This window comes from Cryptomeria japonica, chromosome 10 (assembly GCF_030272615.1).
Source record: "Cryptomeria japonica chromosome 10, Sugi_1.0, whole genome shotgun sequence".
Classification (NCBI taxonomy): Eukaryota; Viridiplantae; Streptophyta; class Pinopsida; order Cupressales; family Cupressaceae; genus Cryptomeria; species Cryptomeria japonica.
The window spans coordinates 10,681,974-10,970,331 of NC_081414.1; the positions used below are offsets into that span (position 1 = coordinate 10,681,974).

The 288,358-nt window shown below is 38.6% G+C and overlaps 1 protein-coding gene across 9 annotated transcripts; it reads right to left on the reverse strand.

The window, feature by feature from the left end:
* Positions 1–56,138: 56,138 nt before the first annotated feature.
* Positions 56,139–219,963, reverse strand: LOC131069374 (uncharacterized). Of its 9 annotated transcripts, none has more exons than XM_058004753.2 (16): positions 219,234–219,963; positions 219,099–219,137; positions 176,740–176,858; positions 175,897–175,995; positions 141,874–141,925; positions 141,599–141,721; positions 141,075–141,443; positions 140,573–140,641; positions 97,507–97,589; positions 59,024–59,467; positions 58,803–58,909; positions 58,479–58,639; positions 58,037–58,404; positions 57,358–57,912; positions 56,984–57,023; positions 56,139–56,701 (listed from the first exon to the last, which is right to left on the reverse strand). In XM_058004753.2, the coding sequence occupies exons 1-14, from the start codon at positions 219,675–219,677 to the stop codon at positions 57,648–57,650; spliced, it is 2,742 nt and encodes a 913-aa protein (XP_057860736.2). In that variant the 5' UTR covers positions 219,678–219,963; the 3' UTR covers positions 56,139–56,701; positions 56,984–57,023; positions 57,358–57,647. The 9 variants fall into 9 exon arrangements, with proteins under 9 accessions (XP_057860736.2, XP_057860734.2, XP_057860735.2 ...); XM_058004751.2 differs by having other exon boundaries at positions 56,815–57,023; XM_058004752.2 differs by having other exon boundaries at positions 57,153–57,912.
* Between the last annotated feature and the right edge of the window lie 68,395 nt (positions 219,964–288,358).

Sequence of the window (288,358 nt, forward strand, 5' to 3'; positions counted from 1 at the left end):
TTTGAGTTTCGTACTCGTCTGTTGAACGCTTTATAAAGTTCAAAATTCTGGTTCAAAGGAAATGTGGTCTATTAAGTTCTAAGTCTTCATTAGCATAGTCGTTGAACTTGAACTTTGAACCTTTCTGGTTCAAGGTTCAAGGTTTAATCGGTCTTTTGTCTTATGTATTGCGGCTGTCCCTTTAACGCCAGTCCTTGTGGTTGTCTTGAACTTGAACCGTTGAACCACTCTTGGAATGGTTCAAGGTTCAAGGTTCATTTTTGCATCATTGAAATTTTCTTTTGTTTCCTTCTTCCTTGCCGCAAGTGTTGATCTTCTGTCTTTGAGCTTTGAACCAATGAACTTCTTTTGAAATAGTTCAAGGTTCAAAGCGTTGTTTCAAATCAGCCTGATGGTGTTTAGGAGATAAAGGCGGTGTGATGGGAGCAGAAGATTCCTAATTTTTCATGTTTTCAAACTATAATTATGGAAAGCAATCATGAGAAAGCATGTCGACTATGTGGAATTGATTTTTAATTAATGAGCATGTCAGAACTATATCAAATCATGGGAAGTTTTACACGGATAAATGAGCTGGAGCGAAGCATGCTTTGGTACTTTTCAGTGTTTTCCGTCCTTAAATATGATGTTTCTCAGGTAAGAAAATTATTGTTGCTGCTGGCGAAGAGTAAGGACGTGGAAGGTAATTTAGCTCAGTTTTTCTGAAGGTTACACAGTTTGAAGGTGAAGACAGCTGAGTTTAATCACTTACCTCCCCTACTCTGTTTTAGCTCTGAAATTGGTTAGGGTAATTCTTTGCCTTGGGGTTGAATGCTGTCTAATTGATGCAATTTTAAGCAAACATGAGACCAACTCTTCTGAACTTGGGTCCAACATCATGCTTAATTAGTACCCTTCCAAAATTAGATGATACAACTTTAGTTTACGATAAGTTAGAGAATTTTCTAGGAAGGGCTAAGAATCCAAAGGCCAATTCCATGATGGAAAAGATAGTTCACAATAGTTTGGTTGAAGCCACTGCTTTCCCAATCGCTACTCCTTGCCCAAAATTAGTGTATGCATGCATGAGCAAATATGATGCTAGTAACAGGTGTATTAGGGCCAGTAATGGAGACACGTTAGTGCGGATTGACAGAGAAATAGTAATGGCTGTGATTGAGATCCCTCACAAAAAGTCGTACGAAGATTGGTCCATAGGAACCTCATATGCATTTTTCTCTGAGAAGAAAAGTGTTTATCGGAGTGTCATTGCTAGAAATTGGCTCCTTAAAATGCAGAAGGGAGGTTCTAGGTTACCTAAACCCTTGACAAGGGAACATTTTATTACAGAAGTGAGGGATATTGTAATTCTTTTGAACATGCTTAAGGGGAATTCACATGCCTTCTATTGGGAAGACTGGACGTATTTTTACATTCAGGTGTTATTATCTGGTGAGAAATACCTTGATTGGGCGCAAGTAATTGCAGAGAGATTGCATGAAGGTTTGAGTAATTTTGTTGGAGTAGCCAGTTTTCATATGTCTTCCTACCTGTTTTATATTTTAGCCTGCATCAAAGAATGGCCAGGATTATATCAAGAAGCTTGGGTTGATGGAATGAAAGTCTATGAGTTCTATCCATACTTGCAGAGATAGAGGTATACAAAAAACTTCTTGAGATGGAATGATCTCTTTGTAGGAAGATTAACTTTTGAACTGTAGGGAAATATGAATAAGAGAATGTCATCTAAAGCATTAAAATTGATTAGTACTTATGGGAGTTGTTTTATTCAATTTCCTAGGTTCACTTATATTAGAATTGGAGGCTTTGAAGATGAACCTTTCAAATTGCCCAGATATACTCTTGATAGTTATGTACTCCTGGAAGTCTACCGACAATTAGCTCACGTTGATAAGAAATTAGGGATGAAAAGTGAGTCTGGAGCAATTTTCCCAATTGAACTTGGATATTACAGCTGCAAAAATATCTCTGATGCATTAAATTTAGAAGTGGAACTCAAGAAAATTAATATGCAGCCTTATGTTGCTCGGCAGGGGTTTGACAGTAAAGGATATGCAATAAAACATCTGAATGTTGATGTGAACTTTTTACATATACCCCAATTATAAGACTACTGTGAAGATTGTTGTGATGAATTTGAAGTCCGAAGAAGATTATGGTCAAGGTTCACTTTACGGCAAATCATTACTATGAAATTATCAATGAACATAGTAGGAGTACATGAAGAGGAAGGTGAAGATGTATTGGACCCGGAGTTCAATAAAAGAATTCATAAGCAACCTATTCCTGAAATTGACTGGGATAGGAGAGAAGAAGAAAATATCCAATCCAAAACCTTTAATGTTATAAGGAGAACAAAAAAGTGGTTAAGAAACCGTAAATCTGGAATGAGACTGACTACTACCTCAGTTGAGAAATTAGTTGAGCAACCTCATACTGCTGCACAAACACTCATTTCCTCCTCTGACATAGTTGTTGATATTGCAGGTACTACTGATACGAAGAGTGAGAAGGTTCAAACTAAGAGGTTCAAGCTATCACTATTTGGCTCCTCATCAGTTCGAGTCACCCGTTCCAAAAGTAAGAAGAAAAGTAAAGAACCTACAAGAGAAGAAGTTGTCATAATTCTTGATAGTGAAGAAGCACAAGTAATTATGGGTGAACCAGTAGCAGATATCCCTGCAACTCAAGATGCAGATAAACAAAAAGAACAACCTGAGGATAATCCCAATCAGGTGACCACTTTGGCTATCATGGATTCATCAGAGTATCAGACGCCGCCAGCAAAGGAATCTCCAAATGTTTCCAGATGGTTGGGAGCCTCAATCAGCAAGAAATGAAATGTGGTTCCTATCAGCATTCCAATAGAAGATATGGTGAGTAGATGCCTCAGAAAAACGTCTAAGTCTAAGAGGCTAAAAGCAGAGGCCATGTTGGAGGTGGATGAGAATATAGGGCATTGGGTAGCTGAAATGGCTAAGCCAATTTCGGACAAAGATCCATAAAATGCTACTGAGAAGAACTTTTCCATTGAAAAGATTGATTTAGGAACTGCTTCCAGGGCTGCTGACGCAAAACATTTAGAGTCTTCCACTAAAAGGATGTTATCTAGAACATGGAAGGATGAGAAGGACAAGCGGGAATTGAAACAAGTTGTTAAACAGATGGCAGAATACATCAATGCCATACATCATCTTAGTCTACAACCCTTGTCGCAAATTTCTTTGTTTTTTGATCCTAAATCGCCATGAACCAAAATTTGTTGGATAAGGTTTAGAGGAATCGTATGATGGCGGAAACCTTCGATGAGTGGCTTGAATCCGTAATTCAACAGGGAGCGGGATATATTGCTAATCTGATCAGGGTATACGAGGATGCTATAACTGTAACTCAGGAGCTTGAAATAGAGGTGACAACGTGGGAAAAAGAAAGGAACAAATGGGCAGCAGTGTTGATTCAGATGAAAGATGTGTAAAAATATGGTGTCATGAAGTTTCTCACTGAAAAGGCGGTTAAAGATTTGGATGACAAGATATTGTATGTGGCAAAAGAAAATATTGAATGGAGAAATTAAATCATTAAGCAAGGCCACGAAGAATCCATTAAGTTGTTGAAAGAATCGAAAGAACTCATTGCTGTAATGCAGAAAGATTTGAAGTGCATTGATGTACAGTTTCTCAAGGAAGACGGACAAACCATCAAGCAGACAGTGGATATGGTGGAGAATTTCAAAGGAAAGATGAACCTGGTTAAAGAATCAAAATCTTTAACCAAAGATGACTTCTCTAGAGTTGCCATAATTGAATCTATGTTGGTTGTCTGTTCTGATCACTTGGGAACGCACAAAACTAAAGTTATGCAAGTGAGTATGGAAAAAGAGGTTTGGAAGCAATGCATCTTGCACATTGGGCTCCCACATTATCAGGTTGTTCACAACTTTTTAGCAGCTCATATGGAGTGGCGAAATATACATGGCACAACACACCAATAAGACAATTCAAGAACCATTTCCTGTTCTGCAATTATAGCTCTGTTTACAGCTCTTGGCCATTTTAGTTAGTTTCAGTTACGAACGGTTGTTTCTTGAAGCTTTGTGTTTAGCTATTAGGTCAGCCTAGTGGCTATAAATATGAGGAATGGATGTTTTGGCGCGGATCCATGAAATTTTGTAAAAATTGAGATAGCAGACTGTTTTATTTGTTAATTTCAGTGAAATACTCCATCTTTGAATGGAATGGAATATCTGATACAGCTTTTGAAACCTGTGAGTTTGAATATATAAAAGATTTCTGTTGGGATATTTATATGTTCATGTATTGGATTCCTTTCTCTAATTTTTATCTAATATCAAGTCTGTGAATCAATCTGATGAATGAAATTAGCTGAAAGCATTCGAATATTTTGATTCCCCTTGTCCTGTGAGGCATGAGCGAGTATCAATCAAAGTTCAAATATTTTGATCACTTTATATAGGTTAATCGTTATTTGAAGTTTAATGTTTTGTTATGCATTCCGATAATCGTTGTGAGGCGTTCATTTTGTGTTGACAAGTGAATGTTAAAGCCTTTCTTTTCTTTCTAGTTAAAAGTGAATTATATGATAAAATTTGGTCAAAATTAATTGAATATCATATGGGGAGTTGTACCCTTATGCAGAGGGTAAATCAACATTATTTACCCAACTGTTGGTTTTCATTGGTTTCCTACTGGGCGAACATGAGTATTTGTTAATAAATTTTGGGAAATCCAATCTGTTAACTAACAGATTTTTTTGGCGACTCTGTTGGGGAGTCGAATAATAAGACTAGTTACATAGCCAAAAGCAATATAAGTGATCTATTGCCAGTTTGCTTGAACTTGTGAATCATGAGAACAATGGAGCCAAGAAGGTACACTAGGTCTCAAAGGCGTGAAGGGATATTTGATCCAGTTTTTCAAGACTTGCAAAATTTGAACTTTTTCCCTCCCTTTACACCCAGAAGAAGAGCAAGAAGTAGACCCCCAAGTACTTCCCCTGTTTTTCCCCAAACTTCTGTTTGTCACGCCTTAACCTTGCATGGTGTTACCCTTCCTTCTGTAATTAATCCTACTCCTTTGAATATTGTACTTCCCATGGCTGGGAATAATCTGTGGGGTCCAGCTGTAGGACCACTTGCTCTTGGTGCTAATCTGCATTCTTTGCCTAAAGGGTCTAGAGAACACTTACCCAGGTTCAATGGTGATGGAAGAGTGTCAGTTGATGAACATTTAAATGCATTTAATGTTGCACGTGGGGTTTTAGTTGTTCAACATGAAGATGTAGCAATAAGGTTGTTTGTACAGACATTAACTGATGGAGTAGCTGATTGGTTTTATCATTTGCCGAATGGTATAATAACAAATTGGCAAGATTTGAAAACTAGGTTCGAGGCTAGGTTCAAAGTGGCAGAAGATGAGAATTCCCTCATAGCCTGATTAGCCTAATTAAAAAAAGAGATTCCTGAAACAATGAGGGATTTTGTGGCGAAATTTGATAAAATTGTTCATAAGATTCCAGCTAATCGAAGGCCTTCTGATGATAATTTGAAGTGTTTCTTTATTAATGCAATGCCTGCAGAAATAAGTTTCTTTATTCGTAGGCAAAGAGTGCAAAATTTACTGCTGCCAAAACTTTTGCAGTAGAGTTAGAGGATGATTTAATTAATGCGGGTAAGTGGAAGAGAGAAATTCAAACTGCTACTTCGCAGTCATCAACTTCCACAACTTCATCTGACCCTGTAATCAAGAGACTGATGAATGATGTAATTGCTCTCAAAAGGCAGCTACCTAAGGCTAGTACTTCCTATCCTCAGCCTTATCAAGATGTTCCAAGAAGAATTAATAATCAACCTACAGGGATTGGGAATAAAACTCTACAACTTCCTCCAGTTCAAGAAAGACTAGCCATTGAACCACCACCACATAGAGGAAACATGTGTGTTTTTCATTTAACAGATTCATGATGGTAGTTCATGCCCTAAAATGGTACGACATGCACAGATGCTTAGTACAGGAGAAGTCATAAGTGAACTTGGTTCAGAAGGAGAAGTTCATGGGTAGCTTGGAGACTCTAGAATACACTTCCTTGAATATGAATCAGATTCAGATAGAGGAGGTGATATATTGGTGACCCTTGAAGATCCCTCTTGTGTCATTCTTACTAGGAGTCAGCGTCCTTTTAAATATACAAGTACTCCTACTTCTCCTAAAACTTTAACTAAGAGTAAAGAAATCATGAACCAAAATTATGAGAATGGTTCAAAGGTTCAAGAAGTTCAAATGTTCAAGCATTCTGAGTTTGATACTTCCTTTTATATCGTGGAGTTTTGTAAATCATCAAGGATTCAAATCTCGCCTGCTGAATACCTTAAGTTAAATCCTAAAGAATTAGAAAAGCTAATTAAGTATGTGCAGGAAGGAAATTCTCAACTGAAGCCCTCAAGTTTACCATTGATAAATCTTGAATCCTCACAATATAACAAGGAAGTTAAGACTGTGGAATTGTCTGCTGCTTCTACATCTAAGACATCTATTGATGAACCAGTTGAATCATCGCACATATCTGATCCAAAACCTGAGCCATTTTATGTGTCTTTATTTATCAATGGATATAAGCTCAATAATTGCATCATTGACTCAGGAGCCTAGGATAATATAATGCCTTTTGCAGTTGCCAAAGCATTAGGTCTCCCACTCACTAAAACCTTTGGGAAGTGTTATTCAATGGATTCAAAACAAGTGCCCTTGCTTGGTCAGATTAAAGATGCTCAAGTTGCTCTAGCAGTTCATCTGAATAAAAGAGTAAAGCTAACTATATTAGTTGTTGATATTCCCACAAGTTATGGAATGCTTTTAAGAAGAACCTTTTGTAAGGATTTAGGTGGTGAAATTAAAATGGACTGGTCTGAAGTGGTGATTCTGGTAGGTAAACAAAAGATTACTCTCATACCTGAACCAAAATCCAAATATACGATTTTTCCTTCTGATGATCCAAAGTCACAAATATTGTATCAGGAATGTGAATTTGGTAACTATTTGATTTTCTCTTATGATAAAAAGGGTACGTCAGAAGACGTGGTTGATCACGTTGCAGAGTTGTGGACAATGGAATTTGATGGAAGTTGTGCATCTGTTGGGTCTAGCGTTGGAGTGGTACTTATTTCTCCATAGGGTGAGAAGATTCGTTTCTCATTTAAATTAGAGTTTAAAAATACGAATAACACTGCAGAATATGAAACATTATTGCTAGGAATTGAACAAGCCAAGAAAAGAGGAATTAGACTGTTGTGTGCTAAGGGTGATGCAGAATTGATTGTAAATCAGGTTCATAGCTGTTATTCTGTGAAAATGAGAGGCTTAAACATTATAGAAATAGAGTCTGGGATGAAATTGAGTATTTTGATGCATTTTCAATAGAAGCTATATCCAGGAGTCAAAATTCCCACGCGGATTCTTTGGCAATATCAACATCTTTATTACTTCCATATCCAGATTTTGGTATCGATGTTTACAGAATTGAAGTAATATATCGTCCTAATGTTCCTGATAATTCAGATTTCTGGCAAGTGTTTGAAGATGATAAACATATTGATAAGTTCTTACAAAATGCTGCAATGTTTGCTTCATCTTATTTTGAAGGTTATGAAAATCAATAAAATGAGTTTTGTCCAGATGAGAAGGGAAGCTTTAGAGAAGGAGTGGTTCAGCTTAAAGGGAATCGAATTCCAAAAGGGTTGGTAACCTTAGAGAGCCTGTTTGACCGCAATGACAAGTGTGTAAAAAGAACTGATTCCCAAAATGCTTATACATCAGGTGAATATGAGAAAATTAATATTGCTGATGAAAATAATCCAAAAATGGTCAATTTGGGTAAATGTTGCACTCCTAAAGAAAAGTATTTGTTTGTTGAACTGTTGTGAAGGTTTCTTGATGTTTTTGCTTGGTCTTATGAAGATTTGAAATATTTTAGAAATGGCCAATTTCAACATCATATTCCCCTTAAACCAAGAGTGGCACCTTTCAGACAAAAACTAAGGAATTATAACCCCAAAGTTGCAGATACTATTTTCAAAGAAATAGATAAAATGCTTCAGGCAAGGATTATCTATCTAGTCCATCATTCCACATGGGTGGCTAATATTGTTCCGATTTGTAAGAAAAATGGAGAAATAAGAATTTGTGTTGATTTTCGGAATCTGAATCAAGCTAGCTTGAAAGACAATTATCCTTTACCAGCGATGGATCACATTCTCCGAGCTGTTGCCGGATCTGAAATGATGTCAATGCTTGATGGTTTCTCTAGATATAATCAGGTAAGTGTGGCAAAAGAAGATCAACACAAAATGACCTTTACAACACCATGGGGAACTTTTGCCTATAATCGCATGCCTTTCGGTCTGATAAACGCTGGAGCCACTTTCCAAAGAGAAATGAACCTTTCGTTTGGTCACCTGATTGGTAAGATCATTGTTGTGTATCTAGATGATTTGACAGTCTTTTCTAAGAAAAGGAAAGATCATTTCAAGGATTTAGAAACTGTGTTGCAAAGATGCCGAGATCATGGTATTTCTCTTAACCCAAAGAAATCAGTTTTTTGTGTTACTGGAGGAAAGCTTTTAGGACATATAGTTTCACAAGATGGTATCAAGATTGATCCTGATCGTGTTAGAGCTATCCAACAGCTAAGTTTCTCGTCGGACAGGAGTGGTGTCAAATCGTTCTTTGGTCAAGTAAGCTTTCTTAGGAGATTTGTGCCAAATTTTGCTGAAATCACTAAACACATTGTAGGAATGATGAGTGAAAAACAGATATTTAAATGGAAGGAGGAAGCAAAGAAATATTTTGAAGAGGTTAAAAAGGCCATTGCTCATGCTCCAACATTAATTAATCCTGACTTCAAGAAATTTTTTATCATTTACTGTTACGCCTCAGAACATACAATGTCTGATATTCTCCTACAGAAGAATGAACTCGGTGAAGAGTTTCCTATTGCATTTATGAGCATCCCGCTTAAAAAGCATGAATTAAACTATTCACTGAATAAGAAGCAGGATTTCGCAGTTGTTAAAGCTGTTAAGCATTTCAGGTACTATATATTGCATTCTCATTCAATTGTTTTTGTGCCAAATTCTGTTGTTAAAAGTATCTTGACTCAACAAGAAGTGGGAATGAATAATAGAGCAACTTGGGTTTCAAAGGTTCAAGAATTTGACATGGATATCAGGCTGACAAAGTTAGTTCGTGGACAGGGATTATGTTGCCTAATGGCAAAAAATAAAGAAGAAGAAGAAAGTTTGCCATTAGCTCTGTTTGTTAGCCTGCAGGATGAATGGTTTACAGATGTATCCTTTTATCTAACATATGGAGAATGTCCTGTGCATTTGTCTCCCAGAGAGAAAAGAAACTTAAAGTTAAAAGCAACTAAGTATGTTATTTTCGATGACATATTATATAAGAAAGGTTTAGATGGAACTTTCTTAATGTGTGTGGATAAAGCACAACGTGAGGCCTTGTTGAAATCATTTCATGATGATGCTTGCGGTGGACATTTCTCTTCTACAATCACCGCTTACAAGATATTAAGGAACTTCTATTATTGGCCTGACATGTTTAAAGATGCATATACCTGGGTTGCTAAGTGTGACAAATGTAAATTCTTTACAGGAAAACCGCAACTAGTTGCTTTACCTCTCAGACCAGTAGTCGTGGAAGAACCTTTCAAGCAGTGGGGATTAGATTTCATTGGTCTGTTGACACCCCCCTCTAGCGCTGGACATACACATATTCTCACGGCCATGGACTATTTTAATAAGTGGGTAGAAGCAGTACCTATTAGGAGAACAACCTCAGAAGTAGTATGTGAGTTCATAAAGGAAAATATTGTGGTTCGCTTTGGGGTACCATTGAAGATAGTGACTGATAATGCTGCAAATTTTTCCTCCACTGAAATATCCATGTTTTGTTATGACCATGGCATTTCTTTGGTGCATTCCTCTGACTATTATCCGCAGGGTAATGGTCAGGCAAAGTCCAGTAACAAAAATCTGATAAATATTATGAAGAAATTGGTCAGTGAAAATGCTAAAGATTGGCACAAAAGGCTATATGAAGCTTTGTGAGCAGACAGGACTTCACCAAAATGAGCAATTGGTATGTCACCTTTTGAACTTGTGTATGGAGTTGGGGCTCAACTCTCACTTCCTCTTGAATTGGCAGCTTTTAAATTGCAATCAGTCATTGAAGATACGTATTTTCAAAATGCATTGGAAAAGAGAATTATGCATTTAGTCAGAATAGAAGAAGAAAGGGAGAAGCTGGTCGATCACATTACAGAGCATCAGCAGTGGGTTAAAAATATTTTTGATCGCAAAGCCAGGCCGAGGAAATTTATGCAGGGAGACCAAGTCCTACTCTGGGACAAACGAAGGGAGCCAAAGGGAGCACATGGAAAATTTGAGTCATTATGGAAGGGTCTATTTTTTATTCATGAAGTAAAGGGACCAAATTCCTTCAAGCTAGCTTATGTGGATGGTACTGTTCTTCCCCTGTCTTATAATGGACAAGATCTCAAGCTTTACAAATTGTAAGCAGGTATTCCCTGCGTTTTTTGTACATAACTCAGTTTTGTTGTGTCAGGTTTTTGTTGTTTTTAGCTGTGTCTGTTTTGGGCCCTCGTCTTTGTTTTAATGTGTAACCAGAGATTCTAAGTTCCTTCCTAGTCCTTCACAGTCCTGGTCCCCAATCAGAGCCATTGTTACCCCCTTATTTATCTGCTTATAGCTTATCAATTAGGGGTCATCATTTTATTAAGTATTGCAAAGCTTTAGTCTTCATCAATTTGAGTTTCGTACTCGTTTGTTGAACCCTTTATAAAGTTCACAATTCTGGTTCAAAGGAAATGTGGTCTATTAAGTTCTAAGACTTCATTAGCATAGTTGTTGAACTTGAACTTTGAACCTTTCCGGTTCAAGGTTCAAGGTTCAATCGGTCTTTTGTCTTATGTATTGCGGCTGTCCCTTTAACGCCAGTCCTTGTGGTCATCTTGAACTTGAACCGTTGAACCACTCTTGGAATGGTTCAAGGTTCAAGGTTCATTTTTGTATCATTGAAATTTTCTTTTGTTTCCTTCTTTCTTGCCGCAAGTGTTGATCTTTTGTCTTTGAGCTTTGAACCAATGAACTTCTTTTGAAATAGTTCAAGGTTCAAGGCGTCGTTTCAAATCAGCTCGATGGTGTTTAGGAGATAAAGGCGGCGTGATGGGAGCATAATATTCCTAGTTTTTCGTGTTTCCAAACTATAATTATGGAAAGCAATCATGAGAAAGCATGTCGACTATGTGGAATTGATTTTTAATTAATGAGCATGTCAGAACTATATCAAATCATGGGAAGTTTTACACGGATAAATGAGCTGGGGCGAAGCATGCTTTGGTACTTTTCAGTGTTTTCCGTCCTTAAATATGATGTTTCTCAGGTAAGAAAATTATTGTTTCTGCTGGCGAAGAGTAAGGACGCGGAAGGTAATTTAGCTCAGTTTTTCCGAGGGCTACACAGTTTGAAGGTGAAGACAGGTGAGTTTAATCACTTACCTCCCCTGCTCTGTTTTAGCTCTGAAATTGGTTAGTGTAATTCTTTGCCTCGGGGTTGAATGCTGTCTGATTGATGCAATTTTAAGCAAACATGACACCAACTCTTCTGAACTTGGCTCGAACATCATGCTTAATTAGTACCCTTCTAGAATTAGATGATACAGCCTTAATTCAGGATGAGTTAGAGAATTTTCAAGGAAGGGCTAAGAATCCAGAGGCCAATTCCATGATGGAAAAGATAGTTCACAGTAGTCTGGTTGAAGCCGCTGCTTTCCCAATCGCTGCTCCTTGCCCAAAATTAGTGTATGCATGCATGAGCAAATATGATGCTAGTAACATGTGTATTAGGGCCAGTAATGGAGACATGTTAGTGCGGATTGATAGAGAAATAGTAATGGCTGCGATTGGGATCCCTCACAAAGAGCCGTACGAAGATTGGTCCATAGGAACCTCATATGCATTTTTCTCTAAGAAGAAAAGTGTTTATCGGAGTGTCATTGCTAGAAATTGGCTCCTTAAAATGCAGAAGGGAGGTTCTAGGTTACCTAAACCCTTGACAAGGGAGCATTTTATTACAGAAGTAAGGGATATTATAATTCTTTTGAACATGCTTAAGGGGAATTCACATGCCTTCTATTGGGAAGACTGGATGTATTTTTACATTCAGGTGTTATTATTTGGTGAGAAATACCTTGATTGGGCGCAAGTAATTGTAGAGAGATTGCATGAAGGTTTGAGTATATGTCTTCCTACCTGTTTTATATTTTAGCCTTCATTAGAGAATGGCCAGGATTATATCAAGAACCTTGGGTTGATGGAATGAAAGTCTATGAGTTCTATCCACACTTGCAAAGACAGACGTATACAGAAAACTTCTTGAGATGGAATGATGTCTTTGTAGGAAGATTAATTTTTGAACTGCAGGGAAATATTAATAAGAGAATGTCATCTGAAGCATTAAAATTGATTAGTACTTACGGGAGTTGTTTTATTCAATTTCCTAGGTTCACTTATATTAGAATTGGAGGCTTTGAAGATGAACCTTTCAAATTACCCAGATATACTCTTGATAGTTATGTACTCATGGAAGTCTGCCGACAGTTAGCTCATGTTGATAAGAAATTAGGGATGAAAAGTGAGTCTGGAGCAATTTTCCCAATTGAACTTGGATATTACAGTTGCAAAACTATCTCTGATGCATTGAATTTAGAAGTGGAACTCAAGAAAATTAATCTGCGGCCTTATGTTGCTCGGTAGGGGTTTGATAGTAAAGGATATGCAATAAAACATCTGAATGTTGATGTGAACTTTTCACATATACCCCAGTTAGAAGACTACTGTGAAGATTGTTGTGATGAATTTGAAGTCCAAAGAAGATTATGGTCAAGGTTCACTTTACGACAAATCATTACTATGAAATTATCAATGAACATAGCAGGAGTACATGAAGAGGAAGGTGACGATGTATTGGACCCAGAGTTCAATAAAAGAATTCATAAGCAGCCTATTCTTGAAATTGACTGGGATAGGAGAGAAGAAGAAAATAACCAATCCAGAACCTTTAATGTTATAAGGAGAACAAAAAAGTGGTTAAGAAACTGTAAATTTGGAATGAGACTGACGACTACCTCAGTTGAGAAATTAGTTGAGCAACCTCATACTGTTGCACAAACACTCATTTCCTCCTCTGACATAGTTGTTGATATTGCAGGTATTATTGATACGAAGAGTGAGAAGGTTCAAACTAAGAGGTTCAAGCTATCACTATTTGGCTCCTCATCAGTTCGAGTCACCCGTTCCAAAAGTAAGAAGAAAAGTAAAGAACCTACAAGAGAAGAAGTTGTCATAATTCTTGATACTGAAGAAGCACAAGTAATTATGGGTGAACCAGTAGCAAATATCCCTGCAACTCAAGATGTAGATAAACAAAAAGAACAACCTGAGGATAATCCCAATCAGGTGACCACTTTGGCTATCATGGATTCATCAGAGTATCAGACACTGATAGCAAAGGAATCTCCAAATGTTCCAGATGGTTGGGAGCCTCAATCAGCAAGAAACGAAATGTGGTTCCTATCAGTGTTCCAATAGAAGATATGGTGAGTAGATGCCTCAGAAAAAACGTCTAAGTCTAAGAGGCTAAAAGCAGAGGCCATGCTGGAGGTGGATGAGAATACAGGGCATTGGGTAGTTGAAATGGCTAAGCCAATTTCGGACAAAGATCCATAAAATGCTACTGAGAAGGACTTTTCCATTGAAAAGATTGATTTAGGAACTGCTTCCAGGGCTGCTGACGCAAAACATTTAGAGTCTTCCACTAAAAGGATGTTATCTAGAACATGGAAGGATGAGAAGGACAAGTGGGAACTGAAACAAGTTATTAAACAGATGGTAGAATACATCAATGACATACATCATATTAGTCTGCAACCCCTGTCGCAAATTTCTCTGTGTTTTGATCCTAAATCGCCAATGAACCAAAATTTGTTGGATAAGGTTCAGAGGAATCGTATGATGGCGGAAACCTTCGATGAGTGGCTTGAATCCATAATTCAACAGGGAGCGGGATATATTGCTAATTTGATCAGGGTATACGAGGATGCTGTAACTGTAATTCAGGAGCTTGAAACAGAGGTGATAGCGTGGGAAAAAGAAAAGAACAAATGGGCAGCAGTGTTGATTCAGATGAAAGATGTGCAAAAATATGGTGTCATGAAGTTTATCGCTGAAAAGGCGGTTAAAGATTTGGATGACAAGATATTGTATGTGGCAAAAGAAAATATTGAATGGAGACATTCAATCATTAAGGAAGGCCACGAAGAATCCATTAAGTTGTTGAAAGAATCGAAAGAACTCATTGCTGTAATGCAGAAAGATTTGTAGTGCATTGATGTACAGTTTCTCAAGGAAGACGGACAAACCATCAAGCAGACAGTGGATATGGTGGAGAATTTCAAAGGAAAGATGAACCTGGTTAAAGAATCAAAATCTTTAACCAAAGATGACTTCTCTAGAGTTGCCAGAATTGAATCTATGTTGGTTGTCTGTTCTGATCACTTGGGAACGCACAAAACTAAAGTTATGCAAGTGAGTATGGACAAAGAGGTTTGGAAGCAATGCATCTTGCACATTGGGCTCCCACATTATCAGGTTGTTCACAACTTTTGAGTGGCTCATATGGAGTGGCGAAATATACGTGGCACAACACACCAATAAGACAATTCAAGAACCATTTCCTGTTCTGCAATTATAGCTCTGTTTACAACTCTTGGCCATTTTAGTTAATTTCAGTTATGAACGGTTGTTTCTTGAAGCTTTGTGTTTAGCTATTAGGTCAACCTGGTGGCTATAAATATGAGGAATGGATGTTTTGGCGCGGATCCATGAAATTTTGTAAAAATTGAGATAGCAGACTGTTTTACTTGTTAATTTCAATGAAATACTCCATCTTTAAATGGAATGGAATATCTGATACAGCTTTTGAAACCTTTGAGTTTGAATATATAAAAGATCTCTATTGGGATATTTATATGTTCATGTATTGGATTCCTTTCTCTGATTTTTATCTAATATCAAGTCTGTGAATCAATTTGATGAATGGAATTAGCTGAAAGCATTCGAATATTCTGATTCCCCTTGTCCTATGAGGCATGAGCGAGTATCAATCAGAGTTCAAATATTTTGATCACTTTATATAGGTTAATCATTATTTGAAGTTTAATGTTTTGTTATGCATTCCGATAATCGTTGTGAGGCGTTCATTTTGTGTTGACAAGTGAATGTTAAAGCCTTTCTTTGCTTTCTCGTTAAAAGTGAATTATATGATAAAATTTGGTCAAAATTCATTGAATATCATATGGGGAGTTGTACCCTTATGCAGAGGGTAAATTAACATTATTTACCCAACTATTGGTTTTCATTGGTTTCCTATTGGGCGAACATGAGTATTTGTTATTAAATTTTTGGAAATCCAATCTATTAACTAACAATGTTCTCTGTTTGGTTGGTTACGAGCATTCTCCATGAGAACAAGATCACCTACCTCAAAGGTATGAGGTCTAACTCGATGATTATAGCTTTTGCTCATGCGTTGCTGATAGGCTTTGAGGTGGTTGTATGCAACTTGTCACCTTTCATCAAGTAGTTCCAAGTCTTGAAGACGTGAGACTCTGTATGCTTCATCATCTATCAAATTGTGCAAGGAAACCCGTAGAGATGGTATCACAACCTCAATAGGAAGGATGGCTTCTGCGCCATAGACTAGTGAGTAGGGAGTTGCGCTTTTAGGGGTTCGAATGCTAGTTCGATATGCCCATAGTGCTAGATTTAATTGAATGTGCCAATCACGACCAGCATCATTGACTGTCTTCTTAAGGATTCTCAATATATTCTTGTTCGATGCTTCAACCTAATTGCCTTGTGGGTAATAGAGAGTGGAAAAGCAGCGTTGGATGTGAAACTTCTCACAGAGCTCACAGACATCCTGATTTTTAAAAGGAAGCCCGTTATCTATGATGATGGACATGGGTACACCATACCGACAAATGATGTAATTAAGGATGAGTGAGGAAATCTGTTTGCCGGTGACTTGGGTGATTGGAACAACTTCGATCCACTTTGTGAAGTATTTGGTGGCAGTAATGATAAATTTGTGGTCGTTGGATGAAGATGGATGAATTTTACCCACAAGGTCAAGTCCCCATTGACAAAAGGGCCATGGTGTTGTGATTGGTTGCAATTCTTGTGTTGGTGCATGCATCAGGTCTCCATGGACTTGGCACTTCTTGCATTTTCTGACAAAATAGTAGGAGTCTTTTTCCATGCATGGCCAATAGTATCCAGCGCGCATGATCTTCTTTGCTAGTGAAAGACCGCTTGAGTGAGTCCCACAAATTCCTTCATGTACCTCTTCCAAGGCCTTTGTTGTCTCATCCTGTTCCAAACATAAAAGGAGAGTACCATCAAGACTGTGTCGCTATAGGGTTTCAACAATGATGGTGTATCAAGCGGTTTTTCGGATGAAGGTTTTGCGTTGGTTATTTGATTGGTTAGGAGGAAGTGTGTGACCGTGAAGGTAGGTGTAGAACTCACCATGGGGATGTGGAACCAACAAAATGACATATCATCTCAGATTCGGGGATATCATAAGCGGGAATCCAAAGCTATTCTACCAAGAACTCGTAGCGTGTTGAATTTTATGGAAGATCTAAGAGAGATGCAATTGTAGCCATGGTGTCAGCAACTCGATTCTAATCTTTGGGTATTTGCTCAAAGGTGATAGTTGTAAATGATGCTTTTAAGCTGTCCACCATTTTCTTGTACGACATAAGCTTATCATCCTTGGTCTGATATTCGTCTGTAACTTGTCGGATGACTAGTTGGGAGTCGCCATATATCTGTAGCTCTTTCAGTTTCCATTGTATGGCTAGTCTGAGCCCTGTGATCAAGGCCTCATATTCTGCTATGTTATTGGTACATGGAAAAGTTAGCATGTAAGACTTTAGGATGCTATCACCTTGATGTGTGATTAAAAAAATGCCTACCCCCGAGCCATGTCTAGTATAGGAGCCATCAAAGTAGAGTTTCCATGGTTGTGTTACTGTGATCATGAAGATCTCTTCATCTGGAAAATTAAAAACAAGAGGATGATCGCCTCTGAGGGGTGCATCGGCCAACTAATCTGCAATAACTTGGCCCTTGATAGACTTGCGGTCCACATACTCAATGTCAAATTTACTCAGAATCATCACCCATTTGTCCAAGCAGCCTGTCAATGATGCTTTGTTGAGTAAGTACTTTAGTGGATCGATCTTAGCAATGAGTTGGACTTTTATGTGTTAACAGGTAGTGCCTCAGTTTAGTGGTTGCCAAGATTAATGCTAGGCAAGCTCGCTCAATAGGTGTGTAATTGAGTTCATAGCCGACCAATGTGCGAGAGATGTAGTAAACTGCACACTCTTTCCCTTTTGCATTGTGTTGTGCCAGTAATACTCCCAATGCCGTATTGGTAGCTGAAAAATAGAGCAATAGAGGTCTGCTTGGATCTGGTGAAATCAACAACAGTTTATTCATGAGATATTCCTTAAACATCTGGAATGCTTACTGGCATCTGGCATCCCATTGAAAGCAGATGTTTTTATATAACAAATGTGTAAAGGGATGACACTTATCTACCAGTTGTGTGCAATGAATCTTCGGATGGATTGTAGCCGCCCTTGTAATGTCCTTAACTGATTGATGTTCCTTGAAGGTGGCATGTCCATGATTGCTTTGAATTTCGTTGGATCTACTTCAATCCCATTGCTTGAGATAATGTATCCTAGAAGCTTCCCCGAGGTTACTCCAAAGACACATTTCTTTGGATTGAGTCGAATATGATATTGTTCTAGTCTGTCAAAGATTTTATCTAATATTTCCAGATGACCTTCTCTTGTTAATGATTTTGCCAGTAAGTCATCGACATAATCCTCCATTATGGTATCCATCATATCATGAAAGATGGTGTTCATAGCTCTTTGATAGGTCGCCCCTGCATTCTTTAGACCAAAAGGCATCATGTTTTAACAGTATGTTCCCCATGGACATGTGAAGGCAGTTTTATGTTGATCTTCTAGAGCGATCTTTATTTGGTTGTACCCTGAAAAGCCATCTATGAGAGAAAGCATGTCATGTCCTGCTGTTAGGTCCACGATCATGTCAATGTTTGGTAGGGGGAATTCATCCTTAGGACATACCTTGTTTAGATCTTTGAAATTTGTATAGATACAGATGCCCCCATTTGGTTTTTTGACAGGTACAATGTTGGAGATCCAATCTGCATAATCGATTGGTTGGATGAAACCAACATCTAGGAGTTTCTTAAGTTCTTCTTTGATTAGTACAACAACCTAGGGGTGCATCTTGTGAAGCTTTTGTTTGACAGGTTTAGCTCCTTCGGCCATGGTGACATGATACATGACCAAATCAGGATCAAGACCGGGCATGTCCGCATATGACCATATGAAATTGATTTGACATTTTTGGAAGTATTCTACAAATTTAGGTTGTTCCTCTGGAGTTAAAAGAGATGCCAGATGTATTTGGTGAGGAGTCTTAGGGGTCCCCACATTGAATTCTTTTGTTTCCTCGATGAGGAGCATTGATCGTTCCTAATTTGTACTGGAGGGGAGGATGTCAAACCTTTCATCCTCAGGTGCCTCAGAGAGGTTTTCACCATTGGATACGCTCTTTCTTTTTACTTTTTTGGGATCAAACAGTGCCACCGTGTGGTTTTCATTGGAAGATCCATGTTTTATCGTGATATTTTTGCAGCTGAAAGGTTTGGCATCCATCCCAAAGTATGTTGCACTATTAAGTTCAATGACGAATCCATATTTGTGATCCTTTCTTGGTATGTTATCCTGTAGTTCCAAAAAGTCAATGATTTCCTCATCATTTTGGAATTGGTCAAGGCATGGGGGATTAGGTTGGTTCCATTTGATGAGTTCAGGATGGATAATGGGCATTACCTCATCGATTAGGTTAAGTTCATGGGATGTGTCAATGAGGGTTAAGACATTATGGTGAAGGTCATTGATGGTACTCTCCCTTTCAGAATCAGGCGTTAGGATGTGACGTAGGGTCTGTGGAAGGTGTTTCCAGTTTAGGAACCCAAGAGGTTTTAATCTGTGCTTCTCTGCAAACAGGGATTTCTTTGCAAGGTGGAGGTGGTGATGCATCTTACTCATCTGAAGTATTGAGATGTATGGAATCAAATTCCCACTCATGTGAGTCAGTCTCTGAGTCGCTTTCTAGTATCCGTTTACTATACCAAATCGGGATATCTTTTGAGTTAAACACTGCAGTTGTAATCGACTGATGTACTGCTGGTGATGGAATTGTTGGTACTGTAGGTGCCACTGATGTTGTTGATGGGTCTACCAGTTCTGTCGATGCTGCTGGGGGTACAAATATTGCTAAGGGTGTTGTTGATGCGGTTGTTGCCGCTGATGGGGTTGTTGGTTTGATTGGTGTTGTAGGTAGGATCATCAGTGCTTCTAGAGGGATAATGCATTTTGCAAGTATTTTTAGTGGTGTGAGTAGTGTTGTGGATGGTATTGATGGGATTCTCAGCCTTTTTGGTACAGTTGGTGTGGCTCTTGGTGCTACTGATATAAACAAGAGTGGCCTCTTTAGAGTATTAGGTTGATATAGAGGTTTGTTGGGTTTCCCTTTGAATCTGAGCTTAGGAAGAGCCTCCTTTTGAAAACCTAATCCAGTGTTATCTTTAGGTTTTAATTATGGTTGTAAGGGCTCATTTCGTCCTTGCTTGAAAGGTCCCAAAGCACTCCGACCATCATATCCCATTCTCTACATGTTAATAAGACCGTTGCCATATTTATCAGTAGGTAGTTTAGCCTGTGGGATGTCTTTGATAGGGTCTTTGTAGATCCATTTTGCTAGGTCCTCATCTCTGGTCTCCTCTTCTTGACTTTTTCCAGGGATGAATTGTGCCAAAGTGTATGTTGGCTTGACCAGTGGTGGTTGAAGTAACCTTTGAGGCTTGCCATAAGTTCTAGGAGAAGTGGGTAATTGCCCAACACAAAAGAGTTGGCTTAGATTATATTCCCCAGGACCTTCTTCAGCCATTTTCATTTTCAACTTCTCTTGCTTTGGTATAGGGGTGATTAAGATAGAAAGAGAGGTTGGACTTACATATGATGTGGATGGGACAACTTCTCTATTGTTAGGAATGGTGATCTTTGGTTGATGATTAATATTGTTACAATATGAAAATGGATTTGCATCGCCTAGGATTGTGCTTTCTACACCATTATGGGGAAACTTGATACACTGATGATAGGTGGATGGAACGGCTTGCATGGAGTGTATCCAAGGTCTTCCTAACAACAAATTATATGATAGAGGAAAGTCCAGAAATTGACAGATGATGTGCTTCACCACTGGGCCCACTCGGATCGGTAACACAACTGCTCCTTTGGAAGAACGCTTTGCATCATCATAGGTTTTTATGGTTATCTTTTTGCGGGGGTCCACTGATTCTATTGCATATCCCAATGTTATGACCAACTATAATGCACATATATTCAGACCGGTGCCATTGTCAATCAAGACTCGCTTGATCCTGTGTTGGTTGATAAATCCTTCAATATGGAGTGAGGCATTATGAGGTTGTTGGAAGGATGTATTGTCACTTTCAGAGAAAGTGAGACATGGTGATGACCTCAGATTACCAACCATAGCTTGAAATTTATCTGTATTAAGATTGGGAGGGACTAACGCTTCTTGGAGGGCTTGATCCAAGATTATTTTATGAGACGGGGATAGGCACAAATTCGCTAAGATGGATATAAGTATGGGCGTCTTATCTAACTACTCTACAAGATTATACTACTTTGGAATGGAGGTTGTGCCTTGTGGAGCTGCTTTAATGGTGATTTTGCTACGACGCGTGACAACATTGCAGGTAGGGTTCGGATCTTTGATGCTGATGGTTACAATTTTTTCATTGACATCATATAGGTGATTCACAATATAATTATAGGCCGCTCGCATATAATCAGTTGTATCTGTGTTTTTTGCCCGGAGGTGAAAGGACCCCTTTGATCTTGTGATGGAAGTGGATTCTTGAACATGAGCTGATCATTATTTGAGGTTTTTGGGACGTGTTCTTCGATTTCAATCTCTCCTCGGTCAATAAGATCTTGAACAATATCTTTCAATCTATGGTAGTTACTTGTTTTATGCCCTTTCCCTTGGTGGAATTCACTATGTTCATTATCTCTCCACCATGGAGGCTTGACCTGAGGTTCATAGTTAGATGTCTTTGGTAAGGTCACCAGATTTGAAGAGACCAATTGACACAACACTGTTTAGATAGGTTCCCCTAAGGGTGTATATGTACGTTTTGGTTTGTAATTTTGTTGTCATTGCCTTGGTTCCTCTTGTGGTGCATTGTGACCTTGATTTTGTGGAGGAGCAACTGTGTTGTTTTTAGGAGGGGGATTTTGCCCTGCAAATCGGACCACAGGGTGTGCACTTTTTATGGTCCTTGCATCTACGACCCCGTCATTGACAATGTTCTTGTTCTTATTCTAGAAGTTGGGTTTATCACTATTAAAATGCAGGCGAGGGCCATCTTTTGGTTCATTGTATATCTTGATAAGTCCCTTTTTGATGAGGGCTCATTCACATTTTAATCCCTGGGTGATCATGTCATCAAAGGACTCTGTGCCCTTCATGTCTAGGTGGAATTCCATTTCATCGTTCAAGTTGGAAATAAATATTTCCACTAGCTCTCGTTTAGGTAGATGAAGAGAACGTCTACCAAATAGTTGCCTCCATTGTTGCAGGAAAGCTGAAAATAGCTCCCCTAGCTTTTGTTTGGTATTGCATAGATCTGCTATGGTAACATCGCGTTCTATGTTGTGTGAATTATGTGCGATGAAATTTTGGACTAGTTCTTCGAATGTTGTAATGTTGTATGGCAATCGGGAAAACCATTGTGTGTTTGGTTGTCCCTCCCAAACTCTGAGGAAAGAGGCGCGTTAGATATGTGTCTTCATATGCCACTTCTAGGCAAGCTGAGTGAAATTCCCTGACATGATCTCTAGGGTCTCCTTTTCCCCGATACTTTTCAAACTTAGGTGTTTCAAACCCTCATGGAAAAGGTGGCATATATAGATTCCTATCAAAGGGATAGGGACAAATATCATTAAGTGAAAACGGGGCAGTTTTCACACCACTGTGGAATTGTTGGGCTAGATTCTCGACTTGTTGCCTCAACATGTCTATGTCATTAGGGGGAGGAGGTGGGGAATTTTCTTGATTAAGGTCATATCTGAAGTTATCTCTACCTCTTCCACCCTTGTTACAACTTTGGTTCTCTAATGCTTGTTGTATTTGAGTGGTATCAAAATCAGAGGGTAATTTAGCTCCCTCTTGAGCAATTTTTAGAAAATGAGCATCCACATTGTTTTTGAGGATTTCATCGAAAAGTCGATTGAATCTGGGGTTGTATTGTGCTCTTTCTATTGCTTCGGGAGTTGGGGTACTAGGATCTTCATCATTTTTACCTCCTCCAATGGCCTCATGGTAATCATTGAGGTTTTCTTCCTCCTCTTCAATATCTATTTGTCTAGTTCTCAATATGGTGTGAGCCATTTTGTTTGAAAGTTATTTTTGAAGTTTGGTGAAAGTGATTATGAGTTGGTAATGGAATGAGAGATATATGTTTTGTGAAGTGTTTAGAAGATGGATCTCTAACACTCAAGGTTTGATGTTACCAAAGTCCTTTTATGAATTTCTCTTTGTGTTGTCAACAATGTTGATGTGATAAGGTATAACAAGGTTTGAGATGTGTTACAAACCAAGCTATCTAGTAAGAGAGGATGCACTCATAGACTAGGTTTAACCTGCGTAGATATGCTTCTTAGGATGATTTATCCTAGATATATAAACACTCTAAAAAGTGATGTGTTGTTTTGATTTAAGCAATATCTAAAAAGAACTTAGGACAAGACCTTTTATGTTTCAAGAGTTGAAATGGATTGATGATGTATGAATGTGAGAGTGGATAGAACGTGAACTTCAATAAAAACTTTGTGTTACAAATGGGACAAATTATTCCTCTTCTTGCTCAAGGGTTGGTGGTTCTTCCCGAGCTATGTTATATGTAATGCAGGTGTCTGGAAAGAAAGCAGGGTTGATTTTGCCTCCTTTGTTTTTATGATAACTCAAAGCTCTATACCGAGTAAAGGCTCTGTTGTTCAAAGGCTCTTGATTGAACTCGTTGGATTTTCCTTGAAGTTATAGATGCATATGACGCAAGAAGGATCTGTGTGAGATAAAAAAATTTATATTGAGATAGAAAAATTTCCTTCTTTTGATGAAAGCCTTTGAACTCAATGGTCTTCTCTTTAAATTGATATGTTGATGAGGATTCCTCTTTCTCAAGATTTGAAAGATGCTCATATAATTTGATATATTGTTTGCACTTTGTTTTGATGTTTTTGTTTGTTGGTCAAATGTTGGATGGTATTTTGTGTTGGATGAATACTTATTTTGAATTGGTTTTGACTTTCTTTGACAAGAAAACAGAGCAAGCACACAAGCACAATAATGTTGCCTCAAAAGGCACAAAATAAGTGTGGGTCTAAATCAACCTAATCTTTGAACTTTTTGACCCCTTTTCAAATGTTTTTGTATGTCTTTCCAAAAGCCTAAAGTCGGCTCAATTTATCACTGGTGAACAAAGACACTTCAAACACACTTTATCCCTAAGGTCAAATGGCCAGTTGCGACAATTTCAGCCCACATCTTGACATTTCTTCAACTTTGGTACTACATACCTTATGAATCCTGTCGTAGCAGGTAAGGATGTGATATACTAAGTCTTGCACGAGCATAATAGATAGATGATCCCTATGATGGGGGAGTCACCACTTTTATCAAGCTACAAGTAGCATTTCAAAAAGCCCCATTTCTACTCAAGGAAATATGTATGGTGAGTGTCTTGGGAGCAAAACCATCTATGCTCTTGCACTGAACTTCTCACAAATATCCTCAATCAATAGAACGGATGGGTTTCTATATAAAAAGGTGTCTAGTAAAGTTCGATGTTTTTGGACATAAGTTCATTCTGTAGTGACTCACTTAAGAGCCTTGTAACTTGTGGTGGGGCCCATATGTCCTTTCGACAAGTTACACTGTAGGAACAACTATAACCAAGGCTACAAATTTTGCTCACACTTGATTTCTATAGTGGCTCAAAGGATTTACCGTGCGAGGTCGTTCCCAAGAGTGATGTGTCTCTTGGCAGGCCTTTCTTAAAAAGATAAAATTTTGAATGTTACTAACACTTTTCTCTTGCACCTAGGACCATGAAAGCCAAGGGAGAGAATAGTGTGTGTTAGAAGTATGACCACTCGACAAACTTTGCACAAGTGTGCCAATCACCAAAAACACTTGTTCTTTTTAACCAAGTTTATAGTAATGTGATCTAACTATTTGGAGATGTTGCTCCAACAAAAATGGTGTTCTTTTTAACTGCAATGGCAAAATGCTATGTACTCTAGGAACTTGAAATCCTGGTCAACTGAATTTATAACACGTTTTGCTTGAAGTAAATCGATTTGAAACTTGAAGGGACAAATGGTTTATTCTTTTTAAACTTTGCCCAAAATGAAGTTTTGATTGTGATTTTAAGTTTGATGCAAAATAAAAATTGTTTGTTGATTTTAAGCACCAAATGAAATTTGTTCCTAACTTGCAAAAACAAATTTGTTTGTTTGAGTTTTTGTGGTTCTTTTTAGTTTGCAAAATGATGTTCTTTTTAGAGCTCCAAACTGAAATGTGTGATTAATTTTAAAAACCCAAATTGAAGTGAAGTTGATTTTTAACCAATAAAAGAAAGTGAATTTATTTTATCCTAACTTTAACAAAGTTAGTAAAAAGAAGAATAAAAGTTTTCTAATTTAAGTCCTCAAATCCTGCAATGAGATTTAGTCAAAACCTGCAAAAAAAGAAAATAGTTAGTAAAATCTGAATTTTTAGTGGGCTTCTACAAGCCTAATTTTTATTTTTCGGTTACAAAGGAGTTTTTACAGCTCTTTGTTACAATAGCGCTACTTTGTGTGAAAACAGAAGCGCTATTTAACACGAAAGCACTAAATGAATTACAGAGCGCTAAAAGAAGTACAACAATGCTATAAGAACGACGATCGCGTTAAAAGACTCTGTTTAAACAGAATAAATTCTGTCAAATAGAGAGCACAAAAGTGCTAAAACTAGACACAATAACGCTATTTAATGGTCAGTAGTGCTATAAGAAGGACGATAGTGCCAGTTCAGAGACAATAGTGCTATTATTGCAAACAATAGCGCTAAATCACCAACTTTCGAAGGCGCTAGAGCGTGAACAATGGCGTTAAAGCACGACCTGTGTGTCAATTAAAACATGAAAAGTTAGTAGTTTTTCAAAAACATTATTAGAAGGTTGCGTGTTCGATTCACGTCGGGTTCACCAAATGATGCTCTGCAAAAAGGAATGTTAGGATATTGTTAAGAAGACAAACACAAACACATAAGAAACAAACCAAGTGTTAGTGTTAGAAATCACAAATCAAATACTATCCTAAGCAAGCATATCAAGAGAGACACAAAACACAAAATGGAAAGTTTAACAAAACTAAGAAATGCAATAAGACATTTCCAAATGTCCTCCACCATGTTTGTAGCTAGTCTTCCCTTGTTCCTCTCCTCTCCAAGTTCCCAAATGAGTGTAGCTCTCAGTAGATTTTTGCACTATTCTGGATATCTTATGGAGATTCAAGATTGTAGAATGAAGACTTATGAGAATGCAAATGTGAACACGCTAAAATGAGATATTATATAATTATCTAATGTTAATTTTAGCCAAAAAGACAAATGTAGATTATTATGCTAAATGCTCTCTAAATTTCACTATAAATTAGATGCATACAAGATTTCAGGATTTGGATTATGAAGAAATGAGCTCTATTTATAGGTAAAATAGAGCAATGGATGGTTGAGATTGAGTAATCTCAACAAGGGCCATGATTGATGGGTTTATGATCATGTGAGGACTTTCAACCCAATCCCAGGATGACAAATGTCAACATAAGATGGGTTGAGGGGAGAGGTAAGAAGAATTGAATGCTTGACATGACTTGAAGGTTAAATTGGGAGGTAAGGTTAATGTTGAGTTGAATGAATAAAGTCATTATCTAATAAATAATGTCTTTATCCAATGGATAAACTCTTATGCAAGAGTTAGTGAGGATAACCATGGTCAAAGCAATAAATGCTTGAAGAGACCCATGAGTTAAATGGAGGTTGAGTTTAGAGGTAAAGTCTCTAACCATGGGGGGCAAGTGGATTTAACCATAAATGGTTATGTAAGAGCCATTAATGGTCATGTAAGAGCCATTAGTGGTTTGGAAGACTTTAGGGGTTAGCTTGTTGAACACATAAAGCATTAAATGCTTTTCAAAGACTTTGGAGGCTTTGAGAAGTGACTTCAAATTGCTTAGGAATGTGACAATATTTTGGAAATGGGATTAGGCTAATTAGGAATGATTATAAAGTGGTTAGAAGAATCTAGAAGGGGATTTAGGATTGCAAGTGGGTTTGGTGGGTGAGGGAAAATAGGATTTTAATTAAATAAAATTAATTTATTTCAATTATGGTTGCAACTTGCATTTGTAGGAGAATGCAAGTGGGGGGGAGTTTAGTGATTTAAATAAATATTTATTTATTTATTTAAAAGAGGAAAGGGGATTAAATAAATTAAATAGGATTTATTCATTTAATTGATTTAGAGGTGTGGTTTAATGGATTAATTGAAATAAATTAAATAATTTATTTAATTAATAGGAGAATAGTTGAGGATAAATTAATTAAATATTAATTAATTGATTGATTATTGAAGGTTTATTAATCAAATAAATAGTAAATATTCATTTAATTAAATGGACAGATTTATGTGACTACAGAAGCCATTAAATGTTTCAAGTGGGTGGGGATAAATAGGATTTCAAATAAATAATTTATTTATTTAAAGTTGTGGTGCAACTTGCATTTGTAGGAAATTGCAAGTGGGTGGAGGAAAGTAGGATTTTTTAGATAAAATAAAAGATTTATTTTAGTCAAAAGGAGATGCAACTTGCATATGTTGTAAAATGCAAGTTGGGTGAGGGAAATAGGGATTTTTAATTAAATGGGAAAGGGGATTTTAATTAAATGTTGAATTTAATTAAAATGGAAAGGGGATTTTAATTAAATGTTGAATTTGATTAAAATGGCTAGAAGGGGATATTCAATTACCTATTGTATTTAATTAAAATGGCTAAAAGGGGATATTTCATTAAATGTTGAATTTAATTAAAATGGCTTGGATAGAAGAAAGGGAGAATTAATTAAATCTTTAATTTCATTAATGGTTGATTAGAAGAAAAGAGATATTGATTAAACCTTAGTTTAGTCAATAGGCGGATTAGGGTAATTAAACAAATATAAATTCATTTAATTAGTTGTACAAGTTTTAGGTGTCTACAGTTATCCCCTGGCTCATCTTAGCGCTAGTTCGAAGAGGTAGCGACTGACTGATTTACCTTCTAAGATTCATCATCTTGGAGGGGGCAAATCTCCTCCCCTACATTTTTGTGAACCCGATGTGAATGCCTAATGTCAAATATTTTCCTTTTAAAGTTTGATGCCTTTGATAAAGCATTCTCGAAAGATGATTTTGATATGTTGGATGAAGTCTTGGATGACTTCCTTGAAGCACCTCCTCCTAAAAGAGGTTTAAAGGGTGAGTCATCCTCCACGACATCCTCATGCAAGAATGAAGAATCCGTGAATGTTATTGTTGTCTCCGTGGCCCCACAAAGGCCTAAGAGACCATACATCCAATGATAGCGGCAAGTCCTTCTCCTAAGAAAGTTAAGGCCATTAATTGAAAACCTTTCAAAGGAGGAGTTTCTGATTAATATACTAGATTTATGCAATCCAAACAATCATCTTATAATACTATTGCTCACACGTATAACACTCAAAAAAACAAACAAGTTCCTAAACCACCTCGAACTTCTTTACCTCCTTCCCAACTTGTTCTTCCTAAGGCACCTTGGCCGTCGGATAAGAAACCAAGTGATTATGATCTTATCGAGTAACTTAAGGTTACTCTGACTAAGATCTCACTTTGGGATTTGCTTCAAATTGCCCCGATGTATCAAGGTATGCTATAGGAAGCTTTACAAAAGATTTTGCTACCTTCCTCTGCGACATCGAATGACATGAATGTGTTGATGGATCATTTTCGTGCAAATTTTCTGAATATTACCTTCTATCTGCATGAACTCCCACCTCCCGAAGTGAGGAATTTAGCGGATTTGTTGATGATCATTGTTCATGTCAATGGCGTTGGTATTAGATGAACACTTGTTGATACAAGTTCGACGTTGAACGTTTGTGGTTTAGACTTATTACCAAAGATCAAGGTGGACCCAAATTCTTTGGTAGCCTCCTTGTTCATTCGAGGTTTTGATAATAGTGGTAAGACCACTATGGGGATTGTCATATTGTCCTTGAAGGTTGGACCAATCACTATTCCAACCCTTGTGCACGTTATGCCAGACCCTCTATCATACAATATTATTTTAAGCAGAGCATGGCTACATGCTTTGGGAGCTGTTTCATCTACACTTCATGGATCCGTGAAGTTTGTGGCTAATAATCAGGTTGTCACGGTTAAGGTTGATCCTGAGGCTATGCAGTTATGCCAAATAGCCACAGTCGGTCAAGCTTTTGTTACACCTTCATTTCAAAATTATGTACCCACTTTGTCTTATTCGGTTGTAACTTTTTCTTTTGTCTCATCCCCTAAAAAGGAAGAGCGCAGGAAGGATAAAGTCACTAAGGAAGTCGTTAAAAAGGAGAAATCACCTGAGAAGTGGGATTCTTTGAAAGAAAAATATCCAAAGGTGAAAACGTTGGAGTCTACACTTGTAAAACATTCCCCAACTTAACCACCTTCTCTATCAAAAGTGAATGCATGTTTGGGTGATGATTGGGGTTCTTTGGATTTTACCGACTCTCATGTTGGTGAATAAAAATTAGACCCCATCCAGTTAAGCTTTCCCAAGGTCTAATTCACCTCGGCTACGAAAGCTGATTATGCATCTATTAAGCCAAGTGATACTTATCATGTCGATCACCTCTTCTATACGAAACCACCATCATTCAAGGAATTACAAAACATCTATGGTCTAGGATACAAGCTTGTGTCTCAGTTTGGATATGATGGAAAGGGTTTTGGAACTATTGAGAAAGGTATCTGAATTCCTTTAGAGGCCGAACCTCGTCACCACAACACCAGACTAGGATACCGTCATACGGGTCGAAAGGCGAAACCATGGTTAACTGTTAACATGATTTCAGTCGATCCCCTTCCTTTAAAGCTTGTTCATCCAGAAATCATTGACGTTGGTGTATCACCTAAGGAAATTCCCTTGGATTTTCTTCCCTTCAAAAGAATCCTCGAAGGAATATTTGGCTGCATACGATGGGTTGCCCCCTTATCATCATAAACGTCGATTCCCATATTTCTTGAATACCCAGACATACTTTGGGGAATCCATTTTGTAGGGGGCACCTCTATCTCACAACAAAGAACAAATGTCTATCCCTCATCTAGAAGGCCATAGTGCACTCCTTAGTGGAGAAACTACTGATGTCATCATGAGCGATAAGACTCCTGACAAGGTCATAAAAGTGGGGAAATGCTTATCCACGGAAGAATTCAAAGAACATTCCGACTTGCTACTGTATGCGGGAAAAGCGGGCCGATATAACTCAATATGTGAAAAATGGAGCTCTATGGAGCCTTGCTCACACACCCACAAGACTTCTTGGTGCAAGCTATGGAGTCATGAAGTATGGCTCAGCTTCCCAAGGATGGTTCCATGGTTCTCTATCTTGCACGGTCCCTCAAACCAATGTTTTTGCTCTCAAATCACTGAGCAAAATGGTTTAGGGATGGCAAATGCAAGAACGAGGGATGTTTTTGTTGATTTTAAGATGAAATGCATCCTAAGCTATTCATGATCCTAGAAATGCAATAAACTAGTTATAAGATGACAAGATTAGTAAACAAGACTATCCTAGCATACTATATTAGTTCATGATTTAAACTAAATGATAAGGAATATACTCTAAATTAGCATATTTAGATTAATTCTTGTTTAAAAGAGAAGCTAAATGATTGAGCATAAAATGAGATATGAAAGCTTGAATGGATTTAAGTATAAGTGTGATGCTAAAGACTTGGATGATGAAAATGGAGGAATGAGAGCTCTATTTATAGCAAAAACAGGGCAATGGATGGTCAGGATTGAAAGAGGCAATCAAGGGCCAAGTTTGAAAGTTGGGATTCCATGTTTGTAATTGGCACCAATGAAATGGTGACAATTGTCAACATAAGGTTGGTTGAGAGGAGATGTAAGAAGCATTAAATGCTTGAGAAGACCTCATGGTTACCCTAGGGGTTAAGGGTTAAGGTTAAGTTAGGGTTATCCATTGGATAAAGCTTTTACCCAAAGGATAAACTCTTGTGCAAAGGTTTAAGGATAACCATGGTCAAAGCAATAAATGCTTGATGAGACCCTTGGGTTAGATGGAGGTCGAGTTTATGGAAATTCTTTAACCATGTAAGAGGGTTGAGTTAACCATTAATGGTTATGAAGACTTTGGGGATAAATTTGTAAGAGTCCTTCCAAATTTGGGGGCATTCAACAAGTTAGCTTGTTGAATGGATAAAGGCTTTAATGCAATTTGAAGACTTTGCTCCAATTTTGAGAAGTGACCTCCTCAAATTTAGGGAAAAGGGATAATGGATGGGTTTGGGTTAATTAATTAGGTTTAGAAGAATCTAGAAGAGATTAGAAAGAGGGTTAGGATGCAAGTGGGAGGTGTAGGATTTTGCAAGTGGGTGAGGGAAAATAGGTTTTAATTGAATTTAATTCAATTTGGTTGTAATTAAATAAATTAGATTTATTTAATTTAGGATAACTATTTTAATTAAATTTGAATTTAATTAAAAAGTGGACAGGGGCTTTAATTGAATAAAATGAATTTATCCTATTAAATGGTATAGTGAATTTAACTGAGTAATTTACTTAATTAAATAGAGGAATGCGGGTTATTTAATTAAATTGGATTTAATTAAATAGAGAAATGAACATAAAATATTCATTTAGGAATATGGTCATTTTTATACGTCTATAGCTACATCTATTCTGTAACATCTTTGCTTGATCTTACAAAGAGATGCCTGGCATTGATGATTCCATTGTGGTACACAACATTGTGCTAAGTCCTGATGCTAAGATGGTGAAGCAAAAGATTTGAAAGATGAATCCTAAGGTGGCTTTACTAGTCAAGGCCGAGATAGAGAAGCTCCTAAAAGTTGGCTTTATCCGCCCCATTGACTATTCACCTCGGATCTCGAACATTGTCCCAATTTTCAAATCTGCATTTGCATTTATTTTTGGGATGTGAACAAAGCCTCCCTCAAGGATGAATTTCCTCTCCTGAATATTGATATGATCGTGGATTCAACCGCGGGGTATGCTTTTCTCTCATTCATGGATGGATTCTCGGGTTATAACCATATCCGTATTAACCTAGAAGATCAATATAAAACTGCTTTCACAACCCCTTGGGGGACATTTTTCTATGTCCTCATGCCATTTGGGTTGAAGAATGCGGGAGCGACCTATCAACGAGCCATGACCTTGATATTCCATGATTTCATCCAAAGGTCTTAGAAGACTATGTTGATCATATCTTGGTAAAGTCCTTAGCACCTGGAACACATATTGAAAATCTCCATCTGGTCTTTGAAAGACTTTGGTTGTATAAGATGAGACTGAATCCTCTCAAGTGTGTCTTCGACGTTGATGCCGAGAAGCTCCTAGGATTCATCATCTCCCGCCGAGGAATCAAAATAGATATGGATAAGATCGATGCTATTGTGAACATGCCTCCACATAAAAATATCTTTCAACTTCGTAGCCTATAGGGGAAGATCTAGGCCATTCATCAGTTTATGGCGCAAATGGTTGATTGTACCCTCCCCTTTACGCGACTGCTAAAGAATGTCAAAAGGCATTTAATTCCATCAAGGACTACCTAGCTAATCCTCCTATTCTAATGCCATCTATGCCCGATAGACCTTTCTTCCTATATATTTATGTCTCATCTCATGCTTTAGCAACATTGTTAGCCCAACGCGATGATGAAGGTCGACAAAGAGCAGTCTGTTAAATCAACCTCACTTTGATAGAGTATGAAAACCGATATTTTGTTGTGGAAAAACAATGCTTAGCACTTGTCTTCGCGACTCAGAAGCTAAGACATTACATACTCCATGCAGAAACATGAGACATATCTAAAAATGATATCCTCAAGTACCTCTTTGCAAAGTTTGATCTCTGAGTTTGACCTGCACTTCATAGCTCAAAATTCAGTCAAAGGGCAGGTCATCGCTGATTAGTTGGTTGACGCTCTCTCAAAAAAATCTTTTCCCACCTTAGACCTCTTCCCTGATGAGGATGTTCTACTCATTGACCAAGACTCCGTGTGGGACATGTATTTTGACGGTTCGAGGTGTCAAACTAGCTCAGACATAGGTATGGTTTTTGTCTCACCTGAAGGAAAGCTAGTTCCTCTCTCTTCCCATTTGGAATTTCACTATACCAATAACATCATCAAGTACAAGGCCCTAATTGCAGGACTCTGTGCCGCGATTTCCATGGGTGTGAAGAACATCCACATCCCTGGACATTCTGAGCTTATTGTAAACCAAGTGATGGGTGCCTATCGTGTTAAGAAGTTGAAGTTATCTCAGTATAAGGATTTGGTATTGACCATACTAAAGCAATTCACTACTTACATGATCAATAGCATCTCACGGAGGGAAAATTGTCATGCGGATGCAATGGCAAGCACTGCTTCCCTTGTAGGCCCAAACTTTGGTCAGGATGAATACCGCTTTGTGGTACAACTCCTCCTCTCTCCGATCGTATTTGATCAAACTCAATTCGATAGCCTTATGTGTGCCTATGTCAATTTGAGAGAATGGTTCACACACATCTTCAATTATCTAAAGATTGGAAGTTTTCCCGATGACACCAACAAAATTTTGCATGTGCAGATTCAGAAGTTGGCCATTCAATATATTCTCTTATCTAACATACTTTATAGGAGATCATACAACGGTCTTCTTTTGTGTTGTCTAACAAAATCCGAGATCCCCCTTTTCCTTCAAGAAACCCATTCAGGCTCTAGAGGTGGGCATTCTGGAGGAAAATATCTAATACACAAAATGATCCACATGGGGTACTATTGACAAACAATGGAACAATATTCCTTGCCTTTGTCAAAAAGTGCCCCCCAATGTCGACAACATAGCAACCTGATTTGAGCCCCTGTACAAGAGCTCTATAGTCAGGTCTCTCTATGGCCTTTTTAGACTTGGGGATTGGACATCATTGGAAAGATATCTCCCCCTTCGTCTAAGGGTCACGCCTTCATTATCAATGCTACAGATTACTTCACAAAGTGGGTCGAGGCGATGTTGTTGAGATCGACTACCACTGATATGATTTGTGGCTTCATCATGGATAATATCATTTCTCGATTTGTCTTTCCTACTACCCTTGTTTCTGATAATGGTATGCCTTTTAAGAACAAGGAGGTTAAGTAGTTTATTGAAAATCTTTACATTCAACACCTCTTCTCTACACATTACTATCCGCAATCTAATGGTCAAGCAAAAGCATCTAACAAGACTATTGGACAGTTCTTACGTAAGACCATTACTAAGCATGGAAAAGATTGGCCTGTACAGTTAGTATACATGTTATGGGCCTATCGCACGAGTGTTCGTATAGCTAAACGAATGACACCCTATAACCTCATGTATGGTGTTGACACTATTATGCCTCTTGAATTGGAGATCCCCTCTTTGTGGGTCTCCTTAAAAGGGGTTATTGATGATGATTCCTTTTGCAATCTTCATTTGAATCAACTTGAGTTGTTAGATGAGTGCCACTTAAAGGCCCTTCAACATCTTCAAGCTTATCAAAAATCTTTATCTAAACAGTATAACCAAAGTGTGCTACCCCAAACCTTTAAGATAGGTGACCTGGTTCTTTATGAGAACCAGAGAAACATTAACACGCCACCTAATCAAAGAGGGAAATTTAGCCTGAATGGTTTTGTCACCTCCGCTTATGCTTCTAGTGCCTATGGTTTATCTTCCATGGATGATACTCCTCTCAAAGAACCTATCAATGCCGCACACCTACGTAGATACTATGTGTAGAAAATGCGTAGTATGTGTCTTACGCGTGATACCTAAATGCCTATGGGGGGTCACGTCCTGACATATATCCTTCATTGATATGAAATTCATCTCTGTGTTATGGAGTGACTATGCATTGTTACATCCACGTGTGTGTGCGCGCGTGCATGTACATGTGTTATATCTCTACATAGATCATCATAAGATTTAATCATGCATATGAACATATGTAAATTAAATCATGATAAGCATCTAAATCTAAATCATCCATCACATGAGCATATAAAATAACAAAAAATTCCATCCATGAGGACACAAGATAGAATAACAACGTTGAATCTCTCTCTCACACACACACAGATATGTGTGTGTGTGTGTGTATAATGTATCGTGTCAATGTACATGTATCACATCACTACAAAAACACGTGATATTGTCATATGTGTCTCTGATATACATCAATACATCTGTGTATATATATCAAAAAATACTATACATGAAATTGATAAAATATGTCTCATGACTTCTCTGGTGGGCGAGTCCTTGAGGTCGTTGGCGCTGAAGGATCCTAATCCTAGCGAGGAGGTTTTTTGACTGAGGTCGACTGCAATATCGCGACAGTAGTGCTTTGTGATCATAGGCCCCTCAACTCTCCTCGTAACTCAATGACAGTCTCCCACTGTGTTATCAGCTCCTCTCGGGATGCCATCTCTCATTGGCGCGATGCCTCGAGGTCTGCCATTATCTGGCGCACTCGAGGGTGGTCTAGGTGACCTGCGACACCCTACTGAGCAGAATCCACCTGTCGCCGGAGGTCATTGACCTAGCTCTGTAGAGCATCACATGCCCTATCAACACTCTCAGCTCGCATCACTGCTCGGTCCCTCTCTCCAAGGACAACACAGACCTCCTGCAAAGCCTGATCCCACTACCCCATCACAATGGTTAGTTGCACTGCTCCCTGCACTAGCTCCACTAGAACCTCCTCATATGTTGTTCGTAGCCATGCTATAGGCTCGAACAACTGCACATGTCTCCCTCCTGACTGGATGGGCCGACAAGTGTCTAGCATAGGACCTCAGGTCTGCACATCGGGAATGACCTCTGCGAGAACCTGGTGGATGAAGATCGACCACTCGGCCACGCCCTCTGCAAACACAAAACATTTCACATCAGTATCCATCATATCCAAAATCTCTACATTTATACATATGCAAGAAAGACTAAAGTACATCAATTGAAATCACAAGTACATACCGGGATCACCCCTCTGCTAGTCTGGATCTCACGGAGGCACCTTGCTGGAGGATCCCTCCGTGCTCACAACTGTTGCTGGTGGTCGCACCCGTGGTGCAGACAAAAGTGCAACTAGTGACAGTGGAAGAGCCCTAGTAACCGGTATAAGTTTGTTTGGACTTGAGCTCCTCGTCTGCTATTTCTGCTCTGGTCACCCGCCCTCATCACTCGAGGAGACCTACTCATCGCTATCATCTCCTAGGGCTCTGACATCTCCTCCTACTGCACTTGGTGGGAAAATTAGTGTTGGGCCCACCCTACTCCACCAACCTGCAAAACCTAGAGTGACTCCAACATCGTCTATATCAGCTGCGAAGCGATGTCGTCATCATCACTCCTCTGTGAACTATCTCATACATCTCCCAGGGTGGGATGGGGCAGGTCCTGCGGTCGCAACACACTCCTAGCCGATCGTGCGTAGGTAGGTGCGATAGGTGGGATCGTCTACACCTATCCAAACTACTGCATGCATTGCTGCCAGTAGTACGACATCACCACATGGTCCTAGAAACCAAGTAGGAAATGGTCTCTCTACATTCGTGTGAGCTATGTGTGGTCTATGGTTCAGACCCCCATATCTCGGTACGACTGCTAGACAACATCTCTGATCCCGAGCTAGCCAAAGGTGATCCTCCAGTATGTCAGGTCTCTTGTCTTCCATCATCTGCATCGTAATGGATATGCATGTGCCTGGGGCATGTCCAAGGGCATGGGCGTCAAAAATCCAACTGGCCATGTGCATGTGATGTTCTCTAAGGTCCAAACCTATAGAAGTGTGCACATAGTCAGGCTCTTTTACTCGTGGTGCACATATCACGACAACTCATAATATAGGTGGGCCAACATGCTGCAACCCCATGCATATACTGTCTATCTCTCCATCTCTCAGATCAAGGGGACAAACCCTGCAGTTAGCTCTAAGCCATGATCATCTGTCAGTACCTGTTGTGCGACGATCGCGATCATGATGCATCGTACCAGAAGAATCGACACTCATCCCTGGCCCAACGCTCATAGGTATACATGTTCAGTGGCATCTATCCTCTGCCCTAGAGCCCACTCCTATTGTCTGACCATCTCCGCTGCGGATAGGATAGCTAATGACACCCGCTCCTTCCGGATGGGAAGTCGTAGGATGCGGTAGACATCGATCAAAGTGACCGTCATCTCCCCTGTGGATAGCTGGAAGGACATGGTGTCTGCATCCCACCTCTCCATCAATGCCTGTAGCTTCGGGGGCATGAAACTGAAACTCAGGCAAGGTGAACGTCCACCACAGACCTACTATGTGGAGAAGTCGTATGTCGATCACCGACAACTCCTCTGCCTGACTGCGCAACGACTTCAACAAGTGCCCCGACGTATGCTCCAACATCTCGGATAATGTCTACACACAAAGAGTTTTTCATCAGTTCTGATTCATCTTTCCTAGCTGACACCTGCATGCCCAGAAGATGGCATCGCAACTTCTGAATGACAACGCCCATTCAAGATGGCAATGTGTCATCTGGATGATCACGCCCGTTGGAGACAACGGTGTGTTGCTCGAATGGCAACGCGTCCCATGGACGCCTACGTAGCTATCCTAGCTAAAATGCTCCAAAAATGGATTAAAAGACAAAATGAAGCGTGTTTCAAGTCATACCTGGTTGGGCTCATCGCCTTGCTCGACCGCGGTCCACAACTCCTCGATCCCGCTAGCTCGATGCTCTCATCTGTGTGGTATTTTCATTCGGATTCTATTCAAATCTCCGCTCAAATGCCCACCGTGAATAGTGAAAATGGCCCTTCTTGGGGCCCACTTTCGAGTATATAGCCTAGTTTTTGCCCAAAATGGCTTTTGCCTATTTTTGGACAATTTTGGCTCGTTTTCCTTCCTGTTTTCCCCACCTCGCTGGGGGAAAATCAAAAGGGAGCATACACTCGCCTTCATCTGATTTTTCCCTTTTATTCATACTAACATCTCTTAAACATTCTTCTCATCGAAGTAGCTTCCTCCATTTTTCATACTGACAACTTTTTCTAGTTTTGTAGTATGGAATTCGTCACATCAGATACTGGGTTTTCTCATGGATACTTGGGGGCATTGCTTGTAATCGCCAACTTGACATCTACGGTTTCTATAGTATCCTTTTTGGCTAAGTATTTAATGTGTCTACTGCATTTATTGCACTACATGGGCTTCATGAACACATCTTTCCAAACTACTTTAGTGCAATTGATCCCTAGAGTTGATCAATCCACTAAAGTGGGGGCAAAATGTAGTGTCCTAAATTGCGCCTAGTGCAATTATGACACTTACGCATGGTGCCTAGTGCATTTATGATGAACTTGTGATTGAAATTTCATTATTTTGGCATCATGGGCTCGAATGAAAAAGCACCCCAAAATGCCTAGAAAACCCCTTTGGGCCTATTTTTGGATGGATGACAGTGTGACGCGGGGATGTCCTCGTGCCACGCTAACGTCCCAAAAATTTGGCAAAATCTCAAATCTAGCAGAGAGTCGAACACTCGCCGACGCGTGTCCTTTGGCTCACATTTTGTCGTAACGGCTCTCCGCGCCTCTTCCGAGTTTACGAACCATTCCTAGCTCATTTTGAGGGGTTCCCACTTTGGGTTCTTGGCTCTTGGCTCTTGTTATGCTCTTGATATCACATTTCTCTCTTCATTCTTTTGGATACACACTCTACCAACATTAAGCTACAACTATCTTGTGGTGGCTCTTACTAACGAACACTATTGTGGGCTTCGTCACGCTCATATCTTCAATAAAGAGGAGTTTGGCTTCACGTCTTGTCTTCTCTTTTATCTATTTTCGTTACATGCAATGAGCCTTTTGCATTATTGATGTATCTATTATCTAGGTGCATTCGTTATTTCCAATATTCAAATATATTTACATTGCATGCAATAGGGGTTTGCTTCCATTAAGAGTATAGTTTCTATTTGCATTATTTCCAATTTACCAAGTTTTCAAGTTTATTTATCTTTTTTCCCAATCTATCTATCTGGCTATCTGTGGTGGTAGAAACACCTAAGCGGGGGTCTGACTAGGCAGGCCCCTATATAGACCCACCAATTTTTCCTGTTCTAGTGTGTGCAGGCGATGTGCAGGTTCCGCACGCAAGTAACTACGTACAAAATTGGATTTTGAGACTTCTTTGTCCATGGGCCATATAGACGATAGCGCAATGTGCTAACGTCCACGCCCCGTGTTGGTGTCCAAAACCTGAGAGCTTCCTAGTTGGCAAGTATAATTTACTTTTGATTATTTATTGTTCCGTAAATCCAGTTCCTGTAATTTATCACTTTTGTACTGTAATTCTATAATTTATTTCTACAACATAGTTAGTTTAGTTATTTGTTATCCTTTGGCTCATCTTAGTGCCAGTTCGAAGAGGTAGTGATAGACTGATTTGCGTTCTAAGATTCATCATCTTGGAGGGGGCAAATCTCCTCCCCTATAATTTCTATTACCATATGACTCTGTTAAACCATTTTAGGTGTTTGTCTCCCCCATTATCTGTTGCTTTCCTTCAAAGGCTCCATCAAGGAAGCTTTAGACATTAAGAATGAAGATAAAAGGCCCATTCCTCTTCACCAAGGTCTTATTTACAGACTCTATGCTTATTATTCTACCTTATACCCCCACGTAATATTATGATGATTCAAACCCCTCTTCATGCTTCTCACACTTTGGCTATGTATGCGGGTGAAATTGCCCTCCCTAGAATTTTTTAGGCTTTTTCTTCCATACCACTCCCTTCCTCGTCTGTGACCATTGTAGAATTGAACCCTCCCACCTTTCCCTCTCTTACCACTAACATAGAGCAAAAATCCATTTGCTCTAAACATTTTCTCTAAGAGAAAAAGAAAATCCCCTGAAAAGAGGAAGCAAATTGTCATTGACAATTCCAGTTCTAAAGATATTGAGGAAGAGTAGCCTAATGTCAGGATTGAAGGAAGGAGATGGTTGCAAAGAATTACCTCTCGAGATGTCAGTAGTAGAAAAGGTGAGAAACATACTGCTTAGCTCATCACCAATCCTACGTGTGTATAATATGTGAATAGTAATAACATGCGTAGCCACCCCAAATCTTTCTCTGAAGCTCATGATTATGGCATATAAGTAATCTAGGAGAGGCTTAACCAATGAAACTTCTAATGCTGCAATTGTCTTGCTCATATGAGACAATGAGCATGCCAAAAAGCATTGCCATTTCAAATGTTCCTGAGATAATCTTAGTAACCCTTTGTGTTCATCCCATGCTGGATCTGTATGGTCCAAAATATCACTGATCTTTGACCCCAACAATGATTTTGCCATATTTACCCTCACTCTCTTTTCTACTTGTGAAGTATCTACTTTCAACATATCTATCTCATTATTCAATTTTGTCATGTCTAGCCTGGTTTGGGCTAGATCATTCCTCAATCCCGTCACTTCATCAGAGGAATATTCAATCATACTGGGAGGTTTATATGTAGGTCTTGCATACAACTGTTCTTACAGTGTTGTCATCCTTTCCCTTAGAATAACAACTTCCTCCTTTGTCTTCATGGCTACCTTGTGGGAAAACTTTGCCACATTCAAATTCAAACCAGTTTCCTCTGTAATAGATGTGTCAACCACTCTCTTGACAAGTAGATTCCCAAATAAATAGTCTATCTCATTGGTCATTCTAGGTTTCCTTGTGGCTCGATAAAGGAACCAAATCACCAATTGGTCAAGGTGGTTATCAAAAATTGCTCGAGCCTTTAAATCAATGTCTGTCTCCTTCTAAGCTCATAAAAAATAATGGAAAAATAAATATTCCACCCTTCTAAAAGGAGTACTCCACTTCTCTTTACAATTTCCCTTTCCACCATCATGGTTGCCAATTGTTGATTTATAGCTTTTAATATCCCATCCTTCATTTTCAACCTTTCATCTTGTCCTAGATTATCAAGATCAATGTCTCTTTTCCTTTCCAACTCATTTGTCAAATTTCTTATTAAAAAATGCCTAAATTCTTTGGTGTTCACAAACTGATCATCACTCATAAACTGCTCACAGGCATTTCATCTCATAGCCTCACTGAGATCACCCCCAAGTTTAAATGCATCAAGGGCCCACTCCTTAGGAGAATCCTGAATGGTGAGACCTTGCCTTGTGTCAAACCTATGAGGGGGTAAAGGATCATCTCCTTGGAACTCAAAACCCTCATAAGATTGAAATGGAATGTCTCTCCCTGAGGATAATATATGTAGAGGGGTCACAACTATTGGGCTTCCTGGTACTTGAGAAAGAGGGACACCTAAGGATGATTCAACCATAGTCCTTCTCATAGAAGCCTCTATAAGTAATTTTTGCGATGGGGAGGGGTCAAAATACATAGGAACAACAATAGAGGTCAGAGAGTGGATCATCATAACTTGGTGGAGGAGAGGCAGGACCAATCAGAGAACCAATTGACTGAGGAGACTCTGCCTTTTCCTCCTCTATTCTATGAACCGGTGGAAAAACCTCTAATTGAGGCCTCTCATGAGGCAAAGGGATAATGTAAACATCTGGATAAGCAACAAAGATAGCCCTCATCCTTGCTTTTGGGATCAGCAACATTTTCCTTGCAAGAGAATAAGTGTCATCCTCCCTTTTCTTCTCGTGTTCCTCATATTGGATCTTATACCATGTCTCTTTTATTTTTAGCACATCATTATAGTCTTCTGCATTTCTAATGAGATCCTCCTCGTTATCCCATTCATGTTTTGGTATCTTTGCTTTCCCAAGCTTCTTGACAAACCATTCAGAGTCATAAAACTAGTACTTAACTCAGGGTGATCTATACTTGTTCAATATGGAATCAAGAATTTCATATGATTTCCTATTCAGGAAATGATAAATCCCAATCAAAATCTGTGATGGGATCATTGATCCCTTCTTGTGAGATCCACCAACCAAATACTTATCAACTTCAACTAATTGATGCATAATCTCTAACAAGGCATCTTGAACAATAATAGGTAGCTTTTGAAGAGTAACGGGGCTACCAAATACCCTAATGATTGTATGGCCCTTAAAGTAGAACCATGATCCCCAATTATAAGGGATATCCAATTAAAGCTTAAGGTCCTTTGGTCTCAAAAAATCTTTGTCTCTTTGGATCAAACCCCACCTAACCTCCTTTTGCAGAATGCTCAAAAATTTTCTAACAAAGAGATTTTCAAAAACCAAATAATTAGACTCATTCATGTGTGAGTCCCAAATCCAAGTCCATTCTTGGACTGGGATTTGCTCCCCCTTAAGCACAGTTGTGATTTTTAGGTTTGGATGTCAAACCTTGAGGCCCTTGTACAAAAATATATGCATTAACAGATAATAATACCTGAAATTGATGACTTTACAGTTTTGAAATCACAAAAGGGCATTGCGAAGACCCTCAACCACAAAGGAAGCAAAATCAAAAGGCCTATTGATATCCCTTCTATGCATATTACCAGCATCCAATTAGAAATCAAATCTCTTGTGTTAGACACAATGTACCACTTAGAGGGGGTGAATCTGTGGTTCTAAACTTTTCCCTTTAACAACCTAGATGTGAATACCGGTTATGGGATCTAACACAATGCAGACTTACCGGTTAGTGGAGAGACCAACACAAATGAAAACACACATAGAGGGCATCACATAACACTAGTATGTACGAGGAAAACCCAAGATGGGAAAAACCTTAGTGAGCAATGCTGCTGGAGACTACTGCTCCAATCCAGCCTCACAATGAAAACTCTGTTACAATGTTTAGGGCACCAACCCAAGGAGAACCAACCCCTAACTTGCTTATGGGCTACAACCCAAAGGAGCTACAACCCTTGCACTGAGCTACAACTCAATGTTCACAATAAAAACATCAATTACAAAAGTAGTTGTCTTGTTACAATTGAATCTTGTAACCATTTCATATACCTTACTCTGCCAGTGAGATACCTTCTCTGCTACACCGACTCAGACTTCTATTGCTCTCACCTGATGCTCTACTGTCGACAAACTCTATCGGTACACCTCTCCTCTTCTTCTTCTCTGATAGATCTCCTCCTCACTGCTCTGCACTTTACCGGTGCTATACTCTACTGGTCTACTGTTTTCCTTCTCTGCAGCTCTCTTCACTTCTTCTCTGTTGGTATAACCACTACCGGTTTTGCTCTTCTACCCGTTGAACACTTCAACCAGGTTCACCCTCACACTCAACCTCTTCTCAGATATGCTTTGTGCACTTGATTGATTTGCTCTAACATGCAAAAGTAATATACTTTGCAACAACACAATATTCTTCTATTTAGCAACAACTTAACTATGTCTTTGGCTTGCATATTTATAGACAGGTTTTCCCACCAAAACCCAATTCAAATCCTTAGGCAGTTAGGGTTTCCTCATCACCCTTGAGGAAAACCAAATCCAATCAGATCGCCCAGACAACCAACTGTACAACTCTGCCATGTTCACGCCTTCTTGATCACGCCTTCTATCGGCAATTTGCTTTTCCCTTATCGACTGATTTCTTGGTTTGCCACCAAGAATGGTCTTGTTGTTTCCTTCATCCGCCTCGATCTCCTCAATCACACTTAGCTGGCTCTAAGTTGTCCTCCAAACCTTGAGCCACAAACCTCTGCAACACGTCCCGTGATTTGTGGGATCTTCCATTAATGTCGACCAACTCTACAACTACCCCGTCAATGTACATTTCTTCTTCATCCGAATGCAGGTCCACCACCTTGAATCCATGTGGAATCTAGGTCGACCAACTGCCAGCTTGACTCTTCGTGTCGATCTAGATAGGATCACCAACCAAACACTCTATCGGTTTGTCTTCTCTGTCGGTTTACTAACCCTACTGGTTAAACCCTCAAACTGGTTTGTCATCAACCTTGCACTCTGCTCCTCTTCCGGTGGACCTACTCAATCGGTCAACACTCTTGCTAACATGCCTTATGTACATCTTCATCAGATGGGGAGTCTTCTTCATCTGCACCTTGTCCATATTACTAGCTAACTATTCATACTCGTGAAACCTCTTGATGACACCATGTCATCAACCTTCAACAAACTCCATCTTTAATCAGGCTAGTCTTCCTCTATTTGCATCTTCTCAGCCATGCCTTCTCCTAATCAGCTCAGACCATATCACAACTGGTTTGTCAATTTGACAAACCCATCACTCTTCATCTGTACCGACAACTCAACATGCCTTCTCTGTCAGTCCAGTGCATAACCCTAATCTCATGCACTTGATGCACACTTCTTCTTCCTTATCTCACAAAACTATGATGGGCACAATGCATGATACGAGATAAGTTCCACTTATCGATGGAGTGGCACCTTGTCTTCTGCATCCTGCAATGTGCTCATGTGACTTCCCTATTTGTGCAACATATTTTCAAACAGGCACATGTGATCCAATGTGGGCACATTCACTGTCAGTCATTGCTTCTCATGATGACTGCATCTTCATCAGGTGGGAGTCTTGTTGTCCCACAACCCTACAATATACCTGTGATTTGTTCATTCTTCTCTTCCGATGTTGATGTGATTTAGGTAACATTCTGCCTCTTCATCACAAAAAACATCCAAGCACCTTGCTCATCCTACTTGTATACTAGTCATGACCTTTGCAGGCTGACAACCACTCACTTGGTTGATCTGACTTCCCCATGTCAACACATCACTTACCAGTTGACATCCTTTCCTTACCGGTGATGCACTGTATCGGTACCAATCACTTTACCATTCCATCCACACAAGTCAGGCACCAACTTGTGTATCGGTGACTCCCGGGGTCATCTTCCTTACCTTATCGGTGTTCTGCAACACAAGGTGATATCAAAGATATCTCAACCTGTATTCCTCCTTGATAGTGTTGCACATACATCTCTCATACCGGTAGTCATACCATACTGGTTGACATCAATGACAACCCAATGCTAACATCTTGCATCTGAAACACATACCCAACATAGAGCATAATAAGTATCTGTGAAATAGCCAACAAATAAGTCAATATTATAGGGGGTAGTTTTTTGTGGAGTCAACTTTCTATCATCACCCTTTATCCCAGGAGGCCTAAACGAAGCCAACCTCCTCCTATATAGGTTCTCATTTTTTTTGTACTCTGCATCTAGCTCCTATGGGTGAATAGCCCAATCCATGTTGGGATTAAGCATGAACACCTCATTGATGACATCTCTTGTCTTTTCGATGAGCCTGCCACTTTCACTTGCCACAATCTCTCTAGTATCTAGCTTGTAGTTTGCAACAATGGCAAAGATCAATTTAGTGTTCACATATACGTTTGAGACCACAAGACTCCCTAAATTGCAATTCCAAATATTTGATGCTGGAACTCTCTCTTTCTTTTTGTTGTATCCTCCTATCCATAGGCCAAAACCCCATGGTGGAATCAGGGCATCCCTAATTTCGGCTGAGTGATCAATAATGAACTCATCAGATCTAGATCCTGGTTTTAACCTCTTTTGTGTTTCAGATGAGCTAGGGAGTTGAGTAATTACCTCTTCTGAAAACTTCCTCTTTCCCAAACTAAAAGATTCTGCCATTTATAGGGTTAGGGTTTACCCGAACTTACTAAGACGATATCTTAAGAATTCGAAATTAAGCTCAAGATACAACCTGAATGCTATAAAATTATACACAGTCAAGGAATGCAAGAAAAGTAATAGGAATGACATAGCAAATGCAATGACAATATTGGGACAACCCTTATCATGCAAACCCTAATTACGATAGCTAGGAATTACAGAGAGATGCAAAGCATATCCAGAGTAGTGTAAATTTCAAATTGAGTAGGGACAATGATAATATAGTTGGGGAAATTTGGATCATAACATGCAATTGAGTTCATTTATTACAGGCACATAAGCTGGTGTGATGGTCGGAGATAGCCGTTACAATTCATATTTGAACGTTGAGGCCCCAACAAGGAGATCCCGGTCAGTCGGCGATGAATAAGAGGTTGACACACAAAAAGCTTATTATTATTTATTTCCCTTTGCTTACCCTTCCCTATCGGCATTGCGGAATTAACCTTGTAGCCCATCTTTGCTCAATCACGCAATCGCACGAGAATCACAGTTGTTGATCTTCCACCAAGATATCTTTGTTTATCTCAATTAGGAGACGTGGAATTGGGCCCACTGTTGGCATTTTGACGATGTTTTGATTATCATTGATGGACACACACTTTCTTGATGTATGAGTTATGCTCAACCGGTAATTGCTCCAACCGGTATTGTATATTATTGAATGTATAGTCTTTAGACTATCGGTATTTTGCAAAAGATGTTTACCGGTCACAGATTGACTGAAGAGCTCAAAGCGGTATGGAGACCCCAAGCGGTTCGAGGATCTCAAGCGGTACGAAGGAACCAAGCGGTAGTTAACTTTTGATCTGAACACTTCGATCTACCAGTCTTCATTTTGACAACCGGTAATCGGTATATTGTATTAACCGGTATTACTCTGTGATGAGTTACCAACTGATATTTCTATAATGTACGATGAGTTATCATCCACCAACACTTTGGCGGTGATTTTGTGTCGTGTTACCAAATGTGTCCAGATGCACTAAACCCAGGAACTTGTAGTCTAATCCTATTGGACCGACATGAAATCAAATTCCATTATAAGGACATCATGTCTAGGGTTTGCATGTGCAAGAGATATGTGATAGAAGAGGTTATGTGTGATCATTGAAGAGAAGATTAGGTCTGTGTGAAGAGTTAAAGTGTGAAGATATTGAAGACTGAAGTAATGCTAAAATGCATTAGCAATGAATTGTCAAGGATCTAATTAAGTAGACTGTGCTACTAGCTAGATCACTCACTTGTTGATTACTAATATCTTTGACAAGTCTGAAACCCTTAACCGGGTAGGCCCAGCAAAGCCTTTGTAAATCCTCTAACAAGGTGGTTCACAACTGTGGATCTAAAATCCTTTAACAAGGTAGTCTTTAATAGGACTTATCTCCTAACAGAGATCTAGATTCCTAACAGGATCTGTTCTGGTGAAGAACATTGTAGGACCTTAATCGGTCTGGTTTCTATTCTGCAGATAGTAACTTGTGAGTTTCTGCTCACCATGGTTTTTCCCATTTGGGTTTCCACGTCAAATATCTTGTGTTATGGTGATTGTGCTTTTGTGGGTGAATGCTTTGTTTTCTATTTGGTTTGCATTTATCTTAAACGATTTATTAGTGAATCTGTTGCACCGGTTATCTGCTAAACTGTTTAAAGGATTGAGTACAGTATTTTTTGGTATACTAATTCACCCCCCCCTCTTAGTATTCATCACCCACATCCTTGTTACATGGCTGAGCCATCCATTTGTCCATACTCTTATTGGTTTGAAATAATATGTCATCATCTCCTGCAGGACCCACATGCCACATCCACTGCAAAGTTACGACATTAGCTTCTGTAAGCAGGTTCAACTAGTTACACAATCGCACATTAATCCAGACCGTTAGATTGATGAAAATGGCTCTTCATTTAGTGTGGTGAACATTACTAGAATACCAGGCCCACTTCACCCATGCGTCTGCAACTACCTACGAGGTGACCATTCATTGGTTCACCTAGGAAGTGACTTGTTATATCGGTGTGAGATTCCCTTTTGATGATACCCCTCTTTCTTTTGTTCATCACTCATTATTATGCCGAATTCCAGTATTATAGTATGACCTAGACATGTTTCTTTGATGCTACTGCTTTTAGTGAGACATGATCCTTTGCCAAGATTCCCTTCATTCTTACTAGACTTTTATCGTCATACTGAAATTGATACTCCAGTAAGACAAAAAACATGCTTCCTTAATAAGTCAATTTTCGTTGACACTTTGCTTTTTGGTAGGCTCTACCAGACTTTTGTTGTCACAATGACATTCATGTTTCAGTGAGACATGGGAGCGTCTCTTCGATAACCCGTTTCGGCGTGACTTTGGCTTTCGACAAGATCACGATCTTCATCATGTCGGCTTTTTTTGTTATGCCGATATAATTTTTCCTACATACAAAGAGTTTATTTTTGGTGTAACCATATGAAGTCTTGGTGAAATCCTGCTAGGATAAAAAGATTTCATTTTACATGGGCCCTCAAAAGTTTAGCCAACTTTTGGAGGTCCCAACAAAGGTCATGTGGATGAGTTTTCTACTTGAATACCCTCTCTAATGTTGTTGTGAAGATCATACAATTTTCTTAAGTCAACATATTTTTTCTCTTTGGAGGAGGTTGTCAAAGACACTGAATATCGCCTTAGACTAGCCTCATTTCTTACCAAGATCTTAAGTAAATTAGTTTTTGGTCTAATATTATATACCAAATATGCTCATCAACCATAACTTCCTCTATTCTTTCAATGAAGCTTTGTGAAAAAAATGCATAATCAACGACAATTGCCCCATTTTAGGTATTGTATGTAAAATTTCTAAACTTTTTCCATCTATCCAAACTATTTTAGAAACGCCTTGACCACTAGTGACTTTTTCTATTCTATAAGCCAAATAGGATTGCAATCCTCTTTGCAACAAAGGACACAAGCTTGTTCAATTTTAGTTCAAGCATTAAAATTTGCCACTAAGAGAACTTCTTTCTTAAAAAATGTTGAAATATCTTTTTTGACAGCTATGAATGAGTCCTTGTTGTCTGGTCTATTATTTTTGTAAGTTTTTAAAATTTGTGGAGCAAAATAACTACTTGTGATTCTTATGTGATTTTTGCTTTTTATATTTTGAACCATATATTATGTTTATTTTTCTTCACTTTCTAGTTGAATGATACACCCTTCTTTTTCTTTCAGTAGGATAAGAATACCAATATACCCTTTGCCATTCCCCATTGTGTTGTTCCAAGCCACCAACTGTGTACCCTTCAAACATAGGAGTCTTCCAACCATCATGCCCATGAGTTTCTATGAGACAAATTTGGTCTCTGCCTTTTGCAATATGCCCTAACCCAAGTGTAACCTCCATAGTTCTGACAAACTAAAGTAAATATGGATCAACCTTGACTACTATTAAATTTAGCACACAAGACTCAAAGTTGAGTCTCCATCTTTAATTTCCCAAATTGACCTTGTTACTTTCCTTCCTACTATGAAATCAATTGTTTTTCTTTGCTACCAAATTGCTACCATGTCTTACCATGGGACCTGAAATTAGTGGTATTAGCTTTTCCATTGAACAAGCATGCTTGCTTGCCTTCATCTCTTGTTGCTCTTATTTTTTCCACTTTCTCCCTTCTCTCCTATCTTTCTATCTACCAATTAGCCCTCATCAAGAAAGAAGCATGAGCCCCTCAAGAGCTTCTTTTTGCTTAAAATATGTTTGTCTTGTACACTTGCCATGACCACTTTTATAGGTCTATTACTCTCTTCACAAATCTTTTCCACTCTCCTTGCTTGGCATATTAGCCCTTGCTAATGCAACTTGTCTTCTAAGAAGTCATTTGCTCCATAGTCTCTTACTCCTCCAATAATTGCATTTTTTTTTCTCCATATTGCCTTTCCTTGAGCTCTCTTGATTTTATTTTGTCAATCTATACTAGAGGAACCACTACTAACATGAGTTCATGCTCTAATTTCTTTTGATAAGCATTTTTAGTATTTTCATTTGTCTTCTCTTCTTGAAAGTTTGATTGTTGAATTGCTTGTGCTTCAACTTGAGTTGTTTTAAGGTTTGGCACACTTTTGTTCATTACATGTTTCCCTACCAATAGAGCTTCTTGCAACATTTCCACCTACTCCTTAAAAAATTTATTGCTTTCCAACTAGTTGTTTTAAAGATCAATTTGCTATTGTGATCTTGTGGATTTTAGTCTCTTTCATGCTCATTGATTTCCAAAACCTCTAACATCATCTTGGCATTTAACGACTCTTGCACATATAACATTGAGGACCAAGTAAGAAGTGTAAAACTAAGGTTGTAGTTGGCTAATTCTTCCCTACTTTTGTTGTTCTTAAACCTTTTACCTCTTGTTTGAGTTTGAAACTTATGACTAAGACTTGCACTATTTTGATCCGTTGTCTTCTTGCATGTTCCCATTTTATGCAAACAAGCCTAAACTTCAAGATACCTTGAAATTCTTTAGCATTTACCCAAATCCACTTCCCAGTTTTAGTTGATAATGCAATATTTACTTGAACTAGGTTATTTGTTTCTGTAAATCTAGGGGTTACTTTTCCATTTTTCACATTTGGTGGTGATTTATTTTCCATTTGCCAATAGAAAAACAAAGAAAGAAACAAATAACACAAAATATTGTGCATGCAAATTGGACCCACTTCACTAGAAAAGCTAGTCGTACCTCTAAGAGAATCTACTTTTTTTTTAAAGGCCTCATCTTCCCTATGCCTTAGACACTAGGTCCTCCTACAACTCTTTGTGGAACCTCTTCCACTCCTATGCATAGAGAAAATATAACATGCAAGAAATAAAATAAAAAATAGGTTGACAATATGATGGTACAAGTAAGACAACCGATTTCAAGGTTTCAAAGAAAACTCATGCACTCTTCAAAAGTGCAAAATGACACAAATGTCTTATATGTTGCCTTGAAATTTACATGTTGGGAGTAAAAAAGGTTCACAACTTGTAATATTTTCATAATGATTTATAGGAAAGTAGTTGTCAATATTTCAAAGAATTTCAAACCTTTTGAACTTGTCAAAAACTTCAAGGAGAGGTCAAAACTCCAAAATCAAGACTTACAAAGGTTTTAATACTCTTATGGGGCATACAGAGCGCTAAAATACTTTGAAAGGTGACAACCATATAAGTTGAGGTAGAATTAAATTTTGAAAAGGTCAAGTTAAAATGAAAGGTCAATGTGGATCCAAAGTTCTAATTAGATGAAATCAGGAGAGGCCCAAACCATTACATAATAACCTACCAGGCTAGTAGATTGAGGTCTCATGAGGGGTGAAACAACCAAAAGACAAAAGCTTTTAAACCAAAGCTAAGACCCAACAAGAAACAAGGGTCCAACCTCTAGAAAACAAACTACTCTTCAACACAGATGAAAGAGGGGGAGAAGAGGTACGAGGACCTTTCTTTCTTCTACTGACAACTGTCCAAGTAATGCAATCCTCCGAACTCTCACTAGAAGGGAGAAGAAGAGGAGGAGGTCCCACCACATGCAGACCAACAATAGTTGAAAGTGGAGCATACAGAGAGGGAGAGAGGCGGCTAGCTACAACTAAAGAGAGAACAATAGTCAAAACGACAACAAGAAGAGAGCAACCGGATGAAGAAATCACAGAAGGAACCATAGGATGGACAACAAGTTTCCCAATAGAGCACTCCTCATAATCCTAGGAAGAGGCATCCTCAAAAGGGGTAAAATCCTCAATGATCAAGTGTTCCTCAAAAGCATTCTTCCACCAAGTAGCAAGCCTTTTCCGACGACCCAAAGAGCAAGCCAAAGCCAAATGACCAATAGCAAAGCAACAGTGACAATGAAAATGGATGCCCTCATAATCCATAGGTTGATACTAAGGTCGGTCCCCCACCATCAAAACCACCTCAACATGAAGGAGCAAGGAGAGATCAACATTTACCAACAAAAAAAAGCATAGGTAGAGAGCCCCATACAAGTAGACTCGTTAGCCCTCAAGAACTGTCCAATAGAGTTACCTAGGCTTCATAGCATCTCCTAGAAATGGAGAGGAAGATTTAGAAGCCACACCCAATAGAAAGGGAGTTGAAGGTAGAAGATCAAGGCTTAAGAGAAAGACAATAATCATCTCAAGCCCAAACTCTATCAAAACCAAATTCCTCTCCTCCAAAGAAGCAAAGGAGGCAATGAAGAAGCCTTTAGCACAAGGGTAAAGTTCAATCTTGCCCACCCCAAGGGGCTGTCAAGATTTCACAACTTAAGCATGGAGATCTCGAAGAGAAGGAAAAAAAAAACCAAAAAATCTATAGAGTAGAGCACGCCTCTGGTAAAACTCAACATTTTCCTCAAAGTCCTTCCTACCCACAAACCATCATAGGAGGGGTCTGAGAACAAGGAAGAGGACCAGGGACACTCCAAGGAGGAGCACCAGAGGAGCGGGCAATTTGAGCAAAACTCTTGGTAGCCCTACCAGGAGCTTGAGGACCAGAAGAAGCTAAACCAGGGGCAGCTTCATTAGCCCCCGAACCTGTACCAACACAGGCATCAACACCATCCATGTCCATACCAAGAGCCTAGGCAATTGAATCTTTGATAAAAGAAATGACGACAAAACCTGTAGAAACATCTATGTGGGTAGGGGCAGGAAACCCCTCAACGAACCGAGATTTGGGGGCCAAAACAAAGGCCGCAACAGGAGCAGAAACTCCACACGCAAGAACAGGGGTAGCCGTTGGAGAAGGGGCAACACAGGCGGGGAGCAATTCAAACAAGAGGTCCATCACGTCGACAGGGAGCTTGTCAATTTTGGATCCAAAGTTACGAGTTGGGTTTCCAAGCCTAGAACAAAACCAAAAGTGCGGGTTTTAAATTTGAAAGTTTGTGAAACACACTCCAAAACACATATCCATTCTAAAACAAAATGAGTACATAGTCCAAATGGAAACAAGTACCCAGAGCATCTATTTCTTTTTAAAACATGAACTCATTTAGAAATGGATTACCTATTTCTTTTTAGAGAACACACGTATTTGAAATTTAAATGAATTCTAATTCCATACCGATAAGAGTCTTACGTTTTCTTCCCTCGTGAGACTTCACTAAAATAGACTCAACTTCTTACACCCACCATAAAACTTCAAGAAAGCATATACATTTCTACAAGCCATCAAATATATCAAATATAGTAATGTGAAACATATAATTCACTTTATTTTATTTTATTTTTGTCACTGGAGGCAAAAGAAATTGAAACAAATGTCTCACATTATTACAAATAGTGGAACTTTCTTTGACTAAATATGTTCCGTAGAGAAGGAAAGTTGGTTCAAACTTAGATAATTAATGACTATTTCTAAACAAATATCATTTTACAAGATAAATAGAAATATGTTACAACTATTTTACAATTCCATAGCCATTTATAGTTAAACATTGGTCAATAAATAAAATTTTGCAATCAAAACCTACATCTTTATTTTCATTCTAATTGATCACCTTTAAGTTAAATAACCTTTGCAAGCACTTTATCCTACACATCTTTATTGTTACAAAAGAAATCTAAATACTGATAGTAGCATACCTATTTTTAGATGAATATAGGTAAAGTACGCAGAAAATATCATATTTGTGGATTACTCCACTTCAAAAATATTATATTGTAATTAATATTAAATTATTAAATTATTATATTTTAACATTTCCATTAAACTATTAACCAAAGCAAAAAAAAATATTAAGACTATTGCATGATTGAGATAGACAAAATTTATTGATTAGTTATACTCAAAGTGAGTGATAGTTGAGAGGAGAAAATAAATAATTTTTTAAAAAAAATTTCATGTATATAAGTGTGGCAAACATGTCAAATTAAATGCTTCTAGTTTTTATGAACACGTTTTTGCATTCATTATGTTGAGTGTAATACGACTTCAATGTAATTATTATGAATCTTTTTATAATTACAATAGTTTCCAATGCCTTAAATAGTAGTCAACCATGTTACTAACCACGAAGATGGACATACTCCAACCTACTCAAATCTTCGATTTTTGTTTCCTTGAACAAATCTACACATGCCACTTTATGTTAACAAACATGATAACAAATATAACAAAAGAAAGGGTTTTTGTAAAATAAAAGTTATCAAAGGGTATGTCATGCTTGGCACTGGCCTCTTGGTTGGCTTAGGTGAAGTCTTGGGGTATGTTGTTCTTGGCACTGACCTTCTGCGGCCTGGAGATCTTGCTTCAGTTTTAGATGCAAAAGAAACCTCTAACCTTTTACTCATTTCTCTTAAACCTTAAGGGCCTACCTCTCATGAGGCACAGAGCTTTTGTTGCTATAGCACACGTTTTCTTAAAATGGAAGTGCTTAACAAACCAAGGTGAAGACCCGGACAGGGAGGAGTTTAGAGATTTTGCTATTCTTAATGGCTTCCTCACTTCGAAAAATGAAGAAGAAATCAATTCGGCTCATTTACAAAATGGTCAAGGAAGTGGTTGAGGGCAAGACATCCAAGGTGGCAGTCGTCGTCGCGGTTGTGGAAGGGGCCAAGGTAGAGTTGGGGGTCATGGGCATAGTGGTCGTGGTTCAACTCCACCTACTTTCCATCCTGGGTCCTCAACCTAGGAGTGCCTTCAATCAAGTTATAGATATGAATTTGCTTGCAGTTTATTATAGCTCTTTTCTTTTTGATAATTTTTCTATAAATAAAGATGTACTATCAAAAAACTTGTCTATCGGTGCTCTTGATGATTTTTTTGAATTTTGTGGTTTGTTAAAGTTTTAATATGGAAGATTTCTCCTGCCATGGCAGACTTGTCGGGCACTCACACTATTAAATTATGTAATTATGCAACTTTTTCTCTAATATCAAAATTTTGGCTTTGTCGTTTGCTGATAAAAAAAAAAGGTTATCAAAGGGTTAAGATTATTTATATTTAACCATGGCATCAAAGTGTTTTTCAACAATTGTTATATTTATTGACAAATAAAACCTCAAAGCTACAAATCAATTTGCATCAAACTCTTATCTTTCTAAAAGTTTTCAAATTAAGGGTAAAACAACAATTGAGAAAGAATACAAGTGAAGAATTCATGAGAAATAATGTGTTAGAACAATTTACAAATCCAAATGCATAATGACATTAAATCTATTTTCACTACAAGCTTATGACACATCAAATTTGATAAAGTTGTGGGTGAGCAATAAGCATGTTATTGTTTATTATATATGAGTCACATTGCAAATACTCTCACCCTCATCACTTTGAAAGATTAATAGTTTTGTAAATTTGCTTGTTGAACATATTATATAGAATGATGTACATGCAATGTCAACTCTATGAAAAAATAGATATATAGAATTCAATATATAGTTAATTATGCTTATAGATCAAATTCTCTAAAACTAGAATAAACTTCACGAATAACAAGGGATAAGTGTTTTGTTTTATTTTTTTAAATTAGAATACAAATATTTGTAGAATTATAGCTTCCACTAAACAAGTACTCTTACTCTCATGACTTTGAAAGATTAATAGTTTTGCAAATTTGTTTGTTGAACATATTATATAGAATGATGTACATGCAATGTGAGCTCTCTAAAATATACTCCAAATCAAAATAGATAAATAGAATTCAATAATTATAGTTAATTATACTTATAAATCAAATTCTCTAAAACTGGAATAAACTTCACAAATAGCATCACAAATAGCATGGGAGGAGTTTTTTTCCAATTAGAATACAAATATATGTAGAATTATAGCTTCCATTAAACAAGCTCAAATTTGAAGAAATTGGAGTGCAAGTGCACCACCTTGTAAGAAAGAATTAACAATAAATCTGAACATGTTTAAACATTTTTTTTAAACAATGATTACCTAAAATGAATTTACATTAATAATGAAGAATAATAAACTAAAACATAACAAATACAATAAAATATATATATATATATATAATTTTAATTATGATTGGGGTTCTCCACATAGTGTGTTGGTTAAGTGGTGGTGGTGGTGTTGTGACCACCAATGTTCAGACCCTTGTTTGACTATTATGATCATAGCCTTATGCCTTTGCTGACCCAATGTGCTCATGAGTTGGGATAAAGTCTCACACTCCTTGCACACCCAACCCCCCAAATACAAACTTTAAAGAAACAATAAAATAAAATAAAATAAAATAAAATAAAAATAAAAAAAATAAAAAAAAAGCCTATTAATAAATTTCACATGTACTTATAGCTGAGTATTTTTGGATCATAATTGGCCTATTTGTGCATCTTTATGGGTACCTATAGCCCATGACTACTAGGGCATTTATGCATAAGTATTGACAATTTGAAGTATTGAACAATAATCTTTGAAATGCCCTTACTCTCATCGTTACCATCCATAAATCAAAACAATAGCTAGAAGCAATTAAATTGAAGACAACAAAAAAAATTCATCAAAATCTAATATACCATTTAAAATTTGTGAATGCAAGAAATTAACTATAAAGCTACTAGTATGCTTCCCTACCAGCTAAATTATTTTATTAAAAAACTCTTACCAAATTTATAGTTAGACAAAGATTTCAGCAACGTCATAATTCAAGCTTTGTAATCCCTTTGTAACCACTGCATGACGTGGAACTTTTCTATAAATATTAACCTACCAAATATCCTTGACAACACGAAATTAAATTAAAAATTAAAAAGTTTCATGTATTAGGCAATTGTTCTGCTCAATCGTATATTTCTGTAACTTTTAAACAAAGCTCCAAAAAATTACCAAAATTACATATATTACAAGTACGAACCAATGAATGAGTGAGTTTTAAGGACATCTACGAGACCATTAATCTATGAGACCAGGAATAGCATCAACCATTTTCAAGTTTTTTGCCTTGTCAACCCTTCTGTTATGGATCTTGATCAATAAGCCAGTGGTCTTGTGAAATTTCTTTCTGTGAAAGATTTCTTACCTAAGGAGATTGAAACTTCAGAAAGCTTAAGTCAATTTTGTCGCTGGGCTTGGCATTCCTGTTCCTCTGCAATTTAAATATTTTTGTATCCAAAGCCAGGCCTCCTCATCAACTGTTCGTATCTTACAAATTCCTTTCAGTCCACGCTCAAAAATACTGCTGTAAATACGCTACAGTAAGCAGCTCCTGCAGTTGTTCTGTTCGATGCAAAGAAAATAGCAGCCTTATTTCCCCGTTTAAAATTGTATTAAGCTCTTCAGAGACCTCCCGTGCTTGATACGGCTGAAAATGAAATCGGAATAACAAGCATTTAAAGAAAGATGTAAAGTTGCTAGGAAAATCAAATTAGATTTAACATTTAAAATGATATCTGAACAATATTTATGACTGGATACTGCAATCTGACATTTCCGGGGAATAATTGAAAGGAAAATCAGCGACGAAGAAAAATTGGCGAACCAGAAAGAAAAACCGGCTGAGACTAATATGTCGGCTGTTTTTCGCGCTAAAAGCTCACACAAAAAATTCTTATCGGCTTAATTAATTACTAAAACTGGGTCCCACCTGAACTACACTTCCAGCACATCTTTGTTACCCTGATCCTCTGTAAAATAAACACAGGCCAACGATCAGATCCGTGCCTGCTTTGCAATTCGATTGTAAATTATACAGAGCAGCAATCATATTCGTTTCTGCGCAAGTTGATTCAAGTTGAACATAGAGGAAGATTTACCTATAATATATAGAAGAGGGCAATTTGTTGTGGTATTAAGTATATACGAGCTAGTTTAGAAGACACAAAAATAATGATATAAGTAGAAAACTCTGCAACGGATTTATTCAGTTTGGCAGCATGAGACAAATTTTCAGGCCAATTGTGGAACTGTTCTCACACTAACTAGTCTTCTGCTAATTAGTATAATATCATAAAGACTTACCTGCACAAATATACAGCTAACTAAAAATGAAGTCAAAAATATAAGTGCAAGACGAAGGTAAGCTCAGCCAAAACCACCGCTGTAGATTGTCTGCCTCGAGAATTACATCAGACCCACTAGTGCAAGACCGCCCCTGTAGATAATATATAAAGAAATCTCTACAGAAAATCGTCACTCTCCCAAACTGCAGTGATTATCTGCCTCGAGAATTACATCAGACCCACTAGTGCAAGAAAACGGACTGCAATTGTCTATTGTACAGTGAGATATATAGCTTCAGAACATTAAGATTACCACACATCTCTTGCATGAGACAAAATTTTTTGCTGCAGCTCTTTTGCCAACTCCATAGTATCAGATTGATTGGTATCAGGCATCTGAACTCCCCCACTTCTAGAATAGATGAAGCTTCTATTAGCTATTCTCTGAACCACACTTAGACTCAATCTCAATGCCAATTTACCATTAGTAAGCATTCGCAAGACAGAAGCTTCATAAGTAGGGTTACAAGCAAGACTATGCAGTAAAACCAATGCCTCTCGGACCAAAGTAGCTCTGTATACACCCATTAAAACATAACATATGAATAATAAATATAAAATAAAAATATTTATACCAGGCAAAATTAAGTTCCAGAAACTATCTTAACTCAAAGAAAGTTTCAAAGATATGCATATACCTTTCTTTGTGAATTTCTTCTACAGCGTCATCTACCTTAGCCACATCCTTTTCTTCTTCATCAATCTCAGAATTAAGCAAGGCAACAAGCAGCAACAAAATATTTGTTCTTTGTTGCTGTGCATCGTTTGAACTTTGTAAACCACGGTGCTCAACATGCACATTTTTTTTTTTAACAGAATCTGAATTATGAATTCTAGTATTTTCTGTCTGTAGACTATCACTCCTTCCTGAATCAAGACAGCTTTTCTGTTCTGGTAGATTATTGCTACCAGAGTGCGTAAAATTCAGCAAACATGCTATCCCCATGTTTCCAGATGCAGCAATAAATGCAAGCACATGTAATGCACGCCTACGAAGGGTATATACCTGCAGGTTCAAGTTAATATTGATGTGCAATTCAAAAGAACTGTAATGTGATTCAGTAAGCTCAATTTTAGTACCTGCATATCAAAGCCTGTTCGAGATATACACTCAACCAAACCCTGCAGAACCATCTCATTTGTGCCTTCCGTGCATGAAACATCTAGGTTGCTACTATCGTTGTCAATGTGCATTTCAATATCTTCCTTGCAACAACAGAACAGCTTGAAAAGCCTCGGACCTAAAATTGCAAGGGAGAAAAAAATTACATTCTTATCAATCTCCATGTAAAACTATGCATTTAATATGCCAACTGTGAAAGATAGAAACAAGGCTATTAGCTTGTACTCTTATCAATCCAACTTTATTTACAGAAGTAAAATGTAGAGAAAATGCAGACCTACAATTTAAGAGTAGAAACAAAAGTTGAACTGCCTGCAGCTGTACATCTACGCCAACTTTCTTTCTTAAAAATTCAGATAAGCTTCTGTAAAATAATATTTGACCATATCTGGTCATTAAAAAAAAGAACTTCAGATGGTTTCCTTAAAATAATCCAAAACATGCAGGATGGTGAAAATATACTTAGTTAAATTCAATACATGTGTGGATAACCTGAACTTACTGCTCTCGCTCCGAATCTGGATGACTCTTCATCACAATTAAATTCATTGTGGAAATGGCTTGCAGTTTTACACCTATGCTTGCACTGTCCAGCGCTACCTGACAGATCTTCTTAAATAATGCCACCCAATTTACAAAATGAGGGCTGCAGGCCTCACGAGCTGTTGTAAGCATTTGTTTGTCGGAAATTGCCTCATTCACTGGGGGCATATTTCTATCCAATCCAGTATTGTTAGCTGCTTTCCAATCTATTTTACCAAGACTTCTATTACAGAAAAATATTCTTGAGGAAAACGTTTGTGGAAACATGCAATCATCTACATTGATATTGCCATCACTTGCTAACTTATTTAAATCCTGTGATTGCAGACTTTCATTGCTTCGTTTGTGATGGGAGTTCAGAAGTCCAGAAATGCCTTTGTATGCATATCCTTGAAAATTACCCCTACGAGAAAGACAATTAATCACATGTTATTAATAAAAAAATTTAGAGGTCCATGCAGAGGGGCCAAAGACAAAATTTTAAAACAGTACTCTTCGAAGAAAATTGAAGTATGCTTAATGCTATAGCTACTGCTCAAATCTGATAGGCAATGCAGTCAGGTCCAAACAAAAATGGTTTTGTAAAGTTAAGCTAATCTATTGATGTTATATAGCATTACAAAAACAACCGACTTTTGTTACAACAAAATCATAAGGTTACCAAGGAAAGTAGTCATGTCAACATTAAAGTGTTGTTCTAAATTCTAATATACACTATTGAAAGAAAGATCCAAATCTGTGTCACCCAACCTATCATCTATCGACCAATTGCTTAGATCATTTGACTGATTTCAAAATTCATTGACAAATATTGATTCTACTCAGTCTGCTGCTCCTGCCTCGTTTCCAACACCTGGAGATAGCTCCTTATTCAATGTTTATCCTACTTTTTGTACTCTTCGGCTTAAAATTTTCCTGTATTCTCACCCTGCTGGGGTTTTTATTCTTCTGCTCCTTCAAGGAGCAGTGCTACTATTTTACATTTTACTTGTATATTTCTGCTGTTATAAATACTAATTACAGGTGGTGCCACCTTTTATCATATATTGAAGGCCATTTGTTATCTCATAAACTGAGCATTTACGCCAATGATCCAACATTGATTATTAGAAAATAAAATAAAATATGAATATAAAGGAAGAGAAAAGAAGAAAATGAGTTGCTTGGTGTATAGGCATATGTAATATCCCCTTCTTGCACCCAGTAAATTTGGACTTCCGTTAGCCTATTCTTGGGTTCCTGTAGACTAAGTGGAGTCGGTTAAGGGACTCGGTGTCCTGTGGAGAGCTCGAGCCAATGGTTTCAATGTGTTCCAGCAGGTTTTCTATTTTTACCATATGCTATTTTTAGTAAGTGCTCTTTTGGGCACCTGGTCTCCGCTTCAGTTTCCTCTCAGCTTCAAAGTGATTGTTTTCGATTTCAGGCCTTGGTGAGTTTTCTAAAGTTAGAGGAACAATATTTCATGATTTCACTCAATTGTTTCTAAAAACGTAACTGTATAACTTAAGTGACATAAAATATTCATAAAGTGTCCCCAAAAGCTACACGTAGGGAAGGGGAACAGAACTTCAAGTTTTAAAAGTTTATTTTTTGGCTCCAAAAAGGTACGCCAAGGAGAGATGAATATTAAAATGTTTTAAGAGATAAAAGTGAGGGAAAATAACTCAAATTCAAATTGGTTGCCCCAATTCTTCCCTCCACTCTATAAATATGAGTTTTGGCTCTCATTTTAAGCATTCTGAATTGACAACTTAAGAAGATGCTGCTGGAATGAACTCGGAGAGTTCTCTTGTTGCTGGTTGAGGACGAAAACCCTCTACAGCGGTGCTGATTTTGGTAGTGAAATATCCACCCTAGCTGGTTGAAGTGCACAGATTTAGTTGTCAGTGATTTTGGCTTGCAATTGATGATATGGGTTTGAAAATAATTAAGTTTTTTGAAGTATTTTGATTTGGGTATCTAGTTTTTGGTGTGGTGTGTTCATTTGGAGAGTGTTGTTCACCTAATGGATCATCATCACCTAATTGAAATGGTAAAGATAATTGTAGAGCCCAAAACATTTTTTCTTCTTCCTTATGAGAGTGCTGTGCATCCTCACTGCTGGCTGCTGCTCCTGCCTTTGCTCTGGTCTCGCTCCTGCTCCTGCTCATCATTCAGCAAACAATCAGAGAACCTCATCATTTAGCAAACAATCAGAGAACAAACATTTTTTCTTCTTCCTTATGAGATGGATCATCATCACCTAATTGAAAAATTTTGGTGTGGTGTGTTCATTTGGAGAGTGCTGGAAGAAGAAAAAATGTTTTGGGCTCTACAATATCTTCACCATATCACAAACAAAATCCAAGGAGACTAAAGTAAATTACAGACCAAGCAAGGGCAGAGGAAGACTGAAACAGAAAGACTTTGAATCAGTGTTCCACGGGCGTTGGGGACGGGGGGACGGGGGGGACGCGTTTCCGGGACGGGGGGACCAAGGGCCTAAATTTGGGGACGGCGGGGGGACGGCGGGGGGGTGGCGGGGTGGTGGTGCTCATATACTTGTACATATACATATAGTACTTGAAAAACTAGTTTTGAAAAGATGTATGACAGTTTTACAGTGTAAGAATTACATTTGAAACGAGACTATAGGAAATTTGAAATACTAAATCTAAATACCAAGATTTCTAAGTTGTGTTGTTATATGGAGCCTAATCAAACTCAGAGGTTAGATTTTCCCTACTTCTATCGGCACGGTTTCCCCCTATATTTTTCAACGGGGGTTTGGGGGCAGCGCCCCCAAGTTGGGGTCAAGGGGCATCGCCCCTTGCAGGGTCAAGGGGCAGCGCCCCTTCGCGATACAGGGCAGGGTCGAGGGGCAGCGCCCCGCGAGGCCAAAAATACTTTTATTATTTTCTAAAGGCGTCGGGTGTTATTTTTCTATTGGCCCACGTCCAATTAGAGTTACCCCTTAACCCTCAAAAAACTTAAAAACTCACTTTTTTTTTAAATTTTAATTTTAAACATTGCATATAAGTGGGGGCGACAGGAGACGTCTGGGCGTCTCCCCGTCCTTGGAGAGACGTCTGCACGTCTCTTGAAGGACAGGGAGATGCCCAAACGTCTCCCAAGGAGACGTGGAGGCGTCTCCATGTCTCTTTGGGAGACGCCCAAACGTCTCCCAAGGAGACGTCTCCACGTCTCCACGTCTCCCTGGGAGACGCAGGGACGCGGGGACGTCTCCGCGTCCCGGCGGCGTTTGGGTGGCGGTGGCGGGACGGCGGGGGACGTCGCATCCTCGTCCCCCCGTCCCCGAGACGTTTCTGACGGGGGGACGCACCCAAAAAGGGGGGGGACGCGTCCCCGTGGTTCACTGCTTTGAATGGAGGCTTGTCATGTCCCATTTCCAAGTGTAAGTCATTGAAAGACCCTTAGCCTGTTGTTTTTATTTCCTATAAGTTATTGGGGTGATGCAAAGAGAATAATTTAAAAATTTAACTTAAATTCTCCCAAAAAGTTAACTTATGTTATATTCATAAAAGACAACTTATGTTTTATTACTAAAGTATTATAAATTGTTGCTTAGAATGAGGTCCAAAAGTAATGTTAATAAAAAGACTTTCTAGACACTTTTCAAAAGTTAAGTTTCTGCGGGAAAAGAAGAAAAAAATAATATTATTATTATAATTCCCTCAAATGCCTATATAAAGAGGAGTTGAGCATTGAGGAGGGATTCCAATTTCATATTATCAAACCCATTTCTCTTGAGATTGAAGGTATGTTTTCCTTTCTACCTAAGGACGAAAACCCTCTGATTGTATAAGTAATTCCATCCAATGATTACCAATGTACTGATGGCTTGCAATTATTCTCCAGTTTCAGCTTAGTGTTTGTAGTTGTTAGTGTGTTTATGAATTTTCAAACTTGTTATTAGATTTGCGATGGGTTTGGAACAATTTCAATTTATCCTTCTCATATTGTCAGTTGACTAAATCAGCCCCTTTTCCAACAATATAGAGTTGCACCTTCCATATTATATTTTTCATTTTTATACTACATCTTTTGTAAGATATTGTCATACCCTATCACCTATTCGCAGCTTTAATATCTTCAAAAGAAAGGCTGCTGCTTATGTTGGTATTTTGGTATGGTTTTGTCATTGATGTCAACACCTGCTAAATACACCTACTTTGGAGATTCAGCAACATTCACCGGCAAACAGTTACCGGTATATGGTTAACCGGCAGGATATAATGTTCACCGGTACTTGCATTGACATGGAAGACACTTGGTAATGTCGAAGACATCATGTGGACACTTTACTTTGAAGTAATAATCATTGGTATACTCTCATTTGCATATTTGTTTTTACTGGCAAATAGGTCCGGGTTATCTAGGGTTACACTGGCAGGTTTATCTTTTCCAGATCAGCATGGCACGCTATGGAGATGATTTATTATTGTTATAAATGCATTAAGCCGACATGTTCAATCGGTTATTGCATCGGATATTGTATTGTTTGTAAAATGTTTTTATTGTAATATCTTGTAGAGCCGACCTACTAAAATTGGTCTTAGGGTATGGTATAAATGTAAGATCTTATTTGTAAGATCAAGTGTGGAATGCGAAAAAGATTTAAGGAAGGGTATATGCGAGATCAAGCAGGGATATACACGAAGACATCATTTGAAGGTGAAGTTAGGTTTTTGTAGAAGCATATCAGCATTACACTGGTACTGAACCCAGCATATGAAGATGCTATTTTGTGCAGTACATTCTCATTGGATTTAACCATCCAACTGTAGTCAGTGTGACTCCCATTTGTGATTGAGCAGTGAGCTCTAGGCTGTTGGCCTTTCTGCATGTGCAGACCCCTCTTTGTACACTTACTATCTGCAGTAGTATCATCTGATTGTGGGTAAGGTTTCCCACCGTGGTTTTTCCCCTTACAGGGTTTCCACATACAAATATTGGTGTCATGTGTTGTGGATGACTTTATGTTTATGTTTCATGCATTAATTCTTACCGGTATAGCTTAACACTATTTACCGGCATACTTAACTGTCTTACCGGTATTAAGCATTAAGTTGGTTAATAAGATTTTGGTTTGAATTTATTAGACAACTGATTCACCCCCCCCCCCCTCTCAGTTGTCTCCGGGACCTACAACTTAATTCTTTATTGGCTGCAATTATATGAAAGGAAATAGGCTGCTGTACCAATAACGATTGGTGTGATTTATTTTGTGAGGTCACATTGATATATTTTGAATGTTTCAAAAATGCTGTCATAGAATGCTAAGTTTATAGAATAAAAAAGCTGCTAATTAATTTAAGTATTGTAAGTCTCAACAGCTATGCTGTCATCACATTTGTGAATTAATTTTATTCTTGGTACTTTAATGTTAATTTATGCAATTCACCGTCAAAATTTAATATTAAGTTTGTAATTTGTTTTGGAAGGTTTTCTACCATAATTAAAATCATAGTTGGACTACTCGCCGAAAACTCAGCGAGTAGTTAAAAACTCAAAAGAAATGACAACACAAAAGAAACAAGTTGAGTCTAGATATATTTAAACGCAAAGTGGGTACAAAATCGCATCCTCGCGAGGAATGCTAATCGCTGGAAGCAAAATAGTAAATAGTTTTTGTAGAACTTAAAGTAAATAAATCAATACAATTACAAAAACTCACGAGTATTTCTTCAAGGCGAGTATTCTCGCCGACTTTTTCACAAAAACTCAGCAAGTTTCTATAAAAAACTCGGCTGCATTAAAAAAAGAGGCCCAAACATGTTAAAAAATTATCTATTTTTTTTTCAAGACAGTCTCATTCTCTTCATCAGAATATATACATGAAATATAACATTTAAGTATAACATATTGAAATGTGACTTATACTTTAAGTTATATTTCATGTATATATTGTCAGGATGTTTGAGAGTGGTTTCAGATCTCTAGGAGTTATAATGCAAATTCTAGGTTTTATAAGATTTTTTAAATTTTCAGACTTAGTCAAATTTTAGTAATCAATATGCTCCTATCAACATTCTCTCGCTCTCTCTATCTCACTCACTTTATCTACCCCGAATTTTAGACCTATCTATCTCCCTATCACTCTTTCTCTATCCCCCTCTCTACCACTCTCCATCTCACTCTCCTCTCCCCCAAGATCTAGACCTATCTCTCTACCCCTCTCTTTCTCACCCTCAGACCCCCGTGAGGGGTGCTACCCTCAACCTAATTTTATTTTGCAGATGCTTGGTGGCAAAGTTGGAGTGGAAATACCCCAAACCTCAAAATATTTGCCCTCAGAATCTTATGTCAACCTTGTAGTTCATCTAGTTGTGAACGCAATTGGAGCTTGTTTGAGGCCATCCACACGAAGAAGAGGAGCAAGTTAGCTCAAAAACGCCTCAATGACCTTGTCTTTGTGCAATATAATCTTCGGTTGTGCATAAGGAAGGTAGAGGAAGCAACAACTGGTCCAATTGATTTCGATGATATAGATCCTTACAATGATTGGACATCGCAGGAGCAACCTCCATTGTTTACAAAGGAGGACATCAATGATTTGGAGAGGCACGATACGGAGGAGGAGGGGGGTGGATTTGGTTTCACACTTTGTAATGGACACCCTAGAATGCCCAAAAACTAAACCAGCCGCTAATAGGAATTTGGTCAAACAGTTTGCAGCCAACTCCTTATTTCACCGTTTAATGTTTAAACCCCTTATGGCTTCGGAAATGAAATGCTTGTTTGTTTTTATGTCTTTGCATAGATTTGAAATCACATAACATGAACAAGAAGGAAACTACAATAATATGCAAACTGAAGATTGAACTACTGCTGATAAGATGTTATTTTCAGAATCAATAAAATCAAATACATGGCAGATTATCAACTCACTAATTATTCCAGCATTATTGACATAATACTCTAACAATCATTTTCAATCTTGCTGCTACAGTGACATGAATAGTTCCCACGTGAATAGTAACCGCGTGAATAGTATTGCAGCAATATTAATTTGTCTTCAATAGGTCCAATATCTTCATAAAACCATCTCCTCAAAATGGCATAAGCATCGGACAAGTAGGGAAGAAGATATGAACAAACATTAAATCTGCCTGTAGCTGGAAATGCACCCAATCTGCCTGATAATGAAGCTAATAGCAATGGATTCCAAAGGCCCATGAATAGTTCCCACGTGAATAGTAACCGCGTGAATAGTATTGCAGCAATATTAATTTGTCTTCAATAGGTCCAATATCTTCATAAAACCATCTCCTCAAAATGGCATAAGCATCGGACAAGTAGGGAAGAAGATATGAACAAACATTAAATCTGCCTGTAGCTGGAAATGCACCCAATCTGCCTGATAATGAAGCTAATAGCAATGGATTCCAAAGGCCAAACCCTAGGGGAATGACGTCTAGAATGTCACAAGAGAGGATAGACGTCCTCTAATGCCAAGAACGGATCTGCAACTCACACATACCAATTCTTCTCATATTCAACATGCTGAATGAAGCCACAAAAGCTTCCTTTTATTCTTTCTCCAAGGGACGACCCAACTCACTTGAGCAATGTGGGATAAAAGATGTGCAATATAAAACATATTAAAATATTCACTTATGTCTCCCTTGAGTGCCCCTTTGATTTGCACACATCCCCATAAAATAAATATTGAAGTAACACTTTAATATTTTACAATTAAATTAAATGTTACTTTAATAACACTTCAGGGATTAAAATATATTAGCAATCAGACTCCGAATAGCGCGAGTGATAGCTCGTCGGAAAGCTCTCGCCGAGGAGTATCGAATCCAATCACCAAAACTAGCCTCCGTTGTGTCTTGCTGACTTACTAAAAATAGTAAGTATGCCTGAAACTAAGTAAATCAACTCCATTTTGGCCCAAACTAGAAATGACTAGGCCAAAACACTCCAGGATCCCCTTAAACCCTTCGTTAGCCCTCGGGACCATGTAGTGATAGGCTAACGCACATACACTTGGTCAATTGCTAAAGTGGGGACATTACACACTTGATGACATTGAGGATGAGGAGGATGAGAAGTCATTGCTAGTGCCAGGTGTAGCTAGAGGCAGAGCTACATCTAGGATGGAGGATGAGCCACAGCCTGAGCTAGTCGTAGTGAGCGAGGAGGCATAATCACGCCCACATCAAACTTCTAGGACTAGACCCTCTAGTTCTACCTCTCCCCTAGTTTTTACTAGAGTTGGGAAGAGGAAGATGTAATTGTATTGATTTATTTACTTTTAGTTCTACAAAAACTATTTACCATTTTGCTTCTAGCCATCAGCATTCCTCATGAGGATGTGATTTTGTACCCACTTTGCGTTTAAATATATCTAGACTCAACTTGTTTCTTTTGTGTTCTCATTTATTGACTCATGTGATGCATCTTCTCATTGAACTTTGCAAAAAATGCATTTCTAATTAAATTTAAGCAATTTTTTAAGTTCACGAGTTTTTTGCCAAGTATTGGCCGAGTTTTTCTTGAGTTTTTTTTTGGGCCTTGGTGAGTTTTTGGTTTTAGCGAGTAGTTCAACTATGATTAAGATCATTTTGTTTTCAGTTTATAATTAATTTGGAAGCCTTGCAATTAGAATAAGCATATCATTACTTCCATATTTTGTAAAAGCTTGCAATATTAAGTTGTGTGGCTAGCCACCAACTAATATTTTATGATGATATCACTTTAACCCTTTCACCATATGCTCTCACCTTGCCCACATCAAGATCTTGGTGATCAAAAGATGTTAACATTTCATGCTTGTTCATTGTGAAAGTGAAAAACAATCCGAAAAAATTTAGTTCAGGACATAAAAAAGGCATCAGAGCTAATGATCTTGCCATTCACAAACTAACAATTGATGTGAAGTACACCGCATGAGTGATAAAGAATGCAAGTACTATCAAAAAGAGAAAAAGACTCAGTCACCATAACATGAATGTGAGCACCGGGGTCTAGAAATAGATGAGTTTATGACAGAAGGAAGAGATAGGAAAGTCATGGAAGACGAAGAGAAAAAAGATGAACGGTTTAATGCCCTTATCCAAAAGCAACAACAAATTACAGATATGATGGCTAATAATACCAACAGCGATAGAATTTCTGTTGGTTATACTACTAGACCTTCACTACTAGACCTTCCAGCCTACTTTTCTATGAAGAGAAGAAGCACTAGAAGTGGAAGTGCAAAATCTAGTGCTAGATCATATTATTGTTTCTTATGCTAAGTATAGGGTTCTTCTTGCAAAGATGCAAGAAAAAATGTCTCTTACAAATTTCCTTAATTTGAAGAAGGCAAGGAATAGAACCTAGACCTGAACCCAAACCCCAAACAAATCAACACAATAGAGATTTGCAGCATTCATTGGGGAAGTTGACCCTTTCAAATTTTGATGGGTCAAACAAATGTACAACTCATGCATGGATTCTGAAGTTAGACACTTACCTATCACTCAAAACCATGTATGAGAAAGAAGCCATCAAGTTTGCCACTCTTCACCTCAAAGGTATTGCTCGTGAGCAGTGTTACTGTGGATTGGTCACCCAAGGTCATAGTCTCATCAATACCTATGATGAATTCAACAGAAAATTGATCAAGCAATTCGACAAAAGACCCTTAAATTCATTTCAAGGAGTTGGCCCAACTTAGATAATACAATATTGTGGACAGCTATGTGATTGAATTTTAGAAGCTGTTCATAGTGGTTCTTGATGTCTCTAAAAGGAGGCTAACCATGTTGTCCAGAGAAGGTCTACCTGATCCCATCAAGGGTTTGGTGAAGATTTTTGATCTACCATCATTGCAAGAGGCAATTAAAAGGTCTTTGGCATTTGAGGTTTCAATTTCTCTGAGTAAATTCCAAACAAACTTTTCCACCAAAGAGCATTCAAGAAAAGAGGAATAAGGCAAGAATGAGTTGAGAGAGAAAAAGTTGTATTTCTATTGCAAGGAACCATGGTCACTAGTGCATAGGTGCTTTCATCATGGCCAAGGGCGTTAGATTGAAGTAGTTTCAAATGAAGAATTTGGTGTTGAGGTATCTAAGCCAAAAAAAGAAGAAGATAAATCTAAACCTAAGATACAAGATGAAGAAATAGTTTCATGAGGTAAAAATTTGCTAATTTATCTATTACTCCTAAATATAACCCCTTTAGAGTTAGAGAGGCTCTTCATAGGTAGAGGGTTACAATATTAGTTGCCAATGAGATAACCGACAACTTCATTGATGAAGGTTTGGTGATCAAGAGAGGTTTTGAGAAAAAAGACTTTGAAGGGCTTGATGTGATAGTTCTTGATGGATTCACCATGCCATGCACAAAGAAAATTTCTCAACTAAGCATCATTCTCTTCTATGTTATGGGAGTTCAATGGCTGCATTCCCTTGGAGAGTTCACATAGAATTACTAAACCATGGACTTGAAACTTTGTTCAAATGGGAGGAATGTAGTGCTCCGAGAATTGGCAAATGGAAAACCTAGAATTGTTGTGGAGAGAAATTTTCGCCATTGTAAGGTTGCTTGGGCAGCCAATATTTAGTAAATACCACAACTACTTCAAATGACAAGAAGTTTTTTTCATGTTGATATCTAGTTTCTTCTATATGAGTATAAAAAAGTTTTCAATGACTTACCTTGAGGAAGGCCACCTAATAGAGGTTTTGAGCATGTCATAGAGTTGGAAGGAGCCAAACCCATTATTACTACTCCTCATTGCAATCCTAGAATGCATAAGAAAGAAACCAAAAAAGCCATTAAGGAGCTTTCTAAAATGAGTCACATCAAACATAGTTCAAGCCGCTTTGCTTCATCTATAGTCTTGGTTAAGAAGAAAGATGTGACCATGCAAATGGGCACAGACTATAGATCCTTGAACAAAAAGACCATCATAAATAGATACTTGATTCAAGATTGGTGAGCTAATTGATGCAATCTATTTTTCAAAAATAGACCTCAAGCCAAGATATCATTAGATTAGGGTTCGAGATGAGGACATTCAAGAGACAACTTTCAATATCACTTTGGACACTATGAGTTTTTTGATCATGCGATTTGGCTTGACTAATGTCCTAGCTACCTTTCAATATTACATAAACCAAATGTTCATTAAACAAGAGAGGAATTTTTTTTGGGTTTTCTTCAATGATATCCTCATCTTGCTAGACTTGGAGGAACATTTTTGATATTTGGATGAATTTTTGGGCATTATTTTCTAAGGAGCACAAGTGTGAATTTGGAATGATTGAGATTTTATATCTAGGTCATCTTATCAATTCTCAAAGAGTTCAAGTTAATCAAGAGAAGCTAGGAGCTATCTTGGTTTGGCCTCTCCCAAAGATTTTGACACGTTGGAGAGGATCCTTTGGTCTCTACAACAACTACAAAAGATTTCTTAAGGGATTTTAACAACTGGAAACACCCTAAATGACTTGACTAAGAAGGGAGTTTTCACATGGACCAACAGAGCACAACAAGCTTTGAGAAACTCAAAGATGTAATGAGTTCATATCTTGTGTTCATTGTTCTTGAATTCTCTCTCCCATTTGTGTTAGAATGTGATGCATCCAAAGAAGGAATTGCAACAATATTGATGCAAAACAAGCATCCAATAACATTTGAGAGCCACAAACACGAAGGAGAAAGAAGATTTTCAATCTATGACAAAGAGATGTTGGCCACCATGCATGCACTAGCCAAGTTCAAGAAGTATCTAGTGGGTGGCAAAATTGTGGCAAAAATGGACCACAACAACTTAAAATGCTTTCTCAACCAAAAGGATTAGAGTAGAAGACAACAGAAATGGGCCAGCAAACTGCAGCCCTATGACTTTGAGATAAAATATGTTAAAAGATAGAATTTACCTGTCTAAGTAAAAAATGGACGAGAAATTTTCTAGGGCAATGCATGATACACCATTGCTAGGTCACCCCAAATAATTCAAGACATATAATAGATCAAGGAAAAGATTTCATGGAAGGGACTTAAGGATGATGCCCTTACACATATCAAAGAATGCCAACCTTGTCAACAAAACAAGATAGAGAAAAAACTTCCAATTGGCCTATTGTAGCCCTTACCGATACCAAATAGAAAATGGGAGAGTATTTCTATGGATTTTGTCACTAGTTTTCCATGAGCTCAAGGTATGGATTGTAACTTTCTTTTAGTAGTTCAACTCACTAAATATGTTCAAAAGCATGACTCAATTCAAAGCTTTACATGGATATGATGTTTTATCCTATATGGATTTGATATTCATGGGCAGGACAGCAAAATGTCAAGGGCAAGAGACTTGGTTCAACAAAGAAAGGAAACTTTAAAGCACTTAAGGAGAATGTAATGTCCCCTTCCGCTTAGCACTCCACCATGATTGATTTTGCTAGACTTTTTGGTTCCCGGAGTCTAGAGCAAAAATAAAGCGATAAGGGGATAAAAGTTATTAATTAAATGTGAAATGAGGCCTAAAGTACAAATTATAACCCTTTCATATTTAATTAAAAAGAGGGCCACTCAATATTGTTTTGGAGGCGCCTAGGCCACTTGGGCGATTTATTTAATATAAGCCTAAGTTAATACTTTAATAATCAAACGAGGCGTCTTATCCATTGGGAGTAATTTAATTATTTTGGAGGCTTAATATAAGCCTAAGTTGAAACATCAATACTTTGGTGGGTGGCTAAGTGAGAAAATAATATTTTTATGGTTGAAGGTCAATAGATGGAAAAGGCAAAAATATAAAGAGAAATCATGGACTTGGGTAGGCATTCAATTGACCATTCATTATTCTCTTCTCTGAGCATCGACTCTTTATTTTCCCTCCAATCTACAACGGAACCCCTAGAATGTTTGATGGTTTGGACAAAACCCTGGATCATCCATATCGTAGCAGCTTGAATCTGCCAAGGGAAGAAGGGCTATAAACATTGAGCTGCGTGTTTTTTCAAGTGTTCAGTGCTGAAATTATTCACCTAGGGTAAAGACATCTCCTTACCCCAAGCGACCTGCATTAGCAAACTCCAGTATTCAGATTTGGCATGATTCTAGGAAGTACTGGAGCTTACCTCACATCGTTGAATATCTACAAGCAGCCATACACAGCAGAGACAATAGCTATATTATGTGTGTGGCCTGCATATTACATTGAGGCAATACAAGGATCTGAAATTGTTGGACAAGTGGGCGGCTGGAGCTCTATAATAATCCTTGGACAGCACCATCCACACAAGGCGCCATCCCATTTATGTCTAGAGATTCTGTGAAGAAACTAGACGCAGTATGTAAATTGAATATCCTGTGTAATTTTGAATTTCTTCAGCAAATAAAAAATATCAAGTTCTTCATTATAAACTAGACTATTTCCTTGTTCACCTGGGAAATATTATTTTATTTCTTTCAATACCAAAGATCTTTCATTGCATGCACAAGTACCTTCATGTTATGAATTAAAAAACAAGCATACATTCCAATCAAAACCAAAACTTCATCAAAAATCAAAGGAAAGGTTATTTCAGTGGTATCAGAGCCACAATTCCTGCCAGCCTATGAGGTCACCAGGTGTAAGACAAACTAAAACATTGCATGTGGATCAGATGGCATTTCTCAGTGGGAATTAGATGCATGTAATTTAGAATTGATTCTATGAACACTCGTGAGCTTGTTCCACACAGATATTATACCGAGCGCAGAGCTAAACAGCAGGCAGAAGCATCAGGAGAACGGAACCCTTGTTTCAATCGAGCAATATGGCAGAACAACGAGACGAGGGTGGAAATGGTCAACCCAATATACAAGAGGTACTGGCTCAAATGGCTCAACAACAGCAGCAGATGATGCAAACCTTTATGCAGTCACAGCAGCAACTTTTGAATGCAATTGGTAATCTGAGGATCCAACAACCTTAGGCATAGAGTCAAAATGGTGAAGGTAGCTAGATAGGTCATAAAAATCATGCTGTAGCAGCCTCTAATGCTGTTAGGACAGCAAATACAAGGTCTGATCGGCCACTTCGTCCTACCTTTTTGCCAAGAAGAAATGAAGAGGAAGAAGGTCCTGAGGAAGAGATTGAAGAGACATGTGTCATGGATGATGTCATGGTTGCCTATGATGATTATATGGCACTCCCAGATCAAGTTAGGGGTTTAATTAATCTGAATCATTTTATGAATCAGCAGAAAGATAAGGCCAAATTCAGATTGGAAAGGCGAGACAGAGGGCCTAGAAGGCAAACTAGAGCCCAAGGAATACAAAGAAGCATTGAATAAGGTTCCTTTACCGACTTTCGATGGAAGCGGTAAGACAAGTGCCAAATCATGGGTGCATAAATTAGATACATATTATCACTTAAACCCATGAAGGAGGATAAGCCTATACAGTCTGCCACAATGCATCTGGAGGGAGTAGCATATGACCGGTGGCACCACGAGTTAATGTCACAAGATCATGCCATGATACATTCCTATGAGGAATTTGTAAACAAGATGATTGCTCGTTTTGATAGGAAAGACATAGAGGTCTACCACAGAGACTTGGCTCAACTCAAGCAGGTTGGACATGTGGAGTCATACATCAATGAGTTCCAGAAGATTGCAGTGATGGTTCTTGGTATGTCAGAAAAGAGGGTCACTAGGCTGTTTGTGGAAGGATTGAGTGACAGGTTAAGGGGATTGGTCAAGGGACATAAGCCTATACTTTGCATGATGCCATTGAGTTAGCTCTTGACCTTGAGATTGCACCTTCTTTTCAGCCACAGAAGAAAAGTTTCAGCCCATGGAAACCAAATACAAAAGGCTTTAATCAGCAAAAGAACACCACCAAAAGTTGATCAAGAGTTTAGGAATGAACTAAGGAGGAAGAAGTTACGCTTCAATTGTATAGAACCATTGGAGCTTGGACATCATTGCCTTGGGAAAGGCAAAGTTCATTTCATTGAGGTCATGTCTGATGATGAATAGCAAGAAAAGCAAGAGGCTAGTGTTGGAGATGATAGTGATCATAAGGATGAGCAACTGCAGGTAGAATTGGAGGACACTACAACCAAAGAAATTCCACGCAGTACTATTGCCACATTATCTAGAGTTTCCAGAAGTCGCCCTTTCTGGTTGAGAGGTGTACTTAAGGGGCAACAAATGGTTTGCCTAGTGGATAGTGGGGCCACACATAATTTTATTGAAGGACTAGTCGTGAAGTGTGGACTACAGGTTGAGGACTTCCCAGGATTCAATATTATTGTTGTTGATGGATTTACATTGAGTTGCACCAGGGTGATTCCCCAGCTAAGCATTTAGATTGGAGATTATAGCTTAACGGATGACTTTTATGTGCTTGGGCTTAGCAATATAGATGTCGTCTTGGGGCTCCAGTGGTTAGAGTCACTCGGGCAGTACGTATAAGATTTTCGCCAGATGCAGCTTGAATTCATGGTTGACGGCAAGAAGACTGTGCTTAAAGCTATGTCAGATGGTGGTCCTCGAGTGGTTTCAGCAAGGAGGATGGAGGCTCTATTCAGGCACGGTGATGTGGATTGGGCAGCTCAGTGTTTTGTGTCTACTAAACCTTCCTCCAATAGTGAGCCGCAATATCAGGTTGATATCCAGACAATGTTGGATAAGCATAGTGTGGTGTTTGAGGATATTCCACCAGGAAGGCCACTTGATCATGGGTTTGAACATGTCATAGAGCTTGACGAGGGCGCTAGGCCAGTTATTACTACGCCCTATCGACACCCATGCCATTTTAAGGAAGAAATTGAGAAGACAATTAAGGAGCTACCGAGTATGGGACACATTTGACCCAGATCCAGTCCCTCTACTTCATCAGTTGTTTTGGTCAAAAAGAAGGATGGCATTATGCGCATGTGCATAGATTAAAGAGCCCTAAACAAGAAGACCATTAAGAACAGGTACCACATTCCCAAGATCGACGAGCTACTTGATGAGTTGCATGAGGCTGTGTATTTTTCTAAAACTGATCTACGTTCACGCTATCACCAGATTCAAGTCTAGGAAGAAGACATACACAAGACTGCATTCACTGTCACTATGGACACTTTTAGTTCTTAGTCATGCCATTTGGACTCATCAATGCACTAGCAACATTCCAATCTTGTATGAACTACACCTTTTGGGATCAATTGCGTAAGTTTGTACTAGTTTTTCTTTGATGACATACTGATATATAGTAAGTCCTGGAATGATTATCTTCAGCATTTGGATATGGTGTTGGGTTTTATGGAAGTTCGGTCACTATATGTGAAGGCTTCTAAATGTGAGTTCGGGATGACCAAGATTCTTTACCATGGGCATGTGATTGGAGCTGATAGTGTTAAGGTACACCAGGAGAAGGTTCAAGCTATTCTAGACTAGCCGCCACCTAAAAATATTTCAAAGTTGAGAGGCTTCTTGGGCTCATGTTGCTATTACAGAAAATTTGTGAAAGGCTTCTCATAGATGGCATCTCCTCTTACAGACCTCACAAAGAAGGGAGCATTCTATTGATCTAATGATGCATAGGTGACATTTGATAAGCTCAAGGAGGTCATGAGCTCATGTCCAGTCTTGGCGCTGCCTGATTTCATGCAGCCTTTTGTTGTGGAGTGTGATGCATCGAGGCAGGGTATTGGCTTAGTCTTGATGCAAAATAGACATCCTATTGCATTCGAGAGAAAGAAGCTAAGGGACCTAGAGAGATTGTACTTCACTTATGACAAGGAAATGCTAGCCATCATGCATACGCTGGCAAAATTCAGACAATATTTAGTGGGTACAAAATTTGTGGTCATAACTTATCGCAATAGCCTAAAAATATTTCTTGGAGCAGAAAGATCTTAATGAATGGCAACAAAAATGGGTAAGATTGAAGCATATGATTTTGATGTGGAATATGTTAAAGGGAATAAGAACATTGTTGTCGATGCTCTTTCCAAGAAACCCACCCTTTGCTCTCTAACTAAGATTTTAGCTGATTGGAATTCTCAATTATTGGCGGAATATTCTAAAAATACTTTGCTTGTGAGCTGATTGATGGATGAGTACAGGATGACAGGTATACCGTAATTGATGATATTCTTTATTACAAGAACAAGATATATCTTGTACTAGAATCTAAGCTAAAGATCAAGATTATGAGGGCAATTCATGATATACCTCTAGTAGGACATCCAGGATTCTTCAAGACATATAGACGAATACAAGAGAGATTCACCTAGAAGGGCTTGAAAGATGATGTGTTGCAACATGTTAGAAAGTGCTTGACTTGCCAACAAAATGAGTATGAGCATACCTTTCTTGTAGGACTACTTCAACCATTGCCTATACCCGAACAAAAGTGGGAAGGAATTTCCATGGACTTCATTACAAGACTTCCACGAGTTCACGGAAGAGATTGCATATTTGTGGTTGTTGACAGATTAACTAAGTATGCACATTTCTTTGTTGTACCTTCGGATTATTTAGCACTTCAAGTTGCCGATTTGTTTTTTAGAGAGGTGTTCAGATTGCACGGGCTCCCCAAAACCATTGTTAGTGATCATGACAACCAATTCCTCGGTATGTTTTGGCAAGAGCTATTTTGTTTAGCAGGTACTAAGTTGACACCAAGCACAAGCTACCATCCTCAAACTGATGGTCAAATAGAAATTGTAAATAAATGGATTGAGGGCTATCTTCGAAATTATGCTTCAGGGTAGCAGTTTGCTTGGATCAAATGGCTTCACCTAGGTGAGCATTGCTACAATACCACCTACCACATGTCAATTGACATGTCTCCATTCGAAGCCTTATATGGTTATGATGCTCTATCATTTTTAGATTTGGCCTTTGATGACAACAAGGTGCCTCGAGCTAAGGACATGATGCAGAGTTGTCAGGACATTCTCAAAGCACTTAAAGATAACCTCCGGCATGCTCAGAATCAACAAAAGATGTATGCAAATAGGCATCGAGTTGACAGGTCATTCAATATTGGCGCCTTAGTTTTCTTGTGCCTACAACCCTACAGGTAGTCTGCATTGAAGAAAAGCAGTGTAGAAAAACTCAAGCCACGTTTCTATGGACCCTACAGGATATTGAGGAGAATTGGAGAGGTTGCATATGAATTGGAGCTTCCAGAAGGCAGTAAAATTCATAATGTGTTCCATGTTTCATGCCTCAAGAAGGCATTGGGCCAGCATAAAGCTTCATCTCCAAAGATGCCACCCCTCGATGAAGAAGAAAATTTGGTATTGGTTCCTAATAGTATTGTAGATATGAAGGAGAGAAAGTTAAGGAACAAAGTTATCCGTGAATGGTCAGGTGGAGAGACTTACCAGGTCACGATGCAGCTTGGGAAGGAGAACAAATTTTGTAGCATCCCAATTTGCGATTGCTAGAGGACCAACAATCATGGGAAGGGAGGACTGTAATGTCCCCTTTCACTTAGCGCTCCATCGTGATTGAATTTGCTAGCCTTTTTGGTTCTTAGAGGCTAGAGCAAGAATAAAAGCGATAAGGAAATAAAAAATTATTAATTAAATGTGAAAATAAGGTCTAAAGTATAAATTATAACCCTTTCACATTTAATTAAAAAGTGGGCCACTTAATATTGTTTTGGAGGCATCTAGACCACTTGGGGTGATTTATTTAATATAAGCCTAAGTTAACGCTTTAATAATCAAATGAGGCATCTTATCCATGGGGGGTGATTTAATTATTTTAGAGGCTTAATATAAGCCTAAGTTGAAACATCAATACTTTGGTGGGCAGCTAAGTGAGAAAATAATATTTTTATGATTGAAGATCAATAGAGGGAAAAGGCAAATCGTGGACTTGGGCAGGCATTCATTATTCTCTTCTCTCAACACTGACTCCTTATTTTCCCTCCAATCTGGGATGAAACCCCTAGAATGGTTGATGGTCTGGATAGAACCCTGGATCATCCATATCGCAGCAGCTCGAATCTGCCAATGGAAGGGCTATAAACGCTGAGCTGCATGTTTTTTTAAGTGTTTAGTGCTGAAATTATTTGCCTAGGGTAGAGACATCTCCTTACCCCAGGCGACCTGCATTAGCAAACTACAGTATTCAGATTTGGTGTGATTCTCTCACATCGCTGAATATCTACAGGCAGCCATATACAGCAGAGACAACAGCTATATTATGTGTGTGGCCTGCATATTACATTGAGGCGATACAAGGATCTGAAATTGTTGGACAAGTGAGCGGCTGGAGCTGTGATGTCCCCGATATAATTAAATAATATTAATTATTGTATGGCCCTAAATTTAATAATAAAATCTGTCGAGCCCCCCTTTTTTATTTTATTAGTTATGTTTGTGTCGGCCCATTTGTAACCCTTCGGGAAGTTTCCCGGAGCCCATATTTATGGCCGAGTCTATCATACTTGTAGGCATGCAAATTTTGATATTTATTTTCTCTTGTGCGAATTCCTGTTGGAGTTCTGGTTACTGCCATTTCGGAGGTGAAAGACCCTCCCTATTTGGTACGTGCAGTTTCGGTGGGATTCACCTCTCACCCTATCCTGCCTTTGTATTCGTTCCGAATCTGGCAAATCTTGAAATAAATCATTGCTTACTTTCTCCAGTTGCGTATCTGTTAATTTGGACTTACATGCATAAGGGGAACTCATAATATTCCGAACCCGTTACTCCGGAAACCCACCACACAACCGCTGCAGTTCACCAAACCTCGGCATCTTTATCCAATCCTCACCACCGTACGGCCTTCACCGTACACCTTCAGCACCACCGCACGGCCTTCTCTACACCACCGTACGGCCAGCCCTACACCACCATACAGCCTATCCTACACCACTGTACGACCTTCTTGGTGCTACCGTACGGCCTACCCCTGCACTACCGTGCAGCCTGTTGCACCACCATACAACCTCCTTGACCCTACTGTACGGCCACTCCACCGTACAACTCTGCTCCAACCCCACCGTACATTTGCCTCCCTCGTTGGTGCAGTCAGGGAACATTACAGGAGCTCTATAATAATCCTTGGACAGCACTATTTACACAAGGCGCCATCCCATTTATGTCTAGAGATTCTTTGAAGAATCTGGACGTGGTATGTAAATTGGATATCTTGTGTAATTTTGATTTTCTTCAGCAAATAAAAAAATATCCAGTTCTTCATTATAAATTAGACTATTTCCTTGTTTACCTGGAAAATATTATTTTAGTTCTTTTAATACAAAAGATCTTTCATTGCATGCAGAAGTACCTTCATGTTATGAAATAAAACACAAGCATACATTCCAATCAAAACCGCAACTTCATCAAAAAAATCAGAGGAAAGGTTATTTCAGAGAATCTCCAACAAGCTTAAAATCAAGAAAAGGTGTGTACAAATCACCACCAATTGGAGAAGACTTTTGAGGTTGGGGATATAGTGTTCTTGAGGTTGCAACCTTACAAGCAATCCTCCCTCAAAAGGAGTGGCGCTGAAAAGTTTAAGCCATGTTTCTATGAGCCTTACAAGATTTTGAAGAAGATTAGAGAAGTTGCCTATGAGCTATGAAAGGAATCTGGAGCCAATTCACACATAATATTATATATCCTTATTTTCATTCAGTAATCTATTACATATTTATAGGATTCTCATATACTATTTAATAAGAAACGTCCTAAAACAACTCCCTTACTTGGGGAAACAAATAATTACAAGTATAATCAAACTAATAACATATATTCATAGGAATAAGCAAAATCTAAACAAACTAGAAAGCAATACCAAGATTCATAATGATGTAATATTCGTAAAACCCCACATATTACATCATTCTCCAAACTGGCTTTGGGGGGCAGCAGAGTGCCCAAAGCCAAGGATCTGTTGCAGGATAGTCAGGATATCCTGAGAGCGCTCAAGGAGAATATACAACAGGCTCAAAATCAACAGAAGTTGTATGCTGACCAACATAGGGTATAGCGCAGTTTCAAGGTGGGGGACATGGTGTATTTGAGGCTACAGCCATATAGGCAGTCATCGCTCAAGAGGAGCGGAGCAAAGAAGCTGAAGCCTAGATTTTATGGTCCCTACAGGGTGATTGGCAGGGTGGGCGAAGTCACCTATGAGCTTGAGCTTCCAGAGGGCAGTCGGGTACACAATGTATTTCATGTGTCTAGGCTTAAGAAAGCCATTGGTTAGAGTGTAGTACCTTTTGCAGACTTACCCCCTTTGGATGAGGAGGGGAAGCTCGTGTTAGTACCTAAGGCTATTCTGGACACCAGAGAGAGGAAACTCAGAAACAGGATAGTGAAGGAGTATTTGGTCAAATGGAGAGCCCTGTTGGAGGAAGATGCTACATGGGAGAATGAGCAGGTGATACAGCAGGTTGGACTGAGATTGCTTGAGGACAAGCAATTTCAAGGGGGGCGGACTGTAATGCCCCACTTTAGCAATTGACCAAGTGTATGTGCGTTAGCCTAGCTCTACATGGTCCTGAGGGCTAACGAAGGGTTTAAGGGGATCCTGGAGTGTTTTGGCCTAGTCATTTCCAGTTTGGGCTAAAACGGAGTTGATTTACTTAGTTTCAGGCATACTTACTATTTTTAGTAAGTCAGTAGGACACAACGGAGGCTAGCTTTGGTGATTGGATTCAATACTCCTCGGCAGCTTTCCGACGAGCTATCACTCGCGCTATTCGGAGTCTGATTGCTAATATACTTTAATGCCTCAAGTGTTATTAAAGTAACATTTAATTTAATTGTAAAATATTAAAGTGTTACTTTGGGGATGTGTGCAAATCAAAGGGGCACCCAAGGGAGACATAAGTGAATATTTTAATATGTTTTATATTGCACATCTTTAATCCCACATTGCTCAAGTGAGTTGGGTCGACCCTTGGAGAAAGAATAAAAGGAAGTTTTTGTGGCTTCACTCGGCATGTTGAATATGAGAAGAAATTGATGTGTGAGTTATAGATCCGTTCTTGGCATTAGGGGACATCTATCCTCTCTTGTGACATTCTAGACGTCATTCCTTTGGGGTTTGGCCTTTGGAATCCATTGCTATCAACTTCATTAGCGGGCAGATTGGGTGCATCTCCAACTATAGGCAGATTTGGTGTTTTTGCTCATACCTTCTTCACTTCTTGTCCAATGCTTATGCCATTCTGAAGGGATGATTTTATGAAGATATTGGACTGATTGAAGACTAATTAATACTGTAGCAGCACTATTCACGTTACTGTAGCACGACACTATTCATGTTACTGTAGCAGCAAGATGGGAAGTCATTGTTGGAACATTATGTCAAAAATGCTGGAGTATTTAGTGAGTTGAAAAAATCTGCTATGTATTTGATTTTATTAATTCTGGAAATAATATCATATCAGCAGTAGTTCAATCTTCATGTTGCATATTATTGTAATTTCCTTCTAGTTCATGTTATGTGATTTCAAATCTATGCAAAGACTTAAAAACAAACAAACATTTCAGTTCCGAAGCCATAAAGGGATTTAAACATTAAACGAAGAAATAAGGAGTTGGATGCAAACTGTTTGACTAAATTCCTATCAGCAGTTGGTTTAGTTTTTGGGCATTCTAGGGTGTCCATTACATCTTGATCATTTCAATCTTCAGATTTTATTAAACTACTGCAACTTGACATCGATGACAAAAAATGCTAACATCTTATCACCAATTGAGTTCAATGCCACTAATAAATACCAAGAAAAATTGAACTTGTGCTCTCCAAGATCTTTGGAGTCCCCTTGCCAATACCAATTAGTGTACGAGAACTCAGAAATAGGCTAACTGTCACAAAACTGATTAGAGCTAGGAATGGGACGTTACACATATGTTCATCTTTCTACCTAAGGACAAAAACAGTTTTGGCAAATGGGTTCAAGGACAAAAACCTGCTTATTCATATCAATCATTTAATCCCAGAATTATCAACGAGTTGATGATTTGCAATTGTTCTCTAGTTTCAATTTAGAGTTTGCAATTGTCAATCTGTTTATGAATTTTCGTACTTGTTATTACATTTGTGATGGTTCGAGTACAGTTTCTATTGATATTCTGTGATAAATATCCTTATTATATAATTGGTTAACTAAATCAATCCTTTTTCCAGCAATGTGGAGTCACATCTACCATTTTATATTGCTCCTTTTTTATTTCTAATTAAATTTCAAGCTTTCGCAACATAATGCTGTACCTCCTTATCTATTACAATTTAATATCTTCAAAAAAAGGATTCATTCCTAGCCGGACTTATATGAAAAGAAATAGGCTGTCATACCAATCAAGATTGGTGTGATTCACTTTGTGAGGTTGCTTTTGTTAAATTTTGTAACGTCGGTCGTACTATTTCATGCTTCTGATATCTATATATATATATAAATTTTTACACCGTTCATGGTATCAGGTGGTAAAGCGATTCTCAAACAAATCGCACTCCTTCCGATCGGGTAAGTAAATGGTGACTAGTTTATATACTGTGGTCAGAGGTACATAGGGAAGAGATGTGTCTTCCCACGTGGGAAGACATGTCTCTTCACTACGTAACCCCTCATCCACTTATATAGCATGCTTACATTGAGGAGGATGGCAACACCGAAATTAATAAGTGTTGTGCATCTTCAAAACACACTATAGCAAATAAAATACAACTTTCACATCATATCTCCATCTCTTCTATTTTGATCCCAAAATTTTGAAAGAACTTAACATGGTATCAGAGCCAAGTTAAGGAAGATCATATTAAAATTCTGTAACGATCTCATAAACTTTCACCAGGCTCTTACTAAGATCACATTCCCATAATCCTAATGGCAACCAGAGTTAGGTTTGAAGATAGATTAGAGGGAGCATCAAATTTTGTATCTTGGAAATTCAGAATCATGCTTGTTTTGAAAGAAAATAAAATTGACTCCCATGTCAAAAGTGAAATTCCTGAAGCCCCTGATGATACAGAGAAAATTCAGTGGAGCAAGGACAGTGAGAAGGCCCTTAAGATAATTGTGGATTCAATAAGAGACCACATTGTACCAGTTATTGCTAAATATGAGACGGCCTTTCAGATGTTCAAAGCACTAGCTGACATTTATGAAATCAACAACACTAGCAGGGCTCTAAAGAATCAACTACACCATATAAAGATGAATAAAGGAGAAACAGTTACATCCTATTTCTTGAGGATCACTGAGCTTACGGATCAACTATCCACTATTGGACATCTAGTAGACAACAAAGAACTTGCTATGATGGCCCTAAATGGACTTCCTACCTCATGGGAATCGTTCATTCAAGGAATCAGTGCTTGTTCTAAATTTCCCAAGTTTGATAGATTGAAAACCGATTGCATTCAAGAGGAATCTCGGCTTGTCACAAGAGGAATAAAACAAAACAATGGTAATGAAGACATTCAAGTTCTAAACTCTAATTCCCACAAGAAAGGAAAGAAGAACTTTAAGAGAAAGAGGGACAACAACTCAAATGGGAAGAGGTCTTCAAAGAAGAAGAGAGACATTTCTGAAGTAAAATGTTTCAGATGTGACCAATATGGGCACTATGCAATGAAGTGTCCAGACAAGATCAAACAACAAGCTTCAATGGCAGAAATTAAGAAAGGGAGTAATTCCGAGAAGCTAGTCTTCTACTCGGCCCTCTCTAGTCAAGTCACCTCCAGTTTCAACACATGGGTGATTGACAACGGAGCATCTCGACACATCACTAGATTTCGTGAGCACCTAGATACACTTGTGGAAAGTTCAAATGAAGAAGTGACAATTGGTGATGACTCAAATTATCCAATTATGGGAATAGGAACCTGCAATATCAACCTAAAGTCAGGCATATCCCTACAGCTGACTGGAGTTCTATTTGTACCTGGTATAAAGAGAAACCTTGTCTCAATTTCGGCACTTGAAGATAAGGGTTAAAAATTAACCTTTACGGAAGGAAAGGTACTTGCTTGGCCAAAGAACTCCACCATCAAGAAAGCCCACACCATTGGAGTAAGACAAGGGAGCCTCTACAGACTTTGCACCACTCCACCGCTAGCCTTGATTCATGAGACTCCAGATTCGAATGAACTTTGGCACAGAAGATTAGGGCACCTTCATTTCCATGCCCTACCTAAGATAGAGAAGATGGTGATCGGCTTACCCAACCTAAGTCAAAAATCTGAAGGAGCTTTCAAAGGGTGTGCCTTGGGAAAGAATACTAAAGGGTCTTTTAATTCTAGCAACAGTAAATCCAAAAATGTATTAGAATTAGTTCATTCTGATTTATGTTGACCCATGTCTGTACCCTCATTAGGGGGATTTTTATATTATGTAATATTTGTAGATGATTATTCTAGGAAGACCTGGATATATTTTCTGAGGTACAAAGAGTCTAAAGAAATCCATTCTAAATTTAAAGAATTCAAAGCTCTTGCAGAAAATATGACAAGTAAGAAAATCATAACCTTAAGAACAGACAATGAGGGGAATACACTTCTGATATATTTAAAGATTATTGTATAAATGTTAGGATTAAGAGGGAGTTAACTGTACCTTATAACCCACAATAAAAATGGGGTAGCTGAAAGAAAGAATAGGACTATAGTAGAAGCCGCTAGGGCTATGTTGTTTGACCAAAATATAGAAACCTCATTTTGGGCTGAAGCATCTAGGACAACTGTGTACATTCAAAATAGATGTCCTCATTCTCTTCTTGACAATAAAACCCCTGAAGAAGCCTTTACTGGCAACAAACCTGACATAAGTCATTTCCGGATCTTTGGGTGTCCAGTCTATATTCATGTCCCCAAAGAAAAGAGGTCAAAGTTAGAACCTTCTAGAAAGAAAGGAGTATTTGTTGGTTACAGTGAAACCTCTAAAGCCTACAAAATATACATACCTGGTCAAAGACAAATTGAACTAAGCAGAGATGTCATCTTTGAGGAAGACATAGCATTCAGGAGGTCCAAAAGCTCTAATGAATTAGAACACCAAGATCCTCCTACAAGCTTGGATGAGGATTCCACCCCTGAGATTCAGAGGGAGACCCCTGAAGATGCTGAGCATGAAGTTCAAGGCTTACCTTTAGAAGAAAATTATCCCGAAACTAGGAAGAGACCACTTTCGGCTAAAAAGATGCTTCAAGAAGCTGATAATTATGCTGCTCCAAAGGGGACCTTCAGAGAAAGTAAGAGACCTAACCTATTTTCCAGTTATACTGCCTTGATGAGTGAGACCATTGATGCAGAACCTTCCTGTGTTGGAGATGCGCTCAAGCATCAAGTTTGGAAAGATGCTATGTCAGAAGAGTATCAGTCAATTTTGAAAAATGATGTCTGGGATATTGTGCCTAGGCCCAAAGGCAAATCTGTGGTATCTTCTAAATGGCTCTTCAAAATCAAACATGCAGCAGATGGCAGCATTGAGAAGCATAAAGCAAGGTTTGTTGCTAGAGGTTTCTCACAGAAAGAAGGTATTGACTATGAAGAGACATTTGCTCCTGTTGCCAGATACATTTCTGTCTGAGCAGTTTTGTCTATTGCAGCATCTAAAGGATGGAAAGTCCATCAAATGGATGTTAAGACTGCTTTTCTGAATGGTAAGATTGAAGAAGAAGTTTATTTGGAGCAACCTGAAGGTTTTGTGATTCATAAGGCTGAATCACATGTCTGCAAATTAAAGAAAGCTCTATCTGGACTGAAACAAGCCCCCAGAGCATGGTATGAAAGAATTGATCACTATCTCTTGGAATTAGGGTTTTCCAAAAATGAAGCAGATCCAAATCTCTACTACAAGGTAAACAATGGTGAATTATTAATTCTTATTCTTTATGTTGATGATCTACTAATCATAGGAGAGGATAATTGTATTTCTCAATGTAAAAAAGAATTAACCTCTGAGTTTGATATGAAAGATTTAGGAATTCTTCACTACTTCCTTGGATTGGAAGTTTGGCAGCAGGCAGATGGTATAATCCTTAATCAAGGAAAATACACCATTGATATACTCAAGAGATTTGGAATTATGGATTGTAGATCCATGACCACACCTATGGAGACAAATCTGCACAAACTAAAGGAAGCAGCTGCAGAATCAGAGTTTGCAAATCCTACCCTCTACAGACAGATTATTGGATCTCTAATGTATTTGGTAAACACAAAACCTGATATATGTTATGTTGTTAATGCACTAAGTCAGTTCATGTGTGAGCCTAGGGAAATACATCTTGTTGCTACAAAACATATTTTGAGATATCTTCGAGGAACTATTGGTTTTGGTCTGAAGTATAAACATGTAGACCTTGACCTAAATGGATTCACTGATTCTGATTGGGCTGGAAGCGTAGTTGACAGGAAAAGCACATCAGGATGTTGCTTCAGTTTAGGATCAGGAATGATCTCATGGATATGTAGAAAACAGTATTCAATTGCTCAGAGTTCTACAGAAGCTTAATACATTGCAGCCTCCATGGGAGCAAGAGAAGCAGTATGGCTTCGGAAACTGCTTGTAGGAATGTTTGGTCAGCCCTTAAATCTTATTGTCATCTATTGTGACAATCAGAGTTGTATCAAGCTTTCAATGAATCCAGTATTTCATGACAGGTCTAAACACATTGAGATTCCTTATCACTATATTCGAGATATGGTGGAAAGGAATGTGATCCGACTGAATTATATTGGTACAAGTGATCAGATTACAGACATTCTTACCAAGCCTCTCTCCAAGATCAAGATTGAACACTTTAGAGATAAACTTGGTATGGTTGAAAATGTTATTTAATTTTGAGATAGAGTCTCATTTATTCTGATATACTAATATATTTAAAGATGTTTAGTGTGTAAACTCTTTTATTTGTCATGTGTGTGACTCCATGACTGCATGGGCCTTCTATGAACATTATTGAAGGGTGACGACTTTTCAATAATGAACACTTGTTTCAAATTGATATTGTAAGGTGACGATTTTACAATTATCAATTTCACTATCCTGATGGATATCATGTGACTTGATATCTGTGGACATGTCATGATAGTATATATATCTCTGAGACATTATGGTAGATATCTGTTGGTTGATATCATTAAATAAACCATAATTATGAGAGAGATCTTCATGGTGAATATTATGAACATAATATTCGTGGACATGCCATGAAATCATTATCAATATGGTAGGCATCATGTGACTTGATGCCAATGCACATACCTTACTTGATAACTATGAGTTATGGTGAGTATCATGAGACTTGATATTCATTGTTGAACCATATCTTTGACTATCATTATGGTGTGATATCTCCTCTCTTCACAATCAATGGATGAATTGTGATGTTTTCTCTAACATGAAATGTGTCCTCCCTAGTTAAGAGGGAGTGTTAAATTTTGTAACGTCGGTCGTACTATTTCATGCTTCCGATATATATATATATATATATAAATTTTTACACTGTTCATGGTATCGGGTGGTAAAGCAATTCTCAAACAAGTCACACTCCTTCCGATCGGGTAAGTAAAGGGTGACTAGTTTATATACTGTGGTGAGAGGTACATAGGGAAGAGATGTGTCTTCCCACGTGGGAAGACATATCTCTTCACTACATAACCCCTCATCCACTTATATAGAATGCTTACATTGAGGAGGATGGACACACCGAAATTAATAAGTGTTGTGCATCTTCAAAACACGCTATAGCAGATAAAATAAAACTTTCACATCATATCTCCATCTCTTCTATTTTGATCACAAAATTTTGAAATTACTTAACAGCTTGATATATTTTCAATGTTTGAAAAGTGCGACCGTACAAGGCTAAGGAAATGTAATGTCCCCTTTTTAGCAGACATGGATTTTTGGATGATTAGCTTATCATTCTGACCCTCGTAGGCTAATGAGTGTGGACAGAGGGTCTTCTTCAATTGGCATTTTCATTTTGGATTCAGTATGCTTCGGTTTGGCTTTCGTTTGGCATCATTTGGACTTCTTTTGCTATATAAGTATTGGGTTGATCGAGATGGACCCTTTCTATTTTTAGCAGGAACATATGGTCACATGTGGAATAGCAAGGTGGGCTCCCATTTCAGACGGTATAGCAAAATAATAAGGATTTCGGGAGATATTAATGTTTAATTGGCCTAAATAATAATTATTTATTAAAAGGTTATATTATTAAGTTATAACTTAGCTTAATAATTGTGGGTCAAGTCATCATTGAAAGGGGGCCATTAATACAATTAATTATGCGGTCCATTATTAATGAAAAATTAAAAGATTTCCCAAGTCTAAATGAAAATAACATTTTAAATGTTATTTAAATTGCTTTATTGGAAATCGAACATGTGGAGAATATAAGAGTCTTCAAGCTAAATCAAATTCATTATGTGATTGTTATTTCTTTCAACTGGATATTGGAGAGCATTGGGATTTGGAGAGACCAAGGGTTTCTGCAAGTTTTCAGAGCTTTTTGGCATTGGAGTGCGTAGCTACTTCATTGTGACAGCTACCTGAGGTTGAAATATCTTCCGAGGGTTGCTTTTGAGTTGGTTGTAACCAGTAGTCAAATTTATGAATATTGGAGGTCTTTTTGGAATAAATTGGAGAGGTTTGAAGGTTGCAATCAATTAATTTTGAGGACTGGTATACTACAGCAAGGGCGGCATACATAGAGGGCACAATTTCATCAAACATTGTGAAGTTCCATCAGCATCAAGGGCTGCAGCATTGTTACAGAGCATATCGATTTGTACATTAGGTTCTGTTGGTGTCTGTTTTATCATCTACCAAACATTAGAATAGGATACCCGAAGGCATTCTATCCTCTCCTGAAAAATCAATACTGATTCCAAGGTCTATGTGTGAACAAGCGACTTTAGTGGAATAGCTTCTTGGGTAGTGTATGCTGAAAATCTCAAGGGGGACTTACGTTGAACAACTGTCTTGAACTGCTGGACTTAGATGGATATAGCAATTTCAGGCTCTTCTTTTTTGGGGGGATTTTCTGGGATTTAAACTTTCAAAAGAAAGGAAAAAGGGATAGGGTTTGAGAAGGCTAATCTAATCCTACGAATTCTGGAGACGGTACCAACTAGGTGCTCTCGAGAAACCAAACCTTGCTTCGCCACACTAGGGACAACTACACAAAGTCGGTGCGATCTTTGATGGGTTGTGCTTATGATCGAGATGTTGGGATGCACAGAGGACAGGCTCAGACTAACTTTGCACAGTAAGATGGAAATCATCCATTTACCAAAAGTATGAGCGGAGATACACCATCAATTGACACTTATCAAATCCTTCATTCAAATTAACAACAATAAAAGCAAATCTAAATTAATTCTTACTAAGTGTTGAGGAAATTGAAACCATGCAAATCATTCAAACAATAGGGATTACAAAGCAGCGCACATGCAATATATTATCTGGAAATGACCTTAAGCAACAATACATCAAAAACCTCACACTCTCCAAATGAGAGGAGGCAACCTTATATAGTTTTTCAAAATAAATGAATGGCCGAGATCAAACAGCGATCAAGGGCCAAGATTGAAAGTCCTAAACCCTAATTAGGGTTTCCCAAAATACTATCAGCTTAAATGAATAGGAGAGTGACACGTGGCGTAGCTACTAATTTCACTGAGGTGAGTGTCCACTTTCTTCTTTCAGAGATTCAACGTATCTGGACACAATGAGCTTGACCTCCTCCATGGTGACACTTGGCAAACCGCCAATCTGGAAGTCGATGATGTCCACATCATCGATACATGTGGCAAGAATGCCTTCCCACTCAACTGCTTGGGTAAGGAAGTTCTCATCGATGGAGAGGAAGTTTGCAATCTTTGAAAGATCGCCTTTGTCAATCATCCCTGAATCCTTGAAGAAGCTTGCCTGAATCCTGGCTCTCAGGTTCTCCGCTTGTAAATGTTTCTCCCTTAGGCTTTCCTTCTTCCAGATCTCTAACGCCACACGGAATACCTTGCACAGGATCTCTCTAACACTTTCCTCTGTCTCAAAGCACTTGGTCTCGGATTTCTTAAAAACTTCAATCCGAGTGACCAAGGCATAATACCATGTGTTGAAGTCGTACCTGTCTCCTGTCTGTATGATACCTGCATCCACTAAGCTTCTCTTCGACATGCCTCGAATAACCTTCAGATGTGGGAGTATTTCATTCTGAATTTCATCCACCTCTTCCCAATTGGTGGCTAGATCCTGGATACGATCGATCAGTAAAGAAGCTGACTCATGTGCAGATACTAAATTCTCTATCAGTGTGTCAGCACGCACCGAAGCATCTGCAATCCACTCCTTTGCTTGAGTGTACAAGCCCTTCATATCAACATAGTCCTTCATTGCTCCCTGCTGAAGAGGCTGTGGCGGAGTAACCGGGACCTCACGATTGAGTGGGCTAGTAAGATGGAGAACGTACTTTCCCCACTGTTGGTTCTCTTCTTCAACCTTCTTCCACTTTTCTTTTTCATAAGCTAGACTCGCCTTTAGAACGTTGCAGGAGTCATCAAAATATTGGACCTCTTGATCCTGGGTGGGCTTACCCAGCTCTATGGTGGTAACCTTGTAATCATCCGCGGTGACATTGTCTCTAGTCTTCCCTTCTTTGGGCACCGCTAGCTGGACTGTCCTGAATCCTACACTGTCTCTCTGAATTAGGGAAAACTTCCTAGCGGGCTTGGGTGGTTTAGTTATAGTGGGCGCATTCACCTTCTCCAGGAAATGCTGCAGTGACCTCTTTGAAGCGGGCCTCCTTGGGAACCTTGGCCTTTATTCTTTCTCTCAGCCAATCCGGAATGGTTGATTGCTCTACAGTGTTCCGGTCAAACTCATCATCTGCCTCTCCTGGGTTTGTTGGTATGCCATCCAAGAAGACTGTAGGTGCTTCAACTTGCTCTCTGTCTGGACTTTGGGCGACTTCTTCCACTACTTCCCTAACTGGTTGAGAAGGTACTCTTACTTCCTCAATAATCACGCAGATGTTCATCTCTTGCTCCCCAATTGCATTTTGATTGGGCACAATGGAAGCAGCACTTAGGATGGAGTGGCCTTCGCTGGAGTCTCTCTTTCACCTACAACCCTTTTCCCTGTGACCTTTGTGGAGCTTCCAACCAACTCCTTCCTCTTTTGAGACCCAACACTTTCTGGACTTCGGGCATCACCAGCAGAGCTACAAGGATTGATGGACAGAGTATCATCTACTCCCATCAATTCATAGGTCAGGGTCACACCTTTGGCCTTGAACTACCTTGTCTTTTCAGACATCCACCACCTCGAATACTCAACCACCGATCTCATGAGGTCTGCTAGATCTGACTTCTCTCCCTTTGTCCAATCTATTAAAACTAGTGGTTCATTCTTCATCTTTTCAAAGCCCGACTGCTGAAGTTCTAGGTTTTCTTCTACCTGATCGACAACTCTGAATACTTTTGTTGCTCTCACCATGCTCAAAGGGATTCTTGACCATAATCTCTTCCTGATCTCGAAGCTATCGGCTGCATTAGCCCAGTAGTCTTCTAGATCCAATCTGTGCTCAAACGTTGTTCCTTCGACCTTCTTTATCCTATGGAATGGATTGAAATTCCTCCTTGCTTTGATTTGATAGAAGGGATACCAGGCTAGCTCCTTGTCAGCGGTCACAGCAGCTTGTGATGACGGACATGTTTCCAGCCCATTGCCAATTGTAAGTGAGGACGTTCCTGCCTTCTTTTGCTTATCCCTTTGAATCACTATATACTCCTCCAATTGTCTCACAACCTCGAGCAACACCACTCGGTTGGTAGGGTAAGCTGGAAGCTTGTATGGAGGCCCGGAGAATCCCTGAATTCTGAGGTAAGTGAACTTTGGATATTGGATGTACCAATACCCGAACCGACCGATGAAGTCCATAGACTCTTGAGAGAGTCTCTGGTGCAACCCACCTTGAAGTGTCCAGTAATGTGCATAAGGAAAGTATCATTCACTCTTTTAAAATGGAATTTCTCTTCCATGTGGAGTTGGGGATAGCAATCATACATTGGAAACTGGTTCTCCTTGTTCCCAACTTCTCTTCTACAAGTGAGACCTCTGTACCTGTAGGTCCTGGCCAAGGAATAAAACAGGTAAGAACTCATGAAGAAAGTCCTATTCGTCTCCAGGTTCCTCAGTTGGCTGTCTAGGTTGTCGTTGATCATCTTGGCCCAGTCTATCATTTTTACTCCATTGATTATTTCATTGATGAAATATTACATCCAAGGTTCGAATGGAGCTCCCTGAGGATTTCCCATTATTCTATTGAGCAGGACGATCATGTCTCCGATGTCTTCCTTGAAGTATGCTCGCACTAGGCTCTTCCTCTGAAGTTTGGAGGCGCCCTTCCTCGGCTTGTCTAGCCAGGAATGGTTGACTATGGCATCATATTCCTCCAGATGGTCCTGATACAGACTGTCAGCTTCGTCCTTTGTCATATACACTGTGTTGTGATACTCTGGGATCCTGAAGGCCTCTCTGATGGCCTCATCATTGATATTCGTCAGCACTCTTCCATCGGGTGCAACAATGTCCTTACTAATGGGGTTGTAGTGTTTGGCACATTCAACTACTAGTTCATTGCACTGCATGGTGGGAGGAAGACAGCAACATGCACGATGCCACTCTTCATCATCTTTCGCGCAATGGTGGCAGGCACAAGGTTGTCCAGACCAAACATTCGCTTCTTAAACTCCCTCAAATTGTGTCGCTGACGTTCTTCCATTTTGAAGTCATCCTAGACTCCGAGGGAACATCTTTATCCACTTGAAATTTCATAACGTCCAAGACCTTCGAATTGGATAGAAGTAAGGCTAGAATTTTCTCCAGAACACTCAGAAAATTCAAAGAAGTTTAGATAATCCTTCCTCGTACTAGTTGCCTTTCTCCAAAAATCCGTGAAACTTTTGTCAAAAAGTTATCCAACTTCCAGCGATATCAAAAATTTTCTCTAGATGATCTTCAAACTGAAATACTTCACTAAGCTCTCCTTAGTAACTTCGAACTTCTTGGTGTAATAATGAAGATGATAATGAAGTATTTGTAGACAAGGTTAAATCCTCAAGTAGAAACCCTTGAAATCTTCCAACTCATACTTCCTAATTTTAACTTCATGTTTCCAAGTTTTTTCTCTTTCAAAAAAGCTTTCCATTTTGATTTAAGTTTGAAAATATCTAATAATCTTCCAATATTCTTTTCCAAAAAAGCTTTCCATTTTTTATATAAGTTTGAAAATATTCAATAATCCTTAAATATTTTCTTCCAAAAAAAACTTTCTATTTTGGTCTTTGAGTTCAAAATCTTGGAGGAGTTTTGTGACATCATGTTGATTTCGTTTGACTTTTCATGTGTAAGTGGACTTTTGGAAGCTTACCTTCATTATTTTCAAATTTTGGCGGACTTTCTTTTACCTTTTAATGTATGGCAGAGTTTGAGAAGGCCTCCACATGGCCTAGGGGGACTTTGGAGTTACCTTCTCCTAGAGCAGACCTTGGTGAGCCCTCTAGCTTGGGCGGACTTCTAAGGACTCTCCTCATGGGCGGACTTCTAGACCTCTCCTCATTGGCGGACTTTCCTTTACCTTTCAACATTTGAAGGCCTAGGGCGGAGTTTTGATGGGTCTCCAACATAGGGCGGACTTTAGGCAAGGCTCCCACCACTTGAAGACCTTGGGCGGACTTTAAGCAAGGCTCCAACTTCTTGACATGCTTGGGCGGACTTTTGAAGGTCTTCCACATGGCTATGGCAGAGTTTTGGGGGCCTTCCTATCTTGGGCGGACTTCTATGGCGTCTCCTTTGGGCTCCCTAATCTGTATGGTGGACTTCCTTGAAGGCTCCCCTTGGCATAGGGCGGAGTTTGTTGATACCTCCACCAAGGCGGGCTTTGTACCAAGCTCCCACCACTTGACATGCTTGGGCGGACTTTAGGCTATACTCACAAGGCGGACTTTGATTGCACCCCTTGGGCGGACTTTGGTGACTTCTCCACCAAGGCAGAGTTTTGGACTATCTCCCCATGGCGGACTTTGGAGGGCTCTCTTGTTGACCTCACACACATAGCGGAGTTTGAAACTTGACTACCAAGGCGGAGTTTAGACTAGCCCCTTGGCGGACTTTAGTGACTTCTCCACCAAGGCGGAGTTTTGGACTATCTCCCCATGGCAGACTTTGGAGGGCTTTCTTGGTGACCCTCTATCCTAGGGCGGAGTTTGAAGGGTCCTCCTTCATGGCGGACTTTGGTGGCATCTACCCATGGCGGACTTTGGTGGCATCTCCCCATGGCGGACTTTGGAGAGTTACAAGACATGGCAGACTTTAGGATAGTTCCAAGACATGGTGAACTTTAGGAGGGTCTTCTCTTCATGGCCTCCCGCATCATGACATCATTTGAACCTACAACCATACTTTAAAACCTTCGTTAGCCAAACTTAGAATAATTTTTAGAAAATTTCACAGCTTAATCAAATTTAACCGGATTAACTTGAAATTTGAAATCCATGCCTAGGTGGATCATCTGAAGCAGTATGATCCCTAAAATCTAGGGATTTAGCTTTTTAGGTCAAAACTTGGAATTTTTGAGTCTCGGTCAAAGCTAGTTAGTGGTGTAAGTGTAAACCCTAGGTTCGCATCCCGAAAAAGCAAAAAGCCTAAAATCTAGGGATTTAGCTTTTTTAGGTCAAAACTTGGAATTTTTGAGTCCCAATCGAAGTTGGTCAGTGGTGTATGTGTAAACCCTAGGTTCGCATCCCGAAAAAGCAAAAAGCCAAAAATCTAGGAAAAACTTTCTAAAAATAGCCACATTGGGGATCAGGCTGAAAATGTCAAAAACCAAACTTCCTAAAAAATGGGAAAAAGCGAAAAAGCAAACTTTCTAAAAATAGAAAGTTGTCCAAATTCGTCCAAATCAATTGCGATCTTTGTCCTTTGGCCTTTCTAAGCACTTTGGTGGTGTTCCTATTTCGGAATCACATAATTTGCAAAAACTAACTTTCAATCATCAGGGCCTGAAATGCTCAAAACTAGACAAGGCTTGGTGAAACTGTAGCGGAAGGTCATAGGACACTAACAAAACCCTAGAAAGCAAGAAAAGAGAGGGTCCCCATTTGCAATGGGGCAATGTGTGAAAAAGGTCACAACAGGTTCCTTATTGTTTATTTGCATTATCATATCGATCTATTAGACTTGTGATGGCATTTAGATTGTGAGCCAAGAGTCTTGGTATTGAATATTGGATAGTTGAAATCATCATATGCGTTGTGCATTCCAACTTGTATTTGGTTTGGCATAAAATGAAGATAGTACAAGGTTGCATGCCATTTGATTGTCAAAATGCTTAATTGCTGCATATTGGTTATCCTAGGATGCATGAGAAGTGTTTGTTAAAATGTCCATTGGCTGTAGGTGCGCATTTTACATGTAGAAGTCATATGTATGCATACAAAAAGACAAAAAAGATTGCATTTGCATTTTAGCTCTTGGCCTAGATGTTTTAGTAATCAATTGCAAGCATTTAGACTTCATTTGAAAACCATTCCAAGCAAGCAAAAACAATCTGAAAACAAAAGACAGCAAGATAGAGGTTTCATGACAACTGTTTGACAATATTCTTTGAGGTCCAAATCAGCAATTAGAGATCAGATTTAGCAAGGGATATTACAGGAAATTTGCAGCTTAAGAAGCTGCTAATTTAAAATTTGCTCAGCTTGTTTTTGCATCTTTCAAGGCAGTTATACCATCTATGGAAAGTTGCATATTCTTGAGAATGGTTTTTGTTTCAAATTTTGACATAATATTTCTGCAATTGACAATCAATTATTCAGTTTATTAAATAACATTTTCATTGTAAATTTCTATGAGCTTTACCACCAGAAATATTAGAATTGTTGATGATTTTAACAATTGTAAGGTAGCATTAATATATTTTCACTTTGTGAGGTAGCATTAAAATATTTTCAATGTTTGAAAAGTACAAGGCTAAGGAAATTTGCAAGCTGCTAATTTAAAATTTGCTCAGCTTGTTTTGCATCTTTCAAGGCAGTTATACCATCTATGGAAAATTGCATATTCTTGAGAATGGTTTTTGTTTCAAAATTTGACATGATATTTCTGCAATTGACAATCAATAATTCAGTTTATTAAAATAACATTTTCATTGCAAGTTACTATGAGGTTTACCACCAGAAATATTAGAATTGTTGATGATTTTAAGTATTGTAAGTTTGGATGACTATGCAGCCACGACATTTGTGAATTAACTTTATTTCTAGTATTTTGATGCTAATTTGTGCAGTTCACTGTCAGATATATTATTAAGTTTGTGATCTGTTCTGGAAGGCTTGCCACCAGAATAAGCATACTCGTACTACCACCAAGTAACAATTTATTACAATATCATTTTAATTCTTTCAACATATGCTCTCAGCTTGACCACATTAGCATCTTGATGATCAAAAGGTGTTAAGGTTTTGTAAATTTTAAAAGCAAAAAAACAAAAAGAAAAAAAATAAATAATTTGAGACATTACAAGGCTTTAAACAAAATCGAGGAGGGATCCCAATAGATTATGGAGGCTCTCCTTTCCCGCAAGGAAAGCAAATTGCTTTTAGCAAACGGTTAATTTTTTTGTAGTTTATAGCTTTTTTTTGTTTCTGCTCAAAGAGGCCACTGGGGCATTTTTGGCTACAAAAAAATGCAATAGTTTTCTGCTTAAAGAGGGTAGTGGAACTTTTTTGGCTACAACAAAGTGCAATATAGTTTTCTGCTCAAATAGGGTAATGGAGCATTTTTGGCTACAAGAAAAGTGCAATATAAGGTATTTTTGTTAACTCCATGATCACAAAATTCTTAATATTTTTTAGAATTTTTGGAAAGTCAAATTTCATGCTTTCTTCCTTATTGAATGTATTTCAGTTTTGTTGGATAGAGGAGAGGGCAACTTCCTCATTTAGAAATCAACAAAAAAACATTACAGTTTTAAAACTTTGTTCTTTAAACAGAGTCGATGAATTCATGAGTTGAGTTGAGACTTATGCATCAATATTCAATGATTCATGTATAGCAGTACACAAAAATTAAAAATGTCGTCTTCTTCTTTCCCTCTTCTTCAGGACTGCTGCATTTTTCAAATGAAAATGATGGTTTATGAATAAAAAGGAATGGCCTTTTAAAGACTAGGAGCTAAGTGTTTCAATACGGGTGTGGGAGGCCATGTGGGGCCATGCCTCTTTTTCTGGCTTTTATTCGCTTCTTAAATGACACTGTGAACCTAGTTATCTCTGATGTTTCCTGCATCTGACAAAAATCAGGGACGGCCTAAGCAACATTTCTTGGGCACCCCCACATACATAAAATGGGTAGGTAACAGGAACACCCAGGGAAACCCTTGCATGAAATCAACTGTTACCAAAGTTATCATTTTAGCATTACTATGTAGAAAGACGCTAACCAATAATTCAAATATACCTTTCAGCAGTTTCTCTCCTAAAACTGCATTCATAGCGCAATGTACAATTCAATATGCAAAGTGCACTTTCAACAATTTCAACCTGCAAAACATTGATAAACATAATTAAATTGCAGTTCAAAGTCAAATACAAACTTTTTTCTAAACAAAACCCATATCTAACTCAAAAAAAGGTAAGAATAACCCAGTTAGCATCTGAGTGTCCCAAACAATTTATTTGCAATTGTAGTTCATGGGTATGTTACTATTTTATGATATACAGAAAATCATTTGTTAAAGGTCAATAGAGCATATAGACAAGATGATTCCGGCCTTTAAATTATACAAGATAAATAGTAACTTGAGTGTGCATAAGCATTTTTAAGTATTGATAAGCAAAATACTTACCATATTCCATCCATGTTTACTTCTCCAAAAGAATATGAGTTACTATAAAAATAAATTTGAAATTATAGATGCCTGGCTGATAATGTTAGGAGCTATATTAGATAAGGATGCTTACTTGCAAAAAAGCATGACATGGATGAAAGGCCACTAGAGCGGATATTCAATTCAGACCATCATTGTACTAATTCATCGATTGCTACCATTTAGTATCATTCTTGTCTGTGACCCCTTGGCAATCTTGCTTACTCATACATGAGCATTTCGTATATATGATCAGGACCTTTCCTTCCTTCTTGTGGGTGTAGGGAGATTTTTTCATTTCTACATTCACCATGTTTTGGTACCTCACAGTTTCACCCATAGTCCAGTAACAACGTATGTTCATGTCCCTCATCCTTTTCAATGATTCATGTTACCTAAATTTCTACTTCTAGACCACGTTTCTACTTTTCCACTGTTCCATTTACCAAAAATGGTTTGTCTACAATTATTTTGAAAAGAAATGAAGATGCAATAAAACGATGATGTTGCTAAACCTGCATACAAACGATGAAATCTAAACTGAACCAGTGTAGCTTCTCTTCCATCCTTCAAGTACTACATGTGTACCATGAACTCAAATTATGCTTAGAAATCACACAGATACACCAAAGCTTCTAATTTGTCAACTTTTGATAACAGCAAACTGTTTTAGTCTATTTCTTAGAACTGAACTTGAAATACTTTTTAACCAAAAATGCCTTAAGGCTTACTAAACTGCCGATTGGTTTCTCTTTCCCATCACATCATCAAAAAGCCTTTATAATTGATTTTAATTTGTTAAAAAACCATGCAGGTTTCTAGAAACCATTTTATCAGACCTATTCATTCCAACAAACAAGATATCAATAACAAATATTGAATTATAGAGTTGTATCTCATCTATTGATCAATAATCTATAGAAACTAAAATAATTCAAGGCCTACAAATTTCTTAACAGAAGATATCAGTATCATGAGTAATCTTGGAAAACAAACTAAAAAACTAAATAATGAACGTCCACAACTGGGATATGTGGCATACCATTAATTGACATAATATGGTATATTACTAGCCTATGCTCAAATCCTTCATTGATGATCCCTATAAACCCATGAAAATCCAAGAAACAGAAAAGGTATTCTCTTAATTGAAATAATCAAGAATATCTACTAGGCTATGCCCAATCCCAAGAAAATCTGAGAAACGACATAAATTGTGGGAATGAAAATTCTCGTAATATGGAAGCATATGATAGTAATGTAGTGTCATAAATTGCATACCCTTGAAATATCATCTATGTTTTGTATCCACTTTAGTGTCCATTCTTTTAGCATTTGTGTAGGCTCATTTCAAACCTTGCATCAGCCTTTTTCCCTCTCAAGATGCTCAAGATCCTTTTTCAGCAGACACCTTTTTGTGTCACTTTTGCGTCAAGCTTATGGCTTTATTATCTCCAACCATTTTTGAGCGTGATTTGTCTAGACACTAGTGCCTAGCATGCTCATCCGCACATAGCGCTAGCATCCCATGATATTTTATCATTCAAAAGGCATTTTCAAGCATTTATCACTTATCAATTTGTCAGATTTGAGAAAACAGCTCTAAATGATTCCGAAATGGCTCATCCGCCTCTTTCTTTCCCTCATCTTCTCATATTTAAATCCATCTTTCATTTACCTACAATCTCTATGAGATCTTTGGATTATCTTGCTCTCTCTTGATAATGCACAACTCTCTGCAGCTTGCTACAACACTCTCACAACAATCTTTCCAAGCTATCTAGCTCTCTTGGATTTCTCAAGCCTATCTAGCAATATCCTTTTATTTATTCTGTATCTTTGAGAATATTGGGATTTTTCACATCCCTTATCTATTGAATCATTTATCTTTCAATTTATCTTATATCTTTCAACTTATCTTTTATCTATCTATCTATCTGGATGTTGTGGAGATGGAAACACCAAAGTGAGGACTTGACCGAGGTAAGTCCACAAACAGCCCCCAAACATTTTCCTCTCCTTTCTATGTGCAGGTTTCTTGAGGACATTCAGATGCACAGATGTTTGCACTCACTTGTTTAGTGTTCACTTTGTTTATTTAATCATTTATATTTTGTTTAGTTTATTTCCTTGTATTTTTCTTATCTAGCATTTGTTGTTGTGTTTCACTTCTGGGTTTTGTAGGTTAGCTAGAGCATTTAAGTGAATTGTAATGTCCCTAGTGGGGGGTTGCCTATTCGATAGTTAAAACCTGAAAACAAACGTTAGTATTCCTTTCCCTGCGTTTTAACTGGCAGTGGCTAGGCGTAGAAAAAACCACGCTCTTCCCAAGAGTCTGCCTGTGTGCATTGAACACCCCGTGCTCTGGTCGTGTGATTGCTGGTAGGGATGGCGATCTCTTGGTCTTCGCACTTCCACCCTCCTCCGTGCCGTTTCTTCCTTCCTGTCCGTGTTTGCCAGACGTGTTATTCGTATGTTTTTTTGCGGCCATGTCTTGTGGTCATGACTTTTGGATGTCACGCTTGGGTTTGCTGTGTTTGTTTTAATTTATCTTTTACGTGCATACTCCTATTTGATTTAATCCATGCTTTTATTTTTATCCATTACCTTTATCATTATATTTTAATATTTAATCTTTTCTAATTTTTTATTATAAGGTACTCTTTAAAAAGAATCACGATTTATTATTTATTTACTTGGTTTATCATTTATTATTTATCTACAAATAATTTTATGATTTTATTATTTACTTGATGTAAAATAGTAATGATTATTATATAACATTAATATATGATTAATATATAACATTTTATTATTTATGATTAATATATAACATTAATCATTAATTTATGATTTAATATATAAATAATAATTTATGATTAATATATAACATTTTATTATTTACTTGATTTATAATAGCACTTATTATTTATCATTTATTAATATTTACAAATAATTCATGATTAACGATTTATTATTTTAATTGACACTGATCAATGTGTCTTTGACAAATTTAAGTACTGGGGTATATTTATTTAATCGGGGGTCATTGCATGAATCTTGGTTATTTATGTGTGGTTCATTATACCTGTCCATACTAGATGACAACGCCACACGTGGGCATCCGTGCATTGTGCTGGTCTCCTTGGACGAGAGGCTCAAATTTCTACCAAAGACTCTTTCTCGTCTGTATTTTGCATTTCTGTAAATATCACATTTAATTTATTTTCAATTCGTAGATATTTTTACTAGTTGCTTTCATTTTAACCATTTTATCTAGTTGAATATATCTGAATGTATGTAGCAATTGACTCTCAAAGGAATGTAGTTTTCCTTTTGCAAAGTCACATTTTCCTCCATTACAAGTAAGAAACAATACAAATGAAGAGATAAGACCAAAATTAACGCATAATGTCTTAAAAGTAGACATCTACCTAATAGAACAAAAATCTAATAAAGTGCACAAGAACAAAGAGGTAAGGATTGCCTACTCAACCAACCAGTGGCTACGAGGCCCCTACCATATAAAGGGTGCAAGGGCAAATGGCCAATGAATGCTCAGGCACCCAAAGTGCACTTGGATTCAAAGACCCAATACTTGATTTCTACTATGTAGGTAATATGTGAAAACCTATTGATTAATTCCATATGCAATAGCAACTAATGAACGATAATCTCGTTTGCAATCTGGGCATAAATGGAAAGCACACAAAAAAAATTTAAAACTTTTAAAAACATGAAACTTCATAAAACATAGAGAGAGCAAACATCAAGACACAAACACCAATTTTCTCATGGAAAACCCTTTCCGTTAAAAAACCACGGCACACAAAGTTTTCATTAATGAATGGGCACCAACTCACTGAGCCCACCAACTATCCTTGAAGCACCAACATAAATCTATTGAAGCACCCACTCCAATCCTTTTTATACTCAAAGACATATTGAAACTTATAAAAGATCTTCAAAAATTAACACATCCACATTGCAGCACACTTACAAATTCTCCAAACACAAACTCCACACTCTCCTTCTTTCGATACAGTAGCTAAACAAACTTCTCTTCATTCCAGTCAACTTGACAAAAACGACTATGCGCTGAATGACTAGACCATACATATAAGGATCTAGAAGTGGAGTTGCAGCAGTCCACAATTACATAGCAACATCTTAAACGTAATATCAATATAGTTTAGGCTCACAGATATCCCCACGTACCAAGGAAATGACTTGGTCCATACACTACAATCTACGTCGAATCCTCTAGATATGATTTCCACATGAAAACCTCAAACTATAAACTCTATCTTGAAGCACCCACAATACATTTGTTGCACTCATCAAGATATATGGATTCAAAGAGTCACCTGTTGATTTCGGTTGAATAATCTTGTCATTGATGTCAAAAGGATATGTATTGAATGTACTGAAGGAAGGGATCAGTACCAAGATGGGTTGACATGATAGGGAGAAACAAAGAAGTCTTTGATACGCCATGAGGCTGACAGACCCATAGTAGATGTGCACCTTCGGGCAGAACAGAAAGATCGTGCACAGAAGGCAGGCAGATCATGCGTAGAAGGAACAAACCTATGCTTGTAATAGTTTTGACCAATTATCCCACATTGGCTGTGTGGTGGCGGTATCGAGTTCTTATATAGACCAATGAATGAGACTTAAGTGAGCAATAGCTCACATAGTTTTCCCGCTCGACTTAGAGTGTGCTTAGTGCAAGGTCATCGGCGAGACATTGTTTTTGGTGAGAGTTAATCTCAGTCTTACCAATATGGCAATGTCTCTTCAATGTGAAGAGTTGAAAGAAGCTGGTCAAGGAGACACTATGCTTTCGATATGAGTTGATCTCTGTCTCTTCAATGCTCATGTCTCTTCGATCAAGAGTGCGGAGCAGGCATCGAAGTGAGTCTATAAAAGTCTGTTCGACCCGAAAAAGAGGAAGTGAGAGCATGCGGGAGACATGTGGACCCCACACGGTTTTGACAAGAGCCATTGGCAGGAGATGTGCTATCGAAGAGAGATATAAACTCTTCTCTTCGATACGATGTTGTCACACCGTTATGGTAAGTGACAAGTTGTGTGGGACCCACGAAGTTGATATCAATAAGACTATGTTATGTCGTGGAGATTATTTTTGAGTCATACCGATCATGTGATGTCTCTTCAATCAATTACAAAGCTCGAAGTGTTGACGAAGGCTAGATGCATGTCAATGAGACATGACCTCATTGAAGAGAGACCTTTCCATGTCTCTCCGATATAGTTTGAGAACTCAGAGAAAATATGAAGTGATGTGGCACGTGGAACCGCCATGGTGGCTACCCTGACCAAATCTTTTTGGTCAAATCAAGCGAATCAACAGTCCAGATTTAAAAATCTGAAGGAACTTGTTTTGGCGCGATAATAGAGCATTCTAAGAACTTGCACAACTCGACTTAAACAGCTATCTATTGAATGCAATTGGACAATTACAAAATGGGATGGATTCTCTATGGTGTGATGATAAGAACAAAGTGCAAACCAACTGAATGAACAATCCTAATGTAGCATAGAAAAATGTACAAATCATGCTACATGATTACAATGCAAACGACTCCTTGTATGATTTGTGATGTGGTATCGACTGACTTTTCTTTGGACGTTTATACAGAGCATATAAATAGAATCAAAATTGATATAGATGAAGTAGTTGAAATGAGAAGAAAGATTGAGGAGTTGTAGAGAAGTAGAACAGAGTGAGAGCAGATATTGTTTTATCAATATGAGCAGCAGAGAAGGAGAGTTGCAAAGTTGAAAGGGTGTGAACCAAATTTCTAAAGAGATAGAGCAGACCTACAGAAGTTCATTTTGATTCATTTTCTTGGCATTAAGTTTGTTACATCAAGATTGTTGTCTTGTATGTTGTAAAGGGATTGGTGTCCCAAATTCTAAGTAAGTTATTGTGAGGGGGTCAGTGCTCCTTTGGATTGTGTCCATAAAGTGCGGGGGTTTGATGTCTCTTGAATGTTGGTGCCTTCAAATTAATTGTAATCAATTGATACATTTGTGAGGCTGGATTTGGACAATAGCTCCAAGAAGCATTTTATCACCATGGTTTTTCTCATCTTGGGTTTTCCACGTATATCCTGGTGTTGTGTTGTGTTATTGATCTTCACATTCTTCTACATTATATGGTTAATTACTTGTGAGTGCTGAAAAGTGTTTTTAGAAGTATTAAAGTTTACACTAATTCAACCCCCCCCCCCTTTCTCAGTGTATTTGTTTGTTCAACATCACCATCTAATATTAAGCTCGACAAACATTAGGCAGCACACGACATCTAGTCACCACCACTTAGAAAAAATTAAACGCAAAAGAAATTCCCAAATGTGCCAAGGACAAGTGTTAAAAATAGCCCCCACTACGTTTCTCGTTGGTCTTTATGCAGCGCATAGTTCCCACTATCGCACACCGCTCCTCTTTCATAAACAAAAAGTTAATTCATGGCCAGTTCAAACCTTATGTTATTTGATGTGTTTCTATTCATGGTTCATTCCTTGTTGTTTCTATTTATTGCATACACGAGCTCTTCTTGCATTCAACCTTGACCAATATCCATTGTGATTCAAAATTCATTTAAAAGTCCAACAGATGATGTGTCGGTCAGAAGAAGACAAGTAGGCAAGTGACTTGGACAACCAGCTAGCTCAAACACACAACCAGGTAGCTCAACAAAGCAACCAAGCAACTCAACCTAGCAACCAAGCAGCCAAGTAGCTCAACTAAGCAGGCAAGTGGCTCAACCAAGCAACTAGGTAGCTCAACCAATCAAGCAAGTAGCTCAAGATCCTTTGACATCAATGACAATATATCCAACAATCTCCCCCTTTGTCATTGATGGCAACTCCATCTGCAACCAACCTGAAACAAAAAATTCTCTGAAATAAATCTGCTCCCCTTGACTTACTACTCCCCCTTTAGCATCAATGACTAAAACCAACCTACAAAACTGAAACGGAGCTGAAGGAATGTGATGATAAAAACTCCCCCTGAGTTCAAAAAGCAATTTAATGATGGATTCAAATCACACCCAACTTCTCCCATTTGATATGATCATGAATGTATAGATCGTTAGCAGCCCTGCTTGCATCAGCAGTATGTTTACTATCTTTTGTAATCTCACAACAATCTGAATTAAAAACCAAACTGTGTCCTTGATCACACAATTGACTCACACTTAATAAATTGTGTCTTAGACCTACATATAAGACATTCTCAACTTTTGTCTCACCATTATTCAAAACAAGTGTACCTATAACTTTGATTTTTTGTAAACGTATTGCCTCCAAATCTTACCTTACATCCATTAGTGCTTTTGAGAGTGATAAACTTTCTCGTCTTCAGTCATATGCCTAGAACAGCCACTGTCAATATACCATGTCTTTTTCATTTTGTGCGCCAGAGGTTGTTTGCACAATCAAAGATTCAACTAACACTTCCTTCTCCTTCTTCTTCCAAACCTTAGCAACCTCCTTTGCTTTGTCCTCTTTTTCAACCTTCTTCTTATTCTTAGAGAAATCTACCATACCATTTCTACAAGTTTTTGCAGTGTGACCAAAGTTATTACATTTATAACATATAACATTGTAGTTCTTTGGAAGAGCAAAAGAATTCGTACTCATGTCTAAAATCATTTATTGCAGACATTCTACAATTGATTGCCTTGTGTCCAAAATAATTGCAAGAGAAACAATAACCATGAAAATAAAGAATTAATATACCTGTTCAAAGCCCTCTTCCAATCAGCATCTATTGGATAAATTTGGAGGAATTGCATAACCGGATACTATGTTGTTCCAAACATCAAAACCAAGGGACATAAGGTAAGCTTTCATTTGCACACTCTAGAATGCTTAGCTGGAGCCGTTGAATAAGGGTGCTCCACTTGAAGCAAGACCTTCAAGAGCACTCGTGTGTGCTATCAGGATCAACCTCGAAGCTTTTAAGCTCTATTTCCGAAGGTATCTTGATCTGATACCAATTGAAAAGCACACAAAAAATACTGAGAGGAGGGGGGTGAATCAGTATTTTAAAAACTTTTAAAAACATGAAACTCATAAAACATAGAGAGAGAGAAGACATCAAGACACAAACACCAATTTTCTCATGGAAAACCCTTTCGGGTAAAAAACCACGGCACACAAAGCTTACATTAATGAATGGGCACCAACCCAAATAACAAAAGTGGCCACCAACTCTCCTTGAAGCATCAACTTCAATCTACTAAAGCACCCACTCCAGTCCTTTTTATACTCAAAGAAGTACTTAAACTTATAAAAGATCTTCCAAAATTAACATATCCATGTTGCAGCACACTTAAGAATTCTCCAAACACAAACTCCACACTCTCCTTATTTTGATACAGAAGCTAAGCAAACTTGATACAGCAGCTGATTGAATAGACAATACATATAAGGATCTGGAAGTAGAATTACAACAGTGCAAAATTCCACAGCAACAACTTAGATATAATATCAATATAGTTCAGGCTCACAGATATCCCCAAGGAAATGGCTTGGTCCATACACTGCAAGCTGGGTCAAATCCTCTAGATATGATTTCCACTTGAAAACCTCAAACTATAAACTATAAACTCTATCTTGAAGCATCCACAATACCTTTGCTGCACTCATCAAGAAAAAATCTCGTTAATACTCCTTGTATAGCAATATCGAGTTATCCTTTCTTAAATTACTCACATACAGATTCAAAGAATCATCATCTAATATTAAGCTTGACAAACATTAGGCGACACATGACATATAGTCACCACCACTTAGAAAAAATTAAACGCAAAGATAATCCCGAACGTGCCAAGGACGGGTGTTAAAAATAGCCTCCACTACATTTTTCGTTGGTCTTTATGCAACGCATAGTTCCCACTATTGCACAACACTCCTCTTTCATAAACAAAAAAAATATTCATGGCCGGTTCAAACCTTACGTTATTTGATGCAGTTCATTGATTTGTTTCTATTCATGGTTCATTCCTTGTCCTTTCTATTTATAGAATAAACCAACTCTTCTTGCATTAAACCTTGATCAATATCCGTTAAGTGATATTCGAAATTCATTTAAAATTCCAACGGATTATGTGTCAGTCAAAAGAAGACAAGTAGGCAGGTGACATGGACAAGCAGCCAGCTCAAACACACAGCCAAGTAGTAGCTCAACCAAGCAACTCAACCTAGCAACCAAGCAGCAAGTAGCTCAACCAAGCAACCAGGTAGCTCAACCAATCAACCAAGTAGCTCAATATCCTTCGACATCAATGACAAAATATCCAACACTAAAGACTATTGTTGAGAAGGAAAAAGGGAGCATTATCTTGAATGAAAAATATATAATGAGTTCATTTAAAATTGTGGACAAGACATGTGAATAAATCACATAATCAGTATTTATGAGTGGGACCCATGTACCTTATTCACAAGTTACTCACATAAAAAGGCCAGTTTGAGACCGAGTAAATCCATTTTTTGTGGTTTTGAGCTATAGGTTAAATCCCATTGACAACAAAAAGGATCCATGTTCTACATTGTTCCAAATGCAAATTAGAGAACCCAACTATTATGTCAAATAGTTTATGGACCCCACAATGATACAACGTTATGGATGCCGACTCTTATTTTTTTACTTTGGCTTCTTCCCCATGTTTTCCTAAGCTCCCACTATTGATGCCATGGTTTGGTCTATATGTGATCTTTTGAATATCAATATTAGAGGATCCAAATATAATGGAGATACATCCATCCCTTGTTTCAACATCACTGCTACTTATTTTGGATATTCTTGGCCCTTTGGAGATAAATTCCATCCAAGTTAGGGTCCTACTAAGGAGCTATTATCATTAATCCAATGACTTGGATTTTTGTAGAGTAAACTAATGCAAGATGCACTTCGTGACTATTCCAAAATTTGACGTTTCCCACAACATTTCTGCATTTTAATAAGGACAATGGCATGGGTCCTTGCACTTAATGATAATTGTTGTTGACTTTACAAGATTTGAACCACCAAATATTGCCTTTGCCATCTATTATGCTTCTATCATCTATAGTGAGGCTTGAGACACTTAAGAATTGAATCCATAGAGTTTTTGTCACTCCTATTCCATGCAAATGATGCCTTTAGAGTCACTATTTTCCCATTGTGTTATAAGGTGCTCTACATGTCGCTTTCCATGTGTTGACGAAGGCAAGCTCATCAGCTTGTGAACTATTACCAATTGCTCCATATTCCATAACATTGAAATTCACCAAATGGCCCTATTAATTTTGCTTCCTCATTTTGTAATATGTTGTTCTTCGCCAAGATAAATTATGTAGGTAGTCCAGCATGAATCCACAAATAGAAGAACCAAATCAATTGCAACTGTAAACACATTCATCTTTAATATGTTGCTACTACTCTAATTTGGTCCTTAGGTGGCATATATTTTTAAAATATGCTATCGATGCAAGATTATATGTTGATATGAATACAAGGCATTTCCATGTCTATACTTCTACATTTGTGTGTCGATCTATGAGGGTCATGGTAGTTATGGGCGAGGATTATGAATAACACTAATAATCCATATTAAAAGGCAAAGTCATCCATCTTTAGCCTTCTTATTGAGTAAACACTAGACATAGCTCTCCTGATAGTCACGATAACTTCGTTCGGTGCTTGGAGTTATGCAAAAACATCATTGAAATTCTCTTTGTTAAAGTGTTATCCAAATGCATCTCTTCAATACAAGTAAAAAAGTGTTGTCATTTCATACTTTCATGATTGGCTCCACACTACAAAGAAAGATAAGGCAAAAAGGCAAAAGTAGCATAACTTTTGGCCGGATTAGCATATCTCTTCGAAAATTGATCACATTGTTGCTAATAATACCACCACCCTCCTTATCAAACCACTTTGCCTCAACCTTTGCAAAATTTCCAATTTAATTGTTTCCATGAATAGTCCAGCAGGAAAATGAAGATATATTATTTTGCAACCCAGAAAGCGCTCTGGCCCAAAAATAGGCAACATTGTCCCAAAAAGTGCCAAGATCATCTCTATAAAGGGGGTTCTGCCCCGTTCCCTGTGGATTTCAAAATTCAATTGTTTTTGCGGATTTTGACCATCAACAGGATTGGTTTTGGTCCAAATTGGAACGAGGAAAGCTATATTTCAGTCTAAAGAGAGATTTTTGAATTTGGTACAACTAGCCTACATGAAATTGTAATATCAAAAATCACACCTTCTACAATTCATCTCAACAAATGGCGCCTTCCTCCACATCATCACAGGTCGTGTACCACCGTTTTTGTCTTTTTGCCCACAGAGATCGTTTTGTCAGCTCCAGCCTGGAATCCTACCAACTCTATCGCCCTGTCTGTTAGGGTTTCAAGCAGATCCGAAGCAAATATGAACTAGCAATTATATGCAGATTTAAATACAAAAGATAAAGAAATAAAATAAGACACAGATAACACAAAGATTTAACGTGGTTCACCCAGAATGGGTTACGTCCACCATACACAGCCGTCCAATCTTTCTTCTTATCCACCAAAAATAGTACATCAACCTCACAATGCCTTAAGCATCCCAACCGCTTATAACATGCATTTTTAGGGCAAAAACAAAGTCGGCCTTTTAGGGTTTTATTACAATGTAGGTTTTCATAAACAAAAAAAATACCCAAAAAAATACGTGCCGAGTGTACAGTACTTTGCTGATCAGTCGCCGCATTTCAACAATCTCCCACTTGGAGATTGATCAAGCTTCCACACCGAACAATCTCCCACTTGGAGATTGATACTACACGACACCACTGTACATGCAACATCCGCTGGATAAAACACTAGGACTTGACTAGTATAAATTCCATAGTTATCAATCAAGAAGACCAACAGAAACTGATGAAGAAATCAGCTTCTCCTGTGGAACTGCCTTCGTGAATATATCGACAAGATTCTCATTTGTGTGAATCTTCTCAAGCCGTAACTGATCCTCCTCCAAAACAGTCCGGATGAAGTGGTACCTGAGTTGAATGTGCTTTGTCCTTGAATGAAAAGCAGAGTTCTTCGCAAGATGAATGGCACTCTGGCTATCAGTATACAATGGGCGATCCTCCTGTGTCTGACCCAATTCCTCCAGAAAACATTGTAACCAAATCATCTCGTTGTTGGCTTTTGTAGCAGCAACATACTCAGCTTCAGTGGTTCAAACTGCAACAACCTTTTGCAGCCTAGAAATCCAACTGACTGCAGTTCCCCCTATAGTAAAAGCATACCCTGTAGTTCATCCGTGAATCAATATCACCTGCCAGATCAGAGTCAACAAATCCACTCAAAGCAGCATTAGATCCTTTGAAACATAATGCCTTCGTAGTGGTTCCTTTCAAATACCGAAGGATCCATTTCACAGCATTCCAATGTTCCATACCTGGATTACTCATAAACCTGCTCACAACTCCCACTGCATGTGCAATATCTGGCCTTGTGCATACCATTGCATACATCAGACTGCCAACAGCTGATGAATACGGGATGTTAGACATTTTATTAACCTCTTCCTGTACCTTTGGGCACATCTCCTTAGTCAATTTGAAATGACTAGCCAAAGGTGTACCAACTGCTTTTGCATCCTGCATGTTAAATCTTTTCAACACCTTCTTTATATACTCACTTTGGGACAAATTCAAGGTTCTATTTTTCCTATCCCATGTAATCCTCATACCGAGAATTTGCTTAGCTGCACCCAAATCCTTCATAGCAAATGACCTGGCTAATTTTTGTTTAAGATCATTTATATGTTGCATGTTAGACCCAGCAACAAGCATGTCATCAACATAAAGCAACAGGATAATATAACTGCCATTATCCAATCTCTTAAAATATACACAATGATCAAAATGACATCTATGATAACCGTGTTCAGCCATGAAACTATCAAATTTTAAATACCATTGTCGGGGTGCTTGCTTTAGGCCATACAAACTTTTCTTCAACCTGCACACCAAGTTCTCCTTACCTTTGACCTCATATCCCTGTGGTTGCAACATGTAAATTTCCTCCTCCAAATCTCCATGGAGAAAAGTTGTTTTGACATCTAATTGTTCAAGATGTAAATCATCTGCAACCACAAGACTAAGTACAGTTCTAATTGAAGTCATTTTTACAACTAGAGAAAATATTTCATCATAATCTATACCCTTTTTCTGTGCAAAACCTTTTACCACAAGTCTGGCCTTATATCTTTTCTGACCTACTTCCTCCTCCTTCAGCCTATAAACCCATTTGTTAGGCAAAACTCTTTTTTCTACAGGTAAAGGGACTAAGTCCCAAGTCTTATTTTTCATCAAGGAGTTCATCTCCTCTTTCATGCCTAGCTCCCACTGTTGTTTGGCATCCACCTGCATTGCTTCTTCATATTCTTCGGGTTCACCAGAATCAGTTAATAAAATAGAATACAAAGAAGGAGAAAATATTTCAAGGGGTCTACTTGACCTTGTAGAACGTCGAACACTTGCAGGAGTTTGTGGGAAAATCTGTTGTTGCTGAGCATCAGGTACCTGTGGCATTTCATTTTCAGGAATCTCATCCAACACCACATATTCTTGTTTGTCCTGTTCATGCTTCTTTTCCTGCATCTGTTCTTTATACATAACCTTCTCATTGAATATAACATCTCTACTTCTAATTATTTTCTTATTTTCAAAATCCCATAACCGATAGCCATATTCATCTATCCCATATCCAATGAAGGTACATTTCTGAGATTTAGTATCAAGCTTGGCTCAGTTTTCTTTATCAACATGGACAAAGGCTTCACAACCAAAGGTTTTCAAAAAAGAATAATTTACCTTTTTACTAGTCCATGCCTCCTCTGGAATACCACCATCCAAAGGGGTTGAAGGTCCTCTATTTATCAAATAGGCAGCAGTATGTACAGCATCTGCCCAAAAATGTAAGGGCAATCCAGCATGCAATCTCATGCTCCTCGCGCGTTCCATGATAGTCCTATTCATTCTCTCTGACACACCATTTTCCTGTGGAGTTCCTGGAACTGTCTTCTGCTTTCGAATCCCATTTAAGGAGCAATAATCTTCAAATGCTTTGCTACAATACTCGCCTCCATTATCCGATCTAAGACACTTCAACTTTTTTCTTGTCTCATTCTCAACCAAAGCTTTCCATTTCTTAAAAGTTTCAAAAACATCTGATTTTTGTTTTAGGAAATATACCCATGTTTTTCTGGTTGAGTCATCAATAAAAATAACATAATAACAAGAGCCACCAAGAGATGATACCTGAGCCGGTCCCCATACATCTGAATGTACAAGCTCTAACTTCTCACTCTTCTTCTCTTTCCCAACCTTGAGAAATCTGACTCTTTTATGTTTGCCATAAACACAGTTTTCACATAACTCTAAATCAATCTTCTTTAGTCCTGGCAATAGATTTTTGGAGTGAAGGATTTTCGTCCCTTTCTCACTCATGTGCCCAATCCTAGGGTGCCACATTATCGAATTTGTTCTTGCAACATCTATTGTTGTTGTCCCTGCAATAACTTTATCTGTAGCAGCTAAGGTAGAGTAAGTGTTACCACTACACAGATATAATGTGCCTACCTTCGCACCTTTAGCTACTACTAATGATCCTTTAGTGACCTTCCAGATACTGTCTGAGAAGGTAACTATGCAACCTTCACTACCTAGTTGTCCTGCAGAAATTAAATTTCTTCTTAAATTAGGAACATGTCTTACCTCCTGCAGAAACCAGTCATTTCCATTCTGCAACTTGATCTTTATCTTTCCTTTTCCAACAATTTGACAGGGCTCATCATCACCCAAATATACCTGTCCAAAATCACCTTGAACATAATCTAGAAAATATTTTCTATGGGGTGTAACATGAAACGAAGCCCCAGAATCTATTACCCAGGAATCATTAACATTATCCAAACATAAGATTAAAGCATCTTGTAAAGTATTACTTGCAATATTAGCTTCCTTACTGTCATTTTTATTTTTGTCTCCTCCTTTGTTTTTCCGAGACCAACAGTCTGTCTTTAGATGACCAGGCTTTCCGCAGTACCAGCAATCTTTCTTTCCTCTAGATTGAGAGCGTCCTTTCTTTGACTTCCCTCGTGACTTCTCATTCCCAGGGCCTTTTCTTCTTTCCTTTGATCTCCCTCTATTCTCCAAATTCAAAACACTACCCGATGATGTTGGAGTCTCACCTATGCTTTTCCTTCGCATTTCCCCGCTTAGGATAACACCAACAATATCATCAAATACCAAAGTATTTTTACCAGAGACAGAGTTACTTACAGCCATAACCAAGCTATTCCAGCTTTCTGGCAAAGAACATAAAATTAAGAGAGCCCTAACCTCTTCTGCAAAGGTAACTTTTACCGAAGACAATTGACTGGTAATTGTATTTAATTCATTTAAGTGCTCCGCTACAAATCCTCCCTCACTCATTTTCAAATTAAACAAACACTTCATAAGAAATACCTTATTCGAAGCCAAGGGTTTCTCATACAACTTAGCCAATGTCGCCATCAAATCTACAGTCGTTTTTGCTTCTGTAATATTGAATGCTACAGACAGTGCAAGGCACAATCGAATGGATCCCAGTGCCTTTCTATCTAAAATGTCCCACTCTTCATCTGACATTGTGGTCGCTTTCTTTGCCTTTCCTTCCAACAGCCGCCACAAATCCTTTTGATACAGGTAATCCTCCATCTGCATTTTCCATAACTGATAATTCTGGCCGTTAAACTTTTCGACCTTGAATTTGGAATCCTCCATTGCTCCCACTCAAATCTGAAAGTCCTGCCAATTTACAGAAAAACCTGGCTCCGATACCAATTGTTAGGGTTTCAAGCAGATCCGAAGCAAATATGAACTAACAATTATATGCAGATTTAAATACAAAAGATAAAGAAATAAAATAGGACATAGATAACACAGAGATTTAACGTGGTTCACCCAGAATGGGTTACGTCCACCATACACAGCCGTCCAATCTTTCTTCTTATCCACCAAAAATAGTACATCAACCTCACAATGCCTTGAGCATCCCAGCCGCTTATAACATGCATTTTTAGGGCAAAAACAAAGTCGGCCTTTTTAGGGTTTTATTACAATGTAGGTTTTCATAAACAAAAAAAAATACCCAAAAAAATACGTGTTGAGTGTACAGTACTTTGCTGATCAGTCGCCACATTTCAACACTGTCATCCTCGGGACATTAGTGTGACGTGGAGACGTCTGCGCAACGCGCTAGAGTCCCGTGAATCTGATAGTCCACAGGTGGTCGTTTGAGCGTTACGCCTATGCCTGGAAGGAATCGTTATGCCTCTGCATGCGCCCACCGACGTCGGTTTTTCTTCCAAAGCCTATATCTCTCTCGTTTGAAGGCATTCTGGAGGATCTTTCGGCATTTTTGAGCAATTCTTGCAAGTTGGAGCTTTCGACAGAAATCTTCTTGGGCGATACTCAAATTTTTCACGAGACCACCTTTGTTGCAATCTCTCGAACAGCTCGCAGTGTTATCTTCACAAGTCTTAGAAGGGGAGTTCACTCATCTTTGTTTGTGTGCTTGTAATCTTTCATCTCAATCTATTATCACATTTCTTTTAACTATATCATTTCATTTCATTGTTGCTATTATCTAGGTTCTCTGTGGAGGTGGAAACACCAAAACAGGGGTCATACTGAGGCAGACTCCAAAACACAACCCCCAACATTTTCCTTCTTGCTTGTGTGCAAGTCATAATTGTGGGGAAAACAGTCATCTTGTGGGAGACTTCAATTGTGGACCGGTTGTGAGCTTCCCTTGGTCCTTTGTTCTCATTTTATTCTAATATCTCGTATTTTGTGTCGTTAGTTTAGTTTGTCATCTTTCTATGTTCATTTAGTAACATAGTACCTTGTCTGTACAAGACGACAGCGCGTCGCGCTGGTGTCCCTATTCTGTGCGCTCATTCTCGGGACAAAGGCTTAGCAAGGCTGTTCGGGAACTCTGTTTCTTGGTCATTTATTTTATTTTGTATTTGGGTTTACATTTTTCATCCCTTGGCTCACCCTTAGCGCCAGTATAAGTGACGTATTGGAGGGCCAATTTGTTCTCTTGGATTCATCATGCTTGAGGTAACAAATTTCCTCCACTACAAAAATGACAGAAAACTAATACATAGTGCAAATTCAATAGATTATGCAAGTTAGAGATAGTGCAAATGACTTGCGATTACAACTTCGAAACGACAATTTTGATTGATCAACTGACTTCTATAGTGAAAACACTTGAGGGATTTACATTTAGGGACAACCCATGAAATATCCCTAACAATAATTTCACTCTTTTTCATTCAACATTCAAAATTATAGAGCAACGGATTTGATGTTTAAAGATGGATTGTTGTAGTTTATTTCAAATCTACTGCTATCTATGCTAAGTTCCAGTTTTTGCAAGATTGCAGACTTACTTTATAAGTGAAATAACCAGAAAATCAGATTCTTTCAATATGCAATATGTTCCCAATTTGTCAACTCCACTATACCTGTCCACAAATAAGTCTTGACGATTACAAAGTTCAATCAGAAATTCAAAGAGAGCAAAGTAATCAGCTTGTACCTTAATCAACCTACTAAATAGCAATGGAAGACCACCCTTACAATAGATATCGATATGAATAGTTTGAGCCTACGTTGGAAGTCACAGGGCACTATCAACCTTAGAACAATCCACCCAGAGGTAAAGAGCCTCAATTATGGAAGAGTTCTTGCCCAGAACGAATTGTGCAACTTAATTATAACTCACGGTTGAGGAAGAAGATTTCTATCAGCTCTGCGAATAATTTCTTCCTTGTGCCATTCGATACAATCGTCCCTGTTCAGAATGGTGTGCCGATGATGAACCTACAATCAGTAAGGAAGTAACGGCTCCAAGTATGGAAGGTTGCGCACACTAATGATCTCCAATAAGACGACGCACAGCACCAGCAAATACTTCACAACTTTGCCAAACAATATCAAATCAAACAATGGGTTGCAATATTAATCATAGTATTACTCATGCTACGGCTTCTCAATATTAAATGCCAACTCAAATAGCCCGATTATTAATATTCACCACAAATCGAGCCATGACTCACAACATCAATCACTTAGCCAATAGCTTCGATCAAATGATCAAACTCACCACTAATAATATTACTACGCTATTGCATAAGGAAGAACCCTCAATATGAAATAGCGGTTCTAAGCACATTCACAGCAACATGAATATTTCAACTTTCTCCTTGGCTTAATTCTCGCATATTATTATGGATTGTTAATAATCCTATGTTGTTCTTGTCTTGATGTAGCTTACACATAGGCACCTCACACACCGGTTCATTACCACAAAGCATAGATTCAATTATTTCAAGTTCCGGATATAAAATGATATTACTTTATGATCGACTATCTGTAAAGTTAGAGCTCAAGCCCAAATACATGTATCTCACAGAGCCAATAATACGCAGAATATCAAAACCTTATTCTTCAAATAAGGGATAGAAGTAAATATCTTTATTCTCAGAAACAAAACTCAAAACCTTACAAATTTGTCTCTAACAGAGACTTCACAAATTTGTCCAGATGTAGACTTTGTCGCGAATCCACCCTTTAGGAAGAACTAGGTTTTCCTCCAGCACTTCTGTCAAACTCATGAAGATTTCTGACTCTAGAAATCATAAAACATTTATCGAATCTTAAGCATCCCAATACATCATCAAGTACCCCTTATAAAGACCTCCAGGAATAATCTAGAAGATAAGATAGGCCGACTTGCTCAAGAAATATATTTAATAGAGTGATATTATAATAATACTTTGATATTTAATTAAATTAATTAATATTAAGTCATCATTTGAATATTTCATTTATCTTGTTGACAGCTTAATAAATATCAATTTAATTTAATATCACTTAAAAAATGGGGACATTACAACCCAACAAGAGATACTAGTGTAAGAAGTTTTAAAATTGGGTGTGTTATTAATAGGGGCAACACACATTTGGCAAATAATTTAAGAAAAAGAAATAGGGGGTGTTCTTGCACGTCTCCTCCCTAAATTTTGAATAAGCCTCACAATTAATGCTAGTAATATGGAGAATTAAAACATCACATATGCAGGAATTTGGTGGCATCTATGTTTGCTCTCTATGGTGAATTGTTCAAGTTCACGAGATAAAGAAGAAATGCACATAGAACATATAACCAGTAACTTCAATTATAGTCAAAACATAATTTAACGGTCACAACGATATGGCAGAGAGATGTTTCCTTTAATACATTCCAAAAGCTAGTACATCAACATTATTGTCGGGGTTCCCTTACATGGCAATATATACTACCTGACGGTTGGCCGAGGTACCAACCGTCGTAACTGACACGGGAACCTTCACGCCCGACTCTACACATAACAAAATAACATAAACTATAACTTAAGAGTTTTATTCCTAATTACGGCCTAACATCAGCCCCCCCAAAAAGAAGTCGTCTTCCAGACAACGGAACAAAATGGAAGTTGATGAAGCAAAACTGGACTAATGTAGAGAGGGATGAGAGGGCGTCCTTGGACGTGCAGACCACTGAGAAGTGTTGGCCTGCTGCTGAAACTACTGAAGGCGCTGGGTGGCTGCCAATTCCCGCTCTCGTGCCATCTTCACCATATGGGCCGCCTCAAGTACTTTGTTGCAAGCCTTTTGAAGCTCCTCACCCTGTCCGTGCAACTCTTTATCCTTCTCCGTCGGGCTAACTTCCAATCTCGCCACCTTGGCTGCCAATTCGGCCTTCTCCTTACCACTCGCTTCCAGGTCCTGAATATACCTAGCCACAGTCTCTTCCAAGGATGTGACTCGAGAGTGTTCGTGAGCCAACTGCTCCTAGCTCTTCTAGATGTGATGGGCCAAAGTTTTTCTAGCACCCTCAGCTTCTCGTATCGCTTGATCTCGTTGTGCTGTCACGACCTCCATCCTCACTATTGTTGTCCTCCGATGCTTCAGGACCAGGTCTCGGAAAGCCATCTCCACCCCGCGCAGAGAGCCATAAATGTCGTTCTCTTCAATGACTATCTCATTGGCCATCCACGCATTAACCATCTCAAGGGTTTCTGACTTTGGCCAACCTTTGGCCGTGAAGCATTTGAAAAATTCTCCCTCGTAGTCCTCCCTGACGAAGGATAAAAGCCGCTCAGGCACTCGAGCCAGCCTGCGATCATGCCCAAACTCCACATCCTTCACAATGTGGCCGACATCATTCAAGAATTCTGCCATTCACTCCAACTAAGATACGCATTGCTGCATGGTGTTGAGTGGGTCCATTGGGTTGGGCTTGGCCAACTGAACTACCAGTTCCTCTCCATGAGGAGAGGAAGATTCCTCTCCTCCCATATGTTCCTGAACCGTCCTGTTCACCTCCAATGCCTCCTGGTGCATCTGTAGATCCTCTCCCCCTTTGAAATCTCCTTCGTTAGTGCCCAGTCTGCCATCCCTGCTAGGTGAAGGTGGCACCTCCTGCAACTCCTCCATTCATACCCCAAGAGTCTCCAACAGCCACGAATCGATGGTCTGCTCCTGATGAGTAGTACGTGTGGGGCTCAGCTGTGTTACAACTACTTCCAAACCAGACGGTGCCCTTGGTGGCGGTGGTGGTGAAGCCTCTACTTCCACCACATCAATCACTTGTGATGGTACTTTCGGTGCCCGCTCTTTCCTGCGTGGTATTGATTGACTACCCTAGCCAATGTCCAACGATGTAGGTGAATTCTCCGCCACTGTCACCTCCGTTGCCCTACTGTTGTCTCCAACTCCTTCGGCCACCGCCCTATTTCCAACAATATCCACTTCAGCCACTGCGCGTGCCTCGACTGGAGCCATTCGGAATGTATCCTCCTCACCACTCTCCTCATCAAACGAGGACGCCTCCATGACTTCCTCTTCACGGGCCTCACTTTCTGCACTTGCAGAATGTCCAACATCCTATCGTCGTCGCTTCTTCTGCAGTTCTCCCCCAACTGTCATGGTATCCAGATGTATCCAAAACAAGATGGGTGGCTTGTACGGATCCACTCTTGCTAGCGGCTGCAAGTCGTCTCTCTTTTCTACAGGGACTTTTGTACAGACGGCATCGAAAAACATAGCAATGGCATGGTTCGACATATAGAAGACCTTATGCTAGAGCCCTAGGCATTCTCGAATACACTCAGAGAGGAAGGATGCGCAATTGAACACCGTGCCATTCCTCAACTCGTTCATTAGGTATAGCATCCACACGATGATGTCGGATGCTCTATTGACTCCTGTCAACTTACTCTTGATGATATCCATTATACATCGTCATTTTGCATTTGCCAAAATTGTTCGCTTCACCCCACGACTACTTCTAGATACTATCTTGTTCTTCTTAAGTCAAATCTCCACGACAGACAAACCGCACCAATTGTTGTTTTTGTTCAAGGGTCATCTTCCTTTTGATCACCGAACTACCCTGGTTCGGAAATTCCAAATATCCTAGCAAACTCTGCAACTGAGAAGGAAATGGTCATATTGCAGCCACCATATCTTACCATCGACCTGTGTGTATGCCTGTCATATCCTGCCACCATCCCCTTCAGCACAAGTTCAAATTCTTTGATGTTAAATACGAGCATGGCCAGAATCTTATCCACGCCTGCTCTCTTCAAATTCCGTTTCATGATATTGGCGTCATTTGTCTCTTCCCACCATGTGTTGCAGGTCATTGCCATTCAAGCCTTCCCATGTCAAAAATTGTACCGTCACAAGTTCGTCTCTCTGTACTCGTGCCCTGATCTTCTTCCCCTTGTCACTTCCTGGTGTAGCCATATTCCCTGCGTGAATTATTTTGCCTTTGTCGTTGGGGTTCCCGAAAGCAATCCTTGTCATACTGGGATCAAGTCTTATAAGCTTCAACTTTTTGTCTTCTTCCAACTGTCCCGCCAGATGTACATTGTCGTTGTTAGGGCCATTACCCCAACCATTTCTACAATCAACTGAATTCCGCCAGTTGTCTTTGGCGTACGGAAATTCTCCTTGTCTTTTCCATCCGTACCAATAGTACGGAATTTGTGTACCAGCCGTACGAAATTGTGTACGGATTCCCAATGTACAAACTCCCTTTCGTACAGGTTTTGCGAAGTTCCTCTGTGTTTCCTCCATACAAAGTTTCTCCTAACCCCGTACAGATTTTTCTTAGTTCCGTACGGATTTATGCAAACTTCCTCCTCACCCCCTCACGCCTGGTTTGGATGGTCATACTAGTACGAAAATTGTCATCTGTGATTTCCATACTAATACCGTACGAGTTCCTTGTCACCCGATTTCCTATTGTACGGATATCGTACAAAATTCTTCATGTTCCTGCAATCCCCGTACAGATGTCGTACGAATTCCTTCTCGTCACCTGAATTCCCTCAACTGCAATTTCCGTCATATGGAAATAGTATGGATTTCTTCCCTTCGCGTGATTCCCTTCTGCAAATTCCATACGGAGATCGTACGGATGTCTTCCTACCATCCGATTTCCTCCCTCTGCAAATTTCGTACGAAAAATGTACGGAATGTCCTCTTCCAACTTCCGTACTGATATCAGATCGCGTTGTACAGATTCGTACGAGCTTCCTCCTCTGCTCCTGCTAATATCTCGATTTTCGCCGATTCTCTAGCTGTATGATTTGTTGGAAATGGCCCCTCGGGGAAATTTATAAATATTTCTCTCTTTTAGGGTTAGGGTGAATTGCAATAATTTTCTTTTCACTATATTCAATTTTTCCCTCACTAACTTTATAATATTCGCTTTTTGTTTTAATTTTTTGATAATTCCTAACCCCTTCCTTTTGATGTTTAATTCATGCCTTGCTTTTTCTATTTTTAGTACCTTCCTTTTAAAATACTCTTTTAATTTTTTAACTTGGAAAGAGTATTTAATTTTCAGTCTTCGTACATTTAATTTACTATGGTACCCGCCAACTTGCTTCCCCCGGATACTTGTTTTAGTGCTTTTTACCTTAGGTTGTGTCGCCTCTTCCTTTTCTGCTCTTACCGTTTTTCTTTGCTTACGCAACTTGGCTTTTTGTTCGGCGTGTTTCACTCTTTTACCCGGTTTAACCTTATTACTAACTTCTTCTCCCTTCGACCTTTTGCCTGGTTGAACTTCAGCATCATATGCATCTCCCGGGTTCTGCATCTTCCTTTTTACCCCAGTGGGATCTCCTTGAGGTCTAACTCTGATCTCCGAGTCGTGCAGCCATGCACATACATGCGGTAGTCTCTCGTAACACTCCTCAAGGCAACACGTGCCCACATACTCCAAGTCCCATATTTTGTCCAGCAATGGTGTCGGTCCTACTCCCTTACAACTTCTATCTACGTATCGACCTCCATACTATTGGTACCATGTCACTTTCTCGCCATCCACCTGCGGTGGGCCCACGGGGTTAGGGATTACCTAGTAAAGTTAGTTAAGGTCATCTTCCTGTTTGTCGGGTCGTGATGCTATCACAAATAAATCTTCGGCCTTCAGCACCATCTTCAAACACGGTCCCAAGGTTGCACCATACTCCTCCAAATCTACCTCTTCTTCCAAGTCGACTAGTTCCTCTCCCTTCTCGGCAAGTTCTGCCTTCCTTTTAGCCTCTGCTTCTACATCAATGTCATACGCAATATAGCCTTCACGAAATCCTTCGTATGGAGCTCTCTTCCTCCAAGGCCCCGTGATCCTTATCCATACGACCGGATCACCAAAATAGGCATTTGTAAGGTGCTTGTGAATTCTAGGTATGGCGATGCCTTCGACTTGCTTGGGCACGAGTCTTTCTTCTATGAATGTGAGTGGCTTAGCCCAATCTTCGTCATGTCTGTAAGGCTCTCCCGCGACCACAGGATCTTCCTCTACTTCCTTACTTCTTCCAATGGTCCATGTTAGACACAATGCACCACTGAGAGGGGGGGTGAATCAGTGGTTCTCAAACTTTTTCCTTTAGCTATCCCTATGAAAGTATACTAATTAACAGATCTAGCTGAATGCAGACTCGCTGGTTAGTGAGGACCCTAAACACAAATGTATTCACACACAGGGACATCACATAACACCAGTATGTACGAGGAAAACCCAAGATGGGAAAAACCTCGGTGAGCAATGCTGCTGGAGTCTACTGCTCCAATCCAGCCTCACAATCAAAACTCTGTTACAATGTTTAGGGCTACAACCCAAGGAACTACAACCCCTGATTTAGGGCACCAACCCAAGGAGCACCAACCCCTGACTTATTTATGGGCTACAACCCAAAGGAGCTACAACTCAATGTTCACAAAGATAACTTCAAATACAAAAGTAATACTACTGTTACAAGTGAATCTTGTAACCATCTCATATACCTCTTTTTGTCGGTGAGACACCTACTCAGCTATACCGGCTCATTCATCTCCTGCTTTCTTGCCGATAAACTCTACCGGTTCACCTTTCCTCTGTTTTGTTCTACTGCACCTCCTCCTCACTGCTCTGCTCTTTACCGGTACTATACTCTGTCGGTTCTATGTCTGCCTACTCTACAACTTCCTTCACTTCTGCTCTGCTCTTCACCAGTACTGTTCAATCCAACAATAAGAATAATAACTATAGTTAAAGTCTCAACCCGAAGTTTGGACATTCACTCTGTGAACTTACTATCTCCATAGCTGGTGTTCATTTGATTGTCAACCCAAGGACGTAATACTTGAAATGGGTCTACACTATATATGCATTAAGTTCCTGTGATAGCTACCCTGCATTACTGCAGCAACTAACATCTATGCGGGAAAAGTAAGAATGAAAACAACTGAATGGCTACAGGAAAAACTCTGCATTAACATAAAGTTCACTCAAGAAATACTAACTAAGTCCAAAGCTGTCAAACAGGAATTACTCTGTTTGCTTTGCCTGCAGGAACAGTCAATGGATCTGTTTCCAATGGCTGCAGGAACAGTCAATGCAAGTCTACTGTAGTGAAAGAAGAAAACTAATTTTAACAAAGGCACAGGAACACTCACCAAGTGGGCCCCCTTGGATGAGTGCTTCCAGGCTTCCAAAATAACTCTAAGTGCTCAGAGTAACATATCTTTATTCATTGTTTCTCAAAAGTCGATACATTATTCAGAATCAAAAGAAACTCAAAACACTCTACAACTTTATTTCTAAATCTTCTGCTCTTTTTCTTCTCTTTTCTTCCTAACCTCTGAAAAGAGACAAAGACACTTATTTAAAGAAAAACAATAACTTCCTACAATTAGGATCACACCGATGAGAAGAGGCGGAGAACATTCATGAAGGAGAACAGTCGGAGTTAAGCCACTAAAAACGTGGATCTAAACCAAACCACAACCAAAACATAGCGTGGTGGTATTACAAGATTTATGTCCCACTAGAGGCAGACATAAATGAGTCTTGTGCGCCTACTTCTCCCCTGTCGTTCCTTACGCTCATTATCCTCTTCGCTGATTTGAACTTTTAGTCGCCTCCTTGAATATCTCAAACTGCAATTGGTGTGACTGGAGAACCTTCTCCGCAGCATCTCATTTATTCCTGCAATTCAAAAGAGAGAACATACAAGCATACACATATCTATTTTAATTAATCATAACATCTATTAATTTCACACATGATATCGCCTATGACAATCTGTATGGCAACAGGAATGAATCACATGCCTGCAGGAATAACTAGCAAAGACAAAACATGATTTAATGGGCTCAATTAAATTCTGAAATGCATATAGTCAAACTTTAATACATCATTACCATCCAATTATATAAATCAAAACATGACAAAAACTTATGAGTTCTAGGAATAAAAGGAGCTAATATCTCAGCTCAAGTACTACACTCTGTCGGTCCTCTGTCTGCCTTCTCTACAACTTCCTTCACTTCTGCTCTGCCAGTATAAACACTACCGATTCTGCACTGCTATCGGTTGAACACTTCAACCTGATTCCCCCTCACTCTCAGTCTCTTCTCAGAAACTCGTTGAGCACTTGACTGATTTGCTCTCACATGCAGAAGTAACACTCAATCACTTCGCAACAGCACTCTCTTCTTTTCTTCAGCAGCACCCTTCAATGAGTTTGGCTTCCTTATTTATAACCTGGTTTTCCCGCCAAAAGCCAATTCAAATCTCAGGCGGCTAGGGTTTCCTCATCAACCTCGAGGAAAACCAAACCCAATTAGATCTTGTCCGATCTAATCTCCCAGACAGCCAATTGTACATCTCCGCCATTAACACGCCTTCCAATACACGTCTTCTAATCTTAGCAACCACGACCTCATCTCTCGACCTACCTCTGTCAAAACGCCATTAATGCTTCTGATGTTTCCTTCTCGAGGTCTTCTCACAATCTCATTTTCTTGCTTTGATCCAGGCACCACCAACTCAATGATTTGTCTCTGTCACTCACTCTTCCTAGAGCCACACTCTTCTGATCTAATCCACAAATCACAGGATCCATATTGAATGCACAACAATAGAAACACCTCTCTCTACATGGCACTCCACCGACCTCTGCATGCTTGCCACCTCATCTCTTCGTGGCATCCACGTCGACATCCACCTCTGCTAGGTTTTCTGTGTCGGTATGGATTGAATCACCGACCAACTCCATTACCGAGTTTATCTACCAGTAAACTAACCCTGTCGGTCAAACCCTCAAACCGGTTTGTCATCAACCTTGCACTCTGCTTCTCTTCCGATGGACTATGCAATCTGTCAGCACTATTGCTAACATGCCTTATGCACATCTTCATCAGATGGGGAGTCTTCTTCATCTGCACCTCGTCCATATTACCGGTGACGTTGCATACCGGTAAACACTCTTGATGACACCATGTCATCAACCCTCAGCAGACTTCATCTACAGTCCGGCCATTTCCCTCTGATTGCATCTGCTCAGCCTTGCCTTCTCCCTGATCAGCTCTGATCATATCTCAGTCGGTTTGTCAAAGTGACAAACTCATCACTCTTCATTTGTATCGGCATCTCCACATGCCTTCTCAGACAATCCAGTGCATATCCCTGATTTCATGCACTCGAGGCATTCCTTTGATTCACCGGTAGATCCGGTGTGAGCCTTCAAACACTGTCAGTTATTTGCTTCTCATGATGACTGCATCTTTATCCGGTGGGAGTCCAATTGTTCTGCAACCACACAACATACCAGTGAACCGTTCATCCTTCTCCTCCAGTGTTGATGTGATTTAGGTAACATTTTGCCTCTTCATAACAAAAAACAGCTCAAGCACTTTGCCCATCCTGCATGTACACTGGACATAATCTTGTCGGTTCACAACCACTCACTTGGTTGATTTGTCTTCTCCATGTCAACACATCACTTACCAGTTGACATCCTTTCCTTATCGGTGACCTGCAACACAAGGTGATATCAAAGATATCTCAACCTGTACTCCTCCATGATAGTGTTGTACAAACATCTTCTTCTACAGGTAGTCATCCCATACTGGTTGACATCAATGACAATACAATGCCAACAATCTGTTGACGTGTTTTTTATGACAGCATCTAACATAGAATAAAGTTGCCTAACGGTCACTTCACTCTCTCTTGATCAAAGTACGATTGCATGCTAAGATTGTAGGAAGATCAGACAATCAACTCCAAGGTTCCTTTATGCTATGGACGTGACTCAGTTGGCTGATGTGTTTGCTGGTAATCCAAGGGGCCTTACGTTTGCATCATTCTTTCACTTCTTTGTTGTGGCTGGAACTCCATCATCGGATATGGCAATTCTGTGATGTTGCTGCTTTGAATAGACTAAAATGAACTGAAAGTGAAGGGGAAAAGGGTTTAGAAGGATCTAAATCTACTCCTAAGGGCAGTGATATCAACAGTTAATGCTTCAGTGGACAAATTCCAAATAAACCAAGCTCTACTTCGCCAAGATCAACCACAACTCCGCAAGAACCGATGCAATCTTCTAGGGATGCTAGAGGATTTTCAAATCGAGAAAGTACATTTGAATACCAAAAAATGGCGCAATCCAAACGACCATCCACAATCGAACTTAGCACAAATTTAGGGGGTTCAGGCTAACTTTACACTGCAACTTACAATCAGCAAGATGCAAAAAGTATGAACCATGGAAATTCATCAAACACCATTACATTCTCCATTGAAATCAAAGCACTATACTACTTCTACTCTAAGTGAGGAAGGTGAAACCATGCAAGCTTTGAAAAAATAATTTAAGTGGACACCATCAGAGAACAATGTTTCATTGTTATTATCTCAAAACTTATTGCAACAATTTCATACAAGTCTCCCTCCTGTTACAAATGAGGGGGGTCGCCCCTTTATATAGGCTTCAAGCCCTAGCTACATGCAAAACCCTAATTAGGGTTTGCCCAAAAGATTCTCCACTCAAGATGCAACAAGGTGGGAATCAACAATAAATACCCCATAAAGCCCATATACAATTAATTACAATTCTGCCGAAAATGGCACCCATAAAGCATTAGCTAACCATTACATTTAAAAAGTGCGCACTGTGCAATGAATGTACCCTCATGCAAAAATTGCCCATGATTCCCTAAATGAACCATCATCTCCTGAACGTGACGGTTGCATGCAGAAGAAATCTGCCATAATGCCATAAATGTGACGGCTGCATGCAAAGAGATGCTTCATTAATTCAGCGTGCGTTGACTCGGCTGCCACTTGGCGAGAAAACCTTGGAGAGAGAAAACTTCAGGAGAGAAGAATTTGATCCATGAAGAATTTTCTTGAAGTTTCTCGAACTTTCCTTGCTCTGGACGAGATTTTTTAATGATTTTCCACCATCTCCTATTTTTTGGGGAATTTTCCACAAATTAGGGTTCCACGGTCCAGGAGAGAGAAAATTCCCTAAGGACTCCAAGTCTACCATCATTTTCAAATTCGGATGATTCTTGATGTCGGAGAATGGATTTTTCAATTTTTTTCCCTCGGGGCAAATTTCTTGTTCAATTCATCCTTGATTTCTTCCTTGCCTTAGAAATTGTTTTTTCCACCTTCAATTCATCTCGGCGTGGAATTCATGTTGTGAAGGAATTCTCCTTTGGAAAGAAATTATTCTTCATGCCTTAGCCAATTTTCATGATTTCCAAAAACTATGTCCTGAAGGAAGAAATTTCAAACACTTAGTCAATTTTTCACCTTTCCTAGAATTTTGTCTCAAAGGAAGGAATTTTCATCACTTAGTCAAGTTTTTTCACTTCCCTGGAATTTCTTCTTCTTGGGCGCAATTCTTTCTCGAGGAAGCAATTTTTTGTGCTCTTTGAATTCCTCACATCCGCAAGGAGCTTTTTGACCACTTTGCCACATTTCCTATTTTTTAGGAATTTTCCTAAAATTTAGGATCCGGATCCAAGAGAGAGAGAATTCTCTCTCGATTCCAAATCTACAAAAGTTTTGAAATTCGAACAAGATTTGGTGTCTAAAAGTGGAAATTTCAAAAAAATTCTCAAGGGGATTTTTTTGCTTTTCATTCCTCCTTGGCCCTTTGACTTTCATGCCTTAGACAAATTTTCAGTCTTCAAGCTTAAGCATGGAATTCACCATGTCTTGGAATTTGATCATTTTCCATGCCTCCAAGCACCCCTCAATTTAGCACTTTCCATTAGTCTAGGGCGCTATTTTGCATTGGTGGAGGATTCAATGAAATTTGTGAATCCTCCATGGCTCCTTGATTTTGGCGCCCAGCTGGAGAGTAGTGCGGAATTTTGCATTGGTGGTGGATTCAATGAATTTGTGAATCCTCCATGCCTCCTTGATTTTGGCACATGTCCTTCATCTTGGGCAGAATTTTGCATTGGTGGAGGATTCAATGAAATTTGTGAATCCTCCATGCCTCCTTGATTTTGGCGCTTGTCCTTCATCTTGGGCGGAATTTTGCATTGGCGGAGGATTCAATGAAATTTGTGAATCCTCCATGCCTCCTTGATTTTGGCGCCATGTAAGAATTTTTGATAATTTTTCCAGACTTAGAGAATTTTCCCGAGCTTTCCATTCTAGGAGTGGGCTTCTAGCACTCAACCATCATCTGGCTTTCTCTGTATGCTTTCTGACTTTCCGGAATTAGAAATAGTTGCAAATGGTTGATCTTTGTCACCATGCCTGAATGGTCCTGTCAGAACAAACTTTCCAAAAATAGAAACCTACAAAGTGTCAGCGTTAGACCCCTAGACAGGATAAAGAAATGACTTACTATAAATAGAAACTTACTCAAAATAGTAAGTTTGATTTCTGGCAAAATGACGACATTCCGGAACTCAGTAAAATCCCTAAAAAATAGGAACTTTCTAAAAATAGAAAGTTGCTCCATTTTGGCTCAAATTTTACTGGGAGGTTCCTTGAAGGGTTCTGATTCCAGTCGTATGTTCAGTTTTTTCAAAACCCTAACAGAAACTCGTAAAATCTAGGACAAAAGGAAGAAACCCTAAAAAAGGACAAAACAGGCCCTAGACCTCACCAAACTCGCTCAAACGAAAAGCGGAGTAAATCCAAATGACCCTCGAACACCTGCAAAGCGAAGAAACTGACGAGACTGTTACGAAAAGACCCCAAAAAGGCAATCCAAAAGACTGGGAGGGCCTAAAAATTAGGGGGTCCCCATTTGCAATGGGGCGATGTGTGAAAACGTCACAACACAGTCCAATCTCCCTTCATTGCGTACCCCAGCATGTTGATTGATATGACTGGTTTATCACGTTCCTGATACAATTTCAACTTTGAGCCATTTACAAGGTCCCGTATTGGGTTATCATTGTACTACTCCATTCTTCCCCAATTCTTTGATTTTATAGGGCCCCAACCAACGAACTTTGAACTTACTGGGTCGAAGTTCGTTGCGGTCGTTATACTTCAGATACAACTGACCAGGACGGAAGTTCGTCAACCAGAGATGTTTGTCGTGCAAGTACTTCCATCGGCGTTGGGCCACTTCCGTCACTCACTGTGCCATCATCCGACGTTTGTCTAGAGGTTCATAAGACAGGCATTCAGACTCTCCTCGTCTCCCAATCGATTGTCAACAGCAATTCGTAGGCTTGGTACAATGTACTCCGTCGGCACCACCGCTTTGTAGTCGTACATAAGTTGGAACGGGGTGTGACCCATTGTCACCTTGTATGTTGTACGGTACGCCTAGAGTACTACGAAGAGACGCTCCTCCAAGTCCTCCTATTCTACTCCACATGACTTAGAAATAATGGAGACGAGTATCTTGTTTGTGGCTTCCGCTTGACCATTTGCCCGCGGATTCTATGGATTGGATAAATTGTGGAAGATTTTAAATTCGATCGTCATCATCCAAATGACCTGGTTAACAAAGTGAACTCCCTGATCACTTGTGATCTAGATAGGGATCCCGAATCTGGTCATGATCTGTTCGTACAGGAACCTCGTCGTACTAATGGTAGTGTTATCCGGAAGAGCTCTGGCTTTCGCCCACTTCGTCAAGTATTCTGTGGCAACCACTATGTACCAACATCTATGCATGTTGCTCACTTTCAGGGTTCCCACAAAGTCCAATCCCCATCTTTCGAACAGTTCATGCAGCTGAGAGGGTGTTGTGACGTTTTCACACATCGCCCCATTGCAAATGGGGACCCATGTTTTTTGCTCGTTTTGCTCGTTTTCGCTTTGCTTTTTAGGGTTTTGGTTTGGATCCAGTCGGTTTTGGGAGCTTTTTGAATTTCCTTTTCTAGAATGCAAATTTTGAATGCAATGAATTCGCCAGAATGGTCTAATTTTCAATTGGAATTTTGAATGCAGAGCTTAAATTTGTCTAAGTGTTGAAGATGAAATGTGAATTTTTGTCCAATTGAATATTTTTGACCAAATTTTGACATTTTTGATTTTTGATCCTAGGCATCTCTAATGATTTGTTTTCGCCTTGTGAAGTGTTAAAATGTGTAAAATCATGCTATTTTGGCCTGTAGGAGCAAAATCGCTCCTGTCCCTCAGTGAAGGACGGGAGCTCGTTTTCAAATATTTTACTATTCCTGCAGGGTCAAGATGAATTACGAATTGGAAGTGATGGAGAAAGGCGAGATCTTTCCATTGAATATAAATTGAAGATTTTCATAAGCACAGAAATGCCTCCAGGAGCAAAATCGCTCCTGTGCCTCAGTGAAGGACCGGAGCTACAAATCCAATTTTGCTTTGTCCTTGCAAGATTTTAACGTCTTGACGATGTGAAAAGGTCCAAAGAGGTGCATTTTATCAAATGAATATAACTTGAAGCGCTGTCGGGGAGATCAACAGGATAACAAGTCCGGCTTGAGTAAGGTCCTGATCCTGAAATTTGGCTAAGTCTGGAATGTCCTGATCCTGAATTTGACTAAGTCTGGAAACTGACAAACCTCCAAAAACTAGATTTTGCAATATAACTCCTGGAGGTCTGAAACCACTCTCAAATATCCTGAAAGTATATATGGAATATAACTTAAAGTATAAGAAAGAAGAAACATAGAAGGAAATGTCACTTAAGGAAATGTCAAACATAGAAGGAAATGTCACTTATACTTAAATGTTATATTCCATTAAAATTATCCTGATAAAGAGTGCGAAAAGTCAAATTTCGCTCGTGTCCTTCTCCAAGGGTCCAGAGCGAAAAGCGCACCTGTCCCTCTCCAAGGGACCAAGGCGAATCGCTCGTGTCCCTCACCAAGGGACCAGAGCGAAAATGCTTAGTTGAGCCATTCCTGACCTTGTTTGGACGAATCGAGACATCATAGGCATGGTGAAGGACGAAATGAGCATGATAGAGCATCCAGACTTGATCAAAAACAATGAAATGATGAAGTTTTTGCCTAGAGGGTCAAATTCGCTCCTGTCCCTCACTGAAGGACCAGAGCGAAATTCTTCATAAGGTACGATCTGGGCAAAGATCAAGCAAATTTTATGTTCGAAGGCAAGAAAGGAGGTCAATCGAACCCGTTGAAGACAAATTGAAGATTATCAAACGTCAACAAAGGACCAAAATGCTTAAGTTCGCTCCTGTCCCTCAGGAAGGGACCAGAGCGATTTTTGTTGTAGATGATTTTCTCGCCAAATTTCAACCGATCTCAAGGCATGAATGAATGAAAGGAGGCATTGCGAATCCGTCGAATATAATTTTCGAAGGTGATGAAGTGAAATGAGGCCCACAAGAGCAAAATCGCTCCTGTCCCTCTCCAAGGGACCAGGGCGATATGATAAGTATGATGTTGTTCCTTTAAGTTCAAGACACTCCAAGTTCGAATCCAAGGTGGTGAAGACATTTTAAGGCGTCCTAATCAAGCGCAAAGTATCAAAGGTTGCTAACATTGAAGAATTTACACCAAGATTCCCAGTTCGCTCCTGTCCCTCAGGGAGGGACCAGAGCGAAATTTGCATAAAGGCTCTAAATTTTGAAAATTGATCACGTTCCAAGTGTCCAAGGGAATCAAAAGGACATTCAATCGCAAGGATAAGTCAATCAAGTTCGAAGATCCCAAGGAAAATGGCAAATTCAACGTAGAAATGAAGACCTTGGACGTAAAATATGCAAGGATCATGACCAAGGTAATGGATCGCTCCTGTCCCTCAGTCAAGGACCAGGGCGATGAGGTACGTATCCTTCATCTTCAAAATTTGGCGCTCAAACACATTTTTTGAATTTATTTAAATGCTAGAAAAAATCGATATTTAATTAAAAGCATTTAAATAGCGCATGGTATGTATTTATTAATTATTTTTGCCTTTGTAAAAAATCGAAATTTATTAATTAAAAATAAAGGCATTTAATAATTAATTATTAATTTAATAAAAATCAAAAGGGAGCGCTTGGTATTTTAGAGGTCGGCCTTTATTATTTATTTAAAAATCGTTTTAATTGCTATATTTTGCAAAAAGTCGGCCTAAGGTCAATATGAAGGTGAGCGCCTATAAAGGAAGGTGTTTATTTCATTTTCACATCATCATTTATCATCTCTCATATGCAACTTGGAGAAGGCAAAAGAGGAGCGAATTTCATACAAAGGAAGGGCGAAATTATCATTCAAGAAGAGGAGCGAATTCAATCAAAGGTGGTGCGAAACTACTATCCAAAGGAGAGGCGAACTTGAAGTTTCAAGTTAGGCGAACTTGCCAAGGACATTGAAGAACACATCAAAGATTCCAAGGGTGGCGAATTAATAAAGAGGACGTTCATTATCCTTCAAGATCAAGTCAAAGGCTTCAAATTTTGATTTTTGCCTAGGCAAATTCCTCATTTTGCATTCTAGAGTTAGCTCTCTAGTGAGGTATGGCGATATGGATTTATTGTTTTGATTTTGATTGTTCATCGTCATTTCCTTAATTTTGAATTTTGGAATTTTGAATTCCTAGCTCAAGAGTCGTTTTTAGGAAATGATTAATAAAGGACTTATCATTAAGTTTCCTAAAATTTGCTCTCTAATTTATGTTATGTATTGCAAAATCATGTTACTAATTTTGAAATGTTGTGTAGGCATCAAATGGAGGTCTCTTCAAGGAAAATCAAGCCGGATCCAGGACGGTCTTCGCTAGGACGGTCTTCGTCGGGACGGTCTTAGCCAGGACATGGGCGACCTCTTTCAATCCAGCGTTCCAAGGCGAGGTACATCATCCTGCACATCAAGGACGCAAGGAGTTAGAACAAGGGCTCGTTGAAGAAGCAAAATAGTTCCAGATGAATTAATTAAAGCAAGCTTCTCAACAACATCAAGTTGAATATCTACCAAGTTCCAAGTGTCAAATGAGGTGGCGTCCTAGTCATCATTTCTCCAATCAGTGAAGTCCATCTCAGCATGTCCAGATTCAATGTACTTAACTCATGGAAGGTGGCACAAACTCTGATGTACCTACCCTGGCTATCCATTGGTCAATTTTTCTAAAAGGGACATGTGTCCAAGCAATACAATTTTATCATTGGTCAAACATTAAATGTTATGTAATGGTTGTAACAAACCCTAATTAGGGTTTTCATTGTAAAATCTTGGCCATTGATCTTGAATTGATCTAAGCCATCAAATTGTATTGTGGGCACTATATAAGCCCAAACATTTCATTTGTAAAGGAGAATTAGAGAGAGATAGTTAGAAATAGTTGAAAGTAGTTAGTAGTTAGAGAGTAGAATAGGAGGACAAGGCAAGAAATTGTTGCCATTGATTGTAAACAAACTCCATTTTCATTGAAGTAATGGTGAAATATGTCGTTTTTCTTGCAATTTGCATGGTTTCTTGTTGAGTCTTCAATCTTAGATGGTAGATGATTAAATGAATGGAGGGAATGTGATTGATTGATGGTGGAATTCGTACATCCATACTACTAGCAGTTTGTTGATTGCAAACTTGCCTTGTGTAGTCGACTGGAATCGTTCAGCTTAAGCTCAATTTCAATTTGTCGCCTCTTCATTGATATGCATCAACTTGGATGGTATCTATGCCTGCGGTGATGATTTGAACATCATAAAGCTTCCCTAGAAGATCGCACTAGCCTTGTGTAGATGTTCCATTGATGTCAAAACAAGACCTAGTTGGAGTTTCATCAAAAATCAAATCATTGCTCCTACATTCTTAGTGTTAGGATTAGATCCTCTCTTCGCCCTTATCCTTTTTCCTTTTTTTCCAAATCTAAGTTAGTAAGAGCCTATGTCCAGAAAAGCAGATCGGAAGTTCAATGTAAGTCCCCTTGTGATTCCAGCAAATCACATCGTACCACGAAGAGCTTATCCACACGTAGAGACCCTACATTAAGGAACCTTGGAGTCATCCTAACTGATCCTTCATGCGAATCTTCAGCAGTTAGAGACTTTTTTCAAGAGAGGATAAGATGCCCTTAGGTATTTTATTCTGTGTATGATGGTGTACAAAAAACACGTCAACAGAGGGAAATAGGGGCATGAAGTCCCGTTTAAGAGGTTTCCCGCATGTTGGCATGTGTCACATCCAACCACCCATTCGCACGCATCATTGTGCAAGGTTGGCCACCACAATCCTGCAAACAGTACCTTTCGTGCGGTAGCATCAGGTCCCATGTGGCCTCCTGCCAATCCGTCATGAGCTTCCTTTAGTACACTCGAAATTTCTTCCCGCATCACACATCTTCGCAAGATCTGGTCTGGTCCCATCTTGTATAGTAGGCCATTGATCAGTTGGAAGGTTTTACTTTTCAGTGCCAGCTTACATTGTTCCCCCGATGGCATGTCTCGAGGAAATGTCGAGGTTGACAGGTACTCGCCAATGCTCTCGTACAAGGGAGGTAGTACGGCGATTTGAAAAAATTGAGCGTCTAGAAAGTCCTCATTTACTCCTTCCGCGGGTTCTCCGGATTCGATCCTTAATAATTGGTCTACAATGACATGACTCTTCCCTGGTTGTACTAAGATGGTGAAGGTGAACTCCTAAAGTAATAACAATGATCGGCTTACCCGTCCCTAGATTATTGGCTTATTTACCAAATACATTACAGCTTGATGGTCCACGTAAAAAGTGTATGGTGTCGCAAGGAGGTAATAGTGGAACTTTTGTACGGAGTACACCATTCCTAGTGCCTCCCTTTCCATCCTGTTGTAGTTTCGTTCAGCCTTGGAAAGCAATCGACTGGCGAAAAAAATGGGGTGATCCAATCCCTATACGCCCACCTGTGCCAGAGTGGCACTAATGGCATAATTGGAGACGTCCATGTGAACATGGAACTCCTTGTCCCAGTCGGGGTACGCGAGGATTGGTGCACTCACCAGTCGCGACTTTAACTCCTTGAAAGCTTCTTCCTGCTCCGTCCCCCACTTGAACGGTTCTCCCTTGCTTGTCAACTTGTCCAATGGACAGGATACTTGCGCAAAGCTCCTGATAAACCTCCTATAGTAGCCGACATGTCCGAGAAAGGATTTCACCCACATGACATCCACTGGACTTTCCATGTTTACAATCACCCCTACCTTGTCGGGGTCCATCTTCAACCCTTCCTTGCACACAATGTGCCCCAACAGCTTCCCTTGTGGTACCATGAATCGGCACTTCTTGGGGTTTAGGGCCAGTTGGGCCCGTCGACATCTTTCCATGCACTCCCCAAGCGCATTCAAATGGGTTTCCTGCTTATTGTAGATAGACCAGTCATCGAGAAATGCCTGGAAACTTCGAACCGACATCCCATCAAAAATGTGCAATATGATCTGCTGGAAGGTTGTCAGAGCATTACACAAGCCGAAGGGCATCCGATTGTATGCATATACTCCATCCTCCACTATGAATGTTGTTTTCAGCTTATCTTCTTCCCCGATGTTGATCTAGTTATATCTAGAAAATCCGTCCAGGAACAAGTAAATCTCGTGGCCCACTACCTCCTCCAAAATGCTATCAGTGAACGGAACTGGGAACGAGTCCTTGATAGTCACAGCATTCAGGCATCGAAAGTCCACACATATCCTGATCTAATTTACTTCTTTAGAGAGATGACAATTGGCGATACCCAGTCACTGGTTTCTACCTTGAATATAATTCCGGCCTCCAGCATCTTTTCAATCTCTTCATTCACCTTTGTTGCATAGTTCTTATTCATTATGTATGGTCTCCTCCGTATGGGTTGGGCTCTAGGTACGAGGGGTATACGGTGTACGCACAACTCCAAAAGCATCCCCTTCAAATCCTTGTACGTCCAGGCGAAGACGTCGTTGTACTCCAGGAATATTCTGAAGGCTACTTCTTTGAGTACGGGGTTCCAATCATCCCCTACAAGTATCACCTTCGGATCGTCATCTTTGCCCAGGTTGACCCTCCTCACGTTTGATTCCTCGTACTTGATAGCCTTATACCATTCAAACAGATGGGTGGGTGTTTCATCCACCCGTGCCACACCCTCACGGTACTCCCTACACTCCAGAGGGAATGCTTCCTCCGAACCATCACTTGAATCTTCGATCTCACATATCTACAGCATGTGGCACTCCGGATGGAACACTTTGTACTCTTCCATCTGCCAGTGGAAAACTCCGGCCAGAGAACTAGTTTCATCCTCGGAGCATCCTTCCAATTCCAATACGCCTTCGTCATTGGGTTCCATCATCCCCTTGCCTTGTTGGGAACCACATTCCCAATTGTGTGAGTCATTCGAGTCGAAATCAGATCATGCCAATTCCTCGCTTACAGCGTGGTTCTGTAGGTCAATTACGTACTTCCGGCCTTCACTCTCGATGGAGAGTGTATTCCTCTTCCAATTATGGTTTGCCTTCGCCATAATCAGCCATCCCCTCTCGAGGAGGGCATCATAGGCCTTCCTCTCCAAAGGAATGACCACAAAATCAACGAAGAAATGTTGTGTGCCCACAACCACCTTTTGTGCCATGAGGGCTCCAAGAGGTTTGATCTCGTGTTGGTCCGCACCGACAAGGTGGAAGGTTGGTGGCCAGAGTGTTGATTTGTTGAGACCCCTCCATGTCCACAATCATGTTTGTCAATTTTTGTCGCATTATTTCCATTTCCACCACGGTCGGCTTCCAACCGATACAATGAGAAACATGGGGTCTATGGCAATCGTGCCAGGAAGTTTTGGTTCTGTCATGGGGTCCGTCCTGGCGGATTTTGCTACCACCGGACGGTGTTCTTGGTCGACAGTGTTGTCACCGACTGTATTTGTGAGAGCCATCCTCAATTGTGACATTGTTTGCAGAAGATTGAATACCCGTATGGGTATGGCGGTTTGCAACATCTGCTTGATTATAGTCTTTTCGGGCCCTGACCGAAGTGGGATGCTGGCAGCATTGTGCGAGGCTCTTCTTTCCTCCGCCATCGCCCATTCAATGTCTACTTTTGTTTCTCAGAGTCTCTCTTTCTCCGTACGGAGATCGAGATACACAGCCTTCTTGCTTTGCAATCTTGTGATTGCCAGTACCACCTCCGGTTCCTTCACATCCAGCATATTCACCCCTTTTGTTTCGGGCAATCAGTGTCCTCATGGTTTCTCGTGGTTGGGTGAGGAGCACTTGTGTGCTCCGTGTTTTTAGATTGTACGGGCAATGCCTGATGAAATGCCCCAGCACTTGACAGATGTCGCAAAAGGATTTTCGTGGGCATGTTCCCTTAGTGTGACCTTCTGCCTTGCAGTCGATACACCATATTTTTTTACCCTCTTTTCCATTCTCCTTGTCGGCCTTCAACTCTCTCATCATCCGCATCATATCCCTTCGGAGAACCTATACGGCCTTGGATTCACCATCATTGTTTTCATCCGTACCGTCATCGTCGCTTGCCCTCCTCTTCCCTTTGGATGTTTTGTTTTCACTTTCGATGTCCATTGCTCTGTTGTAGGCTTCCTCGTACGATGGTGGAGGGACCACCTTCATCTTTCTTCTGAAGGACGATACGAGTCCCTCCACAAACCATCTCTTTTTCAACCCATCAGTCGGTTGATTCTCCATCTTGTTTAGCAACTCCTTCAGCCTACAGTTATAGGCCCGGACACTTTCACTTTTCCCTTGCTTAGTAGTATAGATCTAGGCCACGATCTCATTATCATCACTCAAGAGCTTGAATTCCTCCTGGAAGCCCCTCTTCAAAGCATTCCAACTTGTTTTGTGTCGGGCATCAAGATACGCATACCAGTCAATCGCGATCCCCCAGAGAGTGGCAGGGAACACTTTCAACCAATAATCTTGGTCATCTTGGTCGTTCACTTCCCATATCGTTACACATGTTTTGCAATGTCGTACAGGGTCCTCTGACTTGTCGCCCACGAATCTTGGAAGTTTTTGTCTCTTTGGAGTGTTATGGTTGTGTGCCATTGTTTTACCTGGAAGGTACTTTGTGCTGCCAGGAAGGTACCATATGCGTTCGACCAGATTGGACTGTTCGGCTCCATAAGCGAGCTTTCTCTGCGTCCCCCTCTATCCTCCACACCTTGGTCACCCTCACTCCTATAATCCCTCCTTCCTGGGGTTTTTGGCTCTGGCCCTCCTATTTTTGACTGTTCCGCGAGGGACAAACTCTCAATTCTATACAAATTACTTTCAAAGAGTTCGGCGACCTCACCCTGCAGGTCCCATGCGACCTTTTCGTCACGGTCGGATTGCTCCGACGGATTGCTCTCAGACGGAGTTCCGATTTCTTCACTCGACGTCGAGTGAGCGGTCTGGTCGGCGAGATCTTCCTCCGCTATGTCCGGCAGTAGTAGGTTGCTTGCAACCTCTACCAAATGGTTCCACATATGTGGTTTTTGCCTCTCCCAACTACGGCTCCAACTCTTGTTCTGCCTTTCCGGACTCTCTAGACCTTCGGCAATCTCCCTCAACCGACGTCTCCGTTCGTTTTGTTCTCTGATACGTAGGGATCTTCGTACCGACCCCTCGCCTACCTCTCCGTTGGTACCAGTACGCCGTCGGTCTTTATTGGGACATAGGGGCATTAATTGTCGGGGTTACGACGTCTTCCCGTATCCCTCTCTTCCTCTTCCCTACGGCTCCATTCTTCGTACTGTTGTAGGATTTGCTGCCAACGACATTCACGGTTGGTTTCTTCCTGTCGGTCTTGAAGTTCAATTAAATTTTGTGCCAATAGCCTCGGAAGGCTCCCAAGAAGATCAAAGACTGGTGTGTTGACCGTGAGTTCACCACGTATCGTTCCTTCAGGAACAGCTCTCTCCCGAGCCTCCCTCTGCACGTACTGCGTGACAGAAACATCCCACAGGTCTACCAAGTCCTATGTCAATTGATTCTCTCGCGCTTCCACCTCAGACAATTCTTTGTGTGTATCACTGTCAGTAACGATCAATTGCTGATCGAATGGTCGACCCATTAGTGCCTACTACTTGCCGCCATATTGATCTCCAGAATTCGAATCGGCAACGACACCAAAATGTTTGCTCCCTATGGTGAATTGTTCAAGTTCACGAGATAAACAAGAAATGCATGTAGAACATATAACCAATTACTTCAATTATAGTCAGAACGTAATTTAACAATCACCACAATATGGCAGAAAGATATTTCCTTTATTGCATTCCAAAAGCTAGTACATCAACATTATTGCCGGGGTTCCCTTACATGGCAATATATACTACCTAATGGTTGGCTCAACTACCAACTATCGTAACTGACACGGGAACCCACATGGCCGACTCCACACATATCAAAATAACATAAACTATAACTTAAGAGTTTTATTCCTAATTACGGCCTAACAATCTCAATACTATTCCAAGAATGCTATTTGGCTCAAAGTTTAAGCACTGCAATTGGCAAGGCTCAAGAATGAGAAAATTCAAGTCAAAGATTGAATATTGATCTTTCAGTCAATCAATCAGTGCATCAAATAAACAGGCAGAAATGCAGCAACTTTAGGAGCTAGTCAAAGATGTGATAAGTGGCTCCAGATGATAGCAACTCCATCAATGACCATCGATTGAGATCAAGCTTTTTTTGCATTGTTACAATTCTAAGCCATTCCTCCAAACCATAGGAAGACAACATATTCATAAACAATAGAAATTCTAGGCAGGGAAAAGACTACATAATGTCAACATAAGTTATTTTCTACAAATAGAGTTACCCCAAAGGTAATACCTTGTCAGGCATTACTGCATAATTGATCCATAAAGATCAGCAAAATATTTTCCCTTGGCAAACAACTAAGAAAACCATTAAATGCAACATAAAGGTGAAATTATGTGGTTTTGACCCTCCAAATTGGCAGTTCTCTTTGTGCCAGTGGAGATTCCACTCAAGTCAGTAGTGGTTCTGCACAACTTCTAGAGATGTTTGTGACAGTATCAAATTCATTTCTGAACAAACTGGCTGCATTTGTGGCAATGGTGATTTTTCCCCAATCTGACAGGATGTCCAATAGCAGCAATTCCAATTCCCAAGAATTGGCAGAGCTTTGGTGTATGCAAGGGCAATTCTATCATCAGTTAAAAGGAGAAGGCATCATTAATTATAAGCAAAGGAGCAGAGAAATTGAGTAGCAAGTGAATCAATTGATTGCAAGTTGCAGAAAGTGCAGTGACAGAGAGTTGAAAGAAGTGTATTAGTTTACTGCTGTGAGCACACTCTGTACTTTGTTCTTTGTAATTGCTGAAGTTGAAGGAAGGAGGGAACGTAATCAATTGCACTTCCAGTTGCATTTCCCCACATTGGCTTTTCAGATTAAAATTCCTTGGTTTACATGTTTCATTCCGATTTGATTTCTCTTGCTTGGTTCAAGTTTTCATTTCCAGAAATAATGCACACTAATATTTCCATACTGTACATTCAGTTTGCTGGCATTTGAAATCAAACTATAATAGGAATTGTTTGTGATGTTTTACTAATTTCAAGCAAGTAGAAAGTTAAGTATAGATCAATTACGAAAGTAGGAACAAGCAAATAAAATACAACTTTTCAGAAAGCAAAGGATTAGTATGGACCATGTTTGACAAGAGTTAGAAGCAAATATAATCCAGATTTATTTTGCTTCCCAATAAGCCAGAGATTAATTATTTTACATGGATGAAGGAATTCAAGAAATTAGAAATCGTGAATCATAGAACACTTGCTGTTAATGAATCCACTTACATTTCTAAGAGTACAAAACTCAAGTAATGTCTCTATAAGCAACTCCAATGGTGCCACTGCATTTGCAAGCTTTGCAATAACAAAGGATCGTTAGTTTTGTTACTCATATAGCAAAAAAAAGCTTCTTACACTTGGTTACAAAAATATTCTCTATGCAAACACATTTTCTTATTTATTATAGTTGACATAATTCCTCCTCACAACAAAGCTGCCATAAGGTGAAAAGCTATTTCACATATCATGGAACTTTATCAAAGATGAACAAAAAGACGAGTACGGTTATAGAAAGTTCTGATAAGCTAAAATCCTTGACACATTTGATGGTAAAAGAAACTAAAGCAAATCATGCTTTCAAAAATCAACTACCTTATGTATATCCCATAAATTGCAGGCATTAAGATTTGCCAAAATTGCAATGGAGAATAAAATGTATTATCATATATGGAAAGGCATGTCATTTCCTGAAGGACATCCAAAATGATAATGCTGTGAGAATGTTTACCTTAGCTAATATGGCATGAAGATCCAAAGAAAGTGCATGAAGTTTGTCAGCTTCAATGTCTTTGTCACCATTAACCATATGGCCACCCTCAGACAAATCATTGTATACCATATCATTAGACACTTTACTGTTCTGTTGATAAGATCCTTGTGTGCCCCAAAGCAGTGCATATATATCCATTTCACATAATACAAACAATTGTGATACTATATTTGTCTCCCATCTTCGATTTTCAGCTGGATCCCATATTCTCCGTAACTTGTATGAAAGATTGATAATTGTAGCATCTGCATCTGATCTTGAGCTGGCCCCTTCTGTTGTTACATACTTTGGTTGTGCTGTTTTTTTCCTGCAAATTAGTTGTTCTTCCTGCAAAAATAAATCTAAAGAATGAAACTGATACTGATAGTAACTTGGGTTCATGAGGAAATAGATCCATTTGATGCCAAAAAAGGATTCCCTTTAATAAACATAAAAAAGGAGGACACTAAAGGCATCTCTAGCTACAAGTAAAATAAAATCACCTGCCCAGGACTGCAGTCATGCTTTCTCTTTGAAGTTGGAATTGCATCTGAACTTGAGCTGGTTCCTTCTGTTGTCACATGCTTCACTTGTGCTGTTTTCTTCCTGCAAAGTAGTTCTTCTTCCTACAAAAATAAATCTAAAGAATGAAATTGATACTAATAGTAACTTGGGCTCATGAGGAAATAGATCCATTTGATGTCAAACAAAGATTCCCACTGATACACATAAAAAAGGACACAAAAGGTATCTCTAGCTACAAGTAAAATAAAATCACCTGCCCAGGACTGCAGTCAGGCTTTCTCTTTGAAGTTTGAATTGCATCTGCTCTGTAACCATCCAAGATTCAACTCTTAATGTAAATGAACATATGTAAGATGCTGCCCTACTTGAATTAACTACAAATGACAGATTACAATGTGCAAAATGCTGAAATTAATGATTTTTAGCTGCTGAAAATGAACCAAAGTTGATGTGATATGAAACAATATGAAAACTCAGCAATAAATAATATTCAAATAAATTAATCTGGAAAGCCCAATACAGAGAATACCAGATGGAAGTAAAAAATGCTTTACTTCATCTTCTAACCTTGGCCAAAACCACCAATTTGATAATGAAAAACCACCACAGATTCAAAACTGCTTGATTAATGCTTTTTACGAATGAAACTAGACATATTTGGGGGTTCAACTCTACAAATGTTATTTGGTAAAGCTGAGATAAAAGAGAGTGAGTTAGGCTTTGGAATAGAGCCCATAGCTTTCCCAATTGGAACTGGTTGGAACCTCTAAGCACTGGGCTGCTTGAAGGAGTAAACTTCTGTTTTGAATCCAGGAAATGGATGATTTATCAAACATGTACAAGATGAAACGATAATCAAATGACCAATCTAGATGCCAAACCTTAGCTGATTAGCAATAATGCAATACTGCAAACTCTTGTAAATCAAACTTAAACTTCCAGACACAAAATTCAAACCCTTATATTGCTGGTATACATCTTCAAATGCAACATAAACAGCAGATCTGAATTGTATGTGTCAAAAAATCAAATATGACTGCTGATTTATGACTGATTTCTTATAGACAGCTATAGTACCAATCACCAATATATATGCTAAACCCTTATAAATTGAAATTAACCAAATACGAAAGTAGAATTGGATAATGAGTCGCTAGACAAATTATGACAACAACAATAAACATGGATACCATAGTTGAAAAACTCAAACTCATCAATTTTATCAAGCATTTTAAAATACAAAAAAAAATTTTAAGTACTATTCAGAAACTCACATATTACTAAATTTGTAAAGCACATTACAAATTTCCATCTTATATAAATCAAAATTAGAGTTTAATACATCTAGACCAAAAACCAAGTTCAATCTCTAAATTAAGTTATAATGCCTAAAATAGGCAAGTGTAACTCCCATGAAAGATGTCGACACCTTGCACTCACTCAAACCAATACTCAATTCATCCTAAGCAAGCTTAATTAAAAGTGTAGGAAAAACCTAAGAATAGGAAAATAAATAACTAACTAGAAAATAAAAACCTGAAAAGATGATGGGTCTCGACAAATGTGGCATTATTAGGTACCCATGTACAAAGAAGTCCCCCCAAAGAGAAAACCCCCCTCCCCGTCCCTTCCCTGTATATAGAGAGAGAACACCCCCCAACGACCCCCTTCCCCCAACCAAAAAAAGAGAGTAAAGACGACTATGAAATCCCCCCAATGTGGACACTTGCAATCCCAACAAAGCTCGCAATGAAGGAGCTTGCTCTTAGGGTTCGGTGAAGACGCCTACAATCTGATCCGATGTCGGACAATAATTGAGATCAATGATCTACTCATGAATCAGCTCCTGAATGCAATGCATGTGGATCTCCATGTGTTTGGTCCTCTGATGATGGACTGGATTGTGAGAGATTTGTATAGCACTCTAGTTGTCACAAAAGATGATTGTAGGCTTCCGAAAGGAAATGCCATACTCAGTGAGAATATTTGAAACCAAATAGCCTCAGTAGCAGCATTAATTGTTCCTCAATACTCGGCCTTTGTTGATGAAAGAGCAAATTGCAGACTACTTCTTGCTCGACCAACAAACTGGACTAGAACCAAGAGAGAAGCAATACCCTGAAGTAGACTTGTGATCCTAAGAATTGCCTACCCAATCTTAATATGTGTATCCCACCAAATCAAAATCCACACCCGCTCCATAGTGAATCCTATAACTATGAGTACTTTGAATGTAGTGAAGAATCGTCATAGCTTCCTTCCCACTGCAGCTCATGGGGCTCCTGCATGAAACAAGAGACCATGCCTACAACATATGAAATGTCAAGTCTCATGTGAGTCAAGTATATGAGACTACCAACAAGCTGTCGATACAAAGTGCCATCCACCAAAGGTGAAGAACACTTACCCTCAAGTTTGACATCAAACAAAAATGGAGTCAATGTAGGCTTACAGTCAACCTGTACACGAAAAATCCCTAAAGAAGACTGAGTAATCTCAATCCCTAAGAAGTAGTGCAAAAGGCCTAAGTTTGACATCACAAACAATCATGAAGGGTAGTTTTCACTACCTAAATGGTGGATGAGTGACTCCCTATGATCAATACGTCATCAACATAGAGAACCAATAAAGTGAGAGTATCATCCAGCTACAAAATGTACAAAATGTAGACATTCAAATCAAACAAGTGAGCCAACTGTCAAAAGGAAAGAGTCCATCTTGGCATACCAAGCCCAAGGGGCCTGTTTGAGGCTATCGAAAAACTTTTGAAGCTAACAAACAAGTAAAAGATCCTAAACGAACCCTTGTGGTTGCTCCATGTATAACTCCATCTATGAGCTGCAGCAATAGAAAGGACAAGGCAGATGGATTTCATTTTGGCAACTAATGCAAAAGTCCTAGAGTAGTCGATCCCAGGAACCTAGGAGAACCCTTTGGCAACCAAGTGAACCTTATGTTTATCAACCAACCCATCTGAAACAAATTTTGTCCGATAGATCCACTTGCATCAAACAAGTTTTCTTCACTTAGAAAGAGTGACAAGATCCCAAGTGTGGTTCCTCCCCAATGAACTGAACTTTTCTTGCATAACTGCATCCCACTCGAGGATACCTAAAGCTTCCCCAAAGTACAATGAATTAGAAGTTGAAGCAATGAAGAGATGTTGAGCCTGTTGAAACTATGACTTTGTTCCTCTATTATCTAAAGGATCACCTACTGACTCTAATGTCTGACGAGTCCAAAGAGGTCCTAAGACTAGAGAATCTAGAGGAGAATCATCATCCTCTAAATGATGATTGTGGGAGGAATGTGAATCCTCATCATCACTGTCACCATCTGAAGTGGAGAAAGAAGACTCCTCATTAAAAGCAGGAGGATTAAGATCCCCAGAAGAACTATCATCATGATGCAAAGTCTCCAAAGTGCTAGAAGAAGACCTAGAATGACTCTCCTCAAAACGAACACTCTGTAATGTCCCTACTAGTTAGAGATCACTTTCCTGCAAAACAGACTGTTAGAATGCAACAAAATATATATATAACTAATCTAATTTGCAATTAAACTTCCATTACTTAATTAAAACTAATATCAATTCTTATTGAATAAAAAGGATACGAGTGCAGTACTGGGACATATCCTTAGGCGGTTGTAATGCTCGCCTTCTTGGAACCCATCTTGGTTCCAAGCCATACCAGGAAATCGATGGATAATTCGATTCTTGTCTTGGATGTAACATCTTACATCCAAGCCTACCAAGGAAGACCATCATATATGATCAATTCCTTGCCTTGGATGATACATCTTATCATCCAAGTCTACCAGAGAGGACCGGCCACATTTGTCTCTTCTTGGGTGAGCTTTTGACACCCAAGCCTTAACATATATGCATATGAATACTCAGTATATACTGCCTACCAGGGATTATCATAATCCCTGGTTTAGGCTAAGGGAATTTTTTCCCAATAGCCTCCATCACATAGCCAAATTATTGTTATTCATATAACATTTTATATTTCATTATCATCTATATTTTATGTCTGCATCTACATATTCCTTAATTACTATTATTGTTCCTAAATATTTACAAATATGTTGCATACATACATATATTTATTTGTTGAATACCTATGAGACAATATTATTATACTACTATAAATCTGCCCAAGAGATTGGTATACTATCTCACATACGACAGAATCCTCATTAATATATATGTGTGTGTGTGGCACACACGTCCACACACATATACATCCTTGTGGCATGTAAGTTAATCGCTTACCTGTTTGCAGTCCGCAGTCCGCAGTCCGCAGCTTCTCTTCCTTCACCTTTCCTCTTTCCCGTACCTGTTCCCCCTTTCTATCCATATTACTATCTTTCATTAAATATCTTACAAGATTGAAGGATTGCATTGTTTGAAGGCCGAAGAGACACGTCCCTTTCTCCATGGGTCACTTCATACGTAAATCACATCCTTTCAGATATGCTAAGGATTAGTCTTCTCTCTTAATCGATGTCACTTCATTACTATATCTTTAATTGTTGCGATCGCACCTTAAATATTTTCTCTTGACTGCTGTTGATTTTGGTATATAGTTACCAATCTGCCATAAGACTAATTGATTACTAATGACTCTTAATTGATATTCTTGATAAGTAATGACACTTGGTAGAATTTGGAGTTCTTCGTCGAGCAATGTAAATTCGCGCTCTTGTTCCCTCCTCTTCTCAGCGTTAAAGATGGAAAGACCAATAGTATTAACGATTATTTTTGCTTCCTACTCCTCCCCTGCCCCCTTCGGTCTGCAGGCTTGTCATGTTTTATACCCGTGGAGGGAGGGGTTTCGTCCCGCCATGAGATCCCTTTCGTGGGAAGGGGTGTGACGGTAGTCGCAGCCCATGGATGCGACTCACGTCCCACCACTTCCCGCGGGGAAATAACATGGCGTTAACTCTTTTAACTTATTAATACTAGTTAATAATTAACATTATTTAATTATTTAATAATTTAATTCTTCATCATTTAATATATTAAATATACTAACCTTATTTAATATATTATCATTATTAATCATTTATTTCATCATTTAATATTAATAAATATTAAATAAATAATAATATTTAATAAGTAAATAAATTTCAAATAAGCATTCATTAATAATTATTATATTAATAGCAATAATAATTGTTTCATTTAGGATATATATAACGATCAAGGACGGGACATGACACACTCCTCTCAATGAACAACTTATGAGTGGTAGGATCAAGAAGCCTATAGCCTTTAAAATCATTTGGGTATCCAACAAATATGCAAGGCTTACCCTCTGGATCCATGGCCTTGCATTTCTCTACTAGAATGTGGGCTCTTGCATGAGAACCAAACACTCAAAAGTGCATAATTCAGGGAATCGATCAGTGCTTAACTGAAGCTTACCCCTTTACAGCTTTGTGAGGGACTTGGTTATCATCATAACACTCACAGTTAATGGCTTCTACCCAATATGGTGGTGCCAAAGATTTGGAGTGTATCATACAATTGGCCATTTCTTTCAAGTTCTAATTCTTCCATTCTAGAACTCCATTCTGTTGAGGATTGTAGCGAACTATATAATGCAATTCAATGCCCTTAGAGATACAAAACTGCTCAAACTTGTTGTTGGCATACTCCTCCCCCCATTATCTATACACAAAACTTTGATAGATTTCCCAAATTGTTTCTCTAAAAATGCTAAGAAGTTCAAGAATTAATCAAAGACTTAAAGACTTTTGTTTGAGAAAACATACAAAGGTTTATCTAAAAAAATCATCAATAAATGTCAAAACATATCGTGCTTTGTTGAAAGATGGATGTGGAAATGGTCCAACTAAATCACCCTGTACCAACTCCAACAGTTGTGAAGCTCTCCAAGCTTTGCCTAAGTCGTCCATCCATAAAATAATCCATAAAATAATCAATTATTAAAACCTTATGCCTAAGGTATTAATATATTAAAAATACCTTCTCCCCAAATACTGATTATTGCCAAATTGAAGCGGAGACTTTTGTGCTTGAAATCACCAAAACTGAACTGAGTTGGAGCTCTGAACTAAATTGCTAAAAAATAGTCATCTGAGTTCGAACACAGGATCCTGTCAAAAATAACACTGCCAGACATAGCCACTAAGCTGAGCTGCAGAGCCACTACCAAAAATAGCACTGCTAAAAATAGTAAGTGTGTCAAAAGTCATTTTCATCACATTGTGAGCAGCAGTCATGACTTACTAAAAATACTAAGTCCAGAAATCATCTTCGAAGAATTTGCATGTCAAACCACGCTAGACCTCTCAAAAAACCCAGAAAACCCTATTAAGCAAACAATCGTCGACTTGTCGCAATTTACTAAAAATAGTAAATTCAGAAATCTTCTCTGATTGGAATGCATGTCATACCATCCTGAATCTCACGAAAAAACCCAGAAAGGATGTAGAGAGCAAACTGTAGGACTCCTGCAAACACCTCTCTGAAAACCTTCTTGAAGACAAAAACCCTAATTTAGTCTCTGATTAGCCTACGGGTTTCCAAAATAGGCTAAGACTCCATCCATCAGTCTAGAACTGAGAAGGGGACATTACACATCATCCATCAAAATAGAAGGCACAGAACATGGTGCCAAAGATGCAAGTTCACCCTTTGATGAAGCCATCTGGTACAAAGCACCCAAATCAAGAACCCAAGTGGATGGTTGTGAAGCAAATGCTACAAGGGCCTTGCTCTTTCCTTTCCCCTTGGTATTTTATTTAACCTTCTTAGACTCCTCACTTGAACTTTGTTTTACTTATTCAAGAACATTGATATTATTCTTTTCAAGAATGTGTTAAGTGATCAATTTGTTTCTTCAAACATTTATACTCATCATGACCAGGTCTTTTACAATAAGCACATTTGACCTTCTCTTTATTAGGCTTGCCACCATTAGAAGATTAGGTCTCATTAGCTACTTTTGGGGCAAATGATTTATGATCCTTCTTCTCATTGCTATTCTTTGTTTCTTATCCTTAATATTATTACTTTGTCCTTTTTGTTCCTTTTTTGCCTTGGTTAACAACCAGTGCATTTTACTTAGAGGATTTAAGAGTGCCCATTTGGATTAGCTTATCTTTCTCTCGTGTGAGAGAAATAGTAAAATCATCCAAGGATTGCATGGTAAATTGTAATGTCCCCATTTTTAGGCCCTGCTGCAGTTCAGATAATGTTGGCCTTCGGGTTGGTGCCAGCATAGTCAGGTGAGGTTTTTGGTAATGCATGTGTTCAATCAAATTAGAGTAGATGAATGACACTTTCTGGGGTCATTTTGGACAACTTGTCCAAGACTTACTATTATAGTAAGTTCCTATTCTTTAGGAAACATCAATTTCGGCACCTTTTGGCCAGTTGGGAGGCTTACTATTTTTAGTAAGTTTCTTTTTTTTAAAGTTCCTATTTTTTAGGAGTTACTATTTATAGTAACCACTTTTTTTTGGTAGTTGGTTATAGTGTTTTAGTTTCATCTCAATTTCAACATGCAGCACCTCCAATTCTATGGATTAGCCTATCACTTAGGTCTTCGTAGGCTAATGGGTTGGATTGGAGTCCATGCTGTCAAATTTGCATTCTAGGGACTAGAGGACCTTGCAAGGGATCAATTGTGAGGTTTCAGGAGCTCAAAGCCAAACTTCCTATTTTTTAGGAGGAACTACTATTTTTAGGCGTCATCAGTGGGGATCACATGTGCAACATCCGTCAACAATTTCCAGTGGCCTGGTAATGTCTCAAAATAAATATTAAAATATTAACGTTTCTCCATAGTTGACTGTAATGTTTTAATTAAATAAATTAAAGTAACTTTATAAAAATTTAAGTTACATTTCAATAATTCGTAAAGTAAGTTTATTATTATTTTATATAAAGTGACTTTTAAGTCACAAATAAATTGCAAATAAAGTGAACGCCTATTTGAGGAATAAAGTAAAGATTAAACAGAAACATTTTAATGTTTTAAAACGTTTTAAAAGTACTACTTCATGGAGAAGTGGCATTGGCTTTCTTGGAGAGAATAAAAGACTTTTTGAAGGCAAAAAATTCATTGATTCGGCTATTAATTATTTTGAAGAACTTGCCTTTGGCTTGGAGAAGAGAAACTAGGGTTTCTCAAAACAGCAATCAGTGTGGGACAATTTCCTTCTTGAATTAGTTACCTGCAAGTGTGAAAGATCACCCAAGGGTGGCTCTATTGTGTTTCAAATTCACAAAATTAGGAGAATTATTCCAGGGGTTTGAGAGAACAAATATCAGCATTGTTGCAGACTCATTTAAAGTGTAGATCCAGGGATTTAAATGCATTCAGTGGCACCCGTATCACTATACATAACAGTCATACCATTATAACATACAGGTCGTACCATTTAGGGCCTAGGTGTGGGATTTTATGCAGGGATTATGATTAGATTTCAGACATCATATTAGCCGCCCCAATTCAAATGATTATTTGTTGCTATTCTACAATGTATTGCCTCTACAATTGGACACTTCATCTGTCAGTATTGCCTGCAAGAATCTAGGCAATGGAATAGTGTTGGAAATTGATTCTCAGAAATTACTTCCAGATTTGCTGCTGTATAGAAAACAGATTTATTAATTCATGCTGATTGGTTTTGCCTGCAAGGCTTTGGAACTAGGGTATGTTATAACTTTCCAGTTATTTGCAAATAAATTGAGTTGGATAGCATTATCAATTCAATTGTTTAGAATATTATTTATTTCATTTTTCTGTAATTTAAATTCAGTCCATTCCAAAAACACAAAAACAAAAAAAAAAAAAAATTATTCAAAACCAAAATAATTATGCAAAACAAATCAGAATTCAAATATTCTATCAGGAGTGAGATATCACATAAATTGAGTCCCAAGTGCACCCTTAATAGCATAGAAGGTACAAACAAATACTAAATATTCAAAAGTTAGCTTGGAGAGAATACTAAGAAACAATTGTTCATCTTTCTTTTCAATTCCACATTGTTTAAAGTGAAGTCTTATTGATTTCAAATTTGTGAAGAAATCTTGGATTGTGTTAAAATTGCCTATACCTAAATTTGTGAGTTCATTTTCCAACATATGACCCCTTATTGAATCTTAAGTTCCAAATAAAATTTCTAGCTTTATCCAAATTTCATTAAGAGTACTCAAAATTTCAATATGAAAAGTAAATCAAGAGAAACAGACAAACACAAAACTCCATATGCTTCATCACACAAAACTCCATATGCTTCATCACATCTATTAAACCACTTAGGCTTTTTTGCATCTACAATAAGTTCAAATTCCAATCCCATTGCTATCCTATGCAAACCAAATTTTCATAAGTAAATTGTAACGCGTGATTTCCACTCAAAATAATTGTGAGTTATAATGGGAATTGTTGTCATTTTATGACACCCTTGGTCCATCAATGAGAACCGATCAGAGATACGATCCATGGACCAGTGCTGCCCCAGTTGACCAAGGAGAAAACAATGGAATTATGAATTATGAAGTGTTGTCTTGTCTAGAGGAAGTTCCTTAGTTCTCAACCGCGGAACTCCGGACCCCCGAAGTTCCCAGATTGCTAAGCCTCCTTTTCTCTTCCCCGGAACTTTGGAACCCCGAGGTTCCGAAGTTCCTTCCTTAGCTTCTTTTTCTCTTCCCCAGAGTCTCCTTTCTCTTCCCCAGAACTTCGGAACCCTGAGGTTCCGAAGTTCCTTTGCTTAGTCTCCTTTCTCTTCCCCGAAACTTTGGAACCCTGAGGTTCCAAAGCTCCAAGCCTAAGTCTTCCCAACTTCCTTCCGACTTGCAACACTTCCAGATGGCGTGATCAACACTCAAGGTTTTTAATGCTCCAACAACTCTTGTAAAGGGTTCTCTCCCTGCTGGCTTGAGCTATTCTATGCTCTCACTTCTCTCAAAGACTTGTATTTATCTTGCATTTCTGCAACTGTAAGTTTGGTCATTGGCCTTTGAATGAATTGAAATTATCATTCTTGCCTTCCTTCAACTTATGCATGCTGTGTATGTTTCTTTACCTTCATCATAGGTGTATGTTTTGTGGTTCTTCTCTCATATATGCTGTGTTAATTTATTTCTGAGTGTGACTAGTGGGAAATCTTCTCCCCTTTGACACTTAACAAATTCTAACCTCCATACATGCATTGGGGTCATTCATGCAACTGAAGTTTGTGCATCTCCTGGGTATTTCGATTGATTCTTTGTGTCATCTCTAGGTGGGGAGAGAAACATTTCTTATCTTGGTGCATCACCTCCTTTCATTTTAAGCATTTCTCTCTTCCCTTTTCCTCTGCAAGTTGTTAGGATAGGTTTAGAAGATTTGGAGTGTTGAGTTGGTTCAACACCTGCACTTGGATTGAGAAGGAAGTCGGCCTTCTCCGGAGATTCAACCCGCTTGCGCAAAGTCCCACACTTTGAGGTTGTTTCCATGTTTCACGAGGTTGTTGAGTTGACAGCTCAGCAAGGGTGCAAGCTTTTGTGATAACAGCTTTTGGCATGCCTGGTGGGACAGACTTTCGATGTACATGCTAAGGATTCAGTGTCGTTCTTAGTGTCTCAGCCTTTAGAGGCAGTCATCTTTCAAGCACTTGCGACTCTACTCACAAGTCCAGTCTCTTGTTCATGACTTGTTCCTAACACTAGAACCCCGAGGTTCCGAAGTCTCTGCTCACAAGTCCACTCTTGTTCATGACTTGTTGCAGCTCCGGATTTCATGCCCAGAATTCATATAAGGGTGTCTTCTAGACGTAGTTTGCAATTTGTAGAACTCTCATCTTCAGGCTTGTTGACGTGTATTTTGTACACTATCAAACACAGAATAAAATAGCTAAAGGTACCTTATCCTCTCTTGAGTAAAGCCTCCGAATGCTGAAGATGTCGCGAAAAGGATCAATCAAGATGACTTCAAGGTTCTTGCATGTAGGGTCTCTACGTGTGGATAAGCTCTCTGTGGTATGATGTGATTTGCTGGAATCACGAGGGGACTTACATTCGATGATTGAACGTCTGATCTGCTTTGAATATTGCTGGAACATAGGATCTTACTAGCTTTGACTTTAAAAAAAGGAAAAAAGATGAGGGCAAGGAAAGGATCTAATCCTAATACTAAGAATGTAGGAGCAATGAATGATCTTTGATGAAATTCTAACTAAGTCTTGTTTTGACATCCCAGGACCATCTCCACAAGGCTAGTGTGATCTTCGAAGGAAAGCTTTATGATGTTCAAATCATCACTGCAGGCATAGACACCATCAGGTTGATGCATATCAATGAAGAAGCGACAATTGAAGTTAAGCTTAAGCTGAATGATTCCAGTTGACTACACAAGGCAAGTCTGCAATCAACAAACTGCTAGTAGTATGGATATACGAATTCCACCATCAATCAAGCACATTTCTTCCACTCATCTAATAACATGAAATCAAACACGAGAAGTATAAAGACCATGCAAATTGTCGAATCGACCCATAAATTTCACCATTTCTTCAATGAAGTTACAAGTCTTTTACAACAACATCTTGGCAACAATCTTTGCCTTCTCTCTCTACTCTACTCTAATTGCTATTCTATCAACTAGCTAATCACCTTCTAACTACTCTCTATCTACTAACTGCTTCCAACTATATTCTAACTCTTTCTAATTCCTTTACAAAATGAAATGCCAGGGCTTATATAGTGCCCTCAATACAATTCGATGGCTTAGATCAATTCGAGATCAATGGCCAAGATTCAACAATGAAAACCTTAATTAGGGTTTGTTACAACCATTACATAACATTTAATGCTTGGCCAATGATAAAATTGTATTGCTTGGACACATCTCCTCTCTAGAAAAATCGACCAATGGATAGCCGGGGTAGGTACATCGGAGTTTGTGCCACCTTCCATGAGTTAGGTATATTGAATCTGGACATGCTGAGGTGGACCACACTGATTGGAGAAGTGATGACTAGGATGCCACCTCGTCTGACACTTGTAACTTGGTAGATATTCAACTTGATGTTGTTGAGAAGCTAGCTTTAATTAATTCATCTGGAACTATCTGCTTCTTCAACGAACCCTTTGCTCTAACTTCTTGTGTCCTTGATGTGCAGGACGATGATGTACCTCGCCTTGGAATGCTGGATTGGAAGAGGTCGCCCTTATCTTGATGATGCTGGATCGAAGAAGGTCGTCCTTGTCCTTGCTTGATCGTCCTTGAGGAGAGTCTTCCGACTTGTAGATCTTTCGAGCTTGGAGTCGCCATCTTGATACCTACACAACATTTCACAATTAATAATATATCTTGAAATCTAAAAATTAAACTTTAAAAGGAAGATTCAAGATTTTAATTTAGGAAACCTCATGATAAATCTTGAGTTATCATTTCCTAATTTAGGATTTTCAAAGCAAAATTTAAATCTTCAAAAATGGTGCCAAGGTGATTACGCCATACCTCCACTTGGGAATTAATTCTAAAAAAATGATGCAAAAATAGGAGAATTCGCTAGGCAAAATGTAGATCAAGACTCCCTTTAGCAAAATGCGCCCCCTTTAGCTTGGAAAAGAACTCCATCTTCCACTAGCCTCTTCAAGATCTGGAAATTCGCCTTCAAATGTCTTCAAAAATCTGGAAATTATCCTCCAATCTAGCAAGAAATACGCCTCTCTAATAGCCTTCAAGATGAATTTCACCTTCCTTAGCTTCTGGATTTCGCTCCTCAAATTGCTCTCCAATTTCGCACTTGAAAGGATGATTGAATGATTTGAATTGTGAAACAACACCTCCAATATATAGAGCACTCACCTTCTACATCTCCCATAGGCCGACTTGGTGAAAATAGGCCAAAAAGAAATAAAAATTAAATAAAAGAGGAGGCCGACCTTTATAAAAATATTAAATAACATCCCAAGCGCTCTTTTTTTATTTAATTTTAATAATAATTAATTTAAATGCCTTTGCACTTAAAATTTCGATTTTTTAAAAGGCCTAAATTAATTATTAAATGCCCATGCGAACTTATTAAATGCCAACTTAATTAAAATATTTTAAGCTTTTAGCGAATTTGGCATTTAATGTGAGTTTTTCAAAGTACGTGCTCAAGCGTGGGAGGTATTTGGAACATCAACAATATCGCTCTGGTCCCTGGGAGAGGGACAGGAGCGCCCATGCATTTTAGCCTTGCATTTCTTGCTTTCACGTTCAAAATCTCTTTCGGGACGTCCAAAATGGGATTTTCATTTGGAACTTTGAGTTTGATTTATGTGATCTTTGGAAGGGGCGTACCTTAGAACATTTTCGCCCTGGTCCCTTGGAGAGGGACAGGAGCGCCTAGGCAATTTTGAGCTCACTTACATTTTGCTATCTTTCCGAAATTATCTTCAATGGATTGATCACGCCTTCCTTCATTCATGTCAAACTTGAAACGCGCTTTACCTTGGCCAGAAACTTGTCTTGAGGGAAAATCGCTCTGGTCCCTTGGAGACGGACAGGAGCTTCTTTTGAAAAACGCTCTGGTCCCTTGGAGAGGGACAGGAGCGCTTTTGTTACTTAGGTTGATTTTCTCCTTCGTAAGCCACTCAAGTTATATTCAATGAATAAAACATACTTCTCTTGACCTCCTCAAATCACAAAATCACTTAAATTTTGTAAGGATAATGCAAATTTGGAATTCAAGCTCCGGTCCTTCAGTGAGGGACGGGAGCACTTTTTCATTTTTAAGCCAATTCGTCCTTTGCTAGTCTTCCAAATTATCTTCAATGGATGAATCTTGCCCTCTTTCATTCATTTCAATCACGCAACTTGCCTTGCCTTTGCAAGAAATTTGTATTTTTAGAAAAGAGGGACGGTCCTTCAGTGAGGGACGGGAGCACTTTTGGCATCTGTCATAACCCCATATTTTTGTAAATTATTAAAAAAAAATAATAATAATAAATAATAATAAAAATAATAAAACATTTATATTTTTGAAAATGATTCCTTATTTTATATTAATATAATAATAATAATGTTAATTACTTCTCGAATTAACTTCACCATAAAATGTTGATCAATTAATAAATAATTATTAATACATATAAATTATCACTAAATAAATATAAACCTAATATATTATGAAACATTTAAAATACATTATAAAAACCAAATAAAACTCATGCAAGTATATTTTCGATACCTAAATTATAATAAACAAAATACTTTAACTAAAGTTTCGGGTATGTTTAACCCCGTAATTGGCATGGCTTAAGGCAACGGCTTTGGGCGAAAACGAGGCGTCGTTTTAAACAAACGCTGAGAGACGTTGCGGGTCACCCCTTCCGCAAGAGACACGTCCCCTGCCTTGGTCCACGCAAACCCCCCTCCACAAATATTAAAGCAGAACGCTTAGCGGGCAGGAGTATAGGAAGGAAAAAGGGGAGGAACGCAGGCAGACACACGGCCGAGGGTATTTCGGGCAGAAAGGACTGCGCGCAGGAAACAGGTAAGACCGATAACCATTAAGTATATTTCATAGTAAAAGTAATTTTAAAAATAGTAATTCCGATAGACAGTATATAGAATGTTAATGTTAAATAATAGTATAAGGTTTTCATTAAATACATTGTATGTTATATTAAAGGTAGACAAATAATATAGTTAATATAAAATAATAAATATATATATATATATACGTATATATGTTGCACAATGTGAATAAATCATCATGAATGAATAAGTTAGTAAATAGTTTGATAAATGAACTAATTAATAAACCACAAATCCTGACTAAGGAAATAACGTCATGATGTAATTAAGGGTTAATAGATATAATATGCATTACTATTAAATTATGACTAATATGAATAAAGCAATTATATATTTAAACCTAGTGGGGTAGATGAGGAATTAGGCAACAGGGATAGCAGGAACTAGGCCTCTGTCAGGTAGCCCACCCACTGCAGTTGACAAAGGGCTTCTGGCAGGAGGGCCAAGGGGGTATGTACCGTCCTTGGGCCTGATAAGCGCTACGAGCATCCTAAGGTAGCTTATCCCTTTTATTCCACTAGGAATTAAATATGGAGTTGACTTATTGATAACTAATAAACTCAAATGAATTTAGACAAATTATACCCTAGATGAGTTAATCAATCATTAAAAATCATTGTTTACGTGTTTTCTTAGATTTGCGAAGTTGGGACATTACAGCATCTTGGCGTACCCTTTTGTTCTTTAAATCTCTCAATTGCGTCCAAGGCATAAAACATCCTTCGTCCTTCCCATCCAGGTTAAGTTTTGCCATAAAATATCAAACAAATAGGAGAAACTTGAAAAAGTGGCACGGTCCTTCAGTGAGGGACGGGAGCACTTTTTGTCATTTGGGTTGATTTACTCCTTTGTAGACTACTTAAATTATATTCAATGGACAAAACATGCCCTCCTTGATCTCTTCCAATCATAAAATTGTCCTAATCTTGCAAGAACAGTGCAAATTTGAAAATCAAGCTCCGGTCCCTCAGTGAGGGACAGGAGCGATTTTTATCCTCAAGGCCAAATCACTACAATTTTCATCTCAAATATCCATTGCTAGGGAAGATTTCACCTTACTTCATGCTATGGATAAAAGTTAGTGTCCAAAAAAGGTCTAAAATTGTGTATAAAGAAAAGCCCTCTGGTCCTTCAGTGAGGGACAGGAGCGAATTTGACCTTCTAGGCAAAAAAAAAAAAAAAAAAACTTCATCATTTCATTGTCAAGTCAGGATGCTCTATCATGCTCATTTCGTCCTTCACCATGCCTTTGATGTTCCAATTTGACCAAACAAGGTCAGGAATGACTCAAATAAGCCTTTTCGCCCTGGACCCTTGGTGAGGGACAGGAGCGCTTCGCCTTGGTCCCTTGGAGAGGGACAGGAACGAAATTCGCTCTGGATCCTCAGTGAAGGACAGGAGCGAAATTTGACTTTTCGAACTCTCCATCAGGATAATTTTTATGGAATATAACATTTCAGTATAAGAACTTATACTTTAAGTTATATTCCATATATACTTTCAGGATGTTTGAGAGTGGTTTCAGACCTCCAGGAGTTATATTGCAAAATCTAGCTTTTTGAGGTTTTTCAGTTTCCAGACTTAGTCAAATTTCAGGATCAAGACATTCCAGACTTAGCCAAATTTCAGGATCAGGACTTTCAGACTTAGCCAAATTTTCAGGATCAGGGCATCACTCAAGCCGGACTTGCTATCCTATTGATCTCCCCGACAGCACTCAAAATGCAAAGGCTAACTAACAAAACCCTAAAAGACCCAGAAAACAAACCCTAAAAAGCAAAAAAAACAAGGGTCCCCATTTGCAATGGGGCGATGTGTGAAAACGTCACAACAAGGCTCTAGAAGGTCGAGAGGTAGACCGTCATTGTCACTAGTTAGGGGTGTCAAGGTTGTAAACACCTCATCACCTAGGTCTCGTTCTACCCCTCCATTTACAAGATCATTACTGTCTAGGGCTCCCACCACTCATATCAATAGACCATTGTTTCACATGCCCAGAAATCAAGTTTTTGTTTCCTTCAATGGGGGGAGTCCTCTTATTTTGACCTAATGGAATGGTATACCAGTGGCTGCGTTAAAGAGTATACCATACTTCACTGGTGAAACAGCTACTACCCCCATTGAACATATTCAAGACATTGCGAACATCTACTCCATCAATAATGTCACTCAAGATAATGTTGTTGTCAGACTCTTAGCCACATCTTTGGAAGGAAAAGCTTTGCAATGGTATAGAGGGTTGTCATCTAGCTCCATTCACAATTGGGATGAATTAGGGGAGAAGTTGTGCAACCATTTCGAAGACAAAAGTGATCACCTATCACTTGTGGAGCAGTTGACTAAAATTAAGAGGGCACCTCATGAGTTCATGGAAGATTTCAATTTCAGATTCCAAAAGACATGGAATAGAATTCCTGCTTTAGTGAAGCCATCTCCAAATCATGCCTTCTTGTATTATCTGAGAGCTCTCAAGAGCGATATAGCTGTCATGATACAATCAATGGGTGGAGCCTCCCTACCGGATGCATATGGCATAGCCATAAGGGCAGAAAATTGTTTGATACAGGCTGGGAAGATAGCTCCAAGGCCTCCAATGCCTCTCTTCCCAGAGGCTCCTACTCAACAACCCACCTTGGCTCCTATCCCCATGGCGTCCGCAGGTCAACCGTCCACATCCTCTAATGAGCTCCATGAAGTCAAGACTCTATTGCAATGCTTTGGCAATGAGTGGTGAAACTAAAGAGGCAATAAGCCCAGCATAGCAGACCTTATCAAGCTCAAAATCAGAACTATCAGCAGAATAGGCCACCCTTTCAAGGGCAAAACCAATGGAGCAACGCCAAACCTTTGAATAGTGTCAACCATGCAATAGTTCCAATGCAAAACAACCTCGCCCAAGAGCTAGATTGGTGTCAACCATGCAATCTGCCACACAACCAAGGTGCAATGCCAAAATGGAGAGTTTGTCCAAGCCTTGGTATTGCAAAATGAGCCAACCACCTCTAGCTAGCAATATGACCCAAATCAGCCTAGTGTTGGTACTCAAGCTTACTTGCAAGGAGATTCTACCTTTGTCAATTGGCAGGAGGCAGAATTTTGTGGTATGAACCAAACAAACGGTGAGTCTATGCTACAATATACAAGGTCAAAGAAGAGAGCCATGGAAGCTGCCTCACCTTCAACATCAGCCCAAGCTCCGACGCCCAATGTAGCTGTCTAGGATACAAGCCAAAATACCATGCAAGGGAGCAAGAGGCAGGAGGAGGCCCATGTCGTCCAAAGAGCAAGGGTGGACCTTGTAGCTTGAAGGGCGCCTACAAAATCAGTTCCTTTCAATATAGTTGATCAAATGAAGAAGGCCAACCTCAATTTCACTATGTGGGAGGGCCTTTCCATCCCATCTCAAAGGGATTTGCTTAAGGAGGCACTGAAGGACATCAACCAGTTAGGTGATGAGGCAGCAGTCAATAGGAAGGTATTTCCACCAGTTTGGTACAACCCAAGGAGGAGGAAGATTCAAGCAAGATTAGCAAGCCTCCCCCCTTCAATCTCTCTTTAATCATAGGAGATAACTTAGTTCACAACTGCATGATAGATTCAGGAGCTAGTAGCTCAGTCATGCCTAAGAAGGTAGCTGATCTCCTTGGCATAGAATATGAACCTGTGACTAAAGGGGTGGTCCAATTGGATGGCACTTCTATTAAGACAGTAGGGGTTGTTAAAGATTTGAAGTTAACCTTGCATGCATGCCCTGGTTGCACTATCTTGCACGACGTATCAATCATCGACCTCCCTGCCTTCTTTACCACCTGTCTGTCTAGAGACTTCACCGCCAAGATAGGTGGATACCTGTCATCTGATTGGTCCCACATGCTATTTTGAACAAGGTATGGTACCAAGGTTACCATAAGGGCAGAACCCATTGCGCAAAACCACATTGAGCCCCCCAGCCCTATAAACATGAATTGCACTTTGCACGAAGAGGGGGAGGAGTGTACTGTCCGTGAGCCTGCTACTCTTTTGCAAGAGGTCCCTGATTGTTTGCTGGATGAATGGGCCAATGCTTTACAGTTTGATCTATTAGTTGAGACTGAAGAGACTAGGCTTGGTACCTATTGTATCCATGAGGAGGATACTCCTATCCCTAATCTCATCAAGACACAAGGAGATTCAGAGGGGTTATGGAGCATGTTTTTTGATGGATCAAGAAACAAAAACGGTGCAGGTGCCAATGTGATGCTTTTTTCTCCTGAGCAAGAGAAATATTTCTTCTATTTTAGGCTTCAATTCGGTTGCACCAACAATGTCGCTGAGTATGAAGCCTTGATCCAAGGCCTCCAACTTGCACAAAATAGAGAGATCACAACCTTGCAAGTATTTGGTTGTTAATCACATCCGAGCTCAAAGTATAACAAAAAACAACCTACTCAAATCATACAAACACGGGGTTTGGGATTTGATTGAAGGATTCGAGGCCTTCAACATCCAGAGTATTCCTAGAAGTCAGAACAAGCATGTTGATAGGCTTGCAGCGGTTGGTGCTCGGTTCGACATACCAACGCCTGTTGCGAGAGAGAAGGAACAACACATTAGGCTTGTTGTGAGGCCTACTATCCCAGACAATCAGACAAATTGGCAAGTATTCGAAAGTGATCAACAGATTGTTAATTTCTTGCAAAATGAAGCAGAATTTTCTGCTAAAAACCAGTCTAGGCTGCAAGACCAGTATGGAGATCAAATCATGCAGCTCAACTCCAACAAGTTACCTAAAGGTCTAGTTACCTTGGAATGCATTTTCAACTCGGACGATCAATTGAAGAAGAAGATGAACCTGGCTGCAAAGAAGGGTGATTACAAGCCAGTTGTTGTTGCCGAGGGTAGGTCTATAAACTTGGGCAAGGTATGTTCCTCAATCGAACAAGAGGCCTTTGTTGAGCTTTGTCAAAAATATGATGACATTGTTGCTTGGACCTATGAAGATTTGAAGGGTTTTGTCCCTAGCTTAGCCTAGCATACTATAGAGCTAGACCCAGATGCAAAGCCAGTTAGACAAAAGCAAAGGCCAATAAACCCCAAGATTGAGCCACTAATGAGGAAGGAGTTGACTAAGCTCATAGAAGCCAATATCATCTTCCCTATCAAGCACTCCTCCTGGGTGACCAACCTTGTTCCTGTAAGGAAGAAAAATGGAGAAATCAGACTATGTGTAGACTTTAGGGACCTCAATAGAGCCTCCCTCAAGGATCATTATCCCCTTCCCTCCGTGGAGCAGATTCTCCAAAAGGTCAGTGGCAAAGAAAGATTCTCATTCTTGGATGGGTATTCAAGCTACAATCAAATTTTAGTCCAAGAATCAGACCAATACAAGACTGCATTTACTACTAAGTGGGGTACCAATGCTTATTGAAAGATGCCTTTTGGGCTAAACAATGCAGGTGTCACGTTTCAAAGAGCAATGGACATGGCTTCCAAGGGTGTATTAGCAAAGTTTGTGCTTATATACCTTGACGACATAACTGCTTATTCAAAGCATGCAGCTGACCATCTTGGTCATCTTGAGCAGGTGTTCATGAAATGCAGGGAGTATGGTGTGTCCTTGAACCGTAGCAAGTGTGTATTTGATACTGATCAAGGAAGATTGCTAGGACAGATTGTATCCAAAGATGGCTTGACCATTGACCCAGAGCGAGTGGAGGCTATTCTTTCTCTCCCACTCCCCAGTCACAAGAAGGGATTGCAAAGTTTCCTTGGTAGGGTCAACTTTGTGAGGAGGTTCATTCCCAACCTTGCTACCATGGTAAAATCCCTCACCTCCATGTTGAAGAAAAATTTGGTTTTCAGTTGGACCAAGGAGGGGAGGGCCGGCTTTGAAGAGATTAAACAAGCAATTGCTCAGGTCCCTACCATTGTCAACCCTAACTATGAAAGGGATTTTATCCTCTATACCTTCGAAGGAGAATCCAGCATCTCAGTTGTCCCAAAACAATGATAATTTGGAGCAACCTATTGTCTTCTTTAGTGAGGGGTTAAAAGACTATGAGCTTAAGTATAGCTATGTAGAGAAGCAAGCCCTCACTGTTGTAAGGGCATTAAAAAGGTTCAAACACATGTCTAACAACAGGATCCAGCTCTTAGTTCCACATGCAAGTGTCAAGGATTTTCTTCTAAACAAGGACATCTGTGAGAAGAGGGTTGGGTGGATAACCAAGGTCATGGAATACGACATCAACATCAAGATCACCAAGCTTGTAAGAGGCAGGGGCCTATGTGAACAGCTTGTCTCATCTTCTGAGACTACTTCAGAGGTCACCCTTGTGTTACAAGTGTTACAAGAGGATCAACCAACTAGCAACGACACTCAATTCAATTGGGTAAGTGACCACCTTCTTAATGGAAGGTAGATACCCCCAAAGTTTAGACAGGACCAAAAGAAGGCATTTCATTTCAGGTTGCAGTCCATCCCCTATGTCTTAGTGGATGGCACCCTTTTTCGAAGAGACTCTAATGGAGTCTTGTTAAGATGTATCGAGCAAAATATAGTCAGTAGATTGTTAGAAGAATTTCATGATGGCTCCTCAAGGGGCCACTTCTCTGCAAGGACTACAGCTATCAAAATAATGAGGGTCGGTTATTACTGGTCATCCTTATTTAATGACTCACATAGATGGGTGGAGAATTGCAAGAAATGTGTTTTCTTCTCTGAAAAGAAAAGACTAGCTGCCCTACCTCTTCAGCCCATCCGAGCCCATTCACACAATGGGGTTTAGACTTCATTGGCATGATAAATCCACCTTCTAGTGCCGGCCACAAGTGGATCTTGGCCGCAACAGACTACTTCACTAGGTGGACAGAGGCAGTTGCATTGAGAGATGCCACCGAGGCCTCGGTGTTGGAATTCCTTGATGGAATTGTGACAAGATTCAGTGTCCCCTCTATCATCATATCAGATAATGCAAAGGCATTCGTTGGAACCCAAATCAGTTCTTGGGTAGTTAAGCATGGTGCATACTTGAAGACATCATCCAATTATTACCCTCAGGGTAATGGTTGAGCTGAATTTTCCAACAAGAACCTCATCGGGATAATCAAAAGGACGATTGAAGACAATCAAAGGTCGTGGCATACTAAGTTAAGGACAGCCTTATGGGTTGACAGGATCACACCAAAGAGAGTGATCAGTAACTCCCCTTTCATGCTAGTATATGGGAAAGAAGCAAGACTCCCAACTTCCCTAGAGTTACCCTCTCTTGAACTAGCACATCAGCTGGAATTGACAAAGAATGATGCCATGATAGTAAGGCTAGCTGAGCTAATGGAGCTAGAGGAGGTTAGAGGTCGGGCTATGCATACGCTTGAGACTCATCAAGAACAGGTCAAGAGAGTTTTTGACAAAAAGGCTACTAATAGGGTCTTCAAAGAGGGAGATCTAGTTCTAAAGTGGGATGCATACAGAGCCAAAGCTGGGCGACACTCCAAATTTGATGCTATGTGGAGTGGTCCATATGTCATCACTAGTTGCAGGGAAGCCAATGCATTTCATCTCTCCAGGCTTGATGGCGAAGTTCTTAACTTCTTCCAATCCCAATGAATGGGATTCATCTCAAGCCCTACTTCTAAAGAGGTTGTTGATGACTATGTAAATATTAGACTAGAAGTTGTTTTGCTTTCATAAGTGCTTGTGCATGTTAAGGATGTAGCCTCCTTCGGATTGAACCAAGTAACATATATATATATATATATATCACATTATATATTGATAGTAACTAACATTAATATGTTACCTATTGCTTACGACAGATTAAACCCGATGATTGTCGAATTCGAAATATATACATAGTGACTGTCATCGTTGCATTATCTGATGACAGTCGAAGTCGAAGTATTATTAAACCCGATAACATCAAGCACCGTAAATGTTTTAATGCATAACTAATAACTATAACGGTGACTAATGCATACGAAGAGTCATGTTCACGTAGGGTCATGACTCTACGTGGCATAAGCCACATAGAAGTCATGCCCCTACATGGACATGACTTTTCACCTCTATACATATACACCGACATTGTCACTTGTTGGGATCGAAATCAATTACAGTGGCAATTTCATGATCCAGTAAGCAGTCGATGATATTCATAAAAGATTAATTAACAGAATTATATACATACATTGGTGGTCAATATATTCATATCAGTGATTTCATCAAAAGTTTGTTCTTACTATATAATATTAGACTATTGTTTTCTCTATCTCTGATCTAGATTCCTTAACAGTGCACCTGCCGCATTCTCCTTAAGAGGGTGTGTGCTCTAGTTTCCAAATTCCCTCCAAGTGATGGTGCACACATGTTTTGGGTCTTTTCAATGACTCAATGCCAAATGGATGCTCAAGGCTTCTGATCTATATGCTTAGCACACAAGCACCCCGTAGAGGTCGCCAAAAATGTTGTCATTTTATGACTCCATTAGTGAGAACCGATCAGAGATATGATCCATGGACCAACGCTACCCCAGTTGATAGAAAGCAATGGAATTATGAAGTGTGAAGTGTTGTCTTGTCTGGAGGAAGTTCCTTAGTTCTCAACCCCGGATCTCTGGTACCCCGAAGTTCCCAGGTTGCTAAGCCTCCTTTTCTCTTCCCCGGAACTCCGGAACCCCGAGGTTCCGAAGTTCCTTCCTTAGCTTCTTTTCCTCTTCCCCGGAACACCGGAACCCCGAGGTTCCAAAGTTCCTTTCCTTAGTCTCCTTTCTCTTCCCCGGAACTCCGGAACCCTGAGGTTCCAAAGTTCCTTTTCTTAGTCTCCTTTCTCTTCCCTGAAACTCCGGAACCCCAAGGTTTTGAAGTTACTTTGCTGAGTCTCCTTTCTCTTCCCCGAAACCCCAAGGTTCCGAAGTTCCAAGTCTAAGTCTTCCCAACTTCCTTCCGGCTTGCAACACTTCCAAATGGCATGATCAACACTCAAGGTTTTTAATGCTCCAACAACTCTTGCAACCAGTTTCTATATAAGGTTGTTATGCCTCATTGTAAAGGGTTCTCTCCCTAGTGGCTTGAGCTATTCTATGCTCTTTCACTTCTCTCAAAGACTTGTATTTATTTTGCATTACTGCAACTGTCAGTTTGGCCATTGGCCTTTGAATGAATTGAAATTATCATTCTTGTCTTCCTTCAACTTATGCATGATGTGTATGTTTCTTTACCTTCATCATAGGTGTATGTTTTGTGGTTCTTCTCTCATATATGTTGTGTTAATTTATTTCTGAGTGTGACTAGTGGGAAATCTTCTCCCCTTTGACACTTAGCAAGTTTTAACCTCCATACATGCATTTGGGTCATTCATGCAACTCAAGTTTGTGCATCTCTTGGGTATTTCGATTGATTCTTTGTGTCATCTCTGGGTGGGGAGAGAAACATTTCTTATCTTGATGCATCACCTCCTTTCATTTTAAGCATTTATCTCTTCCATTTTCCTCTGCAACTTGTTAGGATAGGTTTAGAAGTAAGATTTGAAGTGTTGAGTTGGTTCAACACCTGCACTTGGATTGAGAAGGAAATCGGCCTTCTCCGGACATTCAACCCCCTTGCGCAAGGTCCCACACTTCGAGGTTGTTTCCATGTTTCACGAGGTTGTTGAGTTGATAGCTCAGCAACGATGCAAGTTTTTGTGATAACAGGAACTATTGTGTGATCCATAATGCAGAAGTGTTGAAAGAAAGAGAACACAAGAACACCAATACACACCCCCACCCCTTTCACTAGTCTCAGAAGTCACCCCCCACCCCTCAAATATTACAATGTTGGCACTTTAAAGTATAGTTCAATTACAAACCTTTTTCCAAATCACAATAGTGTTAAGACCCACAATGGCCAAAAGTACAGCACATAATCTAGAAAAATTAGCTAGTAAATGTGCTCAACACCAACTTCAACATGCAATATCTAAAAAAAATGACAATAAACTAATCAAGCACATGGATGGAAAGTGCTCATCTTTAGCTTTCCAACAATATCTTGTTAGTGAAATCCAACACTCGAGGCAAAAGGTATGAATTTTTTAAAAAAATTGAATTTGTCCTACAAAAATGGCTTTCTCGCAAATAAAAAGTTTTACTTTTGATTTGATTTTTGTAAAATCTATTCACTCAATGAAAAGATGACAAAAACCCACAAATATTGTGTCTACGAACAAGACCCAGAAAACTTTTTTAATCCAGCAAGCATAAGACAAAAACATGATTTAAATTCAACCTTCAACGAACCAAAAATTAGTTGTGCGACGCTTTTTGCACAAAGATTTTTGCCAAATCTGCTCCATACCTACAAAATGTAACAAATACCCAAGTAGCAGTTATTCGGAGCTGAGAATAGAACCCAAAAACTGTTTTTTGATTTGACAAGAAGAAGACACATCCGATGCAAAAATGAAAATGCCTCCAAATCTTTCTCTGATTTTTTGTGCTTTGATTTTGGTGAAGTCAAAGCCAAATTTGACTTTCTTCAGCCTTTTGGACGCTATGGAACAGCTGAAAAACCCACCAAAGTTACTAGAATGTTGCAAACACCTAGATCTTACAAAAATATTTGCACAAAAAACACCCCCAGATTAAAAATTTTCCTCAAACTTTTCTAATTCTTAAGTTCATATAGAAATGCAAAACAAGAGCATACTGGGTTTTTAGGAAACCACAGAAAACTTATTAGGTCCCTTCCCCTCTACCACCACCCCCACCACGGAATCTCTCAAATAAGGAAACTAAAATCTATTCTTGTACTAAAATTGCTCATATACCACGTTAGAATTTGAAAAGATGAATAACCCAAAACAACTAGTGCAAACGAATAGAAATAAAACTATGAATGTAAATGATATAAGATTAAAATAGCAACACAGAGTAAACCTCCAAGAGACAAATGCTAAGGAAGCAAAATAGCATTAAGAGAATGCAAAAGCAAAATCTGCATAATGCAATTGCAATGCAATAGAATGGAATACCAAGACTAGCAAGGAATGATTATATATAGAAAATGAGAGAGAAGAGAGGTAGCAAATATGACCAATGGAAAGAGACCACTACAATAGCCTAAAATACGCAAGTGTAACTCAAATGGAAGATGTCGACGCCTTGCACCCACTCACATTAATGCTCAATTAATCCTAAGCAAGCTTAATTAGAAGAGTAGAAAATACCTAGGAATAGGAAAATAAATAACAAACTAGAAAATAAAAAACCTATACTAACAGTTTTATGTATAAGTTGCTCCATCTAAAAAAAGACTTTTGGTAAGTTGTGCGATAATAACGTCTAAGTTAGCACTTAGCACACTCAAGAATTCTATTTGAATTCCTTGTCACCCTCTCATTGTAATCAAGTTTCTAATTTGACAAAAGAATAACTAATGGGGATTTACAAGCCCACATGGGCAATGTAGTTGACTAAGGGCTTTGGGTTCTTCCCATATAGGTTTCGAGGTCGGTTCTCGCTAAACTTATGTGTGTTGTTTGTGAGCGACTGCACACACCTCTAGCGGATTAGTCTCACCTCCTCTCTCCCCATTGGCACCCCAACTCGGCAAAAAAAGTAAGCCCAAGGCAAGGTCTAGAGGGAATCGTCAGGATGAGTCGCGAGGATACCTCTACGACGAACAGAAAAAAAAACTAATGGGATTTGGGACTAGAGATCTCAATGGAGTTGAGAAATAATGTCAATCCATGTGTTGACATGTGCCCTTAGTCACCCATTCCATGTGAAAATGAAGTGAAAATCACGTCTTTTTAATGATTTTTCAACTACAAAGCAAGAATGGACAAGTTATTATTCTTAAAACATGCAATTTTTTTAGTTGACTTGTGAGCTTTACAAGAAAAAATCACCACAAATTTTACAAAAATTCGTCAACGAGTTATTGGGCAAGTAACTCACCTGCTCACAATGGCTTGCCAATTTTATGAGAATTTGACAAGAATTTCACCTATCATGGAACCAAGCCATCGTTTCGCAAGTACTCAGCGAGATTTTCACCTATCATGGAACCAACAACATGGAAACGGCAAATTTGATTTTTATTTAATTGTAACATCTGAAGCAAATATCAACGCTGATATACTAAACTGGAAAAAAAAATTAGAATATCAAAGTGACAAATATCCACTCACAAGATGTCATAAAACAGATGAATAATTCATTGATTGCATGACTTAAAAAAAATCAAATGTCAATGATATGACTGACCAAACCCCTGAAATGGTACATCGATCTATCCAAGGCACTGGTAAGCCTTGTAGCATGGTATGGACGGCTGGAAACAATGATTATTAATGTGTGTACCAGCATAAAACCCTGAAACATCTCCACAATAGCATATGAAAGTGTCCTAGAAAGATATCGAATGATTTGCTTGCAAATACTAATCAATTCAAACTAAAATCCTAAATAAATCACTATAGCAACACTATAGTATCAACATGTAAACTTGAAAACTTGGACTCTAATGCTGATTTGATGATGTCATATAGTTTGCTTACAAATATTAATCGAAGAACCGCAATAAATAAGCTCAAATCCAATCCTTGAGTAAAATTGCTTTAAGGATATGAGAGTTTTCATCCTCAAATCCAATTATGAAAAACCATGAGGATCTTCATCTTCTAGATCTTCAACACCAAGAGCTTTTGTGATAAGCACATGTAATATGTAGCGCTATTTGTACTTCGATTTTTTGTTTGTTTGTTTTATTTTTTGAGTGTTTAAGCAATGGATTTGAGTTGCCAAATTAAGTGCAAATAATATAGTACTTTATAATTGTAGACACCTAAAATTGTCCTAGCCTAATTAAAAAAATATTTTATTTATTGAATTATTTTATCCTAAGCCTTCTATTATTAAATAGATTTTTATTTATTTAATTAATTCATTTAGCCTTTTCTAGCCTTTCCCTATTTAAATAAATATTTTTATTTATTTAAATTATCCTTTCCCTAAATTAAATAAATATTTTATTTATTTAATTGCTTTCACTTCTTTTATTAATTAAATAGATCTCTATTTATTTATTTAATTCATTAGCTTTTTCCCTCCATGACACTTGTCATTTATCTCTTAATTTTCCTCTATGTAATGTCCCCTTCTCAGTTCTAGACTGATGGATGGAGTCTTAGCCTATTTTGGAAACCTATAGGCTAACCAGAGACTAAATTAGGGTGTTTGTCTTCGAAAAGGTTTTCGGAGAGGTGTTTGCAAGTGTTCTACAGTTTTCTCTCTAGATTTTTTCTGGGTTTTTCGTGAGCTTCAAGATGGTATGACATGCATTCCAATCAGAGAAGATTTCTGAATTTACTATTTTTAGTAAATCGCGACAAACTGATGCTTGTTTGCTTTATAAGTTTTTTGGGGGTTTTTTGAGAGGTCCAACGTGGTTTGACATGCAAATTCTTCGAAGATGATTTCCGGACAACTATTTTTAGTAAGTCATGACTGCTGCTCAGAATGTGATGAAAATGACTTTTGACACACTTACTATTTTTAGCAGTATGCTATTTATAGTAAGTACTATTTTTGGCAAGGGTTCTGCAGCTCAGCTCAGTGCCTATGTCTGGATGTGTTATTTTTGGCAGGATCCTGTGTTCGTGTTGTTGTGTAGCTAGGTTGGATCCCTTCTAGGGCCAACCTAGTGCACAAAATGCCAAGTGGTCTGTCGGCCTTGGCATTTGGATATCTCAGTCGTATGAGTCTAATTTGGGGCAGGGCCTATTTGGGCGAACCACTTGTGTAACTTGTGATTAAGTTAAATGTAACTTGCAACTAAGGGAGACTCATATGTAACTTGTAATATATAGGTATAACCCAATCATTGGTGCCAAAAGTATATTGCCAACTTAAGGTCCATTAGGAGGTATTGATTCATATATATGCAAAGACATGAATTCAATAACATGAAGGACATGAAGCGTGCTCGGGGGTGACAATAAGAGCTTATCGTCTATGGTTGGGAAGGCAACAGATCTGATGTTTGCATGTGGTTAACGAGCACTACCTTAAAATCAACATGGTATCAGAGCTAGGTTCCTTCTATAGAGCCTAACCGCTTGAAGGTAGATCTTGTGCTCTCAAGGGAAATTCAATCAAAAACAATTGCATATTTATGATCTCTTCCAGATCGAAAGGTGACTACAGAGGATAATGAAACGATTACACTCGCTGACCTCCGCCCTTCACAGTGGCATCGGTCAGGCGTCTAAACAAATCAGGTGGCAATTAGGGGATCGAGTCTCCCCAAGCCTTGAGAACAAGTGTGAAGGCTCAAAATCCTTTTCGTCTGAAGTTCCGTGGGGGAACACAAACAGCAACCTGTGCAAAAAGTTGCCTGCTGCCCAGTCACAGGATTTCGCCCAAGATTTCAAAGCTCGGCATTGTCAGTGTTGAAAGATGTCGGCTTGTGACTTGAACTCGGGTTGTTGTGGCTGGAGAGGTTTCTGTGCTCGATACAAATTCTTTGAAAAAGAAGAAAGAGCTAGAGACGGAGCTCGCAACCCTGTGGAATAGGTACTTGGATTGGCTTTATCAGCACAAGGAGCTCGGATTGTATATCGATGTCAGTCGAATCGGGTTTACGGATGAATTCGTAGAGGCGACGGAACCCAAGTTTCAAAGCGCTTATAAGGCCTTGGAAGAGCTTGAGGTTGGTTCGATTGCCAATCCGGACGAGGGCGGCATGGTCGGGCATTATTGGATCAGTAAGTCTAGTATTGTTCCCAATCCTAATTTGCGGCAGCAGATTGATAGAACGCTTGACGCTATCTGCAAGTTTGCTAACGATGTAATCAACGTCAAGGACAACCTCTCTGCTCAGAGCATCGCCCGATTCTTTTTGCCAGCTTCCCAGTGTGAATTCACTTTGAATTTAGTTTTGCAAGAGTTGCAGAAGGATCCATGGGCGGCACAAACGGATACAAGAGCTGCACATTGCACTGGCACTGCTCTTAGCGTGGTCGCGGGGCTGGTTGGGGCTTGTGTGCCTGGCACTGCTGCCAAAATTATGCTTTTCATTGGCGGTCCCTCTACCCAAGGTTCAGGCACTGACGAATCTCTATTCAAGGTAGGAAGATTGCCTGCATTTCTTCGCAGAGGAAGAATTAGCATTCAGAGGGAGTCTGACATATCGTCAAAGGAACCTTGGACGAAGAGATCAGAAGGTTGATATTTGTTTCAGAAGGAGCTTGTTTTTCAGCTTCAGAGGGAGCCTATCATTTTAGCTTCAGAGGGAGCCTGACATTTCAGCTTCAGAGGGAGCCACGTCATCATGAAGATTTGGTTGATGCATTTTTCTCTGTGATGGAGAAATTTGAGGTGAAAGCCCTTGTTAATGAGTTCTTCTCTGAGAGAGAGAAGTTCGAGGTGCAATCCCTTGTTAATGAGTTCTTCTCTGTGAGAGAATTTCGAGGTGCAATCCCTTGTTAATGAGTTATTTTCCTGTGAGAAGTTCGAGGTGCAATCCCTTGTTAATGCATTCTTCTTTGGGAAAAGTTTGAGGTGAAAGCCCTCGTTCCACCCTCTGCAAGTAGGTATAATGGATCCACCCTCTGCAAATAGGCATGGTGGAGATGCATTCTTCTTTGTGAGAGAAGTTTGAGGTTTTAGCCCTTGTTATGCATTCTTCTCTGTGAGAGAAGTTTGAGGTATCAGCCCTTGTTATGCATTCTTCTCTATGAGAGAAGTTTGACGTATCAGCCCTTGTTGTGCATTCTTCTCTGTCAGAGAAGTTTGAGGTTCCAGCCCTCGTTCCACCCTCTGCGAGTAGGCATGGTGAGCCCACCCTCTGCGAGTAGGTATGGTGGGTATCATGGAAGAAATTTCATGATGTGCTTGTTCACCCTCTGGGAGTAGCTATGGTTAACATATTATTCATGGGAGTAGCCATGGTGGTAGTCACTATGTGACTTGGTTATTCAGAAGGGATCCTCCCTAGCTAAGAGGGAGTGTTGTTGTGTAACTAGGTCGGATCCCTTCTAGGGCCGACCTAGTGCACAAAATGCCAAGTGGCCTGTCGGCCTTGGCATTTGGATATCTCAGTTGTATGAGTAATTTGGGACAGGGCCTATTTGGGCGAGCCACTTGTGTAACTTGTGATTAAGTTAAATGTAACTTGCAACTAAGGGAGACTCATATGTAACTTGTAATATATAGGTCTAACCCTATCATTGGTGCCAAAAGTATATGGCCGACTTGAGGTCCATTAGGAGGTATTGATTCATATATATGCAAGGACATGAATTCAATAACATGAAGGACATGTAGCGTGCTCGAGGGTGACGATAAGAGCTTATCGTCTATGGTTGGGAAGGCAACAGATCTGATGTTTGCCTGTGGTTAACGAGCACTACCTTAAAATCAACAGTTCGAACTCAGATGACTATTTTCTGCAATGTAGTTCAGTGCCTTGGCCTCAACTCATTTTGGTAGTATTCAGTTTTTGGAAGAAAAATTATTTTTTAATACTTATTTTTCCCATGGCCTACGCGTCATTTGTGTTGTGACTTCAAGGGGTCGCCATGGTGTTTTTAATTAAATCATAGCTGAAGGCAAGTTGGACGATTTTCTCAGTAAGATTGCCTAAGTTATATTATTATTTATAAGTCATTGTTGAGCGCTCACTTCACACATTATTGGCAATTTTAATAAGGTGACTCTGCTATGATCTTGGATGACTTAGAGAAGGGAAATATTATTTTTATCCTAAGTCTGTTTGGCAAAATATTCCACCTTCATATTGAGACACCAAAGTACAATTTCATCACTATTATTTTACGAGTCCTATATTTATCAAAAATGGCGATTTATGGTGAATGTGAATTGGGCGAACTTGTGTAATGGAAATAAAATCAAATGCAACGCTTAATGAAGGTGAAATGTAATGGCATTTGGTTTGGGCACATTTGGAGAGCATTTGAATTTGAATTTGACCTGGCAAAAGCTATAAATAAGGGCCTTGGGCTCTCTTTTTGGCATCCACGAAAATTTGTATAACGAAGTCCTGCCGGAATGGTGCCAGATTTGTGCTTCGAAGTTGTGAGGTTCCTAGCCTATTTCAGTTCCGTGTTTGAGATATAACACCTAGATGTGAAGAGACTATTTCTCACTCAAAGGAATAAATAGAGCATATTGAGAATAGTTTGCATCAAATAGTTTTCTGTTTTATGTGAGTTTTTGTGTGTTTCCTGGTTGTTGGATGGCATCATGGCTGAAGCATATTTTCACTCCTAAGTCTCTGTGCAGGCTCCTACTGTTTCAGGGTATTGGCTCTAAATGTTTCTATGCTTTTGGCGATGAGATTTGTAAGTTTTCGGCCCCTACTTTTGAGTCTTCAATTTTATAATGCAAATCGTACCTTTCAGCTTAGACGTACTTCTTTGGGGTGTGCATTGGGAAGCGTGTTGTTAGTTTGAGGTCATGTCGATGCTGTCTTTCAGTTTGTATTTGGTCGCTTAATGTATATTGTCAATTCGGGTGTGTTATGGGGTGATTTGAGTGAGTTTTGAGTGAGTTAGGAGCATTTTGGTGTGGATTGGTGTTGCTGGTTATGCATTTCCAGCTTGCTGTCTTTGTATTAGATTTTTCAAAAGTTGGATTTTGAGTGAGTTCTTGAGAGTGTGATTTGTTTGGGATTTTAGAGGATGTTAGGAGTTCTTGTTGCGGCTGTCAATTCTTAATCAGCACTTGGTTGTCAAATTCTATATTCATTGTAATGCTGGTTAGTAGTACTAACAGCAACATTTTAGCTTTTTGCTGACCCACTACATAAGTGGAAGAGGTTGGCCTTGCTGCCTAGTTTGGACAGTGATTCTAGTAACATTTTGTAATCCATGTTTGCATCGTAAAGCTGATTAGTAATACTAACAGCTATATACTTGGATTGTTGCACTTGTCCCACTGCATAAGTGGAAGAGGCTGGTTTGCCGCCTTCTTATCTATTGTAACATTGTCCTCCCGCTGAATAAGCGGTAGAGTTGATTGTAATTCCATTTCTATTCCTTCCGCTGCATAAGCAATCGAGTGATTGTTGTTCTTCAGTTGTAATCTTCTAATTGGCTGGTTGCATACTGTTGTAGAAGTTCTTACACCCACTGGATAAGCAGAAGGGGCTGGCTTGTCGCCCAGTGTTGTATTTGAGATTTCATTTCTAGCAGTTATTTGAACTAACGATCCCCTTGACACCGTATGCTCTCACCCTCCCATACTGGGCTCTCGGTGATCAGAAAGTGAAAGGGTTACTTTCAACATTTCCTTCCTGCGCAAGTTTGATTATTCTAACCTTAATGGGTGAATCTTGTTGTGTTAAAATCAAAAAAAAATTAAGGGGAATATTACAAACTACACCCTTCATATTTTATTATTTTCCCTACCTACCTTTTAATCCTAGCCAACCATTTAATCCTTCCACCTTTTAAACCTATCCCTCCATTTAATCCTTCCACCTTTTAAATTTTTTTTTATTATTCTAACCTTAATGGGTGAATCTTCAGCCATAAAACCCTCACATCCAAGCTCTTGAAATGGTGCAGCTAACATGAGGAAGTATAACTAGCAATAAACAACAAAACCCTCCAAATCACCTTCCAAATCAATCTCTATCAATCAGATATTCAATAAACTCTCCAAAACTGAAATGTAGATCTTCTCCAATGAGCCCAACTGTGACCTCTGAATGAAATCACCAAGTATTCTCCAGATTGTATCTCTTAACAACATAGAGAATGTTGCTTGCAAGGGTTTTCGTCCTCACAAACCAAAGATGAAGAAGTAATGTCCTCCAAACAGAAGCAATATCAAAATCCAAAGTCAACATACCAAATGAGCTCTCAATTCACCTTTTTATAAGCCTTACGGGAACTTTCCAAAAACATCCTTTTAAAATCACTTTATTAATATAATAAGCCTTTTAACTCCAAAAAATGATTTAATTTACTTTTTAAACATTTCCAACACTTAAAGTCACTTTTAAGAGTCTCAATATTTAAAATTCTATGTTCTCTTACCAACAAGCTATAACACTAAGGTGCTCGATAAATTATTTTAATTAGAATGACCACCTTAGTGAAATTAATTAAATATAGCTCATTAGTACACCCAATTAGCGACAATGGTCGAAAAGCATTGGAATTGAAATCTGACTACATTGAAGTGATCCAATGATGAAAGATGATAAACGGACCCGATTGGGTGACCTATTAAAAATAGACGCAACTTCCAAGAATATTGGAGCCCAAAACACAAGCCAAAAATAACATTTGAAAGCATCATGTGACCCTCTAAACCATCTAAGCTCATTAGTAACACTAAATTACCCCTCTGAATAAGCTAACACAAGCCCAAAAAGTCAGCGACAACTGCACTACTAGAGAACTTGAAAATGGGAACATTACAGCACACACTTATACAAAGAGGAGGGGTGAAGCAATATAAGACAATCTTTTACTTATTAAAATTCAGCCACAACAGAGCAATCACATAAGATATAGCAACTAGAAAACACAAGATTTACATGGAAACCCTTTCGGGAGAAAACCACAAAAAAGATTGTTTGGATCTACCATCCAAATCCAACCACAATAATAAAATTCACTTACAAATCTTTGTAAACACCAACCCACTGAAATAAGCACCAACTTAGCAAGAGACACCAATCTATTCTATTGAAAGGACCAAGCTCCAAAGGAACAACACCTTCTTGAATATTGGTACTTCAATGGATGATGATCATTTGAGTCTCCTTCATAAAATCTGCTTGCAACTTCTTCACATATATTTTCTTCTTCAAAAAATCTGCTTAAATAGGAATGATATTACATTAATTTCTTGCTTTCTTTTTTCCCACTTAACTTCTTTTTATAACCCTCTTAGTAGTTACAATAGAAATATTACAAAAACAGCACCTCTAAGCTATCATGTTTTGTTAAATGAAATCCTAAAGGATTATAAAGGATATCCATTGGTTTCCCAAACCGAACAGTTGATCTGCCGCAAAGTCAAGGTGTCTATAACATGAACTTTGGTGATTTGCCTCAAAGTCGAGGTGTCTATAACATGGACATTATTGATTTGCCTCAAAGTCAAGGTGTCTACAACGTGAACATTGGTCAAGAATGCGCATATTCCATCCCTGTCCATAAAGCCTTACAAGATAACTTTCTTCAAATAGAAGTAAAACCAGAAGTAAGGGACTAAAATCCTTAAGAAATTATTAACAATATCCTATCAAAACTTGAAATACATGTTAAGTCTAAACGTTTACGTGAATAAAGGTATATGGAAGAGACATGGCCATATTGTAATTAAATTTCTGAACATTGGTGGCTACAAATCTTGCAGATTAAATTCTCTAGAACATCAAATGACTTAGCTGTTATATTTAGAACACACAAAGCCATATGCCAATATCTAAAAACTCTATTTCAAATTCAAAGCAAACCACTGAAATTCACTATGATTAAAAAAGTAAAAACACATAAAGGAATCCTAATAATGTAGACTAAGATACATACTCAAGGTTGGTATTTTGAAACTTACAAACTTGTCTTCTTTAAGCGTTCAAGTTCAGCTTCCTTAGCTGCAAGTGATTCCAAAGCCCTTCTAAGTTTTTGTTCCTTCTCATCACGATCCCTGGAAAGCTCCAACTTTTCCTGGTCCTGAAACAGAATGTTTATCAATATTTTCTTTCAAATTTTCTATCAGCATAAACACAATGAAACAACAAACATGTATGATACAGCCAGTTAATGGGCCTATTGGGGTTGATCCAAGCTCTAAAGAGAGTAGAAAAGTAGAATGGATTGCTCAGGAGCAAGTGTGGATCAAGGTGAATTTTGATGGGGCATTGTTGTGCGAATCGCACACCCATCCCCGTCTTGGACAAGGACCCCCCGGTTTGTGCCTTTCTGTCCTTGCGGAAGAGGAAGGGGATATGAAGGGTCAAGTGCTGCTAAAACCAAATTCGGCCTCTAGGGCCATATTGCAAACTTAAAACTCCCCAATTCTCGCAAAATCGCCTAAATGTGAAGAAAGAGTTAAAGCCTGCAATGACATTGAAATGTTGATTTTCGCCAAGGGATACAAAGGAGATAAAGAATGCAAAGTGCCAAGGTTGACAAACTCGCCCAAGTGCCAAAAGCTCGCACTTCACGAGGAAGAAGTTAAAAAATCGCCAAAATGCCCAGGAAGGGCAAATTTCGGACTTTCAGGCCAAAATGAGAAAAATGCTAAAAGTTGGCAAAAAGTGCCAGAGGTCCGAAATTGCTAAAAGTTGACAAAACTGGCTTAAGGTCCGAAATTTTCTAAAGTTGGCAAAATCACCTTAAGGTCCGAAATTCACTAAAAGTTGGCAAAAAGTGCCAGAGGTCCGAAAATGCCTTTAAATTTGCAAAAGACCCCCAAAGTTCCGAAATTCACTTAAGTCATCTAATTTCGGACCCTGGGGCCGAAATTTGAAAAGTGAAAAGTTTGCAAAAAGTGCCCAAACGGCAGAATTTGGGCCTTTAAGTGAAAATTTGGAAAGTGAAAAGTTTGCAAAAAGTGCCCAAAGGGTCGAATTTGGGCCTTTAAGTGAAAATTTGGAAAGTAAAAAGTTTGCAAAAAGTGCCCAAAGGGCCGAATTCGGAACTTTTAGCCAAAATGTTAAAAAGTGAAAGTTGGCAAAAGACTCAAAAATCCCAAAGTTTGCAAAAGTGCTCAAAATCCCGAAATTCATCATTAAGGGGTGAAATGTCAAAGTTTTTAAAACTTTTCGAATGCCCCTCTTGCCCGAAATTGCCAGGAACAACTAAATTCACGGAAGGAGTAAAGCGTTAAAACTTGGGAAATTTTCAAATGACCCTCCAGGCGTTAAATTTTAATATTTGTTAAATTAATTAATTAATTTTTCAAATTGATTTATTGAAATGAAATTGATCGTTCGCAGGTCGCAAGACATCATTAGAGAACCAAGAGAAAGACCTGAAACGCAAATCGAAGAAGGATCACAATCAAGGCCAGACGCTGAAGACTGGAAAAGAAAAAAGATGTGGGAACGCGCTGCAGGAGCGCAAGAGCAACCAAACATTGGGAACTATGCCGCTGAACAAAGATGAAGTCCACCATCGGGACCAAAGAACACTCTGAATGCTGCAAGTTTATGCCTTCTCGAGAAAAAGCACACAGCTGGATTTAATTCCAGGAATTCAATTTCTAAAAAGCTGAAATTGTTTTATTGTAAAACTACTTGTAGGTCCCACTCAGATATTTTGAAAGAAAGGGGAAACAAGTCAGTTGTGGACAGTTATGTCCAACTACCAGATAGACTCAAATTGAAGCCAAATAGTGGCAGATAGTTGAAATTGTGGTTGAATGGATGAGTGAGAATTTAGTGGGCATGGGTTAAGGCTGCTAGTTTCTGGAAGGCAAATCAGGACCCTTGGATGCAGTCCATCCTAGCCTTCGATTCAAAATTGTAAAAACTATAAAAGGCAGAGGCCTTTCTTTTGTTAGATGGTTAGATAGTTAGAGATTGTTGGATAGTTAGACTGTGGTGAGAGAGTTAGATTTTAGAGTTAGAATAGGTTAGATTTTAAGCAGTAGCATAGAGATGTTGCAGAAATTGTTGTAATAGGCAGCTGAAATCAATATATAAACATTGATTTGGTGTTTATTGTCTTGTTTTCATCCTGTTTGCATGGTTTCTCTCAGCAATTTAGATAGATCTTTCTGTTTTGGGTGTGCAGGTATTTGATAGATTCAGGCTCATACCATTGAGGATATATTGATTGTGTATCCTTTTGTATGGTTAACCTAAGCCTTTAATTGTGCTTAGTTCAATTGCAGGTGTCCGTCTGAGCTGCGCCAAAATTGGGTGCTCAGCTGTGCACCTCCAGTCTAAAAATCTTCCAAGTTCCTTTGAAGATTGCACCGTTCCTGCAAGGTTGTGAGCTATTCTGGCCAAGCAGGAATTGGTTATGTTGAATCCATCTACCCGCATACCCGTGTTGTTAGTTTTAGATCTCCTAACCCTTTCCTTTTGCTCTTTATTACGTAATTCGAGAATCACATCAAACCAGCTTGTTGCAAATCGTAAGTCCCCTTGTGTTTCCTGGAAAAACACATCAAACCACTAAGTAGTCCCGCAGTCAAGACCTGACAATCAAAACCTTGAGGTCGTCCCCTTTGATCAAACAAAAAACAGCATTAGGGATTTCCTTATCTCGAGAGAGGATAGGATACTCAGCGAGTACATTCTATTCTGCGTTGGTCGGATGAAGTCACAAGTTCAGCGATTTTAGACACGTCAACAGGCATCTAAGGGAAACCCTAGCCCCCCGGGTGTAGGTTATGTGGCCAAAGATTGCATGGGAAGCATCATTGTCTTCGAGGCATCAAGGTTGAGTGGTGAAACAAACAATGCGGTAGAAGCTCAAGCGGCTCTGTTGGCTGTGGCGATGCAAAAAAATTGAACGTTTCCCAAATTCACCTTGGGGGCAATTCTCAGATTATTATCAATGCTTTAACCGAAGGGGAATTGGTGGCTTGGCAACTTAACAAATATATTCAGATTGTGAGGAATATGCTCTCAACGTTTACTGAATTTCATGTCCCATATCTTCAGAGATGGTAATATGGTAGTTAATAAACTTTCGAAGGTGGCGCTATCCCTAGATGAGGATGGATTACATGGCATTTGGGAGGACTACTGTGAGTTGGATTTGGGAAAATGAGCCTTACCATATACTGCCAAAGCCAATTTTAATTATTGTTGAGTAAGGAATTTATGGTTGTACATAGGGAGTATTAATGGTTGGGTGTGGTTTGCGGCTATTTATGTGGCAGGTGGCATGTGTTGTGTGCACAGGTGTTTGGCGTGTTGGTAAATTAGCAATGCCAGATGGAGGCAACATCCACCCTTATCACAACAGGGCAACAACTTGCCTTTTTGGGGTTAGTGATTGAGAAAAGGTTAAGGGGCCTGTTTAAATTTGGGGACCCCATCTTCCTACAAATCATAAAGAAATTGTTGGGGGGAGAATTTTTGCAAACAAAACATAGGTATCGCACAAACATTGACATGGTGTCAATGGTGATGGCGTGGGGGCTTGAATTGGGAAGAAAGGATGAGGTCTCATTGGTGATGGAGCGGTGTGTGGATGCAAATTGGTTGTACGGTATGCCCTCTATCCCAGCAAGGGCTCAATCTAGTGTGGGCTTTTTGCTTGAAGGTGACAATGTGGTTCAGGAGGAAGACTCCCCTCGTCCACTCCAACAATTCATCCAATGGAGCATTTTTGTTGGTCGTGAGGAGCGTCACACGAAAGCTATAATTTGGTGGGATGAATTGGTTGCATTCCTACATGAGAAGGAGGCTAAACGAGATGGTGCAATGGTGAGTAGTGAAGAAAAGACTAAAGTGAAACGGAAGTTCAAGCTATTGGACTATTGGATCAATGGTCCCATGTTGCTAGGTGCGAAGAAGAAATAGTTGGTTTAGTAATTCTCAATTATATGTCTGTAAAGTTATATGTATGGGGTTGGTTCTGTCTTGTAATCTCTCTGTAGCTATTTGGGTCCTTTTGTCTATGCAGATTTTCAAGGATTGCACTGTTTTGTAATATGTTTGTTGGTATGCCTCTCAGGTGGTGGTTCTGGGCCTAGCCGCATTTTGGTATTGTCTTTGGGCGACCTTTTTGGTTGTTAGGGTTTCTCACTACCTCTGGCAGTTCGGATCGAATGTACTGGATTGTTTTACCATTAATAAAATATTGCTATTACCGACCAAAAAAAAAAACATGTATGATAGTTTTAAGGATAAATCTTAATTTTCAATTAGAATTTAATCAACCCATTTCTACTATAAATGCACATGTAAGCCTAGCTGCAGAATAAAACAAAATACGAAATTGTTTTGGTTTACTCATTTCCCAAGGAAATATAAGAAATTGGAGAACCAACAATACAATTAGAATGTAAGATGCCGCTATATAAAAGCTTGCACACTTAAAAAACAAACAAAACCATGAAACGAAATTGAAAATATTAACCAGCATCTGATTTGGGTGTCACAAGCAGCCTATTATTATGCAAACTCAAATAGCTATGTTGCCAACTGTTTGTAACTTCATATAATTTAATACCCCACCTTAATGACTAAACTAGACGCAATCCTGAGTTTATCTCTAAATTTGACAAATTTATCTCAACCTATAAGATTTGGCATAGATTTGTCGTAAAGATCATTAAGGTTTGCATACATACCTATGAAATCACCCAAGATCTGATGGAAAGAACCAGTCACATAACCAGATTGCTCACAACAACAAAAAAGACTGAAAAAACAACACAGCAGCTATTCCATATCAATGAGAAAGTAAAGGACATGCAACAATGTGCAAGAGGTGTACAATCAGTATGCAAGTTTTGTCCAAAAGGGGTCACAATTTGTAGTATCAAAAATCTCTCCCTATGCAAACTCAACACAACAAGTGGTGCCTTCCTCCATGCCATCGTAGGTCGGGTGCCGCCACCTTTGTCCTTTTGTCCACTTGGATCACCTAGTCAGCTCCAAACTGCTCTCTACCAAATCCGCCAACCTGTCACCTTCAGAGACTAGGGTGCGGCGCGAAGACGTCCGCGCAGCGTGCTAGAGTCCCACGAATCTAACAGTCCGCAGGTAGCCATTTGAGCGTTACACCTGCGCCTGGAAGGAATCATAACGCACCTGCATGCGCCCACGGATGTCGGTTACCTTCCAAGGCTTATATCTCTCTTCTTTGAAAGCATTTTGAGGACCTTTTGGCATTTTGAGTATACTTGTTACAGGTTGGAGCTCTTGGCAAATCTCTTTGGACAGCATTTACAGTTTTTCTTGCGAAGACTATCATTGTTGCAGCTTCACGAATAGCTCATGACATCATTTCCATAAGCATCTTGGAAAGGGGAGTTTACTTATCCTTTTCTCCTTTCATTTCACATATTATCATCCTTTGTCTCGCACTGTTTTCCAACTCTCTTTATCGTTTATTTTCCCTATGGCTTTTATTTGGGTTGTCCGTGGAGGTAGAAACACCAAAACGGGGGTCTCCAATCGTGGACTGGTTGTGAGTCCCTCTCATCTTATTTGTTCTACTTTAGTTATTTCATATCTTGTGCCTATTAGTTTAGTTTTATCACTTTTTGTGCATTTATCATATTATAATCGCATTTGGAGTTTTTTGTACCTCGTCCGTACAGGACGACAGCGCCTCGCACTGGTATCCCAGGACTGCGTGCTCGTCCTCTAGACAGAGCTTCAGTAGAATCGTCCAGGAACCTTCTTTGCATTCTGTTTGTTTAGTTTGGTTGTTTTCATCCCCTAGCTCATCTTAGCGCTAGTTCGAGTGAGGTATCGAAGAGTGGATTTGTTCTCTAGGATTCATCATCCTTGAGGTAGCAAATTTCCTCCGTTACATTTTGGTGAACCCAACGTGTGTTAGGCCGTAATTAGGAATAAAACTTTTAAGTTATTGTTATGTCATTTTTGTTATGGTTGGAGTCGGCCGTGTGGGTTCCCGTGTGAGTTACAACAATTGATACCTTGGCCACCCGCCAGATAGTATATATGGCCATGAAGGCGAACCCCGGTAATAATGTTGATGTACTGAACATTTGGAATGCAATAAAGGATATACTTTTCTGCCATATTATTGTGACTGTTATTTAATCATTGCTCTGGATATAATTGTGGTTGTTGGTTAGATGTTTTGTATACATTTACTGTTTATTCTGTGAACTTGAACAATTAACCATAGGAGTAAACATTTTGGCGTCGTTGCCTATTCGAATTCCGAAGATCAATATGGCGGCAGGCGGTAACCACTAATGGGCCGATCATTTCAACAGCAGTTAATAGTCACTGAAGGTGATACACATGAAGAGCCCATGCAGGCGGAAGCTAGGGAGGATCAACTGACGGAGGATTTGGTGGAACTGTGGGACGTTTCTGTCACCCAGTACGTGCAGAGGGAAGCTCGGGAGAGAGCGGTCCCAAAGGGCACGGTACGTGAGGAACTTACAGTAAATTCTGTCGTGTTTGATCTTCTAGGGAGCCTTCCTAGACTGCTAGCACAGAACCTCATTGAACGGCAAGAGCAAAGGGAAGAACCAGTCGGGAACATCATCGGCAGCAAATCCTGCAGCAATACGAAGAAAGGAGTCGTAGGGAAGAAGAAGAGAGGGATACGAGCAGACGTTGTACCACCCACAATTAATGCCCCTACGTCCCAACAAGAACCGACAGCGTACTGGTACCACCGGAGAGGTAGGTGAGGGGTCCATACGGAGATCCCTACGTATCAAAGAACAAAATGAACAGAGACGTCGGTTGCGAGAGATTGTTGAAGGGTCAGAGAGTCCGAAAAGGCGAAGCAAGAGTCGGAGTGTGAGTCGGAGACGCAATCGAGAGAGACAGAAACCGTGTCCCTCAAACGAGTTGGTAGGGGTTGTCAGGACCCTGCCACTGTCGGACGTAGTGGAGGATGATCTTGCCGACTAGGCTGCTCACTCGACATCAAGTGAAGAGTCCGGAACTCAGTCCGAGAGCAATCTGTCAGAGCACTCCGACCGCGACGAAGGGGTTGTACGGGACCTGCAGGGTGAGGTCGTCGAACTCTTTGTGAATAACCTGTACCAAATCGAAAATCTGTCCCTCAAGGAAGACTCAAAAATAGGATGTGGGTGGACGCATAGAAGGCTCATGGACGGAGCAATACGGTCTGATCTAGTCGAGTGCGTACGATACCTTCCAAGCATATAATACCTTCCAAGCGGCACATAAAACCCTCCAGAAGAAGACAATGGCACACACCTGTTGTGCGTTACACACACTCCCTGTCGCCAACAAGGTCCCCCTCTTTTTTTTCAGCCTTCGTCCTGCTGAGTTTTGATTTTTTATTTTTGTCCGCCATCCTTTTGTTGGGATCCAAGAAGTGGTGAAGCAATAAGCTTTGTGGTTGTTAAAGAAAGGGAGTGTGTTTGGATTTTAAGTCGCGTGGACGAGGAGTCCTGCATGGAGAGTCTCACATTTTGAATGCCCAAAATCAATCCAAGGGATACCTAGTTATAGCATAAGCTTGAGAATCTACTAGGTAGGCAAGAATGTCAATTCCAAAACCTTGCGAAATGGCCTTTTGGGCCGATTTTCACCATGAAGTAAAACGCCTAAGTTTCAAGAGTTTGCAAAATTCCTCAGGAGGCCGAATTTCGCCACATGGAGGTAAAACGTCTAAGTGTGAAAAGTTGCAAAAGTGCCATTTGGTCCAATTTTCGGGCCATAGAGGTTAAACGTTAAACATAATAAACTTTCAAAAAGGCCTTTTAGGTCGAATTTCAAACCAAGTCATAAAGCGTTAAAAACTTAAAAACCTTGCGAATGGCCTTTTGGGCCGATTTTCGAGGCATGGAATAAAAATGTCAAACTTAAAAGAACTTTTCAAAATACCCTTTTGGCCTGAAATTCGCCAAATACAAGTTAAAACGTTAAAAAAGAAGTTTGCAAAAGTCCCATTTGGTCCGATTTTCGGGGCCTAGAGTTAAAACACAAAACTTAAAAGAAGTTTGCAAAAGTGCCATTTGGTCTGATTTTCGGGGCCTGGAGATAAAACGTCAAACTTAATAAAGTTTTCAAAAAGGCCTTTTAGGCTGATTTTTGCCAAATAAGAAGAAAAGCGTCTAAGTCAAAAAACCTTGCAAAATCGCTACTTGCCCCGAATTTCGAAACCAAGTGAAGGCGTTGTAACTTAGAACTTTTCAGAATGTGCTTTTGCCCCGAAAATGCTAGTTTTTTGAAAACGGTGTTAGGTTTAGTATTTGCAAAACTCTCTTTTATCACAAAAATACGCAAGGGAGGTGGAAATCACGAAATAAAAAGGGGCGTTAAACTTGTGTTTACATTTGTAGCTATTTACCCCGAAAATCTCCAAGCTTTAAAACCGCGAAAGTTCGTATTCCATCTTGTTTAGCCGAATATACCAATCACGGAAGAGGTAGAGTATTAGACTCTCTCGTTTTCACGAAAACCCTTGCATTCTGAAAACACAAGTTAGAAGAATAGGGAGGCAGCATCTTACCTCAGCAGTTTGCAAAACATGGCAGTCCAATATCGCGCGGGAAAGAAAGAAAAAAAAGTAGGGCACAAAACTTTGCAAAAGCGCCTAAGCCTCCGAAGTTCATTCATCAATTAGGCAATTCGCCGGGTATGATTCAATTCTCTCCTTCAAATCATTATTTATGCAAAATTGGTCGTCTATTTGAAAGCATTAAACATAGCGTAATGGCAAGGCCAAATTCAGACTTGAGAAAATTTTGAACATTTTAGAAAACTGAACTACAGCCAAGTGATAAACTTTAAACAAAGAGCTTAATTCCCTATTTCATAGCATTTCACTTCCAAATTAATCAGGCTCTTTTATTGCAGCATCGTACTTTCTTCAAATTTCAGTTTTCCCATTGATCCTTATGTGCTAACATCATCCTCTATTTTGACCAACCTGTTTGTTCCCTTCGTCTCATCTCATCTCGTAATCCGAGTCCGGTTGTGTAGGATAAATGCCTAAATCGGCAGTAGAATCCTCAAAAACACCTGGTGCAACCGAAACATCTCGAGTCTCTAAATCTGACATTCCCCGCAAAGGCGAGAAGATGAAGTACCAATACCAAAGAGGAGGAGTGAGGGAGTCAAAAGTCCAGAGCATATGGGAGAACATAGGTGATACTGATTTGGGCCACATAGACATTCAGGACTTCAAAGACCGGGTATATTCTCCTAACGCCTATGGCAAGCCTAGGCAGATGATGGAAAGTGGTGTCGCTCAAGCTGCAGGTTACCCTCCATCCATGCAAAATTATGAGCTAGTAGTTGAAGCTGCCCGACATTATCAGCCAGAGACCTGATTAGTGATTCTAGAAAATATGGTGCTAGCTGATTTCACACCTGAGGGCATTGGGGATGCATTTGACATCCCATTTCCTGATAATCCCATTGCTACAACCATAGATGAAGCACAAGTTGCTTACGACATGAACCCTGCTAAATGCAAGACATTGATAAACGAAGAATGGTATAAGGAGAGAAGGCCTCCGAGTATTAAGATCAGTAAAAAAACCCCCAGAAGTGACTTTCATAACGAGCATGGTGATATGGTAACCTTACTTAGCCGGGTTATGGGACTCCCTCAGTCTAACTTTTTTGAGGAGTGGATGTTCTACTTTACGGAGCAGTTCTTTGCCGGGAAATCCAAGTTCGACTGGGCTCAGATCATCAGTGATAATATCCATACACAGCAGGTCGAACTTGAGGAAAAGAAGTACTTCACCATAAGCTCCTACCTGGTTTATATGTTCGCTCGACACCAGCCGCTGACAGGATTAATCAAGAAGGGTGAAATTGGGAACGGCCCAAATCAAGTCAAGGTGTATGACTACTACCCTCAGCTGCACTACTACGACATTGCTCAAAGAGAAAAGAACAACGCTGCTTATGCAATTGGTCAATATGAGCGTGTCAGTGACACCTTTACAATGCGCCAAGTCAGGTTGATGCAGGGGGGATTGCACATAAGGCTCTTAGAGCAGGCTACCATTTTGGTACAAAAGTACGGCGCTTGGTTTATTCAATTCCCTAGGTTCGCCTATATCAGGATAGCCGGCTTTGAGGGAGCTCCGTTCCGACTTCCACGCTATCCGACAGACAAAATAGTTCTTATGGAGGTTGCGAAGCAGGCACATCCAGCGAGCAGCTTACTCAGAGATAAGAAACAATCCGGATTCACCTTCCCTATGATTTTGGGTGCCCTCGATGTGCATTTCAAGAATTTAGTACAAGCTGATGAGTCACTTGCTGAATTAGCATCTTATGGCCTACAAGAACATTTCCCAAGGAAATGTCTTGATCATGACAATTTGGCAAAAAGAACCTATGGCAGGCGCTACAGAGCAAAGACATCAATTGAGGACTATTGGAAAAATTGTTCCGATGACTATGAGGTCCGAAGGTGTGAGTATTCCAGACTAAGTGTCGAGCAGATGCGGCTTTATGAGTACCGTCGGGTCCCAGATCAGGTGACAAATTCTGGCAATTGCTTGCAGGTCCAAGAGTTTGAGGCAGTAAAATACCTTTTGTCGGGCATTGATTGGTCTCAAGATCCGATTACTGATTTTGAGGCAATTATGGCAGCTCCAAGAAGGTATACCGATCACTGGTTATCCCAGCAAATTGAGAGACTAACCCATGAAGGAATTCAATTTACATACCATATGATGGGCAATCTCGATTCCCAGTCTTCGGAAGATGAGGGAACCTCAAGTGCACCGAAAGAAGAGGTTGAGAAACTCGGAAGGAAAAGGAAAAAAGCCAGAGCTAATAGAGGGACTCAGGCATCGAAAAGAACTAGAAGGGAAAAGATCCCTATTAGAAGGCCAGAAGTCCATTCATCATCCAAAGACCCCAGTTCTGAGGATGATGTAATTGAACTTGACTATATACCTGCTCCGCCCTCCCAGAGCGATGTTGATGCATTCAAGGCTAATAATCCTCCAGCACAAGGTGAGCTAGATGTAGAGGTCAAGATTATTGGTTCTGGTGAACCTGGAAATCAAGTTGAGGAGGGAGAAATTCCGCCTAATCAAGAGGTTGGTAAGCATGAGCTCACCCAGGGGAGTCGGCATGAATTACAATTGAATAGCACCGGCAAGGATGACTCCACCGTCGAAGGAGAACGCAAGGCCGATGAGACCCACCAGCCCAACAGAACTGAAGAGCAAGCATCACAAGGGGATACCCGACAATTGTTCAGTGAGGTAGGGGAGAACTTATCTATAAGTAAAGGGTTGGATATTGCATTTGTTCCTTCTATGACAGATCAATTGCAGATAGGCAGTGGGCCAGCTGAAACCTCTAAGGAGCAAAGTGGGAATTTGGCCATAACATCCGAGCAAACCATCCCTCAAGATTGGCTAGTTGCTCGTGCACAACGGAAAGCAGCCGTCAAGCCACCTACCAACTTGGAGGATATCTTCTCTCGCATAGGGGAAACAAAATCCAAAGGCAAGAAGAAGCCCAAGACCTACTCCCGGATCACCAAGGATGAGCAGAGGAACCGCACCATCCATATCGCTACCCCACCTGTCGATAAGCCAGCAGATCAAATTGCATTGGCCGATTATAGCATTGCAACCATCCCGATAGGGCGAACCACCAAAGAGCAAGAGAGGGAAGAGTTCAAGGACTCCGTGCAGAATATGCTCAGGCAACTCAACAAAATGACTGCTGAGAGAAACATGTACCGGGTTCGTGCTGAGCAGGCTGAGGGATATATTGATCACCTACTAAAACCATTGCAACATGTCCCTGAATCCCATGTCCCCCCATTGGCATTGGCACAAAGGACTACAACAAAGTTTGAAGGAGTACGTGATACCGCCAAAGCTGTCAAGGAATGGATTCGAGACATTAAGGAAAAGGGAGAACATATCACTGAAGATGTAAAGGAAATGGCCCACCACCGAGAGACCATTTTTGTCAAATTGTTCGAGGTAAAGAGGGAATGTCTCAGGGTTCATGAGGTGGTTGGTACAATTCTTCCACTCATGAGGGCTCTTTTCTGGACCCACACGCAGATTCCCACATTGTCCGCTATCCTGGATCCTTATGACATCAACATTTTTAAAGAATGGTACTGGACTGCCAACATGAAGAGTGAAACAAAAGACACCATTAACAAAGAGCAGGAGGAATGCGAGGAAATCTTGAAAAACATGAGGGATCTTGGTGGAAAGATCCTCCAATCAATGATTCTGGGCTGGAAAAATAGTTTGCCTGATGACCGAGTGCAACCAGATTGGGAGGATAAATTGAGAATTGATAAGGTCGCATACTCTATGGAGGACCTAGAGTTTGCCAGTGGATTGCATGCGGACATTTTATGTTTTGAAGCTCATCGGTCCGACTCGAAGGATGGGTTAAAGGATGTGGATCGCCACTTGGAGGGTATGCAATATAAAATACGCCATCCTCCTATGCCTCCAAGCATGGTGTTGTTCCAGCCATAGATGGACTACTCGCCGAAAACTCGGCGAGTTTTTGAGCCTGGCGAGTAGTTACTACTTCTACTCGCCAGAAAACTCGCCGAGTTTTTGGCGGCAAAAACTCAGCGAGTCCGAGTTAAAAACTCGGCCGCCTAGGTCTCTTAGCCGAAAACGGCAAAATAGTAATGCATTTTTTGTTTTTTGATTGTGTTTTGGGCTGAGAAGGGGGAAGTGGACTTGTAGTGAGTTGCAAGGTGATTTGGAGTGATTTTTGAGTGATTTGAAGGGGATTTGAAGGGGAATTGAAGGGAAAATCAGATTCCGAGGTAAGTTTTTGCATTTTTTTTCTATGCTTTTTTAAAACAATTTGTTTATTTTTTCTTGCATTTAGATGGATTAGAAATGATTCCTAGGTAATCTAAATCATTTCTAAGTTATTTGCACAAGATTTAACACTAGATTTGACAAGTTTTGTTGAATTTTCACAATTTTTTTGAAGAATCTAGTTTTCAAAAAAAAACTCAAACCCTACTTTTTTTGAAAAAAAACTTTGAATGATGTCTAAATTTATTTAAACTAATGTAGATAGTTTGCTAAATTGTTTAACTAAAATGTTAATTTTTTTTTTCACTTTGTATGTGTAGGTTAAGTAAGCATTAATCATGGCGAGGGAGCAATGGCCACTAGATCCATGCCCATCTGGATATAGGCACCCGTCCTAGAGGTGCTAGAGATGGGGCATGGAGGTATGCCTATGAGGGACCCGATCCTGGGTTAGTTATATGCATAAAATGTGAGAAAATACTTCATGGGGGCATCAATCGCCTCAAATACCACCTTGCAGGAATAGATAGGCATGATGCTAGAGCATGCCCTGGGACCAACGAAGAAATAAAAAGACAAATGAATACCCTACTTGCAGCTGGGGAAGAGAAGAAATTGCAAAGGGAGAGGGCAAAGCTAGCGATGAGATCAGCCATAGCTGAATCTCAAGGTGTTTCCATTGACCTTGAAGAGGAACAAGAAGCACTTGAGGGCATAGTGGGCTCTCGGCGTGGCCCACGTATCCGCAAACCCACCATCACCTCGCCCATTGCTTCTGCTTCCTCTAGTAGAGTACCTGGCACTGTTCCATTTCCACCACAAGCAGGGTCCATAGGTGATTATTTTGTGCCCAGGAATACACCTGGAGCACAACCATCATTAGAGGCCACTGGATGGAATAAGGAGGTACATGAGAAAACTGACATTACAGTAGCTGATTTTTGGTACTTCAACAACATTGCATTCAATGTGGCGGAGAATGCTTATTGGGTGAATTTGGTGACTGCTATGACAGTTTCAGGAAAGGGGTACAAGGCCCCTTCTCGCAAGGATTTGAGTGGGAGGTTAGTAAATTACTACATAGTCCACTTGATTTCATTTTGAATTATTTTTTAGATTTCTTGTTTATTAAATCAAAATTGTGTAGTAAGACCTAATTTCACTTTGCACTTACAGGTTGCTCACAATGGCAGTTGGTAGGGCAAGAGAAGTGATGGATTATCAAAAAAATGAATGGGCAAATTATGGCTGCACCATTCTTTCTGATGGGTGGACAGATGGCAAGAACCGCACCATCATCAATTTTTTGGTTGCTTGCAAGGAGAATGTAGTATTCTTGAAACCTGTTGATGCCTCCAACAAGGTGAAAAATGCAGAAACATTGGCTGGAATGTTGGAGCATGTCGTCATGGAGGTAGGGGTAGAGAATGTGGTGCAAATCATCACAGATAATGCAGCAGCATATGTGTCAACGGGTGGAATCCTTTTAAATTATCACCTTTAGGCATTAGCAATATTTTCATTTGCTGTGGCTTTGTTTTATTTGGTTGCATATTTCTTTTCTACATAAAACAGCAAGAACTAGAGTGAGCTCAAAGTCTCCCAACTATTTATTATCACAAAATCTACTTCTACTTTCTTTCAAAAACAAGTGTAGACACAAAGTCCTACAGTTTCTCTCAACAGAAAATCTACTCTAACAGATATTAATCTCCAATACTTGCAACACAAAGCCTGCCAATCAAATTTGATTAAGCTCTTATAGAAACACTAGCAAGAAAGATAATATTGAACACAAACTCAAAATATTTAGCACAAAGTCTCAATCCTTGAGCAATCTTCTTCTATTTCTTTCAACTTCAATTTACACATAAAAAGCACAAAGTCTTTCTTGCTGTAAATTTAGCACAATTTACTTGCTTGCTTTCCAAAAGATAAGATTTTACAAAAGACCCTCTCAAGTATTTATAGGAGAGGAGTCTTGAGAAAAAGGTGGGAGGATCTCAACTAACTTGAGAAATTCTCTCAACCACCATGACTTATTCAACTACTAACTAAGACTTATTCAAAATTACAAGTCCTATTCTAAATTGACTTGTAATCAGCCTACTTGTAATTACAAAAATGCAAGTAATGACTTAACTTGCAATTTACAAAATTGCTTTTATAAGTAAGCTTGTCAAAAGGGAAATTACAATATTGAAATAACAACTAAGTGTTGAAAAACACTTATGTTACAGCATGTTTGGCCATGAATCCTTCAAACTTTTGGATGATCATTTGCAATTCATCAGGATTTGGCTCGTAAGTATTCTTCGCAACGATCATGGTTTTCACAATAGCATCGCTGCAACGAAGGATTGTAATGTTGTTCTTCTCAAGAGAAGACTGGATTTCCTACAAGAAGATTTGTTGCTTGAATCGATACAACAGAAGATTGTTCATTCTTCCATTCATGGTGAATCTTCATCTGTAGATCTGAGAGAACTTCTTCTTCTAGCAACAATTCTCCATTCTGATCCATAATATTACAAGAAGCTTTCTCACAATGAGAAACAACATCTTGCAATGCTTCAATGCGCAATTTCATGGCATCATCAATATCCTCAATGAGTGACTTGAGAACAAGGACTTTGTTCTCTAAGAGTTTTTCAAATTCTAGATACATGACTCTGGAAGGAATAATGTCATGTTCTTGAAGAACATTCAACTTTTCTTGAGGCATGTCGTGCCAAACCATCAAATTGCCTTCAACTCTTTCCAGGTTCTGTTTGAAAACATCAAAAGCCTGGTTCAATTTTTCTTCAGTAGTCTACAACTTGACCATCATTTGGAAAACGTCTTTCAACACTTGGGTACGTAAATCATGAAGCTGATCTACCCAAGAATCCAGCGCTTGTACCTTTTGAGCAGCTCTTTCCACTCCTTGGACTGATTCTTTTGCATTTGACGAAATTGCAGAATTGTCTCTTTCATTATAGAAGACTTGGTGATCTTTTGAATTGTTGCAACAAGTTGCACATTTTCCTCTTCTAGCTTATCCTTCTTCGCTAGAAGTTCATCATACCGTTGCACCAATGAGGCTACAGAATGTTGAGCATCATGCTTGACCACTTCATGTGTTTGTTTACCCAATTCCACCCTTGTGATCCTATAATCAGCAGCTTGCATCTCTTCCTGTGGCTTCTTTACAGTTGGCTCAACAATTTCAGCCACCTTCATTCTGTTACTATCCACTGTTACCCTTGAAATCGTCTTAGCTCTTTTGGCAACCTTGGGTTTTGATTGCTTGAGATGCTGGAAATCAAAGATGTTAAAAGAGATTTCTTGCTTCTTTCTTTTAGGAGTAAAAAAACTAATCCATGGAGGTAAAGCCATCAATTCTCCTTGAGCAACAGCTAAAAGTGAGGGAGAAGCAGTTTCTATTTGAACAACAGTCGTCATCCTGGGAGAAGTTACTGTTTGAACAGCAACTATAGACTGCTCATTAACCAAAGGACTTGATCCCTGCATTAGGAACTCATCAAAACTGGAAGCAGAAGTATCAATCTCTGACAAAGGGGCATACGCAGGATTATCCTCAAAGATATTCATCAAATTCTCTTGAGGATGATCAAGAGACGGCTCTGCTGCTGAAATCGAAATGACCCTCTGAGGAGATTCACCCGCAGAAACAGGAACAATATGAGCAGTGGAAAAAGCATCCACATTCGTGTCAAGAGAAGACATAGGTAATTCTAAAGGAATCTGAGGGGGAACTTCATGAGGTGACTCCGAAATGGGTGACTCGGGAGCATTATCTGATTGTAGTTCCTCCTCTGGATCTTCAACGTCAATTACATGAATATGAAGCTGAGGCTTTTCTTTCCCTCGAACTGACACTTCTTTAGGAGGAAGTACCATTGCTCTGCTAACTCTCAACTTGATTCTTGTGCTTGAAGATGATGCACCTTCCTTGTTGTCTATTTTGATTTCAGACTTCAGTCCGACAAGCCCTGTAGAATCATCTTCTTTTCCAATCTTGATCTTGATGAGTCTAAGACCGTTGCTCTTGAGCCAATTATTAGTGTTAGCTAAGAGAGGCTGAAATCTATCAAGAATGGAAGTACATTCCTTATGTGACCATTGAATTGATGGAAGTGGTGCTTCATCAACTCTCTTTTCAACATATTCGGGATCAAGTATCACTCCATCATCAATCATTCCTTCATGAATGTTCACCAAGTTCAAGTCAACAATCTGCTCAAGAGTGAGTCTGCAATAATCCATCTTACGAACCTCCTTTTTTGTACGAAGATCAACCCAGATGTCTTCTATCCGATGTACATGCGTGAATGACTTTTTGATCTTCTCCTTCATGCCTCGGTGATCAAAATCTACTCTTGGCTTGAATCTTTTGAGCTTCATTTCCTGCATTTCGATCTCCATGGCCTTGGCTTTGGTGGATGTGATGAGGGAATAATGGCCAATTTTCAATGGGTTATTTGTAGAAATTCCCATTCCAACCTTATTCTTAACAGATTGATGTGCATGTACAGCCATGATCTGTCTTCCCAACTCCGTAAGAATAATCTTATCAGTTGGATATCTAGGGAGCATATATGGTTGGCCGCTATAACATCCAACTCTCATGTAAGTCAAAGTTGGAAATTGAAGGAATAAGTAACCATATTCATTCACCTTCTCCCATGCGGCATTTGACACCCTTCTGTTTTTCAATGTCTTGTCAAACAGGCACATATAATGACCAAAGAAAGCATCCTAGACCCTCCTGTAGTGCAATATGTTGGGTCTTAAAGGCAATTGGTCATAGTAATCCCACACAGGTATAAGCAAGCGATCACCCTTGGTAGAAAGATCGGGAAAGTGTCTGAGTGATGCTTCTATATACACTAAATATGAGTTCAAGTAGAACGTCATAGTGGAAAGAATTGCTCCACTGATGATTTCGCCCCAAGAGATGTGTTGAGACTGCCTTATGAGCATGATGAACTTATACATCCATGGTTCAAAAACATTAGAATGTTCCAAACCCATCATCCTGCTGAGAAGAGTGATTGTGTCTCTGATCTCCCACTTGAAATCACAACGGTACAACTTAGCCCATCGTGTAAAAGCAGCCCGTGGCTCACTGATCCATCTATTGTTATGGCGTTTGCAATCTTTCTCTCTTGAAATATAGTACTCAATTGCACTATCTTTGGAGATCTCTATGTACACAGGTGATGGTGGTATTCTGAAAACCTTCTCAATAGTGTCTGCATCAAGACGGATTATCACTTCCCCATCATCATTCCTGATAGTTCTTGTCTCTTTGTCAAAATGATTAGCACAAGCAAGAACGAACTCAGGTTCTAGGGCAGCCACTGGAAAGGAAGAAGCATCGTGATTGTCCAACAGGCGCTGCATATTGCTATCCTTGAGATCCTCCACCCGTTTAACGAACTCTGACATGTCAACATGCCCTATTTCTGAATCTTTGATGTGCTCCATGGGAGTGGAAACTTGGGATGGAGAGATCTCATTTTGGTACTTATCATATTTATATTTCATCTTCTTTTGAGAAGAAGATGACGGTAAATCAGTCATCGAACAAGAGCCTGGTGCGCTGCGACGAAGATCTAGAAGTGTCAAAGCAACATCAAGATCAGCCGAATGAAACATATTTCTTCTTCTCAAGGGGGAAATACTCTATCCCTCTTAAGAGAAAAATGGTGAATAAATAGGAACACTTGAAACTTGGAGTTTAGCCAATTTCGGATCTTGGGAGATGTGTTACAAGTATGCAAGCGAGGTAGAACATATTTGCAGTCGGGTTTTTAAAACCTGAATGCAAATAGACTTGCAATAAGAAGAATGAAGGAATGTGCGAAAATGGGATTGTGACATGAGAAAATGATGGGAATGAAGCTTGTGAACAAGGTTAATGAACACAGATGGATATGAATTGAATTTTTGGAAGACCAACTTCATTTTAACCACATGGGAATGAAAAAAACCTTTACTTGTAATCAGGTTCTTAAAACCCGAAATTGGAAAGACAAGCTTTTGACAACTTTGAAACTTAATCTTTTCAACCAAAGGGGAAAAACTAACATTTCCATCTTCCTTGCAATCGGATTTTAAAACGTTTTGACCCGTTCTTCTTCCTCTTTAGATGCCATTTTTGGTGTTTATGGTTGAAACCCGAATTTGTTAAAGACGTGGCAAGGGTTTCAACGTTTTGGTTTTGCCTTCTATTTAAGGAGTTGAATGTTTCTTTCAAAGTTAAGTTCATCTCTTTGAAGGGCATCTTGATCAAGCAAGGCATGTTTTGTTTTCAGTTTTGTCTTTATTTTATTTTGTTGTTTTGAAATTCCTTGATTGATCATGATAGTTGTTTGTTTTGTTCTTGTTTCAATTCAGGTTTGAGAAAGATTTTCCCATTTCTACCCAAGTCTTGAATGCAATTTGAGAATTGCATTGTCTTTCCCCTCACATATTTCCATCTTACTTGCAATCTATAGTCTATAGAAACGTTTAAGTTAAAGAGACCAAAAAGCCTTCATTTATGCTACAAAAACGGCTCCAAGAATGCCAAAAACATGGCAAACAAAGGTCAAAACACCTTCCATTTGAGCCAAAACGTGGTTCATGATGCAACAAAAACGGCTCCTAGAATGACACGCCTTCCTCTTTCCATGGATTATTGAAAGATCCCTGATGGATCTCTTTTACTAATCTGCTGTAATTTTTATTATTTTAAATTGATTTTTCCTGCTTATTAATATTTTCTTTCAGAAATAGACAGAAGTTGCAGAAGGGTTGGATTCTTTTTGTATTTTGATCATTTTTCAACAAGTAAATAATGAAGTACAAGTACATGAACAAAGTACTGACAATGAAGTTCATATACAGCCAAAACAAATTCGATTCAGGGCAGATTTCTGGATATAAAATCAAATATTTGACCAGATGAAGATTTCCAATAATTCAGGAAGATTACAATCAGAAATAATCCCAACCTGAATGCTGAAAGAGTAACATAACCAGGAATGAAGCTGCGGCAAGATTCCAGCCCTCCAAGTGCTGCACGTGGGAAGGAAAGTGGCTGCTAGGTACAGCCGTACGGTTGCCAAGTACACCCAACTGGTTAGAAACCCCAAACCCCACGCTGAACTCTGTCAGAATCACTGAACCTCCAGAAAGAATGTCGTACAATCTCCAAGATGCTAATAGCTGCAAGCAAATCCAAACCACTGTATTGGGGGCTACGTCCCAAACAGGCAAGGCATTGGGGTTGGCGTCCCAGATGCTGAAAAGCTCTTCCAGAGCCAAATCTCAAATCCAAGATGTAAAATGTGTAAAAGATAATAAGAATTAAGTCTCAACTTCCTTATGACACCTTCCCACTTAGCTCGAACCCTAAAAGTGACTCAATGGGACGTTTAGGGTTAAAATGTTATATTTCTCATTTTAAGTTGCCAAGTGCATAGAAAATGACTTTTTTTCAAATATAAAGAAATCCGTTCACCGAAAGGATCTGAGTCAAAAGAGAAATATTTAGAAAAGTCCAAGACCTTTCCAACGAGCTATCACACCAAGGGATACGCATCCAGATGAGGCCAGAAACCCCTTATTACTCCAAAATGGCTATAAACATAGCCTTATTTAAATAATTAAACGCTAACTTAGGAAATATTTAAATATATTAAAAATATATCCCAAATAGCTGTAGAAGGCTCAAATGACTCCAAAAGCCTGAAACGGAACCTGCCACCTGTCTGTGACTGAAGTCGGAAATCATTGATCAACTGGCAGTCTCATCCCTAAAATCTAGGGATGCTCCTAGAAACTAAGAAACACACCCAAATCTCCTGAAATTGAAACCATCAAAAAGGTCATGAATAACCTCACGACTGGCAACTGTCACGACCTCCTAAAATTTAGGGATACCCCCTAAAATCTAGGAACTGCTCCAAACTGGCTCCAAACTGCCTATAAAGCCAAAATCCAATCACTATATGCACTTAATGAGTCCCAATCAACCTCTGCTAGCCTACGAGACTCCAATGATAGGCCAACTCCTTCGTCTCTGATGTCCACTCTAGAAAGGGGACATGACAATTATCCACAAAAATCGGCTTGAAACTCCTCAAAAACTCGAACTCCTTGGAGAAAAACCAGGTCGGGTTCTTGGAAGAAGTCTACAAGTTTAAAATGTTTGCAAAGAGGTAATCAGGTTCTAGGAACCCTTTTAGAACTTTTAATTTGTTTCACTTTTCAACTCATAAGGCAAATTCGGGTTTGAGAGAGAAAAGAACAAAAAAACATGCCAAAATAACTTGTAATAGGGAAATAAAATCCCTTTTACAAGTTTTAATGACTTAACTTAAAAAGAACTTGCCATAGGGAATTAAAATTCCCTTTACAAGTGACAAAAACCAATAAAACATGTAATAGGGAAATAAAATCCCTATTACATCTCAAAATCACTTAAGTAGGAACTTTTGAAAGAAATTAAAAGTTCTTTTTAAACTTGTAATTTTAAATTTACTTGTAATTTGTTCAAAAAGTTCCTACAAAGACATAAAAGACATAAAACATAAGGGGGAAATAAAAAGTAAGTTACAAATGACAAGTTTAAAATAAAACGGACTTGTAATTGTTTTAAAATTTCCCTCTAACACTAAAACAAGAGAAAAATAAAACTTGCAATCGAAGGAAAATTTCCCACCTGCAATCAGGAAGAAAAAACCTGAAATTGAAGAAAAAACATAGCAAACGAACTCAGAATGTGATGAAATTTGAAACGTGGATCGAAGATGGACTGAGGATTAATCCAGTCCAAAGGCAAAGAAAAATTTTGCCTTGGGAAACGTGCCTTAGAGTAAAAATTTTCATTTTTTAACAAAAATTGTAAAGGCGTTGTCTATTTTTGTGAATACAAAAATACGGACAACAGGTTGGAGCCTCTGCTATTCACAGTTGGTGTTGTGAGGAGAGTTGGAGCTCTCTTTTGTTTATTGCTTTGTAATCTGGGTTGGTGCCCTTTAGAAGTTTATGAAAGAACTTTGAATCGTGGTTTTTTACCCAAAAGGGTTTTCCACATGATAAAATTTGCTGTCTCAGTCTTTATGTATTCTTTTCTTCTAATTTTCAGTTTTAAAGAATGAAATTAATTGAAATGTTCAAATACTAATTCACCCCCCCTCTCAATATTTGTTGTGTGATCTTCAATTGATATCAAAGCAGGTACCTTTTGTTAAGGCTTAAAAGCTTGAGGGTTGATTTTGTTGGCATTTGAAGATGAATGCTATGGAAGGTCTTACAACGAATAGAGCTCCACCATTTAATGGATCGAACTACGCCTTTTGGTGTGTCAGGAAATGCGAGCATATTTGATGTCACTTGATTTTGATGTATGGAATTGTATTACGACTGACTATCACCTCCACAAAATCCACCATCCACTGCTGATGAAAATAAGGCGTTTGAAAGCAATGCTATGGCTATGAATGCTTGTGTGGATTGTTCGGATCTAAGTTTGTTAAAGTCATGCACTGTGATACTGCTCAAGCCATGTAGGATAAACTCAAGAATGCCTGTGAAGGAAATGAAAAGGTGAAGGAAGCCAAGCTTCAAACTCACAAGATGCAGTTTCAAAGTCTGAAAATGAAAGAAGATGAGAATGTTGCGGCCTATTTTCTAAGAGTAGATGAAGAGGTAAATTCTCTCAAGGGACTTGGTGAGAAGGTTGATGATAGTTTGGTTATTCAGAAAATCTTAAGGTCTTTACCTTTTAGATTTGATGCAAAAATATCAGCCATAGAAGAAATGGTTGATCTTGATAAAATATCCATTGACAAGCTCCATGATATATTGACTGCATACGAGATGAGAACCAACACAGAATCTTCAAAGAGGGAGACTGCCTCAAAGCATCAAAGAAAGGCAAGCAAAAAGAGCAAAGATAATGTGACAGTTCAAATAATGATTCTAATTCAGAAGAAACACCTGTCATGAGACAGTTAAGGAAGAAAAAGAAGAAGATGCCTCTTGAGTGTTTTAACTGTGGAAAAGCTGGGCATTTTGCAGCCAAATGTCCATATGAGAATAATAAAGATAGCAGTTATGAAAAGAAGCCTACGTTGAATAAAAAGAAATACAGAAGAAAAGATAAGAAGACATGGAAATCCAAAAAGAGTCTATATTCAAAAGAGGATAGTGAGTCATCTGAAAAAAGTGATGAAGAATCTCAGAGTGATGAGATTTTGTTTATAGCTCTAGAAGAAACTCATGCTAAAAGTCTAGAAGACGAAAATATTTTTGATGAAGAAGACGGAGAAGTGGATTTGGAGCAAGAATTGATAAGTGCTCTCAATGAGATCAAAAGTCTCAAGAAGAAAAATCAAGGTTTGAAGGTGCAGCTCAAAGAAGAAAGTGTAGTAAAAATTGCAAAAACACAAGCTCTTGAAGATGCAAAGAAACAAATAAATGATCTGAAAATTTAGATTGTTGAGGCAAAGAAACTTGAAGAGGAATTGAGAAATCAGATTAAGGTAAAAGTTGAAAGTTGTGAGAAACTTCGAGCAGATATTGCTTCTCTTAGGAGGATAGAGAAATCATCTATGCTGCTGAACCAAGAAGAGATAAATCAAAAAGGTCTACTTTCGTTGGACAACTTGTTAGCTTCCCAAAAACAGTTCTCAGACAAGGGTGGAGTTGTGATGGGGCAGCCCAAGCTAATCCCCAAGCACACATACCAATGATGGGGATGACAAGGCTAAACCCCAAACACACATTCAACACTCAAGCAAAAATGATAGGAAGTTAGGAAGACAACCAATTTCTACAGGCTTCTTGTCAAAACTGTGACAAGAACAGAATAGAGAACAACAGATTTCGATAACAGAAATGTATTGAACTAATCACTTAGTCCCAGGTTACATAAAGAACAAGAGTCAACATTAACAATCAACAAGATAGATGTAAACACCAAAACCTTATCTTTATTATCGCTCAGCATACGATGATGATTACATACAATAATAGATATTTACATACAACTATTTGGCCATACACTTGTTCGACCGGCTTCCTCTCTCGATTCGAACAAACCTCTGCAACTCATCAACAATCTACATTTATTTTCTATCCCTACAAGCCTCCTCATCTACTCATCACTCTTCAGCTCTGACCTCTTATGAGCCCAAGTATCCTCCTTAATTCTCCACAATACTTCCTTCTGTAATGTTCCTTCTGCTCACTTATCGCTGAATTATAACTGGCTTGTGCTTGCCCACAACTTCATCCTTTCATATGGCCTCACCCTTCCTATCTGAGCCCTCGAACTTGGCTTACTCCTCTGTTACTCATCCTCTTCTCATTCCTTTCAAATTGGCTTCCTTCAGATCGGCCTAACAGCCTCTTCCCTTTCAGCGCACACCCTAATCTACCGAATCCCTTCTTCTACTTATGTTTGCTCAATTTAACTCTCGGTTCAGTTTCTCCCAAACCGCTCAACTTCTCCTTACCGTTTCATTACCCTTCGTAGCTAATTCTTTTCACCGCTCATTAATCGAACAACTCCATTTTGCCAAAGGAAAATATTTTTTCTATTCAACTTGCTGCTGATGTGGTGACAAGATTCGTGTCTACAAAACTAAAGCTAAAAATAAGACTAAACAACTCGATGCCCTTGCATCAAGTTGGCCTTGAAGAAGGTCAAAGCTCAAAGGTAGAACAACAGACTCTCAATGGTGAGAGCTCAAAGAACTCATCATCAAAAGTCAGAAATAATGCTTTCAAGAGACCTCCTATCTCAAGGCAGGGACATATGAACAGGTTCAATAATTCCCTCTTCCATGTTTATTGCTTTTCTTGCAACTATTTTGGACACAAAGCCATCAATTGTAGAAGGTTTACAAGGAATGATTTCAGTTTTAGGAGTAAAAATTCTTTTATTCCTCCATGGAATTACAATGTAATATGCTACAAATGCAATAATCCTGGTCACATTGCAAAAATTTGTAAAAAATAAATGGCAGATTTCTCCAAGCAGAACAAGAAGTTTCAAAAAGAGGACAAAACCAAAGAGGTTGCTAAGGTTTGGAAGAAGAAGGAGAAGGAAGAGTTAGTGGAATCACTGATTGTGCAAACAGCCTCTCGTGCACAAAATGAAAAGGGCAAATGGTTTATTAACAGTGGTTGTTCTAGGCATATGACTAGAGACAAGAGCAAGTTTATCAATCTCAAAAGCACTATGGAGGGAAGGTGAGATTTGTTGGTAATACATCTGCGAAAATCAAAGGTAAAGGTAGACTTGTTTTGGATGATGGTAAGACAAAAATTGAGAATGTTTTATATGTTGAAGGACTGAAACACAACCTTTTAAGTGTAAGTAAATTATGCGATCAAGAATGCAGTTGGTTTCTGTTGACGTGTATTTTGTACACAATCATACACAGAATAAAATACCCAAGGGTACCTTATCCTCTCTTGAATAAAATCTCTAACTGCTGAAGATATCGCAAGAAGGATCAGTTAGGGTGACTTCAATGTTCTTTTAAGTAGGGTCTCTACGTGTGGATAAGCACCAGTGGTCGTTGTGATTGTTGTGTCATCAAGGGGCCTTACGTTTCCGAAGTAGAATTTCCTAAACTAAACGAATTCTCAAAAAGATCAAAAGAGTAGGGCTTGCAAGAGATCTAGTCTAATCTAACCCTAAGAATGACTCAATGTGGACGAGACTTGGCAAGATTCTACCAACTTCAATATTGCCATAAAATAACAACTCAATTGAAATTGATGCGATCTTCTAAGGTAACAAATGATTTTTCAATTCATCAAGGATCATAGATACTACCACAAAGGCACATATCCAAGATACAACAATGATTGAAGGTTTAAGTGATTCAAGTTTATCCAGTTGACCACACAAGGCGTTCCTACAATCAGCAAGAAGCTAGTGGTTTGGAATATGAATCTCACCAAAGATCAAGCCCAACACTTAGTCCTTCAAACTTAAATGCTACTTTGACTGAGAATCATTCAAGAAAGTAAACAACCATGAAGATAACCATAAGAATTGCAATAAAACACCATAACTTCAATATTTTATTGATCTCAAAGCCATCATGAACAACAATTGTTTGAAATTCCTTCTTCAAAGCTCAATCTTGTTACAAAATACTTGCTTCTATCAAATTGCTAATCTCTAATCACTAATGCTGATATCTAATGACAAAATGAAAAGGAATGAGGGTATATATAGCATCCTCAATTACAATGAACGGTCCAGATCAAAAGAAGATCAATGGCCAAGATTATGACACCTAAACCCTAATTAGGGTTTGATTACAAAAGTTCCCCTTTTATTGCACAACATTAAATGCATAGCCAAATATTAAATTTGGCACAAAAATCTAGGAAACATAGACCAATGACAATTAAGGTGCCACATCATCTATAACAACCTTTCTTCTAGAATCTTATTCCCTTTCCAATGCTCCTTTTTAGCATATGCAATGAATCTAGACACGATTCCTTCGATCTCAACAATTGGAATCTCGAGAAGATTCTTCATTCGCTCCTCCAAGTGGATGACCTGATCGAAAGCCTTGAGAAGAGCAGCGTCCCATCCAGGTTCAAGTTCTTTGATCTTCTCAATCAGGAGCATGGTTGCAAACATCTGATCTCGTTGCTCATTTGTAATAACATTCTCATCTTTGCAAAAGATGACCTTGACTCTATCTTCTAATTCTTGCAAATCCACATCTGTCTCAACTGCAATCCTCCTGCCAAGAATAGCACATAATACTTCAAACACCTTGTCCTGGATCGGATGGATAATCTCTTCAACTTGATTGCATTTGTTACTGATGTCCTCAAAAAGAACTTCCTTCATCTGGAGTAAAGTTGACCATTGGAGTAAACTATGAGGTCCTCCATCTATTATCTTTTCTTGTGCTAGGACCCTCCTTGATGTTTGCCTGATTACTTGCAGGACAGGAATGATAACATCCTTAGTATGAGCAAAAGCAGCTACAGTTATCATTAGGTTGTGGATGACCTCAAGAACCTGAATAGCTCGGTGAATGGTCTGCATCATCCTTGTTGCAAATTCAATAGCAACTGTATGGGATTTGTCAATCCACGAGCTCATAAGCTGAACCAAACTCCTGACTCTCTCTGCCTCGCCAACTGATTCAAGGGGAAGTGCCTGTGTAGGAGATACTGCTGGATCCTGACGTCTCAAAGGCTGATTGAGATGGCTAAAGTAGCCTCTCCAAGCACTGACCTCTCGCTCAAGCTTTCTATTTTTCTCCATTTCTTCCCTAAGCTTGTCTTTCAATGCTTCAAATGAATCGGTGGCCTCATCTAGTGTCTGCTCGGCTGTGAGTGGACCAAGCTCAAATGTCTCTACATCATATTCCTCTGCGAGGATCTCACCTTCATACTTGTCCACTGCCGGTGTAGCTATCTGCAATTTCCTGGATCCTGTCTCATCTCTGATCATCTTGGACATCTTGGTGGCTTTCCTCTTTTCCGCCACTTCCTGAGAATTTCCAACAAGGCTCTCTAAATCAATCACATTATCTTCGTCCTCGATCACAATCACCCTTGTTAGTCTCTCTTTTAACCAATCTAGAATGGCAGATCTTGTTTCTCTAACCTGTATCTCATTAGGCAATGTCTCTTCTTCTCTGAGAGGAGATGTCACTTCGTCCTCGTTTTTGTCTTCATGTAGTTCATTGACTTGGAGAGATCGGCTTGATGAACGTTGAGATGCCTGTCCTTCTTCATGTTTATCGTTTTGTACCATTGATTCCATAGATTCCTCCATTTCAAGTGTCCTCTTCTCTTGTCGAGAAGATGTGCCGGATGAACGATCTCGGTTGGCCTCTGGCTTCTTCTTGGAGGATTCCCTTTTCTCAGGTCTCTCTTTCCTCTTCGAGCCTCTAGGATGAGGATTACCCTCACTTACGCTTGAAGGTTGCCTTCGCTTGTGCTTTTGGGATTAGGATTACCTTCACTTACACTTGCTCCTCCCTCACCTGGCCTTTCCTCCAAAGTAAAAGTCATAGATATGCCCTACTCTCTCAACTTTTGATGTTGCACATCAACCCATCTGCGAGTACAAGACAAAACTGGAGCCATCAAAGCATCTAGATCCAAAATTTCAGGTTCGTTCCAGTCTAGCCTTACTGATTTGCTTTCTCGATCATAAGATGATTGGAGATGTCTACCACTATCCTGAGCTTGGTCGGCCACTCTGTAAATTTTGCATTTTCTGATAAAGTCTAAAGGCAATCTAGAATGCATCTTTCTTTTCACTTCAAGGTCATCCAAGAGATTCATCACAAAGTCTTCTATCTGAAACTCATGCTTATATTTTCTTCCGACTGTATCCTCTATATACCCATATGGATCAAAGCTCTCTCTCAAGGCAAAGAATGAAAATGAATATAAAGCTAACTCTTTCTCTGCATCATCCATGGCTAGGGCATTAGGACATACCTCAACTAAATTCCCTAATATGATAGGCACAGGAACTCCATTTCCATGTCTGTGTCTGAATGCTTTCACATAAGCTGCCAACTGTCTTGTTACCTCAAGTAACACTATTCTGTCTGTCGGATATCTTGGCAACATGTAGGGAGGTGAAGGACATCCATGAACTCTAATATATGTAAACTTCTGGAATTGGATAAACCATGCACCGTACCTCTTTACAAGCTCTTGTGCATCTTGAGATAGCCGATTGTGAATCCCGCCTTGCAATGTCCTAGTGATGTTCATCGTGAAGGTATCATTGACTAACTTGTAGTTACTTCCTGGCGGATGATGCAAGTGAACATAGGAATCACAAACTCTGACTTCCCCGGGCCCTCTTCCGATCACTCCTCTGTGAGGTAGTCCTGCATACTCAAAGCTCCTGATCAAGGCATATATGATGTATGAACTCATGTGGAAAGACTTGGTAGCCTTCAATCTTCTTAACTGCACGTCCAAGCAATGGCTAATCATTCTAGCCCAATGAATTGTTCCTTTTCCTTGAACTATCACTTGGATGAAGTAGAACATCCACTTCTCAAAATAGAAGGCTTGAGGAGCCCCTGTAACTCGGTTGAGTAATGTTATCAAATCTCTGTACTCCTCCTGGAAGTCGATCCTATGTGGTGTGTTCGGAATCTTGCTCAAGCGAGGACGACTCTTGAGTAACCAATTCTTATTGATGATGCTTAGGCAAGTGTCTGGATCATCTTCATACATGGACCTGGCTCCTTCTAAGCTTTTATAAATCATATCTTTATGTTCTGGCAAGTGGAGAGCTTCACTGATAGCTTCCTCTGAAAGATAAGCAAAAGTGTCTCCTTCCTTGGACACTATCGATCTGGACTGTGGATCATAATGGCAAGCACACTCGATCATCAACTCATGGCACTGGATAGCTGGAGGGAAGCCGGCTGCCTTGATAATGCCACTTTCAATTATCCTCCTGGCGACAGGTGACGGCTTGCCAATGTAAGGGACCTCTCGAAACTTCTTCACACTGAAGTTTCCCAAGTTGGTATCTCCAATGTTGCTCCACTTAGACACGATCTTGGTCTCCAATTCTTCGTTCTTCTGATCTTCCTTCATGAGGGCTGGACGACTGGTAGATGCTCCTGCCTTCGGGGTCGCCATCGTGACACCTACACAACATTTCATAATGAGTAATAGATTTTGCAATGTATAAATATAGATTGGATAAAAGATTGAATTTAGGAAACTTCATGATAAGTCCTTGAGTTATCATTTCCTAAATACGATTGAGCTACTGGAAATTCAAAATTTCAAAATTTAAAATTTAGATTAAGACTATGACGATCAAAATTCAAAATTTAGACAAAAGAAGACTTCGCCATACATCACTTGAGAGCTAACTCTAAAAAGGTGCAAAAATATGAAATTCGCCTAGGCAAAAATGAAATTTGAAGTCTTCAACGTGATCCTCCTTTAGCAAAGGCGCCTTTCTTGTCAATTCCACCACCCTTGGGGTCTCCAACGTGATGATAGAGAATTCGCTCCACTTGCAACAAAATTCGCACTCCTTTCTTGATGATATTTCGCACTTTCTCCTATTGCTCTCCAAAATCGCATGCAACAATGATTGAATGATGATTTGAAATGAGATATCATACCTCCCCTTTATAGGCGCTTACATCCTCAATCTCCCCTGGGCCGACTTTTGAAAATAGGCAAATAATAAATAAATTTTAAATAAAAATGGAGGCCGACTTTGTAAAAAATATAAAAATAAAACCCAAGCGCACTCCTCTTTTTATTTAAATTAATAATTAATTAATTAAATGCCTTGTAATTAATAGCTTCGATTTTTAAAAGGCAAAATTAATTATTAAATGCCTTGTGTGCACCCATTAAATGCCAATTTTAATTAAATATTTCAAGGTTTATCGAATTTAAGCATTTAATGTATTCAAAATTTATTGGCGCCGAACACATGAGAGATGTAAGGGATACAAACCATATCGCTCTGGTCCCTGGGAGAGGGACAGGAGCGCCTTAGTTTTTTAATCTTGATTTTCACGTTCAAAACCACTTCCTCTACGTCGAAACTGGCATTTTAAATAGGAACCTTGAGCTTGATTGATTCAATGTTTTGAAACGAATGCCTCCTAGACCATTTTCGCTCTGGTCCCTGACTGAGGGACAGGAGCGAACTTTGTATTTTAGCTTAAAATTGTCAACTTTTAACATTAACTCCTCATTCATCACCTTTCTAATGACATTTTCAACCTTGTGTGGCCTAGGCTTAACGAAGCTTTTGAAGGAAATGATTAATTTTATGAATATCGCCCTGGTCCTTGACTGAAGGACAGGAGCGATTTTGCGTCCTTGCTCAAGTTAATCACCTTTTGACGTTTGGTTCCTTGTCCATCATCCTTCCAAGGACATATTCGACCTTGTGTAACTTTGCCTTGGCGTGGTCTAGGAAGAAAAGGATTGATTTTATGAATATCGCCCTGGTCCTTGACTGAAGGACAGGAGCGAACTTTTGTTCATTGGGCTAATCCTTGTTCGTATCAACTTGCAATTGCCTTTAAAGTATAAAATGGTATTCCTTACTCCTTTTTGAACATTTGAAATGGAAGTGGCACCTCAAAATTAAGCATACTTAGACATTTCGCTCTGGTCCCTGGGAGAGGGACAGGAGCGAACTTGACCATTTCCATCACTTTTCGCGGTCCTTGCAACTTTGTTTCTCTTCGAGGCATTCCAAACATCATTGCCCCCTTATACCTTGGCCTGTAGTGGTTTAAACTTGGAGGGGAATATTAGATGGCCTTGATTTCGCCCTGGTCCCTGGCTGAGGGACAGGAGCGAACTTTCACTTATAAGCTCATTCGTGCTTTGCCAACTTTCAAATTTGTCTTCAACGGACTCATTATCTTCCCCTTCACTTATCTTTAACATGCGACTTGCTCCAACTTGGTGGGAAATTTGTCTTAAGAAAAAATCGCTCTGGTCCCTTGGAGAGGGATAGGAGCGCCTAGGCAAATATGGGCTTCATTTGGTATCTTGCAATCTTCAAATGATCTCCAATAGATTCATTATGCCTCCTTTTACTTGCTTCAAACTTAAAAACTCATTTCACTTTGCCAAAAACTTGTCTTGTGGAGGAATCGCTCTGGTCCCTGAGAGAGGGACGGGAGCTGTCATTAAAATTCGCCCTTGTCCCTGGCAAAGGGACAGGAGCGATTTTGCTTCTAGGACCAATTTTCTTCTTCGAGGTACAATCAAATTATATTCAACGAGTAAAATGTGCCTCCCTTGTCCTTCTCAAATCGCGAAATCGTTCAAATCTTTCAAGGACAAGGCAATTTTGGATTTCAAGCTCCGGTCCTTCAGTGAGGGACAGGAGCGATTTTTGTCCTTGAGGGCAAAAGTTCAACTTTTATTGCAAACGACTCAATCCTGGCGCTCTATCATGTTGATTTCACCTTCCATTACGTCCTTGATGCTTCAATTTGATCAAAATGAGGTCAAAATGGTCTAAGTAAGTCATTTCGCCCTGGTCCCTGACTGAGGGACAAGCGCGATTTGACTTTAAACTTTAAAAATTTGCCATTTTGAGTCTCAAAAATCTTTCGAAACCTCCAATTCGTGCTCAACTGCATCTCCTGGCGACCCTGCACAAGACAAATGAAATAAATTAATAACCAAGATGCATAAAATATCATTTACGCCCTGGTCCCTGGCTGGGGGACAGGAGCGATTTCACTTCCATAGGCCAAAATACCAAGATTTTAAGACTTCAGTCACTTCGCAAGGCAAAATTAGGCCATTTCTAATGCTCGGGCTCAATTATCAAAATTCTCAAAAATTAGCCAAAAATCACCCGGACAAAATTCATAATTCCATCATTAACACTTAGGCAAAATTTGGACTTGCATTCAAAAATCTGACTGAACCTAGACAAACTCATTTGACCCCCTGACAGATTCACCTTATTTCAAAATTGCATCCTACGAGAGGAAGCTCAACAATCTTCAAAATTTGGACTAGACACCGGCTTGAAAACATCGAAACAGAAACCCTAAGGCCTAAACCCAGTCCAGATGACTGACTCACTAACCCAAAACCCTAAAAGCAGAGAGAGAAACAGGCAAAACCGAGCAAAAAAAAGGGGGTCCCCATTTTAATGGGGCGATGTGTGAAATGGTCACAACAATTCCAATTCAGATTGTTGTGAGATTAAAAAAGATGGTAAATGTTTTACTGATGGAAGTACGGTTGCTAACAATTTATACATTCTTGATTTCTTGAGGAAGAAGTTTGGAGTGTTTCCACTCCATCATTCAGCTGCCTGTTTGGACTCAGGGGGAGTTATTTTATTGTCACATTCTTTCAGCCCCGTTTCAGTTTTGCATGATGGTTTCAGTTTTTGCAGGTTGATTTTGTCATTGATGTCAAAGGGGGAGAAGTAAGTTAGGGGAGCAGTATTCTTTTGTTGGTTTCAGGAGGTGGCAGTTGCAGATGGGGTTGCCATCAATGACAAAGGGGGAGATTGTTAGATATTTTGTCATTGATGTCAAGTGGTTTTTGTCAAGCTTGTGCCATTCAAGCTTGAGAATTACTCAAAGTAATATTGGACTGAGTTTAAAAGGCTTTTCGAGCTATTGTTTATTCAATAGATTTTCTCAATTTTGGTTAAGGTGCTTGAAGTGCTTGAGGAGCTTGACTAGCTTGACCTGCTTTACCAGCTTGACCCTCTTGTGTGTCTGCATTAGCAGTATGTGAGCTTGCTTGTTATCCTTGTAAGTTGCTTACTTGGTTGCCATGTCAGTTCAAGATGACACGTCATAAGCTGGACTATTCAAAGAGTCGATTGGATTTTATGCGTAACGTATATCCTAAGTTTCGTGAGCTTGTATATGTTAGAGTAATTGGGTATTTACTTGATTAATTAAACAATATTTGTTTAATTCTTTAAGTTCCCTATTATCTTTTTACACTTAAACTATCATTAGGTGCATAATAATTAATTCTTTTATTAATTATTATGTGCAAGCCTAGGTTTTCCCTTTTAGGGTTTCTTGACCTATTAGAGGTTATTTTTCTTTTCTTTGTATCATTATGTCATTACACATTTTGGTGAATATTGAGCTCTCCTCTTTTGAGCATATTTTCCTATGTTTTGTTCTTCAAATTGTTTTGCTTCATTGCTTCTCCTTGTGACAGATTGTTTTAGCTTGCAAAAGATCTTTAGGCTCCTGTGGTGTTGTGTTTCTCAACTCCAACATGGTATCAGAGCTCAGATCTGCAACTATCTGTTCCTGTTTTTGAGAATTTTTGCATTGGAAGTAGATATGGGGTTTTAGGCATTTTTTTTTTGTATGCTTAGGAATAGGCATTTTTTCTGAGCACTTTGGGCCTAAACATACCTCACCGTCATGCTCAAAAGGCCCAAAAACCCCTATAGTCATATTAAATTTGTCTATCTTTGACTCCTGAGCATCTGGGTAATTTTTTTCTCCAAAACCAGGTCGTACAACTCTGGCACGCAAATCGAGAAAAAAATCAAAAAAAATTACCTTTTTAAAGCATGCAAGCCGGATTTTTGATTATTTTTTTAAAATCACAAAAAAATCAAAAAAGTCAAAAACTCGGTGCAAAAGCAAGTTATTTTTTTCAAAAAAAAAAATTCGGTTTTTTGGACTGCGCAGGGTACCAGATTGACAGTCCGGCCACCGTACGGTGACCGGCCCTGCCAGTCCGGCCCACCTGCAGGCTCCGACACCCGGCGGCACCCTCCCGACCACACCAGCCTCCGCTTCGGCCCCCGCCATTCACCCCGCCCGGCGCAGCGCCTCCTTCCGCAGCCAGCAACACCTCCCACTCCGCCCCACCGCCACGCCACCCCGCTCCGCTCAGCTCCACCGTGCACCGCCCACCGTGCAGCCACCAGCGCCGCCTAGCCAGCAACGCCACCCGCCTCCGCTTGGCCTCCTCCCGCCGCTCCTACTCGGAGCGCCACCGGACCACCACCCTCTAGCCTTTTTGAGGGGGGGTTCGTTTTTTGGCCCTATCTTGAGCATCCGAAGTCGGTTTTTGGAAAACAAATAGGCGTCAGAAAGCTAGTTCCGAGCCGGACGTCGTGGAGTTGGATTTTTTTTCCGAATCTGTTGTTTGACTATACTTTTTTCCAGTCAAAGTCGGGCTTCTTTTCTGCACTTCCAGGGCCGTAGAATGGGCAAACGAACTCTGTTTTTCGAAAACGAATAGGCATTGGAAAACTCTCAACATGCTCTATTCAGATTTCAGCTCTTTTTTCTCGGAATTTTCATCAGGTACATGAGATCTCCGTTTGAAGTTTTTTTGCTTCTGCACTACTTCCTTCTCATCAGTATGTACTAGGGTTTGGGTTTATCTATTGTGAGGGGGTGTTTTTTCTTGCTTTCTGTCATTTATATCAGAAATCCAAAACACCAAAACTCTCCAAAACAAACAAACCCTTCTGCATCTTCTGTCTATTCTGAAAGATCACATAATAAAAAAAACCAACAAGCAAGTGCAGGTGCAGGTACAGAGTTTTGTTTTCATGGCAGATCCTTCAGTTGAGTTGTTGACTTCACACAACTATCACACCTGGAAGCCCCGCATCACGAGGCTTCTCAGGGCACGAGGGTTGTGGTCTTGTTTGGATGAGGTTCAGCCTGTATTGCAGTGTCCTTATGAGCTTCTTCAGCACAGGAACAAGATGGACGAGGCCATGGGTTTGCTCTCCTTGCATGTCTTCGACAGTCTTCTATTTCACCTTGATGAGTTGCTCACTCCTCGGGCTATGTGGTTGAAGTTTGATTCTCTCTTTGGGAGGGTTAATGAGATTCAGGCATTACAGATTGAGGCAGAGTTGGTTTCTTTGTCCCCTGATTTTTTTCCCACCATTGAGGATTTTTTGAACAAGTTCAAGACTACCCGATCTGTTCTTCAGGGATGTGGCAAGATCAAGACAGACACAGAGTGCATTCATTTGATTCTTTTGAAGCTTCGGGGTCATTTTCAGTTTTTTGCCTCTGCTTTCTACTCCACCATGGATGGCTTGGGTGCTCATTTCACCATGCCTACCTTTGATGTCTTTTGTGAGCGTTTGTCTCGTGAGCAGTCTCATCTTTCTCAGCTGGATATGCTTTCAGGATCCAAGAACAAAGCATTGGTTGCTCAGTCCTCTAAGGAGAAACAAAAGCAGAAACCAAAGCCGAAGAAGCCTTCTGCAGGTAGTGAGAATCCCTCCAAGCCTGCTCCTAAGTCTGAATCTAAACAACCATTTCCTCCCAAGCATGGGAAATCTTCACAGTCTAGTGAGTCTTCCTCCAAGACTAAGAAGAAATCAAGAGATACTTGCAGTTTTTGTGGCAAGGAAGGACATCCCGTTTCCAGGTGTTGGAAACATTTAGAGGCTTTAGAGGAAGCCATGCAGCAGCATCACATCTCCTCACCTCAGGCATCTTCTCCTTCCACAGGGAAAGGTCATGCTCTCACTGCTCGAGCTTCGACCTATGGGTCCACATAGATACTTGATTCTAGTGCTTCTCACCATATGACTCACACTCAGCAATTGATTACTTCTCTTGCCTCGTGTGGTACTTCACATTGCAGTGGGTGACTCAGTTCAGCTTTCAGTCTTGGGTTCAGGTTCTGTCTCATTGGATGGGGGTACTCTGCAGGATGTTCTGGTTGTTCCTGACATCTCGACGAACCTCCTGTCCATTTATCAGATTTGCCACTCTGGCTCTGGTAAGACAGTTGAGTTCTCACCACATGATGTGGTTATTCAGGACCTCCATGATTCTGATTTAGTTATTGCTACTGGGAGTGTTGATACTGCTTCTCATCTGTACGGATTTGATGGATTTGAGCCCTCTGTGGGTGCTAGTTCGTCTCTTATAGCACATGCAGATTCAGTGAGTAAGCTTTGGCATGAACGCTTGGGCCATGTCAATTACAGATATCTTCAGCAGATGAGTACATAGGCACTTGTTCTTGAGCTCCCACAAATTTCCTGCACTAATGGTGTTTGTCATGGTTGTGTGCTTGGCAAGCATCACAGAGATCCCTTTCCGAAGGGAAGAGCCCCTCATGCTTTGGCACCCTTGGAGTTGATTCACAGTGATCTCATGTCATTTCCCACTCCTTTTTCTGGGGCCAAGTATGTGCTCACTTTTATTGATGACTTCTCCAGACGCACATGGGTGTACTTTATTAAGTACAAGTCTGATGTCTTTGATTCATTTCGAATCTTTAAGACATTTGTTGAGAAGCAGTCAGGTTGTTCTATTCAGCGAATACGTACAGATAATGGGGGGAGTATGTGAATCAGGCTTTCAGAGATTTTTGCACTGAGCATGGTCTGCGGCATCAGTTTATTGTTCCCTACACCCCTCAGCAGAATGGTGTCGTTGAGCGCAAGAACAGAACTTTACGGGAGATGGCGAATTGTATGATTCAATCCAGGTCCATGGATTCGTCTTTTTGGGCTGAGGCAGTCAATTGTGCCAACTATATTCAGAATCGGATGCCTCACAAGGCTATTCGACATATGACTCCTGAGGAGGCTTCGTCTCATAACAAGCCTAATGTTTCTTTTTTTCGAGTGTTTGGCAATGAGGCATGGGCTTTTATTCCTGATGCTCAGAGGAAAGCCATGGAGCGGAAGAACCGGCCTCTCATTTTTGTTGGCTACTGTGAGGATGTTAAGGCGTACAGGTTGTTTGATCCTGATTCCATAGAGGTCCTGTTTCGATGGGATGTTCAGTTTGATGAGCACCTTCCCACAATGGATACCCTGACTCCAATGTCTACTCCTCTGCCTACTCCTTCCACTGCATCTCTTCGGGATCTTTTTGAGGATGATTCTGATGATGGTGTTGATGATCCACCATACCCACCTCCACCTACTCCACCTCAGATGCCCAAGTGGGCTCACTTTACTGTTGAGGCGACAGGTCCTCTGGCCGGTGATCCTTCAAATACTCGTCGAACCCGTTCTCATACTGTGGGTTCTAGTCTTTTGAGTCATGCTATTTCAGATGATCCTTAGAAGTTGTCAAAGGCTACCGGTCGTCCTGAGTGGGATTGTGCTATGGAGGAGGAGTATTCTTCTTTGATGAGGAATCATACTTGGGATCTCTGTCCTCTTCCTAAGGGCAGAAAGATGGTTAGGTGCCGCTGGTTGTATCGCACCAAGTATGTTGTTGATGGTTCCATTGATAAGTACAAAGCACGTCTTGTTACGAAGGGTTTCTCACAGGTTGAGGGTATTGATTACTCCGAGACCTTTGCCCCTGTCGCCAAGATGAACTCCATTCGCTTTGTACTATCTCTTGCAGCTTCTCGGGGATGACCTGTTTTTCAGATGGATGTGAAGAGTGCCTTCTTACATGGGGACCTACAAGAGGAAATCTACATGGAGCAGCCTCAGGGATTTGTGCAGGATAGTTCTTTGGTTTGCAGACTTCAGCGTTCATTGTATGGTCTCAAACAGGCCCCTCGGGCTTGGTATGAGAAGATGGATTCTTTCTTGCTCTCCACTGGGTTCACCCGCAGTCATTCTGATCACACAGTGTACATTCAGCTTCTTGAGGGTGAGATCCTGATTCTTGTGCTATATGTTGATGATCTCCTCATCACCAGTAGCTCATCCTCTATGATTCAGCATACTCAGCGAGCCTTGATGGATTAGTTTGAGATGAGCGATCTTGGTCTTCTGCACTATTTCCTTGATCTTCAGGTGATTCAGTCTTCTGATGGGATCTACATTTACCAGCAAAAGTATGCTCTTGACATGCTTCGGCGCTTCGACATGCTTGATTGCAAGCCTGCTCCCACTCCATTTCAGTCAGGGGTTGTTTTGACCACCACTTGCCCCACTCCTTCAGTAGATTCTACACTTTACAGGCAGTTAGTTGGCAGTTTGTTGTACCTGACTCACACCCGTCCTGATGTTTCCTTTGCAGTTGGCCTTGTCTCTCAATTCTCCCATGATCCTCATGAGAGTCATTGGCAAGCAGCCAAACGTATTTTGCGGTACATTCAGGGCTCTAGTTCTCATGGCATTCACCATACATCAAGGGACCCTCACATTGTTGGCTACACTGACTCAGATTGGGCTAGTGATGTCACTGATCGGAAGTCTACTTCTGGCTTTGTTTTCTGTCTTGGCTCTGGTCCTATCACATGGTCTTGCAAGAAGCAGATTGCTCATGCATTATCATCTACAGAGGCTGAGTACCGAGCTATTGTGCTCGCCAGTCAGGAGATCTTATGGCTTCGACAGTTGATGACTGAGTTTGGTTTTCCTCCCGATAGTCCCATTGTTCTTTGGTGTGACAATCAGAGTGTTATTCATATTTCCCACAACCCGGTAGAGCATCAGCGGACAAAGCACATTGAGCTTCACATGCATTTTCATCCGCCAGTTGATTCAGGATGGTGTTCTCATTCTGGAGTACATTCCCACTGCCGAGCAGGTTGCAGACATCTTCACGAAACCTTTTGCATTGTCGCGCTATCTTTAGTTGTGCTCTATGCTTGGGGTGAAGGAAGTTGTCCTTGGGGGGTCTTTATGAGGCCTTCCTTCCTTCTTCTTCTTTCAGCATGTTCCTTTATCTCTTTTTGGAGAGGAGTTTTTTCCCACTGGGTTTTCTCCTTTGTCTCCGTTTCATAGAGATTTCATTGTATTTGGGTACCTGATCAAGCCTTGTTGTCGGGACCCATCTTTCCTGCTTTTAGTAGTTGTTCTAGGTTTTAGCTTCTCCCTAAGTCTAGCTTCTCCCTAAGTCTAGCTTAAGGGGGGATGTTAGAGTAATTGGGTATTTACTTGATTAATTAAACAATATTTGTTTAATTCTTTAAGTTCCCTATTATCTTTTTACACTTAAGCTAACATTAGGTGCATAATAATTAATTATTTTATTAATTATTATGTGCAAGCCTAGGTTTTCCCTTTTAGGGTTTCTTGACCTATTAGAGGTTATTTTTCTTTTCTTTGTATCATTATGTCATTACACATTTTGGTGAATATTAAGCTCTCCTCTTTTGAGCATATTTTCCTGTGTTTTGTTCTTCAGATTGTTTTGCTTCATTGCTTCTCCTTGTGACAGATTGTTTTAGCTTGCAAAAGATCTTCAGGCTCCTGTGGTGTTGTGTTTCTCAACTCCAACAGCATATGTATTGCATTCCTTTGGACAGCTCTTTATTTTGAACGGCTTCAAATTTTTATTGGGAGTATTATTTGAAACGGAATTTTTCCCATATGTGGTGCGTTCGTTTGATTAAGGCAGCTATTCATTATTTGCATTCAATATATTTTGTCTATTTCTAGCAATTTGTGGTGTTGGTGGTGAATTGGAAATTAATTCCATCAAACCTAAATATGCGTAAGGGGCGTTATAAAAAACACAAGTGGATGTTTGAATTTTTTAAAAATGTGTGAGAAATTTTTGGAGGTAATACGTATATCCAAGTCAAGCAACTTTTGTGGGGTTATTCTTTTAAAAAAGAATCGTGTTTGAGAAATGTGCGTTGGTGGTGGAGAAAAATAAATATTCATAAATAATTTGTGCCGTTGGGTGTAATGGAGATGTGAAATGTTGCGGAGTTTTCTGAATCAGTTTTTTGTTTAAAAACAATCTTTGATTAGAAGTATCGTTTTGGGGTTGAGCACGACACTATACAATGGCTAAGAAAGAAATCAAAACGTCTTTTTGTACGTGTGTGCTGCTGTAGCGGTAGAGTAGTGCAAGAAAAGTTTGTGTTGTGTACGTGACGTAAAAAGGGACAATAGTGCTATCGTGAGCAGCAAGAATTGTTATATATAAGACAAAGTTGTGTGTATGTTTTTGTTTTTGTTTTTGTTCAAAAGGGAACAAATTTCTATGCAAAATAGAGTCATGTGCAAAGGAGTGATCAGGTTCAAAGAATATTTTTCTTTATTAATGCACCATTTTCTGTGCACTCATGATTGAAGTCATTCAAAGATGGCAATTTTTAATATTACTAATGTGTATGTTCTGAAAGGAAGTCTTCAAAGCCTTTATTAGAGTGACAACTGAGTGTTATATTTCATGAGCCAAACGCATATCCTTTGATATAAAAAATGACATTTGGGGGTGTGAAGAATTTCTTCTCATCGGGTTTATCCTCTAACAACTGTTTTTCAGAGTTCTCAATGTCGGTATATTAGAGGGAGTCGATGCTCTGTTTTGTATAGGGGTTGGAGCCTCTGCTATTCACAGTTAGTGCTGTGAGGAGAGTTGGAGCTCTCTTTTGTTTATTGCTTTGTAATCTGGGTTGGTGCCTATTAGAAGTTTATGAAAGAACTTTGAACTGTGGTTTTTTACCCAAAAGGGTTTTCCACGTGATAAAAATTTGGTGTCTTAGTCTTCATGCATTCTTTTCTTCTAATTTTTGGTTTTAAGCAATGAAATTAATTGAAATGTTCAAATACTAATTCACCCCCCCCCCTCCTAGTATTTGCTACGTGATCTTCACTCTATCTCCCGGAGTGGACTGCATTGTGCATAGTTGCTTGAGGTGGCCAACTTTATGTAATTCATGTACATTTTATCTATGGCCAACCTAGTTGAGGGTTTCAATGAATAACCTAGTATAAATGGAAGTGCGGATGTGTGAATTGTTGTGTGGATTGTTGTGAATTGAATGTGAATGATATGCAAGCGTGTGTGAAAAAACAAAAGTGTGAATTTCAGTTTGTGATGAGTTTTGATGATCATATCTTCAATAAGACAGTGTTTTGAGATAGTGAATGACATGAGATACGTTTGCCATGATATTGTTCGCTTGAAATAGTGGTTCAAGGATAGTTTCATGATCAAGAGATCTGTTCATTTCAATTCATCATTACCCTGTACCTACCGAAAGACAATGAGTCCTTTGGCAGCTTGTGCAGTATTTGTATCTTACCTTGGAGTAGTGCGCTTCAGTAATGCAAGTCCTTTGTATCTTGCCCTGAGATTGTGCGTCTCAGTAATGCAAGTCCCTTGTATCTTGCCCTAAGGTTGTGCATCTTAGTTTTGCAAGTCCAATCACGTGTGGTGAGCTTCCTTGGCTTTGAGCCTAAATCTTTGTAATCAGTTATTCATATTGTGAGTGTGATGCTCACTATGGTTTTTCCCTTCTTGGGTTTTCCACGTAAATCTAGTGTTCTTGTGTGTGTTATGCTTTATGGTTTCATGTTTCATAATTGCAGAGATAAGTTAATTGTGATTTGAAGTTTAAAGGTTTATAAATAAGTTTTTTATAAGGTCCGGACTGATTCACCCCACCCTCTTAGTCTTGTGGTGTGTTTGACATGTGATTGGTTGGGGTCACATCAAAGGATGAGAATACAGTTCATTCCAACAATTACAGTGAGAATAAGGAGTTTCTCAAATATCTAATGGATGATGGCTCTGATTTTTTAAATTGTTACTCAAACAAAAGTCATCTATGAATTCAGTTTTTTCATTTTGGTGTTTGTCACTTGTCAACTGTAGTTGTAATTCTCAGCTCATTTGTACTTGAAATTTTCTAACTTTTAAATATCAACTTTCAGTCCTTTTTCCAATATAAAAATGTTATATAATTGAAAATTTATATATCAATTATTTATGCAATATAAGCTCTTCTTTTCACTTATGTTAAACTACTAATTTAAAATTTAAATAAAACTACTTCTTTAATAATTTTATTAGCTATACTCCTATCATCAACAAAAAAAAAAAATTAAAATGAACCTCAAAACCGATCCACATATTCCCCATCCCAGAAACTTAGAGGAACACTGTAAAAATACAAATAACTCCACCGGATAGAGTGAGATTATGTTCTAATGATTATAAAGTACATTCATGGAGCAATAAACATACAAATAACTCCACCAATCATATAGCAAGGTTGTGGTGTAAAGATTATAGAATACATTCTCAAGCAACTAGTGTTTGCAAATGCCAAGAAAAAGTTTTCCAACGAGAGCATACCTGGAAAATTAGCTGCTCCAATAGACGATCCACCTCTTTCTGCAAATCGGGAATATAAAAAACTCACGAAAAGCATGATCACTTCGAACAATATCAATAAATAAATAAAATAACAAAAATAAAAATAAAAATCACCTTCAATAAGCTGGCATTTTTGTCAGGTTGCGAGGAACTGTTGTTTTGAAACCCTGATTGAGTAGAATTGTTGTTTTGAAACCCAAATTGTGCAGAACTTTTGTTTCGAAACCCTGGTTGAGTAGCATTGTTGTGTTGAATCCCTAATTGATCAGTACAAGCTTTGATTTTACTGGAATCGGTGAAACCTCTAGGGGGTGAAAAGCTGTACAAGTATGAATCCAAGCCTGGTGAGTGCACATCATTAAAATAATTATTACTGTTGTTTTGGTTGCGGTTTTCATGATAAGTTGGGGTAGAGTCTCCACCATATGAACTGGGAATCGTGAGCAATTGCTGTGTAGATTTTTTTGCAGCAATGGCCTCCTCTTCTTTCCGAACAAGGTCTTGTATTAAATCCAGGTCCCATTCTTCGTCCTCTTCAAAGCTAAAATTTTTAGCCATAACTTTCTTTTGCCCTGGAGACAACGAAGGGGAGACCTGCAAAAGTATGTCGCCCAAAGAAAGTCAATCCATCCCCCGTTCGCAACATTCAAACCAACTTACTGAAGCGCCGAACGTTCCCGCCATAGCACATTCGCGTTTCAATAAAACCTTTTTAAGGAATGGCTAAACTTGCAAGGTGGAGACGCTGTTGTTTTAGTGAGCATGTCGTGGGATTTGTTTTGCACGCACATCTCGTTTGGGTGTCAAGTTCGCTCGATGCCTGTAAGAGTACATATTCGTTAATAGCCCTCAACATCTAAGATTATGGTCCTCACAAATAAATAACTAGCAATTGCACCTTGGTGTGCAATGGGTATGCCGAATAGGTATGAGAGGTCATTTAGGAAAAAATTGGTCTATTATTTGCATACAATAGTATAGTACATGAGATCAATTGAGACAATTTAGAAAATATGTTTTCTTTTACAATGAAGGTATTAGTGGGGAAGTGATAGTAAGATAAGGAAGACAATCACGATTCATTATGAATAGGCTCATGATATGTTTGCAATAGGGAGAGACATAAAGATATATAAATCTAGGAAGAGATAGAGGATTGAATAGTGAGATAGATTTAGGGGATAGAGATATAGAGGGAGATGGATATTTTGAGATGGAGAGGGATATGTAGAGATGGAGAGGGAGAGACAAAGAGAGAGGAGAGAGGGATGTATAGAGATATAAGAGATAAATATAAAGATAGATATAGGAGGTGATAGAGAGATAGATAATAAGATAGAGATAGAGGGTGATATGGAGGAGGAAATAGTGAAAACTTGAGCTAAAAAGGTTAAGATATATCAATATAGAGAAATAGGGAGATGAAGAGGGAAAGAGGGAGACATGTCTAGAGATACATGAGAAGATGGAAGAAGAAATATTGAGGGAAAGAGCTATAGAGGTAAAGATTTAGGCAGAGGCATAGGAAGAGAGAGGGAGACATATGTAGAGATAGAGGGGGAGATAAGAAGATGGAGGGAGAGATGAAAATAGAGGGAAAGAGGAAGGGGGAGATTAATATATAGAGGTAAAGAGAGGTAGAAAGAGAGGGACAAGGAGAGAGAAAGAGGAAGTGATCTAGATATATGAGAAGAAGAAGAGAGTGAGATAGATATATGTGGGAAGAAAAGATGAGAGATAGATAGAGGATAGGGAGGGATTGAGACACACACACACACACACACACAAGAGTATGGTTAGAGAGATTATGATAAATAGAGAGGTGGAGATAGAGTGATATATATAGTGTGAGAGAGGTATAGAGAGGGTTAGAGAAAAAGTTAAGGAGACAGGCAGATAGAGGAAGAAAGCTATGGATGGAAAGAGATATATATATATATATATATATATATATATATATATATATATATATATATATATATATATATAGAGAGAGAGAGAGAGAGAGAGAGAGAGAGAGAGATGTACATACAAGTAATAAAGAGTGAGAGGTATAGAGAGAGAGAGAGAGAGAGAGAGAGAGAGAGAGAGAGAGAGAGTAGGAGAGATGGAGTGAATAAGAGAGATAGATGAAGATAATGAGATATAGATAGAGAGGGAGAGAGGAATATAGGAAGATAGAGATAGAAGGGGCAATAGTGCCAAATAAAGGTGACAAAAACAAGTAAATAGAGAGAGGGGGTAAAGATAGAGAGAATAAATTTTTAAATATAATGACTGTACAATGATTTAAATTTAATATAACATCAAATATTATAAATTAAACTACTGATAAATTAAAATAGCGTATATAATAATAAATAAATATATTTAATTTAATTAACAAATTTTGTTCGTAACTTTCTAACATCCTATTTTCAATTTGAGAAATGTGGCACAAGTAATGATGATAATGGAGTACATAACTAGTTACTTTAAGACTATCTAAAAAGACACTAAACAATTTACAATGATAAATTATAAAATAAGACCTATATTATAATTTTATAAAATGATTATAAATTAATTAATAAAATGGTATATATCATTAATTTATTTATCTTTAGTTTCAACATTAACTATACTTATATTTAAAGTGAAGAAAATATTAATATAAAAAATGTAGTATACAATTTTTAAGGTGAAGAAAATATTAATATAAAAAATGTAGTATACAATTTTATTATATAGTGAATCCTGAATAATATTACTTACCAGTTGAAAAATGCTTCTTTCTCTCCTTATTTCAACTCTTATTCCTATTCGTCTTTTGACATTAATTGTAAGAAAACAATCAAAATTTATTTCTTGAAGATGATTTTAATTTATTCAAAAGATATTCACTAAAAAGCCTATGATATTAATTTATAAAGTTTACTTAATATCATATATGAATAAATACTTCATTTTTTTTAAGTATATTATAATATTATTATAATAGTTATGATTTTAAATTAGTATTAATAATTACTATAATAGTAATCCATAATATGATACAAATTAAAGATAATTAATATAGTATAAAATGCAAAATATTGTTTATTAATATAATCAACTTTAAGTTCATAATAATATTATGGACATAATTGCTTTAATTTTCTATACGAATGAGATTTGATATGTAAACTATTGTTTCAAACACCTAAAGGTAATTGATGGGTTCAATCTATTTTATGGACTAATTAATCTTTGTCATGGTAGTAAATAAATGATTGGTCAAATTCTTTAAGAGATTAGGGAAACACGTACTGGGAAAAGGGTTTTATTTGCTACAATAATATTATTCTTATACTTTTTACTAAAATCAGCCACAACTAAAAAAAGAATTTACGAAATTTATTAACATGTGCTGTGTTAGCAATGTCACATGACAAATTCACTTTTTTTTTTAAATTTCCTCAGTTTTTAACAAATCTGGTAAACCATCGACAGGAAATTCACGACACGTCCATTTAATTTTATGGAATTGCAAGGAACCAGGAGGACTATGGCTGGTGATTTGACAATCGGGCATTGGTGTCAGTGCAGGTGTTCACATCAAACGCAGCTCCAGGCTGGCTAACAAAGCTTGACAACTATGTATTCCAGAATAGTAGTACTCTGTCTTTATCTCTTGCGTGTACGGGGAGAAAAAATGCATGAAAACGACCAACGAAAATGGACGGTTCTAATCAATCCAATCATCTTGCATGGGCTTAGAGATGAGATCAACCTTAGATTTGAAAAATGAGATTGTCCATTCTCAAATAGGAGACGCCTTCGGCATAATGACAATGATGTCACCATTTAGTTATAGAGTTTTGTGGTTAGTATAGGAAATGACTACATTTGATATCAATTCAATGAATGAAATACAACAAACATTCAACTATCAAGATAATTTGAATCATCTTGCACTCCGTCTTCAACAGTGTGTATTGTAGATGTGTCTTCAATAATGTGTATTGTAGATGCACCGACTCAGCGAAACTGTATCATAAAATTATATCACACAAATTTCATATCCACAAAGAATGTGACAAATTCGTACACTCAAAATTGATCGAGATTCACGTATTCAACTCAAAGTTAATAACCACTCGTCATAAAATTCTAAACAATGAATACATCTAGACTATCTATTTTACTATAACAAAATGATTAAAATCTACTTAATATTAAAATTATTTATTTTATATCATCCTAAAACTAAATATGTTTCATATTACATTTACTTTTAGCTTAATATACAATATATTAATTTTATTACTCTCACAATTTTTTATATTAATCAAAATAGATTTTATTACTCTCACAATAAATACATCTAGACTGTCTATTTTACAATACCCAAATGATTAAAATCTACTTAATATTAAAATTATTCATTTTCTATCATCCTAAAACTAAATATGTTTCATATTACATTTACTCTTAACTTAATATATAATATTTTAAAATTATTACTCCCACAATTTTTTATATTAATCAAAATTAATTGAATCAAAATATATAAATTTTGTTGAATTGGCCTAAATAAGCCACCGAGAAAGGTTAACCTATAGAATAACTAATATTATTATTTTTACCTTCTCCCTATAGAATAAAAAATTCACTTCATGATATCTTTTGAGATGAATTATTAAAACAATATCGGTAACTGACAGGAAAAGGATAAGATTGTCCTCCTCTATTTATTGGAGCAGGGTTTGCCTTTTGAGTGATACATCTATTGCAATTTAATTTCAACTGCACTGCCACGTATAATATTTTCCTACCAGCAATGTCAGTGCGTTAAAAACTCACATTTACGCAAATAACGGCGAGGACAAAAAAAAGTGCAAGGACAAAACAAGGAGACCAGTAAAAAACTTGACGAAAAATCTAACGGCTCTTGGTGTTTGAATCGTCTTGCAGCCCTCCTCGTTAATTACATGTCATCGATCATGAAAATCAGCTCGTTCATTTCAACTAAGGAGACGCCTTCAGCGTAATTAATGTTTTAGAGAAAGTCATGGATTACAAGTATTTTGGGATTAAATTTTACAACAAATTCATTTGAGAAACTTTTTAAGAGGAAGACAATATTGGGATGTTGGAATACATTTTATATATTGTAAAGTAGAAGGAAAGAGATGAAGTTATGGGATTAGAAAAAAATAAGGAATATATTAAGCTAATGTTGTTATATTAATTTGAATTATAGGCTAGTAACACTTTAAATATAAAGTAGAAGCAAAATATATCAACCAAATGGAGACATATAGAACCCATTCATGGAGCAATAAACATACTAAATGGTTGATATATTTCCTTTTGAACCCATTGAAATGGTGCATATCCTAGACTAAAATTAAAATATATCAATCAAATGGAGACATATAGATGGCCTGAGGTTGTTGTCAAAGAGTTATTGAATGAGAAAGACATTCTAGATGAAAGAAAACTTCAATTGGATAATCAAACAAAACATTCATTTGCACATGTCCCAATACTAACAAAGAAATAAAGGCTTTGTTTAAAGGTGGATTATGCAAATGTGTAAGGGAAAAGAGATTAAAGTGGACAAAGAAATACTACCTTAAAAACTTTAACTCCTTATATGATCATGAAGTAAATGTCTATTTAAGGGAAAAGATCCATTGGAGAGAAAAGATTCTTATAGCTCAATCAAGGACTAACTTACATTGTCTTTGGTATGAGATGAGTAGGTGGAAGAGGCCAAAAGAGGAATGCACGTAGGAAGAATTTGTCTTTTGCATAATTCGGTTAGTTGAATTAGAAAAAATACTTTTTTAGAGTGTGAATATTACAATGACATCGAAGTTGATTACACTTACATTTGTGTGGTGGCTTCCCTATAAGATTTGTTCAAAGAAGAAAAGGTCTAGAAATCAGGAGAGCATCATCAAATTACATAGTAGAAGAGCATTCATTTAAAAAAATGTGACATGGTATGTTATTTGATAGGATATCTATGGCCTTGTGAATTTTAAAATTCTTATATTTTATTATATAGGATATTATTAGATATGTCATAAATATTATCAATCTTTCTCAATATTGTGTAAGTAGTTGGGATTTGAACTTAGCACATATTTTTAGTGTTTACACAAAGCTTGTTGTTATTTACACTATAATATTGAAAGCATTTTTATCTAGCTTGCTTACATATATTATCCATGAATCTAATCATAATAAATCAAATAACTATCATTTCCAATCACTACGCATCAATTATGTACATCTTAATCCTTGCTTTGAGAATTTTTCACATTGCACTATGTCACATGGCATGGCATAATATTTGGAGTGAATCACATGGCATGGCTTAGTTTACCTATTTTAAATTTTATTTTCTACTTGGAGGCTAACTTTCTCATCATGTGTTTTTTGTCTTGCCAATTGCATATCAAAAGTCTCAAGTTGAGTGTATAGAAACGCGTATTCAAGGATATAACCTTTGTCATTTGGAGCTTGGATAGTCAGCATAGAGCATTCACAAGTCATAATTTAATCTATCTTAGGCTCAATCTTAAATTCATCTAAATTAAACTTGCATTTCCTTGTGGCATTTCAATCTTGTACAATTATTAAGGGACTTGAGTCGATTTATAAATTATTGTGGGTGGTCCTCATTGATTGCAAATATCTACTATAGCACACAAAAAAGATATCCTATGATGTAAAACTTGGAAAATAAAAGCTAATTGTTGAATTATTCCATCATTTGTTTCCTATGTATTGTTTTCTATTGTTCGTTAGTACATTTGAGATACTTGTGAATATTATTTGTTATTTATTGGTGTTTTATGAAATTATGAGTGTCAATTAATGCACAAGGTTCATCGTTGTTTAAATTTATAGATTTATATCTTGTAATATTTATTTTTAGTAATTTCATACAATTTCTAATATAGCACAAGAGCTCCTAAGTTTATTAGTCAGTGTGATATCAAAATATTGCAATATCATTTGTAAGAAATGTGTATCTCCTCATTCACTTGAATATTCAACACTAGGTGGGTCTCAATATCACAAAACGTTCCATTGAGGTGATCTTGGAGTCCAAGGGTGGATTGCGTGTGGCAATATGTGGGATGCCCATAAAGAAGATAGCAATGGACCACTATTAAAGGAGTTGATACAGAGTGTGGTTTAGGTGGGTCTTGAATATCAAGGACTAAAATTGTAGCAAGGTAGGCATTATCCCCCACTATACATAATATTTTATCAATGCTCTCCCTATTATAGGTAATGCTTGTGCACAAAATTACTAGATCCCACATGATTTGCATTGATCTCAAGCACATGAAATACAAAGGGCTTCTACCTCCCCAATCCCATACATCTTCCTTACTTTGTTACAAATAATGTTGTCGAATTTATCGATGTTAAATTTAATTATTGTCTTTGGAGGTATTCCAAGAATTGGAAGTCACAAGCTTGAATTGCATGCCTATACAATTTACTCTTCAATTTGTATTAGAATTGTTTTAAATGATCATTTTTCCTTTTCTATAATAAAATTATATTAGAGCATTTATTTCTTAGTATTATTTGTTTTATTTTAAAACTAGACTCAAGAAGCTCAAAAATTGATTATTGCAAGATCATTTTTTTAATATAATTTGAACTCATTTTTTGAAAAGGTGTTAATTGTATTCCTAAGATATCTTCTCCTATGTAGAAAATATTGATTTAAATGGCAATAAATAGGATAGAATAACACCTATTTCTTCGTAACACATTAGCAAGCAATTCTCTAGAGTTGAATCTTCTAGATACTCAGTTATTACATGAGAATAATTAGTCCATGTGAAAAATAAAACTCAAAACTCACCTTGAGTTTAAATAATTTTGGAATGGGGTTGGGTTGATAGTACCATTAAACAACACGTGAGTGATGGTGATGAGTAAGAGAAACTTTACCAAGTTAATAGGAAGGCAAAATTGATCATCATGTTCAATGTGTGCAATGAAGTTTAATCATTTATATAAGACTTGTCCACAACAAAGATGCATTGGACAAGCTCAAAATATTGTACGAGGCCAAGAATCAAAATTAGAACATAATTTTTTTTAGAGTTTGATACATAACTTAAATATGAAGAATAGAAAATAATCAGAGTCCTTTTCTCAAAAAAAAAATTGAATTTTCACTAAAAGAATTTGAGTGAAATAGTTGGGAATGCTACCTCAATGCCCATAGTGTTTGTAAGTGTTCAAAATACAAAGTGTTTATGATAACATTGAATGTCATAATAGAGACCCAATTTTTAAAAGCTAGTGAGTCTACCTTAGAGAGAGGGGTCTCTGACTTAAGAACACACTGAGGAGCATCATACAATAATCATACACCGTAAAGGTGAGAAGCATAAGAATTATTATGGCCGACCTCCCAATTCTAGTTGCATACACTCAAAATTGGCTATGAATAATTAAATAAATATTTATTATTTATGTAATGCTTATTCTTCTATTAAATAATTAAATTGAAAAGTTTAATTAATTTAATTCATTAGCCATTCTTCGAATTCAATCTTATTAAATATTTAATATTTAAATCATCCATTATCAATTCTTCTATAGTCTTCATTAATTAAATAATTCCACAATTAATTAATCTCCTTTTCCAACTCACCTCATCTCCACATCACTCAATCTTGCCAACTCATAATTTTGTGGCTAAACAAATTATTAATAGCCATATTTATCTTCAACTTCCATCTTCTAAATGAAATAATGTGTACGTACACACATTTTCAATACTTCTATATTTTCTCCAACCTCCCTACATCTTTGGAAGAAGTTGAGTCCACTTGTCTCAACATCCCTAAATCTTCTCCAACCATCCTATATTTTCTCAAGTTTTCAACTCTAGTCAAGGTGAGTCTTCTGACACTTGGCTTCTCCTTCCATCTTTTCTTCCATCCTGCAGATATAGGAGGAACATCTTCCTCCTTTTTCTCTCACATCCCAACCAATCTCTTCATAGCCATCAATCTTGCAAGATTTAATCTCAACCATTGATCTTTTCCACCTGGGATTTTTGCTCATGAAAATCTATAAAAAGGGCATTACTAAGCATTTTGGAGGTAATAGTCATCTAGGAGTTATCTTGCATTCACGTGAGTTTTTAGAAATCAAGCATTTTAGCAATTTACAGTGTGCCTTTGCCATTTTAGCTTAATCATTTTCATATAGTTTTGCACAATAATTTAGCTTTTATCAAACAATCAATTATCAGTCCATTCATCAAGTTGTTATCTTGGAAGCAACTACAGTGCAGTCTGAGAGCAAATATCTGCAACCAAGATCAAATGGTGATAGGACACAATGGAACAGTAAGTGAAGGTAATATGTTTTAATTTTTAATCCTTTATTTGTTACATTGGTAATTTTGGAGTATTGTGTTATTTTTGAAATATATTTCTAGGTTACACATTTTGGCGCCCATCGTGGGGCACGGGGCTCACTTTTTATATTGTCTTTTATTCTCGCAAGTTTAGCAGAGTTGTGCTTTTTTAAAGCATTTATAAGCCTTTTAGTGCATTTGTGACTTTCCATAGCGCATTTGTCATGCAATTTAGCACATCTATTAATTTTAGCAGTGCATTTATCAGGTTTTAGCACATTCAACATGGAGTTTAGTGCATTTTTTAGGCAGGGTAGCGCATTTGTAAGGTTTAGTAGAGCATATGCAATTAGTTTTAGCGCATTTGTTGTTTCAGCGCATTTGTTTTGACAGTTTGCAAAAAAATTCAAAACAAGTTGTTATTTAATACTTGTAGCTTTTCAACCGTCAAAGACAAAATCTTCCAAACAGCTAACTGGTGGTTTTGCAGGTGCTTTTCATGCATTTTCACATCTAGTTTAACTAGGGGTTCAGTAATTGACCATTTTTGCTTCACATTAGCTTAAATGAGAGATTAATTGACAACATGCAACTTGAATTTGTGTTTTCTTTAAAGAGTTGCACTTAGACTAATTTAGAGGGTTAATTAATCAAGTGTTCACCGTGCTTGCAAAGTGGTAGGTTATTATGCTCTCACCTTAAACAAGTGATTAGAAAATGAGACCCATTTTTAATGTGTAACCTTTAGAGGGCCTACTTCTCGAGTTGCCAATAGGGCCAGTGAGAGGGAACGACCCAAGTGGTAACAAGCTAAAGATAATCTCTTCTGAACCACTATAAATAAATTGTGTTTATAACGAAAGTTACAGGCAATGAGTGTTGATTAGTCCATACAGACGTTATGACTCCCCACAAACCCTATAAAGCACAACCTATATAGGTTGGGAGGCCTTCCTTATCGGAGTGTAATACGCCACATGTATGGCCACTTGACTAGATGTCCTTACTAAAAACTCTCTTGTATAGAAGCCAAAATCCTTCTACTTGTTGGTACAAGAGGTTGGACCTCTGATGAGACTCACACACATACAATTCTTAGTAGAGATACGAAGTTTTCCATGAGGAGTTTACATGGGAACTGATGCTTGGTTGTCCCGGAGAAGTGAGTGTCATGGAGTGGAGCCAGTGGGGTAAAGCATCTAAGTATCTGCTTTGAATAGCGTAGCCTCGGGGAAACCCATGTGAGATTCAAAAACTATTGTCATGGCCTGTCATAGGGGTTGTGCTTGTCTTTTTAGTTTTATTTTCCAAACATTGTGTCTGCTATGTTTGTAGTAAATTCTCAAATCAAAACAGAAAAATCATCCCTTTTTTAAAACAACAAAAAACTAAAAAAAAATTGCAAAGAAAACACACACATTTGAAATGCAGAACAACGCATTTGAAACATTCTACAACGCATTTAAACAATAGTGTAGCGCATAAATGACACTTTTTGGCGTATTTGTGTAGTTTTGTAGTACATTTGCAAAACATTAGCGCATTCACAACATATTGTGCAAGAAACAGTAATGCTTTTAAAATGCAGTCTAGCGCATTTGCATATTCCTGTAGCGCATTCACACCATCCTGCAACATATTTGTTTTAGCGCATTCAAAACAGAGGGTACTTCCACTTGTCACCATAAAATTTTGAAAGCAGATTTGGATACCCATTTTCAAGAAGATCTCATTTCAACTGTCACAAATTTCATAACTAGTCAAACAAATAGGGTTATTGAATATTTTGAGCATAAAAGCTAGATCACACTTAAGGTTTGTACAAGTATTCATCTCAACAAGTTTTAGATCCAACATTCTAAAGTGCATAATCACTTATCTTTGATAAATTGATCTTACAAACATAGTTTCTCATTAGGATATATCATCCTTTATCATGAACCTATGAATCTTGATCAAAATAACCTTGTTCTTTTCATTGGGTATATCATTCCTCTTTGAACTTGGATATATCAAAATTTCACAAAATCTGCACTCTAATTAGAATCAAAAACTTTCAAATTATCACAATACCTGTATGACCATTTCGTGTTGTCTCAAAAAGAGGAAACTCAGTTATAAACACTCTTGAAAAAGAGAAGGTTTCTATACATGAATCGTTAAATTTTGTTGAAACACCACATATTCCTACATCGTTTTCATAACTATCTACATGGTTATGGAACTAAGTTTGACGAAGAAACCTTACAAGCACGTTCTTTTCAACAAAGAGACCCTTTATCTCAATGTACCAATAGAGGTGGTAGAATCAACTTAGCATATTTACCTAAACAATTGATCACCTATTGAGTTACATCTCGAAAATCAAAACATTCAATGCCGGTTTGGACTAGAGCTCAACACGAGCTATTGAAACAACAACAAGAAATGGAGGAGGAAAATCCTGCTTACCATCAATTTGGATACTCAGATAAAGAAGAGGAAGAAATTAATGTGACCATTAGAGAACTTCAACAAGATCCTAAATTTGATAAAATGATGGAAAGAATGTTAGAAACCCAAAAATGAAAATACTTCTTGATGTTGGCAAAATCAGGGGCTAAATTGCCTCAAAATTTTGATCTATAATTCTTGAGACAAGATGTCGAATCAGGTCGTACTCAACACAACAATCACCAAGATGACGAAAACATAAATCGGGTGAATAGTGATGCTAGAGGAGATCAGGATGATACAACTAGAAACCATGATGATACCACAAAGAACCAGGATGAAACAAGAAGGGATCATGGTGACAAAAGAACTCATGAGGATACAAGGAGAACCTGTGTTGATAATCCTCTATTAACTCTCACTCAACAATTTCAAAATTTGCAACAAAGGATACAGGATATGCAAAATGGAACAAGTTCTAAATGATGCTCCTTGGAGGATATCTGTCAATATCCTTTTGACAAGAGTTTGAACATGATACCATTCCCACAATATTGTGAGATCCCAAAATATGATAAATATGTTAGGAAAATGGTTTCTCGAGATCACATTAGGGAATTTTGTACCATGAGTATGGAATTTGCACACAATGAAACTTATCTCATGCGTTTATTTCCTAGAAGTTTGAGTGGAAAATTAATGGAATGGTTCTCTAAATTACCACCTGGGATTAGATCATTTGAGGAGCTCGTAAACAAATTCATATCACAATACTCATATAACATACATCATGAGAAAAAATGTTGTATTTATGTAACATCAAGAAAAAGAATGGGGAATCTTTCATGGTCTTTCTACAACGATGGAGAGGATTGTTTAATAGGTACCCTAGACTAGTGTCGGATTAGGATAAAATGGACATCTTCATTGGCAATCTTACTAGTGAAATGAGTTATGCACTCAAATTACAATGTCCTCCTGGTTTTGCAAAGATGATTGAAAATTGTTTAAAAATACAGGACGCTATTGTCAAGAAATTGTTAGGCCCAATATGGAAAGCTAATGTACTGAGAGGGGAGGGGTGAATCAGTACTCCAAAACTTTTATTGAATAATAACTTTACTGTTATGCATAAACAGAATAATGCAGTAACATAAAATAAAGTTAAAACAAATAGATAACAATCATACATGATTCACTCCATAACACATATATTTTGGTTACGCAGAAACTCTTGGTTAGAGAGAAAAACTGCGGTGGGGATGGCACCCACAACTTCACTACTGCAATAATAAAGAGTGCTCGATTAGAGCTACATTTTAGCTATTTCTGATAGCTTACCCTGTTAGGAGTAACAAGATCTGTTAGATCTACCTTGCTAAAGGATTTTACAACATTTATTCTGAATGTTGCACCTAGTTAGAGGCTTTACAATTTATAGACTTGATTAGAGTCTTTTACCCTGTTAAAGGTTTCTCTTTAACTTCACAATATTACAATAAAATCATTACAAATATCTGCAACTTTACATCTGAAATGTTATAGCAGATTCTATGTGCTCAGAATAGATTACCTTGCTTATAGCATACCTCGGTAACCCATGTAGTAACTCGGTAAATCCTTCTGTTTACTCTGTTCTTCGACTGTTCTCTGAAAACCTTCTCGGTGACCTCTGTGTCCCTGTAACAGTCTTCCTTCATGCATACATACACTTCACTCATGCTGTATAAATAGATCTCTTAAAACTGTGATCCAATTCATTGCTTCGATCTTACAAACAAGATTCCTCGAATGAATAACTAAACAAAATATTTCATTGGTTAGATTGTCCTTAAAATCATACACAATCTTTTGGTGCAATTTCCAATGTAATAACGGTTAGATGTCAACTTGGTGTGTCATCTTTGCTGCTCGGTAGTCTCAAAAGATACTCAGTAGACAGCTCGGTCTATACTGCGTTCTGTGACTGCTTTCCTCTATAACCAACTAGACTGTGCATACCGACTTCTCTATGTGTACCGACTGCATGATTCGGTAGTGCTAACCGACTAGAATATATAGTATGACTTTGAATATAAAAACTAATGGCAACTTTATAAGTAGTAACAATCTCCCCTTTTGACATTAGTTGAGATGTTTAACAAAAACTACTTTCAAAGTCATAACTCAAAAATCTATATACTTTGCAAAATGACTATACTTAACAGTAAATACAATAGTCAATGAAATAGTATATTCAGATATACTCCTCTTATCATTATACTGTACATAACTCTGATTTTTGCATGCTCGGTTTTGTGTTAGCGTGCACTGCTTACTCTGCATACTCTGCTCAGTATACTCCCCCTGTATACAATACTCTAAATACTGTATCAAAACTGTATTACAAAATTGTATTACCAAAACTGTATTACTCCCCAAATATATTATATTACTCCCCCTATATAGTTTCACTCCCCCTTTTTTGACAAACATCAAAAACTTAATTCCCATCCGGGGGTGGTAACTGATCAAAAATAGATTTATACTTCTTCCGAGCGTCGGTGAGTGCGACAGAGAGTGCATCTTTGACACTTTCCATTAAAGAATTGTGTGCTTGAATATCAGCCAAGAGTCATATTAAGCCATCAAGAGTGCTTCCCTCTTGTGTAGTAGATAGGCGTGTAGCTCGGTTAATCTGTTCTTGAACTGTTGAAAGATGAGGAAGGAATAATGTCTAGAGGGTCATTATATCCATCCTGATCTTATGTTCTTCATTTCTGAGTTCCAGTTGTTGAGCCATGAGATGTTGAAGCTTGGTATAAAATTTTTGAACTGAATTGGGCTCAAGAGTCAACTTATTTGAGAGATCGGTGATCTCTTTCTCAATTACATCAGTTTTATTCTTGATATCTTTAATGAATATAGAAAATGTACAAAGTTTCTGAAATAAATAAAGAATATGCTTGAGTTGAGGGGACAACTCAGCAATGAATTTGACAAGCTTGGCTTTTCCAATAGCGAGAGCTTTTTGTACCTCTTCAATCATTTTTGTAGTAAGCTCTTTGTCTTTTAGCTTGCTCAAGTACTCAGATGCATCAACTCCAGATGTTTCTATTTGATTAAGGAGTTCATCCAGTTGAATGTGGATGGCTGCATCGGTTGACACTATAGCTGTAGGTAGCATATCTGTTAGCAGTGTCTTCACCTTCTTAAGTACTTTATTCTTCTTTTGTATGGCCATTTGTTTTTCTTGTTCGGCCTTTGCTTTGCATAGTTCACCGAAATCAATAAGTGCTTGGCCCTTTAATTTTGAGATATCCACATTGGGCAACACTATTAGTTTAGATAAATCAACTTTGAAACTATGCTTTTTCACCTTCTTCTCTTTACCTTTGGTTGGGTGAACTAAGACAATAGCTTGAGAGGCTTGTTGACCCTCGGTAGGTTGCTTGGTAGAGGCAACACTTTGGTCAGTTCCTGTAGCTGTTATGGTGTCTTTGGGTGTCTCGGTACTGGGTGTCTCAGCTGCTACATTTTCAGTGCTTGATGGTGCTTGAGAGGTATGGTCTTGAGTAGTCTCTTCTACTGTTGTAGACTTGTGACCTTTGGTGCCTTGTGCTGTATCCTGAGGAGCTTCGGTAGAGACAGGTTGCTTGACCGATGGATAAGGCTGAACTTGTACTAACATGGATTCACTAGATACAAGTTTTGTATATGTAGTGCCTTCTATCATCTCTTGCTCCTATTCCTTTGTATCCATGACATCTTCATCAATTTGAATAGTGTCAGCCGGGTCTTGCTCGGTAGCGTCAGGACCGTGCTCGGTGACATCAGGATCTTGTTCGGTGACATCAGGATCTTGTTCGGTGACATCAACAATTTCAACTTTAGATTGTTCATCGACATCTTTTATTTTGAAGATTTCCTGCCATTTTGCTTTTGTCTCTTTTTCTACATCAATATATAGCCCATTCATCAGTTTTAAGGCTCTCTGTTTGACAAGAAATTTTGAATTGTAGGTTGTCAAGTGTTCCTTTATTTCTGCTACAGACATATCAGGAAATAGATGGACTAGACTTCTTTCTCTAATTTGTTTTTCTGAGTCCATTGCATATTTCCACCTGTTATCAATATGCAAGTAAAGTTCATTCAGAAGTGACTTTACTAATTCCAATGGAGCTAGCTGAAACTTTAGAAGTGTACAGATGTTCAATTTGTCGCTTCTCATCATTATTCCTAGTCTCATATTGGACATATCTAAAAGAACCAAATCCACCATATTCTTTTAGATTTGCACAAAAGTTTTCAACACTATGTATATTTACCTTCTTGCTTTTGACAATTTGGAATTTGTTGGCATCCTTGGATTCTGTATCACTAGACTCTTTTGCCAGAATGAGTATTTGAGTAGATTTCTTGTAGGTCTTGGTTACCTTGGGAGCAGTAACACTCTTTTGTTTCTTACTCGGTGATGCAGTTGATGCTCTTGTATTAGGTCTCTTTGTTGGAGGAGTCAGTAGGGCCTTTGAAATGTCTTGTTTCTTTCTTTTCAATACTTTACCCTTAGGCAATTCAATGCTCAATGTTATTGCTGCCTCTTAAGCTTCTAAATCCTCTTCGGTGATGGCAAGTGTACCTTTGATAGGTGTGGAGGAAGATTCTTCTCAGAATTTCTCAAATAATGCCTTAATCATCTTTGTAGCCTTTCTTGTAGCTTTGGGTACTACAATGCTCATTTTTACCTTTTCCTTTACTTCTTCATAAGTTCCATACCTCAATTCGGTAGCATGCCTTGGCAATGTAAGAAATGCATCAATTTGCTATTGTGTGATATCATAGTCAATCTCATAACCCATTGGTGGCAAAGATTGAGTCCTTGGTTCCACAACATTCACATAACAGTAATCGATGTCTACCTCAAAGCATATGTCATCTTTATATTTCTCTACTAGTTGTGGTGGAATCTGGTACCTGTTGTGCATCTTCTCTTGAAATTTGCTGAAATAATCATCCATTATATCATTGAAATTATCTCCCAACTTCTTGATAAAGTCGTTAATTTGATGGGTGATCGGTCAGTGTAGCTCCCAAACTACTTTGTCGACTGATGGATGGAAAGAATTTCTCAAAGTAGAAAAACATGCATACAAGAAGTGAACCAAACTTCAGTGTATTTGTCGAGTTGTTCTTCTTCGACTTCCTTATTGTGTTCAGGTTCTCAAACAAGTTTTTCAATAACACTTCACATAAATCAACTTTCATTCCCTTTTTCACAATTTTATAGGCTAAGTCAACTGCTGCACAGGGTACACTGTTTTCCCTTGCTGATTGGAAGAAATAGTAACCAATTACTCTAATGGCAAACTTAAGTTCTGCATCAATGACATTGTTCAGTTTCAGTCCTTTGTAGTCAAATTCTACTCCAGTTAAACTGATTAACTCCTTCTATGATATCATATTTTGTGCTCGTGCATGATCATATATAGGATAACCGGTGATCACATGAATGATTTCCTTGGTGATTTTGAATGGTTGCTCCTCTAGCCACATGAAATCATCATGAACTCTGCTCAAAACAAACTTAACCCATTGGGGTTTGAACACACGAGGATAGGTTAGGGCTTCAGTTAATCCCTTGATTTTGATATGCTCATACTTGCTATCCATTTTGCCATCGGTACATATCTCATCATATGTGTCACTTATCTCAACATGACCGAGTTCTTCAACATGACATTTGGTGAAGAATCTAACATCTTCGACTAACAAGACTCGATTCGGGATGAGTGAAAAGGCAGTTTTGTCATCCAGTTCAGAGGCGACTTTAGGAGTTAAAGTGTATTTCAATGAGGTCTTCTCTACATTCTTGACAACTATGGGATCTTGGATCTTGGGTGCCATTTGTAGATTTCAGGTAAAACTTAGCAAATTATCCTTAGGGTTTGACGGTTTACAAATGGCAGATGCTTCACACTCAATAGATAGTAGCAATTTGATAAGATTGGTAAACTAGCTTAACAGTGTGATGAGATTGATGTAAATACCTTGGATTTGCTTTGAATGAGGTTTGATCGCCTTGATTCGCTCTGCTCTGCTCTCTTGAAAACTTGGTAAGTGTAAATGACCGCAAAAATACCTTTAAGTACACAAAATACCTTATCGAGCTCTGTGCGGGTTAGGTCAAAACATTAAATGCACTCGATTCACCTTTAACCAATTTACTCCTTTTTTTTCGTTTTAACCGAGTAACCAAATTTCCTTCATTTACCGACTTGACAGGCTTCCTGTATTCACCGACTTGATAGGTTTCCTGTAAAGTACTTTTGATAGAATTTCAAACTTACTAATGCATCTTAACTATGCAGATTTTGAATTTAGTACATAATAGAATAGGAACTGTTATGATTTTAACCTTTAGAGAATGTAGTCCCTTCATACCTTTGCTGATTAATTTGGAATAGGTGCACCTAACTCGGTAGGTAAGGTGCTTTCTTCATTTGACATGATTTCCTTCTTTTTCCAAATCATCTTTAATTTTTCTTTTATTTCTTCAGTTTCTTTTCTAGGTTGATCTCTGCAATCTCAAGCTAAATGTCCAACTTTATGACAATGAAAACATGTCATACCAGGATTTTTCCATGATCTTCTATTGTTCATTCCAAACCTTATAAAATAATTGGTACTTCTATGTCCATATCTTCCACAACATTCGCACCATATCCTTGTATTGTAATCCCATGGTACTGTTGCATATTGTCGGTAAGGATTTGTGTGAGTTCGGTAACCTCTAGTGTTTGCTCGGTGTGCAGACCACATGTAGTTCTTTTGCTTAAGCCAACACTTCTCGGTACTATGTCCATATCTATTGCAGTTTCTACAAAACCCTTTGAATTTTGCCTTCTGATAGTTGTTAACAGACTTTGTCCTACATTGATTAGATGTGTGACCATATTTATCGCAATTGTAACAATAATCATTGGACTTAGTGATATTCGGTTGCTTACCTTTTCTGATTTGGCATATGTTGGCAGTATGACCCTGATTTCCATAGTAGTAGCAAATAGGCTTCTTTCTTTTGATGTTATTCCTGTTTCCAGCTTGCTTTGATGATTCTCCTCTCTCGGTAGTATGAATTCCTTTCTCGGTAGATTCTTTTCCTTTGTAACCGAGTCCTGCATCTTTGTTGGGTCTTCTTGTATTCAGTTGCTCGTCCAATATCTTTGATGCTTCATAACTTTCTTCAATGTTTCTTTGGATTTCTTCTCTGTTTCAAGTTCATTGGTCAACCTTGATACTTCAAGTTTTAATGCTTGATTTTCATCATTCTTCATAATTGCTTCATGATGTGCATAACCTAGTTGATCTATCATATTTTGTTGAATCCCAGTCAATCTTATGATTTCATCATTTTTATCAGATACCAAGACTTCAAGTTGTTGTTTCTCTCTTTGTTGATCTCTTACTTTATCCTCAGCTATCCTTAATGCATCTAGATTTTCAGTCATCTGTGTGCTGAAATGTTCATGTTCTCTTTTCATTGCTTTTAGTTGATCAACCAATGCTTTGTTTGTTTCTTTCAATACTCCAATCATTTCTTCAGTCTCTTCAGATATACTATTCTCAGATGATGTCTCAATTTGTTCCACTAACTCTTGAGAGTCCTGCAAGTCATCAGATAATCTTCTTCTTACTTTCAGAGATTTTTGCATTTGCCTTTGCATGTCTGCAATCACTTGATTAGCATGATCCAGCTCTTCTTGTAGATACACAATCCTCTGAGATTGTTTATAGCCTTCCATTGATAATATCTCCCTCTTTAGGTAGTTAAACCCTTTTCCAAGATTCAAGCTCTGATACCAATTGTTAGGCCCAATATGGAAAGCTAATGTACTGAGAGGGGAGGGGTGAATCAGTACTCCAAAACTTTTCTTGAATAATAACTTTACTGTTATGCATAAACAGAATAGTGCAGTAACATAAAATAAAGTTGAAACAAATAGATAACAATCATACATGATTCACTCCATAACACATATATTTTGGTTACGCAGAAACTCTTGGTTAGAGAGAAAAACTGCGGTGGGAATGGCACCCGCAACTTCACTACTGCAATAATAAAGAGTGCTCAGTTAGAGCTATGTTTTAGCTATTTCTGATAGCTTACCCTATTAGGAGTAACAAGATCTGTTAGATCTACCTTGCTAAAGGATTTTACAACATTTATTCTGAATGCTGCACCTGGTTAGAGGCTTTACAATTTATAGACTTGATTAAAGTCTTTTACCCTGTTAAAGGTTTCTCTTTCAACTTCACAATATTACAATAAAATCATTACAAATATCTGCAACTTTGCATCTGAAATGTTATATCAGATTCTATGTGCTCATAATAGATTACCTTGCTTATAGCATACCTCGGTAACCCATATAGTAACTCGGTAAACCCTTTTGTTTACTCTGTTCTTCGACTGTTCTCTGAAAACCTTCTCGGTGACCTCTGTGTCTTTGTAACAGTCTTCCTTCATTCATACATACACTTCACTCATGTTGTATAAATAGATCTCTTAAAATGGTGATCCAATTCATTGGTTCGATCTTACAAACAAGATTCCTCGAATGAATAACTAAACAAAATATTTCATTGGTTAGATTGTCCTTAAAATCATACACAATCTTTTGGTGCAATTTCCAATGTAATAACGGTTAGATGTGCCTCGATCTTGTAACACGTTTTCATATGCATGTCCATGTTCAATGTATCTAGTAACACATTTCACTCAGTGTGTCATCTTTGCTGCTCGGTAGTCTCAAAAGATACTCGGTAGACAGCTCAGTGTATACTGCGTTCTGTGACTGCTTTCCTCTATAACCGACTAGACTGTGCATATCGACTTCTCTATGTGTACCGACTGCATGATTCGGTAGTGCTAACCGACTAGAATATATAGTATGACTTTGAATATAAAAACTAATGGCAACTTGATAAGTAGTAATAGAAAGGAGAGTTGAAACTCTACAACAACAACAATCACAACCACAATGATAAACCAAAGTTTTGGACAAAGAACAAAAATGTTACTAATGAGGGAGTACCTGATAACAATGGTGATAAAAAACAACAACCGATTTTTAATCTCTCAAGTCGAGCACCAGTGAATAACCAAGATAGAATTAAAGCAAAACCTTTATTTTCTAATGCTCGCAGAAAGTTTACAAATATTGGGGAACCATTGGAATCGGCTCTAGAAACACTTCTTGCAAACAAGTTAAACACATTACCAGAAGCAAGAGATTTTGAGCCCAATATTAAGCCTAGTTGGTGGAATGACAACCATTTTTGTGATTTTCATAGAAACAAGGGACATCAAACTAATGATTGTCAAAGGATAAAACATCTTATCCAAGATTTAATTGACAATGAGGTTATCACAGTGGATGGCCACAAAATGAATGAACCACATTTAGCCTTCAAAAATCCACTCCCTAACTATGAAAAGTGTGAAACCTCAAATACACAAGATGACAAGGAAAAAGCAAAGGTAAATTATGTGCACACCTATGACAATGTAGTTAACATCATCATCATTAAGGATAAAATATCCTTAGAAACAGTACATGCCATTACTCGAAGTAAGGCTAAGGGAACATTCCCAAGTGTGATAAATGAGAAAACCTCTACCTCAAGGCAATACAACTTAGTATATCAATTGAAGAAAACACCCGCACAAATATCAATCCTAGAGCTCCTAAAAATCTCACCAATGCATAAAGAGATATTGGAAAAGGCTCTAGTAGAAACAACAATCTCAAAGGAATTAGATGCTAATCAATTTCAAAACATCGTGGGACATCTCATAGTCTCTCATTGTTTATCATTCACAGAACATGGTGAGGTATCATTGCAACATCCTCCTAATGCTCTGCTAAGTGCTTATTCATAAAACACGGGTCAAAGGTGTTCTCATAGATGGAGGAGCGGGCTTGAATATTTGTGCATTGAATTTGGTAAAAGCTTTGGGTTTTTCAAAAAATGTAGTGGATCCTAGAAAGAGAATAACAATCAAGGCCTATGATGAAGAAGAAGGTTCTTCCAAAGGAACAATGGTTTTACCAATCAGAATAGGGCCGATTCAAAAGGATATAGTTTGTCAAGTCTTGGACTTGAATTTATCCTATAACATTCTTCTAGGCAGACCATGGATTCATGATATGCAGGAAATTCCATCAACCTATCATTAATGTGTAAAATTTCCCTATGATGGACAAGAGATAACAATTACAGCAGACTCAACTCAATATTGCAGTAATCCGAAGCCAGCTCAAGATGCAACAGTGCCTTATAATAGGGAAGCAATCTCTCCTATTGTGTCATCTCAAGAGACATCATTCGCGTCAACCTTAGAGAGTTTTGATAAAAAGCTAAAATCAAATGGTGAAGGAATGGGAAATTATTATTTACAAACTTTACCACTTTCTCCAAAATCTTGTGGAAAACCGACAAATTCACAATCACAAAGAAAAAATTGATGGAGCATTTGTCAGAGCTTGGACATTATCAGAAGAAGTTGAAGAGAAACACATTCTTAATTGGTTTAATAAGGATGAAGAAGAGATCAGAGCAACAACTTTAGAGGTCACTATTCCCACATAATAGTATGGTAATGGGTTCAGAATTATGCAAAGATTGGGATATATTGGAAGAGCCCCTATTGGCAAGCATCAAGAAGGCATCACAAAACCTATCTAGCCTCACACACAACAAGCTTATGACAAATCTGGACTTGGGTATGGCCAACATACTCAACCTACACAAAGTCAAGATCACCAATATCATCACCAATGGGAAAAGAAAGCAACACAAAGGGAACAATTATCACAAGAATTGACACAACAACGAGCAACTGAAGAAGCAGTTAGAAAAAAAAGAGAAGATTAATATGAACAACAACTAGAAGAACTCATCATTCAAAGGGAAGAGTCTTCTTATGAACAGATCCAAAGAGTGCAAAGCAAGTACAAAACCTGAATCAGAACAAGCAACAAAACTTGTATCAATTATCAGTAAACTCTTATTGCTTTATAACATCATTGTTAGATACAGTGGTGTAATCCTATAAAGTGATTCAAAAACGGATTCAAATGAGTATGAGTGGAATCCAATATCACCTTTTGATGAAGATACAACAAACTCGGGGATCAAGCAAGATACTATAAAGCAGGAAACAACTTCCACCAAACAAAAGGACGAGCATGCTAGAAAACAAGAAGAAGAAAACAAGACAAAAAAAAAGAAGTAACATAAGCAATCAATAATAAAAAAACAAAATGGTACAAAATCTAAATCAATTCCCAATCAACAAGTTCCAAAAATGGGAAGAAGTCAAGAAGAACTAATAGCAAGCCAAACAGGAGAAACAAACAGTCCAGAGGAAGCAAAATATGAAAGAAGACAAGAAATAACAAGAAAAGCAACAGAGGCTACTCAAATATGTCAAATACAAGCTAGCAATGAAATTGTCTCAAATGTTGAGGCATCTTCTAAAAAGGTGTGTTATATAAAAGTTATACATGTTGATACGATCCATTCATTTGATGGACAAACGCCAGCAAATAGACCACTTAAGGGTGAATCACAAATTACTCATTCTAACTTTGTTAGAGCTAATTGGAGAGCGATCGGGAGAGTATATCTTGGAAAGCGTGAAATCCTTAACTCGACTAATATTCCCGAAAACTTTGACAACAATGTGATGACCATTGAAACCTTTGAGACCAATCAAGCAAATGATTTACACTTATTCCATATAGAAATTATTGAATGGAACGATATTGAACTCATTCAAATTGATACCTTCCCAAACGACCATGCAATATCCATATACCTTAATGCTATTGAACCGATAACACCAAAGAGAGCTTCCACCGGTGAATCAAATAACGCTTCTTGTAGTCAGGAGGGTGCCAAATCTTCCAGTCATAAAAGTGAAATAACAAAACAAAGAAGAAGGTCTAATGTTGAAAACCATTTTATGGCAACATTAGATCAATCAAAAGATAAAATAAAGGACGTATTTGATGGTGAAAACCTCCTTGAGGCGCCAGAAGATGGAAGATTTGACACTCTACCAGAATATTTTCAAGAGAGATCAGCTATTCTAATAGAACCTACAGAGGTAGTTAATAATGGTACTCCAGAGAGTCATAAGATTCTTCATCCTACAACATCCTTATCAGAACAAGAAAGACAAGACTTTACCAAGTGGTGCAAGAGCACCTAGCTTCATTCTCAGCTTCATTTTCATCTCAGGTTTGATTTTTGTTGTTTTAAGTTGGAAAGTTGTTTAGGATGTTTTTGAAGTTGTTCTAGGTTGTTTTGATGAGTTTTGAACTCATTATGGGGTTTTGGTTTCTTGTTTTCATCTTTTTGCTCAAAGTTGCCAGTTTGGTGTTGCCTGGCAAAATGATGGAAAAATGAGTTTTTTTTGTGGTTTTTGTTTTGAAAAGGTTTTATACATGTTTTATGTTTGGGTTTAAGGTATGAGAAGTATTTTCAGGTGATGGTTAGTTTTGGAGGTCAATCTTGCATTTTCTAGGCACCAAAAGTTGTCATTTAGGCATCAAAATGTCAAAATTAAGTGCCCTTGGACATGTACCTGTCTGTACAGGAGGTTAACCAACTTGGAGAGGTATTTAATCTCCTGTTTTAACTATTGTAAGGGTTGATCATTCGAAGTGAAGAAGCATTTTGAAAATTTACACTATTTTTGTTTGGTTTTTCTCTAGTTTTTGGCTCCATGTGAACAACAGTCCGTACACCAGTTGTACTTGGCCATACTGTTCTTGCATTTTATGATTCTAATATGTTTTCTTAAACTTTTCCCTTCGATGGCATTTGATTTTATCAAGTTTTGAGTTTGTGGCAAAATTAGTTTGATTTGACATTTTCACTGCCTTGTCTAGGAATTGGCAAGGATGCTTGACCAACTTGGCTTCTTGGAGTCCTAAAATGCTCATGGCTTCCCAAGAACTAGTTGATCAACTTTTAGACTATGTAAATACATGTTTTGTTTTCAAGAATGCAGGTGTAAGGAGTTTTTGTGGCCATTAAGCACTAGGCAAGTGTGCCATTTGGCTAGGGTCTTGAAGGAATTTAATGCTTTGCTCTACTATAGCAAGTGCATTTAAAATTTGAACAGACTTGCCTTGATGAATAAGTTTGTATTCCACGGCAAAGAGGCTTTCTAAGCCATGAGGAGAATGTTTTCATGTTTAGTTTTGGAAAATATTGTAAAAAAACAGTGAGTCACTGTTTTAGAGTCTATTTTCTTTCATTAGCCTACTCTCCATCATGCATTGGAGCTTGTAAGGTTGTATACCTCATTCTAATTGCTTGCAAACAAGAACAAGGAGTGTTCTCTATGTCATCTATGAGCTTGGAGTTGCCAAGATCAATCAATGATCTTTGAGGCAAGATTGGGAATGCAAATTTGCTGTCACAGTCAACTAGGACTGAGTTTTACATTTTCTTTGAAGTTATATTTGTAATCTCCTCCTTCAAACTGATAGGTATGAAGGTCAATAAGCCATGGAAGACTGAGCCTTGTTAAGGAGCACCCAAACAAACTTTTTGTGAAGAGTTCTAACAGTGAAAGTGCAGGTCACAGTGAACTACAAAAAAATAGTGAAAGACAAAAGGGCAGCAACAGTCAGCTTGACAGTGAATTAATCCATTTTGTAATTGCCTAATGCTTGTATGTAGGGCTAACATGACTCTTCTTTGATTCTAGATGGTAGACATTTTCACATGTTGAATGTAATTGGTTTTGTTTGCAAATGATGTGTTTGAAAGAGGCAATATTGGAAAAGTTGTAAAATGTTGCATTTTCCTTATAAGCAACTTTTTGTAAAAAATTGTTCTTCAAACTTTGAAGTATAAATCTTCTTATTTGTGGCCTAAATAGTCAGTAGTAGGATGGCACTAAGGTCTCTTGTCAATATTGGAGGTTTATAGTTTGGATCTTGGTTTTTCACCATCAAAACCCTTCAAAACCCTCCTTTTTCACCCATTTTTGGGACAGTCATGGAGAAGGCCTGAGAGACCCTGAAACTTTATGAATCTTCAATTTTTCCCAAAAGGGTATCCATTAATGTGAAGCTTTTATTCTAGAAGTCCATCATTTGAACAGGGTGAGCACAAAACCCCTAATGGAGGGCTAATTCCTTGTAGCCTTTTTAGGCCTCAAAATTAAGTTTTTGTCAAATCGGGTACAAACATGAAGGATGTAAGGCATAAAGCTCAACAAAAACAATTGAAACAAGTTGTCCATTTGTGAATTTAACCCTTTTGGTGGGGAAGACTCCAAAATTTAGGTTGCAGCACTTGTGAAGGCTTCTACACTCCAGAACGTAGAAGACCCACAAACATCCAAGGAAACAAAACTTGTCTTAAACTCATAATCCACTAAGAGGAGTCTTTGTGCAGTTGGAGAGAAGATCAGGAACAGAGGATTGAATGCCATTTGGGTGAGTAGGGAGTTGGATTACCAAACCAGAGAGATTATGGAGTTGGAGCATTTTGAGTAGTCAAGGAGAGCTTGACATAGGGAGGTGGAACAAGGTGAGTTGTTAGACTGCCCTTGAGCCAATTGCACTTTGACCTTGGTGTTTACACCTTGAAAATAGTAAAGAACTATTACCTAGCAAACATACTAGTCACCTAGCAACCACCTAGCACTATCCTCCCTATCATAGTGGTATCAGAGCACAGCTACACTTGGGAAGAAGTAGCAATTTGGCAACCATGGTGACGAATGCAATATTAGAAAAGAAAGTGGAAGACCAGGAAGAAGAAAATAGGTTACTCAGAGTGAAGCTAGACCTCTTAGAACAAAAGTTGGGTGAAGTAGAAGTGAAGGCAGATGAAGCCATCAATAAGATAGAGGGAACAGAAGGTAAGGGTAAGCTATTAGCTATAGAGGATGAGACCCCTATACCAGACCCTGTGATAGAGAATGAACCCTTTTTGAAAGCCTCGAAGGCTATGAGTGGGAGAACACTAGAAGGAGTCCCACTATTCAGTGGTAAAATGGACCCAGAAGTGGTCATGGAGTGGATTGAGGGGCTTGAGAACCATTTTGAGTGTGATGGTGTGACAGAGGCCCAGAAAGTGAAGGTGGCTAAGTCCAGGTTGAGAGGAGCTGCCATAACACGGTGGAAGTTCATTCGGGATGAATGTGAGAAAGAGGGAAAAAGGCCCATAGCAACTTGGAAGGGAATGTTGTCCAAGATCAGAGAGGCTTACATTCCAGAGGACTATGATATACAGCTCCATAGGAGAAGGAAAAACCTTAGGCAAAAAGAATTAGATGTCAGCACCTACACCGAGGAGTTTCAAGCTATGCCTTAGGTCAAAGATCCAAGAGGATGAGAATGTCAAGGTTGCTAGGTATCTCAATGGTTTGAAATGGAACATATAGGAAGAGTTAAGTTTGTTGTGCCCTACAATAGTCCAGAAGTGCTATCAACTGGCACTCAAGGTAGAGGAAAGGAGTAGGAAGAAGCAAGAGTAGCATAACAGAGGTAGAGGAAGAGGCAAAGATGGTCGAGGCCATCGAGGCAGTTTTGGGGGAAGACACATAGACTAAAGGTCCCATGGGGAATCTAAGCTTATAGAGAAAAGCGGGGATTCTTAGAGCAAACCTAATTATAGGGGAAGGGGATCAAGCAACCCAGGAAGGGGTAGGTCTAGTGGCCCAGGTAGGGGGTCGTATTTCTCCACAATGAAATGCTACAACTGTCAGAAATTGGGTCATCCTACTTATAGGTGTCCTGAAAAGCCTAGTTCTTCCCATGGAGGTGAAAAAAAAGTGAACTATGTGCAGGAGGAAGGGAGTAGTACAAGAACTCCAACAATGCACCTAACACCCGAAGATGGTGAAAGTCTAATGATGAGGACAATATTGATGCAAGAACCTCATAAGTGTGAAGTGTCTCAGAGAAGAGCATTGTTCAAGATCAAGTGCAAAATCTTGGGCAAGGTATGTAAGGTGGTTATTGATTCAGGCTCCACAGATAATATTATCTTAGAGGAGGCAGTTAGCAAATTGAACCTACCTAGAATGAAGCACAGTGAACCCTACAAGGTAACCTGGTTAAACAAGGGGCAACATGTCCTGGTGAATGAACAAGCATGGGTAGACTTCAATATAGGTGAATACAAGGATAGGATACTATGTGACATCCTTCCCATGGATGCTTGCCATCTACTATTGGGTAGACCTTGGCAATTTGACAGAAGGGCACACCATGATGGTGAAAAAAACACATATTCCTTTCAAAAGAATGGCATTGTCTACAAAATTCAATCCCTTAGTGAAGAGACAGAGAACAACAAACCACAGGCACCTAAAGTGCTATTAGTCAATGAAAAAGAGTTCATCCAAACCATGAAAGAGGAAGATGGGATTGGTTATGCACTTGTAGTGAAACCTAAGGAGGATAAGAAAGAAAAACAAGTTGAGATCCCACAAGAAGTGCAACAACTTCTTGATAACTTTAAGGGCATCATCAGTGATGGACAACTAGCAACATTACCTCCTCCTAGAGCCATTAGTCATCAAATTGACTTTATACCAGGAGCTTCTTTGCCAAACAAAGCAGCATACAAGATGACTCCTGAGCAGAACAAAGAGGTAGCTAGACAGATTCAAGAGTTATTGGATCAAGGATTAATAAGAAAGAGTACAAGTCCTTGTGCAGTACCCACTATGTTAGCACCTAAGAAAGGGGGCACGTGGAGACTATGCACAGACTCCAGAGCTATCAACAAGATCACAATAAGATACAGATGCCCTATTCCCAGGATAGAAGATTTAATGGATTGTTTAGAGGGTGCAAGGTATTTCTCCAAAATAGACTTAAAAAGTGGTTACCATCAGATAAGAATAAAAGAGGGTGATGAGTGGAAAACTGCTTTCAAAACAAATGAGGGTCTTTATGAATGGTTGGTTATGCCTTTTGGACTCTCTAATGCTCCCAGTACCTTTATGAGGTTAATGAATGAAGTACTGCAGAATTTTCTCAGTAAGTTTATGGTAGTCTACTTAGATGATATACTCATTTTTTAGTAAGACTAAAGAGGAGCATTTGAAACACTTAGCTATTGTTTTGCAAAGATTATCTGATGAGCAGTTAACCATAAATCTTTGAAAAATGTGATTTTATGCAGCAAGAGCTAGTCTATCTTGGTTTTGTTGTGTCCGGTGGAGATCTTAAGACGGATCAATCTAAATTTGCAGCATAACAAGTTGGCCAACCCCACAATCAGCCAGTGAAGTTAGGAGTTTTCATGGTCTAGCCCAGTTTTACAGGAAGTTTATCAGGGGTTTCAGCGAAATTTGTGCACCCATGTTAGATACAATAAAAGGTGGTCATAAAGTCAAGTTTCAATGGACCGAAGCAGCCAATAAGGGGTTTGAGTTACTCAAAACTAGAGTTGCTACACAGCCAGTGCTAATCCTTCCTAGTTTTGATAAACTCTTTACAATAGAATGTGATGCCAGTCATCTTGCAGTAGGTGCAGTCTTGAGTCAAGATAATAGACCAGTTGCTTTCTTTAGTGAAAAACTGAATGATGCAAAGAAAAATTATTCATCTTATGATTTAGAGTTATATGCATTGGTGCAGGCACTGAGGAAGTGGAGGCATTATTTGCTTCCTAAGGAATTTGTTGTGTATACAGACAACCAAACAGTTAGTTTCTTGAATTCTCAGGATAAACTCAACCATAGACATGTGAAATGGGTAGAGTACCTACAAGCATATACATTTACTCTTGAGCACAAGAAAGGCCAATGCAACAAAGTAGTTGATGCTTTAAGTAGGAGATTGTTAACTATTCAGGAGATCTAAGTAAAGAGTATTGGGATTGATTGTTTTCAAGATTTATATCCTAATGATGATGATTTTGCTACTGCTTATAAAGTTTGTCTTGCTTTTGAGAATCATTTTTATAGTGAGTATGCTGACTATACATTGCAGAATGGTTTGTTATTCAGGGGAGGACAACTATGTGTTCCTAAAGGTTCCATGAGAGAAAATCTCATTCAAGAGAAACACAATGGGTGTTTGAGTGGCCATTTTGGTCTCAACAAGACCTTAGAGTTGGTTCAACGCTTTTATTACTAGCCTAAGATGCAGAGAGATGTCCGGAGGTATGTTGAACAGTGCATGGTATGTCAGAAGGCCAAAGGTCATAGCACTAATGCTGGTTTATATCAGCCACTTCCCATTCCTTCTAGGCCATGGGAGTGCATCAGTATGGATTTTGTTGTAGGTTTACCAAGGACAAAAACAAGGCATGACAGTATCTTTGTGGTTGTGGACAGATTTAGTAAAATGGCTCACTTTATACCTTGCAAAACTACTAATGATGCTAGTCATATTGCTTTTCTTTTCTTTAAAGAAGTTGTCAGAATACATGGTTTGCCATCTAGCATTGTATCAGATAGAGATGTTAAGTTTTTGGGTCATTTTTGGAAGACTTTGTGGAAGAAATTGGGTACTAACTTATCTTTTGGCTTAGCTTACCATCCACAGATAGATGGCCAAACAGAGGTGGTGAATAGAACATTGGGTAATCTACTCAGATGTCTCACCAAGGAGTATGGACAAAGCTAGGATCAGCTCATCCCACAGGCAGAGTTTGCCTACAATGACAGTGTAAACAGATCCACTGGTAAGAGTCCATTTCATGTTGTTTATGGTATGCATCCAAGAGGTGTTTTTGAGTTACATGATGTGACTAACTTGCAACATGTTAGTGGGACAACAAAAGATATGGCTCGATCTCTGAAAGAGATACATGAACAGGTTAAGCAGTCTTTGCAGGACACCACAGCAAGAGTCAAGGCAAGGGTGGATGCTTCAAAGAGGGATGTCCAATTCACAGTTGGAGATTTTGTGATGGTACATCTCAACAAGTCTAGATTGCAAAAGGGAGTTCCTACCAAGTTACAAATGAGAAGAATTGGACCTTGCAGGATTTTCACTAAGTATGGTCCAAATGCTTATAAAATTGATTTACCTGCTGATGTTTCTTTGTCTCCTATCTTTAATGTTGCAGATTTGGTACCTTTCAAGGGGTAGCTTCCAGAAGAGACTCAAAGAACTTTAGAAATTTCCACTTCCCTTTCTGATCTATCTATCCCCTCTTCTTCTTCTCCCATTCCTGAACAGGTACTTGATTCCAGGATCATCAAAAAGACTAGAAGACATGACTACCTTGAGCATTTGATCGAGTGGAAAGATCAACCAGCTTCTAAAGCCACTTGGATACATGAAAGTGACTTCACCAAGGTTGGTATTCCTCTCTCTATTATGCCCAAAGGAGTCACATGACTTCTTTGTCACCGGGGGAGTATGGTGCAGGAGCACCTAGCTTCATTCTCAGCTTCATTTTCATCTCAGGTTTGATTTTTGTTATTTTAAGTTGGAAAGTTTTTTAGGATGTTTTTGAAGTTGTTCTAGGTTGTTTTGATGAGTTTTGAACTCATTATGGGGTTTTGGTTTCTTGTTTTCATCTTTTTGCTCAAAGTTGCCAGTTTGGTGTTGCCTGGCAAAATGATGGAAAAATGAGTTTTATTTGTGGTTTTTGTTTTGAAAAGGTTTTAGACATGTTTTATGCTTGGATTTAAGGTATGAGAAGTATTTTCAGGTGATGGCTAGTTTTGGAGGTCAATCTTGCATTTTCTAGGCACCAAAAGTTGTCATTTTGGCATCAAAATGTCAAAATTAAGTGCCCTTGGACATGTACCTGTCTGTACAGGAGGTTAGCCAAATTGGAGAGGTATTTAATCTCCTTTTTTAACTATTGTAAGGGTTGATCATTCGAAGTGAAGAAGCATTTTGAAAATTTACACTATTTTTGTTTGGTTTTTCTCTAGTTTTTGGCTCCATGTGAACAACAGTCCGTACACCAGCTATACTTGGCCATACTGTTCTTGCATTTTATGATTCTAATATGTTTTCTTAAACTTTTCCCTTTGGTGGCATTTGATTTTATCAAGTTTTGAGTTTGTGGCAAAATTAGTTTGATTTGACAGTTTCACTGCCTTGTCTAGGAATTGGAAAGGATGCTTGACCAACTTGGCTTCTTGGAGTCCTAAAATGCTCATTGCTTCCCAAGAACTAGTTGGTCAACTTGTAGACTATGTAAATATATGTTTTGTTTTCAAGAATGCAGGTGTAAGGAGTTTTTGTGGCCATTAAGCCCTAGGCAAGTGTGCCATTTGGCTAGGGTCTTGAAGGAATTTAATGCTTTGCTCTACTATAGCAAGTGCATTTAAAAGTTGAACAGACTTGCCTTGATGAAGAAGTTTGTATGACAAGGCAAAAAGGCTTTCTAAGCCATGAGGAGAATGTTTTCATGTTTAGTTTTGGAAAATATTGTAAAAAAATAGTGAGTCACTGTTTTAGAGTCTATTTTCTTTCATTAGCCTACTCTCCATCATGTATTGGAGCTTGTAAGGTTGTATACCTCCTTCTAATTTCTTGCAAACAAGAACAAGGAGTGTTCTCTATGTCATCTATGAGCTTGGAGTTGCCAAGATCAATCAATGATCTTTGAGGCAAGATTGGGAATGCAAATTTGCTGTCACAGTCAACTAGGACCGAGTTTTACATTTTCTTTGAAGTTATATTTGTAATCTCCTCCTTCAAACTGACAGGTATGAAGGTCAATAAGCCATGGAAGATTGAGCCTTGTTAAGGAGCACCCAAACAGACTTTTTGTGAAGAGTTCTAATAGTGAAAGTGCAGGTCACAGTGAACTACAAAAAAACAGTGAAAGACAAAAGGGCAGCAACAGTCAGCTTGACAGTGAATTAATCCATTTTGTAATTGCCTAATGCTTGTATGCAGGGCTAACATGACTCTTCTTTGCTTCTAGATGGTATACATGTTCACATGTTGAATTTAATTGGTTTTGTTTGCAAATGATGTGTTTGAAAGAGGCAATGTTGGAAAAGTTGTAAAATGTTGCATTTTCCTTATAAGCAACTTTTTGTAAAAACTTGTTCTTCAAACTTTGAAGTATAAATCTTCTTATTTGTGGCATAAATGGTTAGTAGTAGGATGGCACTAAGGTCTCTTGTCAATATTGGAGGTTTATAGTTTGGATCTTGGTTTTTCACCATCAAAACCCTTCAAAACCCTCCTTTTTCACCCATTTTTGGGACAGTCATGGAGAAGGCCTGAGAGACACTAAAAATTTATGAATCTTAAATTTTTCCCAAAAGGGTATCCATAAATGTAAAGATTTTGTTCTGGAAGTCCATCGTTTGAACAAGGTGAGCACAAAACCCCTAATGGAGGGCTAATTCCTTGTAGCCTTTTTAGGCCTCAAAATTAAGTTTTTGTCAAATCAGGTACAAACATGAAGGATGTAAGGCATAAAGCTCAACAAAAATAGTTGAAACAATTTGTTCGTTTGTGAATTTAACCCTTTTGGTGGGGAAGACTCCAAAATTTAGGTTGCAGCACTTGTGAAGGCTTCTACACTCCAGAACGTAGAAGACCCACAAACATCCAAGGAAACAAAACTTGTCTCAAACTCATAATCCACTAAGAGGAGTCTTTGTGCAGTTGGAGACCGGATCAGGAACAGAGGATTGAATGCCATTTGGGTGAGTAGGGAGTTGGATTACCAAACCAGAGAGATTATGGAGTTGGAGCATTTTGAGTAGTCAAGGAGTGCTTGACATAGGGAGGTGGAACAAGGTGAGTTGTTAGACTGCCCTTGAGCTAATTGCACTCTGACCTTGGTGTTTACACCTTGAAAACAGTAAGGAACTATTACCTAGCAAACATACTAGTCACCTAGCAACCACCTAGCACTATCCTCCCTATCACCAAGTTTTTCAAGAAAAGGCAAATCAACTTTGCGTGGCCATACACTGATATGCCAAGACTTGACCTAGATCTCATTATGCATCATCTCAATGTCGCTCCAGGAGCTAAACCAGTTAAACAAAAACTTAGAAAGATGCATCCTCATATTGCTCTTCTTGTCAAAGCAGAATTGAAGAAACTATTGGATGTAGGGTTCATAAGACCAGTCGTATATCCAAAATAGGTGTCAACTATTGTGCCTGTATCAAAACCAGACAAAAGTATTGTGCACAAATTTTAGGGACCTGAACAAAGCATGCCCAAAGGATAACTTTCCATTACCAAGTATTTATATTATTGTAGATCTCACAACAGGATATCAAATGTTATCTTTAATGGATGGTTTCTCGGGGTATAACCAAATCAAGATAGCTTTTGAGAATCAGGAGAAAACAACTTTCACATGCCCTTGGGGTACTTTCTGTTGGAACGTCATGCCATTTGGGCTCAGGAATGAAGGATCTACTTACCAACGAGCTATGACAACTATTTTTCATGATATGATGCATACTTTCATGGAAGATTATGTGGATGAGATACTGGAAAAGTCACATAACAAAGAAGAGCATTTGGAGATCTTAGACAAGATTTTTGATAGATTGGAATAATATAAGTTGAGAGTGAATCCAAAAAAGTGTGCTTTTGGAGTTACATCAGGTAAACTCCTAGGGTATGTCATATCTGCTCGTGGCATAAAAGTTGATCCATCGAAAGTACAAGCTATAATGGAAATGGAATCCTCAGAGAGTATTAGTCAATTGTGTTCTCTACAAGGGAGATTGCAATCAGTAAGAAGGTTTATATCTCAGTTGGTTGATCGATGTCATCCATTTACCCACTTGTTACACAAAAATGTTCCATTCAAATGGGATGACAAATGTGAGGAAGCTTTCATGCAAATCAAGGAATACCTAGTCAATCCACTAGTGCTAGCATCACCAATTAAAGGAAACCCATTATTTCTTTACATATCAACTACATACGTATCATTAGGATCTCTCTTGGAACAACATGACAATGAAGGGAAAGAAAGAGAAATATATTATATCAATAGGACCCTGGTTGGTTATGAGCTAAACTATACAACAATAGAGAAAGCATGCCTGGCAATGGTATTTGCAACCCAAAAGTTGTGACATTATATGCTCACACACTCTATTAAGATGATTGCAAAAATCGACCTGCTAAAATATCTACTTCGCAAGGCAACATTAATAGGACGACTAGCTAAATGGGTCATGGTGCTAAGTGAGTTTGACATTGAGTATGTTGACTGAAAAGCTATAAAAGGACAAGTGATTTCAAATCAACTAGTTGAAGCGCCCCTGCACGATGATGCACCTTTACATATTGAGTTCCCTGATGCAAATGTTCTCACTATCAACACAAAGGCTTGGGAGTTGTTCTTTGATGGCTCATACACACAACATGGATTAGGTGCGGGAATTTTATTCATAATACCTCAAGGTCACACTATTCCTAAGTCATACAGGTTGGCTTTCCATGTACAAACAATACTACAAAATATGAGGCGTTGATCATTGGGATAAAGATGGCTATTGAATGAAATATCAAAGAATTACATGTCTATGGAGATTCACAACTAATTATCAACCAGATAAATAATGAATATCAAACCAAGGATGATAAATCGATGCCCTACAAGAAGCTGGTTGAAGATTTCAAGAAATATTTTATTGAAATCATATTTGTTTAGATCCCAAGGAATGAGAATAAGCAACGGATGCCATGGCTACAATAACGTCTATTATACAAACTCAAGAGAATCAAGAGCATTATGAATTCCTGGTGGAAGATTTTTTTTATCCTTCTCCTGCTTTCAATATTGTCCAAATCGTCTGCAATATATTCAGAACTGATGCCTCACTATATAGCCAAATTTATCTATACTTAAAAGACAATATCCTTCCCCCAGACCTATCCCGAAATCAGAAGCGAAACTTTATCCGTCAATCAACCTGTTATACCATTATTGTCGATATCCTTTATAGATGAGGTTTGGATAACACTCTCCTAAGGTGTCTCGAACGTGAAGAATCCAAAAAATCTCTAAAAGAAGTCCATGAAGGTATTTGTGGCACACATTCAAGTGGTCTTGCGTTGGCTAAGAAACTCATGCGTTTGGATTATTAGTGGCCCACTATGGAAAGAGATTCCTTCACATATATTAAAAAGTGTAAACTGTGTGTGTGAAAAGTGGATCGTATTTGTATCTGGAATACACAACACTTCAATTAAGTCATTAGATGTATGGTTAGTAAATCAATCATAATGAACAATAAACTATCACAAAGCGACCTATTTCTAGTGCAGGGCACCTAGCACTCCAAGAATGTAAGCTTTGATTTTATTTTAGTTTGTGTGTTAATGTGTGATGTAATAATGGACCAACCATTTCAGACTCAGTAGAGCCATGGTTGAGTTATCCAGATTTTGGTTTGAGTCAATTGTGCTAAGGATGTTGCTAACTTGAGAAGTGAGATGCTTAGGTAGTTCACAGGTGAAATACTCCAGATGAAGGCATTCATCAATTAGGAGTCAATTGAGTTGTTTTTAGGTCTTTTAAGGTGTTTGAGGACCTTCAAGAGTTTTAGAATGCAATAGAATGCAAAATTGCATCCTGGAGCAAAAGTTATCAAAAGTTGTTGAGCAACATTTTGCAATTTATTGCAAAAGTTGCATTTTTGGTTATGGGCGTTAGGAAGTATTTGAACGGACTGAAACAAGTGGATATAATCAAAATTTAACTTCATTGTATGGGTTGGAGGATTGGAAATGCAAGAGCAATTTTTTGGTTTGTGAAACAATCTTGTTTCGACCCGTTTTTTTATAGTTTTGTCTTGTTTTTCATTACTCGTACGGTCCAGTACGGATTAGATGGTGTAAAATAATTACCATATTTGTATGTTAATTGTATTTCCTTTCAATAAGGTTGATTTCCAGGTTTGATTGTTCTAGGTTGTGAAGATTTCTGTCATTTTTTTTCATCTAGGAGCAAAACCCTTGCAAGTAGGGTTTAAGAGCAAGAAATGGCTCTAGCTTAGGTATTCTTTGATGGCACTTGTTGAAATCATTAAGGATGCTAGGTTAGGGTTTTCATATAGTTTTGTAATAGGGTGTGTGATGTTTCAGGTCCAGGAGGAGGAGAAACAATGAAGACCTAGGCTCACCGCTGGGAGTAGGTGAGTTAGGACAGTAAGCAAAGTGCAATTTGTGAGCACTCAGAGATTGATGCAGGCCCAAGTGGCATATGTATGGAAAGAGCTCAGAGTGTATTTGAAGGTTCCCAATGTTTTTCTAGCAAGATTTTTGACTGGTGAAAGGTTCTAGACCAATTTTGTCAATCCACCGGTTAAGCCTTAAACCCCACAAAATAGTGCAACATTGGAAACCACACCTGTACGGATAACCCAGATGCACTTTTCCAGTATTGTCAACAAATTCCAAAAGGGTATCCTAATCCATGATTTATTATTAGGCTTGTTTGGGACTTTTGCAAATTAAACCCCAAAAACCGCTTAAGGAGGGCTAATGCAATTAGGCCTATTTAGGTGCCGGTAGAGACCTAGAAGGCTTGAGAAACCATGGAGATGGATTTGGTGAGTCTTAAACTTCAAAAAAAAATGAATACACTTTATTAATGCATTGGGAAACCATAAGAAGAGTTGGTGTGTTAAGATCCTAACAGGAGTGGTTGGAGCCCAAGAGAGGTGAGTGTGAGTAACTGAGGTGATAACCTCAAGTGGAGGAGTTGATTGTCCAGAAACCATTGGCTATACCTAGGAGGCAAGTCAAGAAGGTTCAGACCTTGGAGGTCTCATTGTCATAACCCTTACCAAGTACCATAGGAAGGAGTTGAGTAGTAGTAGGGTTGAGTAGGACAAGTCACCCAAGAAGGTGAAACAAACAAGACTCCAAGACTCTCTACATCAATTTCCTTCTAGTAGATGCGAGTTTAGTCTTGCTCTCAGATTTTTATATGTAATACCAGTGACTAGACAAAAATGAAACGAAGGATTTAATCTATATGAGTATGAAATTGAGCTAAATGGATGCAAGATTAAGCTAGATAAATGCAAGATATGCAAGATTAATGAATATTAGGCTAACATGATTAAGCTAAATGATTTAACAAATATGTAATAACTAATATGCAAATATTCTCAATATTAAATCTTGATGAACCTAGAGCAAAAACAACATGATAATAATATATTCTTCAGGATCCTTGATTAGGAGATGAGAGCCTGAATTTATAGAAAATTTAGAAAGAAACCGACGACCGTGATCAAATGATGATGAGCGGTCAAGATTTTCCAAGAAGAAGCACAATCCAGGTGAATTGATGTGATTTGATTTTCTTAGTTTTAAAGGAAACTGAACTAAAATTAAGATAAAATAAAATAAAAACTGATTTATTCTCTATTTTATTCAATTTTGAGATTTAATTGTTTTAATTGCTTTTCAGAGATTTTTTCAATTTTCAATTTGATTTTTAAGATTATCTCCATTTGATTTCTTTTCTCAAATTTTAATTCTTTTTTCCAATTAATTCCTTTTTTTGTGATTTAATGGCAAATTGATTTATTTAATTTAATATACTAGGATATTTAATAAAATAAATAGGATAATTGTTTAAAAATGATTTACTTGAAATGATCAATTAATTAAATAATTATTTAATTAATTTAGAGTGATTAATTTGCCATGTGACATTTATGATTTAAGAAATTAATTGTGTGCTCAAGATTAATTTTAATTGCCTTTGATTAAGACCTCGGTGGTGTTGTCGAGATTAGGGGCCCTATGGTTTAGATGACCATTTTTAGGGTATTACAGTTGCCACTCTTTGAATTGATGTGCAAGCAGCGCATTAGTTCAAAGAATAGTTGATGTCAAATAGAAATCGGTTCTGAACTTGATGGATCACAAACTGATGAAGAGCAAGATGTTCAGCTTGATTTGAAGCAATGAAACTAAACAGATTGATTAAAGCGATACCAATCCTGAACTTGATTGAACAAGAATCGACAAAGAGCGAGATACCGTTCTTGAAATTGATTGATCAAGAAACAAGCATTGATCTAGAACTTGATTGAACTAGATTGAGCAAGAGACGCAACCGATTCTGAGCTTGGTTTAACAAGAACCGACTGAGCAAAGTGATAAAACCGATTCTGAACTTGATTGAACAAGAACCGATTAGCAAGAGAGAATGTCCAGCTTGAATTTGATGTGATTAAAAACTGAACATCGATTTTGAAGATTGATTCAGATAAGGACAAAGATTGATATGCCCCTAGAGATAGCTTTATTTGACATCGAAGAATCTCAACTTAATATGACGTTATTTAGTTAAGATGCCCCTAGTAACAAGGTTTAATTTATTTGAAAAGATTTTTGCTCGACTTTAGATGAAGATTTGAAAAAATTTCTCGATGATGATGACCACTGAAAAGATGATGAGGTCATGAGTATGCCCCCTTGGGAGCAAAATCGAAAGATAGTGAGGGTACAATGATTTTAGGCAATTTTTAGAGATGATAAGTATTTGAGCACGAAGATTGATGTAAGAATTAAAATCAGAGTTGATTTGAGAATTGAGATTTAGAATTGAGCGCAAAATGATTCAAAAATTGACTTGAGGATGAAAGTACTAAGTGGTCAATGTCGCAAAATTTTGACTAGAGAAGTGACGTCATATTTTGATTTCGATCCCGAAAATGGACTCAGGACAATTGATTTAGCTTAGAGTACAAGTTTTACGTCCATCGAAGCAAGTTTAAAAATTAGGGTTTAGGCTATATAAGGGGTTCATGTGTCATTTTTAAATCATTTTCACCTCTCAATGTTTGAAATTTGAAAAACCCTCTGCGAAGAAAAATGGCCATCCGGATCCAGGAGCATCGATTTGAGTGCTAGAGATGACATAATCGACTGCGGAACTATGACACAATGGTAAGTGATCAGTCTTAAGACTTTGCATTTCTTAAATTTTAAATTTTGTCATTTTTTTGCATTTTATTTTCGGTTTTAAGTCATTTGCATCATTTTGTCATGCGGGTTAATACCGTTTCTCGTATGACAAACTGTTAATCTTTTGTTTTTTCGTTTGAGCATATAAGTTTTGTCATCTGGTTTGGTCCCATGACTCATACGAGAGTGTGCTTGAAAGACCATTGTATCGTACGATAGGTTATGTTTTATTGTATGTGAATGTTTACTTGTGCGGAGTGTAATCTTTACTCGTACGAGTTTTTGCTTGTCTGTGAAAACTTGTATGAAAAACAACAAGCATTTTTTAGGGTCTAAACATCAATTTTTTATTTTGCATTTTGTGTATTTGGCTTCGCAAGAATGTTTAACATATTTTTAGCGCAATTTGGATCATGTGCTGACAATTTTTATGTTTGATTTTGTAGATTCGATTGCCAGATACCCTGTTTTGATGTGTATATCCATCGACCATGAGGCTAGTCCGTGGGTTATCAGATGCAGATAGAGCACATATTGATTTGTGTGGATTTGGATATCTTTTACAGATGCTTGATATCTACGTGAATCATGGGATGTTGACTGCATTAGTTGAGCATTTTGATTTAGAGCATAACACCTTCCATCTACCAGTTGGAGAGAAGACCATTACGCTAGAGGACATATATAGGATTTTGAGGATTCTATTTGCTGGAGACAAGGTTGATTATGATTCTACTACGGGACCGAGTGTTTTAGCATTGAGATGGATATTTCATGATGAGAATATTCTTGAGCGCGCCATTACTTGGGATGATTTGATGAGTAGATATGGTGAGCAGTATCCTCTGGCATGCATTTTAGCAGGTATTATTGGTTGTTTTGTTATGCCTGATAGAGGATAGCGGGATTCTCTTTGTGGTTGGGCCAAAATGCTTGAGAGGTTGTTGACTCATCCTCATAGATTAGGGTGGGGATCATGTTTGCTTGCCCATATGTATCATGAGATGCATGAGATTGTGTATCAGGAGGGTAAGAGCATGGCAACAGGTGTTCTAGTGCTACAGATATGGGCATGGGAGCACATCCTAGTATGTAGGCCTATAGTAGATGATTCTAGAGAGGTGCATCAACCTATTTTTATTGTTATTCAAGGTATGCTACTCAACCCCATCTGGGCAAGACGGACTATTGGAGGAGCCAGCTGGATGATTTGATCGTGGTAGTATGGAGACCGTATAGGGGTCTAGAGCTGTGGGATGATTGGAGAGCTCTGAGGAAGAACATGTTCATGACTCGACCTCTCATTGGCAGATTAGTGTCTATCATTGAGCGGTTTGTAGTATCTAGGGTGATGAGGCAATATAGGAGACCATAGGGTATCTCCCAGGAGTTCACAGCCTATGCCCGTTATGGAGAGGAGGAGAGACAAGAATGGGCACCTAGGTTATCATATGCGTTGAGCATGCAAGAGTTAGCAGGTTTACAACCACAAAGATGGGATTACCTAGAGGATGTTGCAAATGCAAGTGTATTGCCTCAATATAGAGATTGGTTTCAAAGACATCCTTTCCCTCGGTTTACGGATCCCGAAGAGCATGCACCTCTTATAGAGGAGGTTGAGGATGAGGCACCAACATAGGAACAAGTATCGGGTTAGGTACAGGGATGAGGATAGGTGCAGGGACAGAGAGCAGATACACCTAGGCGGGTAGGGGGTGATCCTGGTGCTAGTAGCAGTAGGGTACCAGCTGGAGTTAGACAAGGATAGAGAGGGGAGGGTGGATCTTTAGGAGTTGTTGGGGTGGAGGCTGGCTGTGCTAGGGCAGCAGAAGGTGGAGGTGAGGAGGAGAGAGCATTTCTTAGGTAGGTTAGGCAACATAGAGATGAGCAGGGTGGTGGAGAGGGAGGTGGAGATGCTGGGAGAGAGCAGGGGGTATTGGATGTAGTACGATCGTTGAGATCGAGGTTCACAGGTTTGCAGTCACAGTTGATAGTGGCGCAGATGCAGCTTGCTGAGCGAGACCAACAACTTACAGAGGTCAGAGCAGAGCATGATCGACAACTTGTTGAGGTTAGAGCAAAGCATGATCAACAACATACCGAGGTGAGAGCAGAGCGTGATGCTCTTCAACAAGATGTGTTACATCCAACAAGTCGAGCAACCTATTATGTTGTTACTTATTGTGTAGCGGTCCCAGTAGCACAATAGGTTGCTCTGTATCTAGGGCACCCAGACAGGACATTGGTCAGTAGGCACCACCTCCTCCACCTGGCGATGAGGGAGAGGCAGAGAGCTAGCTTTGTTATATCTCCTAGATTTTGTTATATATCCCATTTTTTTAGCCTCTACAATTATTGCTCTGATGAGACATTGTATTTGACAGTTGATATCATTTGTACTCTGAGACACTAAGTTTATGATGATATATACGAGCTCTTGATTAGATTTTATCGTACTTGTGTTGATTGATTATGAGATGTCTTTCTATATGCTCTATTCTATATGTATGCATATCTTTTATGTATTTATGTAATGGAGATGAATATGGATGTTTGCTTTTGTTTCTTTTCATATGCAAATGAATGATGAAAATGAGCAACGAGTAATGCAAATGTTTATTTTTCATGCAATAATATGAATGCAAATAAGTATATAATGAAATGTATGGATCTATATAAGATGACCATGTATGCAGCTAACACCTCAATACACAAGTACTCGATCAGAGAAATGATTATGAAAAAGAGACCACTTAGCTGAGAAATGATGATTGCTTCAGACTCTCATTCAAAAGATAAAGAGATCATTGTTATCATGTTGAAATCACTTTTAAATGCATAAAATTTAGAATGAATGCAACCTAAACATAGTCACTGGATTTGGTATGCTTAAGTTTCATCACTGAGCATTTTATAAATATAGCAAGCAAAATAGAGTTCCTTTCTTTTCACATGCAATATTAATTATCGTGTCTGTAATGACCTTTTTTCGTTCATATCCTTGGACAGATTAAGCATGCATCTGGATTGCACATTAAATAAATTCCCTCAAACAGACAAAGAAATGACTCCAACCTCCCTATAGCATACAAATAAGTGGAGTTGAGGTATGTGTGGGGATTTCACCTTGATGTGAAGGTACTTATCACAGATACCCAATTTAAAAGACAACACCCAAAGAAAATTTCATGCATATCTCAAACAATTTAGTAATTGTTTTCAGTAGTCTTGTTTTGCTTGTTTACTCAGTGATAAAACTCTTTAGTAGTTTGGAGACATGTGACTGACTCAGATTGGATGGCCCGGTACTACCAACATAAAGACAACCTGGTTGAATTACTCAGGACATGTAGATTGATCAGTCGATTACCCTAAGACTAGGACATTGATCGGTTTCAAGCCATGAGGGTTCTAAAAGAACCAGGATGTCACAAAAGCGACTAGAAATTATGAACAAGCAAAAGCAAAGATGCAAGAAAGTGGGAATAAAAATGGGAAATGCCAAATTTGCGTTGATAGATGGAGCGCTTGAGTACAAGAGGCACCTATTTACCAGGTTTTCACCTGCTTGGCATAGATCCTTTTCTTTCTTCTTTCTTCTTTTTTTTTTTCAGGACATTTTATGATTTTTTTAGGACATTTCCCTAGCCATTCCCCCAGCCATTCCTTGCGGCAGCTTTTCCCCTAGCCATTCCTTGCCTAGAATTGATTTGGGAATATATTGCTAGATACGACACAATGGCTAAAACCATTAGGAGAGACAATGGTGAAACCCTTCTTGCCATAAATCGTGAAGTAATTTCCTCAGTCTTCAAGATACCTAATTAACAGTTCTCCAAATTTTCGTCTGCTCAGTCAATCACTGAGTTCAACGCAGACAGAACCGGACACCGTAACAATGTAGCAAAATTCTGGTTGAAGCTTCCTCAAAGAGGTGGTTCCAGGTTACCCAAGAATCCTAATAAGAATCACATGTTGTCTCACATTCATTACGTTATGTTTTTGTTGCATCGGGCCAGAGGATCCGCTGAAGCTTATAGCTTCGACGACTGGATTTATTGCTACATGCAGCTAGTTTTGGAAGGGAAGCAATATTTGGATTGGGTTGAATTGATTGCTGATTCAATGAGAGAACAATTAAGTATGGCTAAACAGTTCAAACAAAACTTCTTTATGTCTTCGTATCTCTTGTATTGTTTGGCATGTGTTAAGGAGTTGGTTGGAATATCGAAACAGCTCACTAAGGAGGATGTTTCTATATATGAGTTCTATCCCATGCTGCAAAAGGATAAGGCCTTACAGGATTTCAGAAGGGTGCACAATGCTTTTCTGGGTGACTTGTGTCATGAATTGAAGAATATGAAAGCCAAAAGAATCTCCGAGGATGCACAGACTTTGATAAAGAGGTTTGGTAGTTTTTATATCCAGTTTCCACGCTTCTGTTACATAAGGGTAGGCGGCTTTGAAGAGGAGCCCTTCAAGCTCCCTCACTTTTGTTCAGATTGCTTTGTTCTGGCGGAGATATGCAGACAACTGACCTCCGTAATAAAAAAGGCACAACCCAAGGATAAATGGGAGGGTCATTTTCCCATCCAATTGGGCATATTGTCCTACAATTCGATGTCCGACGCTTTGAGTATTGGAGCAGATCTCAGGAATTTCAATTTTTCCCTATATCCTGAAAAGAAAGGTTTTGATAAAGGGTTTTTCTCAAAGTCTTGGTTTAATTCCATACCTCCCAATGCCTCAACTAGAGGATTTCTGGGAAGATTGTACTGATGAACTCGAGGTGTTCAAAAGGGAAAACATGAGGTTGATGTTAGAACAAGTCATTTCATTGCAGATAAAATTGGATACTAATGGGCTCTAAGAGGACTATCTAGAGCTATTCGAACCAGGATACTTAGCCCGTGTAGAAATTGAAATGCCTCCAATTGACTGGGATGAGGAAGAGAAAGATGATATACAGTTAAGGACCAAAGGAGTCTTGGAAAGGACCGCGACGTGGGTTGCCAATAAGAAAGCAATGAAATTAGGCATTAAGTCTAATTCTGCAAGAAGTAATGAGGACCCTCTACGTTCACCAAAGCGTCTTTCTAACAATGCTTCTATGCCTGTTCGTGCAGGTAAGGATAACAAGCCGCCCCAGCTTAGACATGGGTCTAATTCAACTTTGGATTTCTGTACTCCTTGGCATACCCGATCCCGAAGTGCCGCTCAAAGAAAGATGGATCAAGCAAAGGATACAGGGGTGAAAGATATGATTCTCAATGCCTAGATATTTGAAATTGAAGACTTGGATGGTGATGTTGCTAATGCCCTGGATTCTCATACGGTGACTATGGCTATGACGCCACCTTCCAAAGTGATTGAAGGAGCAACTAGCTCTAGTGTAACTCCTAAGTGGTTGACCACCTCGATGAACAAAAAGTGGAGTTTTTGTCCCGTGACTATTCCGATTCAGGAAATGGTCGTTAAGTACATAGAGAAGAGTCCTAAGCCGAAAAGGTTCAAGACTGCCGCTCACTTGGACAATGATGGGGGAACTAGAAAATGGGTTGCTGAAATCGCCTCGTACAAACCCAAGGACAAAAACAAGGAGGCTAGCCCCAATGATTTCAAGATCATGAAGGTGGAATTGGGAAACATGAGTAGAGACACAGACAATCATTTCTTCCAGGTATCGACAAAGAAATGCTCACCAGATCGAAGAAATATGGGCGAGAAAAGAGAGAGCTAAAGCGACACATAAATGTTCTGGCCCAGTTCATCGAGAGTATTGGTTGCTTTGGGGCACTCCTAATATCTCATGCTACAGAGAACTTTGACCCAACTTCGCCAGAAAATAAAAGGTTAATGAGCCAAGTTCAATGGGCCAAGAGTATTCCAGAAGCCGTGGAGAAATGGATTGAGGGAATAATCAAGGTTGGGGAGAAGTACATCACCGACTCCCGAAGGCTATGTGATGAGATATAGAGTCTTATTGCCAAAGTTCAAAGTCATCTTGTGCCATGGGAGAAGGAGGAACACAAATGGCAGAATATCTTGCCCTTGTTTGCCAAAATAGAAGAATATGGAGTTACCAGATTTTTGACGGAACACTCAATCAAACTGATAGCGGATGAATGTCAGCTCTTTGTGCTGAAGAAAACCATAATGTGGCAAGTGCTTACCTTCAAGTCTGTGATCTCCGAAGCTAAGACCTCTGTTTACGAGCTCCAGGATCTCTAGTGCAGTATAGTTAATGATAACAAGGTGGTTAATCCTGACCATGATTGGCAGTTGGGAATTTGTGGGTTGAACACACATGATGCAATCAAGGCTTTCCGGATAAACATGGAGAAAATCAAGGCCAAGGGTAATTTCACCCCGGAAGATATAACAAGGGTGGCTAGGATTGAGTCCATGAGTTTTATTGGAAATGATCAGTTGCCGAAACACTCTGAAAAGATGGTGAAGCACCGGTGGAATAAGGAGGCGGCGAAGGCAAAACTCAACACAATGAAAGTACTGAACCAATCTATTATTCAAGAACTCACAACCGCCTATGACGCCCGCGAAAGCGGAGAGGATGATGATGATGGAAAAGCGACATAATGCATTGTTTCAGGCTCGGTTTCCTTTATTTTTGTTATTTCTCATGTTTATGCAAAGACTTCAGGACATATGTCCCAGAATATATCTTGTTGGTTTCATAACTGTTTTGGGGGAGGTCGAGTCTTCAGGGAGACCTCCCCTGTTCTAAAAACTGTAAATGAAGGAAAGACAGATAGAATAGGGGTTAGTTTTGGTGACCAATTTTTGGTTAGTTTTTTTTTTTTTTTTCCCTCTATTTTTCTGAATTTTTCTTTTTTGTAGAAGGAAGAATCAGACTGGTAAATCTGGGATGGAAAAAGATTTATACATGTATTATCGTGCCTTTGTTGCATAAGAATATATATATACAATGATCATACTGTTCTTGGGAGAAGGAAAATCTATGGGTTTTGAATATGTGTAGATACATATCTTTGCATATGCTTATCTAATCAAATAGTAGTAACGATCTTTCCATTGCAGAAAATTATTATTCTTCTGGTATTCCTTCCTTTGAGTGTTTGTTTTCTTTTAGAAAAGATTCGTGTTTGAGAACAGATTTGGTTTCTTTAATCTGTTCATTCTTTATTAAACTTGTGGAAATGGTGTACTGAACTTTGATTCAGTTTCTATCATCTCTTGTATTGAAAAGATAGGAAAGATTGCTTTCTCCTTTTAAGAAACATGTGTGAAATATCGGCCTCTCATCCAAGAATGAAGTAGGCAACCTTACATGCTTTCAGGTTAAAAAATACTACTCAAATTAAATTAGTTAAAATCATTCCTTGAAAATCTGGAATAGGGAGTTGTACCTATGGAAAATTCAGAGGGAAGTGGTTTATACAACACTTACCCAACTGTTTAATGAAACACTTGTCCTTAAAAGAAGGTGACAGAGATCAAAATTTATCATTTTAAAAAGGGACAAATCTGTTCACTAACAAATTTTTGGCGACTCTGCTGGGGAGAAGCAGAGGAAAACCGAACATTCAGTAGACCAGCATGCCATGGACATGACAAAATTGAACCTACAATCAACAAAATTCACAGAGTTTGTTTTGTCAAAGACACAGTTCTCTAATTCAAGAAAAATGTTGAGATTGAAATTTGCTTAAAGGAGCTTAGGTTTCCTAAGGGTGATAACATTGGATTCTCGTTCATATACCAGATCGCAAAGGAGAGAAGGAATAATTGATAATTGTTTTGAAGAATTACAAGGGTTGTCGTTCGCCACAAACTTTAATCCCAAAAGAAACGCTAAAAGTAGACCTTCCTCTCCTGTCAGAGTTACTCCTATACCTTCTTCTTCAAACCCTTGGCAAACACTAACACTTACTGGAGTTCAAGATCCTCCTCTAGTAACCATTTATCCTGTGTTCATTATGGCCCAACCATGGGGTGCTGCTGTTGGACCTCTTGCTCTCGTAGCTCATAATCCACTTCCAAAAGGGGCAAGGGATGTCGTACCTAAATATAATGGAGATGGAAAAGTCTCAGTTGAAGAGCACTTGAATTCTTTTAATGTAGCCACTGGGATTCTGGCAGTCCAATATGAAGATGTGGCCATTAGGCTTTTTGCCCAAACTCTTACTGAGGGGGCAGCAGATTGGTTCAGTCATCTGCGAGCAGGATCCATAACTGACTGGCAAACAATGAAAATCACTTTTGAGAAAAGGTTCAAAAGTACTGATGATGAACATTTGTTACTGGCTCAACTAACACAAATAAAAAAGGAAATTCATGAGCCAATGAGGGACTATGTAGCCAAGTATAATAAGATTATCCATAAAATTCCTCAAGCCAAAAGGCCAACCGCTGATAATCAACAATGTTTCTTCATAAATTCCATGCCTCCTGACATGGGTTTTCACCTTAGAAGAGGTAGGCCGACTGATCTTGAGACTGCACAAAATGAAGCTATACAACTTGAAGATGATCTGATAACAGCCGGGAAATGGAAGAAAGATGTACAAACCCCTCAGGGTCAACCTCAGGCATCTACCTCTTCCACTGACCCAGTTGTTCAGCGGCTTGTCAATGATATGATTGCTTTGAAGAGGCAGATACCGAAGCCTGGAAGTTCCTATCCGTAGCCTTATCAGGATATAAGCAGGAAAACTCCAAATTAGTATAACTATGGATGATCGTTGCAATTACCTGCTGCTCCACAAAGATTACAAATAGAGGCACCTCCTGACAAGGGTGTCATGTGTTCATTCCATCTTACCACAGATCACGATGGGGGTTCTTGTCCCGATATGATAAGACATGTTCAGATGAAAAACACAAAAGATGAATTAGGTGAGTTCACTGAAGCAAAAAAAATTCAAGAGGTGCCTGGTGACTCTGGATCATTCTACCTCGAATATGAGTCGGATTCGGAAAGAGGTAGTAACATTTTGGCGACCCTTGAAGGTCCTGCATGTGCGATTCTAACAAGAAATCAATGAACTTCCTAGTCTTCTTCTTTTGTGAACCCTTCTGGAGGCAATTTCAAAGGTAAAGATCTCCCAAATAATAGCTTTTCAAAGACCCCTGAGGTTAGGATTTTGCAAAAGAATCATGAAGATAACAATAGCTCTTCCTCTTCCTCCTCCTTTGACATCATTGAGTTTTGTAAAGCTTCTACTATTCAACTTCCCACTACTGAGTATTTGAAACTGAATCCAAAAGAATTAGATAAGCTGGTCAAATATGTTAAGGGAGACTCTTCCTCGGAGTCCTTGGTGCCTGGATGTGTGGATAATAGTGATTTGATCGTTGTTGAAAAATCTTCATCTGTCCCGTGCCCATTAGCTAACTTGGCCAATCCCTATGCTTTTCACGATGCTAAAAATGGGATTGAGGTTGAGATTCTGAAACCTGAACCTTTCTATATTTCCCTTCTCCTAAATGGTCAAAAGCTTAGCAGTTGCATAATAGATTCAGGGGCATTAGACAATATAATGCCTTCACCTGTGGCTAGGTCTCTAGGTTTGACTCTCATGAAAACATTTGGGAGATGCTTTTCAATGGATGGGAAACAGGTCCTCTTATTGGACAGGTAAAAGACGTCCAGGCAGTGCTAGCATCATGCCCTGATAAAAGAATAAAATTAACTATCCTGGTTGTTGACATTCCCGCAAGTTATGGGATGCTCTCGAGTAGAACTTTTTGTAAAGACCTTTGTGGCAAAATCAAGATGGATTGGTCTGAAGCTATTATTCCTCTTGGAAAACAGAAAATCAAGCTTGAAGTTGAGCCGAAAAATAAATACACTGTTTTTCCTTCGGATAACCCCAAAGCCCAAATTTTGTTTCAAGAATGCGAGTTTGGAAACTATCTCATTCTTGCACCTGGCGAAAGGGAACCGAAAGAAGCTGTTGACGAACTTGGCGGGTTGTGGCAGATGGAATTTGACGGAAGTTGCGCCAACTCCGGCTCTGGAGCAGGGGTAGTTTTGCTGTCACCCACTGGTAATATTTTTTTGTTTTCTTTCAAGTTGGATTTTAAGAATACTAATAATACCGTAGAGTATGAGGCATTATTATTAGGATTCAACGAGGCCAGATGTAAAGGTATCAAGTTACTCAAAGTTAAAGGTGATGCAAAGTTGATCGTCAGACAGGTGAGAAATGTTTATACAATTAAGAATGACAGATTGAGACATTATAGAAATAGGGTTTGGGATGAGTTAGAATTCTTTGATGCTTTCTCGATTGAAGCCATTCCGAGGGAATAAAACAGTAGGGTAGATTCGTTAGCCGTTTCAGCTTCACTTTTGTTACCGCATCCAAACTTTAAGGATAATTCGTATAGGATTGAAATGATTTACAGGCCTAATGTCCCTGATAATGTAAATCATTGGCAAGTTTTTGATGTGGATGCTCAGATCAAAGACTTTCTGGAATGTGTTTAGTCATTCTCCCAATCATATTTTGAAGGCTCTGAAAATAACTGCAAGGAGTTTAGTCCAGACCCAGATGTTGATCCTACAAATAGTTTTATTCAACTCGAAGGCAATAAAATTCTAAAAGGGCTAGTGACTTTGGAGAGGTTTTTCACCAAAGATGATGCATTCATAGGCAAGAAAGTTCCCAAGTATGATGGGAAAAGGAGTTGCGAGAAAATAAATTTGGGCGATGAGTCTAACCCAAAAGAGATAACAATTGGCAAGTGTTGTTCTACGGAGGAAAAGCGAATACTTGGCACACTGCTGAAACAATACATTGATGTTTTCACTTGGTCCTATGATGACTTGAAGGAGTTTAGAGATGGGCATTTTTAGCATCAGATTCCGTTGAAGCTAGGCGTCTCTCCTTTCAGACAAAAATTGAGGAATTTCAACCCCATAATGGCAGATGCAATTTTTAAAGAGGTTGATAAAATGCTTAAGGCCAGAATCATATATCCAATTCATCACTCTACCTGGGTAGCCAACATTGTGCCCGTAAGGAAGAAGAATGGAGAGATTCGTATTCGTGTTGATTTTCACAATTTGAATCAGGCGAGTTTGAAGGACAACTACGCTTTACCCAATATGGACCACATTCTGCAGATGGTATCCGGGTCAGAGATGATGTCGATGTTAGACGATTTTTTCGGTTACAATCAAAATAGTGTTGCAGAGAATGAACAACACAAGATGACATTCATCACTCTGTGGGGAACATTCACATATAATCGTATACCTTTTGGTTTAATAAACGTCGGAGCCACCTTTCAAAGAGCTATGAATTCCTCTTTTAAGGATTTTCGAGATAGAATTATTGTTGTTTACCTTGATGACCTGATGGTATTTTCTAAAGAGAGGAAGAACCATCTCAAGGATCTGAGGGCAGTTCTGCAGCATTGTCGAGAGCACGGTATTTCCCTGAACCCAAAGAAATCAGTTTTCTGTGTCACGGAGGACAAATTGCTAGGACATATTGTCTCAAAAGAAGGAGTCAAGATTGATCTTGAGAGAGTTAATGCAATTCAACATCTCAATTTACCTTCCAACCAGACTGGAGTAAGGTCATTCTTTGGTCAAGTGAATTTCTTAAGGAGATTCGTTCCGGAGTTTGCAAAAACTACAAAACACATCATCAGCTTGTTGAGTGAACAACATCCTTTCAAATGGACTGAAGAGGTCAAAGAAGCTTTCGAAAGAATCAAGGGTTCAATTGCAAATGTGCCTACTCTCATTAACCCAGATTTCACAAAGGACTTCATTTTGTATTGCTATGCATCAGAGCATACAATGTCTGGAATACTATTACAATTGGATGAATCTGGGGCCGAAGCACCTATAGCGTTCATGAGTATTCCACTCAAGAAGCATGAGCTTAAGTACTCACTCTTGGAGAAACACACCTTTGTTGTAGTCAAAGCTGTGAAATAGTTTTGGTACTATATTCTGCACTCTCACTCTTTGGTTTTTGTCCCAGACTCCGCAGTGAAAAGCATTTTAACTCAGCAAGAGGTTGGACTTAATAAAAGAGCAACTTGGGTAACAAAAATTCAAGAATATGATTTAGATATTCGCCCTACAAAGATAGTCAAAGGACAAGGCTTATGTAGGTTAATAGCAAAAAATGAAATGGAAACAGAAGCAGAATTACCATTAACTCTTTTTGTTGGATTGCAGGATACCTGGTTCTCAGATGTGGCTTATTACTTGACTTATGGCAGCTGCCCAAGTCATTTGTTAGCAAAAGAGCAAAGGAATCTTAAGTTAAAGGCTGCTAAGTATGTAATTTGGCGAGATGTTTTGTACATTTCTCATCATCTGTTACTGCTTTCAAAATTTTGAGGAATTGTTTTTATTGGCTAGGCATGTTTAAGGATGCATATATTTATGTTAAGGAGTGTGAGAAGTGCCAACTCTTTTCTGGGAAGACACATTTAGCGGCCCTACCTTTAAGGCCTGTGGTAGTAGATGAACCTTTCAAATAATGGGGCATTGATTTCATAGGGCCAATAAACCCTCATTCCAGTGCTGGTCATATGTACATTTTGACAGCAACTGACTACTTTACCAAGTGGGTGGAAGCCATTCCCACTAAAAAAGCAAACTCAAAAGTTGTGTGTAGTTTTCTCAAGGATTACATCTTAGTTCATTTTGGGGTTCCCCAAAAGATTGTTGCAGATAATGCATCATATTTCTCTTTTGAGGAGTTAACTATGTTTTGCTATGAGCATCAGATTACTCTCTCACATTCTTTTGATTACTTTCCACAGGGTAATGGACTGGCAGAGTCCAACAACAAGAACCTGATAGCCATCATGAAAAAGTTGGTTGATGAAAATGCTCGAAATTGGCATAAGAAGGTATATGAAGCTTTGTGGGCAGATAGAACCACGCCCAAGACGACCATTGGAATGGCACCTTTTGAACTTGTATATGGGGTCGGCGCAAAACTTTCTTTACCTCTAGAGTTATCAGCAGCCAAGCTGCAGATAGTAGTGGAGGATTCTTTCTTTCAGAATGCTTTAGAGAAAAGATTTATGTACCTGACGAAGTTGGAGGAAGAGAGGGAGTTGCTGGTGGACAGAATCACGGTGCATCGGAGCTGAGTGAAGAGGATTTTTGACATGAGGGCTCGGCCAAGAGGTTTTCTGATAGGAGATGAAGTGCTGTTATGGGATAAAAGGAAAGAGCCAAAGGGTGCTCACGTCAATTTTGATTCAATATGGAAAGGCCCTTTCAAGATCTGCGAAGCGGTGGGACAAAATGCTTTCAGACTCAGCTACGCCGATGGAGCGATTATGCCCTATACCTACAACGGGCAAGATCTCAAACTCTACAAATTGTAAGTCCTGTGGTCGAGAGTTTTTGTATATAGTAGCTTAGGTGTTCTTAGTTGTGAGTCACCTTATCCTTTCCCCTTTTTGTTTTTGGTCATGCGAAACTAGAGTTTGGGAGTTCTTTGCATTTTCCTTTGTAAAATACAATCACCAGTCAGAGCCAATGTTACTGCGTCATTTATTCCTCATGACAAGAGCGAGTCATCCTATAAAATTTCCATTCAGAGTCCTAATCTTTCTTGTGACACCCCAGTTCAAGTCCTTAGTACGTTTGTAAATACTCTTTCAGTCACAAATGTCGAGTTTAAGTAATTAGTTGAAATCTGTGAACAAGTTGAACCATCTTGAACTAAGTTCAACAGGTTCATTTAGGTTCCATAGGTTCCTAGGTGTTCAGGGTGGTTTTTCATACTAATATTTTCTTTAAGTATCTTGCAGCGGCTCTCCAAAAGTTTCTTGTTCGGCAATATGTTACTTTATTTCTCTCCGGTTTTTGAACTCATTGAACCAAGTTCAAGAGGTTCAAACGTGTTCAACATGTTCAATATAGCACAAATGGTCAGCAACTTGGTATAATTAATTTTCTTGGCAAGATTTCCCTTGAGCACGACGTACACCTTGAACTACTTGAATGCCCATGAAGTCTGTTCAAGATGTTCATATGTGTACGAAGTTGGTGGGTCCCGCGGGTTTTAATGATTTGATGGTGCATTCATTACCAAATGTGTGGAAGCTGAACCATGTTTTAAGTGACGTCGATTCCTGGCTCTTCGAAGTAAGTAATTATTTCAGGAACTGGCGGTTACTTCAAAAATGCCGCCATGCATTCAATGCATGCGTGCAATGTCCAATCCACGAACTTAACACACTCAGACTGAAAATTGAAATTATTGCATTCAATGTTTCCATATCATTACCTTCACTAATAAGGTATGAAGGATTATTAGTGCCCTGCATTTGTTCCTCGCTGCTGCGTTTTTGTTTTTCCTGGATAGGAGTCTTGTTTGCTGCTAGTCGTCATCTGGTTGTTCAACTGTGAAGGTGAGTCCTTTTCTTGTTCTCTCCAGTAGTTTTTGCTTGCATTTTCTCTCTTATAGAAATTTTTTCTGCAACCAGTTTAGGCTTATTGCTTTGAATTATGAAGTCCATACTATATTTGTTTGGGAATTTTTTTAGCCTAGCATCCACTGAACCCATAGTTAGTGATACCGACCTTAAAGGGGAAAATCTTGAGGTGTTGAAAGAGAGGATGTTCAAGGGAATTGACAAATCTTTTGGTGTGGAGATTTTGAGTAGCGATTCATAGAAGCGGTAGCTTTTCCCCCAACCATTCCTTGCCCAGAATTGATTCGAGAATGTATTGCTAGATATGACCCAGTGGCTGAAACCATTGGGAGAGACAATGGTGAAACCCTTCTTGCCATAAATCATGAAGTAATTTCCTCAGTCTTCAAGATACTTGATTACCAATTCTCCAACTTTTCCCCTGCTCAGTCAATCATCGAGTTCAACGCAGACAGAACCAGACACCGTAACAATGTAGCAAAATTTTGGTTGAAGGTTCCTCAAAGAGGTGGTTCCAGGTTACCCAATAATCTTAATAAGAATCACATGTTGCCTCACATTCATGACATTATGCTTTTGTTGCACCGGGCCAGAGGATCCGTTGAAGCTTATAGCTTCAACGACTGGATTTATTGCTATGTGCAGCTGGTTTTGGAAGGGAAGCAATATTTGGATTGGGCTGAATTGATTGTTGATTCAATGAGAGAACAACTAAGTATGGCTAAATAGTTCAAACATAACTTCTTTATGTCTTCGTATCTCTTGTATTGTTTGGCATGTGTTAAGGAGTTGGTTGGAATACCGAAACTACTCACTGAGGAGGATGTTTCCGTATATGAGTTCTATCCCATGCTGCAAAAGGATAAGGCCTTACAGGATTTTAGAAGGGTGCACAATGCTTTTCTGGGTGACTTGTGTCATGAATTGAAGAATATGAAAGCCAAAAGAATCTTCGAGGATGCACATACTTTGATAAAGAGGTTTGGTAGTTTTTATATCCAGTTTCCACGCTTCTGTTACATAAGGGTAGGCGGCTTTGAAGAGGAGCCCTTCAAGCTCCCTCACTTTTGTTTAGATTGCTTTGTTCTGGCGGAGATATGCAGACAACTGACCTCCGTAATAAAAAAGGCACAACCCAGGGATAAATGGGAGGGTCATTTTCCCATCCAATTGGGCGTGTTGTCCTGTAGTTTGATGTCCGATGCTTTGAGTATTGGAGCAGATCTCAGGAATTTCAATTTTTCCCTGTATCCTGAAAGGAAAGGTTTCGATAATAAGGGTTTTTCTCGAAGTCTTAGTCTAATGCCATACCTCCCAATGCCTCAACTAGAGGATTTCTAGGAAGATTGTACTGATGAACTCGAGGTGTTCAAAAGGGAAAACATGAGGTTGGTGTTAGAACAAGTCATTTCATTGCAGATAAAATTGGATACTAAGGGGCTCCAAGAGGACTATCTAGAGCTATTCGAACCAGGATACTTAGCCCGTGCAGAAATTGAAATGCATCCAATTGACTGACATGAGGAAGAGAAAGATGATATACAGTTAAGGACCAAAGGAGTCTTGGAAAGGACCGTGGCATGGGTTGCCAATAAGAAAGCAATGAAATTATGCGTTAAGTCTAATTCTGCGAGAAGTAATGAGGACCCTCTACATTCACCAAAGCATCTTTCTAACAATGCTTCTATGCCTATTCGTGCAGGTAAGGATAACAAGCCGCCCCAGCTTAGACATAGGTCTAATTCAGCTTTGGATTTCTGTACTCCTCGGCATACCCGGTCCCAAAGTACCGCTCAAAGAAAGATGGATCAAGCAAAGGATACAGGGGTGAAAGATACGATTCTCGATGCCCAGATATTTGAAATTGAAGACTTGGATGGCGATGTTGCTAATGCCCTGGATTCTCATACGGTAATTGTGCCTATGATGCCACCTTCCAAAGTGATTGAAGGAGCAACTAGCTCTAGTGCAACTCCTAAGTGGTTGACCACCTCGGTGAACAAAAAGCAGATTTTTCTTCTCGTGACTATTCCGATTTAGGAAATGGTCGTTAAGTACACAGAGAAGAGTCCTAAGCCGAAAAGGTTCAAGACTGTCGCTCGCCTGGACAATGATGAGGGAACTAGAAAATGGGTTGCTGAAATCGCCTCGTACAAACCCAAGGACGAAAACAAGGAGGCTAGCCCCGATGATTTCAAGATCACGAAGGTGGAATTGGGAAACATGAGTAGAGACACAGACAATCATTTCTTCTAGGTATTGGCAAAGAAAATGCTCACCAGATCAGAGAAAGATGGGCGAGAAAAGAGAGAGCTAAAGCGACACATAAATGTTTTGGCCCAGTTCATCAAGAGTATTGGTTGCTTTGGGGCACTCCCAATATCTCATGCTACAGAGAACTTTGACCCAACTTCGCCAGAAAATAAAAAGTTAATGAACCAAGTTCAACGGGCCAAGAGTATTGCAGAAGCCGTGGAGAAATGGATTGAGGGAATAATCAAGGATGACAAGAAGTACATCACCAACTCCCGGAGGCTATGCGATGAGATACAAAGTCTTATTACCGAAGTTCAAAATTAGCTTGTGCCATGGGAGAAGGAGGAACACAAATGGTAGAATATCTTGCCCTTGTTTGCCAAAATAGAAGAATATGGAGTTACCAGATTTTTGACGGAACACTCAATCAAACTTGTAGCGGATGAATGTCAGCTCTTTGTGCTGAAGAAAACCATAATGTGGTGAGTGCTTACCTTCAAGTCTGTGATCTCCGACGCTAAGACCTCTGTTTACGAGCTCCAGGATCTCCAGTGCAATATAGTTAATGATAACAAGGTGGTTAATCCTGACCATGATTGGCAGTTGGGAATTTGCAGGTTGAACACAATGATACAATCAAGGCTTTCTGGATAAACATGGAGAAAATCAAGGCCAAGGGTAATTTCACCCCGAAAGATATAACAAGGGTGGCTAGGATTGAGTCCATGACTTTTATTGGAAATGATCAGTTGTCGAAACACGCCGAAAAGATGGTGAAGCACCGGTGGAATAAGGAGGCGGCGAAGGCAAAGCTCAACGCAATGAAAGTACCGAACCAATCTATTATTCAAGAACTCACAACCGCCCATGATGCCCGCGAAAGTGGAGAGGATGATGATGATGGAAAAGTGACATAATGCATTGTGTCAGGCTCGGTTTCCTTTATTTTTGTAATTTCTCATGTTTATGCAAAGACTTCGAGACATCTGTCCCAGAATATATCTTGTCAGTTTCATAACTGTTTTGGGGGAGGTCAAGTTTTCAGGGAGACCTCCCCTGTTCTAAAAACTATAAATGAAGGAAAGACAGATAGAATAGGGGTTAGTTTTGGTGACCAATTTTTGGTTAGTTTTTGTTTGTTTTTTCCCTCTGTTTTTGTGAATTTTTCTTTTTTGTAGAAGGAAGAATCAGACTGATAAATCTGGGATGGAAAAAGATTTATACATGTATTATCGTGCCTTTGTTACATAAGAATATATATATACAATGATCATACTATTCTTGGGAGAAGGAAAATCTGTGGGTTTTGAATCTGTGTAGATACATATCTTTGCATATGCTTATCTAATCAAATAACAGTAACGATCTTTCCATTGCAAAAAATTATTATTCTTTTGGTATTCCTTCCTTTGAGGGTTTGTTTTCTTTTAGAAAAGATTCATGTTTAAGAACAGATTTGGTTTCTTTAATTTGTTCATTCTTTATTAAACCTGTTGAAATGGTGTACTGAACTTTGATTCAGTTTCTATCATCTCTTGTATTGAAAAGATAGGAAAGATTGCTTTCTCCTTTTAAGAAACATGTGTGAAATATCGGCCTCTCATCCAAGAATGAAGTAGGCAACCTTACATGCTTTCGGGTTAAAATCTACTACTCAAATTAAATTAGTTAAAATCATTCCTTGAAAAACTGGAATAGGGAGCTGTACCTATGGAAAATTCAGAGGGAAATGGTTTATACAACACTTACCCAACTGTTTAGTGAAACACTTGTCCTTAAAAGAAGGCGATAGAGTTCAAAATTTATCATTTTAAAAAGGGAAAAATCTGTTCACTAACAAGTAGCGATGTAGGGACCCAGCCAGTTGGGTTCAAACTTCCGTTTGTTGTCTCAAAATTGTTGGTTTTTAGGATTTTCTCTCAGAACAAGGTCACCAACCTTAAATCCTCATTTTCGAACTTTCTTGTTATAACCTCTAGACATTCTCTTTTTGTATGATCTTATATTATTAAATGCAACTTGTCGACATTCATCCAACAACTCATCTCAATAATCAATTGCTCTGATAAATACGGCTTTTAGCAATTTTTCTAGTTCAACTTTAACAAGTACTACAATGTGAGGATGCATTTTTTGGAGTTTTTGCTTAACAGGTTTAACTCCAGGAGTAATAGAGAGATGATGCATGATGAGGTCAGGATCCAGACCCGACATATCAACATATGTCCATGCAAAATTGATCTTCTTTTCCATGAAGAAATCAACAAAAAAATTTAGTTCTTTAGCTGACAAGGATTGAGCGACATGTATGATGTGATGAGCTTCTTATGTTCCAATATTTACTGGCTGTGTAGGTTCAATTAGCACTGATGATCACTCTTGAAAGTGATTAGGGAAAATTTCAAGTATCTCACCTTCAGGCACCTCAGAGAGGTTTTCACCCTTGGGTATGTCCTTTATTTTTACTATTTTTTATTCTGACACTGCCACAGTGTAGTTTTCGCCATCAGATCTTATTTTTCTTTTATTTTTTTATTTTTGTGACTAATATACTTGACACGTGTTGATGTCATGTTCTCACTTTGTTCACTGGTGGAAGAGTCCATTGGTTCAACTGCATTAAGATAGCAGGCTAATGTGTAATCATTGGAAAAGGTAAGTATATTCAAAGGTTGGTTTTGAAGAGTAGAGTCAATTAGTTCAGGATGTACCAAGGATAAAGTTTGAATAGGTTCAAGGGAGTTCATAGTATTATCATCGTAACTTTGGACTGATAAGTCGAGTTCTAGAAGACTACCTTGCGTAAGTGTCTCGAGACTAGGAAGAGTTACAACATGATTATCAAAGTGCGCGTTAATATTTAGAGGACCTAACGCAACAAACCTACCACTAGCACCATCTTCTACTTCGGACTAGACTACATATCATGGTTTGACCGTAACAAGGTCAACAGACTGAATCTCGACATTCATGGTGAAGTAGTCATAGTTTGATGTCGAATAGGTATTGTCATAAATAGAGCTTATGTCAGAGTGATCAGAGTCATAAGATGAAGTTTCTGACTCTTCTTCAAGTGAATAGTAAAAGTATGTATAGTATCAATATTTACATCTTTGATGCTGCAAGTTCCTTTTGTGATTTGGTTCATTGATCACTTGTATTTGACATACCTGTTGAGATAACCTTGATGGCTCTGTGAGTCTTTGTCGTCTTTTCTATTCAGCTTCCTCTGGACTAATGACTGGTCCTGCTTCTGTAGCCTCTAATTCTTGTTTTGTAGTTCCATACCCGATTTGTTCTATCTCATTAGAGGGAGATATAGTAGGTGAAGAATTTACTTGTGCTCTTTCTTCTTTCAGCTGTTGTTCATAGTCTTCTTGTCTTTTTAGTCTAATTTCTTCTATTCTATTTTGCAGCTTTAAGCGTATTATCTCTTGTGCTTCATCTATGATATCACCAGATTCTTCAGGAGTTTCTATAGTAGATGTATCTGAGAGATGATCTAGACCCCATTCATACTCATTCGAGTCAGTTTCTGAATCATCTATTTGCGTTCTACCTGTATATGTAACCGAAATGTTCAGTGGTGCAAACAACTCTTTAATTCCTTCGATTTCTTCTCTCATGTCTTCTAGGATTTCTACTCCTTGTAGTGTTATTGCTAATACATTTGGAACTTGATTACCAACTACTTCTTCTCTTTTGATTGCCAATTTTTCTTGTTCATTTTCATACTCTTCCTGAGTTTGTTGAGTATTGATTTCCTGTGATGTTGAAGGTAGTATCTTTTTCCTCCACTTAGACTGATGACAAGAACTATGTTTATGATCTGATGACCTTCTTATATTGTATTCCAATCCAGCTTTATCATTTGTAAACTTAGTTTGTAGTTGAATAGGTTCAATAATACCTTCTTGACGCTTTCTTAGAGGAACGATACTCAAATATCCCATGCGTTGAATCATCTTATAGCCTGGACCATATTGTGTCGGGGAAATTTCACAATGTTTTATGTCTTTGTTTTTACTATCTTCTTTGAAAAGCCATTTGAGAACAACATCCTCTTCTATTTCATTTGCAAGGGAAGTAGAGGACTGTACAAAGATACCATCATAAATGATATTTGGAGTTGAAGTTTGTGGCTTCATAACCTTTGATGGTTTTCTCGACTGTCTTGGTGATGGAGGAAGAGACATTAGTGAAATTATAGGTTCTATTTTGTATCCATCCATGCCAGTATCTGTGATTTTTAATTTCTTTTCTAAATCTTTCATCAAAGTTGTTGAACTTTCAGCTATAGAGGTTGCTTTGTTATGAGGAACAAAAGCATCATTACTCCGCATTAATGCATTATAGGTATAGCTTGTATCAACAAGAATACTGACTTCAACTCCGTTATAAGGAAATTTCAAGCACTGATGATATGTAGACGGTACTGCTTTCATTTCGTGAATCCACGGCCTACCCAGTAAGATGTTGTATGAAAGAGGAAGATCAAGCACCTAAAAGATAACATCTCTTTCCACTGGTCCTACCCTAATCGGTAATAGTACCAGACCTTTAGAGGTTCTTTCTTCTTCATCATAAGCTTTGATTGCTATTTTCTTTGTTGGATCAATGATATTTTCAAAAAAGCCTAGTTGTGTCAGTAAATTGTAGATACAAATATTCAACCTAGCACCTCCATCTATCGAAACATGTTTGACTCGGTGTTTATGGATCATAGCTTCGATGTGTAATGGCTAGTTATGTGGGTGATTCAGTGAGTTGTCATCTTCTTTAGAGAAAGTGAGGTAATGAGGCAAAGTCAGGTGACCCACCATAGATTGAAACCGATCTACATATAAATCTTTAGGGACATTAGTAGTGAGTAAAGCTTTGTTAAGGATCTCTCTATGAGCATAAGAGATCTTAAGTAGTTCAAAAATGGAGATTTGAGCGTTAGTTATTTTCAATTGTTCAACAACTCTATAACCAGGAGAGGATGATGAAGCCAGCTGCTTAGATTTAGCCATGATTGTATCTAGTTGACTGTTTGAAGAAGTCGGTAGGTTTGATGTTGTTTGAGCAGGAGTTGAGGAACTAGCTTCTTAGAGCATAACCTTCTTTTGAGCGCGGGTCACAACATTTGCAGTTTGTGCTTTATTGTGTTTATCTTTGATTATGATCACATTGCAGTACTCAGATTGGGAAGATTCAATCATGTTGATCACATTGTCATTGTTAGTGTAGGTGTAATTGACTTTGGAACCTCCCTTGGATTTTGAGGAATCACCTTGTTCATAAGTAGGTAAGGGATATTTAAAAGCTTTGTGATCAACATTAGTTGTGTGATTTCCAACAACAATTTTACCAGCATTGATGAGGTCTTGAATCTCATGTTTGAGCTTCATGCAGTTGTTTGTTGTATGACCCTTGTTTCGATGATATTCACAATATTCATTTTCCCTCCACCATTTGGGTTTAATTTCTGGATCATATGTTCTAGAGTTGTCTGGCAATGTTATTAAATCATTTTCCAATAAAGTTTTAAAAGTTGATTCATATGATTCTTCCAAAGGAGTGAAATCATGTTTAGGCTTTGAAAGTCAAGGTTTCTCTTTAAACCACTCTTTTGATTTTTTCAGAGGATTCGCTGCTGTAGTTTCAGCTGCTTTGAGTGCTTGTGTGCCACTGGCTAGATTAAATATCATGGGTTTTGATTTTGCAGTAACAGTGTCTACCCCTCCATCATTAACAACATTTCTGTTGTTATCCTTGTCGTATTTCCAGTATTTGTTCTTTTCTTTGGAACTAGAACCTTGGTATGTTTCTTTCCAAAGTGATATATCTCCTTTCTTTATAAGCACATCTTCCATTCTGAGGGCACTATCTACCATTTTGTTGAATGAAAGGTACACTTGCATTTGGATACTATATTTTAATTCAGGGATCGGGTTATTGACAAAGATCCATTTTCTCAGAATCTGGAATAGACCATGAATATCTAGATAACATATTTCTCCAAGATTGAAGAAAAGTGAGAAAAGGCTCTCTTGTTTTCTGTTTGGTATTACAAAGGTCAATCATAGTGACTGGATGATGAATGTTATATGAGTATTGTTGGAGAAACAATTCGATTAATTCTCCAAAAGTTTTAATTCCCATAGGTAGGCTCGAAACCCATCCCATAGCTTGTCCTCCTAAACTCCTCAGGAAAAGGCGCATGAGATGTTTGTTCGTGCATGAACTCCATACATAAACACAAAATTCTCTGACATGATCTTGAGGATCTGCATTTCCATCATATTTGTCAAACTTAGCAATCTCCACTCTTGAAGGAAATGGAGGCATGTAAAGGTGTTTGTCAAATGGAGACGGGCATATTGTGTCCATAGAATATTGCTTTGATGATTTATCCTTGTTTTTCAGTTCTATGATTTCAGTCTGTAACACTGTAGCATCGTAAATTGTACGCACTTGCTAAAGCAGTACAATTTCACACCTAGTTTAGCACCTGCCTTGGCGCATTTTGCATTTTGCATTGCATTTCCCCTTTAGCACTTAATTAATCTAATTAATTAGGTCTAAGGTCCTATTTCATCATCTTCCACATTATAAAGTTGGGCCCTTTCATTAAAGTGTGCCCCTTTCATTTTATTCTTCCAATACATCATTTAATCAAAAACCCTAATTAGGTCCTATTTTGAACTTGGGGGCTTGATTTCGGGGGTCAAAACATCTCGAAATCAGCTGTAACTTCGGGATTCGCTCTAAAATCATCATATCCGACGGCCCTGAAAATTTGGTGAAAAGTTGTCGGGACCATGGCGCCCGGAGTGCACATGGTCCCGGACATTTTTCCCGAAATTTTAGGAGCGCGATCCAATCATAAAATAAAGCTTAACCCCAAGAAATTGGCGGGAGATTCAATCTCTAGGTCGGCCAAAAGACGAAATTAAGACCTAGGGTTTCATATATAAGAGCTCTCTTTCTTCATTTGAAAGGATCCGGATTTTTGGTTTCAAGGGCCTTCTATGTAGGGAAAGAGCAGATCTTTGAAGACTTCAACAACATTCAACATCCATCCATCAAGCATCTATCAATTTCATTTCATCCATTTAGGGCTTTGAAGGCATTGAAGAATAATAAGGGATCACCGACTGAAGATTGGCTTGTACCCCTCCCATGGGGTTGGGTATGATTTCATATTGTTTTCATGTCTTTGCATAAGATTCATTATATCATTTGTATTCATGCTTTAGATCACTTTGCATCTTGATTTGGAGCATTTACATTATCATTTACAAGCAATTAGGGTTTACTTTCTAGGTTGCTCTAGTTTGCTTACTTGTATTTTAGGATCTTGCACACACACAAGGTCTGCACACACTACTTTTACAATACAACTTGGCTATTCATGGAGGTGGAAATCACCAAAGTGGGGGTTTGACTAAGGCAAAACCCTATATAGCCGCCCACCACACCTTTTCAGATATAAGTGCAGGTTTCGGGATTCGGACGACGCCGCAAGTTGCAGATCCGGGAAAAGCAGGCCGAGACAGCACTCCACACCAAATTCCAGCCCAGAAAGCTAGGACAGGGGCGTGGGGTGCCCTGGTCCTGCCAGGACAGGGGCGCTGGGCGCCCTGGTCCCTGGGATAGGGGTGCTGGGCGCCCTGGTCCTTGTGTCAGACAACAAGTTTGAGCATTTTGACAACTTTTCATGTTGCAAAACAGCAGTTTCCGGAGCAGTTTCAGGGGCAGAATCAGGACAGTGGCGCCCGCGCCCCCGTCCCGAACATTTTCACTCAAATTTTGACTCTGGGTACGTATTTGTATTCTTGTCTTGTCCTTGTGTTTACAACTTTCCATTGTTTAAGTTCAATTCTGCAATCTTGTTATTAGTTCATACTTGCACTTTGGGGTTAGGAATTGAACTTGCATCATTTTATCTTTCAATTACAACAAAGGAATAGAAATCCTAATAGGTAGCCCGTGGCTCTCTCTTCCACAAAAGGGAGTAGCCAATTGTGTGATACCTCTAGGCTCTTTCGTATTCCACAAGTGTGTGGTTGAAAGTGAGATTAGGGCATGTTTGCTTAGTGTCACTTTTTCCCCCACACAAACACTTGCAATTGTTTGTTTACCAGCGTTAAAGATGTCTCTTCCTCTTTAGTGATAAGGGTTTGAATGTTATAATCAATAGGAAGTTTAGTGCCTTGCTTTGCTAGCTCTAGAAAATGTTCTTCCTTTTCTCTAGTCATGATGATCTTCATCATTTTTCAAAAAAGTTTATCCTTTAGACAACTATTTATAACATCTTCTATAGGTTCAGAGGCTTTAGAATCGCTTGATGAGGAATCACTATCAATAGCATGGGTCCTGAGGTTTTCATAAGTATCATGTTTAGTAGCTTGTCTTTATTTCCTTTCTCCAAACATGGTGGGAGATAAGGGCTGATAAAAAATTGGTATATTTGATGATGAAGGTTTATTAGAGACGAGGTCTTCTACAAATAATGGATTATCGTTTGATGAAAAGGATGGTCCTTTACCTTTGTCAGCTTTCTTGCAAGAACTTCTGGTTTGAATATGCATTTATAACTGATATGACCGAGAGCTGGATGTGATGCAGAAGTCAAGATCAAATTGCAGCTAGTTGTTCGTTTAACGTAGTGATTGAGAGAAGTAACTAAGATTTAGTCTGGTTTCTGGAAAGATCTATCCTTTATAAGATGTGATTAAAGTAACTTAGTTTGATAAGTAGTCGATTGAACTAACTAAGAGATGATCGACAAAATTGTGGAACACAATGACAGGGGTACACTATCAATATTGTTTATGCTCAGGATTATGATGACCATTTTTATGCTCATTGTAGATTGATTAGGCAAGTTTGACTATTCTGGACTGACAAAATTAGAAATTCGTACGACAGAGTTTTCAGACCCAGATGATAGTTTAGCAGCTCCCAGGTGATAGAGACAGTTTTTTCATACAAGTTGCTGCCTAAACTCGTACGACAGTTTAGTGGCCTTTAGACGACAATCTATAGAGTATGATATTTATTCGTACAATAGTATGTTAAGGGCCAGACGATAATTCTGCAAACTTGTACGACAGTTTTAACAGAGCCAAATGAAAAACTGATAGGATCAATGAAGACTCGTATGAAAATACTTATATAGGAGGATGATAATTCAGTAGACTCATACGACAGAGGACTGGACATAGATGAGATTCTAACAGACAAAGTTTTGATGACTAGCAGAGACTAGTTTTTGATAAGGACTGAGTTTTTTATGACTGGCAGAGACCAGTTTTGGACATAGACAAAGTTTTGATCACTGAGTTGTTGATGTTGTTGATTTGTTTTCTCCAGTTTTAGTATTTTAGTTTTTAGTTTTAGGGATGATAACACAGTAAACACACAAGATGTATAATGACTTCAAGCACAACACGCTAACCCTACGAAAGTTGGCTTAGAGAAGAAAACTTTTGCTTGCAGACTTGGGTACACACCTAATAGCTAATCAGAATACGGCCGCTGAGTCTCACGCAATGGATTCTCAACGCCATATTAGCCGACTCCAAATGCTAATGGGTGCACGATATGACAAGTGTCTTGGGAGAGTTACTATCTCTCTTGCACAAAGATTATCCCCCTTTCGGAGGTGAATCATATAGCCTCTATCTTATAGTTCTTAGTCAAGAATTTCATTCAAAATTACCCCTTGAAGTCACGCAAGCATGATTGAGGCCTATAGCCTGACAAGGTACTGAAACAAGTTGTAGTCACATAAATGTGATTGATACTGCGAGGCCCTACAAAATGCCCGATATGAGAGATCTCAAAGAGAAAAATTAAATAATCCTGTCCTCTGAGACTTTAATCACTAGAGGGCTATTTATTATAGTGAGTTGGAATGCTTAGGTCCAGCTGTACTTATTTGGGTCATTCTCACAGGGTGATTACTTTTTCCCACTGTGACAGGCTTGCTAAAGGTACACAAATCTCAAATTTAGAAAAAGCCTCAAGGGTCTAGCTTTCTGATTATCTGTAAAAGACAAGAGCATACTCTCCTACCTCTTAGATTTTTCTTCAAACACAAAAGATAGATTTGTTCATTAACCAGATAGCAATTTAAGTGTCTTTAAAAAAGAAGAATTTAAACAATACACGATGTTTGGTCGATTCTCTTTAGGCAACCTGCAAAACCAACACATCAGTAGTCATGTTAATTTTGATTCTTTGACAAGTGTATGTTTGATTGATATTCTTTGACAAGCCTTCTTCAAGAAACTAGTTAGGCTATGAAAATCTCAAGCAGACAGAAGACAAAACAGGGTTAGCTTAGCGTCAGCAAAATCCAAATTCAATTTACGAAAAACCCTGAAATATATATTGTTTCTGAAACAGGAAAAACAAAAAATCGTACGACAATATATACCTTCCCATATGAGTATTCCCACGGACCCGAACGACAAAACACAAAATCAGATATCTAGAGCAGAAACTCATACGAGTATTCTCGTTGAACTGAATGATAAAAGACAAGACTCGATAGAACTTCGTACGATGAAGGATAAATACTCGTAGGACCTTTCGCAGAGGATGTACGGATGAGACCTGAAAAATAAAGAAATGATTTTGAGGCCGAAGGATTGAATTCTAAGCCCCACGGTGGGTGCCAAAAATATGTGTGTGAAAAGTGGATCGTATCTGTATCTGGAATACACAACACTTTAATTAAGTCATTAGATGCATGGTTAGTAAATCAATCAACAATGAGCAATAAACCATCACAAAGCGACCTATTGCCTTCTAGTAGATGCGAGTTTAGTCTTGCTCTCAGATTTTTACATGCAATACCAGTGACTAGACAACACCTAAACAAATGATTTAATCTATATGAGTATAAAATTGAGCTAAATGGATGCAGGATTAAGCTAGATAAATGCAAGATATGCAAGATTAATGAATATTAGGCTAACATGATTAAGCTAAATGATTTAACAAATATGTAATAACTAATATGCAAATATTCTCAATATAAAATCTTAATGAACCTAGAGCAAAAACAACATGATAACAATATATTCTCCAGGATCCTTGATTAGGAGATGAGAGCCTGAATTTATAGAAAATTCAAAAAGAAACTGACGACCGAGATCAAATGATGATAAGCGGTCAAGATTCTCCAAGAAAAAGCACAATCCGGGTGAATTGATGTGATTGGCTGCTTTTCTCAGTTTTAAAAGAAATTGAACTAAAATTAAGATAAAATCAGAAAAAACTGATTTATTCTCTATTTTATTCAATTTTGAGATTTAATTGCTTTTCTAAGATTTTTTTAAATTTTAATTTGATTTTTAAGATTATCTCCATTTGATTTCTTTTCTCAAATTTTAATTTTTTTTTCCAATTAATTCCTTTTTTGTGATTTAATGGCAAATTGATTTATTTAGTTAAATATACTAGGATATTTAATAAAATAAATAGGATAATTATTTAAAAATGATTTACTTGAAATGATCAATTAATTAAATGATTATTTAATTAATTTAGAGTGATTAATTTTCCATGTGAGATTGATGATTTAAGAAATTAATTGTGTGCTCAAGATTAATTTTAATTGCCTTTGCTTTGGACCTTGGTGATGTTGTCAATATTAGGGGCCCTATGGTTTAGATGACCATTTTTAGGGTATTACATAAACAATGTCAGATTCACAATAATCTTATCCATGCACTGACACAAGAATTGCATCCTTTGGAAGGATCATGGTTGTTTTCTCAATGGGGACTCGACTTGGTGGGAAAGATTAATCCTTCATCTTCAAATGGACACAAGTTCATTTTGACTGCAACTGAGTACTTCACTAAATGGATTGAAGTGGTGCCTTTAACAACAGTGACAGGAAAAGAAATTGCATCTTTTGTCCTTAATTATATCATCTGTCGCTATGGTATTCCATCTCTACTATCACTGATAATGGAAGACAATTTAAAAATCAATATGTGCAGGAACTATGTGAGCGATACCAAATCCAACATAGGTTTTCGACACCATACTATCCTCAAGGGAATGGTCAAGCTAAGGTATCCAATAAAAGAATCCTCAAAATCTTGAAGAAAATAGTTAATGAGGTTGGTAGGGACTAGCATGTTCAGTTGAATCGTGCTTTATGGGATTATCGCACTAGCATTCGTACACCAACGAGAGCAATGCCAAATTGTCTTGCTTATGGATCAGAAGCAATCTTACCAATTGAAGTAGATATACCTTCTATACGTATGTCATTGAAGGGACTCGTTCCAGATGAGGAACGAAGAGTATCAAGGTTGCAAGAACTTGAATTGCTACAACAACGTCGCCAGAACGCTTCAGATCACTTAAAAGCATATCAACAAAGAATGGCGAGAAGCTATAATCACAAAGTTAAGCCTCGAGTAGTTCAGTTCGAAGATCTTGTTCTAAGGGAAAATCCATGCAACCAATAAGATAGAGAGAAAAGGGAAAGTTTGAACCAAACCAGTTGGGTCCTTATATCATAGTAGTTGCATACAGATCTAGAGCTTATAGGTTATCTACACCAGAGGGTGAATGGTTCGAAGAGCCAATCAATACCATGCACTTGAAAGAGTTTTATGTTTGAAGCAACAAAAAATCCATAAAAAATATATATAAAAAGTGAAAAGCAGAAAACCCATAAAAAATAGAAAAGAGGAAAATACAAAAACAGTGAAAAAATCAAATATAAGGAAAAATGCAATAAAAACAGATGGTGAAAACATGACAATCAGGCGTTATCTGCCTGCAGGCTCTTCTACCTATGAGTTCACATTTTCTTTCCA

Coding starts and splice junctions, on each gene's coding strand:
- LOC131069374 (XM_058004753.2), bottom strand. CDS start 219,677: ATGGCTAAAAATTTTAGCTTTGAAGAGGACGAAGAATGGGACCTGGAT. Junction 219,138..219,233: donor AAAATGCCAGCTTATTGAAG/GTGATTTTTATT, acceptor CCCGATTTGCAG/AAAGAGGTGGATCGTCTATT. Junction 97,590..140,572: donor AGTTTTGTACTCTTAGAAAT/GTAAGTGGATTC, acceptor AATGTTTTGCAG/GTTGAAATTGTTGAAAGTGC.